Source organism: Castor canadensis, chromosome 11, assembly GCF_047511655.1.
Source record: "Castor canadensis chromosome 11, mCasCan1.hap1v2, whole genome shotgun sequence".
Taxonomy (NCBI): Eukaryota; Metazoa; Chordata; class Mammalia; order Rodentia; family Castoridae; genus Castor; species Castor canadensis.
Genome location: NC_133396.1, coordinates 96,419,019 through 96,707,376, shown reverse-complemented (window position 1 = coordinate 96,707,376; position 288,358 = coordinate 96,419,019). Strand labels below are relative to the sequence as shown.

The window sequence follows — 288,358 nt, the reverse complement described above, 5'->3', positions numbered from 1 at the left end:
TCGGGTCAGGAAACCCATAGGCTCCTTCCCCCTCCAGTCCACTAAAAGAGCAAGGAGGCATCCAGGGGAGGAAGGATAGCCAGGTTGGCTTAAAGGACTTTGTGAAGGTCACATTCCCAGGGGATGAATAGACCTTTTAATCTATACTCTCTGAGCAGATACAAACAGACATTACCTAACTCCTCTGGCCACTTCCCCCTGACTAGGTCCTTCTCTCCAGACCTGAAGAAGAATCTTTCCCATTTGCTCTTACAGATGAAGTAAAGTTGTTTGTTGCATCAGGTTCAAGGCACCCCTCCCTTGACGCACTTTTAGCTTGCTAGGGCCACCATGAGCAAGTACCATAGACAGACTGTCCCAAACACCAAAGTTTATTTTCTCACTCTTCCAAAACCTAGAAGTCTAAACGCTAGGTGTTAACAAGTTTGATTTATTATGAGGCCTCTTTAACTTACAGATGGCCACCTTCCCACTGTGTGTTCACATGATCTTCCCTCTGTCCATGTCTGTGTCCAAGTCTTATAAAGACACTGATCATATTTGATTAGGGCCCACCCATATGACTTTATTTTCACTTAGTTGCCTAAGTAAAACTAGGACAAACTATGTCTCCAAATATAGTCATATTCTGAGGTATTGAGGATTTCTAGCTTCAATATATGAATTTTGAAGAGACACAATACAGCCCAAACACTGGCTATGAATGCATTGCAATTCAATGGAAGAACATAGAGATTGTCTATAGGCTGCCATCTCTCAGCTTCTCAGATACACAAACTATAGGAAATTGTCCTTGCACAAATTCTCCTGTACAAGAGGAACATATATTTTATTATCCAAATTAGAACACACTCCAGAGTGAAAGAAGGAGTTATTGATAACAACGACAAGAAAATAGAAATAAACCAGGAGCATTCCCAGGAAAACTAGGAAATATGGTCTCCATACCCATAAATCAAAAACCAAGGAGTTCCACATGTAGCTACATTTACTGAGATAAAGAGGTTATTTGCCATGTTTCCTGAATCTCTCTAGAGGGAAGAACAATGGAGGTCTGGGCTCTGTATCAAACAGTGCAATCCATGAGCCTATGATGAACGGGTCTACCCTGCCCACTAATTAGTCAATCCAGACAGTGGATGGTGCATTACTGGACCCCAGTTCTGTGCTTTACTTTCCTCAGTGTAAGTTGTGGGGTCCAATACACTCTAAATCTGAGTTGGCCTCTCACAAGTGAATGTACTTATTAAGGGACTCGGCACTCAACAGAGGACAACACCAGCCTCTAGGAAATGCCGGGGTGAGGGGGTGCATTTTTATTCTCATGATGACTGACTGATCTTATTGGATGGAAGGAAAGGATTCTAAATATCTTCCAATCCTGAACCACGTAGACCTGCTCTGCACAAACTGCCCAGCATACCTCAACTGAGAACATCTGCACACAATGAAGAATATCACACAGTGGGTTTTTAAACACCTTAAAAGCTGATTGAAAAACGTTTAGGGGCAGGGAAACTTTAGGGTGGTGATTTTGCCATTCTACTTATTCTGTCCCAGTCTAAGACAAAAACTGCCTTCCCTGCCCTCTTCTTGTCCCAGGAAATCAGTAACTCTAAAGCAATATTTTAAGTTGTGTTGAATTTAGGCTCCAGTGCCTAGTATTTTTGTGCCTTGGGCCATCTAGCTAAATATTTTGAGTCTCATTGTTTTCATTGTAGAGTAGGAGAGATATGTGCTCCTTCTACCTTTCTCAAAGGATTTTTGTCTCCCAATGGGCAACATTTGCAAAGTGCTTTGCAAACTGAAATTTCAGTACATCAGTCAGTTGTCAGCAGCATTAGCAGTGTGTTCACAGGAGAAATCACACCCACTGTGAATTGGCATAGTCTTCCCTACTGTGCTTTCCTGCTACCAGCCGGCAAGGAGGAGAGAGAGAAGGGTGGCCTCTGGCAACCTACCCTTACTCCCTCCCCCTACCCTTTTTTCTCATTATAAATGCTCTGACAAAGGGCATGCGTAAAACCAGAAGTCTGTCTAACTGTCCACCCACAGCCTGGCCTATGCCTTTGTAACAAAGGCCCTCTTTGAGTTTCTTTCCCCCCCCACCCCCACCCGACCAAACTAGCACTTCTCTTCTTTGCCTCCAGGGAACAGGGGCTTGGGGAGTCCGTGATTTTATTCCTAATTGCATGTGAAGTGTTGTAAACCCCGCAGAGCACATAAAATTCTAATCTATTTTAGTCCCCATTAATTTCCCACCCCTTTTCATTTATAACTTGCTCTCCTTTCTCTGTAATGCTCCCTTTTCCCTGATGGATTTGTAAATTCCCTTTTTATTCCCATCCACCCCCTGGCAGGCCTTAATTCAATCTCCAGTGAAGGTTTTCACATGTTTCCCTTTAAATCTTCCCAGAGTCCTAATGCTTCTGGTGGGAGAAGTCCAAGGGAGATCTGGAGACAGCAGACAGGGCAGGCTGACCTTCAGGTCTGGCTGGCATCCTGGCCCTGTCAGTGCTTCCCTTCATGATCCTTCTATGTTAACATACTGTTTTGTGGCTTAAATTATTGCCCCTTCCAAGTCAGGACAGATGCAGGCATAAAGACTGCTGTGGGAAAATGGTTCTACTGCACATGGTCTCCAAGTTTCCTGACCTAGACAGTGGTATGGATGGCAAAAACAATAGGCACCATCTTGGTGGGTTGTCCAGCAGTGTCGGGCTTTCTTTGTGTTCAATCCAAACACTTCACTTGCGGGGGGAGGGGCTCCCCCTGTGGTTCTCATACTGATTTGTCCATTCATATTCTCATTCTACCCTCTCTTGGGGTTACCTTGATCTTCCACGCCAGGAGTCCACATCTGGCCTGTCACATACTTACCCCTACCAAACTCTAGAAAAGCAGGGTCCCACCCAGGTCTCTAACTCAGGTTGCATCAACCAGAGCTCTGTCCTCATGGAAGGTTTTTATTCTTAACTCTCAAGCCAAACCCAATCTCTCCCTCCTCTCTCTCTCTCTCTCTTTCTCTCTCTCTCTCCTTAGTCTAAAACTTTAAATCTCCTCTCTCAATTTTCCAATTTAATATAGGATCAGCTGTTGAATCAGCAGTTGGCAAGTCCTACACAAGTGGCTCCTCAAAGTCAGGAAAGTTCTGATTTCAGGTTCCTGTTACAAATACATAGTGTAACTGATGAATGGATTAAGAAAATGTGGTATTTATACACAATGGAATTCTACTTAGCCATGAAGAAGAATGAAATCTTATCATTCGCAAGTAAATGGATGGAACTAGAGAACATCATTCTGAGTGGGGTTAGCCAGGTTCAGAAAACCAAAAATTGTATGTTCTCCCTCATATGTAGACTTTAGATCTAGGGCAAACACAACAAGGGGATTGGACTTTGGTCACATGATAAGGCGAGAGCACCCAAGGGAGGTATGAGGATAGGTAAGAAACCCAAAAAACATGACAGTATTTGATGTCCTCAATGCAAAGGAACTAATGCAGAAACTTTAAAGTGACAGAGGCCAAAAGGAGAAGGGGAAAAGGAACTAGAGAAAAGGTTAGTTCGAGAAGAATCAACTTAGAATGTACCACATTTGTACATGGAAGCAATGCTAGGAATCTCTCTGTATACCTATCCTCATCTCAACTAACAAAAATGCTTATGCCCTTCCTATTATTGTTTATACTCTCTCTTCAACAAAGTCAGAGATTAGGGCAGAACAATTTCTGCCTGAAGCAAGGCAGGGGGGAAGGGAGAGGGTAGAGGGTAGGGGGCAGAAATGACCCAAACATGGTATGCATATATGAATAAATGGAAAAAGAAAACAAATACACAGTGTAATGACAGGCAGTGACAGTAGTGATTCTTTGAAGGGATGATATTAAAGCAGAGATGTGGACAGCTGGGGGGATGCCCCAGGCAGTGTCTGGGAAGAGCATTCCAGAGGAGACAACAGCAAGGGTGTTAGCCTGGCGTATTTCAGGAGTTCAGACCAGCTGGTGCAGAAGTATCGTGGTAAGCAGGTTGGACAGGAGGCAAGAGGGTGGCCAGAGGTCAGAGCATGTAGAGTCTCCAAGGCATGGCAAAGAGTATATGGATGCCACTCTAACGGTGGTTTACACTATAAATGGTGATTTATAGCAAGAGAACAGTTCCACCTAACTGAGGTATTAAATTGTCAGATGTCCTTGTGTGGGAAGTAGACTGTGAGACAATAGTGGGGACCTGGTGAGCAGATCCCCACTAACAGAGCACTAACAGAGCCTGAGTAGGAGGTAGCCACATTTGAGACATATTATAAAAACTCACTGGTGATGGGATGCATCCCAGGTATGAATAAAAGGGATTTTTGAAAGGAAGATTTTTTAATTTCTGAGTAGCTCCAACTAGTACTGGTCCTGCCCCAAGAGAAACAGTGAACTTAGGGCAGGGAGCTCTTCATCATGGACTTCTCCAGATTTGCACAGTCTGAAACATATTTACTACAGAACCTGGTCAAATGCCCTTCAGAACACTTAATGGGATGGGTTTCCAAAAGAACACCTGTAAAGCACCTCTATTGCACCTTTTTCAAAGTATAGTCCAAGGCCTACCATCATAGACAAATAGCCAATTATATAGACAATCTATTTCCTGATGTTCTTTATCTGGATCTTAACCTATAAAAGATAAGAAGCAGCATGGTAATATAAAGAAATGAGAAAATTTAAAGGAAATACTATATTTAAGTTGGTTGTTTTCTCAACTAATCCAATCTATGCTTAATTTGCATTCATTGCTTGGCTCTTAAATTTCCTTTCAGGGTAACAGGAAAAAAATATTAATAAAACCTTTAGGTGTTGTCTAACCCCAATTTTGTAGGGGCTCCCTATGTTGCCTGCACTGTTAGATTTTCATAGTCTTAACAAAATTCTAGTTGAATAAACTAGAGTTCTTTTTTTACTTTTATACAGCTATATTAGTTTTTAGTTACTACTGTAAACTGTAATTTCTCTCTGAAATCTGTTATAGTGAAAGGATTGCAAAATCTAAATGACCTCATGGGTCAGGCAGATAACAGCTGTGTAGGGGGACTAGGTGGGTAAGGAGTAATGGAGCTCTGGAGACCAGCAAGGTGCATGCCTACAGAAAGCATTCCAATTCAGTAAAGCAAAAGAATAAACACAGTGCTGACAAAAGAAAAAGTGTTTATAAGACTCCTCCCACACTGTCTCTCCTAATTGTGTGAAACAATATTTTTTCTTAGAGTCAAGCCTACATTTCACCTCATCAGTTAAAAACAGATGCTAAAATATGCCTAAAGTAGCACAAAAAGTAGAAGAGAAGCATCCCCTACCTTGTCTAGCAAGGGGCACTGCAGATTGCCACTGCCACGGTCCCTCCTGTGAATACATTATCTGTGTTCCTCTTACATGAGGTCACTACTTCATAATGCATTCATAACTTGATTTTCCACTATCAAAAATATACTCTTAAAGAGGCAACATTTTTTTCTTCTTCCCCAGAGATCTTTAAAAATCTAAGTAAAACAAAATATGGTTTCAAGCTTTTAAAACTAACCCTTTCTTCATTCTTAGGTTTAAATAGTACTTAATACTTTCTCAAGGAGATTGCAAACACTGCACCAGTTAGAATGTTCTATGTTATACTGTAATAATAAACAACTCCAACATCTCAAAAGCCCAACATAATAAAAATTCTTATTTATGTTCTATATTTAACATGGCTTAGCAGAAGGCCTCTGCTAGTTATGGTCACTTAGTGAACCAGCCCACCAAAACCAAGAGTCATCTCAAAATGAGCTTCTACAATCCCTCTTACAGCAAGAAGAGCACATGGCAAACCAATCACTGGTTCTTAAAGTTTCTATCTGAAAGTGACAGATAGCACTTTTGCTCACAATTCGTTAGCCAAAGCCCTTCATATGGCAGCTTATGTCAAGCAAGTGTGGAGGAGGGCGGAGTGAGGTGCAACCCTATCATGCGTGAAAAGGAGGAGGGTGAGAAATATTTTTGAATTCTTTAATAAGCCACAATATACGTATGATCACATGAAGTACTTGCCAAAAGTAGGGATTGAAATCTTTCTAGTTAGCACAGGAAGAGACTAAGACTCAAAAGATTTATTGACTCTTGCAATGTTATCTAGTTAGTTACTGGAGATCAGAAACAAAAACCCTGTTTTCCTAAATCTTAGTTTAATGTCTGTTTTTCACAGCATGCTCTCAACCCTTGGCTATGTTAGCTACACATTTCTTTCTCAAGTAACTAATTTATTTATTTATGTCTTCCCAGATTCAAAGAATATTTAAGTGACATTATGTGACAGTTGTGCCATGGCCTTATTTTATTATATACATAGAGCTTCTGGCTGTGATTATATTGCCGAAAACACAGGTTTTATAATCATTTGACTTTTTTCATTTATTTTAATGACCTATTAAAATAATGATATGGTTGGTTCAATCAACTAAACTGTTTAAGATTGTTGAAAATAATGTCTCCTCAAAGGGAAAAAAAAGCCAATTCAGAGGTCATCTGTGGGTGTTAAAGCAAGTTTTCAAGTGCAGTGTGTTACAACTGCACGCCTTGTGCTAAGAGCCGAAGGGAGAAGCCTCGCATCGAAGCTCCTCTGCATCTGAGAATCTGAGCAACAACATTCCAAATGTCCCTCAACACCAGCTGGTTACAACTCCAAAGGGGGCCCTTTGGCCAGCAAGTGAGATGACTTTCTTGGGCAAAATGAGTTTTTTTTTTTTTGCTCCTGATCAAAATGAAATATACATTAGATGACAACAAAAGATCTTTAAGCCCAAACACAGGAAAAACAAAGATCATTTCATAAGAAATTTAAGTAGTGTTTTTTTTCTCATTCTCATTATGTATTTTTTTCAGAGTTAGAATTAATAAATTTCTTAGACAATTAGCAACTTAGGCTTTAATTAATAGATATATTTGCATAACAATAATAAATCCTTTCCATGTTTGTGTGTGTGTGTGTGTGTGTGCGCGCACGCATGTTAGCTTATGAGTGTGCATGTGTCTGCATTTCTAGGGCCCCAGGGATGAAATTACAGTGAAAAATTCAGAGGCAGTCTATTTTTCTCAACTTGCCCCAAACTGGTTTCACACTTTTTCATTTTAATAGGAATCCAATGAAGGATGCTGACTCATTAAGATGCTGCCATGAGAGGTGTGAATTCCTAGCTGTTGGCTATATGCATAGACGCAGGTTAATGTTTCAAAAAGATGAGAAAGTGATTTTTGCTTAACGTTTAAGGAATTACATTTGAAGTTTAAACCTGGAATGTCTGTTTACAAGGGCTTTCAAAATTGAGGACTATTCCAAATTGTTACAGCACCGTCAAGTATATGTTTTATTCAAAAGAACTACAGCCTGCAAAAGTGTGTGTGTATGTGTGTGTTACACTATTAATTTAATTTTTTACCAGTATAGCAAGGATAATAATAGTCTCCCACTCCTGAGGTCTAAGAATCATCATTGACACCAATGTCATAATAAGGCACTAATATACCAGTGGTTTTTAAGTGTTTTTTGATAGTCATAAAATTTACTATTAAAATATTATCTTAAATGCCAAGCCCTCTATATAAAACACGCAAGTAAAACAAAGTAGCTTTGGTTGAACAGAGAGCAGAGACCCTGAACCCCACCAAGGCTCTGTACCCCATCTTTTAACCCATGCCTGCTGGAGCTCTACAGAGCATATTTGGTTTTTTGTGGTGCTAGGAATTGAGCCCAGGACTCATCACCTCCTAGGCAAGTGCTATACCACTGAGCTACACACCTAGCTCCACAGAGCATATCTGGAAAATCATTGCTTTATATCATCTTTCATTTGGTCTGATATAGGTAAAATTCCCAACTATACCACAACCTCCCCCCCCACACACTCATAACTTCAGAGCAGAGTATATGGCAAATATACTGAGTACATATAGTTAATCGCTCATAATAGTAAGAACTCTCTTTTACTGATTGCTCACACATTCACTCAAAACTTTACATATATCATCTCTAATCTCCTTTGAACTCTGCATGATTGATATCATCCTTATTAAGATGGAGAAATGAGACAGGTTTATAAGATAGCCGTGGACTCAGTAGAAAAGCCAGAATCTGAACCTGAATTAGTCTTTCATCAAAACTTAAACCCTCCTCTTTACCATAAGATTCGCAAAGTGAATATCCATGAAAGCCTATGTATCTTAAATATAATAAGTTTTAAATTCAGTTTTCATTGTGTAACAATCCAAAAACCTTCACGTACGGATATTCCAGATCATCTCAACAACTACCTTATAACTGAATGCTGTCACAAGATTTCAGTGCTCTTGCTTGCTTTTCTTTGGCAATTACGTGATTGCCAAGTGGCACTACTTTAATGGCTCCTACTAATGAGAAAAGAACAGAGGTGAACTGAATAGTAAATGATGCGTTCGTGCCAAATGACATCACAGCAAGCTGTACAAAGTAGTTCAGATAGAGGAAAGTGTGTGCAAGTAGAGACGGCCCACAAGATAACAATATGGACACGTGGAATTCTAAGGCACCAGGACTGAAAAACCAGTACCATACTAGCATTGCGAACTGTAATTGAGTTGCAGCCAAACATTATTCATCACAGCACACTAATGTTGTTCACTTGAATTTTATTGTGTTTGTATTCAAGTTTGCATTTACAGGGTTAAGTTGCTTTGTGCAGATTAGAGCTCTTACCATGAACAACTTTTGTCTTGTTTTATATTTAACAAATTTAAGTAACATAAAAATAATTTCACACAGGAATCCTTGAACATTTTTGTTCTTTAAAGAGAGTCTTTATGCACTGCTCAAGTTTGAGGAACACTGCACCTAATGAACAGCATGTCTACTGTGTTTGCTTTTGGGAAACCTTCAAATTAAAAGGCTAAAGATTTGTGTCAAACATGGTGATAACATCTGTAATCCCCGCTGCTTGGAGACAGAGGTAGATGGGTCAAGGTTTAAGGCCACTCAGGCAAAAGTGAAAGAGTCAAACTAAAGCAAAAAGGGCAGGAGGAGTGGCTCACATAGTAGCGTGCCTGCTTAGGATATACAAGGCCTTAAATTCAGTCCCTGGTACTACCAAAAAAGAATCTAAAGACTGGTCAACCCCATCAACCAATTATTTATCTGCTATTTTTTTCTATTTTACAGATTTACTGAGATCTCATAAGAAATCTGAATATAAAATCTGCCAGTCCTAAGGGGTGTGTGTGTGTGTGTGTGTGTGTGTGTGTACTTCAAAGTGTTTTTCCTGTGCCAAAAACCTTCAATCGAATATCATTGGCTGTAGTAGTGAATACTAATTTTATTAGAATTACTAATCAAAAAACTTAATACTTTCTTAACATGTTTAGTTACATTTACTAATCTTAATTATTTTATCTTTAAATGTAGTAAATTAATAAATACCATGGAGGGGTTTACTTGTGAGTGGGGGAGGATGAATGGAGATGAAAGTGAGGGAATGTGGACAATGGGCTTTGTATACATATATGAAATGGAACAATGAAACCTCTTGCAATTGCTTTAACTGGGGCGGTAAGCAGGTTTTGGGGTGGGGGGATGTCGTGGGGGCAACTTAACCAATGTACAATGTAAGGCTATCCAAAATTGTCACACTGATCCCCCTGTACAATGAACATATGCTAATAAAAATGAAAAAAAAGAAAGAAATCCAAAAAAATCTAGTACATTTAATGATTATATTTTGGCAAAGGAAGGTTTTCATTGACATTCAGTCTCATTTATGAATTTAGTTTAGCTCTGTTACAACTTTTAAACTACATTTATAAATATAACGTATCTAATTTCCCCAATTATCTGACTGAAAACTTTCCTTATACTTAAGTAATTTGTATAAGCCAAATAAATTAGACTTTCAAATACAGTGAATTTTAAGTTCTCTTAAATATTTAAACAGTTTATAAAATTAGTAATATTTCTGCCAAAATTTTAAGACTAAAATACTCAATTATACATTTTAAATTGAAGCTACAAAGTTAAGCCACTGTTTTAATTGGTCATTATTGATATTTAAACATATCTAGTAACTAAAATTCCAAATTTTTCTAGATTCTTGATGCAAAGATATCGATACTATAATTCTGATCTTTTTGGTAGCTAACACTTTTCAATAGTTAACTAAAAGTCTTATGAGTTTTGAAAGATGCTTACACAGTAAAGAAACAATTATGTTACCATGCAGTTTAAGGGGATACTGTCTGACCTGGTTTAGGGTACATGACAACCCAAGCTTCCAGTGGGATGGTGGCTAATACCTGTCTGCAACACTAATAAGGTCTGCCTAGTTCCACTCACAACAGCTATCCAAAGCCCTTCAACAGGGTGGACTCACGGATTGTTTGGTCCACATACTTATGATCAAGTTATATATTACATGATTATCCCATTTACCCAAAAGACTGTATTTTATTATATGCCTAATTGTATTTTTAATTTCCTTTGTTTCTTAAAATGCATCGATGCACTTTCCAGTTAACTCCGAAGACTCTTGGACCGGTCAGATTCTTGCATTCTCTTCACATACTTCTTATCTTTTAAAATGAAATTTTAAACATCTCTTATAACTGGCTGATTACTCAGCCACAACTTTTAAGGTAAATTCTTCTGCCACAACCCATTTCTAAGAGTCACAGAAATTAATTTGGAAATCTACCCCAGTTGTTATCAAAATTGTATGTTTGTTCGGATCTCTTGGTTCAGTTATAATGTTATTCAGAACTATGAACAAACAAAACAGACGAAAGCTTCAGATTAAATCATTTAAAAATAATGTGGACCTCCAGGCATGAGCTCACATGGAAAGCTTTTCCAACTCTTATTTTGATGGTCTTGGTTATCAGCCATAAGCTATCACACTATCCTGGCTAATAGGGGCAAGAGTAGAGAATATGGTCACATGGCTTGCAGGCAATTATAGCAACAAATGATGGTCCTAGTGCTCAGCACGACTATTGATCCATACACAAAATCCAGATAAGGTGTGGTTGTAAAAGGTGGTATGATATGGGCGTAGAATACTGAGTTGTTATATAAAAAATCTGTTTTCCTCTTCTTTCTGGATATATAGCTAGACTACATTTCCCAGGCACCCTTGCCACATGACTGGGGTCCAGTCAAAGGGTTGTTGATAAATATCATGTGCTCCATGTCCAGGCCTGTCCCATATAATTCTCCCTCACAATGTACCTGGCGTGAATGGAGACAACTCCCATCGTGCATGTCCATCAGCCTGGATCCCTGAAGAGTTGCATTAATGAGGGCCACTCCGCCAACCTGTTTTCCTACTCAGCACTGTTTCACAGCAAAAGACAAATGTGCTAGACGTATTATATATTTGGAGACTTGCTTATGATGGTGGCTCATCTTAATTAATACAGTGACCAGGAGGTCAACCTCTCTTAATATCCTTTATTTGAACTTTTGTGAGTAGAGACATAAGCATGTTATTCTTTTTTTTTCTTTTATTATTCATATGTGCATACAAGGCTTGGGTCATTTCTCCCCCTGCCCCTACCCCCTCCCTTACCACCCACTCCACCCCCTCCCTCTCCCTCCACCCCCTCAATACCCAGCAGACACTATTTTGCCCTTATTTCTAATTTTGTTGTAGAGAGAGTATAAGCAATAATAGGAAGGGACAAGGGTTTTGCTGGTTGAGATAAGGATAGCTATACAGGGCATTGATTCACATTGATTTCCTGTGCGTGGGTGTTACCTTCTAGGTTAATTCTTTTTGATCAAACCTTTTCTCTAGTACCTGTTCCCCTCTTCCTATTGGCCTCAGTTGCTTTTAAGGTATCTGCTTTAGTTTCTCTGCGTTAAGGGCAACAAATGCTAGCTAGTTTTTTAGGTGTCTTACCTATCCTCACCCCTCCCTTGTGTGCTCTCGCTTTTATCATGTGCTCAAAGTCCAATCCCCTTGTTGTGTTTGCCCTTGATCTAATGTCTGCATATGAGGGAGAACATACGATTTTTGGTCTTTTGGGCCAGGCTAACCTCACTCAGAATGATGTTCTCCAATTCCATCCATTTACCTGCAAATGATAACATTTCGTTCTTCTTCATGGCTGCATAAAATTCCATTGTGTATAGATACCACATTTTCTTAATCCATTCGTCAGTGGTGGGGCATCTTGGCTGTTTCCATAACTTGGTTATTGTGAATAGTGCCACAATAAACATGGGTGTGCAGGTGCCTCTGGAGTAACCTGTGTCACAGTCTTTTGGGTATATCCCCAAGAGTGGTATTGCTGGATCAAATGGTAGATCGATGTCTAGCTTTTTAAGTAGCCTCCAAATTTTTTTCCAGAGTGGTTGTACTAGTTTACATTCCCACCAACAGTGTAAGAGGGTTCCTTTTTCCCTGCATCCTCGCCAACACCTGTTGGTGGTGTTGCTGATGATGGCTATTCTAACAGGGGTGAGGTGGAATCTTATCGTGGTTTTAATTTGCATTTCCTTTATTGCTAGAGATGATGAGCATTTTTTCATGTGTTTTTTGGCCATTTGAATTTCTTCTTTTGAGAAAGTTCTGTTTAGTTCACTTGCCCATTTCTTTATTGGTTCATTAGTTTTGGGAGAGTTTAGTTTTTTAAGTTCCCAATATATTCTGGTTATCAGTCCTTTGTCTGATGTATAGTTGGCAAATATTTTCTACCACTCTGTGATTGTTCTCTTCAGTTTAGAGACCATTTCTTTTGATGAACAGAAGCTTTTTAGCTTTATGAGGTCCCATTTATCTATGCTATCTCTTAGTTGCTGTGCTACTGGGGTTTCGTTGAGAAAGTTCTTACCTATACCTACTAACTCCAGAGTATTTCCTACTCTTTCCTGTATCAACTTTAGAGTTTGTGGTCTGATATTAAGATCCTTGATCCATTTTGAGTTAATATTGGTATAGGGTGATATACATGGATCTAGTTTCAGTTTTTTGCAGACTGCTAACCAGTTTTCCCAGCAGTTTTTGTTGAAGAGGCTGCTATTTCTCCATCATATATTTTTAGCTCCTTTGTCAAAGACAAGTTGGTTATAGTTGTGTGACTTCATATCTGGGTCCTCTATTCTGTTGCACTGGTCTTCATGTCTGTTTTTGTGCCAGTACCATGCTGTTTTTATTGTTATTGCTTTGTAATATAGTTTGAAGTCAGGTATTGTGATACCTCCAGCATTGTTCTTTTGACTGAGTATTGCCTTGGCTATTCGTGGCCTCTTGTGTTTCCATATAAAAGGCATGGTTATTCTTTCAAGTAGATCATGTCTACTCAAAGTGATACAAGCTTGAGGCTAGCCAATAGGCTACAACTGACTCAAGCTTGCATCATTTCAAGAGAGGGGTACAGTTTCTCTGTGACCTGTGAAGGTGATTCCAGAGGCTTCAGGACAGGTCAACTTACACACAGAGTTGGCCGCCTTCCTCACAACACAGATAGTTATCCATACTGATGGCACAGTTGTTCAGTAATGTTTCCATCATGGAAATAGCTTATGTTGGGAAGGGAGTAGGTTTGACAGTTTGACTAAGTAGGAATTAGAACCAAATACCCTTTCATCCTCATCAAGTAACCTGGCCATTACCACTGGAGCCATGCCACTGTGAAAGGGATCTAAAACTCTCCATGGAATTGTCCATTAACAAAACACTCATATATATTATTTCTTCCTTCTGGAGTGCACCACCCCCACACGCCACAGCTAACTAATTCCCAGGAGCCTTAACATTCAGGTCAAGTTTTGTCTACTCTCAGAAGTCTATGATCCTTCAAAATGGGTTAGCTTCTCCCTTCTCTGTTTTCTCATAGTTTCATAAGAGTATTTCTATGTATTAGTCAGTTTTGCATTTATATTCTGTTATCTCTTTCACTAACTGTGACTTGAGGGACAGTTGTGTCTTTTCTCTTGCAAACCACTTTGCCTTCATCATTATATGTCAAGGAAGAAATATTTGCTAATGAATTAATGAGCATTTATTGGGCATTATACAGACTGAACAGTAGACTGATTTGGTGGAATTTCAATCCCCAACTACTGTGTCACCACATAGTTAGAACCTGTATTTCACCAAGCACCTCTTCCCTGGGTGTTTGCATGTTCCCCTTTTAGCAATCCAATGATAGTTCTTTAGCTTCTGCTTTATTTCCCAAGATAAAGACTGAATGTGGAAAGCATTCAAGGGTTAACCATGTAGCAATCTGTCTGACATGAAAAGAAAAAGATACGAAGAAATTTTAATAAAAATACAGCCCTACCAGGGGTTGGACTCATTACCTCTGTGATATAAGGAAGACACCAGGCAATGTGAATTTACAGGTGTTAATTAGCCAATAGAGGGCTCCTCGATTGTTCCCAGAACACCATACAAACATAGAGAAATAGAGAAATTCAATCAAGGAGCATTCCCTGCCTCCTAGGAAGGTCTGCATGCACGCACATGTCATGCAAATCAGATTTAGTTTACTGCATGATTTTTTGCTTCTACCAAATTTATTGAAGAAAATGGATCTTTCTCGCTCATAGCTGTAAATTCCTATATCATGAAAGCATGCTCAGATCAAGATGTAGTTTCCCAACTGCTGCTTAAATAACAACAGAAGAAACTCTCTATGTGAAAAATAGTAGATGGCTGTTCCCATGGGCAGCATTAATTTGGGAACAGTCCCCATTGCTCTGTGGAATAGGGTATAGATGGATAATAGGCACGTGGGTAGGAACTTATTTAGAACCAGACCAGTTGCTCTGCTAGGAATTCCTGTTCTCTTCCAGAGAATTGAGAATTAACCAATGTAATTGTTTGCATGAGGGTGATTTAAAATATATCCTGGCAGTCACAATTAATTAAGCCATATTCACTATTAAAATAAGTAACACTTTGGGGGATTCATCTACACAGCTTTAAACAACCAGCCTAATGTTTCACCCTCTGCATTAGATCTGTTTTCATGATGAATTGTAGACACAGGTGCGGGGCACAGGTGAGTTCACCCTATCAACACAATTATTATAGTCCAGCCATAATATTTTCTTTTTCAAGTAGTCACTTATGGAATCCCTGCCAGTTTCCTCATTTGTGTTGTTCTGGGAACTCAGAGTGTTCTGAAGATGTAGACACGTTGTACAAATTATACCCAAGATTTAAGCCAGAACTTACATAGTGCTTACCATGTACGAAGCAATATGTGAATCTTTTAAAATATTCCTCTTCATCTATTCAGTCCTCATATTAAACCTATGAAATAGGTAGGTACTATTATTTCTATTTAACAGATGGGGAAAGTGAGGCACAGAGAGAGCTTTAGTGATTGACCTAAAGCCCTGCATTCAATGGCAGAGATGGGATTTAAGCTCACAGTCTGGATGGGAGCTTCAAGCTCTGTGCAGTTCATTAAGCTTCTCCAGGTGTCATGTGTATTGTGAGAAGGACATATTATCATTTGTTTCCTGGCTTGTATTAATATTTTATGAAGTTCAGACATTGTATCCTAGTGTCTTATCTGGAAGAGTGGGCATCTGCTTGTGTATTGTTTATTCTGGAGAATGCCTGTAGTGTGCTCTTGTGTTAATGAGTGGAAGTGTATTCACCAGTTTCCAAGGTCTCTGAACGCTGCCAAAGTCACCACCACTCAAAATCTTACAGGCTCTTGAATTAGTCAATAATATCTAATAGCTAGGAAAGGAGGTGTGCTCCATTTCAGTGGTAGCTCTGAGGAAAAGAGGCTGCTGAGACTCCTACCCTGGGTTACAGCAGGACTCAGCAGCCCCCAGCAGCCCAAGGAGAAGGGCCATTTCTGACACTGGGAAGACAGAGTCTAGACAGCTCTGTGTGTTTCCAAGCATGACACCATATCATCCATTGGCTGAGAACTGGCTCAAGTGGAGGGGAAAGAAGAATCAATTCATCCATGGATATCCAGTTATTTGAGTCTACCCACAATTGCATTGGATTAACAGTGTGTTAGGTTGAACCATATGGAATCGCTGAATTGATTCTATTTGGAATTGATCTCTTTTGACTTATATAAGTGGTATTTTTCTGTAGAGCAACCTATTAATAGCAGTTCTTATATAGCATCTTTGTCATTCAACTTTAAGAGTGAGAAGGGAGGGTCTACCAACCTCTTTCATTAATTCAATAGTGAAGAATTTATGGACTAACTAGCATGTGGACACATGATAAAATGCAAAGGCTGTACTGGTGACAGGGGCAGAAAGAAGAGGGGAACACATCACAGTCAGCATGTGCACTGTCTGATTGTGGCACTGCCTCCTCCAATACTGCCTGGTGGTGTAAAAAATAACTTGAATTTATATTGCTTGACACCCATAGGTTATTATGAAACTAGTAATAAAACACAATTAGAGCTTAATGAAAATTTATTAAGTACTTTTAATGTACGTTCTCTTAAGTGCTAGAGTAGACAGAGGGATGGAACTAACAGAGATCCTATCCTCAAGGGCATTTTTATTCATTTTCAAAATATTTTAAAGTGCCCGTTATGTGTGAGGATATAGTTTGTGTGCTTGGCGACACTTTAGTGTTCAAAACAGAACAAAATCCATGTTTTTCATATTACTTACATTCTTGCAGAGGAAGACAACAGTAGACACTAAAAGAATGATTAGTAGGAAAACTGACCTGAGTAGTTTTAAGAGACAAGGATGGTAGTGGGAGTTGCCTTTTTAAAGAGGGTGGTTAGAAGAGGCCCCTTGAGAAAATGAGTTTTGAGCAGAGACTTGAAGGAGGTGTGGGGCAGGCATGTTGTGCCTGGGGGAGGGGCATTTCAGACAGAGGGAATAACCTATGCAAAGAGCCTAAAGTCAGAGCATCCCAGGAATCCTCAAGGAACAGGAGGGAGGCCCATGTGACTGGAACACTAATTTAGTGACTAATTTAGTCCCTGTTAGCAATCATAGGATAATTTTTTAAATCCAGACTCTCATTAGGTTCAACCACAGAAAAAAGCAACCGTGTAGTCGTAAAAGGTCAGGATATATTGATAAAAAGTTGACAAACAACCATCTATCCCTAAAAGTGCTTAATCACAGGACATACTCTATAAATACATGGAAACAAGGAGAACATGGAGCCACTTGGAGAAATGGTTACACAGAGGACCTGGGACGATGTCAGGAGAAAGCTATGTGGAAAAAGAGGCAGAGTTCTCCTCAGCTAATTTCATTTCCCAGAAATGAAATTGAGAATTGAGGAAGAATAGGGGGAAAAAGAGGTTTGGGCAAAGTATAAATTCACAGGGTAAAATGTTAAGAAAAAAAGAGAAGAAATTTTAGATTGACTTGAGAAGCAGCGCCATTAGTAACATACAGGATTTTGTGCTTTTCAAGTGTAAATTAACCCAAACTGAGCAGTTTACTCTTATCAGAGGACAGGAAATTGGTCAGGTGTCTGGCAGGACAGTCATGATTTTTATATCTCCTTTCGAGCCTAAATTTGTCTTTTTTTCATATTTCTTTTCCTATATATAGACTCACCGAATGTCAGGAATTATTTGTACCCTCCCCTCTTGCAGCCACAGGGAGCTTGTCCTAAAAACCCAACTGGGGGTGACGAGAGATTAAGAAAGGACAAAAGACAAAAGACAAACGTGCAGAAAGCTGGGGTCAGGTGGGCTGGGTACTCTGGTGGAGACACACAACAGCCTCCACCATCCCCAGCAAGTTTATTATATACAGCAGCAAACCACAAAGTAGAGGAACAGTTCTTTGGAGGGTGTAACATTATAGTTATCGAGAACAGGAGGAACCTGTGATCGCTGCTTTCTTGATGTAAACATCTTAGGAAAAGCAGCTGTGCTGCATTTTGCGCTCACCCCTTTCTGCTGCTGGGGGCTGTGCCAACTCAGCCTGCAGATTATTTGACATAGCTGTGCTTATGTCAAGTTCTCATAGGCTTCTCATAATCCACTCCCCACACTCCCCCTTCCAGAAGGACACCACCCCAGGCAGCCATGTGCCCCATGCTGACCTCCTTAGAGGTTATCTTAACAACCTAGTCCTGTGGGTCTTCCCAATTCATCAAAGTCTCCATGTAAGGAGGTCCAGGAGCTTTTGAAAGTACATAACTAGAATTGGAAGATCAGGCACCCTCGCCACAACACATACCTTGTTGCCATACCCAGAAAGAGTTCAGGAGAAAAGCCTTGGTATATACATCTACCACATCTCAGAGGTGGTAACTTCTAGTTACAAAGTGGTGTGTTGCAGAGGCTAATAGGAGAAGGGGACTAGGAACTAGAGAAAAAGTTAGTTCGAGAAGAATCAATTTAGAAAGTAACATATATGTACATGGAAGCAAAACTAGGAATCTCTCTATATAGCTATCCTCACCTCAACTAGCAAAAACCCCTGGTCCTCCTTATTAATGTTTATACTCTCTCTTCAACAAAATTAGAGATAAGGGCAAAACAGTTTCTGCTTGGAAGCGAGGGGGTGGGGCCGAGAATGAGGAGGTTGGGGGAAGGGGAGAGTAACAACCCAATCGTTGTATGCACATATGAATAAAGGAAATAAAAAAAATAAAAAATAAAAAGTAGTGTGTTGCTTAGGGAAGATGCCACTTAGGCTATAACTCCACTATGGACTCATTTGCTTTTTCTTCTAGGAGAACCTTGTGGTAATGGAGAAAAGGGATATGGGTTGGAGATATAAAAAGTAACAAATAATGTGAAGTCCTGGCTCTCTTGAGGAGAGGTGTCCTTGCAATTGTAGTAACTAGCATCAGGAAAATTGCTCAAGTAAGTGAAGCAAGATTTTTCAAAGATCAGTCCAACATTAGCCTCAGAAACTCTTAAAGTGTTTATTATAATTCACATTTCTAGACCCTGCCCAGTCCTCCAGAACCAAATTCCTTGGATGAAAGCCCAAGAATTTAAATTTTAACAAGCTCCAGAAATGCCTCTAATACATGCATCATTTGAAAAACACTGGTATAAGTAGTATTAAGGTGATTAATGTTGGCCTTTGGGAAGTGTGTGTGTGTGTGTGTAAAAACCTATTTGATCCAATAGAATCATCTGTTATCGGAAGAATGTAGAAGTAGATGGGCAGCTCACAACTCCAAATGGATGGGATTTATCCTGTGTATTCCTGAATTATTCTACAGGATATGGAATGCCAAAATCTTTCCCCACCAGAGGCAAGTGTGTGCAAATACACACACACACACACACACACACAGTGTGCTTGGGTGGACTACCCTGCCTAGTACCTTTCGCATGATTCCATAATGGATACTCATACTTGAAAAAAGATCCAGCTGTCAAAAAGATCTCCTTTAAACTTTGAGCACATGATAAAAGCGAGAGCACACAAGGGAGGTGTGAGGATAGGTAAGACACCTAAAAAACTAGCTAGCATTTGTTGCCCTCGACTCAGAGAAACTAAAGCAGGTACCTTAAAAGCAACTGAGACCAATAGGAGAAGGGGACCAGGAACTAGAGAAAAGGTTAGATCAAGAAGAATTAACTTAGAAGGTAACACACATGCACAGGAAATCAATGTGAGTCAACTCCCTGTATAGCTATCCTTATCTCAACCAGCAAAAACCCTTGTTCCTTCCGATTATTGCTTATACTCTCTCTTCAACAAAATTAGAGATAAGGGCAAAATAGTTTCTGCTGGGTATTGAGGGGGTAGGGGGGAGAGGGAGGGGGCGGAGTGGGTGGTAAGGGAGGGGGTGGGGCAGGGGGGAGAAGTGACCCAAGCATTGTATGCACATATGAATAATAAAACAATAAAAATTAAAAAAAAAAGATCTCCTTTGAGATCTCTGAATGATGGCATGCCAATTGACATGGTAGATGGTGGATGTTAGAGAAGGAGGTGGTCACATTAAAAGAGCAGAATTAAGAGAGTAAAGAAACTCAGATGTTAGTGAATGAGACCAATGTGAATGTTTTAATATCTGGGGACTAAGGGGAAAAGTCAGTATTTTTCTGTTTCTTTGGGAAACTAAACTATTCAATTACCAGTCTTGGGAAGAGGAGAATGGGTGGGGCAGTTAGGGAGGCGTGGCCGCCCCACATTCACCTCCCACTCCCAGCCATCCTAGCAAAGAACACAACATGCTTATAATTGAGAGACCTGAGTTCAGGAATTCAGCATGGCAGACAAAGCCAAAGTGAAAAGCATCCTGTAGCAGTGCCGAGAGAAAGAAGAGGAAATGGTGCCAGGACAGGATCAGGCAGGATGCAGTCACCTCCTCTCCAGCTGTCACACACAGAGCTATGGGTTTCAAACTTTTATGGATGGATCCACAATATTAAATACACTTTATATCACATACTACCTCACCAACATATATTTATACATGCATATGAAAGTAAGTCTCATAAAATAACTTTTATCCTTACTTAGTACAAACAACATAGAGTCAACATTGGGCATCTTGTACATGACTTGATACCAGGAAAACATCTAGCCACCAGGAACACCAGGTCAGAACTATCCCTGACGCCTTTTTTACTGTTTTCATTTATTTCACTACGATAAATGCTGGTTTAAAAAAAAAAAAAAACCTGACTAGGAAAAAAAATATTGTAACAGAGGAATGAGACCCTTACAGGAGTTGTAGAGACCACCTCCTGGGTCCCATTTTCTTTCTGTTTGTCTGTTGTGTAAATGGATCATTTAGCTGAATAATGAAACCTTGTCGACTGAAATTCAACTTGAGGAACTCATCCTTCTAAGTGCAACCCCAAGGACTCTCCTTCCAAAGCCTTGCCAAGTCTCCTACAGTTGAACTGACCAGTCTTTATTAATGGGAAAGTACCGAATAGTTTTCAATTCATAGTTAAGTGTCAGCTCCCAGAAAAAGGTTACTGCCTTATTAATTTCTTTCCTACCCAGAGCTGGGACACTTCATTTTTATCTATTGGGTGTTGGGTTTATTTGTAGGAAGGCTTTCTGGATTGAATTTGACCGAACAGAACCAATGTTAAATATGTCAGAGATGTGGGCTTGTTATGCTTAATAAAGGCACTTGCGTTGGCTGGGAGGCAGAAGAGGGATGTAGCATGCTAAATTCAAATCTTAGATTTGAATCCTTTCCCTGCTGCTACTCACAGTCATGTAACTTGAGCCAACTGGACCTTTGGATTTTTAATTCCTTTACTGGTAAAAAAGAAGATAATAAGAACACTTATCTCATAGGGTTGTTTTGTAGATTGAATGCAATAACCCACAGAAAACGCATGACACATAATAAGTGCTTAGGAAATGTCAATGATTATTGTTTCCATGTCCCTCGATGGCATCTTACTAGTTTACTGCATGACAGTCAGCATGCAGCAGTTACTACCACCCCTCTATGCCAGAAGAGTAAGGTTTAGACCTCACTTTATTTTGAAAGTAATTGATCTTCACTACAGGACAATAACCTGCTGATCACCCACATTTATGGTAACATTTTGGTGCTCTCTATCTTCAGGCTATTTGGGGATGGAATAAGACTGCACCATCATGTAATGCAGTCACCACTAGTCACATGTAGATATTGAAATGTGGCTAGTTCAGATTGAAATGTGGTCATTGTAAAAATATGCCAGAATTCAAAGTCTCAATTTTTAAAAAGTGTAAAATTTCTTATAACTAATTTTTATATTGATTATTCAAAGAGTGACCAATTTCAAAGGTTTAACAATTTTCTGATTTTACAAAAGCAATACACATTCAGTAGAAACCATACTTTGAATTTAAAATTTTTTTTTCCTGGGTTAGTAAGAGGCAGCAGCACCATACTCTGTCACAAGACTGGGCATTGACAGTGAGCCGTTCCTTCCACTCAGCCACAAGACCACAGGGTAAACACTGACACTCTAGTGTTTTGTGTGGGTAGGCTATGGTATGTGGTAAAGAGGATGTACTAATGCATCTCAACTTGTGATTTCTCATCTTATGATGTGTTTATCAGGTCATAACCTCATCATAAGTCAAGGAGCACCTATATATTGAAATGATTAAAAAAAAGGCTACAAAAGGATAAATTAAATACTTCACTAAAATTAATTTCATCAGTTTCTTTTAACTTTTCAATGTAGCTACTGCATTACACTACGTACATGACTTGCATTACGTCTGTCTTGGGCAGGGAGGGCCTGAGAGTTGAACACATTTGCATCCTTCCATTACATTCCAGTCTCTAGCTCTTTAGAAAGAAGTCATCTCCCAAGGCCCCTCATACAGTTCTCCTGCCAGAGTTCCAATTCTGTCTCCTTTTCTATCCATTAGCCTACAAGTCAGTGAATGGCAACTCATTTCAAGCATATCCTTGTTTAAAGATATCTTGCTTCTCACATGTTAAGAATAGCACCTGTTCAGAATCCACTTATCATACTGATGATCTAGTTATTTATAGAGAAATGATCAATAAATAGCTGAAAATACTGTTTCAGTACTCCACTCAACAGATGAGAAATAACAAACATCTAATAAGAGCAAGAACCATGCTTGATGCTATGGAGAGTATAATCATGAATGAAACACAACGAGTGTTCTAGCATGGTTATATAATACATGCAAAGTTTGTTCTTTGCTACATAGTACCTGTATATCTATTGAAAACCATTTTGGGCAGTTCTCAGTCCTTACATCAGATGCCTTGGTGGTACCAAACTACCAATGCAATCCTAACCTTGCCATCCTGTTTGGATTCCTCTAAAATGCTCATTCTTACTCCTTCCTTAACTGTCCCCCCTCCAGTTGAACATGTTTTCAGGGCTTAGTTTCCATCTCTTTCTCTGAGAAGTAATTCCCAGTCCTCCAGTCAGAGCAGCAATGATCTATTCTTTGTGCAAACAGTAGGTTTGTACAGATTTCTTTTGGGTCTGGTTAGCAATTGTTTATTGGATAGTCTTCTGAGTAGGGAATGAATAATTCAAGGACCATGTACATAACCAGAGTAGGTGGAGGTTGAGTTTATACTTAAAGACCAAACTCCCAGTAACTCCATGCGCTTCCCCCATCCATTCCCCAAATGTTAAGCCAGAGGAAGAGAGGCATGAAACCCATAATTACTTTGGAGGGTAGTGTTTAATCTGATATAAGAAAGAGAAATTAGTTTTTTAAAGTGAACTTATATGACAACACTTTTATGATCAGCCCAGACTCCTTTCCAAGACATCACTGGCTTGTTCATATGCATGACCATGGAATCTAATCTGATTTACATTTTGTGAATGCTAGAAAGTTTTGGCACTGTTCACCTATAGCTACAAAAGGCTACTATGGGATCGGAACAAACTGTTCATAGGAAGACAACTTAAAGTTAGAAGGCATCTAAGATTCATCTACTTGAACTTGAAGAGCTTTCCAAAGTAGAGTTCATGAACCAGTCAGTGCTGTCCAACCTGTCTGAGACCACTGCCATGAAGAGGTGAAGGTAGCAAATCCCGTGGCATGTGTTGAGTGTCTGGTACAAGGTGGGGATTCAGAAAATGTTGAAAGAAAGAATGAATGAATATACCCACAGAAGATTAGGACTGACTTTCATAAGCAAAGAGTCCTCATTACTCGTGCTATGTAGTTGCATCAAAGTATTTGTCTTTAAGCATATTTGCTGGAAGTGATGTGTACGGGGCTAGACACAATGCTATGGAATTGTTTCTGTCCTCAGAGGCCAAACAAAATCAAATGGAGATTTGATGTTCTTTGTGCTATTTAAGTAGGGAGATAACTCAGTTAAGAGCATCTTAGTCACTTAATTTCATTTTTAAAGCTATCACCCTATATTAATTAGCTGATAGAATCCTTATGGTGTGATGTGTGTTTAGGGCCATTGTAGAATGCACATTGTCACAGAAATCTGTTTTGTGGGACTTGTTAGCACAGATATTATTTAGCTAAATAGCTCTTAATGATTCCTTCAGAGTCTGCTACATCTGTTGGGTAATTCATTTTATAGTTAGGGACTTAAAAATTCTATTTTTTAACTTAGTCAACCCTAGTGACCTGTCTCTAAACCAGGGAGGTTAATAGATATTACTGTGTTCAGAAGAGATTTAAAATAATACTTGATTTATCCTGAAGTAAGGAAAAGCCCCAGAGTGGAGTATAATTTCATTCCAATTGGAAGAGTCTTAAAAAATATATTCTTTTTTTTCAAACAAATTGCTTCAAGGGAAAACAGGAAATTTTAATTACATCAAATACCTGGCTCTTTTGAAAATAACCTGTTGAATTCAAACAACTGGCGGTTGCCATGAATTTATCTGCACAAATCAGTTTGTGCACCTGGGAACAAGTGGACCTGGGTTCTGAAAAGTCCATTCAGTGAATTCAATAGCAGTCAAGTCTGCTTGACTAGAAGATCAAGGGTTTCAATTTGCTTAAGGCAATGCCATAATATGTCAGGAAAGAATCCCCAGCATCTCAGGGCCACGCAGCCATGACAGCAGTTCTGTGATGTCGGCCACAGTGTTCTCATCGGGCAGTGCATTCTGCTTGTGAAATGCAAATATTCCAGTGATGACAGATGGGGCCGGGAAGGAGCGCTTCTTTAATAATTCTGCAGTACCATCAAATGTTCTGGTGGAAGGTAAAGGAGAGACTTGAACGTGGCATACATTGAAACCCCATGGTGCTCAAAAGATATTTCTGTGAAGACTCCTTTCTCTTACATACTTCAGGATGAAATTAAAATCTCTCTGAAAAAGAACCCCAGGAAGCATGTCCAATGACATAAAAGCCATCAGCGACTCCCGAGCGGGCCACAGCACCTACTTCAAGGATAGTGTCTGCTTGGTTTTCTGGAAGGAGTTTAGCTGTGTGCACAGAGCTGACAACCTTAGGCCCACTTCAGGAAACCAGATACTCTTTGGAACCCACTGTCATTTTCCCTTTGTTGATTGGTCCAGATAGAAAATGTACAGGGTTGTTCATTGTAATAGCATAGAGTGGTTAGTAGCCCAGAAGAGTTCGAAATTGAATGAAATTTCCATTTCTGATCCCTACAAGTTCTGTGCACTTGGACATGTAATTTAACTTCTCTAAATCGACTCATTGGGGAATACTGCCTCATTCACAGGGCCGTGACAAGGTTCTGGGCGACTGTGCATATGAAGAGCTTATTGAAGTGTTGCTCATCTTGTAAGTGCTGAAACCATTATCAGGCTTTCACAGGGTTTTCCTTAACCTGTGGGAAAGTGCAGGGTTTTCAGAGTGGCAATATAAGGGCAAAGGCTGTGCATATAGTTATATCTAAAGCTTCTCACATTAAAGGAATGTGTAACTACTATCAGGAACTTTCTCTAGAATCAAGATTGCAACCTTTCCCATAGAGGAAAGATGGTATGTTAGGCTGGTACCTATCTAGTCGCTGTAGCAACTACTCAACTTTCTCATTGTGACAAGAACGCAGCCACAAATAATATACAAACAAGTCAGTGTGGCCGTGTTCCTAAAACTTTATGTACTCATCAGTCAACCAACTGGACTGGTGGCTTGACAACCCCTGTTCTGGAATAAAAATAATTGTGTCATGAAGAACAATGGTCAAAAACTCAAATAATAACCTATACCATAGAAAATTTGGCTGATTGTAGTCACTAGAGGGTTTGTACCCTACATTTCCAAAAGTACTACTAATAAATAACGCAAAAGTTACAGGCAGTAATAAAACTTAAAAGGACAGGTATTATCAGTCATATAGAGGAGACAAAAAGGAAATTAAAACATAACTAAAACACACATTTTGCACAGAAAAACTAGATGGTCTACATCATAGAGAATTTATACAATGAGTTATTGATTCTAGTGAATCTACTGAGCATATTTTAAGAGTCCTACAAAGCTTAGAAGTCACAGTGAGAACTGAAAATTTTAAGAACATAAAAAAAAAATCACAAGCATCCAAGCATAAATATTCAACTGATCTTCAAAAGAAATGTGACCTTAGAAATCACTGTAGGATAAATTCCAGCTGTGTCTACACTCCCAAACCAGTTTTATAAAAAAGGAAATGATCATATTTAAATTCAGTTCCTTCACTATGTTAGGTGTGTAGGGGGAGAGGAGGAACACAATGGTTTAATTGGGTTTTTAAAAATGAATAAGCTAGTTGTTTTCAAAATAGCCTGAGTTTTTAATGAGTTCAACTTTTTTCTTAATCTTAGAGTCTGACAATTTACAACCTTGGTATGCAAATCTGATCAAGTCCCTTCTCAGGCCCTTCTGTGACTTCTCTTTGCTCTTGCTGTTCTTAGGAATAGGACCAAATACACAATCTGGCCTGCATGGCTTTGCTTGGTCCCCACAGATTTCCCTCAACCACACTGGTGGCATCTTCATTTCCAGCAGTGTTCCACTCTCCCCCTCGCCTTTTTCCAACTCACCACCACCACCCCTGCCTCATGCTACACACAAACACACACATACACAGTCTCATTAACTTCCACTTGCAGTGTAGGTCTCGGTTCAAAACTCACATCCTTGAGACCCTTCCTGAGCCCTCGTCAACTGTCATCAACTTTGTCTCCAGCCTCCAAGCTCTGATGGCAGTTTGTCATCATACCTTCATTAGGATGATGGTTTAGTTAATGCCTCTCTCCCCCACTGGGCTACAGACCCCTTCAAAGAGCAGGGAGTGGGCCTGTGTATGAATGGCAGAGGGCTCAGCTCAGTGTCTGGTGTGCAAGTGGGCTCTAACAAAGAGAGATGATCGAAGGTTAATTAGAAAGATACAGAATTAAAATGTAGTCGTAAAGGGTCAAAACAAAGAGAATTCTTAATGGGTGTTGCATATATTGTAGAGAAAATATTATTTTTCAAAATAATACAGGTTTTCTTGTTTGCACATTGTTCTTAGCCAGTGATCTAGATATAAGTCGGCAAACTTTTCCTATAAATGGGCAGAGAGTAACTATTTTAGGCTTTGGGGGGCCAAAGAATTTCTGTCTCAGCTACTCAATGCAGCTGTTGTGGAATGTTGTTGAAGCCAGAGACAATATAGAAGCAAATTAATGTGGCTGGGTTCCAAAACAACCAGGGTCTCTTAACTTCCATATTATTGTCATTTGGGCCTAATAATTCTTTGTTGTGGGCCTACTGTGCATATTGCGTCATCATTAGTCACATCCCTGGACTTGACCCTCTCAGTGCCAATAGTGCCCGACCCAGACTGACAACCAAAAGTGTCTGCACACATTGCCTAATGTTCCTTGGAGGGAAAATCATCCCAGTTGAAACCACTGCATAAGTTTTGCAAAATCAGGCTACAAAGTGGATTTGGCCCATGGGCTATTGTTTGATAAATCCTAATCTGATAGAAAGAAAAAGAAAATTGGGAAGTTATCTAATGGTGTTCTGTTTCTGGAAAAGCTTCTGTTCCTCAACTACTTGAGTCCTCTTCATATGGTGAGGGTCCTTTAAATACTTCCTTTCTCAGAAGCAGGTAAATTTTTGGGGTGTAATTCTACAGCCCTCAGAGAGAAGCAGAAGTTACTGACATTGGTCTGTGCAAAATTTACCTACTTAAGAAAATGGTTCTGGCTCTGTGTGTAATACCTGGCTCCTCCCCAAAATTGGATTCATACAATCCCTTGGAGTATTTTGTAAGTTTTTTTCTTTAATTAGCTTTAACAAAGTAAGACAAAAGCATTGTAAGACACTCAAGAGCTGAAGATACAGCAGAGCTGATGTCGGTTAATGCTGGAGATCAAGTCTGAAAGCTAGAAATGTGACCTTTCTACTTTTTCCCTTTTCCTTTTTCTTCTTAAAATTCTTCCCCCCATTTTGTTTTTTGTTTGTTTGTTGTTTTGTTTTGTTTTGTTTATGGTACTGGGGTTTGAACTCAGGGCCTATACCTTGAGCCACTCCACCAGCCTTTTTGTGTGTGTGTGATGGGGTTTTTTTGTGATAGGGGCCCCACAAACTATTTGCCCAGGCTGGCTCCAAACTGTGATCCTCCTGATCTATGCCTTCTGAGTAGCTAGGATTATAGGCGTGAGCCACTGGTGACTGGCTTTTTCCCTCCATTTTGAGTCTCAGGTACACATGGAGTGAGCTTTCTCTCACTCCTGTTACTACTGAACCTAACTGGGCCTAACAGGGGCAACAGGATAGACAGACAGACACCAGAAAATTAGGATCAGGTGTGCTGGGCTCTCAGATGGAGATGCACAACAGCCTCATTGTTTCTTTTCTCTTATTCTTTAAGGCTTTGCTTCTAAAATCTTTCTTTAAAACCTTGCTTCACTATTCTTTAAAACCTCTTTTCTTAGACTCGCTCCACTCCATGTTTTCTCTTAGCTTTTCTTTAGCATAATCTCTCTTAAAGTCTTTGCCCTCAGACTTGCACTGTCCCATTAGACTTGCACCATCTCATGTTCTCGCTTTAGCTTTCTTAAAGTCTTGGTGCTCAGACTTGCAAACAACAACAGCAGCCATGACATTCAGTGGCAGTTCCCTCACAAGCTGCCAACCAATTCTATCAACCCCTGTTTAGCAACTCTCCTTAAGCAATTCTTTTCCCTTCAGCAATCCTTCCTTCAGCAATCCTCCCTTCAACAATTCATTTTCCCCTTTCAGCAATCCTCCCTCCAGTAATTTCCCTTTAGCCAAAAACCTGCATCAAATAGCCTTGTGTCCTCTTTCAGTGAGTCTTTTATATCCAGTGGTAAACAAGGAGGTGGAGCAACAGTTCTCTGGGAGGGGTGTGACATTGTAACAGGATAAACCTGCATTAAACAACTTAGGAAAAGCAGCTGAGCTGCATCTCACCTTCTAGCTCTCTTTTGCAGCTAGGGCTGTGCCAAATCTCAGCCTACAGATTATGACATAAACATCTTAGGAAAAGCAGCTGCTCTGCATCTTACTCTCGCCCTATTCTGCAGCTGGGACTGTGCTGAACTCAGCCTGCAGAATATTGAGTGCAACTGTGCTTATGTCCTCATAGTCTTCTCCTACTCCGCCCTCCACATACACACTTGCATTTATAGTAACTTTGGTCACTATACGCTCTCCTCCATAGTCTGGGCATAACCCACTTTTGACTGTGTTTGTTTATATTACATCTCTGCCCCCCCACCCAACATGAGCAATAAAATATGGTCACTTGCTTCCATGTCTCCAGGTATTCCAACCCCTTCTGGCCCTCTGCCTCTCCTTGGTAGAGTTAACCAGTGTGCTGAATCTTATCTTCATGCTCTCACTTTGCAACACTGGATTTTGCTTTACTGATTTTGAAGTGGAAAGAAGTTTACCTCATCTTTTAAAACTCTAACTTCATGGTTCTCACACAGTTTTCATTTTCTTGGAAAAGGCTCAGGAATTGTGCCACACATATATCTAACACCCCTAAATGGGGGTAGAAACCCAGGCATATCAGTTGATCAGTTGTGTGAGACACAAAGAAGACAGAGGTATTTCAATTGTATCGTGGTGATACCTGGGCTTGAACTCAGGGCCTCACACTTGCTAGGCAGGCACTCTACCACTTGAGCCACACATCCAGCCCTTTTTGCTTTACATATTTTTTCTAATAGGGTCTTACATTAATGCCCTGGCCAGCATGGACTGTGATCCTCCTAGTTATGCTTCTCTCTTAGTTGGGATGACAGATAGACACCATTGCACCCAGCTTTTTATTGGGGGGAGGAGGGTTTCACAAACTTTTTGCCCAGATTGGCCTGGAGCCATGATCCTGCTGATCTCCACCTCCAGAGTAGCTGGTATTACAGATGTGAGCATGTCACCCAGCTGAATTGACTTGACATTTAAGATTGTTCCTCGGGAGGGATCGTGTAGCCAAGGCCTTTACAATATGCTAAGACCAAGAAGATGGACTATATAAAAAAATGTCTTTCCTCTGATAGAAAAATAAATTTTTAGAAATATTGAAACCGTTCCCCTTTCTTGGCCGTTTCTCTATTTTAACATTAAAAGAGTTGTATCATTTATACAGCTCTGTGGAAGATAACTCCATCTATTTGCCCCTGGGGCAGCAATGCTGGTATGGTAAACTTCAACACAGCGTGTAATGTATGTTCTAATTTTAAATTCTCCAAAATGACGATGAATCTGATTTTTACCAAATCAGGGAGATAACACAGTCATGTTCTAACACAGTCATGTTCCCACGCAGCTCGGCATCTCTGAGTGCTTGAAATTGAACTTTAGCGAAGACAGGCACACAGGCTGGGCACTGGGTATAAATAACCACACACATGTGAAAGAGGAGACATAAAAGAGTAGACACTTGAGGAAAACAATCCCTGTGGGGAGGGAAAGGAGATGCACACCATTAATAGCAATTTGCATCACTATTGATGCAATGAAGGAGAAATTGAACTGTCCTACAGCTAGCCCTGAAGCATTTGAGTGAGATTCTAGCGCCCTCCAGTGTATGTTCTGTAGAATTGCACCCATTACCCTTGGACGTAAGACTTCTCTTAAAACTCCTCTCCCCTTAGGAATACTTTCTGTTTACTATTCGAATTGAAAATAGCATACCTATTCATATGATTTCAAAAAGGGCCAATAAAAGAAAAATCCAAGGAAAATAATTTAACAAGAAAATAAATAAAATTAAAGTAATGAATAAAATGTAAAGCATGAATTAAAGCAAAGTAATCTTTATTTAAATATATAAATGTCCAGACCTAAGTGTTCTTGAAGATATAATTCCTTGAGAATTGCATCTAGTCATAGGTGCACCAAATATGTAGCAACTGGTACATACATAGGTGGTACGTACCACACAGGGGTATGTCATTATGAAAATTTTCCTAAGTCAAAAGTGCATTTAATACACCTAACTGCCAAACATTACAGCTTAGCAACACAGTACACTGTGGAGTAGGGGTTGTGTCCCCTCCTGGTGGTGTGGCTGGCTGATTGGGAGCTGTCACTTCCCAGCATCCAAGGGAATTGTATATTTCTAGCCCAGGAAAAGATCAAAATTTGAATTACAGTTTCTACTGAATGCATATCACTTTGCATCATTGCAAAGTCAAGTACTCAGAGTTAGCCATTGTGAGTCAGGGACTGTATTGGCATCTCAAACGCCATCAGCAGCATACGGAAGGTTAAGAGATTTTTGGAGAAAGTTAAAAGTAAGCTGGTAAATTTCTAAATGAAACAAAGAACAATCTACCTTAGGGTCTCTAGGAAATCTAAGGCACACTAAAATTTCACAAAAGCCCTCTTGTCTTACTCATGCTATGGAGTTATAATCTAGCTCTTACTAAGTGGACTTCCTCCCACCCCCATCCCCAGGTTGGTAAGACTGACTGCATTGCTGGGGAGACTGTGACCATCCCATCATGCTGACCATCACTGCTGCACTTCAGAAAGTCACCAGCCCTGGACCTTATCCACGGGTGCTGTTAGGATTCAGCAGCAGTGTGAGAATCAAAACACTTCCACAAGCTTCTAAATGGACTTGGGGACAGAAGCTAGCCATGGAGACCATCACCTTAGGCCTTCCTCTGTCACATAAGAATCTTCTGATAAGGCTATTGTTGGGACTTGGAGCTGTAGTGTCTCAATCTCTTCCTCCTGCTTGGTGGGCTCTGGGGGCAGGAGAGAGTGGACATTCAAGGGGAGGGTCAGAGCTGGGTAATGCTAGAGTAGATGAGGTGCCAGGGTGGCCTGGCTCCAGAGCACAGCTCTTCATTTCCACCCCAGCAGCACAGGGGGAGAGATGCCGGGATCTGAAGTCAGGTCTGATGACCTCAGAGCTGGTGTCTTCAGCTCTGTACCAACCATTCTCCTGGGTGTGTGTCAGCTTCAGCTACAAGAGGGACACAATTGACCTCATCTGGCTAGAACCCTTAAAATTGTTTTTTGTACAACCTTAGAAGTACAACTCTATGATTCTTAGTTCCGAACACTCTGTCTAATAAAAATATACTTAACGGAGGTAACTTACTATTGATAATAAGCATGATGATCCAAGAATAGATTGTTTGCTGTATGAGAATGAGACAGATGGTCGAGAGTTTAAGCCAGCATTCTACAAATTATTTTAAGAGGGGTACTCACTTGAATCGCTAATCATAGATATTTACACACACCAAAAGAAAGTGTTCTTTGTCAAACAAGACCAGACATGCGGGGTTAAACAAATGGCAGCAGGTATAAATTTCACAAACTCAACTATTTTTAAAAAAACGAACATTAACTTTTCAACCTCATCCTATTTTGTGCCTTTAGAAAAAAATACACTCACAATGCAAGAAAGAATGTCCCAGATTCTCCATCCATACAGGACTTTCCCCCTCTACACTTCCATTTCCTCTGAGTGGTAGAAAGTCTGGCTGGGGCCTTCTTTGTCTAGGCTCTTGTGGGAAGAGGGAGCCAGGTCTTCAGGCTCTGTCCTCAGTGACACCCACTGCTGGTGGGATGGCCTATCTGTTCTTTAGCCCCATCTTTCCACAGTTAAGCATGTCTCCTGTTGTCCTCTTCTCCTAGCCCTTTGGGTCCTCCAGCCCTCTCTTTGCTACATTTCCAAAACCTTCTCCAGATACCTTCAGGTACTTTCCATACACCAAGAGGAGGTGTAGAAGGCTCAGGACCACCTAGAATAGAGACTTCCCCACATCACACCTTAAGGTTGAAGTCCAGCATCCTCTCCTTTAGAACCCAAAACTTATCTAGATTTCTGTTATCCCCACCTCCAAAACACTCCCCGTCATGGGTCTTGTCCTGGGGAATGATGACCCAGATGGTCCCTTAGAAAATCCCCATTCACAGTTGACACTAGTGGTCTTCTCTCAGGCTCTGAAAGAAACATAGGACTTTTATTTCCTCAGCCTATGGCCTGGAATGGGCCTAGCCCAGGCTTTAGCTTCTAAGCCAACTGATTAGAGAAATGGTTCCGATGCCTTTGCCTCCTAAGGAACATGTGTCAGTGTTTGGCATTTTTTCATGTCACAATTTGTGGGAAGTCATTACTGGTATCCAGTGAGTAGAGGCCAGGGATGCCCCTAAAACTCCTCCAAAGCCTGGACCAGCCCCACAACAAAGAACACTTCTGCCCTGAGTATCAGCTGTGCTCACGATGAGAAACTCTGGGTTAGACCCAGAGAGAGAAGGAATCAATTCATTTCCTTACATTTCTGGCCTAATTTTTGTTCTTGTTAATGCCAGCTCTCCTGTCCACCAACTAATATTTAGCAACCATAGTTCCAATCTCCGCTGGACCTTGGAAAACTATAGGCATTTAGAATAGAGAGACTGGGTTTCCCTAATTTTCATGACACACTGTCTCTGCATGTCCTCCCTGTCAGATGAAGAGGCAGGAAGACCTGCCTTTTCTGTCTGCAATGATCCCTGGTACATGGGGACTCTGGCAGTTTTCAAACCACCTGGCTTTGTTGTTCAGAAGAGGTGGGGGTGAGGCTGGGTTCCAAGTCTCCCTGGCCCACCCTGGGCCACCTGAATTTAGAGCAGCATCCTTCACGGTATGATGGAAGGACACTAATAAGCAACGTGTTCCCCTCAACATGGCTGAGGAGGTCAACAGAGGTGTTGAACTGCATAGTGCAGAACCTTCCCAGTGTTTGGGGGCCTCACTGGTCAACCAGAGTTCTGCTTTCCAACTTTTTACATGTTGGTCTTTTAGCTCAGGGTCAATTTACAGAAACAGTTCTGAAAGCACAAAGGAAGCTAGAGAGGCACCGGATGAGAAGCGGGAGTGAGGTCCTTGTCTCAACAGGCTACACAATTTGTGTGTTGGTGGTCCTCTTCCATGAGCACACAGCACAGAGCAGGTGGCCTGAATATAATTCTCCTCACAACCACTGGGGTGAGTTGTGAGGTGCTCTTGGAGCCCCCATGTGATGAGGGAACAGATGGCAGAGCTGGGGCAGGCCTGGGGTGTGGGTGGAGGCAAATGTCATGTCACTGAGGGAGTCAGCACCTCACCTCTGTCCTGCTTGGGACAGGATTCCATGAGGTGGTGCTTGCATTTTGCTTGCTCTCAGCACCCCATTCATCTCCCATTCTGGCAGCAGCCACAGAACCCACAGGAAGAGAGAGGCTCCTGTCCTTGGGTGTCCTCCTGCCATCACCTACTGCCTCTGAGGAGGAAGAAGGGAGTGAGCATGTAGCTCATGGCTCCTGACGTGCAAGGCACACTTTTATCTCCAGAAACATCTGTCACAGCTATAACAAATTCAAGATGCTTGCTTTGCTTATACAACCCCAAGCAACCAGTTTGAGGAGGGAAGGAATGGGAAAGGCTGACATCATTTAAATAGAAAACCAGACCCAGCCTTAAACAGGTGACTCCAGATATCAGTATCTTAAGCCACACTCTCAGTGGGTCTATAATTTCCAGAGATTTCCTACCACGCCCTGTGGCAGTCAAAAGCAGGTGCAGGAGGAACAAGCCCTGATCTTAAAAAAGATTGTTCTTTGTGGGTCCAAAAAGTACCCAGAGTTAATAAGAACAAGGGAAAAAAGATTCAAACACTGGTGATCAACACCCCTGTTATAAGTAAAACCTGCCCCCTCCAGGCCTAACATGGTCTTGAACTGGCACAGGTGTAACTTTTTATGGACCATTATTATTACAATTATTACTATTATGATGTTGTGGCCTTCATCCAGGATGTACATAATAAACATAGAGGAGCTTCCAGAACCAACAAATGGAATGATGCCAGGCCCAGAACAATGGAATGAACATCTCAGGGAGCCGGGCCCAGGAAGCAGAAAGTTTTAAAACTCCCCCAGGAGCTTCTAATGTGCCACCTAGGTAGAGAACCACTGTTCTAGTTGTGCAGATAAACATGCCAAGTGACAGCACTTTAGCAATTTTATTGCCCAGAGAAAAAGAAAAGCAGATTCTTCCTTCCTGCCCTTAGTTTTGTGGTCCTCATGGGGGGCTTCTCAAACCTGACTGCACTTTAGAACCTCCTAGGGAGCCTTAAAAACTATCCCTGCCTGGGCCCCACCCCAATCCAATTAAGCTGGACTCTCCAGGGTGGTACTTGGCATCAGCATTTTTTTCAAAGCCCCCTGATGATGCTGGTGTGTGACCAGGATTTCAAACAGTCTAGTGTAGGGGTGCCCAGCCTTGGCTGTACGTGAGAATCACCTGGGAGATTTATTTATTTATTTATTTATTTTATTTTTATGTGAATACAATGTTTGGGTCATTTCTCCCCCCTTCCCCCCACCCCCTCCCTTACCCTCCTTTACCACTTGCTACCAGGCAGAAACTATTCTGCCCTTATCTCTAATTTTGTTGAAAAGAGAGTATAAGCAATAATAGAAAGGAACAAGGGTTTTTGCTAGTTGAAATAAGACTAGCTAGCTATACAGGGAGTTGACATGCATTGATTTCCTGTACATGTGTGTTACCTTCTAAGTTAATTCTTCTCTAGTTCCTGGTCCCCTTCTCCTATTGGCCTCAGTTGCTTTAAAGTATCTGCTTTAGTTTCTCTGCGTTGAGGGCAACAAATGCTATCTAGTTTTTTGGGTGTCTTGCCTATCCTCATACCTTCTTTGTGTGTTCTTGCTTTATCATGTGATGAAAGTCCAATCCCCTTGTTGTGTTTGCCCTTGATCTAATGTCCGCATATGAGGAAGAACATACGATTATTGGTCTTTTGGGCCAGGCTAACCTCACTCAGAATGATGTTCTCCAATTCCATCCATTTACCTGCAAATGATAACATTTCACTCTTCTTCATGGCTGCATAAAATTCCATTGTGTATAGATACCACATTTTCTTGATCCATTCGTCAGTGGTGGGGCATCTTGGCTGTTTCCATAATTTGGCTATTGTGAATAGTGCTACAATAAACATGGGTGTGCAGGTGCCTCTGGAGTAACCTGTGTCACAGTCTTTTGGGTATATCCCCAAGAGTGGTATTGCTGGATCATATGGTAGATCAATGTTTAGCTTTTTAAGTAACCTCCAAATTTTTTTCCAGAGTGGTTGTACTAGTTTACATTCCCACCAACAGTGTAAGAGGGTTCCTTTTTCCCCGCATCCTCGCCCACACCTGTTGGTAGTGGTGTTGCTAATGATGGCTATTCTAACAGGGGTGAAGTGGAATCTTAGTGTGGTTTTAATTTGCATTTCCTTTATTGCTAGAGATGGTGAGCATTTTTTCATGTGTTTTTTGGCCATTTGAATTTCTTCTTTTGAGAAAGTTCTGTTTAGTTCACTTGCCCATTTCTTTATTGGTTCATTAGTTTTGGGAGAATTTAGTTTTTTAAGTTCCCTATATATTTTGGTTATCAGTCCTTTGTCTGATGTGTAGCTGGCAAATATTTTCTCCCACTCTGTGGGTGGTCTCTTCAGTTTAGAGACCATTTCTTTTTTTGAGCAGAAGCTTTTTAGTTTTATGAAGTCACCTGGGATAGTTAAAAAGCACCGAAACCCAGTTCTCTCCTGCAAAGGTCCTGATCAAATTGGTTTTGTGGGAGATCTGGGCATTAGGAATTGCTAAAGCATTCCAGCACAATAGCATCCAGTCAAGGTTGAGACTGCTGGGTCTTAGTGGGGAGAACAAAAAGAACAAGAAAGAATCCTCCGGGGTTGTGGATAGCAAATAATGAGGGAGAGCTACAGTGCTTTTTGACAGGAACCATTGCTTCCTCACAAATGTGATTTGCTGCAAGGGTGGGGAATGAAATAGTGGGAAGTCACTTTATTTATATGTGGCTCAAGCCTGACTGGTGGCAAGGTTGATATCAGCTTGTGGCTCCCTCCTGGTGGCCTGCAGTGAGAAGACATGTCCATTTGAATAGGGTGCCAACTGAGGTCATTGTCAATGACAGTGTTTTTGCCCACCTTACCCATTCCTCTCCCCACTTCCTCAGACTCCCATCTGTGGCCATGTGCGCCCTCAAACCTGTTTCCCAGTCTCCCATCCCTAAAGGTGATCACGTGACATCTCTGGCCAGCAAGTTGCATGTGAAATTTGTTGAGAGACTCGCTTTCTTTTTATTTATTGTTATTGTCATTAGCAGTACTGGGTACTGAACTCAGGGCCTTACACTCACTAGGCAAGCACTCTTCCACTTGAGCCACACCCCCATCCTTTTTCGGCGTTTCTTTCTTTTCTGGTTCGTGTTAAGTACTGGCTCATGTTTTTGTCCTGGCAGGCCTCTGATCAGGACCATTCCATCCCTGCCTTCTGAGTCACTGACACCACAGGGATGCACAGCGCATCCAACTTGGTTCTGAGATAGGATCTTACAGTAACTTTTGCCAGGGATCTTGAACCATGATCCTCCTGTCCCTGCCTCCTGAGTAGCTCACTTTTTTTAAGAACTGACCCTCGTGCCACCTCTCCCTCCTTTACACTCCCTAGAATCACAGACACAAGGTTAGAGGTGAAACAGGCTTGAAGCGGCAATCAAAGGATGGCAAAGCAGCCAGACTGAAGGGACCTCGGGCACTGACAACTTCATGGGCTGCCACATCAGCCCTAGACTGCTTGCTCCAAAGCTTCTTGTTGAAGTGACAAATAAGCCTAAATTTGATTAAGCCACTGAAATCAGATTTCTGCTTATGCAGCTATCGTTGCCAAATGGAGAGACAGTGGAGCACAGTCTGTCCCTAACTCTGTCATAGTTTGGCACTGCAACTTGATGCCACTGGTGAGTGCTGGGCTTTTACTCTGCCTGGTGGCAAGCTGCTGGTGTTTACTCAAAATCCCTCTCTGAAAACACACACTTCTTCTGTCTTTCTAGACCACCATAATCCATGTGTTGAAGATGTCTTTCCTCATGATGTAAGACAGCTGCTAACTGTACCACACTGTATCCCACATGCAGTATTCAGATTTGGAAAAAGGGAAGGCAGCTCTCACTGTCTATCAGGATGAAAACTGTTTTGTAGAAGTTTTCAGTAGACTTCCTCTTAGAAGCTATTAGCCATAACTGTATCGCCTCACACAGCCCTCAATCGTTTGCAAAGGCATGTGGGATTAGACCAAATGTGGTTTTTTCCTGGGGGCTGCAGGAAGAGCTCACCAATACTGACTGCACTGATGTTCCAAACTAGAACCAAGATGGGGATCCTTTAGCAAGCAGGATGGAAAATGGTTGCTTGGTAGGCAAGCAACAAAGTTTTTCACAAGGTGCCTAACTGGCAACAAAGAGGAAGAGTTCTGGAAGCAGAGAAAAAGCATGCTACTTTTTACTGAGAGTTTCTTATATACTAAGCATTTTATAAATAATATTTCTAATAGTGCCACAGTTCTATATGGTTATTTTCATTACAGACCTTAGGAAATTACAATACAGAGATTTTTAAGGACTTCACATACCAAGTCAGGTAGCAATTAAATGCTGTGCTAAGATTCCAACAGATTCCAATTTGACTTTACCTATGGTGCCAAACTGCTTTCAGAATTTTTGCAAATACTTTTCCTTAGGGTGGAAAGCAAAGAGTTGTACGGAGTGCATGGTGCTTATAAAGATCCTAACTGCATAGCTCAGGCCATTAGAGAAGCTTCAGGTCACCATTTTTGCAATCCCGAGAAACAAATGGACATGGGAAATTATCTAAATGGGAGATAACAAGCCTTATGTACTTCCTAGTTGTGTTAGCTAGCTTTTCATTGATATGAGAAAATACTTGAGAAAAAAACAGAGGAAGGATTTATCTTGATTCATGGTTTCAGTCCATGGTCAGCTAGCTCCATTGTTTTGGGCCTAAGGCAAAGCAGAACATGACGGAGGAAGGGTGTGGTAGAGGAAAGTTGTTAACCTCATGGTACCCAAGAAGCAGAGAGGGAATTAGGAAGGGGCCAATGCCAAGATATACCCTTCTAAGGCACACCTTCCAGTGACTCACTTCCTCCACCTCTGAATAGCCTATTCAAAATGTGAATCCATCAATGGATTAAATGATCGATTAGGGCAGAGCTGTCATGATCTAATCATCTCTGGAAATTCCCTTACAGACAAACCCAGAGGTGTGCTCTACTAATCTCCTAGGTGTCAATCAATTCAATCAAGTTGACAATTCAGACTGACCACCCCACTGGTGGATATACACAATACTACCTCTGATGTAGTCTTAACAACTACAATGAATAAATCACATCATAATTTGATCAATATACTAGATTTAAGGAAATACAGAAGACAGAGTGAGACATCAACCATCAGTATAGGAATAAAACAGAGAAACCCAAACCATGAGAAAATCTACAGAGCAACTTGGCTTCTTTACAAAGCAACTGCAAGGGAGGAGAAAGACATAGTGAAGAAGCTATTGAAAAATGATTTAAGAGAATGATCAATTCATCTCAATGCATGAGGTTTATTTATGTCCTGATTCAATACAAACAAATTACAAAAGAATACCATAAGACAAGTCAAGAATTGTGAACACTAAATATCTGATATTAAAGAATTAGTGTTAATTTTTTTGGTGTGACAGTGATATTATTGTTATGTTTTTAAAAACATATTTTCATTTGTGAAAACATATTTATATAAATGATATAGTCTCTCTTGGTACAGAGGACAATTTGAAAATCAGGCCACATAATTCTCAAGCATTTTTTGCCCAAGTTTCACCTGGCCAAGAAAGGCTCCTCACCCAAAGTAAGGGAGGCCTTAGCAGGCATAACTTACTCTCAGATTTCCCAGCAATGACTGCATCTGACCCTTGAGGTAGAAATTGGGAAGTACTTCTGCTCTGAGGAAGCCATGTGATTCCTAGAGTTAACCTAACTGTACCTCACATCCTGTGACTAACCAGCTCACCCCAGTATTGACATAAGTCATAGATCTGAGCCACTTCTTATGCTACCACTCATCCACAGACCCAGCTTGCGGTGCACAGGGGACTGGGTTTGTCTGGACCAAAAGCCAATTCTTAGTCTAGGATTAGAGCCAGAGAGACCTCGAGGGAGATTTTGCCTACCATCCCAATGCACCAATGATGCTGATTGGTTTAGGTCTATATTTAGGAGAATATCCCCTGAATCACCATGACTGCAGCATTTCCCCAAGCCAGAGTACACTGACTTTCCACAAAGAGAACCACCTTGATCTCTACCTTGAAGATAAAGCCACACAACTGCAGTTCACTTTCAGTAAGGCTTGTCTTTGTTCCAATTCCCTGGTGCCTATTTGTCATGAGCTGTGCAAGCTCCTGTCCTCCTGACCTAACTGGGGTGACTGGAGATCCAGAAAGGACAAAAGATAGAAGACAAAGCTGGGGCCAGGTCTGCTGGGTGCTTGGATGGAGACACACAGCAGCCTCGTTACTTCTTTTCTCTATTAACTCTTCTTTTACTTTGCATCTTTTCTTCTTTATTCTTTAAGGCCTTACTTCTTTACTGTTCTTTAAAACCTTGCTTCTTTTCTATTCTTTAAAGTCTCTTTCCTTAGATTCACACTGTCCCATATTTTCTTTAATCTCTCTTAAAGTTTTGGCCCTCAGACTTGCACTGTCCCATAGTCTTTTTTAAAGTCTCGGTCCTTATAAATCTTGGTCCTTAAACTCACAGACACACAAACAGCCAGCAGCAACAGTAACAGGAGCAGCATCATTCTTGCAAACAGCCTGAAGCCAGCCAATCAATCCAATAACTTAGGAAGAGCAGCCGTGCTGCATTTTGTCCTTGCATTCTTCTGCACTGGGCCATGCCAAACTCAGCCTGCCAATTATTGGGCACAGCTTTGCTTATGTCAAGTTCTCATAGGCTTCTCATAATCCACTCCCCACACCTATTACCATCAGTCTGGCAGGATTTTCCATGACTCAGACTAACACCAAAACCATGCTTCAGGAGGCCACATATGATTATAAAGACATGTTCTCAGAAAGCTTTAAGATTGATTTGTCTTTGTGTTTTTTTGAGACAGGGTCTCACTATGTCACCCTGGCTGGCCTCCAACTCATGATCCTCCTGCCTTCGCCTCCCAGTACTAAGATGACAGACATGTACCACCATGCCTGGCTGGAAACTTCATAATATTCGTTAAGATTGAATTCAGGAGTGAGGTCACTCAACCACAGCATCGCTGACATTCTAGGCTGGATAAGTCTTTGTTCTGGCACTGTTTTTCAGCTTTCCTGGTCTCTTGCCTATGAGATGTCAACTGCTTCTCTTTAATTGTCACAACCAAAAATGTCTCCAAACATTGCCACGTGTCTCCAAGAGTAGCCACATTGAACATTAATGATCTATGAGTGGCAGAAACTTTAAAATAATAATGACTAACACAAGGTCAAAGTGGAAATGAAAAGGTAAGCAGCTCTGAGGCTAGCTTGGTGGCTCTGTGACCATCAGTGATTGAGTTCCTTTCCTGTCATCTATATTAGTGACATGTGATTTCCTCTTCAGTTCTCAAATGCATCAGTTGCAGCCACAAAATGAAGCTTCCAGCCACAAGAAGGAGGGAGAGTGAGGAGCCAATGTGCACTGCCTTTAAAGACACTTCCCATGCAGGGGGTGACAACTGCATGTACACCCCCTGGGCCTGAGCAAGATATTTGGCCATACTGACTGCAGAGCAAGATGGAAATGAAGTCTGCATTCTGGGTGGCTATGAGCCAGCTACTACAAAGGAAGAGATGGGAAAGACAGACGTCGGGGACTGCTAACCATCTCTACTGCAGCAAGGTCAGCCAAGGCATATCTCATTATCCACCTAATACCTCAGAAGGGCTACAGAGAGGTGACTTCCCTGAACTTCCATAAAAATGTGAGGAAATGGCTGAGCCAGAACTCAAACCCTGAAAAGGCTCCAAAACCTTTTCTCTTAAGCCCTTCAGTTCACTTTCCCATGCTTACATTTATTTTGTTATTATATATCCACACTTCTCTTTTGTCATGGGATTATATCATAGCATTCCTTTGCAAGTCTTTCCTTTCAACATAGTAATGTATTATAAACATCTTTCCATAATTTCTTTATTTTCTTGAAAGCCTGATTTTTGGAGACAAACTGGGATTGGAGTTGTAGGTTAACTAGAGAATAAACAGGGTGACTAACTGCTCAAAGCTTTACTCTTCTCATCTGTAAGATAATGATATACTAGTTTCTAACCATAAGGTTGTTAGAAAGATTGTACTGATGTTAAAAATGACCTTCTGATGGCAGATAGGATGGTACACACCTGTAATCCCACCATTCAGGAGGCAAGGCAGAATGATGAGTTCGAGGCTAGCCTGAGCTACATGGCAAGTTTCATTGCAGCCTAGGCTAGAGAGTGAGTCCTGTCTCAAGAAAACAATAACAAAAGACCTGGTGGATAAGCACAATGGCCCATTCTTACCAAGTAGCTGCCAGGTACAATTCAAAACACTTCAACATGGTAGCCACTATTATCTTCCCATGACATGGTCTTAAATGGGGACAGTGTTCTGTTCTGTGGAGAGTACCCTGAACTCTAGTTTCTATTCCCATAATGTGGGCCTATGATAAAAGCCTGGGTTCTCCTTGTATCGTTGTGGTATCCTGGATCCTCTGTCCTCAAGGCTGCCAGGGAAGCTGCCAATAATTTCTCCAAAACCCAAAAAGTCAGCAACAAAGTTGTCGGTGGATCTTCAGAAGAAAGGCCCTCCCCAGTTGTGACCTGCCTGATAGGTCATGTTTCCTTGCTGATGGCCTAAACTGTGCCCACCTCCAGCCCAGGATCAAATCTTCAGTGATGTCCATGTTGCCAGGCAGATTTCACGAGCTTCCTGTCTTAGAAGTGACCACTCACATTCTATCATGCTTTTAGGAAAAACTCAGCTCTCATCTTTTTGGAAATGAAAATCCAGAAATCAGACATCTGACAGTTCTGATCTTGAATTCTTTTTATCTTTTATAAAGCGGCAACATTGCCTAAAAAGGGTAAAAACGTAATGGGGGAAAGAGATGCAAGTGAATGATCCATATTTAGCCACCTTTGGTGGTTGAGATGGTGGGAGAGGTTTGCAAGGGAGGAAAGGCAGGGCTGCAGGAAGAGGAAGCCTTGGTGACACAGACAACTGGCACAGACTGGAGATCCTGCCCTGAGCTCTTGGCCGGTGTCTAATTTTGTTTTGAAAGTGACCAGAAGAGATGTAATATCATATTTAACCGCAAGATGGAGACTTTGCCTTTTAAATGGGAAACCTTGTCCCATCATTCAGGGAAAGTACCAAAAGGCTAAGTGAAGTCTGGAAGGTTCAGTGATCTTTGCTTTGTATTAAGCAGAGCTGAAGCTCTTCGCTACCTTCCCTAAAGCAGATGAAGTTAGCTGTTTTTTCTCGGTTTAGGTATCACTAATTATCCTTTATCCCTGCTAATTGCCAGTTCCTAAGATATTTTTTCATTCTTTTTTCTTCAGACCAATTCCTCACCCTCTATTGTTTAATATTTAGTTTGATTCCATGTTTAAAGGTTAACTAGGAAAATAAAGATATATCCAAAAGAGTCATTAGGAGATTTCCTGAGAAACAAGTTGACTGACTGCCCCTTCAAGTCTTTTCCAAGACTTCCTGTCTTTCTGCTTGCATGAGCACAAGACTGGTTTCACAACAACCCAATAAGAGAGACGTCATGACGCCTTCATAGACACACAAGAACATACAGCCTCATACACAGCACACTCACCCATCAATGCATATTAACATGCACCCATGATCAGTTACACACATGTGCACACAGATTCGTGTGCACACCAGAGCATACCCACAATTTTCCTTCTAGTCCCCATATATGCCTTGTCACACACAGTGCACACACAAACATTTACACCCATACCCACATTCACACACATATCCACACATCCTCTCAATGCATATGAGCATTGTGCATGTATTATGCACTCACACACAGTCTCACATCCACATAAACTTACACAGACTTCCACAAGCACATGTTCATACATGCTACTACATATGTGGAAATACTCATGCATGCATACATGAGCATATGCTCATCACACATATACATGTATTTGCATATATACTGTCTCATGCATGCACATATACTCTCACATCTACCCACACACTTCTAACATACGTATGTATATATGCCACATGTATATATATGTAGGAGATACATTTTTTCTTGCTTATATTCCAAGCAAGAAAATAGGAAGTTTAAAAATTTTTTTGCATTCTCAATAGTACCTATATAGTCCTAGCATTAAGCAAAAATGGAAAAAGCAAAAACAGAGTTTGGAACAGGAAGAAGAAAACTTTCAATGGACCAACACCTTCTTTCCAAGTAAATTAATTTATTAATTTTTAAAAAGCAAATGCTCAATCATTTATTTATTTTTTATTAAAATTTTATGTCATAAATATTAAAACTAGAATTTGCATTACAACATATGTGGAAAACAAGTATCAAAGGTCAACATGAATGCACAGCAGAGTGGTTACTGCTCTGAGTGCTCTCTCCACCGAGGCGTGGGACACACAGGACTTCAAGACAAGCAGCACCATTCTTGTTTTACGAAGGGCAGCACCACCACCTGGAGATAAAAGCACTTGCCACTGAGCTAAAATCCCTTTGTCAGGGACACATCTAGTATATTTCACTTTTTCTCCTTATGACTGGCAGAATACCTGGCTCTCTGTTTCTTACTCAGGATAGAAATACAAGAATATAGTATGAGTGTGGGAGTGAATGTGTGCAAGAGTGTGTATACAAGTGGTGTACATGAATGTGTATGTTTGGTAAATATTGGTACAACAAAAAAAATGGTTCAATATCACACAAGTTAAAAAGGGTACACTCAAATTTAATTCCTGCCTTTCATTATAGTAACATTCACCAACATTAGAGAGCTCACAGCAAGCTTACAGTACAGAGAGGTCTGAAGGCCAAATAGCCTTGGACTGTAGTCCAGGGATCTCCTGTTGTCCCCCAAACACCAGCATTCCATGGCTCACAAGAGGTCTCAGGTCTTCACTGTACCTGTTCAGCCAACTTACACATCAGAGCAGCCACTCCTGTGCCATGATTTTGTTTTCTTAATTTAGAGACTTTTTTTCATATATTTTAAGCTACAAATTCTACTTTTTGACATTTGTATAGTACCATTTATTAATCTTCTCACTACTTTAAAAAAATTTTTGTCTGTTTTTTCTTAGCTCTTTCTTCAGAAACAGTGATACTTTTGAGGTGTCTCAAGATCTTAACATTTGATTGGAGATTTGTTGCCAAAATATTTTCTTTTCTAGGAAATTATTATTGTTTCAAAGCCGATGATAATTGGATGCCTTTATCAGAAGTTAAATCATCAAACAAAATGGTCTGTTGCTTCAGGGAATGTTAAGCAAGTGGTTGAGAGTTTCCTCACTTGTTTGTTTATAGACTCTTCCATCTACTCAACAGATTGATAAATGGAAGGGAATTTTTCTCAGAATCTTCCATCGTTGCTTTCAGCTGACCCTGATATGGCTTCTCCTATGACAGAAGAGGCTTGTCCCCACTGAGTGATTTCTGTGTCTGACTTTTAAACACTCTTCTACAAGGGAAGTCTGAGAAGAGACAGCTTCAAGGGGAACCTTGAAGGGATGTCAACATATACTAACAACATTTACTAACTGGTCAAAGCCAGAAAACAGCCTGCAAAGTTGTAGTGAGCATTGTGAAGAGGTCAGATGCCAAAAAGCTTCCCTTCCCCACGCTAGGAGTTTGAGCTTGATCTGATAGACAGAAGTGGTGATGAGTCTCAACATTAGAACAAACGTTTTACAATCTACATCCAGATGCTTGCATGTCCCCGGTTCCAATGCTGGCTGCATGTCACCTCAGGCAGCCTTGCTTGTGTATAGTTTGTGAGTGGGCAGGACAAGCTTTATCTGGACAGTGGAAAGAATTTTTGTTTTGTTTTGTTTTTGCCTAAGAATAAGTTATACAGTGTTTGACTTGACTGCTTTGGCTATTATAGTTTCTTTAATAGAAATAGAATAGAATAGAATTCAGCCACAGTTTCCACAAAAGCAGTTGTCCAGAAAACAGGATCACTTGTGTGCTTTGTAGTTGAAGTGGGGCTGCCCTCACCCCTCACGGGGGGGGGGTACCCTGCCATCCAACATCTCAGACTTTGACAAACAGCGGTGCAGTTACCCGGTATGTGCCTATCTCCCCTGTGGGCCACAAGTGTCCGGAAGGTTAAGATCATGCCTCACTCATGCGTCATCCCATGAGTATTTGTAAGTGAAAGTTGTCCTGCGCTGTGCTGGGAACTGGAGCGGCAAAGATGAGGAAAACTTCCAAGGTCCTTGAGCTCAGGAAATAGACAATGATTGCAGTCCAAGGTCGTGAGGGCTCTAATTGGGAAAACTCAGGGTGCAGGAGCATTCATAGTGGACTTCAGAAGCGGGAGCAGTTTCCTGCAGGCAGGAAGGTCTCAGTCAAATCTTGAAAGACGTGCGACAGGTATTTAGACCAGGACATGACCGCTTCCTACATAACCGACCAATCAACAGGATGAAGAGGGCTCACGGAGAAATCGGTGGAAGGAGGAAGGCCAGCTGCTCCCACCCACACTCATATCTGAGCAACTCCATGAGCATCCCACTATCCGTGAGCATCCTCTGGTTGCGTCCCATCTAGTCCCCTCCTCTGTGCCCAGCCCTCCAGCTCCACCAGCCTGCACTGCGTGTAATTACTTAGGACTTTTTTTTTTTTTTAAGTTCTCCTTTTCCACCGTCCTTTTAACCCCAATAGCTTCAATGAGAGCGTGGCAGGAACAGGCCAGCGAGATGAACCGAGAGAGGAGGCAGAGCGCTCCTGCCCGCAGTTCTCCCGGCAGGTGCCAGCCCTGCCTCGGTGTGCGCCTTGCACCGCGCAAAGAGCTGTCACAACTCGGTGGCCGAGGTGATTAATTAGCGGCGTGGCCGTGCGGGGGACGCGTGCTGGCCTCCACATCTGCCCCGCGACAGCAGGGGTCAATATGCGGTGTCACTCTTCTCTCTCTCACTCCTTCCAAAGCCTAATTGGCTGTGACACGCGGGCCAGCTGTTGTGAGAGGTGGAGCGCGGCTGGGCGTTTGCCCGGACCCGGGCTGCAGGCAGGTTGACTCGCCTGTGGAGAGGGTGGGCTGCTTCCTGCCGGCGATCGCATCTTTGTTCCAAGACCCCGCAGGCTGGAGGCTTTGGACATTACCATCCTGTTCTTTCTCTGTCCTTCTCCTGGCCCCCTCCAGGAGATGGGTATGGAGAAAAGGGGGAGGTTTTAGGGGTCCGTAAGGGGGCATCAGGATTGACTGTAGGTCACCAACAACCAGAAATCCTTCTGCCTTCTGTCAGCTGAAGTCATTGCCCTGGTTACTACTTTTACCGTGAAATAAACTCTGTTGGGTTTATTCCTGCCTAGGAGAATATAGGCTGCGGGAGGGGACTGGAACCCGAAAAGAGGAAAAGGTAATTTGGACACAAGAAGGAGGAGGTTGCCACGTGGGGAGGGAATCTGTACCCAGGAATAAGCTTGAACACAGGAAGATCTAGGAGAGAGAAACAGGCCTGGTACTGGTAAAAGTACAAAGGGGTGTGGGGTAAGTATAACTGAAAAGAGAACACACTCTTAAAATTAGCCCAGCAAGGCTGCTGTGGAGTTACCTGCCCACTCAGCAGCACAAGTGTCCTTAACACCATTCTAATGGTAATTTTCCAACAAAAAGGATCACATCTTTCTGGATTGAGGAGGGAGCTGAGAGGAAGTGACCTGGTATTTAACCAGCCCCCAGAGATGTCAAGAAAAGCAGTGAGTACTCCATCCCCTTCCAGCAGGCAGGCCTCTCCAGATTCTACCACTTGTTTTAAGTTAGGTGGCCAACTCAAATGAGTGCTTCATTTGTTTCATTCAGTCCACAACTTTTATGAAACTTGACTCTGGAGCAAACACCAGGACAGGCAGTGAGGTACAGAGGAACTGAAGGAGTTCACAGGAGTGGCTGGGAAACTAAAAGGGAAGCTTTACCACCCAGGTAGGAAGGACGCTGGCACTGAGTATCAGGAGCAGAGTCAGAGGGAGACCACTGGAGAAGGCTTCCCTGAGCTAATTGAGAGCAGGCTTGGCATAGTTCCCTCAGAAGGATACCCAGCTTTACACCTGGGGGCACAGGTTGCTAATGCCCGGAGAGGGATCGCAGTGATCATCCACTCCACTCTCCTAGGTCTGGAACCCAGCAGAGGCCAAGTGCAGAAGTGTCAGCTGGGCACATGTGGCATCTGCCCCCTTCATTACATGGACCAAACCAGAGCGCAGCCTGGGCCCACAAGTGAGAAGATAGAGCATTTTGGAGAGGCCTGGGGGTCCCATCAGCCAGTGGGGCAGTAATAACCTCATTGTGGCCCAGGTAGCAGCAGCCACCACTGCCAACAGCACAGCAGCTGACTGCAGGCTGTCAGCAGTTTGAGCAGCCATAATTGCCTATGCAGCTGAAGCTCCTGCCTCACACCTCACATCTCATTAGCCCCCTGCCAGGCTTCCACCCTGGCAGATGAGGACGGACTGCTGTGAGCTCTGCCCAGCTCCACCTCCTGGTCCACAGGCCAGTGGCTCCCACCATCCCCTAACCACCTGGACTGACACTTTGTCCTCTCAGTTTTGGTCTGCCAGCTCTTCAACCAAAGAGCTAAAGGTGGGAAAAGGAGAAATCAGCTTCATCCCTAGCTCCCTTGGGTCCAGACATTCTGACATCCCTGCTAGACAGGAAGAAACCCTCTCCACCCTGCCCTTTAGCCACAGAGCAGAGTGGCAAGAGCTCCTGTCCTCTTGGGTAACTGGGCTCAATCAGCCTGTGTTTGGACTGTGCAGAGTGCTGCACACCTCCATGGAGAACAAGACTGCTCCTTCACATTTTTGCCACCTACCCCGGGGAACGGCGATTATACAATGCCTAAAGGAAAGCAGTAGCGCAACAGTGCAAGAGGCGGCTTGATACTGAATGAGTAGCACACATGACAGTTGGAGTGAATTCAGAAGAAATAGGAAACTCGTTTTGACAAATACTCACCCGGCCTACAGTGCCACATTGACGAGAGCTGTGGACTGACCAAGAAGGTGTGCTCCTGACTTTGAGAGATCTCAGTCCAGCAGGGAGGTGAAGACCAAGGCCTGTGGCATTCCCCACAGAGCACAATGGGAGAAGGGACACCATTTGGGGGCTTACTGAGCAGGACAGAAAGCTGACAGAGAATGACAGGAGCAGCAGTGCCAGTGGGACAGAGTGGGAAGGTCTGTAAGAGGAGGGCATCCAGTTTACAGCAGCGGTCCAAGGAGTCAGGTTGGGCTGGGCAGGGCACCATTCCCATCTGCAGCCACTCCTCTCATGTGCTGTTCTTATGCAGTGTGAGCAGCAGCCTCCACCCTGGGGCTTCTCAGCACTGCAGCAGCCTCTGCCATTCCTCTTCTTCGCTTCCTCCCACATGCCAGGCTCAGTGACTTTCCTTCTCTTCCTACTCCATAGACCAGTCCATCATGCAAGAAGCTTTCATTGAGCTGCACAAAGGCGCTTTCTTTTAAAGTTTGTGATCAATCTTTTTGTCTGAAGACTGCATTCAGAAAGAGCCGAGAAGAGAGAAACTCAGGAGGAACTAACTAATTACTTGTTTTTTAACCCTGCATTATGAAGAAATGAATACTGATTTCCAACTGCCCCACCCCTACCATTGATGCCATTTCCCAGAGCAGGCTAAATGTTTTACTTAATGAGCTAAGCAATAGTTTGAGCATCTGACAGGGCATAGATTTCTTAGGTCCTTGTCAGAGTTCTCACAGCTTCCCCCTGCCAAGTGCAGAGCCTAGTGTTCAGCACATGTGCTGGGTAGATGGCACTGCTGTCTTTGATCACTCAAGGTCACCCCTAGAAGTGTGAGGATGGATGCACAAAGCTGAATCTGGTGCAGTTTTGTGAGAGAGAAGGTGATGGCTGAGACTCAGTAGAATGAGAGTTCCACTATCTGTTAAGTGCCTCCACTTGCCTGGCCAAGTTCTGCTAAGCTGCTGGCAGTGGTCTGTCTTGCTTACATCTTTCCCTTCACTGTGGCTTGCTTGCCTTTCTAAATCTGGTATTTGGCTAGCTTTCATATCCCACTATGGTAACTTTTCCCAAAATATAGTGAATAAAAATCTAGACCCTTGGGATATTTAGTAATAATAAATAATAAAAGTTGGAAGGGTTCTAGATCCATAGTCACAAAAGTTCAGAAAATGTGACCTATTCATTCTTCCTTGAGGATTCACACTAACCTATTCAAGGTTCTGAGAAGTCCTACACCAAGAAAATTTGGTTTAGCTTTATTTATTGTAGCTGCCAAATGAATTTCAGCACAGAAGGCTATGTTTTATGCCATATCACCTAGCATCTCATGAAACTTGGGTTTTGTAGAATGCACTTGGGACAAATGTCACTGTCTTAAAGGGCCATCATTTATAGTTTAGGTATACCATCTTACCAGGGGACTCGAAGATGTAAAGCCTTCGGGAACCAAAGGAGTAATTACTTTATAACAAACAAAAGGCAGGCAGATGGCAGCCCCGCTGGTACTTCTGAAATCACATCACATGGGTGATCACATACTCCATGTAGCCAGCCAATCCAGAGAGCTCGGGCAGCCACCAGACTTCTCTTTAAACACTGAAAGCACACTGCATTTGCAGAAGAAGACAGGAAGTTGAAGCATATCCACTCACACAAATTATTACTTACCTTATACAACTTATTTAGGAAAACAAAAAAGTCCATACACACACAAAGAAGACAATCAAACAGAGAAGGCGGAGAAAGCCACTTTTCTCCTAATCCAAATTTGTTCTCAGCTATTTGGCCAAAACAAGCATTATGTATGAACACAAGGAGGTAATAAACAGTTACTAAATAAACAGTGCAATCAGTTAATTCCCAAGTCATGTCTGAAAACAAAAATAGGAGAGACAGACCCAGGCACCAGTGGCTCATACCTGTAATCCTAGCTACTTGAGAAGCTGAGATAGGAGGATCATAGTTTGAGGGAAAAAAAAAAAAACATTGAGACCGCTGACATCCATCTCAAATGGGAAAAAAGCTGGGCATGTGGCACACGCCTGTCATTCCAGCTATGGCAGGAAGCATAAAACAGGAGGACCACAGGTGGTCCAGGCCAGCCCAGGCAAAAAGTAAGGACCTTTGTGTCCAAAATAACCACAGCAAAAAGAGCTGGCCTTTTTTTGCTGTGCCTGCCTAGCAAGTGCAAAACCCTGAGTTCAAACGCCAGTAACCACCAAACAAAACAAAACAGAAGAGGTCACATTGCAGCAAGGGACTGTTTCATTCATTCTTTCATTTAACAAGTATTAATTTGTAAAAAAAAAAAAATTAGGTGAATCAATCCCTAAAATGTTAGCAAGTTTGTAGGAGGGCTAACACTTAGACTCTGAAAGTATAATCATAGAATCACTGGGCTCTGAAGGGAAAACCCCTTACAGGCCATACAATGCAAAGCCCTGTAAAACTGGCACATGAGGAAACAGATGCTCAAGGAGACTGAGGGACACAGTTACAGTTACAAATTTTTTCAGTAATGAAGCTGCAGTAATGGCTCTTCTTCTTGGTATCCACCAAGCCTCACCTTCATCCTCCCCACAAGGTGTGAACAGATGCTCAAGGGATTAGTAATGAAAGTAGTACTGTGGAAGCTAAGAGGAGAGGCCCCCGAAAAGTGAAGCCTTTAGGCTGGATCTCTAAACCTGTATTAGAGTTGGATGGGTTGTGGACAGCTTTGAGCATGGAAGGACATTACAGAGGATGGAATAGAAAACAAAGGTTTAGAAATGAAAAGGTACAAGGTGGGTTTAGATTACAGGAAAGCAGTCCAATTCTTGGTCAGATACTTGGTAGAGGGAAAGAATTTTGTAATGGAATTTATCCTGAAAAGTAGGTAGAGCCAAGGTCAGATGAGGATGGACACACCTATATTCCCAGCTACTCAGGAGCCAAAGATAGGAGGATAGAGGTTAGAGGCAAACCCAGGCAAAAACACAACTCTTCACCTGAAAAACAAACTAAAAGCAAAAGAGCTGCAGATAGGACTAAGAGGTAGAATACCCTCTTAACAAGCACAAGGCCCTGAGATCAATCCCAAAAAAGTAGGCACAACCAAGATGCTGGACAGTCGTCAGCAAGGACCACCACAGATGAGCAGGAGGTGGTCCTGCTATTCAAATGTACAGGTCGTTATATTATCCAGCCCAAAGCAAGTCATGCTGAAGGAGGAGGGCAGCACAGTAGGGAGCAGGGGGTGAGATGTTAGAGATTTAGAAAATTTATCAGGAGGAAATTGCTAGAGTGCCCAGAAGGAAGCCTATCTAGACAGTGAACCATCCTAAGTAGGCTCCTATTGATCCTAACTATAGTGAATGAAGGTGGCAGAGCTTCCTTTCCCTCAGAACTTTTAGTGGCAGGTAAAGGGCCATCAGTTCTCCTCTCCATAGTGTTTCTGGTCTTGTGGCCAATGAAAACCAAAATTGAGGGGGAAGAATTATAAACTCTCAACACTCCCCTAGCTCTTGGAGTCTGGAGTGAGAATTAGCTCCCATAATCCTAGAATTAACAGAGAACGAAAGGAGCACTGAGCACTGACCTTGCTGGCCAAGGAGGCACCATAGAGATTATTTCAGACTCCTTCTCTTTAATTCATACTCTTCCTCTCTAAATCAAGCAGGTGTCCAAACATATAGTTCAACTTCTAGGAAATGCTTCACTCTGGAAAGACCCTGCTGCTCAAGTCCTGTCTGGTCAATATTTGTGTTTTATAAAACATTTCTTGGCATCTTTGGCAATATTATTTTGCCTAGAGGTAAGAGGTATTTAAAACGGATGTTTCAAATTCTCTTTCATGCTGATCATTTGGGTCATCTCATATTTAAATATAAACAGTCAAATATTCTGATGCTTCCAAGTAGTCAGGCATTTATCATTGTAAAGTCAAGATGTTAATTTATTTTTACATTGCAAATGATACAGGCAGTTGGTATTATCGTAACACAGATTCAGATTTGGGACACAGTTCAATTCTTTAACTAAAAGAAACTCTGATCTCGTGCTCCCCACACACACACTTTCCAAGTTCATGCTTGTGATTCCTGCATTCCTGCACGATGCTATTCCAGCACACACTCTCTCTCCCAAAGGGTTTTCGTGTGAATGGCAGCGAGGCTGTGAAAACACCCCCTTCCTTGTGCACACTGGGTTCACAGCTGCAGCTGAGAGGGGAAGGAGAGCTGAAGGACCCAGCCTTATGTTCAAAGGACAACATCAATCAGAATAAATGAAAGGAAGGGGAAACAAAGAAGAAAAGAGGTAAAGACAGAGACAAGGTGAACAAAAGAAGGATTCAAGCTCAACTCACTGTGTGCGGATCAGTGCTCTGCAGAACCTGGAAGAATCACATGGAGGCCCTGGCTGTTTGAGTGTATAAAGAAATCATGTGTGTATCTCACAGTAGTAATTAAAACCTCTCAGTCACATGCTATAGAGAGATTAGTTGTCACATTGTGTTAAAGGAATCCTTGCCTTATTCCCTAGAAGGGGATGGACTGCCTGCCGTCCTGTCATCTGCTCTTGTGCTAGAGCAACCCTCAGCCAGAATGCCTCACTGACAGGTTCTGCACACAGAAGCCCTGTGCAACTGGAGAGCGTTCTGTCTGCTAAAAGAGAAGAAAAAGAGACCGTATCATCACGCCCAGCTATGTCAACCCTGGGCGCCAACAACAACCCCAGTTTGCTTCAGCTCAAGACCCTAAATGCCACGGAGGAATTCTCAGTTTTCAAGTTTGCTTTTTCAGAAAGGCAAGTTGGAGTTCAACCGGCATCCGGGAAGGGAAGGCCACGGAGCAATAAGAGAGTGGTGTAGCGGAAAGAAAACTGGCCTGAAATTCAGGGGATGGAGTTTCTTGTCCTCAGATCTACCAGGCATCAGGAAACTTTAAATGAGTCCTTTGACTTCATCATCTATAAACTGAGGGGATCTTTTGATTCTGAGTCAGATGTAATTCTATTATTCTAACCAAGTAGAATAGATCATGCAGTCTCAGCTGAATGAAAAACAGTGAGGTCTTTGGACAATTTTTCATTACCATAATATCCCATTAATTCAAACATTTTATCAACCTTCTAAAAGAAAATCCAGCCAAATCAGCTTTTCTTTTAAAACCAAACTATCTGTTCTTTTGATTGATTTGATGAACCAAACCATTTGTACATACCAGAAAGGATTGACACAGACTATCTGAGTCCACAGATACCTGTTCTCCATCTGGGATGATTATAATCAAATTCATCCTTGTATTGTATTTATGTATTGCCTTTGCCTGAAGGTACTTGAAGATGAGAAACTTATCTTTGACATCATCAATAAAGTGTCAAGATAACTCATAGAATTGCGAGTAGAATTGTAGTATCACATAAATACAAGGGAATATATTTATAAATCACTTATCTGATAGGGGACTATATCTAGAATATAAAAAGAGCATCTGAAACTCAATAATAAAAGGATAAATAACCCAATTTTAAGGTATAAAAAGGACCTAAACAGACATTTCCCCAAAGAAGATGTACACATGATCAATAAGGATATGAAAACATGGTCCATATTACTATTAGGAAAATGCAAATCAAAATTGCAAGGAGACAGCATCTCACAATCACTAGAACAGGTAGAACAAAAAATGACAGATAACACATGTTGCAAGCTTGTGGAGAAAGTAAACCCTCATAGGTGGCTGGTAGGATTATAAAATTGGTACAACTACTTCAGAAAGCAGTCTGACAGTTCCTCAAAAGGTTAAAGAGTTGCCAAAGAACCCAGCAATTCTACTCATAGGTGTATATCTAAGAGAAATGAAAACATATATGCACACAAAAACTTGTACATGAATGCTTATACCACCATTATTCATAATAGCCCATGGCAGAGCATCTCAAACTGACGAATAGATAAATAAATATGTCCAAGAAGAAATATTATTTAGTTATAAGAAGGAATAAAGTACTAATAAGTGCAACAATCAAGATGAGCCTAGAAGATTCCAGGTGTATGAAATAACCAGAATAGGCAAAGCTATGGAGACAGAAAATAAATTAATATTTTCTAAGAGGTAAGAGAAAAGGGGAATGAGATGTAACTGTTAGTGAAATGAGTTTTGGGGGGCTGATGAAAATTTCTAAAGTTGATCATAACAATGGTTGTTTGGTTCTGTGAATACATTAAAAGCAATAGAACTTTATACTTTAGATAGACAAATCATATGCTATGTTAATTATATCTCAATAAAACTGCTATTTTGAAAAGAAGGAAGGAATGAAAGGAGGAAGACAGGAAGGAAGGGGCTTCATCTGCCCATTTCTCAGACCTGACCCACTTCCTGTTCTCCAAAAAAAATCATGAGTTGCTGCAAATTGATTTGATGACTATTATAACCATGATTAAGATGACTTTTCCTTTAAATTCAAAACTTTTTTTCAGGAAGCAATATAATGACACAATTACAGGAAACATTAAGTGAAATTGCCAAAGTGCTAGGTCCACATGACACCAAAGTCCCCATCATGTGACCCAACATGAATGAGAGATGGGTGGTCCTACAGTGATACAGGATTGCTTAGGGCATGGCCTTCATGGTGGGATGGTTGACTCGGGGATCACTTAATAATCAGGACCAATGGCTTTATTTGCTTTCATTGTCCCACTGCTCACTCATCACCCATAACATGATGAGTTCCCCACAGTCCAAGTTTTATTCTCAAAACTTAGATGTTTCAAAATAGATCTCATCAAATGATACAAAGTTGGTAAGACTCATTAGCAAAAAAGTACTGTGAGAGACTAGTTGACACCAAACCTCTGTTCTCTTCTTCTTCCCCCCAAAACAAGTTTTAGCTGGTGACATAGCAGCTCAGTGTGGCCATATGATTAAGTTCTGGCCAATGGGATGTGAGTAGAAGCATGTCACTTTTGGGTGCTCTTAAAAGGATTGGACATATGCTCCCCTGGCCCTTATTTAAATTCTTCCAGCTAGATGCTAGAGTTAAGGTGGAGAAAACACCTTTGCCCCACAAAGGAATAACACCTTTTAAGATGTTAACAGTCAGTCTCATTGGCTCTGAGAAATCTATCCAGCATTGGACTTACATGGGGATAAAAAAAGAATTTTTATCTCATTTATCGCATTTTGAGATCTCTGTTATAACAATTTACACTATATGCTAACGAATGTAGGCTGTCACATAGGCACAAGACTGATAAATAAACCAAATGCCAATTTGACATTCTGAAGTCCACAATTCACCAAAAGAAATGTTTAATTCTTTCTGTAGAGCATCCTCTTCCTGTTCCATATCCAGAAGCAGGGGAAACTGAAATAGAAGTTCTTTTATCAAATATTTTTGAACTGGTAGTTGGTTGTTAATCTAGATAAGTTGGTTGAAATGGAGAATCACTTTTAAAATTACAAAAGCATATATTAAACCATTTTATTTTAACATATATGGAATACTTCCCAGAAATCTCTTGAAAGGAAAAGGGTGAGCTCTTCAACCTGCTGGTGAATGCTTGGAACTCTAAGGACCATACTGGACTGTGAGAATGGCAGCCACTTTCTAGGGACAGTGGGGCAGAAACCTGGAGTGGGCCTGGACTTCAGCAACTTCACGGAACTGTCAGGTGAGCCTGGTTCCTTTATTCTCTGTGGACATCAGTTTGTAAGTTGTATGGAGGGAATGGAGATGGTTGGTCAATTCAGGGCATTGATTAAGGGGTAATCCATTAACAGTGTTTGCAGAGCAATCAGATTGTGGAATGAACAGAGGTTATAACAAAGCAAATTAGATAGCTTTGCAAGGTGTTTCTTCTCACAGAAAGGCTTAATAAATATCTCTGTCCACAACAAAATACATTTCTCTTGTGACCATAATTTATGCAACCACAGAACAGATCATTTCATATTCTCTCAGATGTAACTAGAAACTGCTGACAATTTTTAAGAATTCCAATTCTGATTTTTTTAAAGCCACTATAAGCCCAATGTATAATGTAAAGCAAGTTACCATAAAATTGAATGATTTGAAGTTTAATTGGTCTGTTTAGCCGCAAATAATTCTCTTATGTGCTGGCTACAATTACTTCCTTGATTTCATTGTCCAAGTCCCACAATCAGCTGAACTAAAATTACTTCAAGAGCATGTGCCATAGACTGTGCTTGGTCGTGGCTGATGCCAAGGTGGAGTTTGCATAGCTTCTTAAGATCCAAGTTGGAAGGAATCTGAAGTTTATTTACCAGAGCCCTACATCCCTTCCTAAGGAAAAACTCACCTAAGCTATCCTGAGACATAGTATAGAGTAATTTTTTAAAGAACATACAGGGAAGGCGGAAAAATGTACTAGAAAAATATATTTATTTTGGGAAGGCTCTGAGTCTTAGGGCTGTTTTGCTATGGAGATTATAAATTTCTCATTTGTTATAGGCAACTAGTATCATTACAATTATGCTCTTATTCCATTGTCAACTCACTCTATTAGAAAATAATTGGGTAAATACCTCTAGGAATTTTAAAATCTTTTATGCAACAAACTCTGATGAAAGAATGAGAAGATGAACAAATGAACTGCATTTTGTCAAACATTTCATACACATCTGCAAGCTAAAGTTTGTCAGAGACAACTGCCTAGTTTACTGAGTGAAAGGATGGAAAAAATAAAGAACGAGGCCATAGATGGACATCCTTAGTAGGAATATTCCTTAAGGTCTGGAAAATTTAGCACTGATTCTTTGGTTATCTATTTCGTTCCTCTCTTCCATGCCCTCAGGTCTTCAGGTACATCTGTGCTATGAAAAGCTGTGCCATTAGGCCAGCTGTAACACTGCATGCAGAACCTGAAGCAATGACATCCACCAGCTGAATCCACGTAGCTTGGGGTTGGGTCCTAAGAACGCAGTCATGATCTGCCCAGCTCTCTATGGAACTTCTGACCTGCTTAATTTTACCCAGGCTTATAAGCTAGAAGGTGAGAACAGCTCATATATGTAACCAAAAGAAAAGTTTCACAGAACAACACTTACCATTACTGCAGGAAATGCAGTCAAACGGTTTCTGCTCTATTTCCTTCTATAAAATGCTAATTGCAAGTTGATAAACTGTTTTCACATCCCACTAATGTATTAGAATTCTTAGTTTGAAAAATGTCGCATCTACTTTCCCTCTATGCTCACTCATTATATAAAAGCTGTACTAAAGAAGGGACCTGGTCTCAGGGCTCCCTGTCATTTTGAGAAGCAAGACAAATTGTTACCTTCGCAAGGAATATTTGGATTCTTATCCCTAGAGCTAAACGACGTCTCAGATTTCTTTTTCCTTTTGATAGGTGAGTTAGTAGATCAGCTCAGAAAAGTTAATTTCTCAGCATAGCTAGCTTGAAAATTGGGGCCCGCAGCCCAAGCCTCAGGATAGGGGTTGTTTCCAGTTATTACTCTGCCATTTCCTCATTATCAATTTCAAGATTAATGAGATGTGAAGAAAGTTTAGGGAAGGCAGGATATTGTTACCTACAACACCCTCGAATTGTGTTTATTTACTTATTTGTTCATTTATTTATCTATTTTGATGATCAAATAAAGTACTACATTCAATAATTTAATTATTCCCACATACAGTTCTACAGATTTTTAACATGGTAAAACATAACATAAAATTTACCATATTAACCATTTTCATGTACAGTTTATGGCATTAAGTACATTGGTATGGTTGTGTACCCGTGCCTACCAGTCAGCCCCAGAACCCTTCGTCTTGCACCCATTGAACAGTAACTCCTCCACCAACCCTCCCCATACCACTCTCTGGAAATCACCACTCTACTTTCCATCCCCACCCCAAATTGCTTTCTTAGGTATCTTTTTACACCTAGGCTACCCAGCAAGCAGACGTGGAATGGGTGGGAGTGACAGGTGACTAGCTCCATTTGGCTGCTCACAGCGTTCGGATTTCAAATATTCCTCCTTAGCTCAGCAGGTGGCGCTGTCAGACATCGATTGTCTCTGCAGCAGCTCCTGGAATTAAGGGAACTGGTAACCCAAGCAAACCAGTGCTACTTGGAAGGCAGGAAAGGGCAGGAGAAGGCAAGCGTGCACTCTGACACTGAGGCCACATCTCTGCAGACTGGCAGAGGCAGACACTGTGACTGACAGCAATAAAGACTGAGCAGCTGGTGCCCCATTAATAACCACAGGCTCCAGGGGATTTATGCACCCCCAACCCCCACAGATGAGGACAAATGGCGCAGACTGTTGTCAGGGTGTGCTGGGAAAACCCTCGGTCACCCTGGAGGCAGGACTTCATGCCCCTCACCTTTTCAACTTGCTTTTCTAGGTGCCTGTGACATTTATTTCCTGACCTCGGGGTGACATCTCATAAAGGCAAAATTATCCCAACTCAGTACCTTTGAAGCTAGCAGGCTTAATCCATGTAAATCATTACTGTAAATGACAGTAGCCATCATGGACAGAGCTTTAGGGGGACTTAGAGTCCTCATCTTGTCACTTCTGATCTGCCCCAAACAAAATAATGTCTTCTGTATTACATACTTAAACCTTTTTGTTAATAGTAGACACACTCATCTTATAACAACAACATAAGCAATTTCCAAAAGTCATTCTATGAACAGAGAGAGGCAGCAGCAATGCTGTGGACAGCCAGCAGTACTGGTGGTATTTTAGAAGGGCACGTGCAAGCACTAAGGCATAGCCAGGTGGATGCCTACCCTGGAACCCATGCAGACTCTCCAAGGAGAAAATGACAGGCACTGCCCTGCTTGCACTCCATCCTAAGAAGAAATTCTGAAAGTTTTAAGTTGGTAGAAGCAACAATCCACACTGTAGGACATTGTAGGTACAAATTGCCAAAGAATGTACAGATAAGGCTCACTGATATATCCTAGAGAGACTTGGATTTGAAGTTGGAAGTTTTAATTCAAATTTAGGCTCCTCCTTTCATCTCACTAGCTGTGAAATTTGACTAAGACCTAAACTGAGTCTTTTGCTTTGTTTTGGCAAAATAGATATAATACCACCTGGTCCCTGCCTTCTTTGAGGATTTTAAGGATGAAATTAAATAAAAGCACCCTAATTATGAAGAGCAACAGGTAAGTGCATGCTGCATTTGCAGAGTGGTCCATGTGTATAGTCACAGGTGGGCAAGAACTCAGAAAGGTGGAGCATTGTTATTGACTCCATCTTCAGCAGTGCTGGGCACCAGTGGCTCACATCTGTAATCCTCTCTACTCAAGAGGCTGAGATTAGGAGGATCTTGGTTCCAGGCCAACCCAGGTGAAAAGCTCATTAAGATCCTCGTCTCATCAGAAAAGGTGGGATGTGATGTGTGTCTGGTTCTCAGCTACTGCAGGAGACATAAATACGTGGATCGAATCCAGGCCAGCCAAGACAAAAAACAAGATCCTATCTCCAAAATAACCAGAGCAAAAATGGCTGGAGGTATGGCTCAAGTGGTAGAGCACCTACTTGGCAAGCACAAAGCCTTGAGTTCAAACCACAGTACCGCCAGGGGAAAAAAAATTTCTTCAGCTGTGCTTAGGGGAAACTTTGCCTGCCCTGCTCTTCTGGAGGTATTCACCACAGTTCTGCAAAATGAGTGCAAGTTACAGAAAATGCAGAGCCATTTCTGCATTTCAGATATATTCAGCTGAAAAGGACACATCGGGAGCCACTTTACAGTGTGTGAGCGGGCAGGTGGTGGCACCTATATGCAGAGTTATGCAGAATGTTTTCTCTGATATGGAACAAGTGCACATCCCCAGAGTACAGTGAAGACTTGGAATCACATCTGGTGAACTATTAGGAAAGGTGTCACATTCTTGCTCATGATGCCCTTTCAAGCTGTGGATGGAGTCCCCTCTCTACCCCATGGACCTCAGTGTCCACCCATTCCAGCACTTATTGGCAGTGCTGATGTTGATACAGGGGCATGTTCAGTAGGTAGCCAAGAAATACTTTTTAAAGAGAAAACAGTCACTCAGGCGCTCTCATTCCAACCTGAAAGTTGAAGGGAATGTAAGTACAAAGGACCTGGGAGCCCACACTCACCTCACACATGTACCACACATGTACCTGAACCCTTCATGATGCATCTGTCTGGGAATCTGCCTAAATAAAAAGATCCTAATCACACACCTTTTCCTAATACTATCTCCCACAGTGGTTGCCTACATCTGTCTCCCCCACTAGAGGCAGGGTACCAAGAGAGTCAGGACCATTGGGAAATGGCTAGCAAACTGCTTAGCTTAATAAATATTAGTAAAATGAATAAATAATGAGCATGGCCACTCTTATCTGAAAGAGAAACTGTTAAATAATTAAAAACTTAGGAGTTTTATTTTTATAAGGAAGTTGACCAAATTACAGAGGTGGCTTGAACAATTTCTTTAAGGGTTGCCTTTAAAAACAGGAGAGATATTGCAGAGGGCCTTGGTGCTGTTGCATTAAAATGAAGTCATATGGCTCAGGCATGGTGATGTACGCCTGTAATCCCAGCTACTCAGGTGGCAGAGATCAGGAGGATGGCAGTTCCAGGCCAACCCAGGCAAAAACATGAGACCCTGTCCCAAAAATAACTCAAGTGAATAGAGCTGGGGTGTGGCTTGAGTGGTAGAGTGCCTGCCTAGCAAGCATGAGGCCCTGAGTTCAAACTCTTGTACCGCCAAAAAAGAAAAAGAAAAAAAGGAAGTCGTGTGGACTAAGTCCATGGAACATTTGTGTCACAATAAGGGGTCTTTAGAAAACAGATTCCTTGGCCAAATTCCTAGAGGTTTCTGATTTAGTAGATTTAGGGTGTGGCCCTTGGATAGGCAGTTATTAAAAGTCCCATAGGTAATTCTGTTGTCTTTTCTTTTTTCTTTTTAACTTGTGGTAATGGGGTTTGAACTCAGGGCTTCATGCTTGGAAGGCAGGCAATCTACTGCAAGCCTCCAGGCCTCCATTAGGTAATTCTAGTGTCTCTCCAAATTTAGGAACTGCCAGTCTAGAAGACCATGTCACTGTCCAGGGTGAGTTCAGGCTGCATCTGATTTTAAAATAAGTCCTTCTCTATCTGGATCCAAGTCAGAAAAGCTTGCCATGCTAAGCTCAAGATGAAATGAAATACTGAGCCATTGGCCAATTTCTCCAGCTTTAAATATCTGAGATTATAAGGTGGGTTTCAGCCACTGAAGGTATCATGAGTTCACTCTTTCTCTGAAGCTCTCAGATGAAAGACTTGGGTAGGGCCCAGAGCAGGTGCTGGGGAGAAAGAAAGGAGGGCAAGGATTAGAATGTAAGGTAAAAATACCCATGAGAAATAAAGACATGGAGGACGCTAAGAGAGCTAGGTAGCAGAATTGCCTTACAGTTATTTATAGGGAACCAGCAGAGAACTTACCTGGCACTTAAGTAGCTTGTTTTTCCCACTGCATGCATTTTGGGGAAAGGATTATTCAAAATATGACAAAGAAAGAAACTCTGGGATGATGAGAAGACTCTGCTGGCCAGCAAACCAGGTGTTCTGTTCTTTTTAGTTGCCATTGAGTTATGGTTAGCAGCAGAGTCATCCAGGCACATTGGTCCCACATTCATAGTGCACAGTCATAAAATCCTGTCAAATGTAACCACTGACCCATTCGTCAGAGATCATTGAGCAAATGCACTGCAAAGCTCTCAGCCAGGAGGCTGGGATTCGGATAGGAATTTAGAATGATCCTTCTGTAACTTACACTCCCCAGCATCAAAAACTTCAGCACTTTAAATATTACAAGTTCCTTACATTTTCTCTTTTCTCCCTTCCTATGCCCTCATTTATCCCCTCTCCCTTTCTTTTATCTCTATGGCCACATCTCTGCTCCAGCTGCACTATCTCACCCTTCTTTAAACACATGAGCAATAGCACTGCCTCAGGATCTTTGCACAGCCTCTTCTCTCTGCCTTAAATGCTCTTCTGCAGATATCAGCATGAATAACACCCACATCTTCAAGTTTTTGCTCAAATATCACTTTCCCAATGAGACCGACCCTAACTCTCTATTTCAAACTTTATCCTGCAGTACCCCCCCACACAAACTCCTTGTACCCCTCACTCTGCTGTGTGTTCTCTCTAGCCCTCAGATTCTTCTAGTCTATGATGTAATTTACACATTTCCTCTCCCTGGTGGAATAAAAGCACCATGATGTCAGTGACTTTCTCCCTGCACTGTTCACTGGGATATCTCAACTCCTAGGGTAGGACCAGCACATACCATGGACTCTGAACATCCAGAGAAAGAGTGAATAAACCTATTAAGAGTTCATGGGGTTTTATTTTTGTAGGTTTTTTGGTAATATTGGGATTTGAACTCCAGACTTCACACTTGCTAAATAGGTACTCTGTCACTCAAACAATGTCCCCATCCCCTTTTTGCTTTAGTTATTTTTCAGATAGTATCTCATGCTTTTTTCCTGGGGCCAAAAGATTGTGTGGACTGCAATCTTCTCACTGCCCTAGCTGGAACTACAGGTGATAATCTCCATGCATGGCTTGTTTGTTGACATGGAGTCTCAATAACTTTTTGCCCATACTGGCCTCAAACCAAGATGCTCCAAATCTCCACCTTCTGAGTAGCTGGGATTACAGATATGTACCACGACATCTGGCTCAAGAGCTTTCTTTACCATAGATATTTTACTTACCCTCATACAACTGTTGAGGTTGGTGATATTGTTGTCTCTGACTTACAAATAAGAGAACTGAGTCATGGAGAAGCTGAGTGCTCAGCTCTGAGCAATTTTATGGCAGGGCTGTGCACTCTGCATGTGCACACATGTCTCCTCCCCCACTCTGCTGAAGTGGGGGAGGAGACATGTGGAACAGCATGCTACAAAGGCCAGAGAGAGAAAACTGGAGAGCAGGTGTGACAAAATACTAGCTCTCAGGGGCTGTAGCTCTTCCCATGGGCTATTAGTTCCTAGGGATGGTATAGCAAATGCCCACAGACAGGGTGGTTTAAACCCAAAATGTATTTATTCAGAAGCCTTGTGCTCAGAAGTCTGAAAAAAAGGTGACAGCAGAGCGAGTCTCCCTCTCAAGCCTCTACAGAGCCCTCTCTCAACCTCACTTTTCTCTGGCTCACAACAATCCTTGGTGTACCACTCCAAACTGCTGCATCTTGCCAGGGCCTTTTTCACTCTGTCTCCGTGTGCTCTGCCTTGTATTATAAAGACACGCCTTACTAGGTTTAAGGACCACCCTCACCAAGCACGGCCTCATCTGAACCAGTTACATATGCCAAGACTCTGTTTTCCAATAAAGTTGCATTCTGAGATTCCAGGTGAGTATCAGTTTTGAAGCGACATTGTTCAACAAAGTATAACATTTGTGACAGAATCTTTATCCCAACGATGGAGTAACCTTGTAAAGACATCTGGTCAATTTCCCATCAGGTACTTGAATTCCTTTTACAGCATTGCTATCTCAAATTGGTCCGTTCACTGTTTGATAAATTCCAGGACCAGGAGTCAAAGCAGCCTACCCCATTACTGGACAGCTCTCTTAGCAACCCATTATTATTCAATGTTTGGTGGGCAGAATAATGTCCTCCCAAAGATGTGCAGGACCTAATCCCTGGACTATATCATCTTGCATGGCAAAAGGGACTTTGCAGATGTGGTGCAATGTTTAGTGACCTTGACATAGATCCTAGATGAGAGCTTTGTGTACAAGAGAAATGTGACTATACAGAATAGCCAGAAAGATGCAATGTTACTGCTTTGGCCAAAGGAAGCAATGAACCAAAATTTGTAGGTAACGTTGAGATGCTGGATAAATCTAGGAAATGACATTCTAGAGCCACTAGAATAAGCACAGCCTTGTTGGCACCTTGATTTTAGTCCAATGAGACTTGTGTCAGAATTCTGAACTATAGAACTGTAAGATAATAAATTTGTGTTGGTTAAGCCATTATATTTAGGGACATTTGTTATAGCAGCAGTAGGAAACTAATACACAGTAGAAACCAGCATCCCTGTAACTTTCCCCCATTGGCTATAGGTTGATCTCTGGAGTAAACAGACCACCTCTCCATCCTTCTTCCCTATGGCAGATGCTCGGCTGTTTGGAGATTTCAAATCCACCCTAAGTCTTTACTTTACTAGCTAAATATTGTCAATTTTTTGCATGATAGTTTTCAGATCTTTCAACTTTGTAAGTATATTTTTCTCCTTGCCCTTGCCTCCTAAAACATAGGCATCTTGAACAAACTCCAGAGTGGAATCCAGGAGAAACAGCTTCTAAAAACACTCTAGATTCCTTACACCTCTCTAGAGCACAGCTCTTGCCACCAAGCCCAACCCTGTGCTGTGGCATACACAGAGTCCCCCTCGCTTCTGTAGAAGACTCATTGTGTGACACTGGAAAGGAGGCTTTGCAAGCAAACTGACCTGAGTCTGAACTCTGACATTTCCACTTCCTGGCTCCATGATCTTGAGAAAATTAATTAAGAGTTCTGTGTCTTGAACTCCCAATTCATCTGCAGGAAGAAAAAAAGGTCTATAAGTTGTGAAGAAAGAATGTTTGAAAATACTTATAGAAGGTAGGGATTAAAACACGTTCATTGCCTTTTTTATTAGATCTGAACTTTGTATTTTAATTTATGCAAAGTTTGAGCTAACTCTTTGGAAAATATTATATCCTAGGCTCTTATCAAGTTTACAATCACCTAAATCCTTACGTTTTTTGTTTGTTTTTAAGCATCTGCACATCAAGCTACCTTTATTCTGTACAAAGCCAGTTGTTAGTTTTATGGTGTTCTCATCTTGGATGAGAATATTCTCACTTTGGATTCTAATTCTCATTCAGCATGTTAGTTAGTGCACCCAGCTTCAAACGATGTGAGTTTGTCAAATGCCACATTAATTATCTTGACATGGCTTGCTCTTAATCCAGTCATGCTGGATTGCAGGACCACTGCCTCCAAGTCCAAGTGCTCACATGCCGGCTTTCCAATGACCATGGATCTCAGGATTCCTCAAAAGTTAGTGGGGTTTTTATTTCCAGTCAGCTCATATGCACGTCCACTCCTATCTGACTGTACCTCTTAGGAGACTTGCCTTCCTGCCCTCATGCCTCTCCAGGCCTTAAATCTCCTCCAGGCAATGCTGGGGTTGGTTTTTATAGATGCATAGTCTACAGATGCAAAATATCTGTACTTTACTCTGTGACCTCCTACCATTTCAGTGTTGAGCTTCTATTGTCACTGGTTGTTTTGTTTCTGTTTTTGTTTTGTCCTTTTCTTGCTCAAAGCCTAACATTAAAAAATCCAATCTTTGTCATCTGACACCTTTTGCTATGAATCCCTAAACTCCCCTCCCCAAGGTCATTGCCTATGTGTCTCTCATGCTTCTTCTATGTCTGAACTGGCAGATTCATTTCCTGGAGATGAGTATATCAGTTTTCCTGAGCATCCTTTTCCTTTTTCCTTGTATACTGAGAACTCCTGTGTAAATGAGTCTTTTCTCTTGATCCTAGTGTGTGGAATTTTCCTAGCTTATATCTGAATTTTTTTCCTAACATTTTTGAAATTAGATTCCTAAAGTATAAGGTATATATCTAATTCTGCCTTACACTCCTGAATACAGAGAACAGTCAAGTGCTGAAAATGTGGAGTTCGCAGACTTCAGTTTATTCCCAGTGCTCCAGACAGGACATTGGACTATCACCTCCACACTCCCCATCACCTAGAGTAGCAATGGGATTTCCTTCCATCCTATTGTGAAAATTGGGGGGGGGTGGTCTCCTTAGTCCCAAGAGAATACAAATCCTAAGCTGCAGTGGGAAGGGTTGAAAGCCCAAAAGCAATGGCTCCTCTCATCCCTCGCAGAATTCTGCTCTCTGATGGCCGGAGAAAAATATTCCAGGTCAAAACACATAGTGCCCTCTTTTGTCTTCTCTGTAATTCCCTTTACTCAGTTGGTACCTGCAGCAGGGAACTGAGAAGTAAGTGGCAAAACTCTGGCTCAGAGCCTCGGCTCTGAAGGCAGAAAGACCTGAGTTTAAGTCACATCCTCTTTGAGGCTTACTGCTGTCATCTATAAAATATGGTAATGTGAAAACCTGCCACACAGTAATACTGTGAGAATTGAATGAGAAGTAAATGGGATAATGTCAGCAAGCCACTTATCTCAGTGTCTGGAAACAAAAACCTTCCAATTAAGATTAGTCATTATTACTCACTGAAAATACGTCCTTCCAATGTAAAGACCCAAGACTATGTCTGATAACTCAGCCTGATCAAGCCAACATATGAACCACATAACCCACAATGAAACATTCAGCCAAGAAGGAGATAAGAGAAGGCCTCAAAGTGGGAGATTCTGCTATCTATTTTTAGACTGAGGCTTAAATGAAGTCTATATATGACATGAAGGCTAGGCTCAACTTGACTTTTTCCATGGAATGGAGAGTCAATTCATGAGAAAAACTGAATGCCCCAGTTAATTGACTCCATCATCCCATTACTTCTGAGTAGAGTAGAGTATTGCAGACCTGTGGGGAAAGTCTTCAGTTGAGCTGGTCTGCACAGAGGATAGGGAATGGTGAGAGATAGCTTTTGTTTTCTTAAATCTCAGCACAAGGATGGGTTTAAGAAAAGAAGAATACAATTGAGGAGGGCAGAAAACACAGCTATCCTTTGTCTAGCTGTCAGAGCTGGCACCAGGTTTTGGCAATCTTTTGGGAACCTCTGTGCCTGGGTTGGGTTAACTTGGCCCAGTCCATTTAAGAATATTTGATTTGATTGCAGAGCAAAATGCTTTTGAAAAGCTGGGCTATTATCCCTGAAATAGAAAAATTAAAAAAATTTGAAAAGCACCTTTGAAGTCAGCTATCCAAATGAAACCTGTGACATCAGAGAGATGGCAGATAAATGGGGCTAGAACAAGGCAGCTATTGACATCCAGGTAGGATGCCACACTTTATGCCCTACCAATATAAGTCAAAGATGAAAGATGCTCTGGGCAGCCCGCCTGACCCCTGTGCCTTTTTATCTCCAACTGATTGCACAGTGTTTTGCTCTGAACAATCCCTCACTGTCTACCTGGTGCAGGTGAATCTCAGCAGAACAGGGGCTTGGGTGGCTTGGCCAGGTTATGGGAATGCCATGCATAGCACAGGGGGCCACAGGAGGGCTTGCTTGCATGAAGTGCTATCTTTATTATTCGTCTTTATCCCTTGGATGCTGGGGCCAGGGCAGCTAAGTACAAATCGAGGGCAGCAAAGAAAGAGCAGGGTGTGCATGCTGACAGACAGGCAGCTCTCTCTCCTGTTGAAAGGACATCAGAGACCCAAAGCTAGGCCCCAGTTGCCACCTGCTCCTGAATGTTTGCATACAGTCTACAAGAGCCATGTTATAGTGACAGAGATTTGGACAAACCTGAGTCCTTGCATCTCTTAACTGTGTACTGAAAATTCCACTGCTAAGATGGCCCATCAGTAGCTCTCAAACATTAGTGTGCATCAGAAACACCTGGAGAGCTTGCTAAACCAGATCGCTGGTTTAGCATCAAGTATCTGATTCAGTGAAGTGCTTTTCTAACAATTTCCTGGGTGACACTGATGCTGCTGGTCCAGAGTCCACCCTTTCTTTAGGGTAAAGATCAGCCTCACATTGAACCTCACCATTGTAAATGAGATGAACTTGAGTTCAGTACAGTGCAACAAGAGTCAGGTGCTAGGCTCAGAGATGACTAACAGACAGCAGTCAGATGGTCTGATATAACCTATCTTGAACAAAATGGGTCCAAGTAAAGCCTGATGGGTGTCAAACAAACCCCCAAATTGTCTTCTTCCCTGCAGAACATTTGGAAAATGAGTAGATTTGTAGTTTTGGCAAAACAGTTACGTAAAGATACTTTTCTTGATACCTGTGTATCATCAAGCACTGGTGGAACAGATAGTCTAGAAAGGAACTTTGGCAGAGAAAATGTTTGCTTTGCTTTGCTTTAAAGAATAATCTTTTTAGGATAGAGGCAGACCAACCCTGCATTCCAGGGAATGTGCTGCTGTGTGGGAATGCAGGAAACCAAAAGTAAGGAGATGTTGATGAAGAGGGAAGGGCAATAGAAATGAAGCAGAGTTGTCAGCTGCACAATTAGACAGGGAAACAAAGGAACTCTGACCATTTTTCTGTTGGAGCCAGACATAGGCACCTGTGAAGGGGCAGCAGGTCTTAGGGCCTTCTAGCTTTTCCCTCTGTCACTATTTCATCTTCCCTCACTTGGCCTTAAGTAAGCTGCCCATCCCTGTGCCTCCTCTCAGATATTTAGGGAAGTTGAGGCAAAAGGGGAAAATCTAGTCTCAAACTGCCACTGACGTGGTTACTCACAGCCTTCCTTTTCTGAGCTGCCCTCCACTCGTTCTTTCATTCCTTCATTCAGTCAGCAAACAGCATTGAGCACCTCCTGTGTTTCCCATAACACGCTAGCCTAAAAGGGGGTGGAGTGTGACATGACACACCTTTAGGAAGCCTACAAGAGACAAAAAAAAGGTACTTGTGAGAAGTTATTTATCAGCGACTAGCAATTTCAAAGCAACGTAGGAGATGCTACGAGGTATGAATGATTCAGAACTCTGTGAGTATTTCAGAGTAGGAAAGTAAGGTTGCAAGGATGGAACAGTCTCCACAGAGAAATGGGGTGGAAATGTGCAGCCGAAATGAGCAGGTATCATACTACTGAAAAGGAAAAAGAGCCATTGAAAAATGATAAGGAAAGAAAGAAAAAGAAAGGAGATGAGAATGTGCCCAGCCTATCAAAAGGAGAATATGTAGCTTCTCTTGGCTGGAGCAGAGGGTTTGAAGTACACAGAGCAGGGTGAGAACAGACCAAGCATTGAAAGCCATCTTAAGGAGCCCTGATGCTATTCCCCAAATGATGAGAAATCAGCCATGCACTGCCTTCATTTATTTGTTCAATCCACGCTTACACAGCACATAGAATGGAGCAAGAACAGGGTTAGTTACTGGCTCAGACATCAGTAAGAGTGGTCCTTGCTCAACAAGCTTTCACTGTCTGGTAGGGAGACCCCACGGAATCAGGTAAGAACACAAGCAGCAAATGCTGGGGTAGAAGTCTGCAAGAAAAGTGGAGACTAGAGGAAGCCACAGTTGGCTCCCCTTGGGGACACTTAGAGAAAGCTTCATAAAGCTGGACTCCTTGAGCTGAGGTTTGAAAATGAGTAGACAGCTCTAGAGAAGGCTCGTGGCTGCTCCATGTGTTAACACAAGGCTGCCCCCACGTCTCTTCTCCCCCGCAGACCAATCATGTTGTGAGTGGATGAAAGAATAACATATGGACAGAAGGAATAAAAGAAAGAAAGAGGAGGGGAGTGGAGAGAAGAAAAAGGGGGAAAGAAGGGCAGAATAGGTTAAAAGAGGAGGAATGCTGAAAGGACATTTTGAGGAGGTGACAAAGAGTTCTACAGAACATGTAGGGTATAGGTGATAGCCTGGCATGAGCACATGTTGGTGCCTCTGCACTGCAGCTATCACAGAACCACAGAGAGATTTTCCACAAGAGGAAAAATTTTCATATTCTCTACTTCATTCTTGACACCATGTGTGGCTATAATGTCTGCCTGGTTCTCTCTGCTCATGGACAAGGGTCCCTTATTCAGAACAAAGAGTAGGTGATTGGTCCTTGCTCTGAATTAACAGATGTTGAAAGCCCCTCATCTGTGCTGCCTCACCCTCCGAGACTGGGGTGCTCCCCTGAGGCCCGTCCTCACAATCTCAGAGGTGGCATCACCCAGGGGTTAGGGAACAAGCAGGGTTCACTGGGCTCAGAAGGCTACAGACAAAAGGTGTACATGTCACTCAGAAGTGCTGTTACCCTTCCTATAGAGCATATTGGTTTCTACGAGGGAAAAGGAAGGAGTTTCTGAAGGGGAGCTCCATAGGAAATTATATCCTGCCATGAAAGCCAGCCTGGGACCACTCTGCAAGAGAGTAATTAGAGAAGACTAATTTTTTTTCAAAGCAATTAATGTCTCAATGCCCGGTGCTCTATTTGCATAGATCATTTCTGTAAACAGAAGACTAATCTTCTAGAAGATCGATCAATTCCATCAAAGCATCAAAGGAGTAATTTGGAGCTAGATTTCCACTTTCTTTCCCGTTGGTGGATTCCACTGAGCATCGCCCTTTGATCTCTTACCACCACTCCCCCCAAGTGTATGCCCATCTAGGAAAGGACTGGCACTGGGCTGAGACTGAACTAAGTTGACTTGGGGGTGATGAGGCTGAAGCACCCCTCCACAGGCAATCTTTTCGTCAATCGGTTTCTTCTTATTACAAGAAGGAACTCCAGTATGGCGGCCCCCACAGTTGGATTCCAGGTCACTGCTGTGCCCTGTGTAATTTAGGAGCTTCTTTGATTATACAGGTGAATAGCTCTGCTTGTTTCCCCAGCAGATGTTTGGTTTAAGACCCTTCCCTGTGATTATGACTTTATTTGGTCAAAAAGAGAGTAATCTGAGAAAGCCGGTCTAGGAATGAAGAACAGAGAGGTAGCCACAGATGAATTTTTGAACTCTCTGGACTGCATTTTTGGCTATACAATCCCTGAACCAACCTTGTTATTAAACATAATTAGCAGCCCCAGGCACAAGCCATAGGCCCCTACAGAGGACCTGAGCCTGCTACTGTAGGTACCACTAAGAGAAGCTACATTTTTTCACATACAACCCATCTTACCTACTGAGGGGTTATAAGTGCCTGGAAGATCATTGGGTCAAGGTGGCTCCAAGTGTTAAAAGACTTTGACAGGATCCTGAAGAATGTAAAACGCCCATCATTAGAACCTCAAAAGCTTAAACTATAGTCCCCAATTTAAAACAGTGACAATATATTTAATACTGCATGTCCTTCTTCCAGTACTGATTATTGGAAAATAATTTAAGTGTCTGCCTCCTCCCTTGACAAAGACCTGTAGCCACTTCAGCCTGATTAACTTGATGCTGTTCTTAGGAACTGAGAATGGGGATGGGTTGAAGCGTGAGTAGGCACTGTTTCACATATGCCACACCGATCAGATAAATCATTGCAATAGGCTGCTCTTATCCGATTGTGACAGGCATGAGAATCACGACACCATCAAATGTTATCTCGGTGAAGCGCTTCGGATTGTTCCATCAATGCATGTAAAAAGCAAGAGAGAGAAGGAGCTTGTAGTTCTGGGGATAGGATGAATTTGAGGGGCCTGGGAATATGGACTGAACCAGCCCCCCCCCAAGCAAGGCATTTTCTTGACAATTAATATTTTATCCTAAGCATTTATGAGGATATTATAGTCTATTCATAATATATCCATGCTCCACTTCAAATAGTGACTGCAATTACTTCCCCTACAATTCATGCCACAGAAAGGCTTGCTATGTCCATTCTGGAGCTATCCTTGCCCTTCCTTCCTTCTCTCTGTTCCTTCTTTTCTGCTTCCTTCTCTCTTTTCCTTTCTCTCTTCCTTCCTTCCTTCCATTCTTCTCAGTCACTACTCCAGGCACAGCAGAAGTCAAAAGAGACAAAGTCCCAGCCCCTATGTAGCTCACAGACTTTGAAGAGCAATAATGATTGGGCTAAGCCCAGTATAGTGGCACACACCTGTAAGCCCAGGTTCTTGAGAGGCTAAGGCAATAGAATCTCAGGAATCTTGAGTTTGAGGTCAGCATGGACAACATAGTGAGACCCTGTCTCAAAAGAAAAATGACAGGTGGGCTGGGGATATACCTCAGTTGTAGAGCACTTGCCCAGCGTGTGAAAGGCCTTGAGCTTGATCCAAGATCCATAGCACTGGAAAGAAAAAGAGAGAGAGAGAAGCCCGGGACAGATGTGAAGAGTGAAGATGGTAGCCAAGACAGATGACCATGGAAAGCTTCTCTGATCACCTGTATTTGAACAGAGAGCTGAATGAAGGGCAGGAGGGAACCATTCAGATGTCTGAAAACAGCATCTTACACAGGGAAAGCAGCAAATGCAAAATATGCTTATAAAGTGAGGAAGACCAAAGAGGCTGCTGTTACTGGAGCAGAGACCAGAAGGGAGACAAATGGATGAGGTTGAAAAGTCAAAGCACACAGGGATGGGATCTTCTTCGCAACAGTAAGCGTCGTGAACTTAAGTGTGGTAGCAATGGATCGGGCTGCTAAGGAAGAGCCCTATACAGATAGATGGAGGACAGTACAGCCAGACAGTGGGGTGGAGGCATCATGAAGGGAAAGCTGGTGGTTTGAATGAAACGCTCTGCAGCAGTGTAGGCTTGGGCCCAGGTAGCATCCACAGAGGTAGTGAAAACTGTCTGTATTAGGTTCTATCTGAAGGTAGGACCAATAGGATTTATCTTAGGTCACAATGAAATCTAGACTTAAACTTGGACAGATTAGGAACACACAAATCCCCACCCCCACCCCCGCACCCCTGCCCTTGGCCCGCGCAGCATAGCACAGGTCTAATAACCCCAAACTTCCTTTTCTTGGGATTACCCTGTGCTCTCTGCTGCCACCTAGTGCCTGATGCTGCCTCAGAACCTTCTCAGCCCTTGCTCAGAGTGGTACGCCATCAACTATTTATGAAGAAAGTGTCACCCCTCTGTTTTTCACTTTCTTCATCTTTAAATGTTAAGGCTGAGATGATTATCTTCTAAGGTCATTTTAGTTCTTCTTCTCTGTCCTATTCTTTATAATGCAAGAAAAAGGTAAGACTATGGATGGCTGTTTTTTTCCCTGAAAGAATATATTTTTAAATGTTGACTTGACAGTTGTAAGCACTCTACTCTAGCACTCAGAAAAAAAATCCAGGTACTTTTTGAATCATTCGATCTGGTGGCAATGATATTAAATAATTAAAATAATGTAAAATTAAAACTTCAGTTTCTTGGAAAAGAGTTTGGTGGCTCTTCACAAAGTCAAACACAATTACCATAGGACCTAGCAAGTCCCCTTCAAGGTATACATTCAAAATAACAGACAACAGACAGGTCCTTGAACATATCCTTGTACACAAATGCTCATAGCAGCGCTATTCACAGTAGCCAAAAGTTGGAATGATCCAAATGTCCATTAACGAATGTATGGATTGATAAAATGTGGTATATCCATAAAATGAAATATTATGCAGTCATAAAAAGGAATGATGTTTTGATATATACTACAACATGGATGAAGCTAGAAAACATTATTCTAAATGAAAGAAACCGGACGTATAAGGTCATATATTGTATGATTCCATTTGTATGAATAACCCAGAATAGATAACTCAGAGAGATAGAATGGAGATTGGTGGTGTCCAGAGAGTAGGAGAGGGTAAAAATGAGAAGGAACTGCATAATACATATGGATTTTCTTTGGGGATAATGAAAATGGTTTGGAGCTTGATAGAGTTACTAGTTGCATAGCAATATGAATGTCCTAAACATCACCATACCATCACACTTTTTAAATTTTAAATGGCTGCTTTTATATATGAATTTCACGTCTCTAAAAAAAGCTTACTTCCTCAGTCTCACTAGCCACACTGGGCAGTGCTCAGTAAGCAGCTAGTGGCTAACCTATTGGGTGACGCAGACGCAAAGCTTTTCCAACCTTGTATAAAGGTCTATTGGACAGTGCTGATACAGGCAGTGCACCCTCTCTGCCACCAGGGTAGAGGGCAGAGGGGAAAAGATGGACCCCCAGCTCACTCGGGCACCTGCTTCTCAGAGTTCTCTGCACGCACCATTGCATGTCCTGCTCTCCATTGGGGAGCAAGCGGTATCCTCAGCTCGACATTTCTAGCAGATGCCCACCAGAGGGCACTCCACACCCCTGCAAACCCAAGACAGGTGGGCAGTCAGAGGCTAGGGCTCCTAACATTTTTAGCATCCACAGCTGAGCTGGTGGTGATAGAGGTATCCAGGAAGCCAGCACTAACATGGCAGACTCCATGTGAACACTTCCGTTCCCCCCTCCATGAAATCGATCATACTTTGGGTAAATGTTCTTTCTTGACTAAATGGAATCTCAGCCCAATGTGAATTTGGGAAGTATAAAGTTTGAACTAAAGTAGTAGAGTCTTCTCTATGTCAGTGAGAGAAATAATGCGTGCTGTCTCAATAGAGGAAAGAGATGTGTGCAGCATACACAGACACACCCATCAAGCAGAGTGATGACGGTATAGATAGATACACACTAGAAAATCGTCATCTCTCTTGTAACTTCAGCCAGTGGTGCTAAAATAGTTCATTTTTTGAGGTTTTTTTTTAATTCAGAAATCAGCTAAAAAAGGTGTTGTAACCATAAGGGTGACCAGGACCACAGCTTAGCTCTGGCACTAGTGTTGTTTTATAAATCCAAACGTGAAAACCCAATCTGTCACTTTGACATTTGCAGAATCCGATTGTACAGGACTCAACTTGTGCCTCTACCATTTGGCATTTTTCCTTCTTTTCAGAATTTGGAAATGTTGTGGGTCAAAATGTAAACTCACAACATTCGTATTTGGAAGAGCTGCTCCTGCAGGTCCTTAGAACCGGAGCACACATGTAGCTCCCTGGGCTGATTGGTTGGTCCCAGTGAAAATAATGGTGGGTTTTCCTTCTTTCCTTTCCCCACCCTCCTTCCCTTCCTACTCTCATCCTCTACCCTGATATTGATTTATTAAGTTCGAAGCATTCTTTCCTAGTTCTCAGATCTCTGGAAAAAGCAGACAGAACTAGCTTTAGTCTTGGGTTAACCTCTGCCAGAGGTGTTAGAAGAACAGAGAGAATTACTAGAACTTACTCAGCAGGATATTTAGAAAGGAGACATCTGAAAAGTCTCCCTTAATTTCATGCCTTATCACTTGTAGGTTTTTGCAGGTGTAGACATTTTACATTACTTAGTTTGTTGAAACTCCAAGACCAAAATGCCATTTAAATCTCAAAGGATGATTGCCCTCTCATTTTGCCCAGATGATATTAAATATTTCCCATTCTGAAAAGTAAATGGGACTGGGGGGTGTACTCTTGTGATGGCTCACTCCCTCACATGTGCAAGGCCCTGGGTTCAATCCCCAGCACCACAATAAAAAAAGTGTATAAAATCAGTCACATGCAATCCAAGCAGCTAGAATGTGCTAAAAATCAGAGAATTTTTGGCCAACTTATATCCAGTTACATAATCTTCTGTCTTTTTAAGACACTTTTCAAAAACAAGAGAGAGCAAACTTTTAGCAGAATTTCACAAAGAATGTTTCACGTGCACGCATTTGCACACATACACACACACACACACCAGTCTGAGAAGTATTGAGTGAAAAAATGTACTCAGTGGCCAAATAAACTTGTAAACACTGACTATTCAATTTTTCTTTTTGCCATTTACAGCCTATATATGGAAAAGGCTTTGAGAAGTTGTGCATAGCAGTTATCAATCCAGTATCCAGATCCCTGGAGACCTCTTTACCATTCTTTGTGACCATTCCAAACCTCTGTGTCCTTTACAAGGTTCTCCAGAGAACTGGAGAGTACCCTCAAAGCCTGAGGGGCCTTACAGCTCACATTCCTCTAGTAGGCCTTTGGCCAGCAATGACCACCTTGAAGTGGGATGAATGCTGTGAAGAACTGCACCCATCAGAGCCCTCTGTGACAGGGGCTGACACTAGACTTCATCTGACACTATACCCTGTGTTGGCTCCCCCCTTCCCTGTCCTATTTCCTCCCTTCCTGACTGGCTTCTAGAGCGGGGGATCTTTTCTTTTATAAATCCTGTGCCCAGAAGTCCTCACCCCAGGGTCTGCTTCTGGGGAACCTGGCCTACCTTCCCATAGTACAAAGAGCCCCACTTAGTTTTGTGTAACTCAGAGTTTCATTTAGTTATGCATCCATTCAGCAGAGCTTTGCTGAGCTCTTATGAGGAGCCAGCATATCCAAAAAGAACTTGGCCATGGATGACTGGCGCTTAGCTGGTTTGTCCCGTCAGGCATGAATGGGTGACTTTTCTCTCCCATGTAACTAACATCTGTCAGGTTTCTGCAAAACTAAACTTCTAAGGAATTAACTGTAGGAAATGCTGACAAATGGAATTAGATTTCATATATATAAGCATCACTCCCAAACCATGTGTACACACCTCCAAGGAAAAGGGAAGGGTACACAACTTTGTACTGGTGTTATCACTGTTCAGTATGGCAGTACACCCCTAATAACTGCTCAAGTGGAGGTAGTGGCAAATGCTCTGGGCCTGAGGTCAGAAGCCCCCAGTTCTCTTCATCTTCATGAAGTGAGAAGAAACTGGAGAACACAACCCGGTGATTAAGATGTCACAGTAGTAAACAGGGGTAGGGCTAAACTCAGTTTTGTAAGATGAAAACAATATTAACCATCTGATAATTCAGGAAAAGATTTGCAAAACAGTGTTCGGTAATAATTTCTCCAAAGAAGCTCCAAGTTCATTCCCAGATGTGGTATAATCCATCTCCAAATATCCCTATGAAGCAGAGAGCATTTTAGAAGCTTTTAAAAGGTATATCTCCCCAGTACCGAGACATTTGATCAAGTCATGTAACTTGGTGGTCAATTTTGATGTTTGTCGTCCCATGGGGAAATGATGCAGGTGTTCTGAGGCTGGACTGACTGGGGGAAAAATCTGGAGGTGGAAGTTGAGACAGGAGACCTGCTTTCTGTCCCCACCTTTTGCCTGCCCACCTTTCTCAGCATGGGCATCCATCAGAGAAGTCTAGGATGAAAGCTTGGTCAGAGAGAGGCTGAAAGGAGGCCTGCTGGCTGCTCCAAGGGGGACACAATGCACGTACTGTCTCTTGAACTCCTTATGCTTCATCAAGATGGTTACGAAACAAAGAAGCAAATAAGCCAGGTGCTTGTGGCTCACACCTGTAATCCTAGCTACTCAGGAGGCAGAGATCAGGAAGATTGCAGTTTGAAGCCAGCCTGGGCAAATAGTTCTTGAGATCCTGTCTCAAAAACACCCAAGTGAAAAAGGCCTGGCAGAGTGGCTCAAGTGGTAGATTGCCTGACTAGCAAATGTGAAGCCCTGAGTTCAAACCCCAGTACCACCATAAAAGGGAGGGAAGGAAGCAAGAAGTTAAGTCTTGTTCCTAATAGTCCTGATAGGATTAAGAAGGAGCGACTGAAATTTTAGGTAAAGGGTATGTGTGTGTATGTCTGTACATACCCTTAATGGCTAGGAAGGCCTGCTATAGGTCAGTGGAGGTGGTGACTAGTTGCAGAGCAGCTTCAGCAAGGCAAAAGCCTAATTCGCAAGTGAAGGAGCCTGTGGTGGCTACAGGCAAGTCCTGAACAACTACAGCTAGTGCAAAATGCAATGCACATCAAATATAGCAGGAAAATAAGCAATGGAGGAAGCTTGGTGCTAAAAGTAAGAAAGCCTGACTCCAAGTTCTGACCTTACCACTTTTTTAGTTCTGTCACTTTGAGTAAGGTACTTAAGGTGTCTAATGTTGGATTTCCTGTTAAATTAGGTCAGTAAAGATACCTGCCTTGCTTACTTCAAAAGGCTATGGGAGAACCACATGAGATGATGAACGTGAAAGCATGTCACATGTTCTACAACAGCACATAGATGGAGGTTCTAGTATAACTGATATTTAACTCTCCCCAAAACAGTGCCGGGTGAGGCGAGAAGAACCACCATCGTAACAGTTGCGGTTCCTTCTCTTTTATTGCAAGACTTTTTAGCTTAATATCATTTCAAACTACAGAGAAGTTCTTTTTTTAAGTGCAAAGAAAGCCCACAGATCCTTTACTCAGATGCATCAATTGATAATAATTTATCCCCATTTTCTTAATGATTCTCTCTCTCTCTCTCTCTCTCTCACACACACACACACACACACACACCACATCATGTTCTTTTATCCCTAACTACCACAGTATATATTTCCCAAGAACATTCTCATATCATCCCAGTACAATGATCAAAATCGGTAAAGTTAACCTTGAGAGAATTCTGTCATATTCAAATTTTGTCAGTTGTCTCAATCTGACAAAATTCTGTCTTTGTTCTTCGTGGCTCTGGTATTTCTGAGGAGTACAGACCAGTTATTCTGTAGAATACTTTGGGGGCTGGTGCTCCCTTGTCAAGTTCAAGTTGTGCTGTGTCTTGCTTAGCACATTATATCAGGAGGCACATTGTATCTGATGGCTTCCACACTGGCAAAATGAACTCTAATTGCTCAGATAAAGTGATGCCTGCCACATTTTGCCAAAGAAGCTGCAAAGTTGTTATTTTTGCCCTTCATAATTAATAACTCGTTTACAGGGAGATATATAAGATGATGTAAATACCCAGTTCCACATAAAACTAATTCCCACTAATTTTAGTATGGATCGGTTGGCACTGTACTTTATCCCCCCTTTATTCATTCGTTTGTTTATTCAGCTATAATGGTTTGGACTCAGTTATTTTTATTTTATTCAATAAGTTCTAATCTGTCATTCTCATTAGTTATTTTGGTTCTCAGATGTCCCAGATTTGATTGGTAGGTGCCACTTCAATCTGGATCCTTATCATATGGATTTCCCTCCATGACTTTTTTTTTTTTTTTTTTTTTGTCTCTGATTTTAGCACTTACTTTCTTGCTTCCTAGCACAGCAAGCTGGTCCAGGTTCATCTCATATCTTCTCTGCCCTGGAATTCCTCATTTCTCCAAGACACCTTTTAGCACAGAATGGCCTGTAGAGGCCAAGAACTGGCTGGGCTTCTCATCCACAATAAGCTTACTAATTTGCCCAATCCTAGAACATCCTACAGTAGTTTCAGAATTGTCTACCCACAACAGTATGAAAATCTTACTTACACCAGTATAAACTCCTTACTGAGTTTAATATTTGTTTATATAAGATGGCCTTTTTTTTTAGGCTGAAAGTATATAGTGAAAATACCAAAAGTTACTTAGATTAGTTTCCTTCAGTATGATTGTTTTTTATATGAAATGCAAACAGATCCAATGGTTTCTTCTTGTATTTCATTTCCTGTTTTCCCCATCCATATCTTTCGAATAGTAAAGCATTAACATGGTTCTAAAAGTTTGAATTGTACAAAAAGATATTCTTGAAGTATCACTTTCCTTACCCTCCATGATTCCTTGCACCCCATTCCCAACATATCCTGTAAGTAACCAATCTCACAGTGTTTCTTATGATGGAAATAAGCAGATGCATGCATTTTCTTTATAATAGTTAAATATTAGGACTTTTACTGGCTTACAGAAAAGGCACACTCTGTACACACCGCATAGTCAATGGGATCAGGTTGCAGTTCCCGCTGACTAGGAGGAGCCTGTAGGGGTCAGCAGGGGACGCTGAGCCAGGTCTCCTGAGCAGAGTAGATATTACAAGTTCACTGCAGCCTGAACCCACATCCATCAGCTGGCTGCTAATCCTTCTTGACAGACATCCCAGAAGAAATTTGATGTGTTAACTAGTTCCAGAGTTTAACGAGTGTGAAAGCCAAGGTTTATATTTTGCAGGCTGGAAGTAAAGTGATTTACTTCTACCTTAAGACTGACTGTGAGAAGTCACCAAATAAGTGACTAGCCCCAGTTGTCCTAATGTTCTTCCCTTCTCCCCAAAGGAAAAGCCTATATATATAAATATATATATATATATAAAGAAATACATATATATATATAATTTTTTTTAGCTTTCTTCATTTCTTCATTCCTTTCCCGTAAGTCTGTACTTAGGAGAAGCAAGCCCCAAGCCCTTCTTAAGAAGCATTTGATATACCACCCCATGCAGGGCAACAATAGCAGGTCTGTCTGCCTGCCTGTCAGTGGGGCCTCTCAGCCCCACAGGTGAAGAAAAAAAGGATGGAGGCTTCACCTGAGTGCACCTGTGCTAGCCTGAGCAGAGTCAAGAATGTGAACAATTCAAGTATTCTCCAGCTGAGAAACTCAGCTGCGATGGCCCAGAGATGCTGGATGCACTTCTCTCTCTGGCTATTTCTCCTTTGTCTCCATTGCTTTCTTGGCAGAAAGATACAGTTAGCACTACATGGCAGACGGAGAGCCTCAGATGGCTGCCTTGGCTCAAACAAACACAGCCACAGCAAAGGAGACAGCTTCAGCTGTTCTGTGTGGCTAGGAGCAATCTGCACCCACCTGAATACAAAGGAGCCTTGCCTCCCAACCCTGCAAAACACACAGGGGGACAGAGCCTCCCTCCACCCATGCCCAACTCTCGTTGAGTTCTCCTTAACTCTCTCTCTCCTTCCCCCTTCAGTACACACAGTTGAGAAGTGTAAAGAGATATTCACCCTTAGGGCAAAGAAAAGATAAATTATCCCCCTTCCTGATCCTAACATAAACCCACTTCAGGTTGACAGCTGCCCCCTCTTACCCCATGAGGCGGAGAATTGGGAATAACGTGTTGATGGATGGTAACATATATGTGGATACAATAATGTCCCACTCCTGTGGCTCCGTTATAGAATCTTGGGGTTGGAAAGTCTGTTGAGGTCACCAAAGCGACCAGTCTCTCTACCTCCCCAGCAGTACCTTTGACAGGTGGCCATTCAGTCTCTTTCTGAACACTTCCAGTGATAAGGAACTCCACACCACTGAATGGCAGACTCCTACTCATCCTTCAAGACCCCGATCAAATGTCATCTGCTCTGTAAAGCCTCTCCCAATTCACCCAGGCAGATGAGTTACTCCGTAATTTGTGATCTCTCAGCACTTTGCTCTCACTCCATCACAGCACATTGTTCTGGGATTTATCTTTTTACATCCACATCTGTCTTTCCCATTGGTCTCTGAGCATTTTAAGGAAGAGAGCTACACATTTTTCATCTTTATCCTCAACTCTAAATACAACACCTGACACTTAGACGGTCTTCCAATCATGATTGTTGAACACGCAGATAAACGCATTCTCCTAAGGCAGTTCATACTGGATTTGAACAGCTATCCTTATTAGAAAGCCCTTTCTTATGTCAAGCTTCTGTCTTCTTTCCTACGGTTTCTGCACAGTGGTCCTTATTCTGCCTTTGGGCAAAGGGATGAAAGAACACTGAAATTCACCACATTGTCGTCATTTACCAGATAATCTGCTTGACAATTTTACATGTAGTATATTTATTCTTCCATTAATTGATCTTCCAATAATTGCTGTTTCCACAATTTCCCATAATCCTCTTCTATGAAGGCAAATATCTTCTCTGGTCCCAGTGCTATTCCTCAGCTATTTCATCTTGGAGAAACTAAGGAAACCCAAAACCCAGTGTTCAGTGCCACTCTTTGCCCTTGGAATACCGTGTCTGCTAGGACAGTTTGGGCACTACGTTCAGACTCAGGAGAGCAGATGTGCAGGCTTAGGGAAAAGGAGCATACCTGCTCTCAGTGCAACCACAGCACAGCAGGAGGCCACTGTCTCCTCATTTGCCTTCAAGCCACTTTCAAGAGCAACTCTACTAAGCATCCTCCCAACATTAAACCTGAGAGCAAAGTTCCATGGACCTCACCCTCAGAAGGTCACGGACTCTTCTGTTGAATTCTCAAGCCCACACTCTTGTTTGTAGGTCACTCAGTAATACTTAACTTCTGTCTTGCTTGGACTATAATCTAGTATGATTTGTTATTTTCAAGTGAGAAATGTCTATGCAAAATGTTGCCAGGATAGGAATATATCCATGCATTTTAGCTCACCCGGTCTCTTTCCTCTGAAAAGCACAAAGAGTACAAGGAGATAAAGTGAAAGAAGGGGAAATGACACAGAAAGCGAAAGCACAGATGTCCTGGGGCCAGGCCCTCTCTTCATTCCTTTTAAAATGCACACTTCTAGCCAAGTGCTTCCCTTCCTTACTTTGTCTTCACAGTTGAAAGTTCACCACCCAGCTGCCCCTTAATCTCCCTCCTCACCTTCTTATTTACACTGGCCCTCAAAACCTACCTGCTAACATCAGCTAAAAAGACCTCAATGCCTTTTTGTACCCCAAGAAACCAAGGTATACTTTGGGCCCACCTTGCATCTTACTAGAGGCTTCCATCCTAACAATTGATCAATATTACTTATTTATACAAAGTTCTCCCACAATGAGAATCTATAAGCTTCTTGAAGGCAGGAAATTTATTCTGCCTTTGTATGCAGGATCCAGAACAATCTCTGACATGTAGGAAACACTTGGTTAACACCGATGAACAGAAGTTAAAAAAATATAGTCCAAAAAATGTGGACTCGATGTTTTCTACCTTACCCATGCCTCATACCAGTGGCTTTGATATATATAAGAATCATCTGGAAGGCTTTCTAAAAATTCACACAATCTATTGACTATTGTAGTGGTAGGACCTAGAAATTTACACTTTTAAATAAGCCCCACAGATCATTCTGATCTGGATGTTCTACCTCCCACACTGTGATAGATAATAACTAACTCACAGTCGTCTTTCCACCATACTCTGGGTATAAGGATAAATTGCCATTTCATATCCATAAATTTGTTAGCCTGGTAGATCAGTGACAAGTTGTAAGTACAGAATATCTGGTATTCAGCAGGGCAAGTGAGAAAATCTCTTATGAGGCTGGCACAATTAAGTAAATGAATAACTAAACATTATCAGTCAGCATAGGAGAGGGTATGCTGCAGTAACAATCAACCACAAAGTCCCTATGGCTTAATGTAACAAAAGTATACTTCAAACTCAACAGATATGGACAAGGACTCAGCTCATGTATAGTCACTGGGAGCCTGGCTGATCGCTCCATATCAACATGTGTTTCCACAGTATCACAAGAGGGAGAGACATGGCAAGTTTTACACTGGTCTGGAGGTGATACATAAATTTTATTAGCTAACTCAAGTGGCCACACCCAAGCTCCAAGGGAAAGTATGATCCTACCATGTTTGGAAGGAGAGTCTGAACATTTATCAATAGCAATAATGAGTGCTCAAACACACCCAATAAAAAACTGTAGATAACTACCAGACAGCTGAGCACAGAACAGGCACTCAAAAAATACTTAGCAGGTAAACAAAATGAGAAAATGTGGCACCCATTTGAAGAAGCTACTATCACTATCTCCTAATGGCAAAGTTGGCTATATTCTGTTTTAATGTATGATACTGTTTTAATGTTCCATGCATGCTCTGTGTTGTTGAGTGGGGGGAAACATAAATTACAAAATATTTGTTTGGTATGGTTATGATCTCACTCAGGCTAAGGTACAGGTGTACACTTACATACATACTTGGCATAGTTATATGTTATACAAAGAAAAGTAAGTGCCCAGAAGCGTGCTCCACCAAAAGTTCTTAGTGGGTTATTTCAGGCTGGTGAGATTTTATGTAACTTGTCAAATCTATTTTCCCATATTGTTTGACATATTTTAAGGAGACATAATAATCAGAAGCAAATAATAAAATGACTTCTGTTTTAAGAAAAGAGTATGCAAGTCTTTATTATGAAAGAATGAAGCAGACAGTACTAATAAAAACATGCATGGGGAAAAAAAGCAAAAGAAAATAATGTACATTCTGAAATAAGATCAAGTGTAGTAAAGGGCCTAAGATACAAAGCTGTCTGTACAAAGATATTCAGTAGAGCACTTAGAAAAAGATTTTTAAATGTTCAGTAGAAAATAAATAAGTGCTCCAGGACTGGTGGAGTGGCTCAAGTGGTAGAACACCTGCTTAGCCAGCACAAGGCCCTGAGTTCAAACCCCAGTACTGAAAAAATAAAAAATAAGTGCTCCAAGAACAAATGAGCTGGTGAAAAGGACACAGGAGCCAGCTGTAAGGGACTTCTAATGACCAAATCCAGGGTAATTTGAGCATTAAGATGACATGGGGGAGGGGCATAAGAAAGAGTAATAGAGGGGGTGAATTTGATCAAAGCACGTTGTATGCATGTATGGAAATGTCACAATGAAACCCCTGTGTACAATGAATACACACTAATAAATAAAGAAGTAATGATGATAGTAATGGGGTAGAACCAGTCAAATAAGAATCAGAGAAGCTATTGGAGGCTCCTTCATCTTCAGCACTAGCTAGAATTGTGTTCATGTGCTGAGTTCTCAATCTTCATGTTACTAGGTCTGTCAGCAGCATATAACACAGCTGATCCTTCCCTCCTCTAAATAGTTTTCTCTTGACCTTTAAGAATACAACCCTCTCCTGGCTTTCCTTCCTCCCTACTGACTCACTCTTCTCGGTCTTTACTGTTTCTTCCTCTTCCCTCACACTCATCATTGGAATCCCCAGGATTCAGTCCTTAATCATATTCTCTACTCACATGCCATCCTCTGATGATCTCATACAAGCTTGCAGCTTTAAGTTCATTGATGTGTTGCTAAATCCCCAAGCCTCTTACCCATTCTGCAGATTCATCAAAAAAGAATGGAGCAGAATAAGGATTGGGTTTCATTTTTCAATCACAGTGGTCCAGCTAGATCTTATTGAGAAGATGGCTTTTTTTTTAGAGGAAATGAGGACAGAAGGTGGAGGTGGCTATTTAATATTCTATTTGGATCCCAAATAGACATCTCAGACCCAATATGTTCAGAACTGACCATCCAATCCTTCCAAAAACCTACTCCACCCTCAACCTTCCATTATTTTGGCTGAGGTCTTCATCATTTCTGCCAAAACCCTAGAGTTTCCCATGACTCTTCTTTTTCTCTCACACCTCCCCATCCAATCTGTTAAGAAATTCTGTTAGTTTTACCTTCAACTATATCCAGAAAACAGTTACTTTGCACTTTCTTCACTGTTATTGCAGACAAAAACAGGTCCAAATGTCTAAATCTTTGAGCACATACCGGTTCTCAGGCGCCCTCTTCTCAGTAAGTTCTAACTGGGCCATTTGACTGAAAATAAAACCAAATCCTTATCCTATTTTTCTTTTTTTGACAGCACACACCACCTTCTTAGGGACAATAAGATTTGCTTGTTCACTCTGTGGTACAACCCAGTGTAAACTCTACAAGGAGTGGGATCTTAATCTTAGTTCCCTTATTTATTACGTGCCACATAGTAGATATTCAATACAATCTGTGGAATGAAAAATTAACATTAACTTATTAATGATATATTTTTGTGTTAGGGTTCTCTGGAGAAGCAGAACCAGTAGTGTGTGTGTGTGTGTGTGTGTGTGTGTGTGTGTTTGTGTGTGTGTGTGGTGTGTGTGTGTGTTTATTAAGGAATTAGCTCATATGATCCTAGAGACTGAAAGTTCTAAAATAAGCCAGAACCTTCAGAACCAGGAAGACTACTGATACAGCGCCCCCCACCCCCACACACACACCCAGAGGGCCACTGGTACAAGTCCCAAAGTCCAAAAGCCAAAGAACTTGAGGTCTGATGTCCGAGGCAACAACAGCAGAAACACACCCCATTTGGAAGGAAGAACCAGAAAGCTTCCTTCTTCTGCTTTCCTCTCCATCTGGGTCCCCAGCTGAGTGGATGGTGCCACCCACATTGACAGTGGATCTTCCTCACTCAGTTTGCTACCCACAATGCCAATCTCTGGAAATGCACTTCACAGCCACATTCAGAAGAATTCCATAGCAATTAGGCATCTCTCCATCCAGTGAAGTTAGCATCCAAATTTGACCAACATAATCCTTTTGGGAGAAAGCAAGTTACAAAATCAAAAACAAAAGATGTTGTTTTAGGAAAAAATAATAATTATACATAATAGGACATATGTAATAATATAGAATATATAACAAATGTTTACAGTGACTCTCTGGTTCATGGTCTCCTAAATAATTTACACATTCCTCCTTTTGGCCATTTGGATTTGTTTTTCAAAAAAGCATCAAAATGATGCATATATTACTTTTGTAGTCAGAAAAATTATGGAAAAATCACAAATATCAGTATAGCCGACAAAGATTAACAAAGAAATCGAAATGCACATGTATAACAAATTTCTAGAGAAAGAGATGAATGGGAGTGCTGCAGCATTGTGGTTATGAATTTGGAGTCTGGATCCAGGCAAAGCCTCGATAGCTTCTGTGTCTACCAGTTACTCTGACTGTAAGTTGTTCCCTCATCAATAAAATCTTTAATACACAAGGTTAAATGAGAGACCCATTTAGGATGGTATATAAATTATTACAACAAATACTAGTTATTAATTATCTTTAATCCTCCCAACATGTTTAATAGGAAGACATTATTCTCATTTTTCAGGAAGAGAAGGCAGGTCTAGGGGTGTTAGGTTTCTTGTTCCCTGTAAGAGGTGACTCCAAGGTTTTGCCTAAGTACCCGATCTGGGAGCCCATGCTCACAATTCTACACTTCACTTCCACTCAGATCTGTTCAAATCCTGCATGTCTCATGTTTTGTCTATGACACAGAGACTTAGCAAAAACTAGACCTTTTCTTCCCTGGTTTTATTTTTAAAAGAAATGAAGAAGCTGTCTAAAGTTGCAGAGAGAATAGTGATAGTGTGTAGAGACCAAAAAGCAAGGCAATCAAGGTCCAGGGAAGTTGGTGGAGCTTACTAATGCTGCACGGCTAGAACCAGACCTGACAACCTCCACTATCTCCACCTCACCCACCAAGTCAGGGGCTCCTCACCCATGTCTCCATGTGCCTGATGGCCTTGTGGGATCACTTCCTCTCAGCTGTCCTGTCCATGGGGCAAAGTCCACCGGTCCTGTAGGTTCCCTTGTGGCTTACCTAAGCCTTTAATCATCTCTATAGCCCTCTCCTGATTTTCTATTTAAGTCTTTGGAGCCCAGCTAAGAGGCAGTTTCATATAAAGAGTGATACTTGTATTAGGAAAGAAATAAAGTGCATCCACCTGTGAGCAAATGTGATGCAGTTAAGGGGCAGGTGTGATAGCTGCTTCCATCCCCTCATCAACCTGGTTGAGGTCAGTGGGCATGAGGACCCAGCCAGCCAGGGGGAATTGGAAAAAAATGAACTTAATTTCCAAAGAGTCTAGGGAATAAAGCCTCTTGGAAAAAAACGTGATCCTTGCATAGAAAAGACAAAAAGGGCTCAATAAAACCACTAGCTTACTTGAAAACATTTGACAACTCTGTTTTCTATACAGTCTCCTCCTAATTCACATCAATGCACTTGTTTCTCTCTCTCTCTCTCTCTCTCTCTCTCTCTCTCTCTCTCTCTCTCTCTTTAACACAGGCACACAAACACACATATGCGTGCACTATCATCATAACAACATATTTCTACTCAAGGTATGTGAAATTGCTCTCGGTGCTGAATTTAGCTGGATTCCTTTCAAGGTTTCCTTATCTCACTCCTATACAGAAAACCACTTGATAATCAAGGTGGAGAATTGGATTTACCGAACTGAATAGAAAATGATGGAAGGAAGGTCTTGTGACCTGAAAATCACGAGATTCAAGCTTTCTTCCTCACCTCTTAAAATTTTATGTCCACCCCTCCAACTCTCACCTGTCTCTACTGTAAAATAAGTGTGATAATAAAACTTTGCCTACCTGAAGGTGGGTGGCCAGGTCAAATAGATGGCTTCATGAATCCCTGCCAGCTTCACAGTTTACTCATTTACCCAAAAATATTTACCAAGATCCACTAGGTGCCAGGGTTTGGGGGACTATGTTAGGGAATAATCCAGACAAAGCCCTGTCTTTAAGGGAGGTGGTGAGCACTAACGGGAAAATTTGAGTCAGGAAAGGCAATACAGAGAAGTGAGAGAATGCTACTATGGATAAGGTGGTTCAGGAAGGCTGCCCTGCAACATGGTCACTTTTGAGCCATGTGGATACGTGGGGGTGAAAGCATTCCAAGGATTGGGAGTGACAAGTATGTCCTCTATGTATTCAATTCTGTACACACTTCCAAAGAGCTGAGGAGTCTCCCAAAAGCATGTCCACTTAAGGAGCTCCAGAAGTGGGAGGGCCTGGCCAGCTCTGTTGTGGAAAAGCCAGGCACTGAGAATTTGAGAAAAAGACATCTCCTTTTCCTTGCTCCTTCTAAGACCAGCTGCAATCCAGATACCTGTCTATGGGCAGGTATTTCCCCAGATTCCGGCTTCAAATGTGCCCTGTTTGTTCCAGTGAGGTTTTTGTACAGAAGGCTCCAAGGATAGTGCTACTATAGGCCCTTCCAGCTCCACAGAGGACAACACACTTCTGCCACAGAAACTCCGAAAAGAAAACATCCCATTAGTTACTCCCATCTTTCTTCAAGGGTCACATTCTCTTACTGACAGCTTACTTGAAATGTGTCTCCTTGATTGGCACTAAGAAGGCAGGAGAGTTGGTGTGACTGAAAGGAAATACACCTATAAAAAAGCAAAAACTCCTGCTCCAGAATGCTTTACAGGATTGCCTTCAAGGAAACTCAAAATTTCCATGCTGTGTCATCCTTTTGAATTAAAAGTAAAGTTCCATTTCCACAAATGCAAATATGGCACAGTGTTGATAATACATCTGTTTTTAACACTTGTAGTGGGTTGGCTCTTAGCTCTCCAAAAGATATGTCCACAGTCTAACCCCAAACACCCTAACAAGTGAGAAAAGAAGAAAAAGCACACATCCAGAGAAGGCCATGTAAGATGGAAGCAAAGACAGGAACGATGCAGTCACAAGCCAAGGAATGCCCAGAACCACCAGAAGCTGGAAACGATAAGACAGGTGCCTTCTCCAGAGGATTGCAACATGTCAGCCCCTGCCAAGACCTCAATTTCAGACTTCTGCCATCCAGACCTACAAGAGAACTCATTTCTGTTGGTTTAAGACACTGGGTTTGTGGCAGTTTTGTTACTGCGGTCTCAGAAAACTAATACAGCACCACAGATTAATTTATTATATAGCTTCTGCTTCTTTTCTGCCCTTCAAAGTCCCAGGGCTGAGCACCTGCACGTTTTATAGGGAAGGGAGGAAGCAATAGGGAATGTAGAAGAAGGGAGTGTGGAGTCATGGGCCACCCAGAACATGTGGGCAAAACGAGGATGGGGGCATCAGAGGTAGGGGTGACCAGAAAGGACAGGCAGAACCACAATGGGGCACTTGATGGATGATGACAACCAGTCCAGTCCTACAGCCTACACCATGGCCTTATGTTTCCATAATATTATGCCACTGTGGCTTCCAGTCAGAAAGGACTTCCCAGAAAGGACTCCGGCTCTCCCCAAAGGAGTAGCAGATCCTACTTGGTCTCCAGATAGGCTCTGTGCTGAGCACAGAGATTGACTAAAACCTTTCTCAATCTGCATTTCTCTGAAGTGCAAGCTTGAAGAACTGTCTGACATGCTCCAAGGCAAATTCACGGCTGTTGGCTTCAGATGAAAAAGTCTGGAGCAACCCAATCCTGGTTTGGAAGACAGTTCACCTGTGATCTGTCACACAGAGAAAGCCCCAGGGACTAGGAAGAAGTGTCTGAACCAGCAGGCTGGCACCCTTCCAGCTGTGAGCAGGAACACACACCATCTAAGGCAGCAGGTAGTTGAAAAGTCCTGCCCCAGTCCCTTTTCTTTGCCCAGTGGGAAGAGAGTGCCAAACAGCCTCCTTGGGAAGCACCTTGAGGATATAGGGGAGAAGAAAGCTTCCTTTGGGATTTCCAAAACACTCCCCTTTCATGCTTGTTTTCCTTGGTCACCGCCTCCCTCCTGGCCTCGGGCACCAGAGCCTGCATCCTGCCTGCCCCAGGTAACTGGAGCTCTGAATGTACACAAAGCGCCACTATGCCTGAGTGATGTTATCAGGCAGGCCTGGCCTGCTCCACGCGGTAAGACAGCGGCTGAGCCAGGGTGGCCAGACCCAGAGCTGAAACAGGACCCCCAGGCTGCCGAGTAGGGACAGAGTGGCCTTTGTAAGGGACACATCATATTTAAGCTCATTCCTTATTAACATTGCAGTCATCAGAGCATTTTCTTTCCTGACTCCCAGCTCCAAAAGACTGCATAGGCTTCTGTAGGATTCAGAGCAGCCCTGCAGTTGACATTGTATGGAATGGACTATGTGACCCTCCTCAACTTCAGCCTTTGGGGCCCATGAGAACACTGGGTGTGCTGTAATGCAAAGGAGGAACCAACCTTGTGGTCAAGCCACAAAATTTGATTGGAAGCTTGATATAGACATTATAAAGTGAACTAGTGTCTTTTATAGGAGACACTGCAGCTTTTGGAACCATATAGCTTTAAATACTTATTTTCACCCTAGCACAAACTAGCTATGTGGCTTTGGGCAAGTTTCTTGACCTATCTGAGCCTCAGCATCCAACCCCCTATAAAATGCAGATAATATAACCTAGTGGACAGAACTGATATCATGATTACAGACAACATGCAAAATGATATATGGTAGATGTTCAAAAAATCGTACCTTTAATGTTAACTAGATTCGGTCTCTCCCACCATACCTGGAACTATTAAAATAGCTCTCAACAGTCCTATCACACAGATGGATATATATCTTAATATTCACTGAAGAATTTGGCACAAATCAAGAGAAAAGAAGCAAAGAAACCAACAAGGGTATGAAAAGGCAGAATTTTAATACCAAAGCTCTTTTAATTACACTAAAGTATACCCCTGTTTTATGAGCAGGGCCAGGCCTAGGAAGAATGGTGCCATGCAAATGCAAGAGAAATGGCTCTGTGAGGTTTCCAGTCTCCCCTCTGCAACTCACCAGATGGTCCATGTTGGCTGTGCACCTCCTTAGGCAAGGCCTGGTGCGTACCGCCCAAAGAAGCCACTGTCAGGGAGCTGGCATAATGTTTTGCACCGTTATCCCTTGGTGTAAAACAACGCAGGACAGCCAGCTGATGGAGAACTCAACACAGGAAAGCAGGCACCCCCTAGCCAATCTTGGCTTTCCACACTCTCCAGCTATGTTTTGGGCATTTCGTGTGCCCTCTCTAAACATCAGAGTTCTTTTTTTTTTTTATTCATTTATTCACATGTGCATACATTGTTTGGGTCATTTCTCCCTCCTCTCCCCCACCCCCACAACATCAGAGTCCTTATCAGTAAAATGATAACTGTAAAACTACCTATCTTGCTGGGCACCAGTGGCTCATGTCTGCAATCCTAGCTATTTGGGAGGCCAAGATCACAAGGATCAAGGTTTGAGGCCAGCCCAGGCAAATAGTTCTCAAGACCCCATCTCCAAAGTAACCAGAACAAAACAGACTGGAGGCATGGCTTAAGTGGTAGAGCCCACCCTTGCTTTACAAGTGTAAAGTCCTGAGTTCAAACCCCAGTCCCCTCAAAAATAAATAAGCAAATAAAACATCCATCTCAAGAGTAGTTGTGATTGTGTGATGGGCCTGGCACATAGACCTCAAAAAATATTTGATTTAACAGCAGGTATTTTAGGCTAGGCAGAAGGGAAAAGGTCAATGAAGGAGATAATTGGGCACAGGGGACATATTGTGACTTTCTTTGATCATGCTGGGTAGGTGGGGAGCAGAGTCTCACCCTAACCAACCTTCTGTGTATCTGAGAAAGGAAAATGAGGTCAACTAAAACTCAGATAAGTAGTGAAAGCTTCTTTACACTGGGAAAAAAGAAACATTTATTTATTGCCCGCTGTATTCAAGCAAATGCTAGGGGTTTTTTAATCTAGACTATAATGTTTAATTCTCACAGCAATCCTGTTAGCCTCACTAAATCTCTATTAAAAGATAGGAAAACTGAGTTGCAAAGATATTGAGTAAAACTAACAAATGATTACAATTTGTTGCGTGCTCTATTGATTATTTAAAAAGCATTATTTCCCTTGATAAACCAATAAATTACCTGTTTTTAATCCCCATTATAGAAACAAGAACAGTATAGGACAAAGAAATGAAGTAACCTGCCCTGGATTGTTCAGATGGTGAAGGGAAGAGTCAAGATTGCAAGCCAGTCTCTTGATACCAAACCATGTGCTTTCTTCTCTCTCACAGTCTGCACCTATTAAAACACACATTCTCAATATCTGAATTACTCTCATAGCATTTCAAAAACGTGGATTATCAACACCCACCCACTCCACCCCCACTTAATACCTACAGAATCAGAACGTGTGGGTTCTGGACTCAAGACCATGTGTTTTGAAAAGTTTCACCCAGAATTATGCACATGACAATGATGGAGAGTCACTTCACAAGCTGGTTATGGAGTTTTCTTGCCCCCTCTATTCTTTTTCAGTCTTGAAAGGCACATTCTAAAGAAAATAGTCTCCACACCCTGCCAGGGACAGACTTGCTTTGTCAAGACTGGAGAACACCTGGTAAGAATGGGAACTGGTTGGCCTCTGGGGAGATCATCTGGGCATCACGATTAGCACACTGCTCCTTCTGTCTGTTCCTTGAAGAAACAACATAGCAAGAAAATACTGGGGGCTGGGTGGAGGGGAATCATCCATGACTATTTTGTGTTCTTTTACAATCATACTGTGTGCTCTGTATTATTGTGAAGTCAGAAATCCTAGGGCAGATATCTATTTATTCCACTTTATCACAAGGTATGAATGTATTTAACTTTTTCCATGTTTCTTATTTTCATTTTATAATTATGTTTATTTGTTGTAAAACATTCTTTTTAGAGGAAGAGCCACAATGTATTTAACCCTTTTCTCTACTGTTGATCATTTAGGGTATTTCCAATTTTTCAATATGATGTATAATGTTGATGTGACTAACTAGCTACCCAGACAATTTCTATGTCTTTCCTCCATTCCTTCTTCCTTCCCTCCCTTCCTCCTCACTTCCTCCTCCTTCCTTCATACCATCAACATCTATTTAACCTCTTTCATCAGCAGGTTCTACAATGGACATTGAGTAAAAATCTGAGAAGCCCCAGCTCTAGCCTTAAAAAAGTTCATTGTCTGGAGAAAACAAGTAAGTTTTTTAAGTGCTTGGATTAAAACACAATGAGTGTAACTAGATGTTTGGTGAAGCAAGGCTGATTGGGCAAAAACAGTGCTTACAATTCTATTCTGCCTGGGGTGTTGGGGTGGGTGGGGCAGGGACAGCCTGCAAAGAGAGGGGTCCTGAGACAGCCTGTTGTCCCCAAAGGTGAGCCTGGATTTGGTTTCGTTTCAGAAGAGTCTTTAGGTCTCCTTTCCCATGTGCATTAGACCAGAGCATCCCACTGGCAAACAGGCCAACGTCCCCATTCTATGTGAGAAAAGTCTCCATATCCCATCGCTTGTGGACAGGACCCCAACTTCCTCCCTTGGCCTGCTGGACCTTTTGGCTGTAGGCATTCCCCTTCTTGTCCACTTTTGACTTTATAAAACTTTCCTATGGCAAATGTCACTGGTCATCGCTGGCTAGGATACTTAAAGGAGAATTTCACCTTTCATTAAAAAGCTCCATTCAACCTCCTCAGCCAGAGTTCCTTCAGCCCCACCAGGCCACAATAACCCTGTGTTTGCACAGCATACATGGCCATAGCAGATCCAGGTGGCTTGAGACTGTTACTTTGAGGGAGTCAAAGTAAAAGCAGAAAATTATAATCAATTTTGGTAGGAAAGTATTTATTTAGAATGAAAAAATGAATTATAACAATTTTAAAAGCTGGCAAATATAGTAAATATCGATGAAATCCAGAACAAATACATTTTTGTGAATAAACATCTAATACATTTTTATATTTTCCTCTACATTTTAGCTATATATTATTTTTCATGCATATGTACTTAGGTAGTATTATAAAACAGAACAAAAAGATAATTAAATCTTTCTTTTAGCTTGGTACATTAGATTTTCCTTGCTACCATTGACAGTTCGGATGAATGGAACATGTGAACACAGATTTGCTTCATTTTGGACTATAACTACAGGTTTGTCCCCAATAACACAGGAATCCTGAACTCTGACAAAATCTCTTGTGTAATTTCTATTACGTCCTCATCCCTACATTCAACAGTGGTATGAATATTTATAGTTGTACAATTATCTTATTAAATGTGTTTCTAACCTGAGAAAAGCTCACTTTAGTCATAGATAAGAGCCAGATCTTCCACTTACAATCTGATATTTGCAAGAATGTTCCAAAGAAAATTCTGGCTTCATATATTAGAATCTTTCTTCCTCTCTCACTGCCTACATGATGTAACCTCTGGCTCTTCATCTTTGTTTCACCAATGAATCTGAGTTCTGGTAGAAGCAGTATTTGGAAGTCATCCCTATCCACACTTAGCTAATGGTAGCTTAACTGTACACAGAAATGATGCAAAAATAAATAAATAAAACCCCATCGATCCCAAAATATGTGTAATCCCAACTCAACTGCCCCTAAACCAAGTCTCTAAATTGCTCACTGCTCTTGCCAACACTACTCAACACCAGGGGACAAGGGAAAGTTAACATGGAGAAGGGCTTAATTGGTTATCACTTAAATATCTTACTTGTACGAATTTTACAACCCCCCCTGACCACATAAACACATTGTTAGAATTTGTATCTCTAAGGATCTTTAAAGGATTATAGAGGTAAGGCACCTTGAGAAGTAAACTTCATTAGCTTCATAGTAACTCTGCCTCTTGATAGTATCTTCCTTGGTTCCCCTTTCCATTGTCATTTACACTACCCTACATTTAGGTCCTGTCTTTACCACTTACCATCCATGTGATTCAAGTTAAGTCTATTGAACTTGTTGAATTTCAGCATGAAAATCTGTGAAGTAGGGATTCCTAGGGCTATTAGGAAATAGTGTGATATAATGGAAGTTTCCAGGAAGTCAACACATAGTTCCCATGGCCACAGTGGGTTTGGCAATGAAGTGGCAATTGAGGTGTCCTTCCTTCACTCTTCAGTTATAACACAGGGATGAAAAACCAACTAAGTACTTGAACTGACCTTAGATTGCCCTCAGAATAATAACCAAATTTTAAACAAAGCTTATGAGAACCTTACCTCATCCCTATTCCATTCCCCAGTACCACTCTCCATTCTTGCTGCTGACCCCCTATAGGGATTTCCCCATTGTACAACTAACCCCTGGACCTTTTCACATTCTCGTTTATCTGTCTGGAAGACTCATATCCCATGCTTCCAAACTTTTCTTTGCTAACTTCAGCAGGACCTAGCTTAGCTGACACCTCCTCCAGGAAGTGTCAGACCCTAGTCTGGATAAAGCACACACCGCCCCCCCCCCCCACAGACTGCCATGTGCCTCCACAGTGTCATGCCTTTTCACTCCTCAGCACTCACTCACTGGATTATGATTACCTGCTCACTTATCTGCCTCCCCCCCAGCCTGTGTGTTCTTGAAGGCCACAGCACTTAGTACAGTGACTAGCAAACACTAGTGTTCAATAACTATTTGTCCAAGAATGCATAACTGAACAATAGGAGAAAGAGACAACACTGAGTCTGTTGGTGGTAACCAGAAGAGGCAGCATAAGGGTGGGAATCCTCTGGGCTGATCTTTGGGCAGTGGGCTGGCTGAAGAGCAGAGCACACTTTCTCCTATCAGATGACAGAGGGTGAAATACTCATTCCCTGTGGGCAACTCTTCAGGGAGCATAAACACCATTTGTTGAAGGCATTGACCCCAGACCTTAAAGGGCTTGCAGAGGTTGTTGGACTGAATGAAGGAAACATGTACAGGTCAGGGTCGCTTTCCTGATAACACAGGTCTCCCTGACTGCTGGGTGACTAACCATCTAAAAGAACTGCAGGTGGCTGTGATAGGTGTAGTGTTCACTCAGTGGCTAGCCCTGAGGCTACTCTGAACAGGAAGAAGGTCTTGGCCCCCTGTGGGAGCACAGGAATGGAGGTGGAGGGAACAAATGGGTCATTAATCAGAAGACAATGGCCTGAGGTCAGCCTGCTTTCAACCTCAGAACACATCTCTGCAGTTTTAACACATCAGCTTGCCCCTCCCTGTCAGAAAAGGGTGTAACCTGTGCCAGGTGATCTCTACCAGGCAATAGGCTGAAACACAGCAGGAAGTCTCTCAGATCATGGAATTTTTTTTTTTAACTTTTCTGAAGGTGCAATGGGGACCACTTACCTACTCCTAATCATTTAATGTGGTCCAAAATTCCACAATTGCATACTCATCCATTTGGCTCAGTACAGTCTCCTCTGTGAGAATACAAATGTTCTGGCAGCCTATGCTTTGAGCCATATCCATCATTTACACTTTATATCAGTTGATGTCATGCACTCCTAAACTCAGGATTAAGCCTGAGTCAGGAGAGCTGAGAGCACTCTGAAGAGGATTTTGAGTCCCAAAATCAATGTCACCACTTTCTTAGTCTTTCTAAGTATTCTTGCCCCTGCTTCAAGTTAGCATTCACATTAACTATTAGCAGTCCTGAGATCTTGCTCACCATGGATATTGCTTTACTTTTTCTTCCTCTGTATTTCCCTGCTTGTCTCCCTCCATTAATTTCTCCTTTTTCATTCCATTTCTCTTTCTACTCTATCATCCCTAAGCCTGAAAGAGCATCTGTAAAGAAAGCTCATGGGCTTTCTTCAATGTAAAGCCACAGGACCAAGGCTTTGAAGCCAGAAAGTCCTGACTTCAAATATCCTTTCTACTGTTCAGTAGTTGTGTGACCTTGAATATGTCACTAGTCTTCTTTTCCTCCTTTGGAAAATGGGAAATAAGTAATACCAACCCAGCAAGAAGCTGTGGAAATTAAGTATAGATCCACTAATGTATTTGGGACCCACCAAACCCTTTCTCCTTTCCCTTCTCTCTCCATCTGAGTCTGATGAGAGCACACAGTGAGCATTGCTCAACTATGCAGAAGAGAGAGTGTTAATTTTTCTCACAGGCTAATCTTTTTTTTTTCTTTTCTCTTTCCCCTGGCCTTCATCTTCTCCCCCACAGCAATGTTCTCAATTAAATTGCAATAAGTATGCAACTTAGCAACCTGATCATGAAAACACAGATGCTTTTTCTGATCAATTTGCCAGAGCTAAGTGGAAATCCTGCAACTTTAGAACAACGGTTCTCCAAAAGTGTGGTATTCCATTTAGATCCATCACAATCTCTATGTTTATATGCAAGAGTGAAGACTCTTGGACCCTGTCCCAGAGCTCTTAAATGGAGACCTCTGGGAACATGGCCTGCATTCCAAATGCTTGCCCAGCACTCCAGGTGATTCTGATGTGCTCTGAAGTGTGAGATGTATTGCCTTGCAGAAGCATGGTACCTAACCTGACTATGCAATGCAAGCTAGGAAAATAGTCATCGGCCCCACTAACTATTCATGGCAGTAACAGGACCTTTTCCCACTGGCCATTGAGACCCAAGAAAATGACTTGTATGAATGCCCCCTAGCTGGTTAGTGGCAGCACTAGAGGGAAACCTAAGTTGGGAGCTTTTGGGTTCAACTCTCTCCAGCCCTCAGTCCTTCCCTCCAGAGTTCCTATCACTGAACAAAAGACCATAAAAATCCCAGCAGCTGCAGGCAAAAGAGTAAAATAAGTGTGAATGTATGTTTGTAAGGGAAAGACACAGAGAGAGCTTCCTCTTTTCCTTCCTGTGTTCATTACATTTTCTCTTATTTTCAAATTCATCATACAGATCAGATGCCTGATAGATTCTCTTTAAATTCCTGGAAATGCAACTTCAAGTAAGTATAATCATAATTAAATTCCATTACAGGGAAGGAATTTAGATGACTGATGGCATTATTTTTTTTAAGACTGAGATTTGATCTATATGTTCATTTAGGTATCTTGTGTGCTTCCTTATAGTTAGGAGCTATTCTATCAGGTTTCATGCTTCCACCTGATAACAGATTTTTGGACCAATGTAATCACTTATAAAACATTAGCCATTCTCTGACAGAAATGAATTTAATGATGCTTCTGGAAGAGTGTAGTTGAAAGAGCAGTGATCTGATTGTCAACAGATATGAGGTTCCAGCCCAAAGAATAAGCGTGGAACCTGGGTAGACTATTTGTCCTCCCTGAGCCTTGGTTCCATCATTGAAGAAATAAGAAAATACGAGGGCTTCTCAACCTGCAGAGTGGCTTTCCTCTAAGATATGCTGGTGCTCACTCTTGGGAGAGGCCAAGGTGTAACTTACCCCAGGGAGCATCGTACACATATTCTTATAATAAAGGCTCTGAGAGGTTCTGAAGGGAAGTATCCAATTTAACTTCTCTCAACACAGCTTTTCCAAAGTCCAATTCATCTTCCCATTCAAAAAGTATTTGTTACGCACCTACACTGTACCAGGCACTATTCCAGGAGCAGGAGATCAGCAAGAACAAAACACATAGCAATCCCTTCTCGCAAGGAACTTCCATCTTAATGGGGAAGAAATAGCACATGCAAAACAAATGATTAAAATATCTAACATTTTAAATGATGATATGCCAGATGTGGTGGTACACACCTGTAATCCCAGCACTGAGGAGGATGAGGCAGGAGGATTATCAACTCAAGGCCAGCCTGGGCTACATAGACAGGCCCTGTCTTAACCACCCCCCTAAAAATGATGATAAGGGTTATGAAATACAATGAATCATGAAAGAGTATTGGGCTAGCAAGGACATGTGCATGACCAATATTACCTAAGAATAATTTTTACTAGTATCTTTGAACCAAACTTTGTGCAAAAATAAGACCTGGAAAATCCCAAACAGAAATGTCTACTAAAATCACCTGCTTCCCTCAGGCATCTTGCTGGTAATGCAGAGAGGAAGAATTTGTCTTTGGTGCTGTAAGTGGTCATGTAGTCAGATTCCTCCCACAATGTCACAGTCTAGTATGATTCAGTCCACTCACCTTTTGTTTGCCCAATTCTAAGATAGTTGTCATAGAAGATGCACTAAAGTAGAAACCATCACCTGCGCCCTGGGAAACCGAGAGTCTTGCTGGATGAAATGACCAATAATATAATTACAAGTCAATATCTGCACTAGACACTAGGCAGAGTCATGAGGTTTGTCATCCTCTAGTGTCTGTTCCACTTTTAATTGGTGACCTTGTGCTATCGAGCACATCATGACATTTAAAATGCAGATGCTGGACTGGATAACTCCAAAGTTGCTTGTATTGGAGAAGCATTGTGTCACATATTTGTATAAGAGAGATTTATTCATTCATTTAACAAACATCTCTTGAGTTCCCAGTGGTACCTGGCTCTGGAGCCAAGATAAATAATCCAAGAACTGTACTCTGAAAAAATTCGATTTAGTAATACCTTTGGCTAACATTTACTGAGCATTTAATATGCACCAAAAACTACTCTGAGTGCATTCCATGTATAATTCACAACGCTTTGAGGTCGATACTGTTATTAGCTGTGTGGCGGGAGGCAGAATTCAAAGATAACCCTCGATGTCTCTCACCTGTGTAGAATGACCTTCTGGCGAATGTGGGTGAAACCTGTGCGTCTGATAAGATGTCATTTTTGTGATTATGTTATATCATATAGCAAAGGAGATTTCACAGGTGTAATCAAGATCCTGAATTTTAAGAAAGGGAGATTATTCTGGGTGAGCCTAACCTAATCAGATGAGACTTTACAAGAAACTGGGCTCTTAATGGAGAGACTCAAAGGATGAGAAACATTTGATGGGAGGGAAAATCACCATTGCTGGCTTGGACAACAGAGGGGCCCACACAGGGGGGATAGTGAGCAGTATCTAAGAGCTAGGAGCCACTCCTCCCCACACTCAGGACCGGCAGGAAGGCAAGCACCCCAACTTCACAGCCTCAAGAAACTGGACTTTGGCAACAACCCAAGTGAGTCTGAAAGCTGACCTTCCTTAGTTAAGTTTCCAGATGAGCACACAGCCTAGCTGACACCTTGATGTCAGCCTCACGTGACCCTGAGCAGAGAACCCATCCATACTCTGCTCATTCTGACCTACAGAACTGTGAGTGAATAAATGGATGTTGTTGCAAGCTACTAAGTTTGTAGTGATTTGTCACCTAGTGTCTTAGTGTGTTTGAATTTGCTATAACAGAATACCCAAAGCTGGGTGAATTATAAAGGAAAGAGATTTATTTAGTCATGGTTCTGGAGTCTGGAAGCCCCAAATTGGGCAGCCACATCTGGAAAGGGCTTTTTGCTGCATCATAACATGGCAGAGAGGAGGAAGGGCAAGTGCAGAAGTATGGATGAACAAAAACACAAGGAGTGGCCCTGCCTTATAACAACTTCACCCTCATGGTAACTAATCCAGTCCTACGACAAAGGCATTAATATTTCTGGGTACTTTAATAGCCTCTTTTTTTTTTCAGTACTGGAGATTGACCTCAGGACCTTTCACTTGCAAAGCAAGTGTTCTTCCACATAAGCCACAACCCTAGCCCCCTCTCATCACCTTTTAAAAGTTCGACCTCACAGTATGGTCAGGGTGGCCATCAAATCTCAACATTAATTTTGCAGGAGACAAACCAGACTCAAGCCATAGCACACAGCAATAGAAAACTGATAAGCCCATCTTATAGATTAGAAAACAGGCAAAAAAAAAGAGTGATGAGCAAGATCGTACAGCCAGGAAGCCCCTGGGTCAGAGTAATGGCCCACGATATATGGTTCCAGAGTCTTCATACTGTTCTTTAGGCTCTGCTCTTCAACAGGGAACTGGACCAGTAATCAAATACTCACAGTACAATTTGCTTAGTGGTTTACAAATAAAAAAAAAACTGTAGTGATCAACTCAACTAGGGAAATAAATCACTGGAGTCTTCTGCAGAAAGCCCATTGGTAAATATGCAGGAAATTTGAACACTGGTTGTAAAACTCTTGGCAGCTTGAGATCGGCCATGATGGGAATATTTACCTCCCAGAAGTTGTCAAATGCAGCTAATCAGGATTTTGGTTTTTAAATGGGAGAGCCAGTTGATCAGCACCCCTCTGGGAGCAGTGATTCAGGTATAGTACAAGTGGAGACTTCATATACATCAAGTGTTGCTGGAAGTCTGAGGAAAGGATGGAAGATTGTGTGAGGGGTCGGTGCAGAGCAGCATCAGGAAACCAGAGCATACAGCTGGTTCATGAAGAACAAGAGTGTGAGAGGGTGTTTCAAACGGGGCCAGCTCATTTGTAGAATGGTGCAGAGGTGGGAGGAATGGCATGTGTGTGAGCTCCTGAGCAAAGGGTCGTGCTGGGCACATCATTCTCCATCATGAGATGCTGGCACTGCCCCATGGCATGAGAGCAGAGTGTGCTCTGCGTGGGAGGGGTTTGGATGGATCCCAGTGATGTACCAGATGGGGCAAAGGGAGGGGAGGCTCACAACTGCCCATCAAGTGAGACCCAGAGGCCCAGAGCACAGGATCCTAGAATGGGAAGGTAGAGATCTCAGCCCCATTAAAAAAGAAAAGTGCTAATATGAGCTCAGCTGGAGATCGAATGCATATCAGCTGGTACTGGGCTGGTGTAGCTACCTAATGTAACCAATGTTTTAACTGGACGATGGAGGCACACCTGCCTTAAAGAGTTGGGGTTAGTTTCAGACCTATGCTTACTACTGGAAAAATACAAATCTATCTACACCTGTTTGCATTCCATTTCTCAGCCTGACTATACAGTGTCAAAACAGTTGGCTGAAAGACACACATTTTAGCTTTTCATCTAGGTTTGTTGTGTACTAGGTATAATAAAAATACACACTGGTGTCTTTCTTAGTATCCTCTGATGGACACCCCTTTGCATCTCTTCCAATCCTCTTGACTTAACTGCTGCAAGGAACTTCACATGACTATGGCTGACAGGCCCTCATCCCAGACCATCACTACTCACCTTCTGTCTCCGGTCTTCTCTCTGTGGACACTTGGTACCTGCACAACCCAGAGTACAAGGGAGTTGGTACTCCTATGGGATCAAACTCTGACCAGTGGTAGACAGGAGCCTGTGGGTAACTGCTGCTCCTTGCTCCCCCTATGGATAGTCTTGAGATGTATTTCGTAGAGCTTCTCAGTCTGACCAGCGGGATCAAGATCTCACGCACACATGTAATCCCAGCTCTTGAGAAGCGGAAGCAGGACAATCGTGAGTTCAAGACCAGCCTGGTATGGTCTCATAAATAAATAAATATATAAAATTTTCTTTATATATATAAAGAAACTTTATATATAAAATACATAAAGTTTCCTGCGAGTGAGTGCTCATCTCATTCCTCCCATGCTTCCTTCTGGCTGTGCCTCATTCCTGTTCCGTGTCACTCTACTTCCCTGTCAAATCTGGATTCAGTTCTGCTTTCCAAGGAACCCACATTGAGACAGCTCCTAAATGGATGATATTATCTTCCAGACATGAAGAAAGCAGGGATATTTTCTTTCTTTTTTTTTTTTTTTTTGTACTGGAATTTGAACAAGGGTTTCATACTTACTAAGCAAGCACTCTACCATTTGAGTCATGCTTCCAGCCCTTTTTACTTTTACCTTGTTTTTCCAGATAGGGTCTTGGATTTTTGCCCAGATTGGCCTTGGATAAGAATTATCCTATTTATGCCTTCCATGTAACTGCAAGCATGCCACCATACCTGGTCTATTGTTGAGGTCTCACTCACCAGAAACCATGATCCTCCCAATCTCAGCCTCCTGAGCAGCTGGGATTGCAGATGTATAATCCTGCTCAAGAACAGGGATCTTAGTGACCAATCTACCTACCTACCAGGTGCGGAGGTTGCCAAATAGAAGAATCTTTGAAAACTTCTCAAGTGAAGAGCTAAATGCAGCAGGTGGTTCCTGATCCTAAGATTTTCCAGTTGCCTTAACCCAGACCTGTTTGGTAATGTTTGGGTAGCAAGTAGTACACCATAGTTTAGAAGAGATAAACATTCAAAGCTTTGTTGATTACATTAAGCCAGATTTACCTAATATTTTAGTGGCTATAAGAGATATTTTGTTTGGGGCATATTGGTAACTATATGCTCAGAGCTAGGAAATATCAATACCATTAAAAAGAGGAAAACAGTTCCACTATCAATGACAATATGGGAAATCTTTTGCATCATGAGTTGAAGTAAGTCTAAGAATTACCTTTTTATTTTGGATTGCATTTTATGGCTAAACCATTTTCCTTACTGCTTCAAAAGTGTACACACTTTTGAAAGTTATTAAAATTTAATAATTCTCTTAGAGAGTGTTTCATGTTCCTACTCTATTCTAAGTGCTTTATGTGTATTGTCGTTTTTAATATTCAAAACTCTGAGGCAGAGATAGTAGTAGTAGTCTACTATTATTATTATCTATCTCTGATAAAAGAAATCTGATACCCAGAGATGTAAAGTAACTTTCCCAAAGCTGCAAAGCCCAATAACACTACAGATAGAGGTGGGGTTAGACCCAGCTAGGGCTGACAGCAAAGTCTGTACTTTTAATGTAATCAGCACAGTACCTCACACTGATGCCTCCTGGGGTTCAGGAGGAAAGGTGAAAGAGTGTGTGAATAAATGGTGAATTGGAAATGCAGTGAACAGAGTTGGGTGGACATGACACCTGTTGATGATTGAACGTGAGGAAGGAAATCACAGTCGTTCATTGAGACCCAGATACTAGATGCTTTTTTTGTGGCATTGTTCATGTGAATCACTTTGAGTTTTGTTTTTATGGAATTGGGGAGGCCGTGTCAATACTAAACACTGCCATCTAAAAATGCACTAGCTGCTCTGATAAGTTCAGTTTTGAATGTTCCTAACCATCTTTTCGGCATTTTAATCAACTATTTGTCATGTGTATGATGCAGACGCAGATCAATTACGATGTAAATTTTATGTCAGTTTCCTGTCTAAACTGCTCTAAAAATATTATTTAATGACATGAGCTACCTCAGAACCGAGAAAAAGAGTCCATTATTCATCATCTTATGCCTAAGTGACTTTAATCTCAGATGAGTTACTCTTGGAACTTCTTTTCTTCTTTGAGAAACAGAAGTCCTTAGAAAGTTGGTATGCTAAAAAAATTATGTACAATTTCTTTTTCTTTGTGTGTGTGTGGCAGGGGGGTTGAGACAGGGTCTCACTATGAAGCCCAGACTGGCCTTGAACTCATAAATTATCTTCCTACCTCAGCCTCTTGAGAGCTGGGATTACAGGTGTGTACTACCATGCCTGATTTATTTTCTATTTCTTCAACTGCACTTCAGCCACCTAGACCAGGAACATGTAGAAGGGTCAAAGTCAGAACTTGGATTCTACATGGAAAATCAATCTCTTATTTTTAAAAGTAGGAGAACTACTCACAATCTCTTAATCTGCTGATGGAACTAAGAACTTGTTGTTTTCCCTTAGTTCTGAGAACAGTGACATTGGAATATTGGTCTTGTCCCATTATGGCTCTAGTGGAGAAGGTGGCTCTGTCTGTGAGCCTGTTTGCTCTAGAATAGAGCAAAAATGGGCCCTGGATTTAACTCCAAGATTCCTGACTTAATTGCATGACAATGATCACTTCACCTCTCTGATCTTTCCCTCTTCTGTTGTATAAAGTGATACAGCATCATTAAGAGGATGGAATGGATGATCTATGAAAAGACTGTGCAAGGAGAGATTTCATGATATCCTCCCATGGCCAGCCTGAGACAACACACTGAGGTAAGAGGGTGAATAGCTCCCAAAGATATCTATGTCCCAGTACCTGAAACCTGTGAATGTTACTGAATATGGCCAAAAGGACTTTGAGAAAATTAAGATCCTGAGATAAAGAGATTATCCTGGATTATCCAGATGGTCCTAACTGATCACAAGTGTCTTAGAAGAGTGAACAAAGGAAGGTTTGACTACAGAAGTGGGAGATGTGATATCAGAAATGAGAAACTGAAGTGAAATGATGAGCCAAGGAATGCTAGCAGCCCCCCAGAAGGAGGAGTGAGATAAAGAACAAATATGCCACCAGAGCCTCCAGATGGAGCCATTCTTGTGAACATATTCATTCTAGCTCTGTGAGACTCCTTTTGGACTTTTGATTTCCAGAACTGTAAGAGAACAGACTAGTGTTATTGGAAGTGACTAAGTTTTGGGTTGGCTGTTATAGCATCAAGAGGAAGCTAATGCTGAGCGGTGGAGATTTTGTTTCCTGTTTCTACAGTCACTTTACCTGCTAAAATGGAACCCATTGCTCTCACGCCCTTTTCATGGATCATAAGGATCTCATGTCACACTTCAGAACAAACCTGCTTTTTTGATGTTGCATGTTTTTTCTAGAGAAAAATCATCATTCCACTTAACAATAACAGCACTTACAGTCTAGTCCAGACTCTCTCAGTCAAAAGGAATTCATAACATGAGTAAACAGAGATGACAACTGAGAAAAATCCTACATGTTGCCTGTGATAGACTTGGCTGGGCCAGACAACCAACCACCTGCTCATCTAATGGTCATCATGTTTGATCACTTGGTGTACGTGTAGCAGACACTGAATGTTAACCGGGGGGTACACAACTCTTCTGAAAAAAGGAATGAGTGTGGGCAAACATGAGTTTCTTCTCTTAAAAGCAGGGATTACACGGTAGATATAAGTATTTTTGAAGAACTTGCTATGTGAATTCCACAACAATATTATAAGTATTGTTGAACGAGGAGCCAGTTCCAAAGTTTGCCATCCCTGTCAAAGTCAGCACAGCTCTGACTGCAGACTCCATGCTTCTCCTGCTGCATCCCAGCACCTAGCCATCTTCAGCCTCCAAGGTCCCTTTCACCCTTATATTCTGTAGCTCTCTCCTCATTTGCCAGAGGCGTTTTTTACTTCTGCCTAGAATGTACTTCCCTAACCTTTGCTTATTGAAGACAATTGTTTTGGTGTCTTTTGTTTTGTTAGTTGATCAGTTGATTGGTTTTTGGGTTTTCAAATTAGAGTCTCACTATGTAGCCCAGGCTGACCTCAAACTTGTGATCTTCCTGCCTCTGCCTCCTTGGTGCTGGGACTATAGGCATGCACCACTGTGCCAGTGAAGACCATTTAAGACACAGACGAAGTACTATTCTCTCAACTCCATGACATCTCAAAAACAAAATTGCTTGGATCTTTTTATGGTATTTATTTAATTCTGCTTTGTGGAGAAATGGTGTGTATGTGTTTAACTTCCCAACCATGTGTGAAATGAGAGGGTCATTCTCCTTCTACCATCTCAGCAATGAGCATAGTAGCTCCCACATAGTGTATACTCATTAAACTAAATGTGCAACCTTTGGGACTAAAGGGTCAGGGTGCCAAACATCCAAACCGCAGTGTTGTCTGACCTCTTATGTGAGTGCTGCGCTGTCAGTGCACTCATGGAGTTTACCAATCCTTCCCTTTACCTGCACATGTGAGTTCCTGGGCACACACTCACAGGGGTCACATGTGTTCAAGACGAATGTCACAGGATGTATCAAAGCAGCCTATGGCAAATGGAACACCATACACTCATGGGACTGTAAGAGAATGTCCAACTGAAGACTTGTTTCTAAAACAGTCTAATTGTAAAACTAAGGATTGGGGTTTTCTTCCCTCTAAATAATAGTATTTTTACAGAAGGAATATGGACTTACCAGAAATGAGAAAAATAAAAGCAAGTTTTACAACTTCTCACCACCCCATTGAAATTAGTTAAAGAAGGAAGGAAGGAAGGAAGGAAGGCAGGCAGGAAGGGAGGGAGGGAGGGAGGAAAAAGGGAAGGAAGGAGGTGGGAGGGAGGGAGGGAGGGAGAGGGGAGGGAGGAAGAAAGGAAGAAGTGAGCATAGGCTTTGTATATTTGAGACCTTTCCATCCCCATTCTGTACTGAGAGTAGGTCAAGACTCTGAGCTTTATAACTTTTGGCAAATCAACTAAGTGCTGGCATCATTTCCTTTGGTTTACAGGGGTAGAGGCCCTGTAACATTGTGTGGTGAGGATCAAGTGCACCAGTGCTTGGAAAGTGGTTGCTTATTAAAGCTTTACAAAAATGCTAGTTCCTCAGATGCTTTGGCCTGAGGTGTTAGACCTCCCTGTAAACAAGTTTCTGGATCATTGGCCTCTAGAGGCCTCAAGGACTATAAGCCCCGCCTCCTCCCACTGGCTGCTGCCTTGAAACTTCTTGAATGGCAGAGTCCTTCTCCCAGCAGTCAGAGATAAGAGTAGAAAGGGTGTTGACAATAAGCTTCACCTGCCTCATGGGAGCAGCGCTGCTGAATGAGTGTGAATGAAGACTGTGAAGGGGTGAAGATTACCTGCTTACCTCAGGGGGCAGAGCCAGGTCAAGAGTGGCTCAGGTCAAGAAATTTGAGAGGGCTCTGGAGGCTAGAGGTCACCTGGAATCCAAACTCATTCTTCACCTTAGGAGAAAAGCCTCTACCTGTGTCACTCATATCCTTCCTCCATCATATCCCTCCCATCCTCTTCACCCCTCCCTCTACTCTAAGAGGTTGGAGATTAACGAATGGCAACCAGTTTGAGCCTAGCTGCAGGGCCAGGCAAGTGAGTATCAGGACACAGGGACAGAATTGCCATCTTTTGGTTCAAGTCTTTCCATTCATACGTCAGAAGAACCAGGAAAGTCCTCCCAATGCCACACCTGGAGGAGAAGTCACATGTGCCCAAGGGGTCTGCCTAACACCAGCTCCTGGACACAGTCATCTCCTATGCACTAGCCAGTACCTGTCCCATGTCAGCACATGTGCTTCATATCCAAATGGCAGGAGTTGGGACATCCACCCCTAGGGTGGATGGGACTCAGGCTGCAGAGTCAGAGGCGACATTAACCATAGTTGCAGATCAAGGTCCCCAAGAGTATATGATGTCTGCCCATTTGAAGGGTAGAGTCAGCAGTGACCTCAGTGAAGGGACAAAGAAAGTCAGAGGTGAGAGATAATACTCCAAACAGTAATGTAGCAAGCATTAAATTTTATGTATGAGGCTGTGCCAGGTACATGACGTCCTTCTATTCTTGTGACTGCCATAGGTGTAGGTGCCAGGGTTACCCATTCTGTGAAGGCACCAGGAATTTCTCAAGGTCACACAGACAGTAAGGATGATAGTTCAGAGCTCATCTTAGGAACTTCTTCTTATCATCTGACTCTTGGGTCTCTCCTGATTTCTCTGCTCTTCTGCCCATTGAGAACAGTCTTCTGCTGCTGAAGTTGTCACCCAAGACTGATCTCAGGGTATCAGGCCTTGAGTTCTTAGGAATCCAAGAGCAATCAATACTACAATAGACCATCCACACCCTCTCATACTGACAGATATTAGCACTGGGAAGTGCCTAGCACTGGCTGGGAGCTGGGCATATAAATGTGAACAAGATAGACAGAGCCCCATCCTCCCATAGCCAGTGATACAGGCTAATGGGGGCTCTGAAAGTCCCAGACATGGGAGAAGAGATCAGCACACCTCCTGAGGAAAGCAATGTCTAATTTGAACCATGAAGGATAAGTAAATCAGCTAGGGGAGAAGCAAGTGTACAGCAAATAGCCAGTGCAAAGGAAAGGTGCAGGAGGGAGAGTGGCAGGCTAGGGGCAGTGGAGGTCTGGGGACTGGAACTCGTAGTGCAAAGGGAAGTGGGGAAATGGGAAAAAAAGAAGCTTGGGTGTTTAAAACCAGAAGTGATGTTTTTACCAAATTTGCCTTCAGGAAGTTCCCTCTGGTTTCAGGATACATGTGAGGAAAGAGTAACCTTATCCCCACGCTGCGGTGGACAATGCAAACAAAACTGTTACTGTAGGTATAGGGTTAAAGGTTAAAAGTAGGGTCTACAGAAGTCCAGGAAAGGCTGGCAGAGACTCCAGCTGCTGCACCAATTCCTAGAAGCATGAGATGGACCAGGAGACTTTTCAGATAGACACTTATGGGGCAAGAACCCCTTCCTGCCTTGCACTGACCTGTGTGCCCCCTGGCAGAGGTATCCACTGTGGCATACCAGTAGGCACTACCCTTGGGCTGCCAGGTCTGACCTGGCCAAGAGAAAGCCCAGAGCAGTAGAGCATCTGCCAGTCATTGGTAATCACTATCCCTTCTGGGGACCACGACAACCATCTTTCTGCTTTCTTTCTCTCCCAGTTCAATCCATCCCCTACCCCACCAGTAGCTGCTGGAGGGACCTGGTATAGAATATGTCATGTCACTGCTGTACTTAATATTCTTCCAAGCAATGGTCAAGCATGTGTCAAGGCAGTGATACCAAACTGTGCCAGCAGTCTTTGTATTCTTCACTTCCACACACTTACATGAAAAAGATAAAGGAAAGGTTGTTTTCATGTAAGAATATCAAAGACAAACAGAAGAAATTATTCATTTTATTAAATCTCAACCCTTTTTTAATATTCACTGTGATGGTATGGTTGGTAGACCACAAGCACTGAAGTATGATGGTTTCTTCAAAGCACTTGTGCAATTGGTCAACTGGAGAGTTGACCTCACTGCTCTTTCTGTGAAACACCTTTTTTACCTGAAAAAAAATTTCTGGCAAACTATGGTTATGCACCTTACATATTTGGTAGACATTTTCTCAAACATGAATGAAGTGAACCTATCCCTTCAAACAGACAATTTTTTGTTTCCAGTAATAAAATTCAAGTGTTCAAAAGAAAATTAGAGCTTTGGAAAACTGTCGCAAATTTTCTACTTGTTGTGAACTTAACAGCTTTTCACTATTCGAAGACTTTTCTGATGAGATCAATGGGGATATTAATTAATGTGGTTAACTGATTAATTGAGATATTTTTAACATGGTGTAATGAAATGTGCCAACTTTGGTAAGCTCTACCTGACTCAGTGAACAATATTCTCCAAAAGACAAATGAGTAGTGTCACCAAATCAAGCATGGATTAAAAAGCCTATTCAAAGTGTAAGGGTGATCCAGGGATTTTTGAAAAAATAAACTCTATTTTTAGAGCAGTTCCAGATTTAGAGAAAAATTTGGAAGATAGTGAAGAGAGTTCCCATATAACTCACAGTTTCCTCTGTTATTGACATATTAGCATTATATATTTGTTACAGTTAAAGAATTGATACGGCCATGTTACGGTTAACTGAAGTTCACACTTTATCCATGTTTCCTCAGTTTTTATCTATTGTCCCTTTTCTGTTTCAGGATCTCATCCAGGACACTGTCATACATGTAGTTGTCACATCTTCTTAGGCTCCTGTTGGTTTGCCAATTTCTTAGCTGGTACTGGCTTTGATGGTCTTGACAGTTTTGAGGAATTTTGGCCAAGTATTTTGAAGAATGTCACTTAATTGGTATTTATCTAATGTTTTTCTCATGGTTCTACTGGAGCTATGCTTTTGGGGATGAAGACCACAGAGGTAAAGTACTATTTCCATCATATCATGTCAAAAGTAAGTATGATTAACCTAATTTGTGACTGCTGATGTTGACTTCATTATCTGGCTGAGGTGTTATTCCTAAAACTTCTTCATTGGAAGGAAGTCACTATCCACAGTTCACATTAAGGAGTGGGAGTTGAGCCCCACCTCGCTGAGGGTAGAGTATGCGTACAAGTTGGATTTCTTCACACAAGAAATTTATATCCTCTCATTTATTTATTCTAACATTAATTTATATGACTACAGATTGTGAATATTTACTTTATATTTTGAGTTACAGTCCAATACTACCTTATGAATTTTCTTATTTAAATTGTACCAGTTTTGACTGTTGGCAGCTCTTTCAATTGGGTCGTGTGTCCATTTGACACACCCCACAATTCTGTGTGGTGTGTGAGCATGTGTGTGCATTTTGAGCACATCCTTATGTTCTGGCAGGGTAAGATACACAGGCTCTTCCTGCATACAGTCTGTCTACAGTGGCTCCAATTACAATTTCTTTTTTTACTTTATAATGGTGTAAAAGAGATTTACATTTAGTAGGACCTTAATAAGCATTAACCGTATATTAAGAGGGAGTACCTTTACAACCACTCTGTTTTTCACTTTCAGTTCAATAGTCAGTTACATGGGATTATTCAACACTTTAATACAAAATAAGCTTTGTGTGAGGCAATTTTGCCCTATTGTAGACTGATGTTAGTATTCTAAGTACATCTAAGTTAAGCCAGGCTGTGAGACGATGTTCTATAAGTTAAGTGTCTTAAGTGCATTTAATATGATAAATTCCTAGAAGATATAACTCATATAAAAAGCTCCTTGGGGTCAATAATTGTTTATAGTGTGAAAAAGGTTTAAGAGCCACTGGGCTCAGCACACCAGACTAATTGTTGTTTCCCTTCTCCCTCCCCCTCCTTTCTGGCTCCCTGGCCTATGGCATTGTGCCCATGCTTACTTCTAGCACCTTCCTTTCCTTGACTCCAGGCCACCTCCCTTGCCCCTCTTAAGACACAGCAATAGCTACTGTGAAGCATGCCTAGCAAGAGGAATTTTCTGGCCACTTGCTATAAATTTCTATTTTGATAATGGTTAGTGTAGTAGTTTTTTCTATCTGCTTCTGTCTTGAATGAGGGCAGGAAGCTGTCTAATTCATTGTCTGTCCTGTGCAAGGCCAGGTGTATATTTGGTGGTCAGGACAGGTTTGTTGAAGAAGTAAATGAATAGTTGATCCAAAGACACCCATCTCTTCAGGGGCTGACCAGGCTGCACTGCTGGCTTTGCACTGAATGAATATATCTGTTGATATGTTCCCCCTTATGGGCACCAAGGCCAGGTATCTACCTATTGGAAATTTAGTTTAGCTCAGCAAATATTTTGAAATGTTTATTACATGTCAGGCACTATGCTAGGTACTGGAGGGAGAAGGGGAGATGGGTGTGTGGAGAATATGGTCTAATAGCAAAAACTAGCCACCCTATGTCTGCCCCGAGCCTGTCTTCCCTGGTCAAGGGCATCCAGAGTAAGTTCATATGTAGCAGTCAGCTGTATCCAAATTTAGCCCTCTCAGGACACAAATAAACCACAAAACAAGCAATTATCTAGTGAATACAAAAGTGTAGAAAATATTTAATGTGGGCTGATGGTCAGATAAATCTAGATTGAACACCTTTGTCATGATTCCTCTTGAATAAGGATGCACTACTTGACCAAGTCTTGTTTGCTCGTTCTTTTAGCATCTTCTTGCTGGCAGGCATTGGAGTGAAAGGAAATAGAAAGAAAAACAGAAAGAGACAGGGTGTAAGAAAAGTTAGATAATGCAATTTATGGTGTGATTAGCCTATAAAAGGCAGGTAACTGCTAATAAATTTAATCCAGTGTTTGAATTGTTTTGACCAAACTGTCTAAATGCGGAAGTCCTTGTAGCCACTCCCCACACATAGCTATTGGAAGCTTGACAAGTGGCTAGTGAAACAGGTCCAAAAGTAGTATTGCAGATATGTAGATTTAATAAAATATATTATTTAAATTAACATAACCAATTTCTTTTTAAACAGGACTACTAGAAACTTATAGTTTACATTGATGGTAGGCATCTTATTCTTATCGGACAACATAGATCAAGACTGCAGTCCAGTTCACCATTGATATCACCGCCCCCCCCACCCTACCTGTCCACTTTGCCAGAAGCCCCTCCATGTTCTCCAAGCCACAGGTCTCTGCCTGCCTTTGCAAAGCACAGTAATTAATGTAAGGTCATTCAGAGCTGGTCCTTTTTCCTCTCCTGATAACATCACATGGAATTCCCTGCCTCAAAAGTAATCTCCCAGTAAATATCAGCCTGGCCATCAGGCAAGATCTGAGGACAAAAAGGGGTTGTTGATGGAATGTTCCAGTACCTACAGGAAGGTCAGTTCCAATCCATCGTTTCTCCTCTCCTCACCTTCCTGTGGCTGACCAAATCTCTGTTCTCGGAGCAAAGTTCTGCCCCTGAGAGAGCCCTCACCTCTGATCTTGCCCAGCCTCCTTCCGTGCCCGGATCTCATCAATAGCTCTGGAAATATGGTGGGTACAGGGTAGCACCCTTGGAAAACCTCCTTCGAGGAGCTCTGCTTGCTAAACTGAATCCCAGCTATATATGTTCTTTGTCTGAATTTGTCAAAAGTGATGTTTCTGAACAAAAGTTTCAAAAACTCTAATTCGGTGTTGCCTTTTTTTTTTTTTTAAATGATACTGGAGTTTAACCTCAGGGCCTTTTTCTTACTAGGCAGGAGCTCTACCACTTGAGCCACACTTCCAGGCCTTTTTTTGGTTTATTTTTGAGATACAGTTTCCTGCATTTGCCTGGGGCTGACCTCAGACTGAGATTCTCCTACCTCTGTCTCCTACTTAACTGGGATTACAGACATGTACCACATCCAGCTTGTTCTTTGAGATAGGGTCTCACTAACGTTTTGCCCTGGCTGGCCTTGAACCACAATCCTCCTCCAATCTCTGCTTCCTAAGGATCTGGGATTATAGGGGTACAACACTACTCCCAATCAGTGTTCTTTAATTTTAAAGATGCCACCATGTTACTAGTTTTTCAGGCTCAAAATATGTTTCACTCTTCCCTCTCTTCTGTTCTGTAAGCAGTGATCAAGTCCAGGTTCTTCTGCCACCAAAATTGCTCCTCTTTTCTCCCCATTCCCATTGCCCTACACCAGCCATTGCTTTGCAACTACAATCATCATGACCATATTTCAGGCAGGAACTGATCTTGTGCTTCTATTCCTCGTAACAATCAGCAAGAGCCATCATTAACCCCACTTACTAAGGAAACAGGGACACCAGGAGGGCATTATTAATGAGTGACATTGAGTGAAAGAATTACAACTTGTGTGTTACAACTTGTTTGAATGAAAAGTCAAAGGTTTACCCCATTATACTGTTGGTTTCACAATCTGACTGCTGAGGTTTGTATGATGGTTGACTGACATGTTAGAATCCTGACTTGCTAGGATTTATTCTTTTTTTTTTTTTACAAGATAAATTATATATTGATTAACTTGAATTTTTTTTCTTTTATTATTCATATGTGCATACAAGGCTTGGGTCATTTCTCCCCCCTGCCCCCACCCCCCTCCCTTACCACCCACTCCGCCCTCTCCCCCCCACCCCCTCAATACCCAGCAGAAACTATTTTGCCCTTATTTCTAATTTTGTTGTAGAGAGAGTATAAGCTATAATAGGAAGGAACAAGGGTTTTTGCTGGTTGAGATAAGGATAGCTATACAGGGCATTGACTCACATTGATTTCCTGTGCGTGTGTGTTACCTTCTAGGTTAATTCTTTTTGATCTAACCTTTTCTCTAGTTCCTGGCTAGGATTTATTCTTAGGGCTCTTATTATATTGTACTTTGTTTTAATTCATATTTATTTATCTTATACAGATAATTAAATAGTCATATATTGTCACATAAATATACATAAGTATTTAATATCATGCCTTATCTGCTTGCTACCCTTTGAGATTTATAAGGCTAGGCTAGAAGCTGTCATTACTGCTTCTGTGGCAGTGCCTGCTTCTAGGAGATGCTCTGGACAAGTGTGTGGGTTTGACTGACATCTGATAGCCAATAGATAAAGCCCAGTCTGGGAAGGAGGCATCTGAGCTCCTTTCCAATCAAGATGGCCTTCAACTCCCAGCCTTATGTTTACCACTTTTCAGTCCTTTCTCATACCTCTGAATGCTCTAGCCCTATGGCTATCCACATAGACAGTGTTTTTGCTAATCGTGCTCTAATTACTTCCTCCTTCTGAATGTCCCTTCCCACCCTGAATTCCTGGCATACCTTCATCTCTCAGGAACCCAGCTGTATGTCACTCCATGTGAAGTCATTCACTAACCCTCCTTCTCCACTGATCCTCTTTGGAACTCTGTATATGCCTTTATGGAAAGCCCAATTCCACCCCAATGGTCTGCTTACAAATCCTTTCTCACTAACTGGAATAATGTCCTGTAAGACTGATTATTTCCAGAGCCTGGTGTGGCAAGGAAACATATATCTCTAAGATATTATTGTATTCTGTCATAGCATTGAGCAAAGGCAAGAGTGAGAATTTGGGATACAGACAAAACAGTTTATCAGAAATACAATAAAGAAAAGCTTTTTTCTCAGATTAAAAAGGGACCCTTGGTCTGATAAGGAGAAGGAGAAAGGATGGGTTACTGCAAAGGCTTCTTGTAAGAACATCAGAAGATCTAAGAGAAATTACACTAAGGTGTGCCCACACTGGCTACAGACTACTGCAGTTATGTACAAAGACATCAATGGCATTGCCCGTTGTGACAAGTGACAGGCAATTCAAAGTGAAGGCACAGGAACACCAGCTAGACCCTTTGCTCTATTTTGCCACCATGTTCTTGCTTAAAAAATAGTAAGTTACTATGGGATTAGAGAGGGAAACCCAGCCTTGTAGGAAAGTGACTGAACTAGACACTAGGCTGTCATATAAAAAGTATAGATATATTTATTACAAAGCCAACTTTTCAAACAGAAACACACACTCACTACCCTAGTCTGACATAGAGATGGCTCTTCAAAAGTTTGTCTTGGATGCTGATGGATGCTGATGGATGCTGATGGATGCATGAGTACACACAGATCCACAATATGATCACTGAACTTTTTAGGTTATGCCTGATGGATATTCAATTGTTGGAGTTTTGAGGAAACAATAAATAACATCATTGTCTTTGCATCCCAATATTGTAACAAACTGGCATATATTATGAGAAAATTGGCTAGATTGAGGTTTTCAAAATAAGATTGATAAATCTAAAGAATGAAACTTAGATCTGTTGTCATAGACAGGACCCTTAAAACGACCCCTTTGAATGGAATTTGCATTTGTGCTTCAGGAACACTCCACAGGATGAACCAAGAATACTTTTGTGCCGAGTCCACACCACAAGGATACCAGTGACCCATGGACCCAGCAGGACTGAGCCAAGTGCACCTAGCTCCAATTCCCAAAATCAATCAGATATTGTGTCCTCTTCACAAGGGAGAAGCAAGTCAGCATCAAGGAGAGGCCAGAAGCATTCCCTAGGGGGATTCTCCTCACAGGAACGTGATACCAAAGGAACGAAGGCTCTTCTCTAAAATCAATACATAGCTGCCATTGGCATAGTGTGTGGTTAGCGATGAATTCAACTCTACCTGCCCTCCCAAATGCTGTAGTCCTCTCTTTCTTTCCCTTTTTTCCCTTCCTTTCTTTTTTCTTTCCTTTCTTTTTTTCTTTCCTTCCTTTCTCTCTCTCTTCCTTTTTTGTTGTTGTGCTAGGTGGGCATACATTGTGGCACTTACAAAAGTTCTTATATCAAATATATCATACTTGAATTCACCCCCTCCACCATTCTCCTCTACCCCCTCCCCATTCCTGGAATAGTTTCAAAAGGTATCATTTTTCCAATTGCATACATGTGTACACAGTATTTGCTTAGTCCCCTCCTGATACTGCTGGACGAATACTCCACTAGGGCTTGTCCAAGGTCAAATGGGGAAGACCGGAAGCTTTGGGCATCTTTACATCCTCAGAGTAATAGGTCAGTTTCCTTCTTTCTGCTTTTGTCCCCAAATGATAGCAGATGGTTGCAAGAAGCATTCTTTATATTATAGAACTTGAAAATTTGATTCTCTGATCCCCATCCCTCTTGGGTCCCCCAACACACATTCTCAATTTTTGTTCAAATTATAACTCAGAGCTGAGATTAAGGATAAATAACTAGTCACCCATGGGAGTATGACTTCTGGCCAAACCTCCTTGTGACCATGTGTGTCTGTATACATTCATATGTATACACAGGCATGTACCCAGATAAGGGCTTGCGTATGAAAATTTTGATTTGTAAGGGTCCAGTAGTGGCTAGGACTGGCTGGAGTATGCAGGGAATGGGGCGTAGAATTGATTGCTTATTCTTCAGGAGACTGAGATATCTGATGAAACTCTGCATTGGTTGTAGTTGTCTAGATACACACAGGCGTGTTTGGAGACGTTTGTTGAGATGGTGTGAACAAGAAAACAAACTGCCTTTGTCCCTGTCTTTAAGGGACAGGTGACCCAGCTCTGAAGTCTGTGCTCTTCAGATCATCTATATATTCTAGAATCAAACATAATCATCCCTTCCACTGACCCCATGGCCTAAGAACACATTGTCGACCTTTCACGCTTTTAATGGCCTGAGGGAACAAACAGTGCTTAGATTTCTTCCTCATTGGGCTTTATGTATCTGTTAGGATTAGGTTTGGCTATGAGCCAAAGAACCACAGAAACTAGTAAGTAAAAAGAAAGACCTTTATTTCTCATATTTCTGTAAGTCAAGATATTGTTCAGGGCTGTAGGGGTGGTGTGGCTCCCAGGACTCCTCGGAATCCAGGCTCCTTCCACCTGCTGCTTCACCATGTGTGGCCTCCATTCACAGGTTCATTTCATGGTCCCATATAACCAGTTGCTCCAGCTCTAGCCATCACATCTGCATTCCGCCCAGGAAGAGGAAAAAAAGGGCACAGGAGTTGCTTTTTAAGGAAGATAGTTTAGAAATGTCACCTGATGATTCAGTTTATCTCACTAGCAGAACTCTACAATGGAGACTGAGAAATGCAGGCTTTGTTGCAGGTCCCCTGGTGCCAGCTTAAAATGTAGGCTGTTATTTTAGAGAATAGATTATATGGAAGGATCGCAAAATGCTCTGGTCCCCAACACCCTGACCACTGCCTCATGTTCCCCATAGTCAGTCACCACTCCAAACACAGGGCTCCCCATGCATTCACACACACGCATCTGGCATCCTGCTCTCCACTTTTATGCCATGCTAAGTCTTTTTCATGCCCTCTTCTCTCCACTCCACCCATCTAAATCTACCTATGTTTCAAAGCTAAGTATAAAGCCCCACCTTCTTGGAAAAGCCTCTTCCTCTCTTCCCTTGTCCCAATAAACTTTCCCTTTTTAAAACTCCCATAGCATACACCATGTACACCAGTAATCAGACACAGTATGTATAGACATTTATGTTAAAGTCACATGTGTGCCTCTAACCTTCAAACAGAATGCAAGCTGCTTTATGCAGGAAACACATCGTGACTTCTTTTTACCTTTTACAGTACCTGGGCTTGCATGTGGTCCTAAGACTTCTAAGTGTCTTGCCATGGAAGTCAGGGTTGAGGGTATAAACATAAGATCTAGAGCCAGGAGAAATGAGCCAGGCACTCAGCTCTGACCCTAACTTACTCTGTAACTGTAGGCAAGACACTTAACTTCTCTGAGCTTCAAGTTTCTCTATTCTAAAATGAAGGAATGTCTGCCTAACAAACCCAGAAGGTTGTTATAAGGAACACACACACACACACACACACACATACACACACACATACCCTTTGTACAGGTTAAACTCCACAAAATTAATAGGTGTGTAGCGTGTCGTGGTTTTTTTGACTGCAAGCAAAAGAAATCAGCAACTCTGGATAAGCTGAGCAAGAAAGGGTATTAATGGGACTAGCAGAGCAGATTGCTCACAGAATCAAAGGTATCTGGAAGAAACAGATGGGAGGCAGGGCAGCTCTATAATCCAGGCAGCAGGAACCATTTGGACATCCTGCCAGGTAACAAGCTCCAACCAAGTGTTCCACTTTGTGCCACTCCATCAAGGTCTGGGAGACAGGGGTTGGCCAAGTTTTGCATATACAACCCTTGCTCCTTGATTATTGCAGCCCAGGTCACCTTGATTTGCAGTCCTACCAAGTCCATAATGGAAGATGGTCCTGCCCCCAAGAGAAATCAGGGTGATATTATCAATGCAATGTGGCCAGAGCACGGCCAACATCCACTTCAAGGCTTACTTGATTGAGAAGCAGTAACTCATTCCTTTGATTCTGAATACATTTCACAAGAAACTATAAGCTACTTCCTTAGAGCTGATCAGTGAACCCTTTGGAGTGAATCAGTTTATCAGATTCCTTCTACTAAGAGCAGTTAGACCTTACTGTTAATCTCCTTGTTTGTGGCTCTTAATGTAGTATGAGTTTAATTAATTAAAGGTTTGAATTAAGGGCTATTTCACCCCTAAGTTGCGATCACTAATTGGACAGGGCCAATGTATTTTTCTGCTAACCTTAGTATTTCTATTACCTATCCTGGAACCTAGCACATTCCAGGTACTTAACACTTATTGAATGAATGAAAGGAGTGAATAAATGAAGACTAGGATGCTAAAAGATAAATTGGTCAGATGCACAACTAGCTAGCTAGCTCCTTCCCACCATGGGTTAGGCACAGGATCCACCTTGCCCTTCCTAAGTACATGGGATAGCAGGAGGGAGGTTAAGAAGTACCAACAGACTAGCAATACCCACTAGGGCCCCTACCTCCTTCTCCAGAATCCTGCCCTCAAGGATAGGATGCCCACTAGGTAGTGGCAGCAGTGAGCCATAGCTGCTGGCAGAGGAAATGATTTTCTCACAGTCTGACCTGCCATCCCCTCCTTGCTGCAAGCATCTGACAAAGAGGAGCATTCTTCACACAAATACCATACTCCCCAAGGGGCCAATCTGCATTTGCCTTGAGACAAAATACTGAGAAGGTCTCCAATTTGTATAGCATAGCACAGTTTGCAAAACTCTTCCCTACTTCTTTGGTGCTAATGACACCAAAGAAGACAGACTAATGTCACTGTCTCATTTTACAGATGAAGAAATGATGGTTGAAAGCCTTGCTTAAGGTCATGTGTAGGGAAGTAGGACACTTCACATGGGACACAAACTTTAAAGCTAGTTTCACCTTTCTACATTGTTTAGCTTAAAGACTCCAGGCCTTCTTTTGAGTCCTAAAGATAACTCTCAACTTCTTGTTGTTGAACATAATGTTACACCATAGTAAACAAAGGGACGTAAGAAAACAAATGTATTAATTTGGTTGTGACTCTTGATAGTACAGTTTTATTGTAGTTAGTCATATTAGTCTTCATCCCAGTTTGGACTGATTTAGAGAGAGAAAGAGAGGGACTGACTTTGATTTCATTTGCAGTTCAATTAAAATTTTATTGTGTCTTTGGGTTTGGAAACTGACAAGATTAAATCCATTTTCTTCTGACTTTTGATTCATGTTAGGTCAACTCAAATTTTCCTCAGCAGTGAAAGCTCAGCTTGTGGCTCCAGCTCTCCACTCTGATCCCATCCCTCTTCCCCCAACACAGGTTATGAAAAGAAGGTGACAAGAGAAGACTGGAGAAATATCCTATGTCCTGATCACTTCTTCTGGGAGTGAGAGTTCCTAATGTGTCTTCATAATTGGAATTTTATCTGCATGCCTTCAAACAAGCACAACACAAGCCAGTCCTCCAAGCAACTGGCTCAGGTGGGTGAGACCCACACTGAGATTTAACAAACTGATGGCATGCGATGAGGAGGAGCCTCAGCTCAGATGAACCAGTGTCTTCTCCATTCTCTTCAAAGTTGGTCTGAAACTCCCATAAGCCTATCATCAATGACCAAGCATTGAGAACATGTCTGATCCACAGCATGGCAGACGATGCTTGTCCGTTTCCGTGTGCCCAATGAGAGCCACGTGCTTTAGATATCTCATCCCCCTTCTGAGGTAGTAACAAGTGTCATCCCAGTACCCTACATGAACAAGAGTGAGGCAGCTTGCTCCAAGGAGGAGATGGGATTTAGATCTACACCTGCCCCTCAGAGTTAGAAGGGAAAGAGTGAAAAAAAAAAAAAAGAAGAAGAAGAAGAACAGAGACAGCCAGGCCATAGTGAAAGCTTGGGAGCCATGAACAAGCCTCCACTGTTCATGGAAGAGAGGTGCCTTCGAACCCAAACTCCCTTCCAGGTCTTCTATGTAAGTGAAGCCTAAATGTCTACTGTGCCTGAGCTGTCATGAAATTTGGGGTTCATTTGGTGCAACAGGTAGCAGTGATGGGCCCAGACTCCACTCAGGCATCTATACCGGCTTTGCATCTTTCTTGAAAAGGCTAAGCCAACTTGAGATATAAAGGTCTCACTCCTGGACTCCCTCTAGAAGCTGGAGCTAGAAACCAATGCCAGCTCATTAAGGCCAGTCTTAGATACAGGCTTCTTTAGTGGGCTCCTCCTGCCAGCCTGGCCTTCTAACTCACATAACTCTGCTTCTAAGCCATCAGTAAGAGGCAGAAGCAGCTTCCAGCAGGGGGTGAGTGAGCCTAAGATGGGAATGACAGGGTTGGAACAATGGCAGGTGGGTAAGAAAACAGACAAAGAACAATGTCTCCTGTTGAGTATGTTTCCTGGTTTTACATTCATACTGTTTCTGTACTTCTTTCTCCATAGTCATAATAATTGCCCAACCACCTATTGCATTTAAAATTGTTGAAAACTCTGAGAGAATCTTTCAGGGAGCCACTGTCTGCTATTTTGCTTTGCCATTGTTTCTAGGCATTTGCCTTCTGCCCCGCATGAAAAATCTTTCTCCTACCTTGATTCTACCTGATTTTAAAGCAATTGTGCACACAATACATACTATAAACAGCTCTGCTGTGGGTGAGCTTTATGGTAATAATGGGTGGAATGTTCCCCATGCCTCCATCCATGGGGTTTTGTAAAGACTGGGGTCTTTATCCATCTTGGAAAGAGGCTGAAGACTCCCTTCTTATATTTTGCTGTATTTATTTTCCCCAGTCATTTAAAGTTTCACTATAAGCTAGTGCCCATGGCTCTGTGGACCAAACACCCATGTTCTCCTGGTTCTTTGCCCACCATTCTGCCCCAGAATGAACAACAGCTCATTTGTAAGAGGGTTTTAATTTCATCTTGGTATGCCATTAAAGAGTGGAATTAAAGGTCTCTATTCATTTTCACTCACATGGTATCTGCTACATTCTCCAGCCAATCTGTACCATAGACACCTGAGGAGCCACCCAGGTACATCATTCTCACTCATCAGATTGGTTTGGGATTCTTGCTGGCTTGCATAAATTATAAACAAAAGCACAAAAATCACACAACACAGACTCTACCGTAAGGGGACATGCTCCCTCAGCCTTGCAGAGAGTAAAGGGGACATGTGGCCTGTGTTCAAGGCTCTGATGGTGTACCCAGGTATAAGGTCAAACCTGTCACAGCCCCTCTCAGAGGAGTCTAAACTGTCCATATGTCTTTCCTCCAACTAGTTCTGGTTTCCCACGAAGCTCCTAAGCACAGAAAGAGCCTATCCTAGCACCACAATTGGAGATCAGGGTGTGGAACTCTCCCTGTGTACAATGGCTGCGAGGTCTTCTGTGCTCAAGGCAAGAAGAGTGAGTTGGAAGGAAGAGCCCTGGCTTCCTACCTGGTCCTCTCCACCTCTCCGAGCTCCATGAAGCTGTTTAAAAATAGACCCTCTAGAATAGGGGCCTGCAAAACTTTGCAGTAAAGAGCCAAATAGAGATAGCAAATGTTCTAGGCTTTCTTGTTAACATACATTCTGTCATACAATCTTTTTTATTTTTCCTTAAATGACCCTTAAAAAAAAAAATCCGCAGGTCATGGTTTTTCAACCCCTGCTCTAGAACACTGCCATGTTCTCTTCTGTCCTCTCAGCCTGAGCCTTGTCACCACTGCAGGACTCTGTCCCCCTGTGAGCTGCCATCTCTGCCCATGTAGGTTTAGAAGATGGATCCCAGCAGGCAGAGCTGACCTCAGGGCTCGGGTGCAGCAGCTTCCTGTTTTATAGTCCCAGATGTCCTCCCCTCACCAAGCAGATGGTCTGGTTTTGTTTTGAACAAGTATCAGATTTAGTCTCAGTCCCAATCATGTGTCCTGGGGTGGAGCCTCAGTGTCCCCCAGGGAGGTAGGTATATGCTGTCAGCCTCATCCCACATTCACAGAGGCTGAGGCACAAGAGCAGAACCAACCTTCTGACAACCACATTTGAGAACTGAAAAAGCCCAAAAGTCAAAGCTTTGTATCGTCTAAGATCATGGTCAGGTATTGCTCTATCCCACCCAAGCCCAGTGAGTCAACCCCAAAGAGAACAAGAGTTCACTAGAGAACACTGCTAGCCATGTGGAGTTGCTTTCCAGACTCAATAACACTCTGAAAACAGAATGAACTCAAAGCTAGGGGGTCAGGTGGGACAGCCCTCTCTGCCCTGCCGACAAGTCTCTTCAAACTAAAAATAAAGTATATAAAAGTAAATTATCTCATTTATAACTTAAGTGCATCAAGCATTTCCTTAAATATAGTTCACACTGAAAATAAAGTTACTTTGCTGTACAGTTGGTGTCTGTTATAATTAGGAATAAACTTTGATGATAAAGTATGAAAGGTTACACACTCACACACACACATCTATATCTGTCTGTCTGCCTACGGGTCTATAGATGGATAGACATATGCACCTCTTGATAAGAGCTTCCCCCAAATGGTAGGAAGTTGTTAGGAGTCCCTAAGTATCTAGTTTGCATGAGAATGACTATATTAAAAGTCCCTGTCCTTAATGATAAACACATCTTCATATCTAATGCTAAGATTCATGTTAGAAACATTAAACTATGCAATCCATAATGTATTCAGTCTTTGGAAATGCCGAGCTACACCATTATCATTATACAACAGCATCCCCAACAAAACTCCCTCCCCAACCCACCTCTTCTCTGGCCTCCCCATCCTAAAGCCAGCGACCCCTCACATAATATGGTTGTTCCATATGGGAGCCTAACCACCAAACTCTAGGGGAAAACTCAAGAGGTGAAGTAAGAATTCTGCATGGAGTACAGGTGGTCAATGGGGTTTCCCACTCTGGACTGCAGGGGACCAGCTTCTGAGGTTGCTAGGAAACAGTCACCCAGGTTACTGAGGGAAGTGTCGTCACTATCCAGGTCATGGAAAAGGGGCTCAGCACCTGAAATGGAGACAAAACACTGGCATGAGGATCTAGTAGAAGTGATTGACTTCACTGCTAGGAAATTCAGCTGAACTCAACACGTGTTACATGAGCACATCCCCTAAGTGAGACTTTCCACTGAGTGCTGGGACACAGGTAGATGGGGACAACTACATACAAAAGTAGAAGGGGCATAATCCTGGGGTCTGTAGTCTCTTTAGGGGGCTCATGTCCAAAGTGCAACAAGTGAAAGCCACATAAACTAGGCTATGACACAGTGCCAAATTGAGTGCAGTGTGAGCAAATATCAGTATGTCTAGACAATGAGTGTAGGGTAGGCAGGCCTCATCACCAGAGACTGGAGGGACAGGGTCCGGGATCCTGCAGGACTTGGGACTCAAACATGGTCTTTGAAGGAGGGAGGGTAAGAAAATAAACATAAGTTCTTCTTGTGAAGCTAGTGAAACCTCCCATGATAACACTCTCTTTTCAAACAGCAAAATTATACTGAGTACCTTCTGTCTCCCCAGATTTGTTCTACACAGGAAGGGAGGCTAGGTGCCTACCCTTAACTAGTTCGCAACCTTGGCAGAGAAGCCAGTAGAGCGCAATGTGGAGTAGATGAGAGACCTCTACAACCACAGGGTGGACACATGGCACATTTCATCTACACTTCAAGCCATGTGAGAGGTGGAAACTGTAGCTCATAAAACTAGCCATGAGCCTTTAATTATTCATTACTAAAGGACTTGTCACAGGGGTCTTTACGTAACAAGACCCCTGAGACTCTGAAGATGTAAGAATTGGCGTAAAACTCATTTTCCATGCTTTCCCATAGCCATGGAGTTAAGAGTGGTACAGATGTGACATATGTCTGCTAAAGAAGCAAAAAGGATGGGTGTCACTGGAACATGAAAGTGCGTATCTATGGATGTATGTGTGAATGAGGTGGGCCAATGAAGGGCCTGAAAAGTGTCTGCTCACTCAGTAAGTACTTGCTGAATGTGTGATGTGGGACAGTTAGAGGGGTTTTAAATTTTTTTTTAATTAAGGGGAAACATTTAACAAAATCTGTGAGCCTTATGTCTCTGATATTAATGTTTCAATCACTTGTTGAACAAAACTTTATTCTGTAGCTATCACAGTGATTTATCACAGATTATATCATACTAGTTCAATGCATCACATACAGTATGGCTTTCTCTGTATAAAGATGTATCGGCCTAAGTTAGACCCTAAGATTGAACGTTAGCCTTCTGCTCCAGAGTTCACCCCCTCCCCCATGAAAATCTCCAGGCCTCATCTGTTGAATATTGGCTTAAGCAGGGAGGTGGGCAAGTGGGGGAGGTTCAGTAAGAGGTTTTGAAAATGAGGGTAAATGAAAACATTACTAATGAATATACATGCGACTCTTCTGTAGGTATCGGTAGGGGATTCAAGCAGTATTTTGTGGGACACTTAGTTTGCTTTAGACCTTTAGTGTAGAAGTGTTTGAGAGGGAATGAGAAACTCACACAGGCAAGCTGGGAGAAGGCCGCATGGAGCTTGAGCCTCTCTTACCATAGGGGTGCATGTGATCTCCAGGCATCTGGGGTGGGGTGAGGCCTTGTCGGAAGGGATCAGAGCTGTAGACACTCTGTTCGATGGCCAGGAGCTGCTGTGGGGTGGGCAGAGCCGTGTAGGGGTTCATGATCCCTTCCATCCCAGCACTCCCACCACTGTTTGCCTGAGCTGTGGGACAAAGAAGGAGACAGGTCATTCTCAATTTGCAGCCCAGCAGCCCACACCAGACTTCACATCCTTCACTACCAGGTGCCCACTGTTCCTCTACCACATGGACCTCTACTGGGCTGCTGAAGTATCTTCTCGGCATGGTAGCCTACTACCTCCAGAGCAAGTGATCCAAGACAGCCCAAAGCAGAAACCACCATGTCTTTTGTGACCCAGTCTTGGAAGGCACACTCTCAGTCAGACATATTCATTGCTGGAGGTGAATATGAAAGGGCATGAGTACTAGATGGTGAGATCATGGAAGGCCATCGTGGAGGCTGGTGACAGCAAGTTGTGTGATCTTGGCTAGGTAATTTTACTTTCCTTGACCCTAGTTTCCTTATTCATGAAATGAAAGGGGATGAGGTGACATCAGGCATTCCCAGCCTATGCTACCAAATGCTATCACCTTGGAGGATAAAGATGGGGCGGGGACTTAAAAGTTAGACTTTGAAAGCATCCTTGAACTATCTCATGTAAACAAAGGGTTTGAAAACTGTACACAGGGTTGGTAACCATTGGGATGGAGGAATCTAAAGATCCTTCCAGTGATAACCCACTGTAAGCCCATTGGTCAAGTAGAAATCAATCACAATATTGGACTGGCAGACCTCAAGGGACTGATATGAGGATTACAAGAGATTACCAGTGCTTTGGAACTACAACTTGATGTACTTTGTGCAGAAGTTCATGAGAGTCAGTTGCTGCCTCCATATCCTTGCTATGAATATGGCTCTACTAACTTCTAGAGACTCTACTTCCCGTCAGTCTCACTTTCTTAATTCTACCCTAGGAGCTGCCTTGAAAATCCTTTAAACAAAACCCAAAATATTATGAGTTAGTGTTCTCACAATGCCTTGGTGCATTCGTCAAGTTTGTTGGCCTGTAATGGAGTCAACTAACATACCTCTTATCTATGACCTTCTTTGAAAAATACAGTGCCCCATGACACAGAGCTAGCAAGTATTACTACTCAGTGCTAGGGATGCATGGTCTGAGACACAAGGAAATGGAAAAATTGGTTCCAAGGAAACAGAGCTGACAGTAGAATTCAAGTCTCCTGACCAGCTTGCTGTTCACCCTTTCCAGCACTTATGCCTTTATATCTTTTCGTCTGTTAGTATCTGTCTTATTGTAAAAATATGATTGATTTAAGAGGGTAAGAAGTTAGGGGAACTCTTGGTTGTAAGAGTCAAATTCTGGATTTAGCCTAGTCTGGGATTAAAGCACAATTTTGTGTCAATGCAAAGATAAGAGGCTCTGAAGAGGGGCCTGAGAACCAGCATTGCATTGCATTGCCTTGATAGCTTTTTTTTTAATAGTTTGTTGAAAACAGAACCTCAGGGACCTTCTTTATGATCAGAATCTAAGGTACAGACCATCAAATGAATTCTTGTGGATGGCTGAGCTGGGGCACATCTCTTTAAGAATGATCTTATTCTACTATAAGGCTTCTTCATGTTTCCTCTTTGAGTTTCCTTGAATATTTCCATAACCTGCCCCTTGCCAGTATTCTCCCAGTCCTCACACCACTCCTATTTTAAAAATGAAGTGTATATCCAGGTAAGGGTGAGTTAGGCAGCTCAGCCTCATGGACACAGATCAAAAAGACAGATTCTAATCTCACCTCCTTCCCATATTGATCTAGGATCACATTCCAAATTGTAGAGACTTTACTCATGTGTGAAATGGGGGTAATAACTTCTGCTCACCTCAGGGAATGGTTGTTGTAAGATCAAGTCAGCATATTGTGAAATACGGAAGCGTGTAACAAAGGAGGGAATTATCATTTTAGTAGCATTATTCTACATTACTTTGGAAAGGAGTGCTATGGTTTGGATCTTAAATGTTCTTTAAAGGCCCATATGTTAAAGGTTTGGTGGCCAGCCTGTAGTACTATTGGGAGGAAATTAGGTTATTGGAGGCATGTCCCTGAAAGGGCTGTTGGGACCCTGGCTTCTTTTTGCTTCTTCTCTTTTTTTTTTTTGCTTCCTAGCTGCCATGAGATGAACAGTTTTCTTCCACCACATGCTTCAATCCTGTTCTGCCTCACCATAGGCCCAAAAGCAAAATGGCCAAGCAACTATTGGCTTGGACCTGAAACCTCTTGAAACTATGAGCTAAAATAAGTTTCTCCTTCTTTTAAGTTGATTATCTCAGGTAGTTTGTCACAGTGATAGAAAGCTAACACAAAGAATAAGCCAGTGGTGTTTTCTATTAAATGGATTCACTTGGAAGGAGAGGGACTAGGGGAGATGGGATGCCTTTGACTCTGTACACAGTCCTGACACATTCTGTTGACACTGGCAGGATCCAGGTAAGGAGCCTTTACAGAAGGGTATCACCTCCAATCAGCAGTTCTAGATGTGTAGCTCAGTGCCCTCAACACTTTCACAAGTTCCTCATGGCTCAGTCCTTACCTAAAGGTCTTATCTATCAAGTAGGTAAGGATGGGGCTTCACTGAGTGCGATATGTCACTCAAAGATCTGGGCAGTTGAAGGGCCCTGGTAGGAGAGGCCTGGACTCCAGCAGGCACTAGCTAGGAAGAGCTGGCACCTTACCAGAACTCAGCCTCTGAGTGTTCTGCTGGTCTTGCTGCTGCTGCTGCTGCCGCCTGGCCAGCTTCTTCATCTGGTGAGGACAGGACCACAGGATTAGTCAGAACCCTGAGGTAGGGTCTCATAGTAAGGGGGAATGGGAAGAGCCACCTCTGCCCTCTGGTGATAGGGTTGTTTGTAAAGCAAAGAGAGCATTTCCACAGCTTTTACTCAGTCAAGGAGCTCCATCTAAGGAGCACTACCTCAAGTCAGATGCATCATAGTGAGGGCTCTTTTACTTTGCAGCAGTGGGAAGACAGCCAGTGGGGAAGAAAAATGCAGCTTCTCTTTGTGGGCACAGGGAATTATTCTCAGTAAGCACCATCTGCTGTTTCTGTGAGCCAGTTTCATGTGAGGTAACGTACAAGTGTGGGCTTCATAGCCCAGGCTAAGCAAGAGCAGCAGATGAGGAACTTGGGATGAGCCAAGAGGCTGTCCTCTACTCCCCAACTGCTGGCCTTTGTGTTTGAGACATCTACAGGGAGATCCATGCCTCTGGATTAGAAGCTTATCTACCAAAGCAACATTTGATCCCAATGTTTCTCAAACTGTGTTCTGTGGAATATTAGGGTTTCATGAGGTGCTAATATACACTTTTAGAGTGTGTGTGTATGTGTGTAGGAAATACTATATTTTAAAACTTATTTATTTACTGCAAGATTTCTCAGAGCTTTAAATGTGCCCCTCTGCTTAATGAATTCATAGGTACAGAGCCTCTCAAACTTCCTCCACCATGGAGTCTTCTGATGGAATAAAACATTAATAGCCCCATTCTGAGAGTTCAGTTACAAAAATGCTACCTTGATGAGTCACGATCAGTTAGGGAGAGAATAAGTTATCACCCACTGAAGACCAGGATCCTAGAGAAACAGGCCACATGTATTTTTAGAGATAGGGAGATAAATGAGAAAAAGCTTTACAACTAAGCCCCGATGGGGGCACTCTGACTTTGATGGGATCCCAAAGACACTGTGATGGTTTGGGCCTGTGTTAGTGAGGTGTGGACACTGGAAGAGGGAAGTGAAAGTATCTGCTCCACCACTATGAATAGACTAGTCATATGCATGTTTTTTGAGTTTCTCTTTGAAATTTTAAAGGAAACTTATATATAGAGTAAATAAATATAAACTAAGGAAAACATACAAATAATATAGTATTAATCCAGGCAAGGTAACCTATCATCCTGTACTTGGAAAGTTGAGTTAGGAAGATTGTAAGTTCAAGGCCAGCCTGGTCTATACAGCAACACTGTCTTAAAGTCAAAAGATCAAAAAAAAGAAAAAGGAATATGACGAGATGGCTGGCCAGATTCATCTGTCATGGCCACAAAGAAAATAAAATCAATTTCAATAAAACTAATGCCTTGTCTTGCCCCACGTTCAGGGCTGCTGTGACTGAAATGATTATTGATACCAGAACTGTTTAACCAAGACAACTACTTTGTCCAGTGAGTTTAGGTAAGAAAGCCTGGCAGCAAGTGCAATGCCCTATTGCTGTTGTTTGAAAAAACCAGTGACATAAAGACAGACAAAGGTAACAAGCAGATTACCTTAGCTCTCTGGTTCTGGAACCACACCTGGACAACACGGACACTCAGCCCTGTCTCTGCAGCCAAGGTCTCCCTCACCTTGAAAAAAATTGAACATTATTAATATAAAAACATTGGCATCTCAGGGTAGGAGGCAGAACATTTCTTATGCAGTGCATGGGGAGGCCAACAGGCCACATCTTACATTGAGGCCAGCTAGTGGTTAATGTTCAGCCTAAGCCCAAACACAAGAAGATGCTTTCGTCAGGTATAAAGAGTCAGTACTTCACCAGATAAAGGAACACTCATTAATTTAGATGCAAATTCCCAGGGGATGTTTCTCTTACTATGAAACTAGGCATTCCCGCAGTTTTTAGACTTTAGCAAAGTCTACTGCACTTTAGCCAGAGGTTATAAATGTGTATTAACCTACTTACAGAGAAGTGAAGTGAAAATAACTTTGCCAAAACAAATGGTTCTCTCCTCTTGCCTAAATCCATTGACCTAAATTTGGTGTTTCTCCCTCTAACTCTAAGTGACTTTTGGTGTCTCACTAATATTTTTATTTACTGTTGTTCTGGTTGAGCCCTTCCCAGAAAGAATAAGACATAAAATAAAAAATCTGGAATCTGGCAGAGCCAGGTAAACAACACTGATGTAGGTGCATGCACTGGGCCCAGGCAGAGATAAGAATGACAGGGATCCAGATAATAAAGAGATGTGTTTAAACATCTGCTGACTATCTAAGCACCTGGTGAGGGGCTGGCAAAATGGTTGGAAGGGAAGAGGCAAGGAAGCACAGATTTTCAAAGAGTGGTACTGAGAGACACTGATCTCTCTTGATAAATTCTAGAGGAAATGGGGTAGAGAGACACTCTTAAATAAACATGAGTGGAGCAAATGAAGGCTTTGGGAAATGCTTCACCTTGACCATGCCCCTTGGGCTGAGGCTTAGGAGAAGAGGGATGAATAGCCCGGATTTCCAAGGCACATCCTTCTGCTAAGCCAGCTTCGGCAGGAGTGCACATAGGGCCCCTTTCACCTGCTGAAACCCTATCCACGCTTCGGAGGCCCAGCTCAGAAGCCACCTGCTCCACAAAGCCTTGCAGATTCCCTAGACAGAAGAGACCTTCCCTGAAGCTTTCTGTAGCCCCTTTCTGTCATCACAGCTCTCTCTCTCTCTGGTAGTATAGTTGTGTATGTACATGTCCTCTTCACAGCTGCCCAAGGACAAGCACCCAGCACAATGCTCTACAGAGGCTAGGAGTTCGCCTACAATAAGTAAATTAACAAATAAGGTTATAACTGGTCTCTGCCACACCTACTTTGGGAATATCTCACTTTATACCAGTATCTCTCTTGAAACATAGGGAGCTACAAAGGCAGGGGAAAGAGAGTTCTATACTTGAATCTTTTCCAAGGTCAAAATTGTGTCAGTGTATTATTGATCAACAAATATCTAATCCTCCCTGCTCTTTGGAGAAGTATGGGCTTCACCACTGTGCCCATATGGGGCTAAGGCCCATGACTTGCTTGGGCCTATGGAGCTGAGTGGGTGCAAAGCATGTGATATCCAGTGACAGGGCTTCCTGTTCTGATGTGGTCTCTTGCCTTCTGGCATCTCATAGAACAACACAACCCAGGAGAGCACTGCTCCTTCAGCCTGACCCACAAATGAGAGACAGGTGGAGCAGGCCTAAACCCAGATCCAGCTGGGTCACAGCCAACACACAGCCCAGGAGTAGTGGGGCCACTTAGTAGAGCCACTAAGAGTTTCAGTTATTTCTTTACCACAGTAAAAGCTGACTAACACAGGTAAGGACAGAGTAAAAACAATGTTAAATTTTTAAAAGCTCTATTTCCTTTATTAATTTCAAAAAAGAATGCTTTCTTTTTATTGTGTAAAAGATATTACCTAGTGCTATTGTTTGAATATGAAAGGTCCTACATAGGCTCATGTGCTGAACTCATTGCCCCAGCTGGTGGGGCTATTTTGGGAGGTTCTGGAAACTTTAGGAGGTAGGGCTTAGCTAGTAGGTCCACTGTGGGTATGACTTTGAGAACTGAGTCCTATCCCAGGCTCCTGTCCATCTCTCTTTCCCTGTCCCTGTCTCTCTTTCTCTCCCTCCCACCCTCCCTCCTCTACCTCTTGCTCTCTCACCCTGCTTCCTGTCTCCCATGAGGTGAAGAAACTCCTCCATCACACACTCTCACCTCCATGATGCTTTGTCTCACAAGTGGCCCAGAATCAAGGAGCTAAGTGACCATGGACTGAACCCTTTAACTGTGAGCTAAAATAAACCCTTCCTCCTTTTAACTTGTTCATACTAGGTATTTTGTCACTGCAAAAATGCAACAGTAAATAATATACCAGTATAGGCAGGTAGTAAGTAATAGTGAATGCTCAATAAGTGGACATAGTCATTTGTAGCAGGGGCTGATAAGTGCCCCAGTATCCATCTTCTCTTCTCTCTTGTCAATAGTTGAATCCCTAAGTTTTCACAGAGCACGTGGTCACCCAGGTAGACTCATTTTTCAGCTTCCCCTACAGGAAGTGTGGCCATAGGACTAAATTTTGACCCACAGATATAAATGGAAGTGATGCGACCAAATCCTGTGCATATCTTACTTGCACTCTACTTCCTTATTTTCTACTTTGGTGGCTTAGAAAGTGATAACTAGAGCAGCCCCTGGACCCATGTGATGGATGACAGAACTGCCCTGCCAGTCTCAGCTTGCTTGCCTTCAGACATAAGAGAAATATGCACTCCTATCTTGTTAAGCCACTAAATTCTTTAGTACAAATGTTCACAGGAGGCCTACTTCTAATAGCCCCAAATTGGATACAACCCCAGCACCCATCAACAGATGAACATGCAAACAAACCATGGCACATCCGTATAGTTGAACACCATTCAACACCAGAAAGCAATGAACTGCTCCATGGATGGGTCCCCAAATTACCACACCAAGGGGAACAAGAGTAAATATTGCAAGCCACTATATTTTTATATTCTTTGTTACAGCATCTTGGTCTATATAACAACTGATACCTATTATTGTTGTTGTTGTTATTCCCATTGTTCTTGGACCAGAGCCCTTTGGAGTTGGTATGCACACATGAAGACATGCGATGCTTCTATTACTTCTCCTTTCACAGCTTAACAGTCCCTGGAGTCTCAAGAGGGTTGTGTTTGCCTGCACAGATTCTATCTGATATGCCTTCCCCCTGTCTTGGACCCCCAACTGCTCACTGAAGTCTCAGAGCTCATATGCACAGAGGAGTTGTTCCCTCCTCCTTTTCTTCCCTTCTCCCCTCTTATACCTTTCTGCAAGGCTTAGAAGAGACTTCAAATGAGGCCTTGAATGCTCTCCTCTGCTGAGTTGTCAAGATGGTTCTGGGACGTTTGGGGCGCTTGTGGTCCTTGCCATCCTCAGTGGCTCCTTTCCCTGCCCCATGGGCTGACTTGCAAAGACTTTCTTCATCATCACTTTTGCCTAAAAGAAGCAGAAAACAATGTTATAAGTCCCTGAAAGGTACTTCCTAGAGCTATATGTTATTCCTTAACAAGACACTCAGGTGCCACATTCTCAGGTCGGCTATATGCGTGAGTGCAATAACCTGTGTAACATCTAAAGCAGAGGCAGGAATCAGAAAGTCCACCGTTACACCTCAGGGCTTTGTCACAGTGTGCTGTCCTGGTCCATACTTACCAGCTAGGTGGCTTTGAGCAAGTTAATTAGCGCTCTATGACTCAGTTCCTTGAGGGGCAGAATTCTGATCTAAGAGAGTCTGCTTCAGGGGGCTGTTGTGAGGGTGAAATGAGCTTGTCCCAGTCAGGCACTCAGAACGCTGCTCAGCATACAATACGTGCTCGGTAAGTGTTGGTTATTTCTATGATTTCTTAGATGTGATTTTTCAAGACTAGACCTGGAGGAGTCATGCATAACTTCCTAGATACTGTGTCAGAAAGTCTAGCCACTGCCAGGAAGTAGAAAATATGACTGTCAAAAGGCCATCTAGGACCAGCATTAGATTACCTATAGGTAAAAATGACTAAGAGTGATCAGGTAACACCAACAATTCATCAAAGTTGCTTGTCTATAAAATAAGTAACTCCCTACTAAAGTAATCATAAAACTATGAATTTCTTCAATTCTGTGAGCAGTGAACCATATAGGGGTAACTTTGAAGGGAAATAATGCCTCGAGCATCCACCACATTCTTTCCTCAGCTACCTCTTCCGTCCACAGACTTCACAGTCCTGAGATGGTGCTGCCAAGGTCTGGGAAATGCCCTTGTGAGAGAGATTTTATGCTATTTTGAGTATTAAGAATCATCAACAGTTCATCTACATAAACCTACAGAGAATCTCCTCTGTCTCACAGAGTTCCAGTACAAACCTTTGCCCCAAGGGCTTGCCCCTGCTTTAGTCCCTCTGGACACTTCAAGAAAGTGCTGTCATTTGCTGGAAAATGGATGGAACTGGAGATCATCATGGTAAGTGAAATAAACCAGTCCCACAAAGACAAGTACTGAATATTTTCTCTTATTTGTGGAAGTTGGGGGTGGGGGAGCCAAAAAAAGAAAGACCATGAAAGTAAAAGAGGGTAGGGGGTTATTGGGGAGGGGAAAGGGGGAGGAGGAATAATAAAGAGCAATGGAGGAGTGATTATGATCAAAGTACACTTTATGCATGTATAGAAATAGCACAATGAAACACCTTACTTTAAACAGTATTAAAAAAGAAAGAAAGCCCAGAGGAGGAACCCACTATGTGTGAGCTAAACATCCTTTTCCTTCATTCCCACCCTCTGGAGGATACACATTTGCATTTGCTCTTTTAGTTTGTATTTTAACTGAATTCTAATTTTTAGCTCTACAAGATCTAAAAGACTTATTTTATCTGAAAGAGCAGTGGCTTTTACTTTCTATGAACTTCTTAAACACACAGCTTGAACATGAACAATTGAATTCAATTGTGAATTCCCTGACTTGAGAGGACACCACCCTTTCAACGTAATGGAAAAAGGAGTGAGGTAGGCAGGCACTTCTGCCCTTGCTATAAGTATGGCTCTATGTTAATTATGTCATGTCCCTGTCCATTTCCTCTTCTGCATAATGGTGACAATACTATCTATGTAGCCCAAGTCCAAGGAGCAGTGTGGCTATGTGCAAACCAGCTAACATAATCCAGGCATATAAGCAGTGCTTAATAGATGATGTAGAAAGGTTGTCTTTTCCTTCCATCTCGCCCCTCCTCAACAGTACAAATAAAAGTCTGACAGATTAAAGGGCATTAGTGCCAGAGTCCTCACAAGGAGGGTGGCTTCCTGGGCACCCTCAGTTTTGAGGCTGGTCTTTCCCAAGGGAGATTCGGCAAGCAGATCTAGTCACACTTATGTGAAGGGGTTTAAAGATCTTCCTAGAAGGATGTTTGCAGAATAGCAAGGTGGAGACAAACACTGAAGAACGAAAGGCTCAGGGAAATAAGAAGACTCCGAAAAGGACAAAAGGCTAAAAAAGAAAAGAAGGGCACTGATTTGCCCTTCACCTACTCTGGATAACAGAGCCGTCCTGCCTGTCTCAGTTTGCTTACCTTTGGATATGGCATTAAGCCAGTGAATTTTTCAATATAAATATTCACAGAAAGCCTACTTGTAACAGCCCCAAATTGGGTACAACCCCAGTCCCCATCAATAAGTGAATAGGCAAACAAAACATGGCACATCCATATAGTTGAACACCATTCAACACCAGAAAGGAATGAACTACTCTGTGGATGAGTCCCCAGATCAACACACCAGAGACTTCCCAATCCCCATCATCAATAAGGCCAATGAATCTCTTTGGTGGGGTGGAACGGATGCTCCTCTATACTACTGATCCTTCAGTGACATTTCTGAGAGAATCATTTGCACGGCAGGAGAATTAAAGGGGCCAGGGTTGCAGGCAAGCCCTAAAAGTGACATCTTCAGCATAAAACGTGTTTTAAAATGAAACTGTATTATCTTCAGAAACTTCATGCCTTATAAAATAAAATGGTATTTGCCTATGTCTTATGGAATAAATCTGATTCTTCTATTGCCATTCCTTATGTAGTCTGATGTAAATGTATATTGATAAGATGGATAATGTAACTAATGAAAATGTAAAATCTAAAATAATGTATGTTGACACCATCTAGGAAAGTAATGTGACATAGTGTTTTCAAACATGGGCTTTGGACTCAAATACACACATTTGAATTCTAGCTCTGATGGTTATTGTGTATGACTTTAAACACATTCTCAGAACTTTATCTTCTTACTAGGAAAACTAACAGTGTTGTTGGAATTAGATGAGGTGATAAGAGGGAAGGCTTTAGCACTGCTTATAATGTGACAGGGGTTCCATAAATCATCATCACCATCATCATCATTTCAACATAAAAGGCATACTCTTGATCTTAGATGCATGTCCTCAGTTAGTAGTAGTCTCATACTGATTGGAAATCTGAGTTAAGTCTTTGCACTACCAGAGTTCATCTCCTTCTCTTTGCAGACATACCCCTAGCCAACAGAGAGTCAGCTTTGTGGAATGTGAGTATGTGAGTGCTTGCGACATGGGAGAGAGGGAGAGGGGTTGGGGTTGGTTCCAGAGAAGGTGAATTGTTGAAATTTATTCAGAAGCAAGATGGCTGAGGGCCTTGAGACCCTCCTACTGCTGTCACTGCATTCAGCCTTGCTGCTACCCCATCATGTACCTTCAGGGAGAAGGGGAAGAGAACGGTCTCCTAGGTGAGTTCTTGGTGCACATTTTTGGAGGATGTGGACACCCCTACATGTGGCTGCTCATTCCTTCTGTCCACACTCCTATAAGAAGACAAAGAGGAGAACATATGTGTGTCCAGGAGGAAAAGGAGGGGGAAGGGAAAAGTGAGAACCAGTAGTAGTGGTTTGTCTCTGGAGTGTTTCTATTGTTTGTGTGGAGCATTTTCTACCTGATTCCTCCTTTCTGCTGGTTGATACCTTCCCTCCCTCCCTTTTCTCTCTTCAGGTCACCATTTTGCCTTCCAAGAAGCACTTTATTCTCTAGAACAGGAGTCTCTAATCTTTCTCTGTAAAATCCCAGAAAACTAATCTTTTAGTCTTTGTAGGCCCCATGGTCTCTATCATACCTCTTTATCTCTGCCATCATAACCAGAGGGTAGCCACAAGCAATATGATTGGACATAGATGTGTTCCAATACAACTGCATTTCTAAAGTAGGCACTAAGCCAGATTTGGCCTCAATTTCACAGTGTGCTGACCCTCTGGACCTCCTGTTATCCTCTCTGGACCTTCTATAATCCATCCTGTGTCCCATTCTTTTGAGCTCTGACTCCAGGGCCTGAAAGTGCTGCTCATTTAATACAATGTGGAGTTGATAGCTAGCATGATTTGATGTGTTCCGTCCCATAGTCAATAACATACATACATTTAACAGGAAATGCCTCTACCTGAATAGTCACCAGTGTGGACTTTCAGGTATCTTGGCACATCTGGATAAGAGAGATTCTGGATATGGAAGGAAAGAGAAGCATTTTGGCACCTCTCAAAGTGCAGATGGATGCCAACAGGAGCTGACCATCGCTCCAACTACTGTACAAAATACTAGGGGCATAATGGTGCTCTCTGACTTTCTTGGGGAATTTCCAAGTTACTCCTGGGATGTTCACTGAGGATCCTGTCTTCTCCTTCAGTAAAGCAGACCTGCAGTATTTGGATCCCAACTTCTCCAAGTAAATGTGCAGTGTCTGAAATAAACGCTTATTAATTTGTGCAAGGGAAAGGAAAAGTCTAAAAGAACCAGGAATTTAGCCCAGAGCCAGGAGGAACACTAGGGAGCAGAAGATGAAGGAAAACCTTCAAACAGCAGAGTACTGGAGCCAAGGAAGGGGTGGCCCCCTCTCCCTTGCCAGAGACTCCCACACCCAGATGCAGGCTGGAGCGATCCCTCATAATTTAAGCTGACACCCCTCAGCAGAGATGAAAGGAACACCACTGCACTCGCTGTTCTCCAACAACAAATGTCAGCATCCCTGGAGGCCATTTAGACACAAGCACAGCATAAATCTGACTCCTAGTGGGGAAGCCCAGAGATTAAGTCTCCACGCACAGCCTACCAGAGTAAAATGAACTGGCTTGGCACAGTTGGAGCATGTTTCTCAGGGCCTTTCTTTCCCCTTACTTGTCAAAAAAAAAAAAGAGTCTGGATTGGCTCAGGGCTGTTGCTCCCCCATTGCTGTTCCTCCCACTCATTTATGACATAAGCAATTGCAGATGAAAGAACCAGCCATGTTTTATGGCCAAGAGACAGAGCTTCACTACCTGTGGGGCCTCGTAGATTCATTTCAGGTTGTTGGAAAAATCCCAGTGGCCCATAAACAGGGCATGAGATATCTGAACTTGGCCCAGGAGGTAAGGTTGAGGGAGGGGAACAAGAAACCCCTGTGCTAAAGGAGGGAGAGGCAGGAATGGGCCTCAGATGCTTTCCTAGTGATGAGCCTCATAAATGTCTTCCAGGCTGGGGGAGTAGAGGAAGGGTCTGGGGTTTGTTGTAGATGGAAGGAGGGGGAAAAGAAATAAGGGAGGAATTTATGAAGACAGGATATATAGGAAGATATTTCAATCACTGCCCTGCAGTACAGGACTGGAATTTCAGTCTTTCTGAAAACAGTGGTAGTTATCTCTGGATATGATGAACTGAAAGTGGCATTGAAAGTCCAAAAAGCAATAGTACAGGTTTTCAAGAAAACAAAGTCCATACAGCTACTGTTTTTAAAATGACTTACACAGTGTTCTTTGAGGAGATCTGAACTCAGACCAAAAATAATTCCAGTAAAAGTTCTGACTGGGAACTCACTCATTTAATCATCCACTTGATAAGCACTTACTGTGGGCTCATGTGTGAGGCACTGCACAAGAACAAACTGGAATTCAGAGGTGAGGAAGATTCAGCCTCTGTCCAGTATAGGGGGAAGACCCAACACCAAGACTCAGTGAGGGGAAGGCCACACAATGTAAGTGTCACCTGTGTGAAAATGAATGATATGAAAGATGAATAGAGGGTGCCAGGTAGAGAAGGAGAAAGGGAAAGGATGCTAAGAGGACAGATTGTTCAGTGGCCTGAAGACAGGACATAAACCTGGGAAGGGAGGCTCCTTAAGTAAACTCTCCTTGCACAGTCAGCACCAACCTGTAAACAGTGGGGATAAATGAGTATTAGAGTAGTCCCTTGATACTAAGGAACAGAATACTGAGTTGGGGAGTTTATCGGGTAGAAGACAAAAATATAAAAAAGTATATATAGTTAAGTACATATAGCAAATCTGGAAATGAAAATGTGAGCATTTAGAAAAGAGGAATGTTGATTAGCCAAGGAAGTTGATGAATGAATTGCTCACAGGTAAGAGAGGAATGGATTGGAAAAGCCAGACAGGGAGGGAAGCAGGTGTTCACAGAAGGGCTTAACCTGTTCAGAACTGAAGGGAAAGTGGGACAGTGTGTGCAGAGATGGATGGAGGGTGTACATCTGGGGAGGGAAGAATACACGATAGAGAGGCCACCTGGGGCTTATTAGCAAGGTCCAGATGTTCCAAAGATGATGTCATTAGCAATGGTATTGGGGGAGGGGGTTCTGTGGCTGGACCTATATGGGAAAAGCATGAGCCCAAAGTACAGGGCATGGTGAACCAGGGAAAACACAGGCATCAGCCCCTGAATTGCTGTGTTCATGTCAGGGTAACAATGTCTGGCCACATGTCCACTTTGTAACTGGACTGAGGAAGCCTGTTGAGTCCTGGCAGTACATAAGGACCCTAGAAAATTAACCGATACCCATGTCCTAGACACCAGCTCTGTGCCTGGCCCTGGGTCCAGAGCACACATTTCATCTCTTCTCCACTGCAACACAGCATGGAAGGTCTTATCGTCAACTCTCCTCCCAACTAAGAAATAAGTGTAGCCTCAGAGAGGTTCATGAGCCTATCCCAATATACACAGGGTCAAGGTAGCAGGGCTAGGTTTCATGCAAAGCTTGTCTAGTTCTAAGCCCATGCCCAGAGACACCCCTGAAGAAAGGAAGAAAGAAACTTTTTTTAGGGTTTGAACTCAGGACTTTGCATTTGCTAGGCAAGCACTCTATTGCTTGCCTCCAGCTCTTTTTGCTCTGGTTATTTTGGAGATAAGGTCTCGCTTTTTGCCAAGCCAGCATGCACTGTGACCCTACTATTTTACACTTCGCAGTGTAGAGGGGATTACACCATGCACAGCTTTTTTTGTTGAGATGGATTCTCACAAACTTCTTTGTCTGGCCCCATGGTTCTCCATATCTCAGCTTCCCAAATAACTAGGATTACAGGCATGAGCCACTGGCAGCATCTGGTTTGAAAAGAAGCTTTGTAACCCAGCAAATCAGGCATAAGCAAATGACAGTGATCTGTGCATGTCCTGGCCCAAGTGTGGAAAAATCTGAATGCTTTGCCCCCACACACACTTAAAGTTCATTCTTTGGTTTTTGGTTTGTTTTTATTTTGCCAGGCCTGGGGCTTAAACACAGGGTCTCACACTTGGTAGGCAGGCACTCTACCATTTGAACCACTCCACCAGCCCTGAAACTTCATTCTTTATGTCAGAAGAACATGTGGAGGGTTGAAAGTAACTTGGACCACAAAATGGAGGCCTAGGTTCTGTTCCTAATTTTGCTAGTAAGCTGTATCCCTGGGTAAAACTCCTCATACCATGAGACTTAAATTCCTGTGCTTACCTAATACTTGAAATGCATCATTTTACACTTGCATTGTTTCACTCTAAAGTAGGAAATGCTTTGGGGTGGTGGTGATCTCTTGCCCAAGGGCACACAGCTGGGACACTCTTTCTTCTACCATACTCCCTCTCTGCCTGTCTGCCAGACCTCCTGGGCTATTGTGAAAATCTAAGGATACCTGGTGCAAAATGTCAGGTGCTGTGCAACTGCAGGCTTTGTTGCTGTTATTAAGGAGTGAGGAAAGAAAAGGCTTGAAGGGAAGGCTTCCTGGGTAGTGGACACCCACTAGAACTCCTGCTGGAAGAGCCAGTCTTTTCAGTCCAAAAGGGACAGAGGTTATTTTAGTCCCTATTACCTTCTGCCTCCTACCTCTGCCCTTCCCCTCCTGCTTTTCTTCCACCTCCCACTGTACCTGTCCATTCACTGCAATCCCCACAAGGGCAAGTTCACAGTGTCTTAAGCATTTCAAGAGCAGACCAAAGCCAAGCTGCACTTCTAAGTGAGGCCATAGGTAGTGTTCCAAGAAAGACACCTTTGTTCAGGGATGTCCGCTGCAGATGGGGCTTCTCTGCCAGGTGGGGGAGGGGCCAGGCAGGTCAGAGCCAGGGCATCATGCTCAGGCATCCAGGCAGGCCCCACAGGGGAGCTGCATCTCCATTCAAGAGTGCTGGCAGCCAGCCACAGCTGGATGCCTGTCCTGCCTTCTTCAGCTGGCTAGTGCTCATGAAGGGAGATCTTGTACTTGAGAGGTATTTGGAGAAACAGACAGTATTGGCTCTGAATGATGGAATTACTATTGATTTGCCTTTTCACATTTGAGTAGGTGTTCACCTTGCTTCTTTTCCTCCCCACCTCTACACACACACACACACACACACACACACACACACACACTCACTCATTGTTCCATCTTTCTCCTTCCCATCTGATAAAGACATGGCCACATGCAATTCAAACTGATAAGCACAGGAATAAATGCTGAATGTAGTTAGGTGTGGATTTGTCACGTTACAAACTCTGACAGTCCCAATACCAGAGATCGTCTATACCATCAATGTGTTAAAATCAAACATGGATACTATGCTAAATGAAAACCATAACTTGTTCTGTTTTGATTTGGCCAGCCTCTAAGAGGGAGACAGCAAAGCTAACAATTTAATTTAGTTGTCTGACATTCACAGCTCAGTCTAGATATAAGGTCATTAATCCAACTGCCCAATGGTCACTAGATGTGGGTATGATATGCATGACAATGTATTAAGTTTGTATGAAAAAGAGCTGAGTGTATTTGCTTTTATTGAGGAAGTGATTTCAGTGGACCATCTCTCTTTGCAGTAGTCCAATTTTGGTGAACTAATTACCCGTGTTCAGCATGATAAATTATCTGAGAAAATTAAATTGTAGCTAGGCAGGATTAAAAAACAAAGGGTTAATTATCCCTATAAATTATAAATGATCAAGGAAATCTTCTAGGTGGCCAGGAAGTTGGGGTGAGTTGGCTAATACCCAAAATGTTCTCAGGACAGAATTGAGTCCTGTCTGGTCAAATTCACTGTAGACTTAATCCAGAGAGAGGTTTTCTAGATGATCACAGCTGATTAGACTGCTTGAGCCCTTGACCAAGATGCCCTGGTTCTGATCAGGCCCTCTGCTGGTTTGAAAGGGTGAGTAGAGGCCAATACTCAGTCAGACTCTAGTCCACTCCGCAAGCCACTGATGGGCCATCTGAAAAGAACAGGAAATTATTAGCTACCTCATAGCTGGGGCTCAGCTGGGATGATACCTATTTCACTTGAAATACAACCTAACTTCTCTTTCACATTGACATTGATCCCACCAATGGCGTACTGTTTCATCAGTATACATCCAGCTAAATTGCAGTATGGACAGAAGATCACAAAAAAGAAAAGTTCAGGTTTATGATAATTATGGATAAGGAGAGGGCAGAGGAAGATTGAAGAATAGAAAACAGAAACAGGCAGAGAGGGAGGACTACACTGCAGAGCAGATCCGATGGCATGATTTTGCTCCAGCTGGTGTGAACTAGAACATGGGGTCTCCAAAGACAGTTTTCAGGGCCAGGAGGCCCTCAGCCCTGGGTAGCTTAGCTGCCCTTCATAACGGAGATTTCAACAGATACAGTTCTTTATGGGTGAGAACTCAAGAGTAGGTGAGGAAAGCATAAATGTTTTCCCAGGAGAGCTTTCTCTAAATTAAGTATAATGGCAGCAAACTCTATTGCAACTCTTTGGAAAGTATTTATGGTTGTTATCCTTGAGTAAAACTGGGTGTCCCAAGATGATCTTGATTTGATGGAATCATTGGTAATGGCACCATCACAACACTCTGGTCATTAGTTAGCCTTCAGTTTCTACCACTAAACTTTCTTCTTCCCAATCCTGTTATTATTTGTAAAGCACTAAGCTTATTGTTGAAATTGGGGTTTGAGGAAAGATATTGTTACTCTGATCCTAGTACCACTCTAATTATGGTCTAGAACCTAGAGCAGTTGTTGTCAAGTTGAACATGTCTCAGAAGAACCTGGAGGGTCAGTTAAAACAGATTTCTGGCCCAGTCCCCACAACTTCTGATTCAATAGGTCTAGTATGGGATCTGAGACTTTCCAGTTCTAACAATTTCTTGGGAGACCCTGATGCTCCTGGTCCAGGAATCAAACTTCCAGAACTGCTAATCTAGAATATTCCTTTCTCTCCCTTCCCCAATCCAGTTCCTGCATTCATACACAAGGAGGTCTGGGAAGAGCTTCCAAGGAGGCATGAACAATTAAATACCTTCTTCTGTTCTTTTTTTTTTTTTTTCACAGCTCTGGGGAGATAATAATACCTTCTTACTTTCAATCAACTGAGACCTTCATCCCTTTTCAATTATTTCAACCAAATTTTCAAAGATTCCTGCTAGTTTTGATAATTAAGGAAGAATAAAACTATGTTTTAAAATTCCTATTTTCCCCTTTAAAAATTATGGTATGACTGGAGGAAAAGGTGAGGATGGTAAAATATGATGACCCAAGGATGACCTTGGCCTTGGTACACATACCCTTTAAGAACACTACCAAACCCAAGTCCAAAAGGCAGAATACAACATGTTCTTCCTCATTTGTGGAACCTAGACCTAAAATGATGATGATGATGGTGATAGTGATGGAACATGAATGTATATGGGGGACTATCTGGGAAGATGATCAGTGGGAGAGGAGAATGGGAAAAAGGAAAGGATCTGAGGGGTGAGGAGGATGAAAGTATGCTACCTATATACATATGAAGACAGCATAATGAAACCCACCAAACTCTGACAAGAGGAGAGGTAGAAGAGGGGGATGGAAATATAATGTAGGAAGTAAACATGTTCAAAGTACACTCCATGCATATATGAAGTTATCACAATGAAATCCCCTCATATTATTAATTGATGATAATTCAAAAATAAGATAAAATAAATAAAGAACACTACCACACACAGGGGTGGGTTCTCCTCCTCTTTGTCAATGCAATGGACAATGCATGGATCCCCAAGCTGTAGGAGCACAGGGACCCCCGGAAAGGCCTTTACAATTACAATCATCTTCCCTCTACCCTCATGCTCAACTTGCCCACTACCCTCCCTCCTTCACTCCTCTTCATTATCACCTCTTCTAGGGCTGAGGCGAAGTGCTGAGCAGCCCTTCTGTTTGCAGGGCCCAGGTGACTTCAGAGCTATGCTCCTCTCACAAAACATGAATGGCACCAAATGTGCCTGTTCGGTGTCCTAAATCAAATCTTTAAATGAGTCCTTCCTTGGGGTTAGCTGTTTCATCTTCGCTGATGTTGGTGAGAGTTGGAGCAAGAGATTATAGGAAGGTTGGCAAAGGAGACATACCTTGACATTGTGGATATACCTAAGCTTCGGGGGAATGGAGGTGGCTGATAGGCTATAATAGCAGTTTCAGCTTAACCTTGCTATTAGGTAATAATAGCTTCTCTTTCTACCATATGCCTGCTCTATATAACTGATGTGCCCTTTAGAAGTTGTGCATAGATCACGCTTACATCAAGCTGAATTTTATTTTCCCATTTAAGGAATTCTTAGTATTATAGAAACATTATCTTCAGGGACAAATAAATATTTGTCACCATACAGAGGGTTCTCATACTTCTATCGTTCGTGTATTCATCTAAAAATCTTTATTTTGCACAGTGCTTAATATATATCTATGAATGAGAAAGAGTCCCTGCCTCAGAGAACTTACAATGCAGTGGAGGAGATGACTGAGTAGCAGGCCTTCCCAAAAGAGGATGGGAAGTGTTTTCACAAAGTACAAGACTCTGAGGAATACAAGAGAGAGAAGTCTAATGTGGCCATGGGAGATCAGAGCAGGCTTCTGCAAGAAGACCCATTGAAAGCATAGAATAGGTTTAACAAAAATAAACCTGAAATAAGAGAGGAGGAAGCATGAATATTCTAGCATAAGAGAATAGGCAGGAACATGTTAAAGAGGGGTAAAGAAGAGCTGACTAAGAATTGCCTTGTGTTTCCGTTTTCCAAAATATAGCCAACAGAGTGAAGCTGTTAAGCGCAGGCTAGGGGTTTTGGAGTAAAAGAGACATGAGTTCAATGTTGGTTCTTTGGGGGAACAAATTATTTCATTTCTCCAAACCTTAGGTTCCTGTACTGGTCACATAGTAAGCATTAAAGAAATTCAAACATCAATATTCTTAGTCACAACTACAAAATCATAAAGCAATATTATATATCTTATCCAAGAGGATCTTATTAATATGAAAAATAAAGCCAAGCATAGCAGCATATAATGTATTCCCAGCCCTCAGGAGGGTTAGGCAGGAGAATCACAAGTTCAAGGTTAGCCTGGGCTACATAGTGAGACCCTGTCTTTAAAATATAAAATAAGAGACCAAGAGAGAAAGAGACATAACCAAAGGAGCTTCAGAATTTTTTTTTTAAGGAAGGAAGGGAGGGAGGGAGGAGGGGAAGAACAAAACAATAGTCTCAACTAGGGAGATAGTCATACCAGCAGACAATTACAAGGCCCTTTAAAGGAATGCTTTGCTTTAGACTTGCAGCAAACATTTACTGACCCCCACAGAGTTGAAGCTATTGTTTCAGGTTTCAAAAATACAGTAAAGTAGTGGATAAAACAGATGAATCCCCTATTCAAGCAGGGCTTACCTTTCTTTGAAGACATATCCAAAAAATAAATAATGAGCCAAATTGCTGTAGATTCTAATTCAAATTTAAATTGTAATAAGAAGATATTGAAACAGGGTGACTGTGTGGAGAAGTCAATTGATAGTGAAGGATGCTATCTTAGATTGAGTGGTCAGCATTCTCAGGAATGACAAAGTCATTCCTGCTGAGAAAGTGACACTTGAAGGTGATAAGACAAAGCAAGTCAAGTGGTGAGCCCAGGGCAGAATGTCCCAGGCAGAGGAATGCTCCAGGCCCAGTGTGCCCAGCTGCTACACCTGGATTGTCATGGTCCATCAAGAGGAAAAAGGGAGATGAGATAGGAGGCAGGTGCCAGATCATGGTAAGTTAAGCACAGATCATGACAGGGAGTTTTGATTTAATCTAAGTATGGTGAGAAGCCATAGCTAGTCACTGAAAGAGACGGGAATAGAACCCCCAGCCTTTCTTCCTTAAGGCCCTAGTCCAGAGCTTTTGCTTACACTTTGTTCCCTGACTCATATACTCTGGGACACCCAGACACCTGCGTTTTACTCAATTCAGAGGAAGGTTCCAACTTTGATAACTAATATTGATTTTAAAATTTTCTTTCCACTATTTCAGATCTCTTTAGTTTTCTTCCTTTGCTGTTTAATGGGTTATATAAGTTAACTGCCATTCTTTGGCACTCAGATTTATTCCTTGTCTTTCTTTTGTCTTCTCTCTATCACTTGGGAGCCAATCCTTGCAGGCTGTTGTCTCTGTCTGGCTTCAGCCAATGGGAAGCATTTACAAGAAAGTCAGAGGAAAGAGAGAAGCCAAAGTATTTCCTTGATCTCCCTCTGCCCTGGGTGGTGTCTCTGGCAGCTGTTGCATCTTCCCATGGTGCCAACCCACACCTGAAGACCACAAGGTAGCTTTAGCTTCCACCAAATGCCTCCAGTAGTTACCCACCTCCTCACTCTGTCCCTCACCTAAGGGGGGGCATGGGTAGCAGCTTCCCTTTGATGATAATTTGTGTATTGTCTCACCACCCCAATCTGTTTGCATCTCAATAAGCTCCTTAGCTCCTTAGCATAATCAATCCTCTGAAATTAAACACCGTTTTAAACGTTGACAGTTGTTTCTCCTCTCCAGGTGGTCCCCTGGCTGCTTTAGTTTTTCCAGGTCGCAAAGGATTTCACAGGTGTGGCTGTCCCTTCATTTGCCAAGTGAGTATGTCCAGATCTCCATTTCATGAGCCATGCCACAAACTACATCAACTCAAATCACTTGCCTTCCTTTGTTATCATCCTCAGAGCTAGTTCTGTAAGGATTACATAAGAAAAACAAGTGCACAGTGAGGCATGGCTAACATTTACCCCAGGTCCAGAATCCACTGGAAGTTAATACTAGAGCGCAATCAGCAGTCAGCACCATGGCCAGATCCAAGAAGCTAAAGACAAAAGACTAGAGCAAGAACTTCCAAGGAATCTGTTGCAGAGACTGGACAGAAAGTAGACAGTGTGCCATTACTGCTTGTAATGCTTCTCTTCCATTTGTCCCAACAGCTGTACTGCTGGGTCCCATGCAGACCGAGCAGTTAAAAATACATGTTTTTTCACATTCTGTATCAAGTCTAGGAATAAAGTTGAAATGATCTTTGTAGTCTGTCCTGGAATCATATTCATCAAATATAAGCTACCTTCAATTGTAAAACATGTCTTTTTTCCATGGAACACCAAGAAAGAAAAACATGTGTCCAATAAAACTTTGATACAATATTTCCTGATTACATCAACTCTGTCATATCCTAATTTTGGATATGTTAAAAATGGGAAAAAACCAGAATGTCTTAGAATACAAAATAAGGGCAGTGGCTCTAGTTTAGGTACCCAAATCCTGTTAAACCAGACAAGCTGTTTAAAGGATTAGTTTTTCCACATAATCCCAAAACTCAGGGCCTTGGGGAGGACATCCACTGGTAGGAGTTATAGATGGCCCTTCTTCACAAGTTCACAAACACCTCTCTGACTATGTTTATATGATAGCAAAGAAGGCAGCACAAGAGACCTGAAGTGGATGGAAGAAACTAACATGCTCCCATCAGTGGCTAAGACGATGTCTTAGATTCTTTTCAACTTGAACTTTCATGTTTGGCAGTTAAAGGGGAAAATATTAACAAATCTGTTATTTGGCTGTGATTACTAGGTTGACTATTGGTTTTCAATCAGTTATATCCAGTTCCCCAGGGGTATTTAAGGGCTCTTTCTCTAGTTGTTAGAGGATGGAAGCCATAGATGGAAAATGTCAACAGTCTCGCCAAAATACCAACAGTGGTCTTGTTGAGAAATGCTGAGACCATTGTGGATTGAATGTTGTGTCCCCCAAAACCTAATATGTTGAAATCCTAGCCTCCCTGTGACAGTATCAGGAAGTAAGGCTTTTAGGAGGGCAATGATATCAAGTGTGGAGCATCATGAATGGGATTAGTGCACTTATAAAGGGAAACCCAGAGAGCTCATTGGCAGTCTTTCTGTCATATGAGGATAGACGAGAAACTGGCAATCTGCATCCCCAAAGAGGGCCTTACCTGAACTCAACTCTGCTGGCACCCTGATTTTTGACTTTCAGACTATAGAACTATGAGAAATAAATTTGTTGTTTATCAACAATGCAGTCTATGTCCTTTCGTTATAGCAGCCTGAGTGGACTAAGACAGGAACCTTTTACAAAGGTGTTTATGACAATGGACAAAATGAATGAGCTTATGCTATTTCCATAGTGATTGCTTTTCTAATTTGTTAAATGACTTAATGTAAGTAGCTGTAGAGGCTGTCACTTAGGCAATGCTTAACCTTACCCTTCAACTTGCTGCCTAGCAATCTAAGTCTTAATATTCTCAAGTTTCACTTTTCCTGGTACAAGATCAGCCCTATATATGAGGCAGTAACCCCCTGTATGGGCAGAGGTAAGAGGACCCAACAGATTTCCCACTGCCCTGACATATTGCTCACAAATCACCACATGTATACAGTACCGATTTACCCTCCAGCTGCCCCTTAGTGAAGCATGCTGGGAAATGGCATCAGAGAACAAAGGAACTCAGAAAACATCTAGACCCATTTCACATTCATGATACGCCCTTAGATGTGAAAACTGAGTCCCACATCGGTAAAGGACCATAACCAAGATCATATGTAGCCTCAAATGTTGGCTCTGAGACACTTGAATCCAGTGTCTTTTCCTTTCACCAAGGTCTGCCATAGGTGGCAGAAGGAAAAAAATCCTTGGAAATTCAGATCAGATTCAGGTTGGCAAACAGTTGCCAAGGGATGGGCTTTTCTCTGTAACTCTGTGTGCTCAATGCAAAAGGCCAAGCAATAACACGTCTAACAGTTGCTGATGATAATAATTTCTGTAAAGTGAATTATTCTATCTTTTTTGCTCATTAACCTGAGTTTGTAGATGCAATTAGGGGTGTCTTGATGGGTCTTAATCATTTGGTGAGTCCTAAGGGGCACTGCTTTAAACATAAGCAATTACTCTATACACCTGCACATGTAGAAAGTATAGGAGATTTGGCTGGGTGGGTTTTAACTATGGAAAACTTCCTTAAGTCATTGCTTTAAATCATCACCATCATCACCACCACCTTTGATACCAGTTTAATTTCTGATTAACTCCTTTTATATACCCAATTTGCATTTTAGCTGATGTATTCTGCTTAGTTAGTTGGGTCCTCACAAACTTGTGTTAGATACAAAATTACAGTTACTGTTATTATCCCAAAATAATCCTTCCTCCCACACATACTGTAACCAATACAATGAGACACTGCTATGTGTTCAGAATTTTTCTAATTCTAAAGTTCATAATTTGAGAACTCTAGCATTTGAGACATTCTGATACAAGTTTTTCCCAACTTTCTGAAACCTTAATAATCATAAATTCATTATTACTAGAAATTTGCCTTTATCAACTCTGCAAATAGATCAAGTGACTGAAACCAACATGTCTTATGCATCTGACAAAGCATTCTCAATGAGTGCTACTCCACTGATCCTTAGATACATCCAAGGCCAAAGACAATGAACTGGAGGTTGGGGAGTAGGCGCTATGAAACTAGCCTGCCAGGTCCCTAAGGAGTGGGGAAGGATGGGGATACACCTCTATGCTGGAGCAGAAAAGGCCTCAGGGAAGATGTGGAGAAGTTCAGAAAAGCCCTGCCACTTTAGGGAAGATATGAGGCCCCAACACAAGCTCTTCCCACCGGAAGTTCTGGCATCTTGGTTCAAAGACCCAGAGTTCAGCAAAGAGTGGGAGGCATTTTTCCATTCTTTGAAACAAAAAAGCACAAGAAAATGCCATTGCAAGGCTCTACCAGCTTCTCCAAGAGAAAACCAGGTCTCATTGGCTCTCCATACATGCAAAGTGGAGACAACCAAAAGGCTTACAGCCTTCCTCTCAGCAGAGGAAGAAATATTGGAGGTGACACTTTCCACATTTTTTCCCGAGAAGGCTTCTGCCATCATTGCCTGGTTTGCTTTTGGGGGGACAGGCACACAGTTCTGCAAAGACAAGGGATTTCCAAGCCGTAGATGGTTGTTTAAGAACAAAACAAACACAATCCAAAGTAAACTGATGCCCTAGACATACATATCCAAACCAATTCTTGGGAAAGTGCTAAATCAATGTCACATTCCCTTTGGCATGTTCCACTTTGCAGATAATGTGTCTGATGTCCTTTGTCCTCACTTCAAGAACCCCAAATCCTTCTGGTCACACCACAGCTGTTAGATTAGGTAATGCCAGCTGTGGCTCCTTGTGTCACTGTCAAGCAACCTAACGTGCAGCTTCCCAACCATATGAAAAGCGCACTTTGGTGAGTCAGGAAGATGTCTTTGGCATGGTGCCACTTCTTAGATTTCCTCACTCTCCTTTGCCAGTATATGAGCAGGCTGTCAAGAGGACCAGACAAGCAGAAGTCCCTAATACATGTGCCTAATAAGGAATTCTTCTTTTTGAGCACTCACTTGGTGCCAGGCACCACAGTATATGACATCTTACACAAGCCTCACAACAGTCCACTTTACACGTGATAAAAGGGAAGCTCAAAATTCTTACCCAAGTCACTAGCCAGCAGGTGGAAGAACTGGCAATTAAACCTAAGTGTGTATAACTCCCAATGCCTTTGTTTAAAAACAGCACATTAACTGATCTGCTGCCGACTCCTGCCCTCACGCATTTCTCTCTTTTCTAAATCACATAAACACAATCAAATTGTTACTAGTTTATTCACAAACAAGTTGGTATTCACTGATTTTGTTGGAATCTATCTGGACTCTAGAGGAAGTTATTATTCATGTAGTTCACATTCCTTGAGTGGCCAGGAGGCTGGTCACAGAGAAGGGACTCAAGTGTTGCCTGAATGAGTGACATTGGAATGTGTGTGTGTACATATGTATCTATGTGCACCTATATGCATGCTCCATTTATACCACACACTCAGAAGGAAAGGGGATTTACGAAACAGTGCAAGTCTTATCTGATGCCTGAGTTCTCTCACATCTGCTCACTGACTGTGTGGTTGGGACATAGCAAAAGTTGGATAGACAGAAGACTGAATCATTCACAGTCTGAGGGTTGTGTGACAGGGAGAAAGCCTACAATGTCATGGGATTTTTATAGAACAACAAAAGACTTGAGGATCACTGCCCTAACGCTTCAGGGTTTAATTAATGCTTGAATCCACATGCTCCCTAGTGGAATCAGAATAATGTATCCCTGCCCAAGGATGGGATTTAGACAGATGAGTCTTTGCAGACAATAGTCACTAAGAAGTGTAGGTGCCCACTCTCATGCTTAGGCTACATCTTTAGGACTGGTATCTGATGGGCTGTATGGATTTCTGTGGTTCAGTACTTAAACTTTCCAGGGCAACGGATTTTTGGTCTACTTCCCATAATGCCTGAATAGTAAGTCTAGGGTGAGACTTAGGCACTTGATTTCAGACCCTAGAGGTGCTGACCTTCTGGTCCCAGGAACGTATTTTGATAACCACTGCTCTACTGATATTTTGTGTTATTTCTATTGTGTGTTTCCTGCATCCATGCAAGGTCAGACAATAGCATCAGTGGAAACATTTGAGAAAAACTACCTGGTTTAAATCAGCTTCTCTGTGATTCCCAAATCCATGTCTGACCTCCTCCTTGAGCCCTAGATGTGCTCAACTGCCAACCAGATATTGACATTTCACCTGGGCCATAAAACCCTTCAAACAGCATGTCCCACCTGAATTCATTACTGAATTTCTCTTTCTTTTTTGAACTTTCTTCTTGTGATGTCGCTAGTCATACAATTTAGAAAACCTAAAGTCACCATCAACTTTAACCTCCCTTCCTTCACTTAATGGCCATCTAAATTCTAGAATTTAAACTCCTGGATGGCAGGTGCTTGGCCTGTTTTGTTTCCTACTATACCCTCAGCACTCAGAATGATGCCTGGCTGTTAGCCAGGATTCACTAAGTATTGAATGAGTGTGTGAATGAAGAAATTCTCTGAAACCTCTACTATATGCTTTGATTCAAACTTTTATCTCTCACTGCAATAGCCTTCTTCCCATCTTGCCTGTCACCCCAACTCCAAACCACCCTCCCTATTTCTGTTTTGAAAGAACAGAATGAGCAGCATCACCCTGTTTACAAACTTCTGATCAGATGTCCCACCACCATGAGACTGTATTCAAATAAGATATCCTAAACAACTTGTTTGAGAAACCCTACCCTCCAGCCCTTCCTCCCACACCTGTATATAACCAGACCGGCCGGGTTAAACAACACCACTCTTTCTAACAAGATACTCAGTTGCCTTTCATCACCTACAAATTACCTCCTGTGGAGTCCTAGTTGCAATGTCATATCCATTAGTAGTTCCCAAACAGTTCCTAAGTCATACACACAGCCCAAGAGAATGACTGCTCTCACCAATACGATTCACAGCCTGATATATCTCTACCATAACATTTGTATATATTTTATTGTAATCACTTTGCTACAGGAGTTTCTTCACTCTGTTCCAGGAACACAGAGGTGTTTTCCCTGCCTCTTTCACTAGTATCTAACCCAGTGTCTGACATAGACGCCCTGAAAATGTTTGCTGAACTGGCCTCAATTTAATTTAGTTAGCATCAATCAGAGAGTAAGGAGTAAACAAACAGTCCCGGACTTAGTGAGACTAATTCTCTGAAGTCTTCACCGCCAAGGCCAAACTAAAAACTAAAGTAATTACTTGGGTATATAATTCATGAAAGAAGGAGAACATTTGCATTTGAATGATCTAGTGAGGATTTTCTGCTTATTGATGTTTCTGGAATTTTTCAGATAATGGCTTCAATTCTTTGATTCTTTCATGGTATAGAGAGTAGGCCAGAAAGTTAATCTATCAATCACGCTCCCATCTGAAACCAGGCAACTTTCAACCAGTTCTGCTGAACAGAAAACATCCATAGAAAGCAAGCTTTTAGAATGAATGCCATAAGGCAGTAAAGGCCTGTGGTGTTGAGATTCAGCACTCTAAAGAGCTCCTAAAGAATGCCAGGAGGTGTTAAGTTGCTTTCCTGATATTTAAATAACCTTACATCTGGTCCCCATTTATTTATGCCCTTAGAATTCTCAAGGTTGGAAGGAGAGAGTGGGGGCTGTGAGAACTATGTGGAAAATGGTATCTGTCGCACATTACCACGCAGGAGACCTGGGAGCTAAAACCAAACCAGGACTCAGGCCTGGGAGCCAAGAGGAAAATGTGATTCAGGTGGCATGTGTGGCTGTGCGTCTGTCTGTCTGCAGATGTGAGAGCGAGGGGGTTGGCCACCGTGCATCTCCAAAAAGTCCACAACATGACCCTCCCTTTTATTGTGCGTGCACAGGGACACACACACACAGGGACACACACACAGCGTGCGTGCACTGGGACACACACACACAGGGACACACACACACAGCGTGCGTGCACTGGGACACACACACACAGGGACACACACACACAGCGTGCGTGCACTGGGACACACACACACACAGGGACACACACAGCGTGCATGCACTGGTACAAACACACAGCGTGCGTGCACAGGGACACACACAGCGTGCGTGCACAGGGACACACACACACAGGGACACACACACAGCGTGCGTGCACTGGGACACACACACACAGGGACACACACACACAGCGTGCGTGCACTGGGACACACACACACAGGGACACACACACACAGGGACACACACACACAGCGTGCGTGCACTGGGACACACACACACACAGGGACACACACAGCGTGCATGCACTGGTACAAACACACACAGCGTGCGTGCACAGGGACACACACAGCGTGCGTGCACAGGGACACACACACAGGGACACACACACAGCGTGCGTGCACAGGGACACACACAGCGTGCGTGCACAGGGACACACACACACAGGGACACACACACAGCGTGCGTGCACAGGGACACACACACACAGGGACACACACACACACAGGGACACACACACACACAGGGACACACACACAGCGTGCGTGCACTGGGACACACACACACAGGGACACACACACAGCGTGCGTGCACTGGGACACACACACAGCGTGAGTGCACTGGGACACACACACACAGGGACACACACACACACACAGGGACACACACACACAGCGTGCGTGCACTGGGACACACACACACAGGGACACACACACAGCGTGCGTGCACTGGGACACACACACACAGGGACACACACACACACACACAGGGACACACACGCAGCACCTGCTCCGGAAAGCCCCCTCTCGCAGGCCGCCCAAAGGCGCGGCCCTGGCAGCCGAGAGCCGCGGATTTACCGTGGCATTACTTTTAATTAAGTCTGCGGCGCGGCGCGGCGCGGGAGCGCAGGGTGGGCCTTAATCCCCGCCCGCCTGACGTCACCTGGGAACGCGCGCGGCGCCGACCGCGGCGACCTCACCGCGACCCGGCCGCGCCTCCGCCCGCGCGAGGCTTTGCTCGGCGGGAATTAAGGGAAGGAGAAATGTTAGTACACTTTTAATTGGAAACCGGGTTCTTCTTTCAGAGCGGCTTGTTTACTCAGGATTGGGCATTAGAACTCAGGGGAGGCTCTAATTGAAGTGACGGCTTTGGAGATTATGGGGAACATATGGCCCTACCGCCGGGCTCTTTATCTGCATTTTCTCATAAAACGGCCGTCCGTGTGTGTCTCTGCGCCCGGCCTCTCCCATCCTAAAGGGGCTTTGAAAGGCGGGCCGAATGCGCGCGGGGAATGTGGCGTGCAGCTCCTGGTGCTTGACGGCCGCACATCCCCGCGCCCGCCCTGGCTACGTCCGCACCCAGCCAAGCAGCCTTCAGACTGAGGCTGCGAGGGACGGAGGAGTGGACTGGTGACTGCCTGGCACCGGTGCAACTCAAAGTGCTGTGAGCAGCGGCAGGAGGAGGGAGGTTCCCACTGTAGGCCCAGGAAAGGGAAGCCTCCCTGTGCCTGGCTGGAGGCCAAGTGCTGTACTCCAGGGAAATGGGAGCAAAGGTGTCTTGGGACAGGATTACAGCGCCTTCTCCCAACCAACCAGTCAAACATTATCCACACACCTTGGCAGGCTTAGCATCAGTAAACGCACGGTTGGACCTCCTTCCTCACCTCTGCCAGATTCTTACTACATCCATCGCTATCAGATAAAATACTAGTCACACAGTTAAGGGTGCATTTCTGATACACAATAATTTTTATGTAGCAGTGGACATACTTATTAAGATATCATTCACTGTTTTTTGGGACATCTCACAACCCTAAGTATACCTGTTCACTCCAGGGAAAATACTGCCTTCTGCCTTAATTCCAGAATCTCCCCGGCTCAACACCAAACCTCCTCAACTGGGAAGAACAGCTGATTGAAGCACCCCAACTCCATTCCCCTGAGCTCCACGCCTTCTGGGGCTACTGGTTCTTAACCTTGTCTGCACATTTGGCTCACCTCAGGAGCTCTAAAAACTCAAAATCCCAGGCTGCATCCCAGACTAATTAAATTCCTAGGACCCGTGCCACAGGAATCCAACATTTAAAAGAACACATAAGAAGAGTTAAGTCTTGGGAGGTGACTACCTGAAGGGCAACCCATCATCTTATCTATTTGGTCATTAAGGGTCTACATCTATTATTATACAAGCTCCCAAGAGCAGAGCTATCACTCTAACTACATAAGCCTATTACATAGTCTGTGCTCAAAAAATTTGCTCATTAGTCAAACTACATATACTTCTATATGCTTCACATCCCAAAGCTTGATTCAAGTGTTCAGCAAATTCTTGGATGGAATACATTCCACTGCTTTCCTACCCTCGCAGGTTCCTAAGAAGGGATACCTGGACACTTACCTTGAACCCCATCTGGGTCCATGTATTCCACCTAGTCTCAAAATCCTTGGCTTACAACCACCAAAAAAGCCTAAGCATAATTCTGACTTCCAGTATGGAAACATGGATTTGGGCCACTAAGAACTGAAACAGTGTCTGTTTTCCATGCTTAAAAAAAAAAGACATCTTAATTTTATTTTGTGTATACAAATACAGCCTTAAGGATACTAGGATCAGGGAAGTGAGACCCAAGTTCAGGGTAGAAATCTCAGAACACCACCAAATACCAAAGAACTCAGAGGAAGCCATAAGCTGGTTTGCTACCAATCCCCAAAAGGGATCTTTGAGTGTTTCCTTGGTCGTAGACACCAAGGATAGGGAAAGATTACATGTGATTCTTCAGTTTGCTGAGTGAACTATCCATTTTCAGATCCATCTTGAAATCCCTTGGCTGGAAATCTAAAACTTGATGAGCTTGGCTAGAACGTCAGGGCAAGAAAACCAACATCTCCTTTGCACCTCCGCCCTGACCCTTACTACACAATAGTAAGAAAGTCCCTGAGCGTTTATCATAGGTCAGGAAAGTTCTGAGTCATGAGTTAGCTATCTGTCCAAAGACTGCCATCCTAAATTCACCAGTCATACTACAAAGCCCTTCCACCATACCCCAAAAGGACCAAGTGCAAAGGATGATAGAGCTACAGTGTCACAACTACCAATGGAAAAACAAATCCAAGTCCATTCCTCCTGAGAGTGGGACTATGTGTTATGACATGTGGTAGAATACTACAAGACAGCTTGTAGAAGAAGTGAGTTAGAAGTTTTGGAATGTACTAATTTACTGTCAAACTTTTATTTGTTTAATTAATGAGGACTGTGGTTTGCATGGCTGATACCTCTCATCTGGAAAAAAAGAAGCCAATTGTTTTTTGCTGCTACCATCAAGTAAGCCACAGGGGCAGAACCAGACATTTGTTGAGTAATTGTAAAACAAAATAAAACAAAAAATCCAGGCTCCAGAAGCTCATGCCTGTAATCCTAGCTACTCAGGAAGCAGAGATCAGGAGGATCACAGTTCGAAGCCAGCCTGGGCAAATAGTTTGTGAGACCCTATGTCAAAAAACCCTACCGCAAAAATTGGGCTGGTGGAGTGGCTTAAGTGAAGGCCCTGAGTTCAAGGCTGAATACCACAAATAAATAAATAAATAAATAAATAAATAAATAAATAAATAAAACAAAAAACCCCGATAATAGTCCCTTATATGCACTTTTAAAGTGCTTCCACATTCACACACTGTGTTAGTTTTGTATCCTTCCAAGTCTGTGAGAGATACAGTGACAGTGATTAATGATTAAGGAGAAACTAGAAGTTAGAACAGAAGGGGAAGTTGTGATGGGGTTGAAAAGGAGTGCAAACTAAGTTCAAACCACCTGTTCTCATTGGCTTTAATTACATGTGAGAGATTCTTTCACTGGGGTCTCTCAGATAGAGGTCCTACTTGAGTATCTGGAGCACTGCCATGGCCAGCCAGAGAGAGCTGTCACTAACCATGAGAATAAAAGACGAGGCCCAGTTTAATGACTAGGCAACACAGCAAGGTGCTTCATGATGCAGGCTCTAGAGCTAGACGGCCTGGGTTTGAACTCTGGCTCATCCAATTACAAGCTGTTAGTACCTTAGGCACACTACTACCTTTTCCATGTGCATCCTCATCTGTAGAATGGGAATAATCACAACACTGCCTTCCCTCATCAGCTTGCTATGAAGACTGAGCTCCTTAATTCATATAAATTGCTTAAGGTAATGCTTTCTGCAGAGAAAAGGTTGAATAATTGTGAATGTAATCATCACATCATGCAAAAATCATGACAAGGAATTGCTCATTTGACCATGTTTTTCCCTTACAGAGGTTGTAGAGGGGAAATGAATGCATGTAAACGCCATTACAGATTAATATACTATCAATCAAATGCACTCATTTTAAATTATTGTTTTTATTCATTTTCATGAAAATTATTAAGTGTGAACACATTTTCAAAATTAAATTACAGCCAATGAAAAAGAGATAATGTATTGTCTAATCTGTAGACCGCCTGTAACTTTTTAGACATCAAAGATAAACTCTACCCAACTCACAATTACAGCAAGGGCTGACAGCCTCTGTTTCAGTATCAAGTGTCCTGACTTGGTAATTGGTAGACTTAAGTTCTTATTCTGGATTATCCCTGACTCAAGTGTCCTGTGTCTTTATTTCTCCATCTATATTATGAAGACAAAACAAATACACTAGAAGACAAAAGTTCAGTACAGAAAAGAAGTACCAAGCCTCAGACTAAGGGCAACAAATAATTCTGGTAGTGAATTTTATGGCCGTGATACTAACAAGAGACAAAACTGTTGATTTTGAAAACAACCTAAAAAGACTCAGCAATTATAACTGCCTGCTGTCTATCATCCAGAGATCCCAGATTAATAAATCAGAAAATGTCCATGAAGACCTTTGTGTTATCGAGATATAAATATAAATGCTCTTCATGTCTCTTTGATAATAACAGCAACAATAAAAAGAGAAAACAGTTATTACATGCTTACTCTTTGCAGAGCATTGTACTAAAATCTTCAGGGCCAGAGATGATAGCTTTTGTCTTATTCTTAGCACCTGTCACAGTATATATAAATAAAATATACTTATGGACCTGAAATTTCAGGAATATATACCAATTCTAAAACCTGGGCTTAGGTAGGTGTGAAAGTAAATTTCATAGTATGTAAAAGAGCAATGCTAATAGGCCTATTGAGGAATAGAAAAAGTGACTTTGGCCTTGTATGAACAATGCATTCACTAACTGGTAACTGCCAGGTTCAATGTCCTTGCTGGACTCAAAAGACTCATGTTGTCCGAGAGAAGTCTAATCCACTCCAAAAGGAACTCACACAAAGATGTGGGGGCATACCACCAGGTCAGACCAAGAAACACAGAGAGATCCACCACAGGATAATTAGCTGTTGGGAAATACTATGTTTAATAAGGAGCTCAAATCATAACCACTATATGTAGTTTCAGTTTCCTAGTCTATGAAAGAATTCGATAAATCTTTTCTATTCTTGCTTAGAATTCCAATTAAGTTCCAGAGGTGACTGCAAGACTACTTCCTCGTGTTCTTCTGAATTGACTTTCCAGGATGCAGTGCTAGCTAGAATGTTCAGAAACAGAAGAGCGCATCTAAGACACACAGGCCTGTGTTATGAACGCCAGCAAGACAGACAAGCCTTCTGTGTGTACTAACCTGAGATGCCTCAGGTCAGCTATCCAAAAGACAGAATAAGATAGAAGAAGTTATCTTCTATCTGAAACAAAAGAATAAAGAGAGAAGAGTTGTTTGTGAAATGATGGACCTTTGGCAAAATAAACTGATGAGCCACGAGCTGCCCAGAAGTACACCAGCACCCACTACCAGGAGATAATTAAGAATGGTAATGACCATTTATGGGGTACCTGCCAAGTTTCAGGCCTTGATTTGTATTACCTCTTTTCATTCTCACAGCAACTTACACAGGAGGGATTATGACCCTCTCTTTACAGACCAGGAGATAGCGTTCTCAACAGGGAATGTGGCTCACCCAAGATCACACTGTTTGTGAGTGTAGGGGAAGGCTCACACTCAGACCTAACTGTGGATCCCAATCCCTTTGCAATACAATATAGAGAAGGAGACTTCCTCCTGCCTCTCATTTACTTCTTCCTTTAGAGTTCACATTGTAAAATTCGTGACTGTGAACTGACAAAGATAATCCCAAGGAAGAGTCAAGCATTTTCCAGAACTTGTGAGGTAACCACTGCCTCCCAAGTCTAATTTAATGGAAAACAAGAAGAATTCCAAGATAGGTTGAAAGAAGTATTTTTGTAATGCATCATCATCATCATCGTAAATGAGTTGCAGAGCTATAGAAGGAAATTAAGATGATACCGGTGTTGATGAATGTGACTGAGAAGAAGAGAAAGGGATGCATTACACAATGAGAGCAGAAAGAGGAGCATTTGGACTTTCAGAAGCAGCAACATCCCATAGCTCAAGAAAGGACTCACAAACTCCAATGGGTGTAAGGAATCTTCTTTCCAAATTGGGTAGGAAGGAAATCATATTGAAGGTGTGTGCTTCCTTGCCAAGGACCTCAGAGTTTAATATGAACAGGAAAAACTTATTCACAGAAGAAGCACATATTACTGAGTGCTTACTGCATGTCAGGCATGATGCTTGGATAGGTGGATGCAGAACACAAGGAGAGGAGCACCTCAAGCACCACAGTGCAGGCCAGACTCCCCAGTAAACAGAAGCCAGGAGCTGCTCCACTAATCCAAAATATAAACCATCCTTCACAGAAACAGGCCCTCAGGGCACCGACTTCACAATGCAGGTTTCCTCCATGGAAATCTGTGTACCAAAGCAGAACAACATGAAAAAGCCTTACCTCAGCCCAGGAATAAATCCTAGGCATCATCTAAAATCACAGTAGTCTTCAGAAAGGTACATTTTTTAAAATAAAAAAGAAAGAAGAACCCAAATAAGCAAAATATGTACCTGCAGTGAGAGGTGCTAAAAGGAAATAAAATGAAAAAAAAATATTGTTGGGAGGATAGCAAAAAGTGAAATTCTGACTGGACATTCTTCAGTCATCCAAAAATGAAAAAAGAAAGCAATCAAATTTTAAAAATAACCTAAAATTAAGTGTAATATGGTATTCTGGATCAGATCCTGGAATGGATAAAAACGTTAATGGGAAAATCTTGTGAAACTGAATAAAGCTTATAGTTTACAATGCTATACCAATGTTACTTTCTCAGTTTTGATAAATGTACTATAATTGTGTACAATGTTAGCAATAAGGAAAGGTGGATGATGGATACATGAGAACTTCTATTTTGCAACTGTTGTATAAATTTAAATTTTAGTTCAAAACTTAAACATGCTAGTTAAGAAAAGATTTTAAAAATTTCTGCACAGGACACTCAGATAACCTCTTATTTTAAGAGAAAATATGAAGATAAGAAGGGTGGGTAATCAGGAAATGTAACAGGAACTAGGCAGGAGCCATAGTTGCCCTACAGCCAGGCCCCAAATCCCTGCCTCCACTACCAAGTCAAAATAGCTAATGAAACCATGGTTTGTGCCAATATAATATGATGTCCATGACAAGTAATAATAACAGCACTGTGCTATTCAGACCACTATGGAACTTTTTATTCCCTTTTGGGTAAGAAATTATAGTATCTTCACAGATAGAGCAAAACATCTCTTAGAATGGCTATGGAAGAATGGGGAAGAACTAGAAAGGAAAAGGGAAGAGTTAGAGAGTCTCATAGATATCTTAGGGAGGATTTCTGACTTCAACTCAAAGAGCTACCACATATAAGGAAGCACTCTCTGATTTATCTTGTTAGTTCCTGAAAGTGGAGCCAAGACCAAAGTTTGAGGTTATACATGGACCAAGACAGACATTAGGGCTCAATATAACCATCTGACAATCCATTGCAGAATCTGAGGTCAAGAGATCCTGCAATTCTGTGAAATATGTTTGTGGTCTTTGTCCAGTTTCCTGGAAAAAGCTTCTTTTGGAGTTTCCAGAGTGGTAAGAATATCTTTTGTATGGTAGTAAGATGATTGGTGGCTAGGGACCCCTAGACATTTCCAGAATGGAGGCTGGTCACTAGAAAGAACAAGAGAGGATTAGATGGTGGGACTTTCAGCCCCTCCCCCAACCTCAGGGAGAGTAGCTAAAAGTTGAGTTGATTAGGAATGGCCAATGATATGATCAGTCATGCCTGTGTAATAAAGTCTGCCATGACCCCAAGAGGACAGGGTTCAGGTAGCTTCAAGAGAGTTGGAAGATGGCACATCCAAGCCCATTTTCACATACCTTGCCCTGTGTAGCTCTTTATCTGGCTGTTCACTTGTACCATTTAAAATATCCTTGGTGAAATGGCTAAACAATTAACAGTATTCCTTGAGTTCGGTGAGCTGCTCTAGCAAATTAATTGAACCTGAAGGGGGGCCTGGAAACTCCAACTTATAGCCAATTGATCAGAAGTATAAGTGACAACTTCTAACTTGTGGCTGGCATCAAAAGGTGGGATGGGGAGTAGCTTTGTGTGACTAACTAAACCTTTAGTCTGTGAAATCTGACACTATCTCCAGACAGGTAAGTGTTAGAATTGAATGAAGTTAGAGGACTCCTGGTTGGTGTCTGCTGGAGAATTGCTTGTTACCTGGGGAAAACTCCACATACCCAGAGTCAGTCCTGTACTGAGTGGAGAGCAGAGGGCAGGAAAAGCACTTTGGCTCATCCGCCTATATGTCATTGACTCCCCATGGCTGAGATACTCTGATGGGAGTGTGAACTGGATCACCTCTAAGGTGCCTACCAAACTGTGAGAGCCTGCAGTTCTCTGCAGTCTTTCCTGGAGACCCTAGGCATCCGTGTTGCCCAGTGAACCCAAAGGAAATTGTCACCTCTGGCTACAAATTCCATCCATCTTCTCAGGAGGCTTCTTCAAGGGAGGCCACTGACCAAGAGAGACAAGGACAACAGAGGCTTGGTCATCAGATAAGAACATCCTGCATCTGAAGACCCCTGGGGTTGGTGCACTGGTAGCCGTGAACCTGTTACATGCTTCTGTATAAGGTAGATCAGTCAGCATGATAAAACCCTGAACTCTAGAATCCTAGAGTCTTCCACCAACTGTCATTAAAACGTTAAGGGATGAGTAAGTTCACTTCTCAGTCATTCACCACACCATTCTTGGACATAGTTCTACCCTCTGCTGAACCCAAATCTGTCATTTCGCCCTCAGTACTGCAGGCGTAATCCTGAAGTGGCTCTCATATCTCATATGCCTTATTTTTACAGTGCTAAATATACTGAACCTCTTACCTAACTCAGCAAGCGAATTATTCTCCTCAGGGCTATCTGGTTAGTCAGTGATTTCCTAAAATGTTTCATTTAAAATTAGCCCAAATTTCTAAATGTGCTCTGATTAATTTTTAAAAAGACACTATCGCTACATGTTAGGGTCACTAGAACTATTAATTCAGCATGTCTTTGGGGATACTATTGACTTTAGCATCACCTAAAACTCCACATAAAATTTCATCAAACAGGCACCATTTCGTACAATTACAACTGAATTCTGGAGCCTGATGGTTACATTTCATTTGCCAATGTTGTGCTGTTCTGTTAGGTTGTCAAAACCTTTCTGATCAGGGAGAATATCAGCTGTCACACCAAAGATGCCTTGCCTGGTTGTGTCATCTCCCTTCTGTGTCTTCATCAAAGTCACTGATAAAAATGTTAAAGATGACAGGACAGGCAATCATGCACACAAGTATTTATCAAGCAGCTACAATATGTAGTGCACTCAGGACAGAAACCAGAGGAGGAAGTGTATTTGTACTGGGATGGTTACTAAATTTGTTTGCTTTCTGTAAAGCCCTAATATGAGGTGGATGTCTTTCTTTGAAGATTTAATTCCACTCATTAGGTACTTATTGATCATTGGCATCATGCTAAGCTTTGCTAAAGAAACAAAGGAATTAAAAGGCAAAACCCTGTCCCCTGGAAGTTTGTCCTCTCATTAATGAGGCAAGCTTTGGCACACAGAATGCTTCATGATACTAGACAGGCAGCATTTACATAATTGACAAAAGGAGTGGTGCAGGCAATATATCTGATTCTGGTTGAGACTTTTATGTCATTTCATTTAAAGCTGCAAAACAATCAGATTTTTAGATCTGAAAGGGACAACAGGGGTCTCTTTGAAGCACCCTCCCTCCCATCTTACTAATGCAGGTGTCAATACATGTAAGGCCTACTCGTAAGTTTGCTCTTGTTGGTTCTAATAATTAAAATGACATTCCATTCTCCACACTGAGTCAAAAATTGCTTCTTTGTACCTTGTTCCTTGTACTCCACCCCTATACTATTCTGTCATTTATACTGTGGCCCTTTTCCTAGTGTATAGCATACATGCAAAATATATGCTGAATGATACATAAATGAATGAGCTGGAAGGCTCCAGTTTGTCAATATCAGACTCTAAGAGAAATGCTCGGAACTGAACCTGTTGCTGAAAATGTGAACAGAAAAGACTTGTTGCAGTTTCCTTGCTCTGAACATTATAATTCTTTTAATGTTGCTTATATCCAGCTTTTTCTTTTTGTCATTTGGTGGGAGGGCAGCAATACAATGCCTCATTTTGAGTTAAATTAAAATCTATAAACCTTTGAAACAGGGCCAAATAACTAACTTGGTGAGCAAATCCCACCTGATTATACATGAAGAAAAGCTAGACTACAGCATTTATTTCCACGTGAAAAAGAACAGTGAGTCCCTCTGTGTGTGTGGCTGTCTTTCTAAGGTCATGCTGGCATTCTGACCACCATAGCACCAGAGCCCTTTAGAAATTTGAAGATTTTGCATTATTCTGCATTGGAGTGTGCAGTGGTGAACACAGCAATACACCTGTAGGGAACCATAGGATGAAAGACCTTTATACCAAATAGAGACCAGGATGCTCTATTTAGAATGGGCCTGTTACCCCAGGATATGTTTAATATATTAGTGCTAGTGTTCCTGACAAGGAGAAATTTATTTCATATTAAAACAAATTCAGAAAAACCTAAGACCACCAAGGAGTTGTCAGTGTCCACTACTTAAGGATGCAAGCAAGGTCAGGCAAGAGCAATCAACTGGGAAGTCAAGGAGGTGAACTGCACTGCAGTGAAGACATTGGCCTAGCCAGCATCTATCAAGCACCAGTGTTAGCTGAACACCAGGCTTTCTGTGTGCATTATCTTGTTTATTCCCCAACAAAAAGCCTACTAAGCATGTATGACTGTCACCTTTTTACAGTTGAGAAAATGGAGCCTTAGAGTCAGAAACTTTACCAAAGTCTCAGCCAGAGCAAGGCTCCCCACCTGTCTTGTCTTCAAACCTCTGGCACTTAGGTACCAGACACAATGCTAGTGTTTCATGAGCCTATTCATTCTGTAACAAAGAGTTTGTCTAGCACCTCAGAGTCCAGGTCTGTGATTGTCCTGGGGATATAGAAGTAAATAAGGTACATACTATCCCTCATGGAGCTTAGTACTTTGGCAAGAATGCAAATAGCCAAAATGAACTAGGTTAGATGTCTCAGTAGAAGTTGAGAGTAAACTCATCCAGCATAATGACTAAAAATCTTCCTTGGTCCAGTGGACTGTTGAGGGAAGTATAAAGAATGTGCTAGCAAGCTGGGCATGGTAGCTCATGCCTGTAATCTCAGGTACTCAGGAGGCAGAGATCGAGAGAATTGTAGTTCAAAGACACCAGGGCAAAAAGTTGGCAAGACCCCATTGGAACAAACAGATAGGGGCAATGGTGTGTTCCTATTATCCCAGTTATGTGTGAAGCTGCAGAGAGAAGGATCACTACTCAATGCTGGCCCTGAGCAAAAACATGGGACATTATATGGAAAAATAACTTTAAAAAACCAGGTGTGGCTCAAGTGCAAGGCTCTGAGTTCAAATACCAGTACCACCCTCTGAAAAAAAAAAAAGGAAAAAAAGGAAGGGAAGAAAGAAAAAACAAGGACACCCCAGCAAGATGAAAGAGTTAGGAAGCAGGACCAAGACTGAAAAGACCGTACGACATGGCAGAGAATGAGAGACACTGACAGGAGCTGGAGTCCAGTGAAGTTGGAGCACAGAGTGGAAGAATGGCTGGGGATCCCAGAGAGGTCCCATTTCTGCAGAGATGGGCAAAGTGGAGTTACAGAGAGCTGGTAACATGATGGGGTTGGAATTATGCTGGAACTGCAATAGCCAGAAGTAACAAAGTCACATGAACATCACCTCACTGGCGCTCACAGATTCTTGGGAGAAGATAAACACTGCCCTGTGGGACTGACACCCTGGAAAGACATTCCACGCTTAATTTAGACATAATGTCATTTCTTTGGTCCCATAAAACCTGCTCTGTAAAATCTCTGAACCTCTTCATCTCCTCTTTCTCCTCCCCTGAAGTCAGCATGGGGTGAGGGCTGGGTGTGTGAAGAGGAAGTAGAACGAATACATTTTAGTTCTTTCTTTATGTGACCCACCAAGCCAGGAGCAGATTCCAGCTTTCCAGCTTTCCCACTGGGCAGATGAAGAAACAAAGGCTTAAAGCAATTCAGTGATGATCATATACACGTTATGTAAAGTAACATATGCAAGCCTAACCAGGCTTTGTACTGCATGGAGCGTATTTTCCTACCTGTAACTTTGGGTTTGACCTTATAGTCTACATTGGCTAGTGGGATATTAGCAGACAAGATATGAACAGAGGCTTGGAGAGTGCTTGTGTGGTTGGGCATGCCTCATTGCACTTTGTCATTGCCAGGAGATCATGCCCTATAGCTACTGTTCCTTTAATCTGGACCCCAAAATAAATAACAAAGAAGAGACCTGAACTTGATCTAAGCCTGGAGCTAAAGTCAGCTGAGGTCAGCAGGCTCCAGCTAACTTGGAGTACTCCAGCCTACAGCAAAATCATTCTAGTCAAGCCAGAGACTTGTGAATATATTAATGGGTGTTTATGGTTGTTATTTGGGGCAATTTGTTACACAGCATCATCATGGAAATAACTGACTGATAACAGATGACTCTATGCTTGAAAAAAAAAGTTCATGAAATACCCAGAACTACCTGTTAGGCTGCCTAGTTGGCCCTCTAGGGAGGAAGCAATGCAGACAGCCACCCCACTCTGCTGTACCATCCCACTGCAGCCCTGCCTGTCACATGGCACTCACCTGAGTCTGAGGCTGCTGGGCTCACCAGGCTGAGCAGCTCTCGCTCCTTCTCATAGTCCCCTTTGCAGAGCAGCTGCCCCTCCTTCAGGACAAACTCATCACCCTTCTGAAGCTGTCGCTCACAGACGCAGCAGCAGAAGCAGCTCAGGTGATAAACGCTCTTCTGGGCCCGCATAACAAACTCGTTGGGTGCGATGGCCTCAAAGCAGCCCCCACATTTGACAGCAAACAGTCTGGCAGGAGGAGAGAAAGGCAGGACAGGCACTGTGAGTTCACTCAGGCTTGGGCCTGGGTCTCCCTTCAGGTCAACAGCAAAAGGACCTTCAAGACCTGGAACAAGGATGCTTGGACTGAATTGACTTTAAATCCAGATTATTGGGTCTCTTCCTATTCACCCTCCATCAATAACAATTCAGGGTGGTCTGTGAAAGACCTAAAATTTAAAGATTTTTTTTTCTCTTTTAAATTTTCAGATGATGTCATAATTGCATTTATAAAAACTTAGGCATGAGCACTGAGATAATAAAGCCTAAAATAGCTCTGAGATTCTTTCATTATAGCATTCATTTTACTATTTCCAAAAGAAAAAGTTGTCTTCTTTTTAAAGTAATAGCACAACAGTGAGGAGTACTCTCTCAAAAACATTCTCTCTGACTTCACATGCCAGAGAAGTTGATAGATGTGGCAGGTTAGATGGTGTGAGGGAGAGAAGGGATAGAATAGTCACAGTGGGCACATAAAATTGCACACTGCTCCCCTCTTTACAGATAAGAGCTAACTCAAAATATATTCAGGGAGCTGATGCCAGCTTGTTCTAATAAGACCTATTTTTGCAATAGCTAAGAAATATGAATAACTGAAGAGCATTTTCCTATAGATAGGACAACTACCATGATGGCCTAAGTGTGGCCAATCCCATCTCAAAAGCTCACTCACAAATTCATTCCATCACTTATTATTCTTTTCATTCTTTCTTTGATTTATACAAAAGCATTCACTGTGCACCTCACAGCACACCAGGAAGGGGAGGAAAAGAAACTGCCACCTTAACAGTATTTCCACACAGAATCAAGTATATGTTGAGTGTCTGCTCTGTGTCAGGCATTGTAACAAGCAGAGAAGGATGCAAGACAAATTCATCCCCACTCCACAGACCTCAAATGCTTGTGCAAGAACAGTAAACAAAAAAATAAATGAATAAATAATATCTACCCTTAGGGATTTGTCTTTAAGAAACAGACTAAAAGCATAATAATACAAAGCAATGTCCCACGGATATAAAATAGAATGATATAAAGCTACAGCATATATAAGGAATTGTGATTTTTAATCACTTCCCAACCATAAAATTGTACTAGCTTGACTCCAAACATACTTACTTACACAGTGTGCTTACCTTGGAAGCTTGCTGGTAAAGGGGATGAGTTTTAGGGTGAAGTGAAGACGAAGCTAAGAAGGAGTTTCCAAGGAGGCCTGTCACACAGACTGGCACAAGAGGGAGACCATTCAAACTCTTTGATTGAAGGAAGCAAAAGCTTGGAGAAGGGAATGAAATCACCTCCCATGATTCTAACAGCCACCATGAACAGCCTCCCAGGACAGGTGCCAGTCTGCAGGAGTGGAAATGCATGTACTGTCTGACTTTTAACACATGCTTGGAGCTACTACACTCATTCTCTCTGCCCTTGGTCATTAGAAGCACCACAGAAATACTTATCCTGATACCCCTCTTGTGTGCCGCTCAACCTCAGACAAGGCGTAAAGTTGGGGGAGAGTTCAAATGGTTGGTATGTTGCTTTCACCACTAGCAAGCTATCCTGGGGCCTATAAGCCAGAACTCCAGCTACAGCACCCTCCCTCCTGCCCTCCCCCTGTCTCCAGCTGTCCTGTGTGGTTTTCCTGTGAACCTCTGAGCACACCAGTCCTTCAAATCTTTGCCTTTATTCCCTCCCTCCTTGCTACACACCATGCATTGGGCAGAAAATCTAAGCTCATCACTGGGTCCCAAGTCCCTAGTCACTGTTTGCCAACCTGAGCAAACTAATAAAGGCTTTTCCAGGAGCTGGTCAAAGGCCCTTTGTCCCAAGCCCTGCTTCTCCTCCCCTTCCCCCAGAATGGACTGTTAAACAGACTCAAGGCAAATGCTCTCAGGGAGTCAACAAGCACTTGAGAATCAGCAACAGCAGGTGGTAGCATCTGTGCTTGTCTAACTTCTACCCTGTTAATCTCCTCCTCTTTTCCTTCCCCTTTTAATTTCATCCCCCACTCCAGAAATTTCCCCCAAGTTGGATGAAGGGAGGATTGGAGTGAGCTCAACAAAGAAAGCCCACCATATTGACTCAGAAAGTGGTGGGAGTTGCCTGAGCTCAAATCCTGAAGTGGTCATGGTCACTGGGGATTATAGACTGGAAGAGAGGGGCAGTCTTGTTTTTCTCCATTCTCTCCCTCAGTTCTCCTTCTCTAAGTCCAAACCAGGTCAACCTCACCTTACTACCTTGGCTCATGTAACCCCATTCAATTCAAGGAGAAAAAGAGCATCAGTCTACCACCTGGATGCCAGATGTGTACACAGCTGTACTGGTACCACTGTGGACCCAGCTGCTGACTGCACACCTCCCACAAGTTGTTTTCTCTAAGGCTTAGACAAGCAGAGAGAAAGATTTGTTCAAAAGTCCAGGTCATAATTAAAACACAGCTTGTCTCTTCCTAATGCTCTGAATGTGTCCCCCATGGTTACTTCCCCCTCTGAATGCTAATGAGACCTCACTCTGAGTTCAGAGCCCGGCAGATTGTTGTGCCCAGGAAAGCTAGGCAAGGATTCCAGAATTGTCAGCTCATCTAAGCAGACATAACAACACCCAACTTTTCTCACCATCATAAATTCTTCTACCTCTGGATGCTCTTTGGATGATCCACTACCTCTTCTTTGTATCTCATTCCTTCATCTGTGAAATGGGAATCATGGCATCTACTTCATGGAAAAGCATCCAGAGACTAAGCACTCAGCACTGTCCTTCCTCTACTGATCACCTTCTGTGGGGAAAGCGTTGACAAATAAGGCCACCCCTGTCCTTATAGGCCACATTCTCCAGCAGGTTCTAAATGAACAACTGCAGTAGGATGTATTTGAAACATGTACAGAGAAATACCTGGGACGCACACAAAGGAAAGACCCATCCTCTTGGCTTAGGTGAGTTGTCACAGAATCTTTTGTCTTCTCTTCCTTTCCTCTCTCTCCCCTATTCCTGCTCTCTTTTCCACATGGTGTGCCAGGCAGGGAAGAAGAAGCTGGCTGAAATTCCACTCTGTGCCCTGATTGTACTTCTTGTAGAGCCACAATCTCAGATGCACAGCTGTTAGTCTTGGTGAAACAGCTTGGGTTCACAGGCCCTACCACGTCCAAACAGTGTGACTCAGAGCACATCACTCATCATTCATCACCTTTAGCACATTCCTTAGACCAAGCCATGGGCCTCACAACCTTTCGCCACCATAGGCCAAGATCACACAAATGGAACTATATTTCTTATAACTGACCTTACCACCATGCCCTGTGCTAGGTGTCACAAGGGAAAAGCAAAGAAGAAAAGGACAAATGACCTGATTCAGGTATAAAGCATAGGACTTGGAATGGGAAGACCTGGGCTCAAAGGTTCTACCTTTACCAAGGGGCCTCAGAAAAGCCACTTATTGGGCCTTGGGTTTCTTATCTTCTATTTCTTAGTTGAAAAGTACTGCCCAAGTCCAGGATTGTGCCAAGAACTTAGAGGATGGGGAGGAGTGGATCTCTATTCCCTTACTCTCCACTTTCAACCAGAGCAGCCTAAATTGCCTACAACTAAATCCAGGACTTCAGACAGTGTTTCAATTGGACACTGTCATGCTACGGTAATTCTCCAAACAAAAATTTTTCCAGCACCATATCATTCACTATATGTAAATATAAAACAGTCACAATTTAGAGAGATGATGCATACAGACAGATAGTCGCACACACAGGTATGCTTGATTATACACACACGCGCAATTCACAGAAAAAATATCTTCTGGAAACTAGTATTTTGCTCCTAAAACATGTTTGCAACCTGCCGTGATAAATAACTTCTTAATCCACTCCCATTTTGTTTTGTGTTGGGAAGTCATGTAGCTAAAGAGACCAGGTCTCAAAGGCAGAGAGGATGCTTCACACCTGAGCACTACCAGGGTACCTGTTACTCTAGGTAAGTTAGCAGCAGTGAGACACAGGACCTGGGAAGCAACGGTAATGCTCCAGCAGTGCAGGAATTAACAGTAACCGCACGATGACAGCCAAGACAGCAGATGGCACCTGGATGTTGGTGCCTGTTGTCTGATCTTCGGAAAACCATTCCACCATTCTGAACTCACTGGGGTCCTCACAGTTAGAACACAGTTTAGTGTTACTGAGAAAGAAAAGAAGTTCACGCAGGACTAGAAAAAGGGATTTTAATCTTTATAGATTGCCACTCAGTGTCAAGGACTTTGCTATTTCTTCTATTTATTATTACACTAAATCACAGATTTAATCCCACTCCTCTCTATTGCTGTCCTCATAGGAGAATACAGAGTAGAAGGGTCAAGAAGTTGAGATGGCAGCCTTGGTTGATGGAAGGGTTCTTGGAAGTCCCTGGGCCTAACTAAAGGACCTGAGGCTCTGCTGCCCACATGTAGGTATGTGAAAGGCAGGAATTTAAAACAATGTTAGTCCATTTAAGCTACTCAGTTCATGGACCGCAAGAACCTAAAGGAATCTTGAAAGAGTTCTCTCTTGTATGAATCAGGCTTAGGAGCAAATAGTGTGAAGACCTTCCTTGACCCAACACCACCATGAGAGATTCTACTCTGACTCCAGAGACAATGGGAAATTATATCATTCTTGCTGGAACCACATCCACTGGGTAGCCATTTTAAAAAAAAAATAGGCAGAAATGGAAGCCAATGCAGAGGGAACTCATCCAGAGAGAGACTGAGTTGTAGCACAAGGAGGCAATAAGGTTGAATCAAATAAACCTAAGTCCCAATCCCTATTCTACCACTTAGCTATGTGACTTTGATCAGGCTATGACTTAGTTTACTTATTAATAAAATGGGAAAAATGAAAGGACTTACTTCATAAAGTCTCAGAGAAAGCTGAACTAATGTAGCATAGTTCTTGACACATGGTAAATCCTTAGTAAAGGGGGAATATTTCAATGGTGATGATGATGATGGAGCAAAAAAGAGCTTAAAATGAAATATGAGAGAAAACTGGCCTCAAAAAAGCTGATAGACCATAATGACAAGGGCTGAGAGAATTAAAGAAAGGAGCATGAGAAGAGAAGGGGTGGAGCTAGTAGTTCAGGACTAAGGCTATGAACAATGCACAAATGTCAAAAAGTTAGCTTTTTGGTGAGGTGGCTGTAGACTTAGAGGACAGGCCTGGCAGTATAAAGGAACCAAGAAGACCTGCAAGGTCTGAGGACTCACCTGCTATGATGGGCTCAGAGTAGGGTTTGCATGTAGCCTGTTACACAGGATTTACCTAACTGTGATGGTTAATTTTAGGCATCATTTTGACTGAATTAAGGGATGCCCAGATAGCCAGTAAAGCATTATTTCTGGAAATCTCTGCATTTCTAAAAGAAAATGGAATTTGAACCAGTTAACTGAGTAAAGAACAATCATCTTTATCTAATATGGATAGGCACCATCCAACTTCTCAGTCTTCAGACTCAAGGGCTTGCACCAGTACCCCTCCTGATTCTCAGAACTTCAGCCGTGGACTGAAAGTTACATCATCAACTTCCCTGGTGCTCTAGCCTGCAGATGGCATAACAGGGAACTTCTTGGTCTCTATAATCACATTATCCACTCCTAATGTACCTCCTCCCATATATCTCTATCCTATTTGTTTTGTTCCTCTGGATAACCTCAACCAACACACCCAGTCAACAGTTCTAGCATGATTGGCTAAAATGCCTTCTTGTTCTATATATCAAAGGGAAAACCAGGAGGCAAACAGGGGCTTAATTTTCTTCTCAGTATCAATACATCTAATGTTTTCACTCATGAATTTCCTGGGCTTCCTGCAATCTCCCTTATCTCCTGCCCCATCTTCCACTAGACACACCAGACACTGGACACCTGTGATCCCCACATCTGCTCTCCAGATGGATGACAAAACTTCCCACATGCAGGAATATGACAAATCATTGCAACCTCATGCAAATGCAGGGCTATCCCAGGGCAAAGGCTTCCAGATCCATGAGAACTGACCAAAAATATAAAGGGATCCCCCATTACATGCTGAGTTCCTGACTCAGGACTACATTGGAAAGACCAAGATCTTCATTAATCTTCACCCAGAGTCCTACAGTCCTTAAGGTGAGATTCTCAAAGTCTTCATACCATAGGTGAACAGGTAGAAAGAAGGGGAGGGGGATGAAATAAACACACAAACGACCTTGATACCAATTTGGGCCCACTGTGATGTACTGTTTTGCCACCCCTCCCAAAAAAAAAAAGAAATCAGAGCTATGTCTAGCTTTGAGCAGTAAATACTACAGATCATTATACCTTTCCACAAATGCCACCAGGATCGGCTATATGAACTTTTTGATTTAGAAGGAGGAGAGGGTCCTGAGCAGCTCTTTAGCAAGTTGAGTCTGTGCTCAGTTTCCACCCTATCCACCAGGGGGCAGCACAGCAGCATTCATTAAGTGCCATGTTGACTTGGTAACTGAGGTCATCCAGGCAGAGACAAGGATTGGCCATAAGCCAAAACTGTCTGCTGGAAAATCTGCTGCTGGGAGTCTGGGAGACCATGTGGCTAAACTGAAGGAGAGATGGTGAGAGAAGAGTATTCAAAAGTATTGGGAACCAAAAGCGTGGCTTGTGGCCTTAGAAGTAGTGACACAAGCAACCTTGTCAGCTGGCTCAAGGTCTCTCTCTCCTTGAGGCTGAGCCAACACCATCACAATAAGCAACCAAGCACGTGGTCCTGGGGCGGTGGGAAAGTCTGCAGGGACAATAGAAGTGGCAGGATCTTCTATAGGAGACAGTCTCAAGACGGCAGTGATGAAAAAAATGGAAAACAATAAGTGACTAGCAGAGCCAATGAGAGTCTCTTGTCTCACTACAGCTCCTGGGGAGTTGCTTGGAGAACCATACAATGGGATGAACAAGTGAGAGAGAAGACTGTTGAGTGTGATGTCTTTCCCCCCAGAGGCTCTATGAGGCTGGCCTCTCCAAGAAGTGCAGGTTAACACTGCCACAGGGCTCTTCGTCTATCACAAAGGTTACTAGCAATGGGTGGTTTTCCCTTGAAATGGTATACTCCATCCTTTTCTTGTGACTGCTCCAGTCAGCAAAACATAGTGCAAACGCATGGCTTTAGAAATCTCATAAAACCTGGGTTCAAATCCTGGTCCTGCCTCTATGAACTTGACAAGTTACAGACTCTCTTGGAGTCTCTGCTTCTTTATCTATACAATGAGGTCATAACTATCTTATGAGATACTTTAGAGATTAAATAAGATAAAGTATTCAAAATATGTAACACATACTAGTTGCTCTCCATAAGTGGTAGCCCTAAGTTCCCTTTACTGAATTCAATTTAATGTATCTGCCCGTGTAAATATTTATGTAAGATAATATATTTCAAGATGGTCAACTGAGCCAAAAATAGAACTTTATATGCTATCTCAAAGCTCTGTTCCTCATTGTTGTAACAAATTAAATCAAACTTCGGTAGGACTTTCATGTCATTGGAGAAGAGACCAAGAAACAAATATGAAAGACCAAACACTTGAGAGAAAATAGGGTGAATCTCATTCAGGCAACTATGGCCATGGTCTGCTCTAGCCCACGGCAAATATTGATACTAGTGACCCATTGTTGAGTGGCACCCACGTTCATTGCCTAAAACCAGCATATGTTCAGGAAGTCAGCAGCTCCATGGTTCACCAGACAGAGCCAACAGTTACTATTTGGTTAATGCTGACATTATCTGGCAAAAAACTGGAACAGACCCTTTCTCCGAATCATTTCAGTTCTCAGATGACTTCTTACCAAGGCTGCTGACTACAGACCTGCATTGAGACATCCATGTTCCTATCTTGCTCCCCTACCTATCTAAGCCACCAGAAATCAGTCAGTCTCTTCCTTCATTTTACAAATGGAAAGAAACTAAGGCCCAGTAAGCAGCAATGACCTAGACTATAAGGAAAGCTAAGATAATTGAAAGAACCATCCAGAGTTAGACAATCAGTCAATGATCAAGAAACACAAGAGGCTATAGCATAGTCCAGATAGGGACAGAAATGTATCCCTCAGGCTTTTAAGGGAGTGGATATGTCTGAGAAGCTGAATAAGTGACCAGAGGGTAGGTAGGACAATGATTCTTTCCTTCTTAGAATCTTTCTTTTTCCTCCCTCTTTCCTTCCTTGAAAAAAAAAAAAATCTAAAACTCTGCCTACCAATCAGGCCGTAGAGTAAAAGACTGCAGTAAAAGGGTGGATTCCAGTAAGTCAAGCTAAGGTGGCACAACTTACAGACTTTCCGTATTGCCACACAAACATGCAAAATGGCAAGAAATATAAAGCAGACATTCAGAAAATACATGTTTTCTTTTTAGGGAGCTAAAGGTTTGGTTTCCTTTGAAAATGCTAGCTTTCCTTTCCTCTTATCCTCATTAACCTCCTGGGATACTCTTAACATACACAGAAAACAACAGAGCAGGGGAAGGAGATATTTTTAGCTGATATTCTGGGCACAGATTCCTATTGCTCCACAATTTTTGGCTTAGCTGCATGGCATGTGGCCAAAACAATGTATATTCTTACAAAGAATGTATGTGGGCTCTGTGTGTGTGTGTGTGTGTGTGTGTGTGTGCGTGTGCGTGTGTGTGTGTGTGTGTGTGTGTGTGACATAGGAGGGACAAAGATATTATTGATGATGTTTTGATGGGAAAGACTGTGATCCCAGCAGGGGGCAACACTGAGCTCTCCATGAGTCCTATTTGCTTTGGTCACCATCACTCTTCATTCATGATTATTATTGTGTTGTACGTCTCAAAGAAAAAAAAACAGCTATATTTTCACATCCCAAGGCCCCTCACAGAATCAGCTGATACCAAGAGCACTGTACTAGGAACTAGATCCATGCAGAAGACCAACAAGTACAGTCCTAAGTTATTTGTGCACTGCAGAGGAAAAGGCATATCCAAAACCTTGCCAGATACTACTACCTTCTTCCTCCTCCTCCCATTCTCAAGGAATGGAAACCACCTCAAAAAAGGAAAATGCCCACTGATGATCTAATTAAAATATCCCACCAACGCCAGGAAAGCTGTAGAGAGCTGCCAAGAATCTTTCTCTTTCCATGTGGAAAGCATCCCTGTGTTATTTGAATTTCTAGAATGCCTTTTGCTCAAGGCCCTCAAAGCAGGTGCAAGCTCACAGATCATCTCTGCCCTACAGAGGTCAGATTCTGCTACCTGATTCTGTTATCATCATACAGTGGACAAAGGCAACACCACAGCAGGGTACCCTGTTTCATTTGAACTCCCCAATCCCACAGTGGTGGAGCCAGCACACAGAAGCCACAGGTCAAGCCTCATTCCTGTGAGATTGTGTCACCTTCCTTTCCAGTTGGACTTCAGGTATCTTGAGAGCTCCATAAGGTCAAGTCTGGCCTTATGCAAGTAAACAGTCCTTGTTTCTTAATGTTTTCATTTTACTCTTCAGTCTTTTTACCCTTGTTATTCTTCAACTCTCCCCCCAGACCAATTAAAAACTAGAAAGTGCCACACCTGTTAGGGTGGCTTCTATCAAAAAGATAGAAAATAACAAGAATGTGAAGAAACTGAAACCCTTGTGCACTGTTAGTGGGAATGTAAAACTGTACAGCCACTATGGAATACTGTATGGAGCCTCTTCAAAAAATAAAAACAAAATTTCCATACCATCCAGCAATTTACTTCTGGACACATACCCAAAAGAACTGGAAGTGGGAGCTCAGAGATGTTTATACATTCGTGGTCTTGGCACCATTATTTGCAAGAGACAAAAAGGTGAAAGCAGATTGACTGCCCATTAAGAGGTAAATAGATAAATGAAATGCAGTCTATACATACAATGGAATATTATTCAACCTTAAAAAGAAAGGAAATACAATGAATTTATCTTAATAAAAAAATAATGAAAAAGCAAGGAAATTTTGGCACATGCTGAAATAGGATGAGAACATTATGCTAAATGAAATAAGCCAGTCTCAAAAGTTAAATATTATCTGATTCCATTGACATGAGCTCTCTAGAGAATAAAATTCATAGACAATAGTAGAAGGGCAGCAAGAAAAAAAAATAAGAAGAAGGACAAAGAGGAAGGAAGAAGAAGGAGGAAGGGGAGAGGAAAAGCAAAAATGATGAGAAAAAAAAGAAAGTATACAGGCTGTTGTCAGGGGCTAGAAGAAGGAGGGAATGGAATGATATTGTTTAATAGGCACAGAGTTTCAGTTCTGCACCCTGAAAAGACTTCTGCAGATGGACAGGGATAGTAAGTATGTGTGAACATACTTACTGCCACTGAGCTGTGAAAATGGTCAATTTTATGTGTAGTTTTCAAACGCAAAATTTATAAAACTTGGAAGACACAATGATGTATTTGTATTCTACCTTCTGAATCAAAATCTGGGAATTGCATTCCCAGTTGAAAATCACATCTGCCAGGCCTCCCTTGCAGCTAGGAGTGTCCATGTAAGGTAGTACATGGGGCTTACTGGGTGGGACTGAGGGAAAGGGAAATTCTGAAGAAACTGCTGTTTCTTGATAAAATGAGACAGACTCAGCTGAGGCATTTGTTTTTCCCTTCACTGTGTCTCCTTCTTTTGCCTGGAATTAAATGAAATACCCAGAGATGACAGAGCCATCTTGGCACCAAGAGGAAGACAGCTACCTGTTAAGAATGCAAAGCAAGAAAAGAAAAGCTGAACCTTGAAAAGTTTCTTGAACAACTGTACCAACCCTGAATGTCCTACTTCTTGAGTTCTTTTAAGTGATAAAAACAAGTTCTCTTTTGTGTGTGAGAGACTGGGGTTTGAACTCAGGGCTTCATGCTTGCAAAGCAAACACTCTACCACTTGAACCACACCTCCAGTCCATTTTGTTCTGGTTACTTTGGGGAAGGAAGTCTTGAGAACTAGTTGCTCAGGCTGACCTTGAACCATGATCCTCCCAATCTCAGCCTCACCAGTAGCTAGGATTATAGGTATGAGCCACCAGTGCCTGGCTAAGTTCTCTTTTTAATTATCCCAAGTTCTTAATTATGCTCCAAGCTCTTAATGCTGGCTTGCTCAGGAGACCTCCCCTTGTCATTTGCTATCTGGTTTGCCCTGCACTCCTATCTAGGACCAACTCCTCCACTTAGGTACTAGACTTTGTCACTTCATGCTTATTCAAAACTATCATATACTCTCCCTTTGTCCAAATGTATTTTACGTATAATGTTTTATTTCTCCCATTTTAGAAAAAAAAAAACCCCACCCTTTTCTTGATTCATTTGTTCCATGAACTACTTCCTCAGTTATCTGCTTTTGTTGAAAAAACAAAAAAAAACCTTGAGAAATTACTTTTATTTGCTATCTCCATTCCACTCTTTTAAGACCAACCCAATCCCACCATTTTGAACAAATCTGCCATGTAAAGATCACTAATGCTGCATGCATTGTTCAGGCTTCCTCGTGCTAAGCCCATCGGTAGCATCTGACATGGTCTAGCACTTGGTCTCTGGGATCCTTCTCTCTTGGTTTTTCTTCAACCTTGATGGTCACTCCTGCTCTGCTAGTTCCTCCTCATCTCCCAATCTGAAAACGTTCAGTCCTGTTCTCTATCTGTACTCACTCCCTTGGTAATCTTATCCTGGGTCATTACCTTAAATATTATGCATATACTGAATGACTTCAACAGTTCCATCTCCACCCTAGCTCACTCTTCTATATTAAACTTGTATATCCAACTACCCACTCAACAACTTCACTTAGATTTCTTCCTCCCTCCCTCTCTCCATTTCTCTCTTCTTTCCTCCCTCCCTCCCTCTCTCTTTCTTTCCAATGCCTCGTTCTTGCTAGGCAAGTGCTCTACCACTTGACCCATGCCCCAGACCCTTTGCTTTATTTTAATTTTTAGGTAGGGTCTTGTGCTTTTGCCCAGGCCAGCCTTGGGCCATGATCCACTAAACCCACCTCCTAAATAACTGGTATTACAGTTGTGAAACACCATGCCCAGCTTGTTTTTTAAATAGTATCTCACTAACTTTTGCCCTCGCTGGCCTTGAACCATGAATCATCCTATTTCTACCCCTTGAGAGCATCTGGGATCACAGGTATGTACAATCATGCCTCTGATTTTTAAAATCATGATTTTAATTGTACATATTTATGAGGTATAGTATGATAACTTGATACCTGTATACAATGTGTAACAACCCAATCAAATTAGGATTTCTAATTCTTTAAACATTTTTTATTAAGCACATGTTAACTGCATATACTTACAATATATAGTATGGTATTTATAATCTCAAACTTAATAAAACGATACACAGAATTCTTGGTTTTTCTCACCCACCTTGCCTTACCCTGGTTCAAATCTGCTCCAACCACAACCTCCCCTTTCCATGGGTGTATGGCTCCTACCCTCCTCTGTGACTCAGGACAGAATCTCAGAATCTCTCATGACTCCTCTTCCTCATAGTCTACCAGCAAGCCACTCCTGTTCTTCCTTTAACACAGAACCAGAACTTAACCATTATCATCATCTCCTGCTGCCACTTCATCCTCCCTGATTGACCTCAACAAGCTCCTCAATGGGCCACCTGCTTCTTCCTGCCACTTGCCATGCTGGTTTCAATATACCAAACCAGATGATCATACTAAGAACGGAGACAGATCATGCCGTTCATCTGCTCAAAACCTATTCTCATTTTACACGCGAGAAAACAGGAGGCTTACAAAAATGCCAGGAATTGAATCAAGTTTGCCATTACATCACTGCCCAACTTAGTTTTCAAAGTTGTCCTAGTCAGATGGTAGGATGGTACTTTGTAAACTGAAAGCTCTATGTGACTACAAGGTAATACTACACCATTATCAACCCAAGCTCCTGATAGGTTGCGTTAAATGGATGACTTTATCAACCACACTGAAATGATTTACCCATGAAGAAGAGCCCAAACCCTGAGACCAGCAGCCTAAGCTGGATATAACCCAAGAGAGGATCAGCCTTGGAACTCTTGCTGAAGCAAGTGAGGACTGGGAAAAAATGAAAACACCAAGAGGCATGATGGCAAGTGTGCAGCACTAGCCAGCATACCCTACCCTACCCCCAACTCCAACCCAAATCCCAACTACCATGTGCAAGTCTGCACTATAACTTCCACCTTAGACACCTTTCATATAGCTCTGCTCCCCACACCAGCTCCATTTAGAGGATTAGAGAACAGGAAAAGCCAGGAGGAGATAAGAATCCCTATGAAACAGGATTCCTACCTCGGAGTCAGAGAGACAAGTTATATGTACAGATGTGAGTACAGGCAAGAGTATGTGTGTGCACACACGTTCCCTTAACCTAGGTGAGGGTGATTTCTTAGTGTGCTTCAGACACAAGTTTGGGGGAAAAAACTCTTAACAATCTCTACTCACCATGGAAATAAATAATAACAAGCAAGGGTGTCACAAACCACAAGTCTTGAGAGCAGAAGCTTTTAGGGATGAATGTGCTGTGCTTGTTCTCTGAGACCTCAGGATCAGTAATGTAGGACTGGACAGAGAGTGTCAACCCAGGACAGGGAGTCTCGGGAGTCTGCCACTTTCCTGCTTCTTGAAAACATTCAGATTCCAAGCCACAATTTTAAGAGCATCTAGGAAGCCCTGTTCTTTCGCCTCAAAACAAAGCCAGAGGTCCCCTTGCTGGGATAAATAACTACTGCCACCAACAGGTGCCTGGCAGATTACCTACAGCCAGGCACAAAGCAGGGGCTATTCCCCTTTGGGCAAAGGAAGAGGCAGAGAAGCTGGTATTGACCTTTCAAAGGACTGTAGACACTACCACCATCACCCAGGACACTCTGGTAACCAAACATGAGTACCTCTCCAACCCTACACCTTATTCCACTGTAAAGAAGGATGTGTATATACACAAACCTTCATCCCAGACATGCCAACAAAAGCCACTGGAAAAAACTCTGATCTTTGTCAATATTACTGAAATATCTGTTCTTTAGACTTACAGCCATGGACCGAGGCCCTTGAAGAGGTCCAAAACAGGAGAAAAGATTCTTTCCTCAAACAGCAGTTGTGAGAGTGGCAGAGAGAAAAAGGGTAGACAAACCCCATAATACATCTTCACCATCCAGGAAACAACTTCAATGACCAACTGACTTACGGACATATTTGCGGAGAAATTATGATTTTGTAGCAACCCTCACAAAGAGACACAACGATCCTCATGACTAGCAACTATTGAAAAGAAGGTCAGAAAACCCAAATTACAAATCATTTAAGGAAAGGGTTTTATTTATACCTATAACAACTATTTACTAAGTACCTACTATTCTGGATGCTAATACTAAGGCAACATTCCAAGTTCTAAGACTATCATAGTGAACAAGCCAGGCAAAAAGCCCTGCCCTTTGAAGTTAATATTTGATCAAAAATAAACAGGTACTAAATGGACTGTCAGATTAGTGCCATGGACACATGGAAGAATAAAGAAGATGGGAAGTACCGGGGGAGAGACTTGTAATTTTCACTGAAGAGCAAAAGGTGAGGAGTGAGTCTTACCAATACTGTGGGAGGGGCATTCCAGGTGGAGAGCATAACAGGTATAAAGGCTGTGAGGCTGAAGCACAATTAAGTTGGTGGAGAAAAGGCAGAGTCCAGTTGACTGGTATGGACTAGGCAGGGGCAGGAGTTAGAAGAGCTGAGATAGGAGGATCATGGTTTGAGGTCAGCCTGGGCAATAGTTCATGAGACCCCATCTCCAAAACAAACACAGCAAAATGAACTGGAGATGTGGCTCAACTGGCAGAGTACATGCTTAGCAAGTGTGAAGCCCTGAGTTCAACCCTCCCCTCCCCCCACAAAGAGAACAGTCACAGGGGAAAGGACCTTCCTCTATAAGCCAGTGGGAGCATTTTGCAGAAGAGTGACATGTGAATTAAAGTTTCCTTTGCTGATATTTTTGGTTTGTTTGTTTTTGTTCTTTTGTGGTACTAAAGATGGAACCCAGGGCTTTCTGCACGCTAGGCAAGTGCTCTACCATTGAACTACACCCCCAGTCTTAAACTTTCTTTCGTTATTTCCCTCTGATTTATTGAAGTGAACTCATATAACACATTTCAAACAATTCAATGCCATTCAGTATATTTCCAGTGTCATCCAACCACCAACTTCATCTAATCCCAAAACATTTCCAGCATTCCAAAATAAAGTTCCTCACCCACAGACACTTCCCTGTCATCTAACATGGGCAGCAATCAAGTTGTCCCTATTGACATATTTATCATGGATGTGTTATATGAATTTAATCATATAACATATGACTGTTTGTTTCTAGATTCTTTAGCATGTTTTCTGGTTCCTTGCACTCACAGAGTCTACCTAGGTGTGGCAATTAGTAGTGTGCATTAAGACTTCTTTCCTTTCTATGGATGAACAGTATTCCATTGTATGACATAGCCATTTTGTTTATCTACTCTTACATTGATAGACACTTGGACTGTATCCACCTTTTATGTTATGGTGAATATGGCTGCTATAAATATGTGTGTACATATACTTATTTGAGTACCTGTTTTCAATTCTTTGGGATACATACCTAGGATGAAGTTTTAATGGATCACTGTCACTTTTGTATTGAAAGATATCTGTGGGGAGGATAAGGACAGAGGAGAAAAATCAGGAGGTTATTGAAACACTCCAGGTAAGAGGTGACAAAGACAGAGAAGAGACCAGGGAGACAGAAGAAAAAATAGGAAAGTGGAATGGAGGCTAAGTGAAGTGTTTTTAGAAAATGTGTTGTGAAACGTGCCATGTGATACTGACAGACCAAATAAAATGAGGTTAAAACCCTGGTCAGCAAGGGTGGCATGCCTAGGAGAGGGCCTCAGTGGGGTGGGAGGACATGCAGACACAACAGTTGACATCTCTTTCAAAGCATTTTGCTAAAGAGTACAGAGAAATGGAGTAGAGATGGAAGAGGATAGAGGGTCAAAAGATCAGAATAATTTTAGGATGTTTTCTGGTCAGAATGATTTGGTGTGAGAGGCTCGAGAGAAGTGATATCTGCCAGTGAAGAGAAAGGACTGGATGGAAATTAGGGCACACGTGGAGTGTGTGTCAGCCTCACTTGGAGCTAGTAAAACCTCCTGGATGCTATAGGTAAAACTCTTGGAAACTCAAATTGGAAAGAATGAAGTCTGGACCACTCTGGATTATTTGATCTAGTAAGGAGGGGAGCCAGGCTTAAGTCAAAATATCACATGAACTGGAGCCCTGTTATTTGACTGTGTAATATACCAATATTAAATAATTTTCATTTCCCTCAGGTTGTCCCTCTTGTGATGTTTGTGGGCTGTTAAAACTACAATCATGAATATGAAGTCGATGGTACAAGAGTGAGCAAAGTGAGTGGACAAACTAAGCCTCACACTTTAAACAGCATGCACAGTATCAACCAACACCTTAGCAACAGTGATGAGGGACACTGTTACTATCTCAGTGGGATCTCCAGCAAACAGTCCAACATCTTCCTCCAATGTGTGCAAATAGGAAATAAGGTGAAGTTATGTTAAATTGTCTTTTTATAATACCACTTAAAGGGAAACTTTGGTGTAGTAAAAAGGGCAACAAAAGGTTTGGATTCAAGTCCTCAGTCTCACTTATTGACCATGTGACCTCAGTCAAGCTAAATAACCTTTGTGAGCCTGAATCTCTTCAACTGTAAAACGGGATTAGTGATACCCATACCGCCAGTCATCAGCAGCAAATGAGGAGCTGGTAAAATAGTTCATCATTAGACAGCCAGGTCTTAGCTGACTTGATGTGTTTCACATTTTTATGAAAAATTCTGAAAGCTACTGCAAAGACAATGTGACAGGCATACCAACTTAAGAATTCCCAGAAGGGGAGTTGTACTTTCTATACACCAAATAGAAAACTGAGGCATAAGATGAGAGAAAGAGAAACCCCCAACATCCCAAGTTCATGGCACGTCAAGAGTCTAGACTTGTTACCTCATCCCTGGCTAAGCTGCCAACAGCTGGCCAAGAGCTACCCAGAGATGGATTTCCTGTTTTATCACATCCTCCCATCATCTCGCCCAACACACTGCAGACAACAGAGGCTCTGAGACAAGAGAACAGAAGATAATGAGTTGGAATCTATTTGAAGATTGCCTCCAGAGGGTGTTATCCACCCCAGTGCCTGGAATATCTTGCTGAGGATCAGCTCCCCTTGTGGCTAGTTTGCTCAGGGTTTGTACTTAGATCCTCATGGTAGACTCCATCAGATCAGAGTTCAGTGAATTAATGAAATAATTGTGGGAACTGCTCCTGCAACAAAGGAAGTCTGGATTTTAGATCCACGAGACAGCTCCCCAGTGACCCTCTAGATCAATACCATCCAATAGACCTTTCTGTGTTGAGGGGACTGTCCTCTGACCTTGCCATGCAACATGGTAGCTGAAAACAAAGTTCACATGCTCCTGGGGAAAGAGTGTTGAGATATTTGAAAGGGAAGAAGCAGTCAGAAAGTGAAGACTCTGGGGCATTCTTAAAAAGTCTCATCCTGTCCCCAGCTACCCAGCATGGCTAGGTCCTCTCTCTACCCATCCAAATCTTCCCCAGACTTTAAGAGTCAGCTCCAGCCTCAAAACTCCAAGAAGATCATCTGTGCCTGATCAGCTCTCCCTGTGGCTCATGTAGGTTGCTCAATAACTAGGCTATTGAAATTCAAAAGGAGACTGGGAAACCTTCAGTATGGCAATCAAGGAAGTGTTCTTTAAGGAAATAATAAGTTAAAGGAGAGCCTTAAATAATAAGAATCTGAGCAGCTGAGTGACAGGGTCAGCCACACCAAATGGAGACTCTAGAGTGAGCAAAGTTGTAAAGACACAAAGACCAAGGAGTGTAAAGCAGAGAGGAGATACACACCAGCTGCCCTGATACCTGCTTTGCAGCAGGGAACATCAGGAGATAAAACAGGAAATCTGTGCTTCCTGCCAGATGTGAAACTATTTTGTATAAAATAGTTTTATAGAAACCATTTTATAGAAAATGAAGAATTTTTACACATTGTTGAGCAGAGAGACAGTGTGGGGCAAGAGAACTGTTTGAAAGACACTGTTAAGGTTAGAACACAGGACAGATGTGAGAGGAGCCTGGAGAAGAATGGATCACTGTGGTCTCAACCCACCCCCAATTCCCAGTTATGACTCCCAGCAACTTCCAGCATCACTGACCATTGCCTCCCTGACAGGGCAGCATCTCCACAGAAGCCACTGGAGCTGCCCAACCCATAGCCATTTCCTGACACCACTCCTGCCTCATTGAGAACTGTGCCTGTTTTGGCAACAATTTTCCCCCTCCCTGAGATAAGCTGTGACTTATCTGAACCAGGGAGACCCTTTTCCCCTTTGCCAATGGCTGGCTCAAGAGTGGGCATTTCACCCTGTTTTGAGCAAAGGGATACAACAAGAAGTCTGTGGGGCAGGTTAGAGATGGCTTTTCCTCGCTGAGTACAAGGTAAACATTGAAGAAAGCCACAGTCCTGGTCTCCTCCTTCTCACTGTGGAGCTTATCTAAAGATGAGATGCCATCTGTAGGCACTGGGGACAAGCTGGACAATGACACCAATACCCTGAGGAAAGAAGGCAGGAATTGGAAGACAGCCTGTACCCCTGATGACATATAACATCGGCTTTCAAACTGAAGGCTTGGTAAGAAGAGTTTGCCTGTGGATTTAAGCCACTGATCATTCAGTTCTGTTACTTGCAGCCCAGTACCTCCTAACTCATCCCATTCACCTGGGATTTAGTCACAGAGCTGCCCTGTGACTATCAAGAAATGTGGGTCCTGCAGGGTAGCCCTCAGTAGAAGGCACAGGGTCACCAACAGAACAGGAGCTGATCACTGACCAAAACCAAGAAGAGTCAGTAAGACCACAGGTTGCTGACCCCATAATAAAAGCCAAGAGAATCTTTTCCCTTGCTGCTGAGCAGGTAGAAATGTCTGGCAGAAAAAGGTTGTGCCGAACCAGAGGGAAGGCGCAGGCCCCTGCTGAGTCATCTACCACCATTCAGCTCACCCAGAGTCTCAGTGCTCCACGCTGAGTGGAAAGATCCCTCCCTCCAGCCAGGACGGGGCGTGACAAGCACGGTACATTCCCTGCCAGATCCTCACTGCCTATCATGCTTTATGGACACAAAAACAAATTCCACCATATGTTAAAGTTAATTGCAAACAGTTGTTGCTGAAGAGAGCTCCATTTTTCAAAAGCCCACAGAGATCTGGTTACACCAGTGGCTGAAGCATCAACCACCCTCATTCATTCATTGAAAGCAGCAGGACCAATGCAAGGGTTCAATGGAGTTGTGGACAAGATCCTTGTTCATTGCTCCCTCCCCTCCCCTTTCCTCCAGTCTGTCTCTACTTCCATTGGGCTCAAACATTTGCATCCCTCAGGTGCAATTCCTCCCTCAGCACGGATGAAGAACCACCATGAGGAAGACTGGGGGACAGGGTGGGCAGAGATGATGGCAAGAGAGGGTGGAAGGATGGAGGGTCTGGGGAGTCGGCTGGCTGTGTTCCACTGTCCAATAAGAAGTACAGAGAAGCTTGGGGACCCAGAGCAGCCAGGCTGGTTTGCTAGAGGTCTGTACAGGGTCTATGAAACATAGTTATTGATGATGTGGCTTAGGAAGAGGCCAGTGAGGGTAAACCTGGGGCTGACAAGGCCCTCAGCATAGAATGTAGCCAGGGAAGTTCCTGAACAGCATGGACAGCTGGGAGGAAGGCAGGACTTAGATCTCCTATGAACATTCTTCTATGGGTCACAGAGAGGCATTAATAAGCACATCCTGGCAGCATGAAGAAGAAGTAGGAATTCCCACAGCTCAGGCTGCACATTGCACCCACATCCTCACCCGTCCCGGGAGAAACATTTTGTGGTTTAATTTTGCACCAACCGAGCTGGAAACACGAGCTGGGGGAGCCTTAGCCCCCAAGGCCCTGGCTCAGGAAAGGCACACCAAGGAGTCTCCAGAGCAATTCCTCCTACTCACTAGTTAGGCAAGTCCTTCAAATGTATTGTATCTGGCTGCCAGAGGCCTCTCTGAGCAAGCTGGAGGAGGGGTGTGTGAAGACAGCACAGTCACTGAATGACTCATACATGTTTCAGGACTCACTCCCCAGGCCTCTTCCAAAGGATGAGTAGCATATGTGGTCTAAAGAGGAAAGCTTGTTTGGCCAGCTTCACAGGAGCCTAACAGTACCTGGTGGGCACCTCCTAACAGACACTCAGTCTACATGCACAGGAAGCCCATTCATTCAGCTGATTCAAATACACAGTCAAGTCAAAGGGGGGGAAAATGTGTCAAAAAGGTCAATCGACCAGTCAGGGATTATTGCCTGTCCACTGAGGTCAACCTCATCTTCTGATCCGGCCTCCCAAGTAACTGGAGCAGAGACCTACCTAATTCTCTGTTTTGTCTCTTTTGATAGGAATGTTACTCCACCACCAGCACCAAACACACTCTGGCACTTTGTTATATACTCTTATTCATAATAAAGAAATATTTATGACACACCACTGAATTGTCACCTTATGGGTGTTACAAAAACATTCTCTTGGTTAGGATGTCCTAACCAAGAGAAGTGTCACATCTAGCTGGAAGGTCAGAAAATATATATGCAAAAAGCTAAGGTATCATACAAGAGTTAAGTAGGGTTCAAGATAAGGGTGCAAAAATGGTGGGTCATCCACAAATCAGGTGCCAGTAAAAGAGCACTAAAACCATCAAAAGCTGCGTAAAGCAGTGCCAAACAAGGATGAGACAATAGCCACTTGTCACTGTCACACTTTCTGAATCCTTATGTGCCTGAGCTGTTCCTCAAGGCATTTATTCCTCATGACCACCATACATGTCAGGCATAATTATGTCCATTTTATAGATACAGAAATTGGGCACACAGAGGAAAGTGGACTTGTAATCTCAACCTTGCCTGATATATCTGCCCTGGGGCCTGGGAAGTACACACCTGCTCTGGTGCCTGAAGTGACTTTTCTCTCTTTTCTACCTTTCAAGTCTAATTACAGCCTTCTCTGGCCATGTCCCCATTCTCATCCTCAGCACCTCTACACACACACGCTCTCACCCTTTCATCTTTGTATTTTACGGGTCAACTGTGGCTCACGTCAGGAATTCATAAATACTGTATTTGTCACCTTCACTGTACTACTGCCTCTAAAAGAACAACACATTTTGGCATTCCCAGAACATAGCACAGTGCCTAGTGTTCAGTAGGTTCTTTGTAAATGTTGGTCAGATTGAATTAAAACAAACTAATTCGGGGGTTAGGAGTATGGGCAGAAAAGCCAGGGCTTCCTGCTGATTCTCCCTGGGAGCTGAGGAGTGACCAAACTGCCCTCAGCTACCCCACCTTCCTGCACCGGCCTCCAGGATGGGTATTTACTGCAGAACTTAGAAGTGGCAGCAGGGCTGATGGATGGTCGCCACCCTCATAAAGAGCTGTGGGACGCAGTCTCCAGCCACAGCCTCAGGGCTGCTGGGTCCCTTGGAACTTTATGGCATTGTTGCCATGGCAGTCACGGATGTAACGCGCCATGGAGGCAAAAAATAAAGTTCTCCCAGAGGTGAAACACTGGCAGGACCCCATTCACAGGCAACAGTGGGTTATTGACCTCTCTACACCTCAGTTTCCCCTTCTGTAAAATGGAGATAATAAAACTCATTAAGCAGTTATTTGGAGGGTTCAATATCATCTATATATATGTAATATATATGCATATAAATATGTGTACATATATACATATATATAAAATAGTAGTTAGCACACAGTAGGCCTTCAATAAATGAATGTAATTCCCATTTCCTTACCTACTTGGGGGCACATAAGTTCTGATTTTATTTTGCCTGAGCAAGGATTTTTTGGTTTTGTTTTAGTTTTTAATTTAAACACAGGATTTGTAGGATCTCTGGGGTTAATAATGCAAGGAACCCGATGGTTTTCAATAAATGAAACTGCCCATTGATCAAACATAACCAGCCTGACATCTGAAATCGCCACTGAAGAACTACAGAACTCAACTCTTCCAGACTTCACACTACCCAATAGCCCTGAGTCCTAGGCTTGGCCTCTACTAGGCAAGGAATTTGCATCTGGGTTTCTCTTGTCACTTGTTTGACTTTGCAGTTCTACACTAATGGCTGTTACTCATTAGCAAGTGTGAATAACTCCCCCAATAAGCAGCTGTCTGGGTTTTTCTAGAGAGCCCAGTGCAACTGCTCATTAGCATTTGTGAGAAATACCCCAATAAAAATTCCAAAAGATGTCACAGTAAATCTAACTGGGCTGACTGACTTCCAGGTAACTTCTAGTTGGCTCACAATAACTTCCTTCCCCAATCTGCTGGGTCCCCTCCACCACGCTCTGTATCACTGCCCACCTCCTCATATCCAGGTCCTCAGCAAAACCTCCTCCTCTCCTTCATATAGCAAATCCAGACACCAAACACCAAGCAAGCCTTCTCTAGGGACAGAGAAAACTGCTACCCACATCAAGTGCTCTTGGGATGCAGGGGACACTGAAGGGATGGGACAGGTGGGAAGGCAGAGAAAAATATAGAGGTAAAATATTCAGCATCCAGGGAAGGCAACTGGAATGACCATACTCCCCCATCTCTGATTTTGGAACATTCATGATGACAATGTGTGCGTATGAGTATGTGCGTGTGCCTGTGTGTGTTGAGTCCGTACACCAAGCAGCTCTGAGAGTAAGAGCCGACAGACTAGGAAACACCCACAGCTGTTCAAAAACATCCCTGAGTGTTTTACAAAGTCAAAGTGTAAGTGATGGAACACATACAGAGGAAAGCCTGGAGGAGGAACAGGAGAGTCTTGAGAGATGGCACTCAGGAAAGAGGAAAAGAAAGTTATCCCTGACCACAGTGTTAACAATGCATCTTCCGATGCATTTGTGGTGACATGGCACCACCATGGAAAAGGCTCTCTGCCAATCAATCAAAAGATGGATGAGCTGATTAAGAGGTTTGAATGCTGCAACAAGCTCCTCCTTTCTGATGCCAAGAGCCTCTTGCCAAGAGCTCTTTATATATAAAAAAAGAATTCAGCCAGACAGCCATGCCCAAGAAGAAGCTGCCCTCCACCCTTGCCCTGCCTGTCTTTGGCAAAGTCCACACACAGCCTGCACCTGTGGTCCCAAGAAGGACTGGCATGTGTAACCTTAATAACTCAACCTAATGAGGATAAACCACCAGAAGCTCCAAAACCTTGTGCTCTAACCCAGGATGAACACAAGACCCACAGCATGAAGCCATCATCACCTTATCCTGCTTGGTCACTAAAATCACCTTGGACAAAGTTACACTATATCATTCAGTGTTTGTAAAGAAAAGCAAAAATTATTAGAAGACTAATGGAAATCTTCCTTTGTTCTAATAAATTCTTTGGCTCTTAAGAGAATAGCTGGAGAAAAGATACATCTATGAAATTAAACAGGAGGACAAAGCTGGGTATGGTGCTGCATACCTGTAATCCCAACACCCAGGAGACAGAGGCAGGAGGGTCATGAGTTCAAATCCATCCTGGGCTACATAGCAAGACTCTGTCTCCCAAAAAGGGGGGAGGAGTGGTGAGAGGAAAGCTGAGCATGTTGGCTTATATCTGTAATTCTAGCTACTTGGGAGGCAGAAATTGGGAGGATAGAAGTTAAAGACCAGCCTGGGCAAAAAATTTGTGATACCCCATCTCAACCAATGAAAAGCTGGGAAAGTAGGGGTGTGCCTGTCATCCCAGCTACACAAGAAGCTTAAATAGGAGGATCACAGAGCAGGTTGGTCCAGGCATAAACGCAAGCCTCTATTAGAAAAATAACTGCAGCAAAAAAGACTGGGTTGTGGCTCAAGGGGTAGAGCACCTGTCACTGTGTGACAAGTGCAAGGCCTTTTAGTGCAAACTCCAATACAGCCCAAAAAAGGAGAGGATAACATCAATAAGATAATAAATGTGAACACATTTTATAAAACACATAGGAAGTCCATACGTTGAATTCTATATGGCTATTGTTATTGTTGATAACTCCAATTTAGGGGAGGAGACACAAGAGTTAAGAGAAAGTGAGATAAAGGGAGAGACTCAATTGAACCCAAGATTTGGGCTATAAATTCTGCAATCAGTTAAATGCCACAGCTGTGTTCATGATTACCAGCAATTTGCAGAGGAGATACAAATGAACACTACAAGCAACATGCAAGGTGCAACAAGGAAACAGCTCCGGAGGCTTACATTTGACCATTTGCAACAGAAATCGTGAGTGCACAAGGAAGGGGTCTGCATGGCTCTTGGTAAGAGGTGCAAATGGGGAGCGTCTGGCCAGTTTGCTGGAGTTAGAGCAATTGTGAATGTAGGGCAAACCAAGAGTGGAAAGACACTGGTGACAGGAGGCGAGAGTCAGAAACGCTCTGTGGGTGGCACGTGCACTCAATGAAGTTGTCTTGGCATCTGCCTACCTCCCCCATCTGCCAGGGCTCACTACCAGGAGTGCCAGATTCAAGAAAGCTTTTCTGCCAAATCCTCCCCTGGGGAAGGGGCATTCCAGGCATATGCAGGCCTCCAAGAGATTGTTCAGGGGCCATGAACACAGCATCCAACCCTCTAACAACGTCTAGCATTGGGTCTCCCCCTCCTCTCACATTCCCTCTCACCATAGGCAGATGTAGGTTAGGACCAGAGATGGATGGGGTTGTCACCACTCCATGTGAGTCCTGCAAAGCACCTGGCTGTCAGGAAAACCCAAGTCCACCAGAGTACTGAAATTCCTGACTCTACTCATTGTGGGCCACAGGCAGGTTTGATCTTTCTGTTGGGTGCCCTGAACCTAAACCTAACACTCTACATATGTTAAGATGCCTTCCATTGCAATAACAGCGGAGGGGAAGTGAGATCCGGTAAGCCAGCCTCTTCTGTTTTGCTGGATGATTTAAGTGAAAAAATAAAGTGGGGTCCTTATCCAGGGTGTTCTAGGGTTGGGCATTTATGGGGGTCTGTGGTTGGGTCTGCAGTCTATGAACCCCTCAGGTTAAATGGCTTTGTGTATAAGTGCTTATGTGAATCCCTGTCAATAACTACAATAACTAATGTCAGCTACTGTGTGCTAGTCACTATCCTAGGAGCTTAGCACCTATCAGCTAATTTAATCCTTACCTAGGAGAGATAAACTGTTTTTAACCTCCACTTAAAGATGAGGAAATGGAAATAGAAAACAGTTGAATAACTTATCCCAGTTAACAAGTAGTGGAGGTGAAGTTCAAACCCAGGCCACCTGACTCCAGAGTCCCTGCTCCTAAAACGTGGTTGATGTGTCAGTTCACTTCTCATTCTCAGGCAGGCCTACAACCTTACACATCAGAACTGTTTGCGAGTGTCTTGCTACCTACATCTAATCCATGGTTCTGCCTTACGCATTCTGTATGCTGAGGAGCTAGAGAAGCACCTGGTTCATGAGGCGCACTCAGCAGGTACTCTACACAAGGAGAGATAGTGCAATCCAGGCTCTCACTCTCTTTCATAGCTCCCTTCTTTCTTTGGAATACTTTTATCTCACATTTTTTCAGTTCTTCATGGCACTAATGTGATACCAAGTCCTTAATCAAACATTAGATTTTCACTACCACGGGATTTTTTTCCTCTCCCACCTTCTCTCACCTCTCTGTCTTCTCTCTCTCATCCTCCCTATTCACGTGCAGTCTCTCTGAACCTCATTTGCTCCCTAAGCCCAGGAGCAGCTCCTGATTTGGGACTCACTCCTGGTCTGAGTGGCAGTTGCTGAGAGGCAGCAGAATGGGCTGAAATTTAGCACCCATGGCTTCTGCTTGCAGGTAACTAAGGGGCAGCAGTGCCTGGAGCACAGCATGGCAAAGCCTGATTCTCACCGCAAAAAAAAAAAAACTTCACCTGCCAGGAAGCCTCAGAGGAGGAAAGTGTGGCATTACAGCATTTACCCTGTACCTAACACCAAGGTCCCTGTGGGCTGAGCCCCACCACAACCAGGGGCAGAGAGATGCCCACACTGGCCATCGCCCTGAAGGAACCTCAGCTGGAAGGCACCAGTTAAAAGGTACCCAGCATCAAAGAAGACAGGCTCCTCTCGGTTTGTAAAGAAGACCTTCTCTGGAATTTTGGCTTGAGTGTCCAGAAGTTAAACTTGCACCCCCAGCTGTATATCCTGTGGGCATACAATTCATTTTCATTTGTCATTGAGTTCCAGAACAGAATTAGGACCCTTTCAACTTCGGGTTGCAAACTCACCAGACTTGTCCAATAAAGGCTGAAATCTGTTATCCCCTCACAGGGACTCTGTGGTTTGTGAAAAGTAAGAGGGTAGAGATTCCATCCAGTGGGAAGAGGCCTGGTCCCCAGAAACCACCACTGTGGCCAGAAGCACTGGCCCTGGGTTTGTTTCCTGCTCCAACTGCACCTTGGAAGAAGCCCTCCAGTGCCCAGTTCAGTCCTCTATTCATAAGTATGGTCACAGTTAAGCATTTCCAGAAGTGAACTGCACATTCATTTTCTATTTTGTGGGCTTTTCCACAACAAGGGGACTTGAGAAATCTGAGAGAGAAGTTCGCATTCACTCCACCTCCAATATGTCCTCCTCCCTTGAGTGAGGAAGTGGTGCTGAGGCTTGACCCATCTGTTCTCTCAGTGCAAGAAGTTCTTCCGCCTCAGTTTTCCCTTCAGGTAAAAGGGTCAATGCTGCCTATTCAGAACACTGTTGTTCAAATGAGTATATATAACACCCTGAATAAGTACTATAGAACAAACTTACCCTATTAGTAACATCTCTATAATAAAAATAATTTGTGTTATTAGTTTTGACAAATAACCACACACTTTGGGCCAGTGTAGCAGTGTCCCTCCACATCGATAAACATATCAACTTCCCGAAAGATCCTCAAGCAGAGACCTGGGCGGGGGTGGGGTGGGGGGAAATCAAGTGAGTCATTTACATGACCCTTTTCCATCTCCAGTCCCCCTCTCCCCGGGACAGGCAAGTGCTCGTTTTACTGCCTGGCAACCAGACTGGGACTAAGCTTGCTAAAATATGAGTGTTTTTTTGGCTGGAGTACCAGAGAGCCTGCAGCCCTACGGAGAGAGAAAAATTGAACACACCAGGCCGTGGCTCCAGAAAGGGGAAGAATTAGGCTTCACACCGAGCAGGCTGAACCATGGCATTCTTCAGATAATGCTTAACAAACCCCCAAACAAAGGCAGCCAACTTAGCTGCATGTTCGTAAAATGTATTCTCAGCAGATTCGAGCTTATTGAAGCCCTGAGTTGCTTTGCAGCCAGGGTCCCCGTCCTAAGCTTCCCGTTTTTCCGTGCTGCTCCCCTTGTCTGAATTCCTACAGATTCTGCCAATCAGAATTCCTCACCTCGGGCTCAGGGGGGCTTAGCAACCAAGGTAAATGGTGGTGCTTTTAAATTTGATCTTTACCCTTAAGAAAAAAAACCAAAACTGGCTCCCACCCCCAAAGCACCTACCCCAGTGAGTCATCATCTGAGCCCATCCTGTCCTCTCCTGTGGATTGAGGGCTGACTTAGCGATGAAGGGGTGTGCAGCTCAGGGGCTCACCTCCATGTCTTACCACTCCCTTCCAAGCACACTTCTCGTATGTATTAACTGCCATATTATGCTGTTTAGTACCACAATTTTGAAAGCTCAACTTGTAGTTACTTTCTTTTTTTTGGCTTTGTTACCATCATTGTCACTTTTCAAATCAGGATTATTATTAATAATACTAATTAATACTACTACTAATAATAATAGTAGCCACAGAAAGCCAGCTTGGTAACCTGGAAGGTATACTTTTGTGGTATAGTCTGATTTTCTGTTGCAGAATATATAGGGGTATAAATGACAAAAGATATGAGAACAGGCTAATAGAACTGGTGCCAAACACAACCATGATCGGACTTTATTATTACTCAATGCCACTTTTTCACCGTTCTGGGGTTTCACATAGATCTCTTGCCCCAAGTTCCCAGGATGAGCCTCTTGTAACAATTATTGGGGGCAGGCAGTCAAGGTCTGGAGACCACACTGTGGTCCTTACATAAACACTGACTGCAAATGTAACAAGATCAACACTTTTCCCAAAGAAGCAGACACTGCTTCACTCCAGAACATGGAGACTAGGTCTAGTAGCCAAAGTCCCACCAGCAGCCCCCTGCTAACTTGTGACCTCAAACAATGGGCTCCCCTTAAAACAAGAAAAAACAGTTCCTTCTCCTCATGGAACTCCCATTCAGGAGTGAACAGGAAAAGGAGTAGGAAGTACCTTTAATGACTCTGAGAAAAAAAGATGCAAAAATACAGGATATTAAGCACTCTGAAAAATCTCAAAGACTCTGGATCTTGAAGGTTCCTGCCTTGAATCCTTGTCTTCACTGCAAGTGTCAGCTGAGAAGGCATGGCCAACCCCAAAGTACAGAACTGGGCCTCCAACAGGATCAGCAGTGGAAGCCTGCCTGGATTTGTGACCTAACTGTTCATCAGTTCAGATCTGGTAGACTTAAGTGGTGGCCAATGCAAACATGGAGGCCAGCAAATATGTCAAACCCAGAGCTTGCCAAGAGTCCAGATCCATTCCCATAAGACAGAAAAGATTCCCGGATTGTAGGAGGTGAAAGTGAGAGGACTGGTATTCAAGGAAAGGTTTCAGGCTAACCACAGGCTGAGAGAAAAGCAGGCTTTACACAGGATGGCTGCAACTGTGTGTGGGAAATCAATGTGGGCACTTATGGATAAACACTGGCTATTTGCTAAGGACACCCGTTCAGCCACATGTACACAGGTGTGTGTGTGTGTGTGTGTGTGTGTGTGTGTGTGAGAAGCCACAAGGTACTGTCTTTTGAAAATGAAGCCACATTGCTTAGCAAATTACTAAACCAATAGTAAATGTCCAGTAAGTCCCCTGTGGACAGATGGGCAATTCTGCTGCTTTCTAGATTACCCATACCATTTAAGGGATTTTCTCCCTTGAGACAGTAATTGGTTTTCCTTAATAAATCAGTCTCTCACTCAGCCCCTTCATAGTCAATGGCCCAGGTGTGAAATGGCTGACTAGGGTCAAGAGCATGGGTGCCTCAGGCAGTCGGTAGAAGGACCCATACTTGTCTGCACAGCCCCAGACCACAGTCTCACCATTTCAGCCTCCCACTGGAAACTGAAGCTGGACCCACACCTCTGCTGCTTCCTTCTCCCCACACTGCCCAGGTAATCCTTTCAACCTATGGTGTTTGACACCATTACAGTTGGCGAGTCCCCAACTCCTGTGTTCAGGCACTCCAAACAATTCATTCCCAGTGGCCGTCTTTACATGGAGATGCAGCACTCTTCAAATTTCACATGGCCACAGCTCTTTGCATTCCCTCCATCTACTCCTCAAATCACTCACAAGCTAGTTAGTGGGGTCTCCATGTGCCTAGCAGTCATCTTGTCCATCCCTCAGCACCCGTCTTCAAGTCCTCAACCAGGACTTGTGCAACCAGTCCTCTAGGCCTACAAATCGTATCTACAGTTTCTCCATTCACAATCTCCACTACCTCCATCTCTTGTCTTCCTAAAACTAGTACCTAGCAGCCAGTAATCTTTGTAAAATGTAAGTCAGATTCCACTCCTATGTGGAAAGCTCTCCAGTGGTTTCTCCATGGAGTTTGAACAAAAGCCAGAACCACCATTCTGATTTACAAAAACCTCCAATTTGATTCTTGCTGTCTCCACCCCGGTCATACTACCCTCCTGTCACTCACTCAACTCCAGCACTGACTTCTCTCTGTGCCTTAAATATGGCAAGCTTGTTGCCATACTGAATGTATTTCCTGACAGGAACAACCTCCTACCCTTTCTTCTCCCTTTTCTCCCCACTCTCCCTCCTCTTCCTCATGGATGACCCCTGGCATTCATATCTTAGCTCACCTAAGTGTCCTCAGATCCCCCAACCTGAAGAACCCATCTGGTCCTTTTACCACTTGCCTTACATAGATAGCACTGCTTTTCTTATTCCCTTGTTTGTTCCTGGCTTGTTTCCTCCAACTCCAATTTAACTCCATGAGCAGAGAAACCATGTCTGAGTGATTAGAACAGAACCCAGTGTGTGACAAGTTTTCAAAACATTTTTCAGAGGCATGGTTCTTCTAATCAATAAAATACATGCAACACACTGACAATCACAAATATGCAGTTTTCAACCCACTAGGCGGGATTTTTCTCACTCATCATTTTCATTGTCTACAATAGGTCACATACCATAGATAACAATTACTTTATATCTAATATCCCTTTTGTTGCAGGAGGCAGAACAAAAGAAATAGCTGAATAATCATTGCCTCAATTGGCAGGAAGTAAAGATACCCAAACCTTCATCGTTACAATCTATCTTGATTATTCATTCAGACACCAATATTTAAGAAACAGTGCTAAGGTCAAAACATCTAAATTTGAATCTGAGGCTCCATCGTTTATGACAGGGCATCCAAATCAGCCACAGCCCCTCTCTACCATTTGTTTTTTTCTCATATGTAAATGAAAACAATGTCGGCCCTGCCTACCTGACAGGTTTATAATAAGGAACAATGAAGTCTAATGAAAGTACTTTGTACATTTGTATTCTGTACAATAAAGAGTAAGTTGCAAATGTAAGTTTAATTAGCATTATTGAGATAAGGAGACTTTTCAACGACTGCAAAAATCTACCTGATCATTGATTTCATTTGATATCATCTGATTATGTTGGCTCAAGATATGTGTGTTTGGGCTTGGGAGAGGAGATGAAGAGTGCTGCTAAAGACAAATTTTGGAGAACACATCCTAATCACAAACAGTGAAGCCTCATTCTGGGAGTCAAAGCTAATATTAAGAGTGAGTGAGCAGGCAGGCTGCAGAGGTCAGAGTTAATTACAGCCAGCGGCACCTTACATGGTGCTTACTCAGGCCCCTCCTCTGGGAACAGCCACAGTCTGGATCTGAGCTGGCTAATATTAGTGAGCAGTGATTAGAATATGCCCACAGGGCCTTTTAAACTTTCCTCCTCTAGTTAAAGCATTTGTTTTCTGCAAGATTTATAGGCCTGTCTGCCGCTCACAAGCAGGGTTGCCAAACACGGAAGTTCTTCCATTTACAAAGCCTTGGCCGCCTAGCACCCGCCTGAGCACCCTTATAAGAAGAAAGACAGCTTCCATGTGGTGTTCTTCCCCAATGGAGAGACGGCAAGAGATTTTCAGATTTCTGACCAGAATACAATAGCCAGGAGCTAAGCTAGAGGAAAACTATGCATGACAGTATCCTTCAGGAGAGCCATAAGTGCCTTAGTCCCTCCATCTTTGAAATGGGTTGATCTTGCTAGTCTCTGACAGATGGGAAGTGCTTAGTGTTTGGAAGAATGTTATTTATACCTTAATACACATCTACAGTGCTCTTCTCAAGAAAGGATTTAACATTTAGATCTCATTTAAGTATTAATCTGGAATTGGATAAGGAACTCCCAGCCTGGATACAAGGATCCATCAAGGAAAATAAAAGAATTCTCACCTCCATTTCACAGTTAATGCTCATCACACACCCGAAAGAAGTCAGGTGGACAGTTCTTTGTCCCCACTCAACTGCCCATGCTGGGTAAGTCTGGCCTCATAGGATGAGTTTCATCTATAAAATAAGATAATACTGTGTGGCACAATCCCCCCAGTTCTATACGTTATGATTCTGCCATTCTTCTTGTCCCTTAGCCTGACAGGAACCATTCTGCAAAGAAATGCAGGTAGGTTGAAGTAGGGAAAGTTCAGGACTCATAGAAAAAAATATTACATCTTAGATTAACCATGCTTTGGCTCAGGAACCACCCTCACCTGGCTGGGACCCTCCCATGCCCCTCCCCACTCATTGATCATTAGATTAAAATCACCTAGCTCTCCCCTTCCCATAGGTCATCATAGGATTTAAAAGTACCTGAAGAGCAGATAACACGCTCTCTCGGCTTCCATCTGGGCCCCACCATGCTTCCCTTTGTATTCCTCTTCCCTAACTTTTAATAAATTCCCTTTACACCCACGTGTCCTGCCATGGATTCTTCCCGGTGGGTATAAAGAATTTGCAAGTCTTCTGATAACTGACTGCACCAGCACCATTAACAAAATCAGGGACAGTTTAGTAGAGACGCTTCAGACTTTGTCTGGTCTAAGAGCAGCTCTTGTCTCAGGGCCCCTGAGGGTACAGTCCTCTTCCATAGAGGACAAGGGAAAGCTTCAATCTCCACGGTGAAAGCACGGGCCTAGGCTTCCTCAGGAAGGATTATTGCAGAGTGCTTGAGGACCAGCTGTTCTCAATCTCCACCGAGAATCAAATGAAAAGGAATGGGCTTGGCCTGACGACCGACCGGGGGCTTCGGCTAGATGTAAGGATTCATTCCCAGCCAGGATGGGCTGTTAAACACAGCAACGGGTTACTAAGAGAAGTGTGTAAGCTTCTTTTCCAAATGCCTTTATCTGCCCAAAGGATCCCTGTCTATCTGAGGTGGCTCGGTTGTTGGGTATGAAGTGGGGAGGAAGGGCAGGGGCTATGAGATATTTTATTATTTTATTATTGACACCTCTGCGACACTGCTCCCCATCACAGTATATTCTAGCTAATTAGCAAAATTATAGCCCATCTCCTTAGCCACTGAAGAAACACAGCCCACATCCACTCTGAAAGGCTGAAGTCAAAGGGAAGGCAAGGTCCCCGAGTAATCACTGTCCAGAAGGAAAAAGGATGTCTAGCATCTAGGAGGTTAGGATGACTTCTAATTCCACTGCTTTCACAAAACCCCCATCCTTACTTTCTTTATCATAAAATAGATTCAGTAAAAAGCATTCTGTTCAGTGGACACTAACAATTGTTGGTTTCCTTCTTTACTTTTGGGTAGTCCTGGATCTGTGCAGAAAGTGCCCTAATAGATTACAGAAATCCCAGCAAGAGCCAGGAAAGAGCCAGGGTGGGTCTGCCATGCTAGTTCTTTTGCCTCACTTCCACATGGACCCTAACTTACCCCAAATTTGCATGTCTGGTCAATGAAACAAAGACAATTTCACTCTTAATTTTTGCCTTGGGCAAGTTACTTTAGTGCTCTGTGCTTCAGTTTCCCATGATTCAGTTAAAGATGGAGCATAAGTACCCAGCATGGAAGGAAGCATGCCCTCCAAGTACCAGCACTAAACAGCATTTTCTATACTTCCTCTCACAAGAATCCTGCAGGATTATTACTGTTGAGTTATTTTATGGAGGAGAAAACTGAGCTTCAGAAAAATAAATTACCTAAGCCCACACAACCCAGATTCAAATCCAATCTGCCCAAGATGCCTGCTTCCACCTTTAAACACCTCCCACTGTCCTCAGCATTTGTGAGATTGTATCTGGAAATAATCAGAGAAAAGTATATGATAATATCACACTACAAAAGGATGATTAATGCTGGAAAAGAACCAGTGATTCTTAAGTACCACAGAGTTCAAGGTGACTCTAACTTAAGTGTTCTATCTCTCTGCTCTCTTCTACCATCCAATGGTCCAGGAAATTAATATTTAAAATATGTTAATAGGATACTCAAGGCAGCCCTCCCAAATTTGTCTTGATAACAGGAAGCATGAGAACTTAAAATGTATGCGGTACTGTCTCTCAGAACTACTGTCTTCTCCTAGATTAACCGGCAGGGTGGACTTCCTTCTACAAAACCCATTCACTAACCGCTCCAGATGGTTCCGAGGGTAGAAAATGATGGGTAACTTTAGAAATCCTCTTCACACTGAGATAATCTTTTTCTCTAAAGGATTCAAAGAACTGAACTCTCACTATCCATGGAAGGGACGATGGACGATTGACTATACCTCTCCTTACAAAAAGAGGCTCAAATTCAGAAAGTAACTTGTCAAAAGGGAGGTGGTGACAAGGCTGGAACTGTGCCCTTAGGGTGCATTACCACTGTGAATTCTTTCGTTCCTTTGTGTTGCAGAGCACTGGTATGTTCCTCTTATTCATCTGGGAAGGGTGAAGGTGGGTCTCTCTGCCCAGGTCTTCCATCCCAAACATTCCGGGATCTAGCAGTATTGATCCCTTCAACTCCCAGGCAACTCATCCTACAAGGGCCACATCCACTGCAGCCATCACCAGGCTTAGGAGAGTCTTGATGAGAAACCCCCTACCCCAATCATCTCTCAAAAGTCAATTAGGGGGATACTCATATTCCAAGATGTTTCTTGGCTTTGCTTTAAAAAGAAACTAACAAACAACAACAAAAAGCAAACCAACTGACTACTGTATTCCTCTAAAGACACTTTTATTTCAAAAATCTGATTTATAGACAATTTCCCAGGAATGCCACTATTGTGAGTGGAGGTACGCTTGTTCTGAGGGTGAGCCTCCCAGCCAGGGACCCTTGTTTGGTTGTATAGCCACAGAGCCAGATTGAGTTATTCATTAACTTCCTGTATGAAAACCGAATAATAAAACTGAAGTGTGTTAAACAAATCCAGATGAGGGGGTTTAAATCACCTTGAAGTCACTAAGCTTAAAACCGCTGTCATTTCCCCTGGAACAAACATGCTCTCTCTTGCTGTTGTTCCACGTTATTAAATGGAGATAACAATATTTATGCCCATCCCTGGGGGTCACTGGGATGAACAGCTCTCCCGGGCAGGGCCAGTTTAGATGAAGAATTGACAAGCAGTGGGGAAACCGAGAGGTGGGCCCCTGAGCCTACTTCTAGCCCTGTGATTCTAAAACATGTGAAGAGACTAGAGGCAGAAAGGTATCTTGGGATGAGAAAGTGTGGTCTGGAAGAGCCAGAAACATCACCGGGCCTGGCCATGGCAGTGAAACCCATCGCCCCCCTGTAACAACCACTTAGCTCTTATTTCTCCCCAGGGACTTATGTGTGAGCGAACAGCAGGCAGCTGTCTCCTCTGTGGCTGCCACCAGGATGGGAACTACAAGACACAGTGAAGCCGTGAAGCCAGAGCTAGAAAACCCCTCTCAGGCTGGTCCTGCAAGCAGCCAAGATGTGGTTAAAGATTCCAATTCTGCTGGGATCCCATGTCTCCTAGGTTACAGCTGAGGACTGTGTTTTCCTTTATTACAACAGAAAATGTGTGTTCCTCAGGGACTGTTCAAACATCTGTAGGAGGCACACCGTGTGTGTGTGTGTGTGTGTGTGTGTGTGTGTGTGTGTGTGTGTGTGTGTTCGTGTGTGTGTGTGTGTGTGTGTGGTGTGTGTGTGTGTTTGTAGCGGTTATGACCCAGCTCTTCCAATGACCCTCTCCAGATATTTAAAATTCATAGCGCCTATTGCTATTCAGGCAGCCCGTATGCTACAGATGTGCGGAGGTGCAGTTGCGTGTGAGGCAAACAGTCTCAGAACTCTAATTAAAATAGAGGAAGTGATCTCCTCCTCAAATTTCCTTTAGATCCAACTCCATAAAAATCACTAGGTGACATCCAATTGGCAGAATGAATGACTGTGGCTAGCAGCTGTGCCAAAGGACAGAGCAAACAGATCTCGGGCCCCTGCGGGGGTGGGGGGGTCTGTCTTATAAAGTACCCACAGTGGAGACTCAGGCCTCCTTGTTCTGTGCCTTCATCTAATCTCTTGTGCTCACATTTATGAAGTTCTGGTTTGTGTACACCTGGAGTTGGGGGCTAGGGGAGGGTATTGTTGGTTCACCTTAGTCACTGAAATGTGTGCTTAACTGCTTTGGTCTGATTATTGACACAGAATGACAGCCAGTCGCCTTTATATTCACGGAAGCAGAATGGCACTGCAGGTCTAGTCTTCTCCAAAGCTGGGGATCCTTTGTTCGCTGATACTTACCTGTGTTTGAAGCCATTTTATCACCCATGCTTGGTCAAAGAGTCAGAGCAAAGAGACCCAGGAACTGGTCTGGGGTGAAGGTGAGATCCCCTCTGAAGACATGTCATCAAGGTTCCAGGGCTCGATTGCATCTACCTCTTCTTCCATCACAAGTTTAAGGGATTCAAAATATAAAATGTTCATGTTTCCAGTATCCAGAATCTGAGGACTGACAATGAATTCACAAGCATAGTCGTCGGATACATACAAGCCATCACACATTGCTGTGGAGGGTGATGACTGAGCTGTGACGCACAAAAAGCCCTGGATACGCAATCAGAAGTTGAGTCTCAGCTGCTGCAAGCCATCTAAAGTTCCTAGGACTCCTTATTCCTCTAGAAAAAGAGGACGTGCCCACCCGGCCTGCCTCCCAGAGCATGTGGGAGCCAAACTTGACAGGAGTGCTTGGCAAACTAACTCCTCTCAAACATATGCTTTCAGTGGTCACCGGGAGGATCCACTAGCTTCTAGAAGCAGCAAGGTTAGGGCAGCATTAAGCCTGGCTGAGGAACTGCTTAAACAGTAAAGGAGCGCAAAGGAATTATTTCTAAAGTGCAGTGGAGTCGTGGGCGGTGAAAAACATCAGGCTAGTGGAAAGAAAATTCAAGTAGAGAGCCGACTTGACCCCCAAGCAATAAACACAGAGGACACATTCCCACCCACCACATCAGCCCAAAGTTAAGGCAACAGTTAAATGAACACCTCAGCGTCTGCTTCCACCTGCTCCCCTGCTCTTTTCATTGACATTTAGTGAATATCTACTCACTTCCTGTGGTAATTGTAACAAATTACCTCAAATTCTGTGGCTTAAAACAAAGAAATTTACTCTCTCCCCATTCTAGAAGCCAAATCAGTTTTATTAGGTTGAAAAAAGGAATCAGCAGGGCCATGCTCCCTCTAGAGGCTCCAGGGGAAAATCTGCCCCTTGTCTGTTTAGCTTCTGGTGTCTGCCAATGCTAACATTCCTTAGCTTGTGGTCACATCACTCTAGTCTCTGCTTCTGCCTTCACATTGCGTGTATGTGCGTGTGGGCGTTTCCTTCTACCCCTCTCTCACAGAGACACTTGTGAGGGCATTTAGGGCCCACTCAGATAATATAGGATTATTCTCACCTCAAGACCCTTAATCACATCTGCATATCCTTTTTCCAAATAAGGGAACATTTATAGGTTGCCAGGATTAGGACCTGATGTCTTTGAGGGGCATATTCAGCCTCCCATGAGACACTGTGCTAAGTACTGAAAAAGAACAGACAAGTCCTCCCTGTGCTCTCAAAGAGAATTAAGAATTTCAGCTGGGCATGGTGGTACATGCCTATAATCTCAGCACTCTGGAGGCTGAGACGGGGGAGGGGGCGGGGGGGGAGAAGGGGGATTGGTTGGGAGCTCAAGGTCAGCGTAGGTTATGGCTACATAGTGAGACCATCTTACCAGAGAGAAGGAAAGGAGAAGAGGGGAGGAACGGAAGGGAAGAGGAGGGGAGGAGAAGGGAGGGGAAAAAAGAATTATAGTTTCTCAGACTTGGAAAGTCATTAGAGCAGAGATTCTCAAAGTGTGATTCCTTGGACCATCAAAATTATCTGGAAACATGGCAGAAGGTAAAATGCTGCCCCACTCCTGAACCAGAAACTCAGTGGTGAAGCCCAGTAATCTGTTTTGTTTTGTTTGTTTTATTTTTTTTATCAAGTCTTCCATGTGATTCTCATGCATGCTAGTATCTGGGAGCCACTGGACTAGAGGTAACAGGCTTCTTTATTCTAGTGTCCTGTCCCCAGTATCTCTGCTAAATTTACAGCCAGCTTCTGCTTTAAATCCACCACTTTTAAAACTTGACTATTCCACTGCTCATGGTTAAAGTTGTTAGAAAAGGCTTAAAAGTTACTAACACAAGACCTAAGAATTGTTATGACTATTTAGCTTACAATTCAAGGTACAGATGTTAGAGTGGCACAAATGGTAGAGCACCTGGCTAGCAAGCAGGAGGCCCTGAGTTCAAACCCCAATACTGGCAGTTCTAGGCATGACCACACACACACACACACACCCCTTTGCAGCAGAGGCACTAGAAGGGATGCAAAGGGGTGTGGGTGTGACCCATAGCAATGGCTGTAAGGATATAACAATCAGAATGGAACCATCAAAGGAGTAAGCAACACCTGTCTGGTGTCTTGGGATTTACTTCCTTGTCATACTCATCGTCATCATCAAAAAACACTTACTGGATTAAAGCTTTGTGCAAGACCCTGGGTCCAATGCCCTCAGGGGAAGCAAAGGACATACGAAGACCCAGTTAACTGATGGAACTGGTTAGCCAATCTCTAGTTGAGTTATATGTTTCATGAATCCTATATACAGTACACAACTAATTAATATTGGATTAATGTGTAAATGTTTAAAATAGATTCTTGACCTACAATATTTGGTCTTCAAAATAACCCTTTGAATCAGGTGGCATTGTTAGCCTTGTAGGCAAGTCACATCATCACTCTTACCTGTTTCTCTCATTTGTAGAATAACTAAGATAAAGATTAAGACCTTGTCCAGCTCTGAAAGGTTGTGATTCTCAGCATTACAGCTGAGACTCAGAACGCAAAAGAGACCTGAATGGTGTTACACACCCGATGATAGGAAATAATGGTCAAGTGTGTTCCCTATTTTAGTCTATCTGAGCTGCTATAATAAAATACCATAGATTAGTGAGTTATAAACAGCAGAAATTTATCTCTCACAGTCCAAAGGCTGGAAAATCCAAGACCAAGGCAGATTCAGTGTCCATTGAGGGCCTTCTTTCTGGCTCATGGGCAGTACCTACTTGCTGTGCCTTCACAGAGTGCAAAGGATAACCAATTCTCTTGGGCCTCTTTTATAGGGGATCTACTCCCATTTGTGATAGCAGAGCCCTCATGACCTAATCACCTCCCAAAGGCACCACCTCTGTATACCATTTGTTGAGATTTCAACATATGAACTTGGGGGAAACTCACATTCCAGCCATAGCACTCAATGTGCTGGATACAAGGTAAGTGCAAAACGACGGTTTTCTGACTGGTCTTTGTGAGTGCTGTGAAGGAGATGGACCCTATCATTATTAGATATGAAATATCATTATTAGATCATCATTCTGCAGGTCAGGGACCTGAAGCACAAACAGCTTCCACCCCATGCAAGGTAACACAGCCAGTAAGTAAACAGTCTAACATGGAACCATACCAAGTCTGAACTTAGAGACTGCATTCCTAACTACCACAGTCTGGTCAGTCTAGTGAGGGACAGAGCTGTGCTAACTTCTGGCTGAGAACACAAACACATTCTCCAGCTTCAAGTCCAGGCTCTTTCAGCTGAGCCTGAAAACCCCCTAACTCCAAGAGTAGTAGTGCTAACCCTGCCGTGCTTGAGGGAAAAATATAGGCAAAGAGACAGCAACCAGGAATCACTTGATGATAAATTTCAAGTGAAGAAATGTCCAGAGTTGGTCATGGTTGGACAAAGTTGGCTAGGGACAAGAAAACAAGCACCCTTAGCTGCTGCTGGTAGTAATGTAGAAACACAATCTGGCAATACCATGAAAATCCTAAAAACTGTACAGACCACTTCAACCTTGCAATTTCTCTTCTAGGAATTTAAGCAAATTTCTTTCCCATTTTGACCTTTCAGCCACCAAGTCTTTGAATATCTGATCATAGCTATGGCCCTCCTCTTCATAAAAACTTAATATGCAAGAACATTTGCATGCAATTATAAAGGATGCATCGATGTCAATCTGAAGCCCATCTACAAGTTCCAGCCTTAAATGTCTAATGAATGAAAGAGCACTGATGCCCAATACCTGGACAATAGATCAATTCAATTTATTATTATGAAACCATTTAAAATGATGAAAGAACTTTTAATGACATGAGAAAGTGTTCATGATTATATATATATATATATTATAATATATATAAGATGTATGATAGAAAATAAGAAGTACAATATTATCCCTATAAAAATATACGGACAGGAAAAAAAAAGAAAAAGAAAGGAAACATGAGAGGCCAGGTACCAGAACACTAACCGTGACCATTTCTGACAGGGAGATGACAGATTTTTGTTTCTTCTTTATAACTTCTTAATATGTTCCAACTTTGCTACAATAAATGAGCAGTTGTTTTATAATGAGACACAATTTTTAAAGAGAAATAATGTAATTACATTGCTTTGACAAGCTTAAAAGTTTCATTTTCTTCCCAGTTTCCAAATAGAAGCTTCTAGTCATCCCAAGAATAAGGGCATCTGTGTCAAAGCCATCTAACCAAAATCAAAGTGCATGACGTGTGCATGCTGGTGAATTCCACACACTCGTGTATAAAAGTGGAGTCATATTTACATCTCAATAGATAAGGAGAAACAGTGGCCCTCAAACCCATAAATGGAAAGATACAGATATCCCTCCGTTTAAGCAGAGGATCCTCCAACTGTCAGATCTCTGCCACATACCCAGGAGAAAACTACCTTCCCAGAGGCAGCCAGGAGAACAGGGATAGACCTAAAAGTTCCTGACACTGCCAGAAACAGATTGAACAGATGGGCCTGAAATCTGTGCACCAGTTCTGGGGCAACTATCCTTGAACACCAGGAAAGGATATGGCAGTTTATTCTTTGCTTGCTCTAAATATTTTTTTATCCAGGAAAGGTTTGCTGGAAACAGTTGTAATCTTTAGAGAATTTATTATATATCCGGTTTAGCAGTCCTGCTTAAAATATGTACGTAAGTAGGAACTGATAAATCGAACTTACTAGGTTATTTCCCAACTTCCTCATTCTCCCCAGGTCAAATTTTGGTCATCCTTAGACATTGTTCCCTTCAAAAGACAAGATGAAACAATGAATCTCAAATGTACATGTTTCTCAAAGTACAAGTCTCAGCTCTAGCAAAATCTTTCTACAAAAGCATTCTGGCCTGTGTTTCCAGAATAAAAAGGAATTTATCCACTAAGGAAAGGTGGGAAGGGTCCCAAAGACAGGGGAAGAGCATATGCAAGACATTGGCACAGAGTTGGCCTGAACAGTGGGACAGGGAATGACAGAAAAAGAGATAGGAAGGTCCTCCACAGGGTGTTAGCTTCCTATTTTAAAGGAGTAGGACCAGAATGCCTTGCAAAATGCTCACTATGCCACAGAGAGGTGTGTAGCTCAGTAGAGAAGAGCCTGTTCTTAGAACATCAGTTCCAAATACCAGTTCAGCTCTGAACCTCCTCCAACTCTCCATTCAGAATTAACTGCTTCTTCCCAAGGCGGCCTTAGAACACTCTCTCTATACCTCCAGCTTAATTTGAGCAATAGATGCTCTACCAAACAAGGTTTCTAAGTTAGGTCTCCTACCAGGGGGGCCAGGCCTCCTCCATTTTCCCCTCAGGCCATGCTCTTTTACTTGTAATGAGTAAATATTTCAAAGATTAGGACTTCCTAAACTGGCTGATGTTCCAAGCAATGTATCTTGGGGGGGGGTTGTTTGTTTTAAAGAACCTCCACTTCCTTTCATTATTGTGTGGGTTGAAAAGAAGGCAGAGGGTGGGAATGATTTTGCTTAATTTAGTAGGAGGGTAGATAGATCCATGATAGGCAAAGTTTCTAAGTCTGGAATTGTAACAAGCTGCTCAGTGACTTAAATGGGCAGGTCTGCAAACCACAGACAGGTACCCTGGTCCAAGCTCAATTGAAGTTCATTTTCTATGTCCTCCTCCCCCACCATACTGTGGAGAGGTTGGCTTAGATATTCCTAGAGGCCCTAGAACCCAGTGTTTGAAATACACCAGGTCCTGAATAAGCGAACCTGTAAAACTTTCTTGTCTCTACCTCTGCTCACTCAGACCCTTCTCATTTTGGCCATTGTGTCCATTCATCCAGGTTCTGGAAATCTCTTTCCTTAGGAGATTAAAAACTGAGATGCTCAGAACACATCCATAGAGATTCTGATGTAATTTATCTGGCTAGGGCCTGCTCAATAAAGCTTCCCAAGGAGGGAATGTCATAGCCTTCATCTCAGCAGGCAAACACAAGGCTAAAAGCAGACCAGGAAGTCTAGACTTCCAATGAGGCTAAAGTCCCAATTTGCACTAAAGGAACAGAATGCTCAATGCTGCAAAGCAGGATGGCAGGCAAAGTTCTTAAAACCTCTCTACTCCGGATGGAGATGGTGGGGATGAAAATAGACGGTGGCAGAAATTCAAAGGTCTTCCCAAGAGGCTCCAAGACCAACTTGAGGCTCTTATTGTGATCTCCAGGGACATAACTCTTCCTGGGACTCTTCCTAATCTGTATCCAAAGGAGCCCCAGAAGCCAGGCAGAAAGTCACTCACTTCTGCCACCTCCATGCCTAGGAGGAAGCAGAATGGAGCCCCATGATCAGTGTGACTGCTTTATAGCTGTGGGAATCAGGCACCTCGTCAACTCTCAGCACCTGCTTCTCCATCTGGAAAATGGGGATAACAAACCCCTGCCCACTGCCTTGAACATGAGGCTTCCACATGATAACACACATAAAATGTCCAGCTCATTACAAGTTGATTCTTGCTTCCCAAGTCAGGAAAGCAGATGTATGGCAGAGAGACAATGCAAGATGCTCCTTGAAGAAGGAGAAACAAGGGTGAAACCTGAGATGTTCCTAGGAGTGTTTCATGGCTGGTCTGCCCACTCATCCAAGTTTAATGTGCCTATGACTCAGCACAGATGTGCTTTTCGCTAACAGGTCTGGTTTTTGTTATTGTTATTTTGTTTTTGTTTTGTGATACTGAGGATTGAACTCAGGGCTTTACACTTGCTAGGCAAACATTCTACCACTTGAGCCACAATTCCCAGCCCTTTTTGCTTTGGTGCTTTTTTCACATAGGGTCTCCTGCTTTTTGCCAAAGTCAGCCTTGAACCATAATCTTCCTATCTATGCCTCCAATGTAGCTGGGGTTACAGGCTTTCACCACCATACCCAGTTTATTTTGTTGAGATAGGGGTCTTGCAAACTTTTTGCCCAGGCTGGCCTTGAACTGTCATCCTCCTGATCTCTACCTCCGAAGTAGCTGGGGTTACAGGCATGCCCTACCACATCCAGCCTCAGAATTGTTTTTTATACAGCCAGTTGGGGAGATGAAAGCTGACTTATTGACAGTGGGACCTCCATGACCTGAAGACTGACATTTCAGTCTTTAACTCTAAGGGCTGAAGTGCAAATTTCAGCTGAAAGGCTTGTGACCTAGGCAGGGAGGAAGCTTAGGCAGCCATGGCAAGGTCAAAGGAAGAAACTCAGCAGGATCACTAGACTATTCCCAGTCCAAAGCAGGACATCCATTGCGCTGCAGGGCAGGACTCTGTCAAGAGGGAGGAGTACGTGAACACATAATTAATACAGGACGCAAGAGCAGCACATGACATTTCCTGAGTCTTCCTGAACTTTGGTGACTGACCCCTGTGAAATGCTGCCACACCGCCTGAGGTCATTTCTCATCACTGTGCTCCTTCTAAAAGAAATCAAGGCAGCACTTCTGTTATGAGTCCACCCAAGGTCTAGTTTCTCCTGAAATCAGCCTCCAAGGCCCACAGAAAGGATTGCAGCTTTCCAATACAACCAAAGCAACCAACAATTATAGATTTAGCAACTCCCATTATAAAACTGGGTAGCCAGTAACCATGATAAAGGCAAGATTGCAGAATCAAGGAAAGAGCTTACTTTAAAAAGCTAACATATGAAAATGTACCAACACTACAATTTCATCTCTATCACTGTATGTGGGAAGGAAACAAATTATGACTAGCTGAGCTCTTTAAAAGAATAATTTTTTAATCCTTATAACAATGCCAAGAGCTATTTTAATTTTACCCATTTTCTAAATGAAAAACAAAAGAAACTCAAAAGGGGCTAACTTATCAAACGGCAGTGTTTCAGACTTATGACTTAACAAAGCCAGTGTCTTTCTGGCATAGCTCAGCTCCAGATACACTATCCTTCCTCTTGCTTCAATTTCTGTTCTCTGGCAGAGTGAAATCATGGACATTTACACATCAGTATGAATTTAAGCCATTACTTCTCTCTGGGTGTGTAGGAGAAAATGAAAAAAAGAAAGATCCTCTGTTAATGGACCTGAGGTTTCAGTAAGCAGCGAGAAGAAGCATTTTCCCAAACCTAGAATGGGGCACCCACTCCATTCTTGCAGTTGATCCCAGTCATATGGCCGGTGGGGATAGGGAGGGAGGAAACCATAGTTCTCTGATTTCCAGCCTAGATGCTGGCCACGAGGCCTTGCTCTCTATCATGGAAAGCCCTTAATACCATAGGTCGGAAGGTATTTTCTGCCTGAAAGATATCATTATTGAATAAAAGGGGAGGGAAAACAGAAAAAGGGCATCAAAGCCTAAACAAATAACATCAGCATGAAATCTTTAATGAATGGCTCATCCAATGCGATCTAGTAAAATCCAAAAGGTTTAGTAAAAGATGCCTTAAACCCAGTTTATACTGCAAATCAGCCATGAAGAAAAGTCAACACCAAGTTAATCCCCATTTAATAATTCAGTTTCAGGATGTTAAAACATATTTCTCTCTTGGAGCTCCTGCATGTATGACTGATAGCAGGGCAACCAAGAAACACACTCAGAAAAAAACCAGAAAGTATTCTTTTAGGAACTCTACTATTGGCAACTTCCAAGAGATAGAAACTGGCTCTTCCTGAACCCTGACTTCATCTCCCAAAACCCTTCTTTTAATCCCTCTCCTTTCCCCAAGGTTAGGATATTTTAAGCCATGACTGTCAGGTTCAAATATCTAGCACTTGCTACCAAAGAATCTTTTGCAGGACAAGGGCCATTGGGTCAGGAAAACTCCTCCCTCAGACCCCTTGGGAAGAGTCATCTGTATAGCAATTGCCATTGTTCCAGGACAGCATTCTCACCAGAACAGTCCTTGGAACCCATACAATTCTCAGTTGACATCCTGAGCTCTCACCTAATTATGGGCTGAGAGCTTCCAGAACCTTCCAGCACCTAAATGTGTTCCCAACTTTTAGGTTTGATGTGTAACTTGTCTACTTAACTCTCCCCTTGACCTTCTGCAAAGGTCTTTCTCATCACTAATGTTCACTTAGATTGGGACAGCTTCCAAGGTCTTCCTCAACAGACTCACAAGACCATCTCTAACTCATCCTTCTTCCCCACAAAAACCTTGAACTGACCCAGGTTAAGTGCTCTTTTTCTTCCAAGCCTCCCTTGTTTCTAAGTGCAGAGAAAACTCCAGTATGAAAGTGGTTCTCACCAGCTGTTCTCTGCAGAGCAGCACTTTATGCATACAGCAAGCAGAAAGAGCCAAGGGTCAAGTCCATAACTGACCATAAAGCAGCCTCAGTCTCTCCCTGCTTCCCGGTGCCCCATGACAGCTCCCTGGATGCCTTGGTAGTACTTGCAACTACACAAAAGAGAAATTAAAGGCAAATTTGCATCACCTTTGCTCAGTGCTACAGCGCTCAGTTTTAATTTGCATTTTATTTGCAGAGCACTTGCATATCATATTGTAGAAATGCCCAGAACTCTCCCTCCCGCTTCTCACCCCACCTGCTTCTCCTCATCCATGATTCCCAGGATACCAGGTACATTGCAGAGGGACTGAGCACCCAGAGAACTAAACTGGAGAGACTCTTGGTGAGAGCTGAGAACCTAAGGGGAAGTTTGACAACAGCACACTGATCTGTAATAAAATGGGATCCAGATATCTGCTTTCCTTTATGTGAAATCAGAGCAAAATTCTCCTCACTGCCCACTATGCAAATATGCAGGGTGCTGACTGAAAACCAGAAACTCTCAGGACCGGCTTAACACAATTCTAAACCTGGCGAGAAGCCACAAGGCAGCTGCCTTGTGCCATCTGTGGAAACCCCTCATGGTCCTTTTTAATATCTCTTTCCCTTTAACAAGTGAACTTCTGTGGCTCTGGTTCTATTGAGTGTTACACCCACCTGCCTGTCATCCCACCTGGCACATGCAAGGTTGAACAGTCAACTTCCCACTCCCACATAGTAGTTGGCTCACCCCAAATCTAGACTGAGTCCAAAATAATCCTCCCAAACACACACACTCTTCTGCCAGCACAATACTGTCACACACTATGATTTCTCCAAGACTTAAAGTTTACTTGAAACATATACACATGTATAGCGCACAAGAAGGAGCTAGAAAATGCACTGCTTCATAGCAAGTGAAGGGTTCCTGCTATTCCACGCCCATTCTAAGAAGCCCCCACCTCCCTGTTTACACAGAGAAACAGCTTCCAGGGAATGTGGCATTAAAAAAAAAAGTGAGAACACTTCGCTAAATACACTCCTCCAGTGTCAAAAATGACAGCCAGGTTCTAAGATGTACTTTAAAAAGAAAACAAAATCAGAGCAAATGCAATAGGATGGTGGATACGGAAGGGACCCCCAGAAAAAGAACACAGATTTAATTAGTTCTTTTCTTTTTCTTTTTTCTTTGTTTTCAACTATTGCCAAGTTATTTATCCCTGGAAAGCTACTTTCTTTCTCAAGGTGAAGTATTTCTTGCTGAGATGGCTTACTTCACTTGGCTCCACTTAAGCTTATGGCTCTTGGTTAAGGGGGAAATACTGAATCTTTGAACACTGGAGTATAAAGGGACCTTCAAGATATCACCCACTTCTCACTTGATACAGGAAGAAACTGCAAGACCCACAGTTCACTTAATCACAATTAAGTGGTTCTCCAGAGCCACACAGACAGATACTCGAACAGCAGAGACAATTCAAAACCAGCACCCCAACTCTCTCTATGTTCTCCCTTCCTCTGTGCTTTGGGAAAACGTTCGGAGATGTCGTGAGTGATGTGACACTGTGGTGGTCCAAATCTGTCCTCCTCACTCACTGCTTGCCTTTGACAGTGATGTTCCATGCCTTGCCCTCGAGGACTTCTTCTGTCCCCCCAAAATGCCTGTGCCTATCACTTTCTTTCTACTTCACCTGGATAGCATGAAAATGAAGGACACAGCAAGATCACTGAGTTTTGGGGAAAGTAAGTTGCCTCGTGACCCTAAGGTAATCATCCTGGTTGTTAGTGAAAAGTGCCAGGGGAAAGACTCTCTTCAATGTGTAGACAGGCTACCAGGTGCTAGAAATTGAGCTCCCAATAAGTCAGCACGGTTGCTTTCCCCCCCTGGCTTCCAGGAAGCTCTGAATTCAGTTCCATAGACTCCACTGCCACCGTCCCCTTAGACTGTGAATTTGAGAACACTTCTTGCTCCACTCCACTGCTCTTGTTGCTTTGCTTTATTTTATTCTTGTTTCAATCATTTTCTTGCATCTTTGCTCTTATTAGAAATTCCCTCAAATCTTCTTTGAAAGAGTATTATATAAATAATCATAATGAAACCCTGGAGACTTTACAAGCTTTGAGGAGAAAGACAAAGGATAATTTCCACACATCTTGGTCCCAAACCAGGAATGTTGAACTAGTGAGAATATTCCTTTTGTGCCAAAATTATGACACAAAACAGAGAACACCAAGATGCTCCTGAAAGTGACGGTAATCTGAAAGTGGCTCCCAGTGCCAGAGGAAAGGTTTTGAGAGGAAAAAAACTTCCCATAACCTCATGGCATTCCTGCCATATTTATTCACAAAGGTGATCAGCTCCTTTAGGACTCACAAGTGCATCTGCCTTATTCCAAATGTGCTGGGGGATGGGAACGCTATGTGGTTGGCTGACCTTGTACCCACTCTGGTGCTTTGGGTTGTTCATGGATCCTGGTGAAAATTTACAAAAGTGCAAGACAGATGAGAAGGGGGAAGCACATTCCTCAGCTGGAAGAATGGCCAAGAAACCACAAACTGCTGGCCCTCCTGGGATGGAGCTGATCACGGACTTGGCTTCAGCAGCCTAGTGACTCGTTCCTCCAGACATCATCTACGCCTGCAGGCAGCCATTCTTCACTCAGACCACCAGCCCTCTGGGTCCTGAGGAGGCAGAGCATGCTGGGAAGTAGGTGGGGACTGGATGGGAATGTAAGGAGCCAAGGTAGGACACTAAGACAGGAAGCCATTTCCTACATTTTCAGTACCCTGCAGGATTTTAAGACCCCTCTGCCCTACAAATTATCTTTTAAAACAACCTTGGCCCAAGCTATGAAGCCTAGGATGAACTTCAAGGCAGTAACAACCGAGCATAAAGCTTTCCTTATCTTCTACATGGGATGTTACATCTGTTATATAGGTGGGATTATCCAATGCCACAGATTGTCTTCTGAAAATGCAAAGCATATCACACTCTACATCTGTAGCACAGACCCTGCCTGAAAGGCAGTTAAGGTCTCAGACAGTCACTGCTCCACACACGGGTTGAAGCTCAGTTATAGAGCTGGTCAGAATGGAGATGGGAAAACCAGGCTCCATTCTTTACTGGTAGATCCACTCAGAAGCTTCTTACCTAACCTCTCCAGGCCTCATTTCCCTCATGTGAAATGGGAATAACAGCAGAACCCAGCTCATAGGATCAGGAGGTGCACGGTACATGTTGAGCTCAGGGCAACTGTCATATAAACTTTAGCCTCTCCCTCCCAAAGCAACTTTGTCTTCCAAAATGATGATAGAATCTCAGAAAGAAAAAAGAAACTCACTGACCAAAAATGATACATTTCCTAGGCTGGACATGATGGTACACACCTGTAATCCCACAGTCAGGGGGTTAAGGCAGGAGGCTTGTAAATTTGAAGTCAGCCTGGGCTACATAATGAGATCTTGTCCCCAAAAATACAATAATAATACAATTCCTGCTTGGGAACCATCTCACCCAAGATATGCCTCCTCTAAACTTGGTTATCAGGGGCATAAAGGACTGGTTTGGAAATTATTTATCATTGGATCTGTGCCTAAATCTACACCCTCAACCCACAGAACTAAGAATTAATTCTATGTAGTTAATGCTCTTTCATAAATATGATGCAAGTTTTACCATGTCATTTTCCCACTTCAAACCTTTCAAAGACCCCTGAATCCAAGCTCCTTCATGAGACCCAAGGGTCTCCATGATCTGACTCATCTCACCTTCCCTGCCTCATCACCTATCCCTACCACTGTAATCTAGCAGCACTAAATCACTTCTTTGTCCCTGGTGCACAGTATACTCCTCCATGCCTGGTGCCTTTCCTCATGCTATCCCACCAGCTGGGAAGCTCCTCTTTTTCCATGTCTGCCAGTTCTGCTCTGGCATAACCTCCTTCTGGATGCCATCCATGCACCTGCTCCACCCCATCTGCCAGGAGGCCAAGTGCATCGACATCATGTTCCAGTTATCACCTGTAAATCAGTTTACTGCTTCACATACCACCTTGCTACATAGATCTCTATTCTTTGTCCCTTGGATCCTCCAAAATGGGGACTCCTGAGAGCAAGGAGCATGTCTTTCACACACATGTGAGTGCAAGTGTGTGTCTGAGACGCCTAGCACATTGTGGGCATTTGTGAAAGACAGAAAAGAAGGAGAGATAAATGTGCAGTTGGATTGGTCTACAGGAAGCGTGACTTAGCTGCATAGCGCACTGCCCAGGTAATGGGGTCTGATCAACACATTGCCACCCAGCAGTAACAGGGCCCTGGAGAAAGAGCCCCTCCACTAGAAATTCATAATCAAGAAAGGGAAGAGGAGGAAGAGAGAAGGGGATAAAACTTCTGACACATGACACTATCAAGGCTGGAAACTAATATGGGGGGTTGGACAGAGAAATCAATAGGAAAATCTTGAAGCTTAAGTCTGAGAGAGTCCAAGACAAAACATAGCATCTTAAAATAAGCCTCTCTGTTCTGTTCAGGCTAAGGCAAGGACAGAGGCTGGACAACTACCCAGAAGCAGAGGAATCCCTATACCCCCTGTCTTTCCTGACACAGTTCCTAGGCAGAGCTTGGTCAACCATACTTTCCATGATAAAATTCAAATTTTCTCAAAAGACAAAGACATAAGAAATCTGACCCAAGTAATGGAAACATTGAACTTGAACCTAACTTCTTTGATTTTTTATTATTGTCTCACTGAGACAATATCATAGCTCCTTGAAAACTACAGCGAGGGAGTATCATGACTCTTGAGTTGGAGCCTGAGACAAGGGGTGGCAAGTGTGCCAATAGCTGACCACCAAGAGCCACAGCAAAGGAAAACCAGATGTGCATACAATGAAAGTCCATATTCTCCTTGCCCAATTCCTGCCTGCACCTGGACCCCACCAGCTCTGACTAAACTCACAGCCACCTATCAGACATCTTGACTCCTTCAAACCCCTCTTTCACCTGCTCATTCAGTCTTCCAAGCTTATTCATGGTATTTGAAGAGTATAACTTAGCGTGTTACTTTAGGTTATCATCTAAATAGTCATTCCCCTCCTACCACTTTCCTATAATGTAAATTTTCCTCTTCCACTATGCTGGACTTCACTATGTAGAATGTAGAATGTGAGTGCATGGCTTGACTTCTGTCATCCTCCCTGACAACATGTCTAAGAGGCTGCTGATACAAAGAGAATGTGGACTAGACCGAAGCCACGCAAAGCTTCGAGTCAAGTCCCGATGATCCTGAGACAGAGTTGCTATTGCCAACCCAGACACTCATGAGTAAGGAAAAAAAATGCTTGGTTTTTTAACCCGAGTTCCAGGATGCTTTGTTATGCAGCATTCCTGTGACAAAAGCTAACCAGTACTTTCCAAAAAGCAAATCCATTGTCAGCTTATACTTTCTCCACCTGTCTAAATTACATGGTAATGGCTCTCTCCCAACTGCAGTCAGCACAGGTTGGTCTCTGAATCTCACCAACAGCCTGTTGGTGTTTCTCACAACAACACACATCCAGTTCGTGGTGCCTGATACTTATCAGAGATGAGTTGGCTGCTGATTGGGCTGCTTTTGCGCAACTCCTCAGCACCTGCAGGACTTTCACTTCAGTCCTTATAGGAAGCTGTGAGAACTATACCAGCCTCCTCTTCCTCCTCTCACTTCCCAGGCAGCACGCAGAGTGAAGTGGTCAGCAGGAGACAGGGCTCATCCCTGAGCTACTGGCAACTACTTCCCCATGTCCTCTCGGGCAGAAGACAGATGCTGTATCTGTGCATATGGACAGTGGTAATGAGAACTCCCTGTGGCTTCATGCAAGGAAAGCAAAGCAGGCCAAACTTCCCTTCTCGTTCCAGAAATGACAGTGAAACAAAGGGCAAGAAATTCACTCTGCTGACCAACACAGGAAGGAATGCCAGGGTATAGTTCCGAAAGTGGGAAGAAGGTGAAAGGAAAGATAACAGGGAAAAAGAGACAAAGAAAGCAAGAGAAAAATTCGTGTGAAAACCAATCTACATTTCATCATTGGCCTTCATAATTCAGCCCATCCAAACTGTACCAACTCCCGTTCCCAAAAGGCTTAAATTGAATAGCTATTATCCAAAAATGTTGGCTGACATCCCATAAGAATTCTGGATGGCCAAGGTACCAGAGAAGAGGGGTTGAGCTGGTTTGAGCAAGTCCAAGGTCATAGTGTAACTTGAGTATAGCTACAAGTGGGCCTGTGCCACAAGCTGAATGAAGAGCGTGAAGACACACTGCCAAGAAAGATCATGCTAGGTCCAGAAGGAAGTCTGGATGGCTTGTGGTGTGTGCAGGCTGTGTGTACATACACATGCTTGAGACACCAATTCACCTGGTAACAGATCCACATGAGTTTCCACCTAGGCAGATGCCCTCACCCTAGGTGAGCTGGTCCAGGAATTTGCACATACCTCCAGAGAATTCCCACCTACAGGAGGCTGGTCCTCTGATGGAAGTACAGTTGAGTTAGTATGAACCTCATTCACATATCTGTGTTTGAACTGGCCGTTAGACTCAGGATCTAAATGAAAATAGTCTCTGAGCAACAACAGGGACTTTAGCAGACAGGGACTTTCTTTCACAGAAAGACTATAAAGCCACTAACCATGGTTATAAATTCTGCTGTCCCCTTCCTCTTTAGTTCCATAAAGGTTGACTCTTCAGGAGTTCAAGTAGCCAGAGAAGGAATTTTGGAGCCTGCTGGCCAATTTAAGAACAAAATCAGGAGAAGAATTACACATGGAAGAAATAGTTTTGAGGAAAAAAATAGTTGGCATTTTTGAAAGGAAATTATTACTCCATGTCTGATATAGGCACATCGATGCTATTGTGTTCCACACATCAACAGTACAGAAAGTGGGTCCAAGAACACCCTGGAAGGAGGCAGAATACCATACGTCTGAGTCACGTGGCCACCAGCTTCACCAGGCTCAGGTTCCTTAACCACAAACAGAAGCAATAAGACTTGCAGCAAGAAGCAAATGAAATAGTTCTGAGTTCAAAAAAGCCCTATACAGATGTTAATATGGTGTTTATGTGTCCTTCTGCAAAGTAAGAGCTGAGGAAATCACGGACAATAAAATAAAGTCAATGATAAGAAAGAAACTGAATCTCTTTAATACAATTTTTAAAAGCTTGGTGATTTGCACCTAGGCAAAACTGTATCATTTAGACCTTATAATGATGCTGTAAAATAGATATTACAAATCCCATTTTACAGTAAGCCAGCTGACACCTCAGAGAGATTGACTTGATTAAAATAGCACAGCGAGCAAGAGACAATGTGGGTTTGGTCCTCTGGACAGACTTTTTGCTCCTGTGAACTATGTCCTGCAGCTTGGGCTCTGTGTGTGGAAGAAGTAACTTTCACTATGTCTGTCTATCCATTCAGAGACAGAAGCTGAGGCTTGGTACACACTCATAGAGTCTCCAGCTCAAAAGACACTCAAGAGGTGATTCATGATTTGGAAGGGTGAGCCACTCATCCTGAAAGCACCTCTCAGGTCAGGCAATGGGAACTGACACCACTCCTGGATTATTGCTTCCTCCCCTTCCATTTTGTTGACATGGATATTATTATAGATGATGCTAAGAGAGGCTCCTGAGCGTCTCATATTCTATTGTTGGTCCCCGTGGAAAGGAGAGATGCTTAAAGAAAACCTCCCTTTCCGCCCTGAGTCAAGACATTCCATAGGTGATTGGAGGGGAGCCCCCTCCCCACCCCCTGCCATTTGGAAGTGATTACCACCAAGATGCCCTGACAGAGTGAATGATGCTGAGGGCTCCTTCTGGATACTGAGTGGAGAGCTCCACCACACTCCCCACCCCCAGCCCTTGGCACACGCAGCTCTAGAGCTAGCCTGGAATCCCATTTGGATGTCGATTTTCAAGGCTTGCTTTTTACTTTCTGATACATGGGATCAACTTTAATAACAAAAACATGGTAGGGAAGGCACCTCTGCCTAGCAAGAGCCCCCAGTGGCAAAACCAAGGAAGTCTTGGTGGGGGGCTGGAGGGCAGACTGACAGCTCATTTTTTACCTCCCCCATCTGAGATGAGAGATACAAGACGTGAGGCACCCTGTGACCTCCCCCAAGCCCTGTGCCTCAGATCCAGCAACAGCAGTCACTGTCTGTGGAGGGTGTCTTCCTGTTTTCCTAGAGGAAGCCTCCCTCCATCTCCAGACACTCTGCCCAACCTTTCCTGCAGGTTCAGCTTGTGCCATCAATGCCTGGGGTCATCCATACTCCCCCACATGGCTCTCAGCAGCTTCTCCATGCAGGAACACAAAAGTCACTAGGGACTTTGCATTATTGGATGATCAAGAAGACCAGTGAACTCTCCATGTTCCCCACAACCCAAGAAAACCATCACCTTGTGTCTAGAGTTAGAAGTCTCAGCAAGCCAGTATCAGGCACGGTGCTGCATGCCTGGAATCCTAACTACTCAGGAGCCAGAGATCCAGAGGATCATGGTTCAAGACCAGCTCAGGCAAAAAGTTAGTGAGACCCCATCTCAATCAATTAGCTGGGTGTGGTGGGGTGTGGTGCTGTGTACCTGTCATCCCAGCTATACAGGAAGCATACATAGGAGGATCAAGTTCCAGGCCTGACCAGGCATAAATGCAAGACCCTATTCAAAAAATAACTAAAGCAAAAAGGGCTGGGCATGTGGCTTAAGTGATACAGTGTCTGCCTAGCAAGTGTGAGGGCCTGAACTTAAACTTCAGTAATGTCCAAAAGTGGGGAGGGATTTATGGGTGGGGTGGTGGCTCAAGTCTCAAGTGGTAGAGCACCTAGCACGAGGTCCTGAGTTCAAACCCAAATACCATCAAAAGAAGAAGAAGAAGTCTCAGCAACCCAAATCACAGCCCCACAACCTCTAGGAAAATCAACATGTTTTAAGGTCCCAGGGAGAAGACATGTCCTATTCTACTGCCTCTGTGAGAAAAAAACAGAAATGAGAAAGGTGCTTATCCACCTACCGCAAATAGTCATTCTTCAAAGCTGTTTTGCTAGATGTTCACAGCAATCTTATAACAGATACTCTCCTCATTTTGCAGGTGAACAAAAGTCTCAGGAATACAAAACATTGCCTGCTGTTCTACTGCCAATAAATGACAGGCACAATTTGAATCCACATCTTATAATTAAAGGCTATTGCTCTCTGCTTCATTTCACAGAGTTTGGGGCTCTCTGAATTCTTGTCCCCTTCAATGGCCTGACAAATCTTTGAAGGCAGGGACACTAGACACCCCACCAAAATTCATCTTAGCACTGTGCAGCATGAAGTTGAATTCTTCTCAGTAATGGAGACAATGGCCCTTCCTCTCTGACCCAGATCTGTTCTTTCCAGCTCTCTTCCCCTCAAATTCTCTTCCTGGATAGGATGGTTTGACATCAAATTATAAAACAAATGACCAGGTGAGGTGGTAAGAAGCACCTTCATTGTCTGTATCCCTTGTGTTCTTAGTAGATTTTTTTTTTTTTTTTGCAGTGCTGGGGATCAAACCCAGGACCTCGTGTGTGGTAGACAAACTCTCCACCATGGAACTACAGTCCACTTGTGTTCTTAATAGAAAGTCATCAGCTACAACATTACAAACTCAAGGCTGCCTCAACTAAAAGTCATGAACATCAAAGAAGGGACGGTCAGTAAAAGGGAGTTACCATGCATTTCTGGACATCATCACAATATCTGACAAAAGTGGAAACAGCAATTTGAGCAATTATCAGAGGAATCTTGCACCCAATGGGGTAGAGGTGCAAATGTTGCCACACGCCTTCTTTCTCCCTGCTTCCCTTCTCTCTCTCCTCTATTTTTTATCTTGTTTTATCTTAGCGAATGATTTGGGTGGTTATGTGGGTACCTGTGTGACAGGACTGGAGAACGTATGACGCGTGGGTCTCTGAAGTCTGCTAGAAAGTAAATACAGCTGAACGCCAAAACCTAGTGTGCAGAGCCAGTTCTCCTTTCACCTGTGAGCACTTGCACCCCTCACACTTGCACTACAGAGGGGAGGCCACATGGATGAGGCTGTGAGAAAGTACATCACATTTGATTATGACTTCTAGAACAGTCTTGGCAGGTGTAATCACTCCAGGACAACAAAAGAGCCTTAGTGACAATAGCTATCATGATGACATCATTTGCTACAATGCCCCCCAAACTAGGGGGCAGGTCTATTTTTATTCTGAATTTCCTCCTACTCATTTTAGCTCCAACATTCAAGGAGTTTAAGATTCATCTGGAATGTCATTCACAGAGGTAATGCAATCCCCAAAGCCAAGCATTTCCATCAACAGAATTCACATATTTTTCTTTCCCTAGGGCCCCTGACTCTTCCCTAGGAATGCTTGACTGAGCTCGGAGTGATCAAAATAAACTGCACCTATTCATAAGAATTTTTTTAAATGTTGAGCAAAAAGGCCTGAAGTGATGCTTCATTGGAAGTTCTTAATTACATGAAAAATGACCTCCTATATGTCAAAAGACTCCCAGGCTCAGTCATCCTGGTACCACATTCCCAGCTTCATGTGGGTTTGTGTGACAAAAGACTTCTACTCAACTGGATTCCAAAGCCATGAGATGCTCCCGAGTGCCTTCTGCTACCTATGAGATGCTGTGACAGGAATACCCCTACCCAACAGAACCCCAGGTACTGTAACTGTCAGACACGGAGGCCCACTGGCTGGCTCTGAACAGCCTCACATCCCTGAAGCTACTGCATAGACAAACCTAAAGACAGAAGGGCCACATGCACCAAACTTTGAGGATCATCTACCACTTTCCCAGACTTTTCATCAAAGTTTAATGGTTGTCACTCTGGGTCAGGTAAGTTCTAGTATGCAGACCCTCCATCTGGAAGAAAGAGAAGGATATACTTGCCCCAGAGGATCCGATGAGAGTAAGCACTCCAGAATCCCTATGCACAAAGGAATTAAAGTTCTTTCAAAGAAGAAGGGACAACTGTTGCTGTAAGGTATAAATTCCCTTGGAACTTCTCAGAGAGACTGGTGAGTGGTAAACTTCACAATGGCTGAGAGCCATCCTAAAAGGTCTTCAAAGTGACCCAGAAGAGAACTCCTAGAATTATCATGGCCATCCCAACAAGTGGTTCTGAGCTTACCCACTCTGCCCCTGGGAGAGCAAGAAGCCACCAAGCACTGTTACATCCTCAATCCACCTAATCAACCCAGAAAAATTGAAAATTCCTTGTTGTTAATAATTTGGATGGTTTGTTTTCTAAATTCAGCAGTTAAAAAAAAAAACCAAAAAAACACTGTGTCCCTTACTACTACTCTGATGTGCTTTGAGGTTGAAAACCTGGACCATGCAGACAGAGAAGCATTACTGCTGTTTATTAGATTAGCAAAACAGGAATACGGTTTGGATACAGAGTAGTCAGGGAAATCAGGAGTTTATGGGCACTGAGTCCAGTGCTACCATATATTTTCTGTTGCTCAAACAAAGATTTCACTACATTATGGCCCTAATTTTTTCACATACAAGACAGGTATGCTTATTATGGCAGATTAAAGATCATTTGGTTACAAATGCTTTAACTCTCTCCCAATTAAGAGCTGAGACTAGGCCAGGCACAGTGGCACAAAATAGTAATTTCAGTACTCAGGAAGCAGAGGCAAGAGGATTTTGAGTTCAAGGCCAGCCTGGGATACATAAGGAGACCCAATTTCAAAGCAAAACAAACAAACAAAAAGATCTGGAACTATCTCCTCTGGATGGGCTCTGTGACAGTGGAAGTGACAGAGGAAGTCACACTGTACCAGTTCTCCCAGATTAGTTGTGAAGAGAGCTTCTACCTCTTATCTCTCAGCTCATTCATGCTTAGAATCCAGTTTCCATGCTGTTAGGAAGCCCAATCTTCCAAGTGTAGAAACTCACAAGGAGAGCAACAGGAGTTTTCAGCCAACAGCTCTGGCTGAACTCACAGGCAAGACTCAGGACCAACTTAGCAGCCACGTGCATGTGCCACCTCAGAAACAGATCCTCCCTCTCCCATGGAGCCACCCCCAGCTGACACTGCACAACCAGCAACAAGCCAACCTTGAGCCCTGCCCAAACTGCAGATTCATTAATAAGTAAATGACTGTGGTTGTTTCAAGCCACTAACTTTTGGGCTGATTTGCTGGGTGGCAGTAAATAATAGGAATTTATACTTAAACTTTTAGAGGAAAAAAAGAGAACTAGCTAAATAGAGAGAAATTATCATTTTCAACTATAGCTATCTAGCTCACATAAGCAAGCTGAACACTTAAAAAAAATAAATAGAAAGAGTCCTCTGAAAAAGCAGCATTCTAGTCTACCTTATATCCCCATCACTGGCCAAGAGTTAGTGGCCCAACCTATGCCAACTGGAAACAATTCAGAAGCCACAGGCTAGTTAGTCCTAGTGAGACCTGCATAACATTATAAATATGGCACCCAGTGACAAGATGAAGATGCAGGAAGAATTAAACTAAGAAGCTAGCCCTGCATGTCAGCTTCACGGCCTGGCTGATGCCTAAACTCTAGCGACTTGGGGCCTCTGCTCTTTACTCCAGCCCATTCTGATATTTTCATTTAGAACAAGCCACTGTCAGACGCCACCTTGAGAAGTGAACACCAACTTAATACTTAGTGACACACACACACACACACACACACACACACACACACACCTTCTCCACTTTTTTGGACTGGTGGTTATCATTGTGGCTGGAGTTTGATAAGGAAAGCAACTAAAAATGGAATGGTCCCCCAGCACTAAAAACTTCAGGAAGCTGCTCCCACCCCTCAGCCTGAAGGAACAAGGGCAGGGAACAGTCACAAGAGCTCAGAGAGAGAATGTACACAGAGACAGAGGACAGCAGCTCTGACCTCTAGAGAGAGGACAATACCAACACCTAAGGACCCCACAGGGAAGGAGCCAGGTGAATAAATACTCACCCTTAATGGCCAAACCAAGAGAAGCCAGAGGACGTCACAAGCCTGTGTGACGTGTTCATCAAAGCCACACTATTCTGATGGAAGCTAGAACAACCTCCATTAGAACATCTACATTTGCCCTTTGGTCCCTGAGGATAAATGCAGCAGCACTCTTGGCTGCCATCTCCACACAGAAGTCAGGGCTGCTCTGGATGGCTTTGGGGACAAAGGAGGTAGTGGTCATACTGGCAGCGGCCAGCTATGTGAAGGAGAGTGTTAACAGCACAGAGAAGGGCCAGCAAGCCAGCTCCCCAGGTGAGGCTACAAACACCTCCACCTCTCCAAGAAATAACTGTGTTTTCAATCTCAGCCATTTGACTGGGAGACGTCTTTGCAGGAGTGAGGACAGTCACCACAGGCAACATTTCTGAGATTTCTGAGGCAAAAACAGTGGATGAACATGGCAAAGGGGACACAGAAGGATCCCACAGGGACCAACCTCTGCCATCTTCCCAGAATGCTTCACAGTGACTGGTTGAGTTTTTGTGTTGGCATTTCCAGAATAGGGTACCTAAGTCAGCCTTTCCTAAATCTCTGACAGAAGACAGGCTGGCTCCTTTTTAACTGGTCCCCACCTTATTGGCCTTTTTCCTTCTTCCTTTTATTTCTTCTAGCTTTTCCTCTACCTCTAAAAATAGTTTTTCTTCCAACATCCTTTTTTTTCTTTTTCTGTCATTCCACAGATTCATTCCCTTTTCTCTTTTCTTCCCTCTCTCTCTGTTTGGATAGTAAGAACAGAAATGCTCATAGTTTCCAGACCCACAATCTTCCAGGGCCTAGCATCTTCTTTCTCCCTGCAGGCAAAGCTGGAGTTTCCTATTTCTTTAGCAATCTAGCATATGCCTTTACTCATAAAAAACACCCAGTCATTATTAGGATTAACAGACTAACTAGGGACACAGTTAGCAGATAAGTACAGAGTATCCACTTTATATCAGTTAGGAACACGGTGACCACAGGCAGGATGAGAACATCCCCGGAGGGTCGTGGTAGATTGGCCACATGGTTCCTTTCTCTGTCACCTGTCCCCAGGGTTAAGTAACTGATCAGATAATGCTGCATGGGAAAGGCCAGCCTGGAGCTCTACCTTTTGTCTCTCTTTACAGCAAGATTGTCTTCTCAATTAATTCTGCTTTTACCAGACCTGTCCCCTTTCCTCATCTTTCCCTTCCATTCTATTCTCTACCTCTCCCTGACTAGGGAAACCACCCTAGTGCTGGGCTTGGTGGTACACATCTGTGATCCTAGCACATAGGAGGTGGGGCAGGAGGATTGAAAGTTTGAGGCCAGCGTGGATGACATAGTTAGTTCAAGGTCAGTCTGATCTGCCTCAAAAAACCAAGTGCTGGGGGTGTGGCTCAGTGGTAGAGGCTACCCTAGTACGCACAAGACCCTGGGTTCAATCTCCAGAACTGCAAAAACCAAACCACACCAGAGGGGATGTCATCACAAGCCACGTCACAACTCCCCCATGCCCTTCTCTGGGCTGGCCCCACCCACTTTCCCTAAACTCCCCTCTCCGGTCATCCACTAACCAAAGGGTGCTCAGGACCAGTTCTGCTTCCTTTCATCTCCACCCACTCACTCCAACCTTGGCTGAAAGCCCCAGGGACATCGGACATCAACGCAGGAACTTCAGAAATCCTAACCATAGCTTTGTACTTTGAATGCTGGCTTTGAAGTATGTGCTAACAGCTGTAATTGGCATTAGGGAAGAAGGTTAGAATAAATTACTTGTAGCTAAGGAGCCAGCAACATGAAAATTATCCAAGTCGTGTTGTATTTGGCCTTTAATCCAACACTGTAAAAGTAAATCCTTGTCACCCTGACTCCTTGTTAGTCTGCAGCACAGTGGGGGGTTTCACAATCCTGCACTTGAGCTGATAACCTTGAGGTCTGGCCCCCACCCAGCCATCAGGGACACCTCCAAATGATTAAGGAGGTTGAAGAGAGACCCATCTACTTTTGACACAGGAGATCCTCCAAATCCCTGTGCCCCCTTCCAGATCCTTGACTGTAGCTCCCCAGAGAGTAATCCTCACTGAGGTGCTCCTACAAAAGGGCTCCGGGAGCACCTCTCTCAGCAGCAAAGGTTTGAAAACCGGAAGTCTCCAAGGCCCAAAGAGCCTTGGAGTGGTATTTCACGTACTGACACAGGTGGCAGGTAGATGCTGTTCAAGCAGTAAACAGATGGGCCTACTACTCTGGGCTTCATGCAATAGAGTACAGAGGCAAAGTCAGCTATTAGTGAACAGGCATCCCCCTGGCCCAGTCTATTGGTGTGATGTGGTGGGCACAGGGGTCTGATTTTCTGACAGAAGGAAGGCTTTTCTTTTTTAGCCAGATGGCATAGTTGGTGATTGTGTCTTATGTATATCCAAATGTGTGTGTATGTAAGATGTGAGATGTGAGGGGAGAGAAAGAAAGCTCAGTTCTGAAACAGAGACAGGTGGATCTTGGGCAGTGTCTGTCCTCTTCCCAGCCCTACAAATGTGTTCTGCGAATGGATGATGGGGAGATGGGTGAGACAGAATGGAGAGCCAGAGAGCACAACAGTGGTAGAGCATAACACTCAGTTTCATGTAGAGGCAGCTCTGTTGGCACCTGAAGGACTGGCAATCCTAGGGGCACTAGCACACCCCTTGACCCCTACACTGGTAGCTTCATGACAGGCATTCCTGGCAGGAGGACCTATGACCCCCTCCAGGTACTTCATGAGTAGAGAATGTGGCAGGGAGGAGTAGGTCAGGAGAGACAGGCTGGGGAGCCCACTTGCAGACTGGGGTCACCGGGCATCTGTAGAGGCACTTGGTATGTGGGGGAGGTCTTTGCAGGTAGTGCTGATGGTGGTGGAGTCAAAGAGGAATTTTTACTGTTAATATGTCCTGCATTTGTATATGAATGCAGGTCGGACCCCTACAGATATCTGAGTTGCATACACACGTGAAGCTGGCCATGGAAGTAGAGGTATTTGGACTTTTACAACACAGGAGAAAATGGAGAGACAGAAGACAGAGAGTCTGAAGGAAGCCCAGAAGCCATCATTCTTTTATGTCAGCCACTTCCCACCTGGGTCACAGCATGCACCTAGACCTGGGCAAAGCTTCTACCCTTTCTAGGTTCAAAATTTCCCTTCTGGTACATGTACTGTACTGCTCAGGATCGGTTCCATGAGAAAGGGATTAGAAAACCTAAAAGGAAGGAAAAAATAAAACAGCGAAAGTGTCCTGTTGAGATTATTTATGGAGTCAATGGCTATAAGCGACTCAAGAAGAAAGTAAACTCTCATGTATTTGGGAATCCTGCCCCACAACACACAATACCAAGTGTACATGTCATGTCCCACATGCCCTCAAACCTGTTAACTGTCCTGCTGACCTGAGGGCTGCTCTGAATTTGTGGAACCAAGTCAGAGTGGAGAGAACAAAGAGATGAAAAATGACATCATTCCAATTCTTCAGTTTTAAAAGAATGACATCATTCCAATTCTTCAGTTTTTAAAGCCCACAGCAATGCAACAGTCTCCAAATACAATTAATACTCCAACTATGGAATACACAGGCAATGACACCTTGAGTATTTTTAGAGGACAATTTAGATTCTGAATTTATCCTTTCCTTTGTATTAGAATCTTGGGCTTCAAAATGCTGTAAACTTGGAGCTTATTAACACAGGGCATTTCGGAGGTGTCAATTCAGGCTTCAGGCTTCTACCATGTGGGGAAAAGATAAAGTCATTCTGGGTACCACTACAAAACAGGTACATCTGAAATATGAAGCATGATAATATAAGAGGATAAAATTCTTCTGAGTAGGGCTCTGGGCCCAGAAGATTTCTGCAAACTATTATCTAATTTGATTCCCCTCATTACATTACAGGGGGATTTAAAACACATCACCTCCAGCTGAAATGGGTTCTGGTAAATTTCTTGAGAGCTCGCTCGGATCTAACGTCATCCTCTGGGTTCAGGGTCAAGGCTACATTAATGACCCACCACTTATCCACTGGGTAATTCACTCCCTGGCAACCTATTTTATTTATGCTGTATAAATTCAGGAAGCAATTAATAGTTGCCACAAAAGCAACATGATTCGGGGTGTTTTTTTTCAATAAAACTTTGAAGCAAGGCACTTCTCTTCCCCCAAGGCAGAAAAGGAAGCAAAACACCGGGGGGAAAAGTACTAAATCACTTTGTTACATGCTCTCTCTTCCTCCTTCCCCTGGCTGCAGAGAAGTAGAGATGAGTTTCCGACTTTTTCTTTCAGCACTGTACTACCACTGCTTTTCAAAGAATTGTTCCTATTGCTAACAGCTGTCCATGCTACCTTTTTTGACATCCTGTTCACCTTAGTGCTCTGTTCAGGCAAAAGTAATTTAATAATAACACCATAAAAATCAGGAGGAAAGAGCAGCTTATTCATTAACCAAAAACAAATTATCCTACTGCAAAAAAAAAAAACAAATAGGATTACCTTCAGGATTTCATTTCTTGCACTTCACACATACTCTGCCAGGTAGCCAAGATAGACTTCACTCCATGAACACAGTTGCCTTGCTCACACCGGCACAGGTCAAAGATAAGTCAGAATCCAAACATGTCAGCAGGCTCCAGGTTTGAGCATTAAGATATCACATTATTTCTCTTCTCTGGGGTGTCCAAGCCATTTGCTTACAAGCGGTGGTAGATGCTTTGGTTGGTTGACCCAAACCACATAGTCAGGCACCTTCTCTCACACCATGTCCACTGTTTGGAGTTGCTGGTTTAACCTGGCCCCTGGGTGCCTTCCAGAAGAGCTTCTTATAGGAAACAAGACAACTGTCGTGTCTTGGGTCTTTCACCCTTCACTTTTTGGACCTACGCTCTTCTTTCTGTCTGGACTATGATTAGGAGGCTGGGGCTGCAGTCTTCCTACAGTCACAACGAGAAAGGACTCTGTGCTAGGGATGGAAAGAAGAAATGCAAAAAGATCCTGGCTTGCTGATGTGGCATTGATGAGTCACTGTATCATCTTTGTCCTTCCTATCACCATACTTCTTACATTGTGGAAAAAACAAACTTCCCCTTTGGTTAAACCTCAATTAATTGCATTTTCTGTTATTTGAGACCAAAATATTTCAGCTGAGATTTCTCTCCTCTTCCTCTTCCCACCATCCCTCTGTTCAGTCTCCTCCCTGCTCTCCTAGATCTCCTCTTACTCCTCCCTGTTTCCCTTTTCCATTTACACACACCCCAAACACATCAAACCCTGAGTAGGAAATACAGATATGTCTTAACATGATAAAGAATTTCAACCTTAAAACTACAGCCAACATCATACTTAGAAAATCCAAAGGAATTCATTTCCCCTTACAAATCCAGAGAAAACATAAGAATTTCTCTATAACCTCTACTATTTAAAAACTTATCAAGTCCAAACTCCTTGAATACAGGGACCACTTCTACCTCTCACTATTATTCCTCCAGTGCTTAGCACAAACAAGAGTTTCAATATGTATTTTTATATAAAAGTCATGGGAGGAAAAAAAACTATATAAAGCAAATGAAAATCATACCCAAATTTATAACAAAGGGTTCATTTATATATACAAGTGAAGGAGAATGAAAAGTATGCTATAAAAGAAGGCAAAATACCAGGCAGAAAAAGTATAAATGGCCAATATACACTTTAAAAGTTATTCACATTCACTTGTAATCTGAAAGTGGAACTTAATCCTATCAAACCATCAAGTATTTGTAATTAAAAGTGGATAAAAAATAACAGTGGGAATACCACCGTGCGCCTATTAGAAATGGCCAAATTCTAGAACACTGACAACACCAAATTCCCAGGGGGAAAAGGAGCAACATGAACTCTCACTCTTTGCTGGCAGAAAGGCAAATGGCACAGCCACTTGGGAAGACAGTATCATACAAAACTAAATGTAACCTTCCCATATGATCCAGCAATCACGCTCCTTAGTATCCATCCAAAGGAACTGAAAACTTAACATCTATACAAAAACCTATGCATGGATATTTACAACAGCTTTATTCATGATTGCCAAGACCTGGAAGCAACCAAGATATCCTTCTGTAGGCAAGTGGATAAACTTTGTATTCAGCAGTAAAAAACAGGTAAGCTATCAAGCCATGAACAGACAGGGAGGACACTTAAATTCACATTACTACATGAAGAAGTCAATCTGAAAAGGCTGTATACAACATGATTCTGCCCATACAATATTCTGGAAATGGTAAAACTGTAGAGATGGTGAAAAGACCAGAGGTTGCCCAGGGTTGGCAGTGAAACAACTCTGTGATTGATGGATACATGTCATTATAAATATGTTCAAATGCACAGATTTACAACACCAAGAGTGAACCCTAATGTAAGCTATGGACTATGGGTGATAATGATGTGTCAAAATAGCTTCATCAATTGTACCAGATGAGCCACTCTGGTGGAGGACATTGATAATGCAGAGGCCAGGCATGTATAAGGGCAAAGGAAATCTCTGTACCTCCAGCTCAATATTGTTCTGAACCTAAAACTGCTCTAAGTAATAAATGATCAATGAGGGAAAAGTGAAATTAGCCTAACACCTTCATACACTGTGGATGGAATTTAAGCTGAAACAGAAAGTGAGCACTTTTTTTAAATGTTAGTATGTTTTAAGCTGTAAGCCTCCTTCTAGTAATCTAAGGCAACGAGCCAAGATACAACAAAATATGCCTTTTAAATATGTATAAAATATGTATATGCAAGTAAGCAAAATGGTATAGCCACTTTAGAAGACAGTGGGCAGTTTCTTATAAAACTAAACATACTCTTACCATACAATCCAGCACTCATGCTTCTTGGTCTCTAACCAAAAACACTCGTCTACACAAAACATGGCGTTTATGGAACACCTTGAAGGTCACCTGAGTGTTATTTATAGTAACATAAATGGTTGAACAAATTATACTATGACTAAGTTTCAAAACCAATAAAACCATACTCTCAAAGGCTAACGACATGGATTCAGTAATGTTAAATGAAAATAGCTGTAAGAAGGCATGAATACACTGACAAAAAGTGGACGGAAAGAAGGTACATATAAACACACATGAATAAAGAAGGGGACTGGAAAGAAAAACACAAAATACTAAGAGAGTAATCTGTAAAGTACAGGATAATAGATGACTTTCATTTTCTTTACAGTTTTTAACATTCTCTAAGTGTTCCCCAGTAAGCACTTAATCACCACACAACTCAGTGTCTCTTACATTACAACACAGTGACATTCAATCACAGAGACCTCCAGCTTTCTCCTGGTTATAGTCCTGTGTAACAAAACTATATTCAATCTCCTCTTCCACCTGGGTTTTTTTGTTTTGTTTTGGGTAATAAGGTATACATGTTTTCTTCTTGTAACAGATAAAAGCTATTTCTTTCACAAATACTAAAAGGCTTAAGGAAATGCAGTTTCCCGTATGCTAACATTACATTAAAAGGCAGTCACAGATATCTCATAACCTGGTCTACACAACTCTAATGACACTAAATACAGAAAGGACTGGCTAGTCTACGTAACCTATCTAACCTGCTACAATCAAGTCTGTTTTCTTATGCTGAGTCTTAAATACAACCCAATACCATTGTAAGCTAAGATATTGTGCACAAATTGAAAACAGGTATAGCAACCTATTTTGTTTTGTTCTACAAAAACCAAAACTCAGGATGGGAATCTGAGCTATTCTGCAAGGGAGAAGGAAAAATGAGAGAAAGGATGAGACTGTGTGTGCATGAAGCATTTTAGATGGGTATTGACTGCTAATGGGTACAGGGTTTCTGTAGGGATGATGATAATGTTCTAAAATGAAAGTTAAAAATGGAGTAATAGTTGTACAACTCTGAATATTCTTAAAAAACACTGGATTGTGTACTTTAAAAGAGTGAATTTTATAGGATGGGAATTTTATCTCAACAAAACTGTTTAAAAATAAGCCATAATTTTGATTCCTCTCTCCTGCATAGAAGCATCCTTATTTTCCTCCCAGATTTTCTAATTCATGTTGAAGATAATTGTCAGAATAATCTTCCTAAGACTGCCATCAGATAACTTTTATTTTACTCTCCATGTCTTATCTCCTACCATACAGAAAACAAACCAAAGATTTGCTTATAGAAGCTAAAGCCCATTAAAAACTGTTACAAGAAAATATATGAGTAAATCTTTACGACCTTGGCATGTACACGTGCACACACACACAAAGAAAAAAAACAGATGACTTAATTAAAATCAAAATTTTGTGCACCCAAAGATGCAATCAAGGAAGTGGAAAGACAGCTCAGAGTGGAAGGAAGTATTTGCAAATCATGGAACTGATAAGGATCTAGTATCCAAAATACATAAACAACCCTTGCAATTCAACCACAAAAAGACAAAAGAAAAGAAAAACATATACATGATCTAAAAATGGGCAAAAGCTGGGCAGCAGTGTTTCACACCTGTAATCCTAACTACTTGGGAGGCTGAGATCAGGAGAGTCCAGTTTCCAGGACAGCCCAGGCAAATAGTTCACAACACCTATCTCAAAGGAAAAAAGCTGGACTCAGTGCCACCCACCCGTCATCCCAGCAATGGCAGGAAGCATAAAATAGGAGGGTCATGGGCCAGTCTGACCTGTGCAAAAAGCAAGACCCTATCTCCAAATTAACCACAGCAAAAAGGGCTAGCTGTGTGGCTCAAGCAGTAGAACACCTGCCTAGCAAAGTGCAAAGCCTTGAGTTCAAATCCCAGTATCACCAAAAACAAAAACAAATAAAAAGGGTCAAGGACTTAAGTAGACACTTTGTCAAAGGTCACATAAAATGGCTAACAGGTATATTTAAAAAATGCCAACATAAGAGAATACAAATCAAGACCCAATGAGATACCACTTCACACAAACTAGGATGGCAATAATCCTTTAAAAAAGGTAAATAAATGTTGGTGAGGCTATGAAGAAGTGGATGGCACCCTCATACACTGCTAGTGGGAATAAAAAATGGGACAGCTGCTATAGAAAACAGTTTCAAGATTTCTCAACAAGTTAAGCATTGAGCTGGGCACAGTGACACACATCTATAATTCTAGCTATTTCCAAGCCGAGGTTATCTCAGGCAAAAGTGTGAGACACTATCTGAAAAACAAACTAAAAAGGTAGGAAAAGGATTGGGGCCTGGCACAAGTAGCGTGGCATGGTGGAAGCTTGAGAAATGATGCTAAGTGAAAGAAGACAAACTTCAAAGACCACACGTTATATGATTCAATTTATATAAAATATCTAGGATGAACAAATTCAGAAACAGAAGCAATGTAGGGTTTGCCTGGGGTTGTGATGAGAGGAGAAAGGGGAGCTTCTGCTCCATGGATTCAGGAGTTTTTTTCAGGAATGACTGAAATGCTCTGAAATTAGTGATGATAATTGTGTAAAATTATGAGTGAACCAAAAGCCACTGAATTGTGTGCTTTAAACTGGTTCAAATGATGACTTTCATGTTAAATAACTTCTACTGCAATAATTTAAAAGCAAAGAACACACCATAGTTCTTTACCACCTAGATTTTGAAGGCCCTGTTCCTATGCTTATCCTTCCTGAATTTTTTACTTCGTTTTTAATCGTGTCCGAATCCAGTACATTCTTAGATCCTAACACAATTTGTTAATTCTAAACTCTATTCCTTCAAAATGCTCTTCCCACCACTTGGAATACCTCCCTTCTCCCTCTACCATGTAATAATTGTCTCAGGACCAAGAGGTCCAGCCCTAATCTCAGGCCAGACCACAACTCAATAGTTGTTCACCTTGGGTAAGTCAACTACTCCAGGCTTCATTAAAATGGGCAATTAAAATTCAATTAATAAATGTATGTATTATAAAATTCTAGTTTTGCCAGAGTAATTATACCTGTCAGTCCACCATATAGGTATACATGAAAATAAATACATGAAAATAAATAATGAAATACATGACAATGCTTTGTAACCTACAAAGCACCAAACCTAGGTAAAAGGACAGCATTCTCATGCCGGTGTTCCTGTCACAGATCTGGCATATGCCAATGTCTCTGGCCTACTATTTGTACTCAGCTCACTTATTTTAGTTATATGGATTTATTTTATGGTAGAACTGGGGTCTGCGCTCAGGGCTTCATGCTTGTGAGGCAGGCACTCTACCACTTGAGCCATGCCTCCAGCAAGGATTTATTTTAAACTACAAACTTTATATAATTACCATGCTATCATTGGATTGATCTTATCATTTTTCCACATGAGACAAAAATAAAGACACTACTATTACAACATAAAATGCATGCCTAGATTCCAGGTAAAGACACTGTAGTACACCAGACACTGGCTGCACACCAGATGCGCTGGTGTGTGACAACTGCCTTCCTAATGACCTGAGTCCTGCTGATCTACTCTCAAAAACCTTCCTGACACACTTTCAGCCCATTGTAGAGACATCTTTGCTCCTGCAGGGTAAGCCCTGGCATGTTTAATTAGCACTCTGTCACTTTTACACAAATGCAAACCACTTTTCTCAATATTTTCACATCTGCTTTCAGCTCCTGCATTGGATGGTAAAATCCCTGTCATGTTTCTTTTATTCCCCTCTATAGGTCCAACTTCAGTACAGCAAACTTCTGCTAACTGGAGAAAAATCTGAATGAATGAAAACTGGCTATTAAATGCTTATCATTATCTTTTTTATCTTCTTACTTCTAAAGATAGCAAAATTCACCCACATCCTTTCCTAGTCTACATGTGGCCACATTAACAGACTAATACAAACACCAATCAACAGGAACAGTAGCATGTTAAAATCAGACTAGACAGGCATTCAGTAGATGTTATAGAAGGGATGTTGAGTAAGTAGAATTATTACCTAGCAGCCCTACCTTCTGAAACAGGCCACCTGCAAGAGGTGATAAACAGACTAGTCAGTGTGAGAAGACTAATGTCCACCTGGGGCTAAGCATCCGAGCTTTATCAAGGTCTGGACCACACATCTCAACCCAGGGTTCTGGTCAGAGCCTCCTCCCACCAGCCCAAGAGCAGCTCTGCCCGCAAGAGGGGCGCAGGCCTCAACTTGATACTCTCCTAATTAGAAGTAAATCCCTATAATACAGGAGGGTCTTTGCTGTTCACAGTGCATTTTGGTCATGAGTCTCAAAACACTGACAAAAGAAGAGGCAAGTGAAATTACTGATTGAATACATCCAGACACAGAGCAATCCCTGTGTCAATGTTGACAGAGCAGCTCTTTACCGTCCAGCTTCTGGAGGGCAGACATAAAGCAAAAGCACCAGACATGCAGGGAGAGAAAGAACGTTTGTGGCTGCAGAGCTGCAGAGCTCTCTAATCATAAAATAATAATAAACATTAACAGTAACAATAATTGCTCTTAGCTCTACAGGTATATAACTCTATAGAATCTACAAACTGTTACCCAAAATTCATCCTTTCATAGTATCCTCATATCAACCCTATCAGACACATAATTTGCCCTTTATTTTTTTTACAAAGTTCAAAGTGTGTCCTAAATCCATGTTTTCTGAGGCCAAATCCAGAGCTGTCAGGATCTCAATGTCATGCAGTTATGCCAGTTTTCTTCTTTGTATTAAAGTACAGTTGATAGTATGCAAATGTTTGATATAAGAGGAATTCTTGAATGCCTTCTGTATCAATATCATAACAAAAGACTCACTTCCTCCCAGTTTAAAAGCCCCATGGCCATCTAAAACCCTCTAATGGCCACTGTACAGCCCCATGTGGAACCAGAGGAAACAGTGTACTACACTCAGTACCATGATGTCAAATTTCAAAAATAATGACATTTACCCCACAATCCTGCTCTTCACTATATTCCCATCAAAAGCTTTCTATCCAACCTCCCTAGACCTGAATAATCAGCTTTTCCCCTTATTCAGTCTTGGATTATCCATACTGGTGAGTAACTTTGGGGACAGAACTGGAATTTGTAATTAAACCATTCTGTCTTTTCCACTTTTTTCCCTTTTTGTATTCTGTAGCAATGGTAACTAGATGCAGAGAGGCATGCGTCCTTTCCTGCATTGTTCAATTTGCTACTTAAAACACACCTATATTCTTTGCCATACTGCCTCTTCACAAGCTATCCAGTGGCCCCAAGATGAGGATTATCTGTGACAGCCCTGCGGTCCTTGGATGGGAGAGAACAGAGCATCCTCTTTTCTCAGTTAATTACCATTTCTTGCCTGTGCATTTGATTTCAATAAAGTCTCTCTAATTACTTCAAATATCACCGCGCCTCCCTCCTCCCCTCTCTCCTGTGCCCCTTTCTCTTTGAGAGCCTGAGACTGATGAACTCAAACATACCAGCAAGCCTCAGGCATATGCTGTGACGAGCTAAGACTTCTCAAAGTTAATAAGCCAGGAGAGTTAATAAACCAGACTTCTCAAAGTTAATAAACCTAGAAAACACAATTATTGCTATTTTTACTATTATTAAAAGGTTGCCATTATTATTGTTGTTGTTATTCTCAGCCTCATCTGCAGTTATCCTAAGACCCTCCTCCATGCCTGCCTGCCTCTCCCTCCTCCCCCACCTTCACCAGTGGCAGTAATATTGTGTGAGTAATCCCAGAGGGCCTCCCCAGCACTGCCCTGTTGGAGGAAGCAATATTGGAGCTCGTGCAGCCCCCAGTCCCTTCAGGCTCAGCTCTGCCCTTTTATATTACACACTGTTCAGTCAAATCCATCACTGGCTCCCAGCTCTTTCCAATAGGCTAGAGGAGGAGGCTGCGTGGAAATGATGATTAAAGGAGCTAAAAGGAGGAAGGAGGGGAAACAGGCAGATGAGATGGGAGGGAAGATATTTGAGTTTGGACATGTTTGAGCTGTCAGTGAGTCTGATTTCCATATGATGGCTATTGGAACTCAGGATTTCTCTGCACCCTCTAGGCAAGGTTTGGTTCTCTCAGGATCAGCTATGAATATCTGCAAGTCAGGGTAATATTAACCATAACTGTTTTTCAGACTCCCAGCTAACAGGTTCCTCCCTCTCCTTTCTTTCCTTTGAAGGAATCACTCCATCCATGGAGACCATGGCCTTTAAGAATTGCTCAATGGTACCAAGCAAGGGGAAAAGGAATCATGGGGTAGCAGGGCTTTACATTTCATTTACACCAAATTCTTATATTATGGATGGAGAAACTGAGGCCCAAAGACATCAAGTGGCCAGCTAGTCAAGAGGAGCCCCTAGACTGGAGTCCTGGCCTTTTGATTTCCAGCACAAACTTCTCTATGCAAGTAGCTGAGTCTTTTTCTCCTCCAGCTTCCCCCATGCCCTCTTTATCCATTTCCTGTCAACACCTTTGGTATCCATCCTCTAAAACCAAACTCATGCAGTTCCCCCAAACTTGCCCAGTTTCCATGTGGTCACTATCTCAATGATTACTATCACTATGCTCTAGTAGTTCTCAACTGGGGGAGATTCTGTTCCCTATGCTAGAGGGCGGAGATCTAGCAATGCCTAGGGATGCTTTTAGTTGTCAGGACTAAGGTCACTACTAGTATCAGGTGGGTAGAGGCCAAGGAAGCTGTTAAACATTCCACACTGCACAGGATGGCACCACACAAGAATTATTCAGCCAAAAGTGCAGAGACAGAGGAATTCTACTATACCCACGCTGGCTTGTCAACTCAGTTACCTTCAAATTTCTTCAATGGGCAACTAAAAACATGGATGAAAAGACCAGGGCAGAGGTGGATTTGGTAGGTGTAGAATCCAAAAGTCACTCTTGTAGGAGAGCCAGCTCAAAGGTTGGGAGAAGGTGGGCAAAAAAAAAAAAAAATAAGGTAAGGAGAGGACTGTAAGAAAGGACCATGGCAGGACAAAAGGAGGAAGCAGCAGCATTGCAAGCAGAGAAGAAATCCCTGTCCACTGAAACCATGGACTACTTCACCTTAGCACATAATCCAGAACCAGCCATAGACCCAGGCCATGTTTCAGGGCTACTGTTGTAGATATGAACACCCAGAATAACTGGGTAGATATGAGCACCTACGTCATCTTGATCCTGACAAAGAGCAGCTGGAATATCAACCTGTTGGTCCCTGGGTGTACAAAACCCCCAGGAGGCAAGGACCGGGCTTCTGCTGAGTCCTGGAGCTGAGCCCCATACCCAAAATCCTAACCCAGACCCCACAAAAAGAAAACAAAAAGGCACCCACTAGATACCAGGGCAGGCATTCCCCTAGCACTCTGAACTTTCTACACTCAGGAATCACCTCTGCACTGAGTCTTGGTTTCTCTCCCTGAAGAACTCCACCACTAGGGAGAGAAGTTGAGGCTGGACAGCAGAGCCACTCAGGATCTGACCACACCACCCAGCTGTGGAGGGAGCGCCTCCCACACTCTCAGGCCAAATCCAGTTGCTTTTCAACAAGGTAGTTACTGCCAGCAGGAGGCTTCAGAAGGAGTCAAGTGTAATTAAGAGCTGTGAAAGCAGCATTGTCTCAATTGTAAATCCTTCTCACCAAGAGGTCTTTCCTGAGCAATTCTCAGAGGTAGGGAGAGACCAAAGCTGCCCTAGCCACCACCTCTTCTTAAACAGTCCAACAAGGAATGCTAATGGAAAAATATTTCCATCTAAGATATAAACTAGGAAAGTGCATGGCTTCATTCTGCCTCTAGGGTTGAGACTGGGAGAGAAAAGTAAGAATGATGAGAGTGGTTAAGAGAAAGAAGGAAAAACATCTAAGACAAACTGAAAGAACGAAAAACTCATTAACAAAAGCCCCAAGCTGTGCCCTTGTTTCACTCTTTTTCAGCTGTTTCCCACAGAAACCTCAATATTCTGATTAGTTGCTCACAGGCCAAGTATTTGTTCTGTGATTAGTGCTGTGGACAGCATCCACTCACTTAGATATTTGTCTACATGCATGTGACTGAGGCAGGTCACAGAGAGATGTCCACAGTTCTCATCCTGTCCCTGGGCATAAAGGCTGTCTCCCAGTGCCACATTCCAATCGGGAAGTAAAACCAGTGGGTACAAGTGTGCCCAGCAGAAGCCCCACAGGTCTGAGAAGCAAGCTCCAGTAATACTTTTGCAGCTCTCCCATTTACCTTCAAGTCTGTCCTGGTACCTGGCCAGAAAACCTGCAAAGATGCTCAAGGATGATTCACCCAGTGGGGGGCTACCTTTGCACTTGTGCACCTGTGCCCATGACAGCTCTCTGTACCTAAAACATGTCAGTGATTCTGCTGCAGACAGAACAGTGTGGTGAGACTCAGGGAAGTGGGACAAGAGAATGATCGATCCCATCCAACTCAGTCATATTCACAGAGACACAACTAGAGTAAAACATGGGGGGAGATCTCAATTTTCCAGGGAGCTCTAGGTTTCCTGCTGAAGAACAAAGATAAATGCCTTTCCTATTCCCTTACTATGTTGTGCCTCCCTTCTTATCTCAGGATCTTATTCCATGCAAAGAACATGGTTTCCAGAGACAATCTAAGCTCACAGGGCAAATGTCAGGAAAACAGAAGCAATTTGCCTCTCTGGGACAGAAATCTCAAAATACAAAATGATATTCATGACTGCACCAATGTGCATCAGAAAACACCTTGCCCCATGGTGAGAGAGAACCCAGAGCTGAGGACTATCCAAATGTCCACCCATAGGAGTTTGCAAAGAGCTGAAATACCCAGCTTTATCTCTGCTATGGTTCTCCCAAGAGTTTATGCTGGAAGCTTAGTTCCCAATGCAGTATGATTAAAAAGTGATGGAAGGAGGGAGAGGGGGAACAGGGAGAAGGCAGATGGGAAAATAATGGAGGGGATGAACTTGCTCAAAGGTACACTGTAGGCATGTATGGAATTATCACAATGAAATCCCCTTCTATTACTAATGTATGATAAATCAAAATTAAAATTAAAAAATTAAATTAAATTAACAATATAATGGAACCTTTTAGAGAGGGATCCCAGAGCAAAGTAATTAGGTCATTGGATGCTCCTCTGAAAGGCTTAAATGTAGTTCTGCTGGGATCGGAGTGTGGTTTTAAAGACTGGGTTATTACAAAAAGAGCAAGTCTGACCCCTGAATACCTCTGGCTTCCATTTTGCCATGTGATCTCTCCCTCCCACACATGTTCCTCTGCCTCTGCCATGAGGCACTCATCAGAGCCAAGCAGAAGCTAGCCACCGTGCCTTTGAACTTCCAGAACCATAAGCTAAGTAACCTTCTTCTTCATAGTTTGTTACAGCAACAGAAAAAGGACTAATACAATATGAAAACAGGACTGGGCCTCTCTATACCTAAAACATGTCAGCAATCCCAAAGGCCATTCATTGTAGGGCGACCCACATGACACGGGCCTGGGAAGGCAAATTCATGTATGGAGTAAAGGGAGCGAACTTGAACGTTCTCCCTACATTGGAAAAGAAAACGGAACAGTGTGGCTGACAGAAGAAATGCCCACATGCAAAAAAAAAATAAAAATACAATAAAACAGGAAACAAAAGAATGTGTAGAGTCTGACAGAAAAGGCTCTCATTAATAAAAACCTATCAACTGCCCTTCACCGATCTCTCAAGAAACCAAAAACAATGGAAATATAAAATACTTAATAGTTACAACACACGCAACTATCGAAAAATGTTTTAATGTGACAAAGACTATCTAACACTGACATATTTTTTTGTATGCATGTATAGAGTGTCTGTGTGGCCCAGCTGGGGACCAGGGTTCCAGTAACTCCACTATATGCAAAATGAGAAAACTGAATTCATAATAATATTAATAACTGCTAAAATGGGATAATTATTCTATGCCAGAAGCAGCTCTAAGTTCTTTAAATGACTGCACTTATTTTTACTTCACAACGATTGCAAAAGGTAGATATTATCCCCATTTTATAAATAAAGAAAGTGAGGCATCAGAGGCTAGTAACATGGTCACACAGTAAATTTCATGACTCTTCTTCCATAGGCTGAGTGGCTCCCATAAGACCAACGCTTTCCCAGATAACTATAAACTTGGCAAAACACAGAAAACAACTGTGTGAAAACAGTGGACAGAGGCACAAAGACAGGAAGATGTTGAAGGGCAGTCACTACATGGAGGAAGGGACTGGAATTTGGTGATTTTCCTGTTTTTATAGCTTTTAGTCAGAGTGACTAAGAAACTCAGGTGGAAAACCCAGTCTTACTGATTGGAAGAACTAGAAGACAGATACTAGAGCAACCATAGCAGCTAAAAGGTGAGAAATAAACCTAGAAAGACCCAGAGAAGGGGAGCCCCAAGTACTAGGTATAATCTTTGCCCAGATCTCCAGCTCACCAGTGAACTCCATACCTGCTGCATAGACACCATGTAGCCCCATTAATGATCAAAGAACTGAATTGAGATTCCAGCTGTAGCCCATCACAGGAAAACAGCAGTTTGAATTCAGCCAAGTTAACTGGACTACTGGAATTTTTTAAAAATAAGATCCGAATGGTCTTTTCAGGAACATGCAAATTCAGGTCATCTGTAATAAATCATGTCCAAGATATAATCTATTATCATTAACACAACTCATACTCAAGAGAAAAAATAATCAATGGATGCCAACCCCAAAACAACTTTCATGTTGGAATTAGCCAAGGATTTTAAAGCATCTATCATAACCATGCTAAAGGATACAAAGAAAAATATCCTAAACAAGAATGAAAAGATAGGAAACGCCATCTGACAAATATAAACCACAAAAAAACAATCAAATGGAAATTCTCTAAGAGCATTGTCCAATACAACTTTCTGGGTTGGTTTGTTTTGGGTTTGGTGGTAGAGATTGAACCCAAGGGCCTTTCTTAACCTATGTTGAGTGAGCTCTACCACTGAGTTACACCCAGAACCAATATAACTTTCCACAATGAGAGAAACTGTTTTATACTTTTGCTTCCAATCAGTTCCACACGTGGTCTCTGAGTACTTGGAAGGTGACCAGCACAAATGAGGGACTGAATTTTTCATCTTCTTCAACTTTAATTTATATTTAAATAGCCACATGTGGCTAGTGGCTACTACTTCAGGCAGTAGCCTGAATATATGCCTAAATGGCACAATATTAGAATTAAAAAATTTACCAGACTGGCTAAACAGTGGGCTGGAGATAGCAAGAAAGTGTTGAAGAACATAAAGATAGATCAACACAAATAATCCATCTTGAAGAACCAAGGGGAAAAAAGACTGACAGCCATACTCTTTACAGAAGGAAAAAGTAAATGGTTATATACCGTTCTAAGGGCTTACATGTTATGTATAGTAATAAAAGATTAACACTAAATATACTGTGAGCAGTTAAGAATGTATATTGTAATCCTGGGAGCAGTCACTAGAAGAAATATAATTGCTTTTATGTAAAGCAATATAATCCAAAAAGTAATAAGTAAATCAAAATAAACCATTCATCAAAAGAAGGCATCAATGGAAAAAGAGAAAACAAAAAACAAAGTGCATAAATAGAAAACAATAACAAAATAGTAAACCTAAATCTAGCCACATCAGTAATTATACTGAATGTTAATGGCCTACACATTTGAATTAAAAGAAGTTGTCAGAATAGATTTTAAAAAGCAAGACTTCAGCTATGAACCGTCTACCAGAGATGAGCTTTAAAAAATAAAGATTAGAAATCAGGTAGGCTGTTTCCTATTTTTAATTATTATACTATATATTATGTATGAAATACCCTCCACCTCTAAAATCCAATAGTTCCATGTGTATGTGAGTATTCATATATAGATAAATACATATATATTATGTAAATATTTTTATACTGGGGATACAACTACAGTAATTAATGGTCAAATTTATGTGTGCCAAAACTCAGAAGAAATGGTGGAAAGGATACTTTCCAAATAAGCACATCAATCATTGCTTATTTTGCTTCTCAACCAACATTCATTCTATAAAATCAGCAGGTGGAATTTTGGGGTAATTGTGTACAGAAAAATAACTTACTTTTGAAGAGTGTCTTAAACCTATCTGGTGAGAACGGAAACTATCCCAGAACTGCTTGAATTTAAATTTTTATGGAAGGGATTGTCACAATCTTTTCACACAGCCTGGTGATTGGAGCAGTCAGCATCTCCAGGGCTTTGCCTCGCAGACAAAGCAGCTGTGACACAGTGCAGAACTTGCCATTAGAAAGCGTGGCCTGATTTCCATATCTACCGCTTAGAAACCATGAGACACTGAGACATCACCTTGCTTTTCTGAGACTCAATTCCCATCTCTAATGAAACTGTAGTGATGATTTCATGATACAGGGTCTTTTTCTGCAGACCCTTCTGACCTCATTTGCCCCTCCTGTCTTGACTGTCCTCTCCTTTCTTCTTCGTATGTATTCTTTAAGGTTCCACTCTAGTTCTCATTTCTCACTGTGATGCTCCTTCAAATTTTAGGTAATATCAATCTCCTCTTTGTAGACTTCATTTAAATTTAAAATTTAACTTTTACTTTAAAAGTTTTAAAATTTAAATGTAAATTTTCCCATTGCATTCAGTTTTTCTGCATTTTTCTCTAAACAGTACAGCCACTTGTTCTCTACAAAGTTTCATTCTTGTACCTCATCACCTTCCAACAAAATTTCATAATTTTTGAAGTCAGAGACTGTTGTTTAAATGCACACAACAACTAAAAATCATACAACTAGTAAATAACAGGTCAAAGATTCAAACTTGGGTGCTAGTCCCAAGCACCCTGCCATTATTCAAGATGATGCACACATGATCACATGCCTCACTATGGGGAAAGCTAAGTAATATACAGTGACACTTAAGTTAAACTACTTTTATACTGAAGTTGTTCTGGCCATGAAAAGAGTGGGGAGGAAGTTCACTCTTCTTCAAATTCAGCAAGTCTGTGACAACTGACAAGACAGTGGTGCAGTCAGGTCCCCTCTTAGGGGCCCCAGGCCAGCCTCTTGATCTTCCCACAGGAGTAGCAGCCCTTCAGGAATGCCTAGTGTCTGTCCACTGGGCCTGGGAGCCACAGCCCACATCAGGCAATCTCAGGAGGTGCAGAGTTGCCCTCCATGACTGGCCAGAAAGGGAACTCCCATCCTAGAGCACACCTGATGAACTATTTCCTCCTATAAGTCATGGGTTTTTTGACCTTGAAATGTATCGCTGACAATTCACTCTTTTGTTGACAGAGGTTTTACTGTATCTATAATTTGTAAGGACATCTTTTTATGTAAATTAGCTGGGTTCTGAAAGGGGAAGACAGAAAATGGGGTGTAAAACTAGGAATAATTTGCATTATTCACTTAGAAAATGAACTTTCTCTCTTTCAGGCTCTCAGTACAGATCACTCACAGTTTGGGAGGATACCTTCAAAGTGAATCTTGGAAGGGTTGAGAGAAACTAGGCAATATTAAGGAAGACTCTGAACTTTTTGTTAAAGTGAAAATACTCACACAATGTGTACATAAATTAATGAATGTCATACATACATTTAAAAATGGGGTGTACCTCCATTCACTAAATTACTACTAGCAAATTGACTCTTTAGGCCCACCCTGTGGACTTGTTTACTAAGGATAATCAATAACTCAATAAGGGTTGTCATTATGTGTACCTTCTGAGAGAGACTGGGCTTTCGTCAAGTATATTAAACCTAGAAAGTTCAGAATTTGTGAAACTCAGGTGCATTTTCTCCTGATAGCTGTAACAAGTCAGTAGAACTCAGTTAAACCTTTAGTTATCAACCAGTGATCACAATCAGCAAAGAAGGGGAAACATAAGCTTACTTAACAAATCTGCTAATTAGCTTTCATTTTGGGATTCATGTAACAGATACACACTGCACTATTATTGTTGAAGTTTGTCAGTTCATAAAAGCCAACAACCGTGAGTAGATTTCATCTTTTTAAAGTTCCTGCTTCTCAAACCAACTATGTCATGGTCTTGATTTTTCTTTCTTGAACATGATTGGTGTTTTTATTTTACAAGGCAATCCATCTGCTCTATATCCTTTTAAAATATTAGGTATATCCACTGAAAGTTCTTAGAAAAGTAACACTGAAGTTTAAAGGTAATGAAAGAAACAAACCACTAATAAGAGAATAAAATTGCCCAAATAGACAGTCTACAATTGGCTGGTGCTATTAAACATTAGTAAATTATTAGCATAATTAGCTACTTTCCTGAGGATCTTCACTAGATACTTTATAACCATGGATATTCTTTAATCCCCATAACATATGTAAAGAGATAGTTCCCACCTTTTAGAAATAAGGAAACAAATTCCCTGAATGACATCAGAGTTGGGATTTGAACGCACGTCTGTAGGGGGCTGGGGTTGATAGGATCTGTCGGTGTGTTTTCCTGCCCTCCATTCTCACAATATTATCATGTCCATGTTTGAATGTGTTTAATATTTGATGCTTTTCTTTCTTCCAGATCACTAACTCTTAACCATTTAGGGATCATAACTTCCAGGATCTGATAAAATCTATGGATCCTCTTCCCCAGAGTATCTCTCTGGAACATCCAGCAATCAACCTTCCATCCTCACTTTTGTTTCTTCCCTTATCAAGTTACCACAAGCCTCCCACCAATCACCAACTGCCTATCGTGCTCCAGGCAGCTTACTTCTGTACTGAGCAATACTCCTGTGCCCATGCAGCTTGCCGTCTGAACCAAGGAAGAGACGGTATACTTCAGACTACAGAAGTGAATCACAGCACACACTAGAAGGTGATTGGTGGTTTGGGGAAAGACAAAACACAGAGAGGCTATGAGGAAATGGGGAGCAGAGGAAGGGGTTGCAATGTTAACTAGGTGGTCAGGATAGGACAAAATGGACTTTGGAGTAAACACATGAAGAAGAGTCAACCTAGTGGATCTGGGTGAGATAGCTTTTATTTGTTATTTGTTTATTGTCTTTCTTCCCCTGTAGAATGTAAGCTCCATAAGGTCAAGGATTCTTTTTTGTTGTAGTTCTCTGCTGTATTCCAATACAGTAATGAACAATTGGACATATCAATGCCCACCACATACAAGATGCTTAATAAATTTTAGTTGGAAAAAAAATGAATGAGTTAAAATGTACCTTCAGGCTGGTCAAAACTGAAGACTACTGAGAGTGGTGGTGTATACCTGTAATCCCAGCAACTCAAGCAGGAAAGACAGGAAGATTGTGCTTTCAAGCCAGCCCAGGCCAAAAACAAAAAACAAAAAAAAAAAAACTAAGTTACTGAGACCCTATCTTAAAAAAATCAAGCTTGGCCAGGTACTGGTAGACTATGCCTATAATCCTGGTTACTTAAGAAGCTGAGATTGGGAGGATAATAATTCCAGTTGAGCCAGGGCAAAAAGTTAGCCAGACTGCATCTCAACCGATAGCTAGGCACGGTGTCACCCATCATCCCAAGCTATGTGGGAGGCTGAGATCCAGGGATCAAGGTTCCAGGCCGGCCCAGGCAAAAAAAAAAAAAAGTTTGGAAGACACCATCTCAACAGAAAAAAAGAAAGCTGGGTGTGGTGGTGCATGTCTGCCATCCCAGTGACAGTGGGAAGCTTAAAATAGGAGGCTTGAGGTCCAGGCCTGCCCAGGCAAAAAGTAAGACCCTATCGCAAAAACTAAGCAGAGCAAAAATGTTTAGAGTATGGCTCAAGCAGTAGAGCACCCGCCTTGCATGCACAAAACCCTGAATTCATACTCCAGTGGGGGTAAAGGGGAGGGAGAGGAGGAGAGGGAGTGCCACAGTTCTAAATCTTACTAATATCTTTAATTAAATGTCAATTCTACAGCACAGAGAAAAAAAACTAGGTCAAAATGGGTTCACGTTTCAAAAAGGAAGATTTAAAATGATACTAATCTGAACTCCAACTTTAGAACAACCAATTAAGGAATGGGCTTTACAAAATAAACAGATCCCAGAGCAAACAGTTTTAAAATTAGAAATGATCCCTGAAATCTAGGACTTTAAATGCTGAATGATTCAGCAAAAGGCAGTCATCTCCCATCAGGAAGACGGGTACCACCAATCTGAAAAGTGACAGCCACTGTGCCGTGGCACTCTGACCCTTCACCACACCCCCCACTACAGACCTTCATTTCCAGAGCACTCATTGGACACCCATGTTCTTGGATTTGAAGCTGCTTGTGACTGAATAGCTCAGTTACTTATCCCGTGGTGTTAGTAAGTCTAAAGACATAGGTTGATCCATACAGAAATGAAGAAGAGTTGACTCCATTTTCTGGGCACAGGTTGCACTTTATTAGACTTTTTTTTACTCACTGACCCAACATATGCATATCCTCAGTCATACCAGAGGACAGAGTGTGTCTGTGCCCAAGTTTACTATTGTGTGTGGGTACACGTGCACATGCATGCATACGAACAAAGGACAACACATAGCACATGCTTCATGTTCAAGGAGGCTGCAAGAGAATGCTAGGGAATAACTGACCCCCTCATGTACAGTGGCGATATCAACCAAGATCCCAGACATGTCTCTTTCCATCAGCCTCTCCTAAAAGTACTATTCAAATCTAAGAAAGAATGGGTATTATCTGGACAGACAACACATGGATTGGAAGGCCACAGTCAGGACATATTTTCCGTCCACTTTGGTCCCCAAAAATTAGGAGAATCTGGGAACAGTCAAGAACATGAGCTCCCTGGATTCCACCGCATGTGACTTTATTGATGGTCTAAACACATCACAGGTAACATGAACTTCAGAACCCTTTCCTCTCTGATTAGCCAGCAATGTCAGGGCAAAGCTGAAATCACCACCGTAACAGCTCAACCTCTGCAATATTGAACATCATTAAATTTTTAAGGGAGTTCATTGGGGAAAGTCCTTTAATCCTTTAATAATTGAGTTGGGGAAAGGGACCAGTGATGGGGAGCATTTACCTGAGTTGATATTAACTAGGTTTGGCTACTAATGGTTTTCCAACAATCCCACTGTGTCCATGTTGCCATTTAAAAGCATGCATTCCATTTGGCCCTTGCTCTTTAACTGTCAACAGGGAAATTGAAAAATAATACATCATTAAGTATTGCAATTTGTATTACAGATCTCCGCCCAAGTCTCCCTTCTAGCACTACTGAGCTCAGTCTAAACTAAGCCCTAACAACCAGTTGACAAGTAGAAAAATTCATTCCATGAATCAGCTGGATGTCTATGATATCAAATAACCCATCACTAATATATTTTCCACTGAATTTACTGGCCACAGAGGCAGAGCCATTGGAAAATACTCAGCTCCCTTGGCAACACCAAGTTCAACTTAATTCCCGTCTAAGCTAAGAGGTCTGGCTCCTTATGACCTTGTCTCTTTTTCTTCCTTGAGCCATAAGGATATGACAACCCTAAGGAAGGATTCCAGTCTAACCATACATCGCTCTCCCAGCCCCTGTCCAAACAATGAACATCCACCACTGTGCACATCAGACATTTTATGATTATACTCCACACCTCACAGAGCTCAAGGTAAAAGCACTGTGCTGAATGAGATGATCACAAAAAGGTTAAATGATTTGCTCAGGCTTACCCAGCTAAAGCACAAAGACAGGATTAAACCTCATGAATTTGAAGACCCACTGCTCTCTACTTGGTCACTATAACCTCCAATGTAGGAAAGTAATCATATGAACCACCGCTATGAATTGCACATGGTTTTGGTAAATCCCCCAAAGGTTTGTGTGCTATAAGCTTGGTCTTCAGTGTGGTGATATTGACCACTGAGAGTCAGGAACCAGTGGCACATGCCTGTAATCCTAGCTACTTGGGAGGCTGAGATCAGGAGGATTGCAGCTTGAGGCCGGAAAGGGCAGGGAATTCACAAGACTGTGTCTCAACCAAATAGCTCAGCATGGTGGTGTGTGCCCATCATCTCAAGGTACACAGGTGGTTGAGATCAGGAGGATTGCAGCTCCAGGCAAGCCTGGGTGAAAATGGTGGCCAGACCCCAGCTCAATGGAAAAGAGCTGGGAATAGTAGTGCATACCTGTCATCCCAGCAAGACAAGAGGCTTAAAATAGGAGGACTGCAGTCCAGGCTGGCCTGGGCAAAAGCAAGACCCTGTCTCCAAAATAACCAGAGCAAAAAGGGCTGGAGGTGTGGTTCAAGTGGGAGAGTGTCTGCCATGCAAGCAAGAAGCCCTAAGTTCAAAAAAAAAAAAAACAGAAGAAGCAAGACTTAAGGAGGTAATTAAGTCACTGGAGACATGGCCCTTGAAAGGAATTAATGTGGTTATTGTGAGAGTCCTAAAGAGAGCAAGCCTAGCTCCTGAATTTCTCTGGTTTCCTGTCTCACTATGTGACCTCTTCTGCACCCATTCCCACCATTATGATACATCCACCATGAGGCCTTCACCAAAGGCCAAACAGATGGGGGTCACCTGCTCTTGGATTTTCAGTCTCCAAACTTGTGAGCTAAAGAAACCTCTTTCCTTTATAAAGTCCCCAGTCTTAGTTTTTGTTGTTGTTGCTGTTTGTTCTTGTTTTTGTTTTTGTTTTCTGTGGTTCTGGGACTTGAATTCGGGGCCTACACCTTGAGCCGCTCCACCAGCCCTTTATTTGTGATGGGCTTTTTTGAGATATGGTCTTGCGAACTATTTGCCCAGGCTGGCTTTGAACCATGATCCTCCTGATCTCTGCCTCCTGAATAGCTAGGATTACAGAGGTGAGTCACCAGCACTCAGCTAAGGAATTTTTTTAATAGCAACAGATGACAATACCAACCAAATGGACAAAACTAAAAAGCACTCATATCTAGGTAAAGAGACCAAGCCCTCATGATGTAGTCAGGCAGGAGGATGGCATCTACATCCTGACCTCCATTCTCTTGAGAGACTCTCTAGCATCACTGAAAGCAAAAGCTCTGCAACAGACAGGCATGGGAATGGTCTCTGTGAACATGGCTGACTGGTTCCTCACCTGGGGAGGCTCTAAGACTTGTCCTGGGGAATCAGCCACAAAATTATGTACTTTGAACCACGCTGATAACCAAATAGATTTCTGCATGGATTAGAGGCAGAAATGGAGAAGACAGACAAGGGAGGTTTTCAGTAAGACCACTGGTATCTGAAGAAGGAGACAGGCTGGTTCCTCACTCTGATCCCATTTCCGGGCCCATGGACCAGGGTGGCCCTTAAAAAAGACACTGTGTGGGAAGCTACAGTGGCCACTGGGGAGAAGCCCTGAGGAGTGGAAGAAAGCAGACCCACTTTGGTGGCCTCTGTCCCATGGTGGTCAGTTCCAACTAATCAACAGGAAAGTGCACAGAAGACAAAGGAATGAATAGTGGAAAAGAACAAAGCAGAGGCAGATCCTGGGCCCTGGAAGTGTCCCTTGCCCTTCCTCAGCAAGACATCTTCCCTATCAAGTGGATACTTCTCTCTCTCCTGGATCTTCATCCTCCTCCTTTCCTGGCTAAACTCACCATAGCATCAAGTAGCCTCAAACTACCCTACCCTAAAACATTTTCTTCATTCTGTCTCTACCCCAAGTACTATCTTTTTTCCTCCCATCTTTCTTTCACTGTACATCTTCCCAAAAGAGTCAGCCACATCACTCCCTCTACTTCAACTTCTTTTCCACTATGCAACCTCCCATCCTGTGCCTGTAACAAAACTACTCTTTATGAGGTTACCAATGGCTAACTTCTAATTCCAAGGGCAGTGAGCTGTCCTACTTCTTTAAATTCCTCACCACTGCTGTGTTTTCCAGAACACAGCCGTGTTCTGTCATGGTGTTCTTTCCTGCTTCTGCTCTGGAATGCAGGTGCTTCCCAAATATCCATCCTTAGCTCTCTTCTCAGTTTTGGCATTCTCCTCTTCCCATCTTTGTATGATAATGTGTCCTAAGGAGTATATCTAGGCTAATTTCCAGATCTGCTTTTCCAGCTGCCTCCTGGACAAGTCTACCTGACCATCTCACCAGTAACTCAGCATCCACACTTACTCTCATTATCCACCTCTGTCTGTTCCAAATTTCTGCTCCATTTCTTGAATTCCTATATCAGGTATTGCTAAGACTATCACTATATCCCTTCTGGATCATCATTAAATCCTCCCTCTCAAAAAAGGAGCACTACTACACTGTTGGTAAGAATGTAAATTAGTCCAGTCACTATGGAAATCAGTATGGAGGTTCATAAAAAAGTTAAAAATAGACCTAACTTATGACCCTGCTATACTATCCTTGAGCATACATCCAAAGGATTGTTAAATCAACAAACAAGAGGGATATCTGCACACTCACGTTTATCACTTCATTATTCACAATAGCCAAGTTGTGGAATCAGCCTAGGTGCCCAATGACCAATGAATGGATAAAGAAAATGGGGTATATAAACACAATGGAGTATGACTTAGCTATAAAGAAGAATGGAAATATGCTCTTTGCAGAAAAAAGGATGGAACTGGAGATCATCATACTGAGTGAAATAAGCCAAATTTAAAGGGAAAAATATCATATATTTTTTCTCATATGCAGAATCTAAGTCTATAGTGATAAAATTAACAATAAAAATGGGTTTTGCAAAAGAGACACTATTAGGGGAAGGGATTCACTGGAGGGGGAGGGGAAATGAAAAGAGTACTGGGGAGCTGAAGAGAATCAAGTATGTTACATACACATGTATGGAGATACCATAAAGAAAATCACCAAATACTGTTTTTTAAAGGGTGGGGGGTTAAGGAAGCATTGTCAAGGGGGTGAACTTACTTAAAACACACTGTATGAATAGGAATTTTCACATGATCTATGAAAGGAGCCTTTAAAAAAAAAGAAAGAAAGAAAAGGCCTTACTGTTTGTCTCTCCTTTCCTCAAAGTCATGAAGTTCAGCTTAGGTCAGGAATATTTCCTAGATCATATTTGTTCTCCCCATTCCCAGTGCCTCCTTGTTATCCTTGTTATCTGCCATAGTCTATACCAGCAGCTGTGTAACCAGTCTCTGCCCAGTCTCTACCGGTTCCTATCAGTGCCCCAGTTTGTCATCTAAATTCAGGTCTTTCTGGAAAATAATGGCCATTATGGCTGATAAGTCCCTGCTGGCTGCCTGGTAACCACAGGATGAAGCTGAAAGTTTTTCACAAGTCACACAGTACTCTTCACTGGTTGGCACTTGTTATAATCCACCCTATATAACAGCCCTACTCCATTGTACTCAGCACTATGATTAGTGACCACAGAGACCAATACTTTTCCTTTTCAGTACTCCCGCCATTGGCACATGCTTGAAAATCTCTATCCTCTCCCCTTTCTTACATTTCCATTCACTCTCCAAGTACCAATCAACTTGTTACCTCTTTTATGAAGCTTTAACAACCCCAAGGAAGTCACTTCTTGATTAACTGATTTATTTAATTAGCACACCTTTGTTGAATGCCTCTCACTACACAAGAAGCTGAAGATAAGGGATTGAAAAACAAAACAAATTAGGATGGTGCCTTCCCTCATAGAGTTTGAGATCTAGTGACATGGACCATAAAACTAGATACATTTCAAATGTGACAAGCACTCTGAAACTAATGAATAACAAGTAGTAATACAGAAGCAAGGGATTTAGACAAGCTATTTCTCCAACCAAACCTCTCAAAACAATTTTGTTTTTTTAAATCTGTTTAATTTATATCTCTAAATAGTGTTTACTAGATCATTAATACACCTGTGTTTTGTTTCAACTCATTTTTACATAATTGACATACATAAGAATTTAGTAAGTAACTGGATGATTACATGAATGAGTGATTTAATTAATGAACTGATTGTTGAAGTCCATTTAATTTTAAATTTGAGAAATCCACATACAACTAAATATGCTCCAACAATCATGTATGTATTACCTACAATCTCTAGTTTTATTAAATACCAGTTTACAGAGATTAAGTTCAGATGTACACTTCATTTCTCTAAAGTTGATTGGAACTAGTTTTAAGAGAACAGAGTGTTGGTGGTGGTGACAAACAATACAAAAACACTTAAGTTTCATTAAAAACTGAGATTCCAGGACCACTTTTTGATGCAGCCAGGTCACATGGCATCCCACAAAAAGAGAGATGTCAACAGTTCTGGAAATGAATCTCACATGGGGCACAGTGGGATCTTCTCTCACCGAGGCTGGGACTTGTTTGAAAATACAACACAGTTCAGAGGGAAACTTGGAAAGGAGTTAACCAAGGAATGGATGGACAGCTGCTGGTTGGTCCCCATGGAAGCTATGTCTGGAAGGCTCTGGATCTGATATTCAACAGTTCTACTGCCAAATGTGCAGACAGGCTCCCAGAACAAAAGTCACCAACAGCAAATACTAGGAGCTGGAGAGAAGGAAAATGGATGCTGTTTGTCTTTTCGCTGTTCTTCATTCTTCCAGTGGGGAAGAGCAGGTATGAAAGATGGACAGTGGAGACCAATACAGATGGCAAGAGATAAGAAAGGACAGGACAGGATTGCTCTGTGCCTGTCAGGGAATTTGACAAGCAGGAATAATGAGCACACTCAGCAGCAGCTTTCACATGCATACAAACAACTAAGCAATCCCCAAAATCCTAAAAACTTCCTTTAAAACCACAGAATACTACAAACAGCTGCCCTTCCAAAGGCTGCCTGGGAGCTCAAGAATCTAGCAGCTGGGGACTTGTTTTCCAAGAGCTGGTTCAACAGGACAAACTGAGAATTGTGATCTCACTGGGGTGTGAACACCAGAATTCAAGCAGCAGATGGTGTGATTTAGTGGAAAGGCCATTGAACCAGGGGTCAGTGGCGACTGATAGCATTCCAGCTTCTTCTTTACCAATAGTATGACATTGGGCAAAGTCTAAAACTCTCCGAGCCTCAGTTTCCTCAGCTATAAAATGCATGGGAGGAAACCAAAAACTTCTCCCTAGCTAATTTTTAAAATAGTTGTGAGGACTGATCTATAATATGTGTAAAGTTACTTTAAAAATTAAAAAGGATACGTTTTTTAACCAACAAAATCCTTTTGTGACATTTTCTGTGAGTCACGCATGGATCTGCATATACTAACCCAAAATGATTATTCTTATCCCATTTTAGAGAAAAGAAATAGGCACAGAGAAAGACAGACCCTTGCCCAAAGAAATACAACTCATGGGCAGCACAGAAAGGATTGATCCGAGACAACACTGGCCTCATATGTATACTCCTAACTACATGATGGTAAGTGATTGCACACAGCTCCTAAAAATTCACGTAGGCTATTACTCACATTTAAAAAAAAGATAATACCCAACTCTGTATAGTGTACCCAACTCCGTATTTTTCCAAAACGCTTTTTGTGTTTGTTATCTTACTTAATTTTACAGTAACCCTATGCGGTCATTGTTGTTCTTTAATATTCTTTTGTATAGATGAGGAAATCATGACTTGAACATCTCTTGACAATAAGACAACTGTTTCAAATTATTTTTTCAATAAATACAGAGAACCATGAACTGTCAAAACCATTCATACACACCTGTCTATTCTCTTCCACCCATGGACATGGGCTTTTGAAATAAGTGATCCCAATCAATAATAAAACACAGGGATCCAGAAGAAAAGGAGTAGGTGTATAGTCACGGCCAGCCTTACATACAGACCATCAGGGAAGCTGCCACTAGACCTTTCTTTGCATCCTGTCTGAAGTAATCTCCTTCACTACTGGTCCATTCTACCACAGGATAGTCATTCTTTTCACTGAATACTCTTCCAATTAAAAAAATCTTCGGAAGAATAACACATTAAAATGTATATCCCAGGATAAATTATGTCATAGCATCCCCTCCAGTTTGACAGCTAGCTCAGAGCCTCTGCACAAAGTAATTTGAAATATAAAAGGTCACACAATGAGTTTAGAATACAAGGCAAGCAAGAAGGCAAAGCTGAGCCAAGATCCTAAAAAATGGGCTAGCAAACCAGTATTGTGATTGAGCCCAGAATTCAGGTACACAGAGCTCCAGGGGAAAGAGAGGTGCAGGAACCAAACAAAACTTCAGCCAAAGACAGGCAAGGAAGAGTCTCCTGGGATGTTCTTCCCCTCTGGATGTCCAAAGTCTACCTCCTGGCACTGAAGAGCTATGCCCACGTCCCTGCGAAGATGGTGGATGTCATCACAGGGGACACTAGCATAAAAGGAATCCCTGCCACAATGTGAGGAGGGACACAAGGAGAAAGGGGAGGGGAGGCCAGCAGCAGGAGAGGAAACTCTAGATGGTTATGTTAAAAAGGATTTGTTCCACTGTCAAACCAGAAACCTCTCCCCAAGAGCCAGCATTAGGAAAGGAGGGCTGAAGTGACAGAGAGGAAGTGGATGCTATGAAGGAGGCACTCTAGAAAACAGGCTGAAATAAGATATAAGGCAGGAACAACCACAAAAATCCTCTTCTGGACTCCCAGATACGCCCGGAAGATGCATTGAAATGGGGCTTCAGTGTTGCTGCTTTGTCCCAGAAGAAAGGACTCTCCAAGCCACCCTGATGAAAAGGAAGAACAGCTCTTAAATCAGGCCATCAGAGACTGGTACATTCCTTGTTCTCTCCAAAGACTGGGATAGGAACCCAATTACTGTTGAGCTCCTGAATACTGCAAAAGCCACACCTTCTCCACTCAGCTGTCACTCCCTCCTCTGGGCCCCATCCTGGGGAAGAAACAGGCTTTCTTCTCCACTCTAGAGCTGGCCACCCCAGGCCAAGCTGGCATCAGCTCCCACACAGCCTCAGGCTGTCCCAGTCTCAAACAAAGACATATTTGGACCCTCCTGCAGAGAGAGAGGGGACTGTTTCTGGGCCCAGAGGGAGCTGGCCTTAATCTGCTGCACAGTGAATGACAACAATGTTAAGAATGAAAATATGGTTTGGGGGGATAGTCCCCAGGAGCCCAACATTTTGGTATTTAAAGGCACTTTAATGAGCTTAAGAGGCTAATCTGGAGTTCAGGAGGGGGTGTTTTGTTTTGTTTTGTTTTGAAAAATCCTTTTAAAGGCTCCTAAGGCTTGATAGGGATGGGCGCAAGCCAGTATTGAGTCAAGGGGTGGCTGCGTGTAACCAAAGGGGCAGAAAGGAAGGAATGAAGACAGGAAGCAAAGCGCGCTTCTCACTGCAGCAGCAGAACCCAGTGCTCAAGAGGTACAGGAGAGGGTCTTCCCACAGTGGAGAACTGTGATGTCCAGAGCAGCAGCAAAGAGTTGAAAATAAGTGACGTGTCTGCATCCTATTGGAATGCAGGTCAGGCTTCTTGCCAAATGATTCCTTCTCCCGATTCACAGATGTCAGCACCAGACTCTCTAACCCACCAAGACACACCCCCTTTAGTAGTGAGACATAACCCAGCATCTGCTACAGTGCCAGCATGCCCAGAGAGGCTGTCAGGGATCCCCTAAAATGCTACCTGAAATGTAATGGTCATGGACTCATGCAAACCCATCACCAGCTATCAAGCTAAGCCCCACTCAGTAACTGTGATCATGTGGTGGGATGATTATTTTGTGTGTCTAAAAGGCTAATTAGGTTCTCCCAAGTAAGAAAATCAAGAGAGTCTTGGGGTTGGGGGGATGAGGCAGTTGATGGGATAGAGTTTCAATAATACTTGATGTCTGCAAGAGTCAAGTTAATAGAGTTCCACAGGCAATAGGGGAGGGGAGGGAAGAGGAAGCAGAACGGGACATGGCCGGATATGAGGTCTAAATACACCATGTGGCCCATTCCCAGCAAGGCTGGACACATGGTATTTGTACACGGACAGAGTCTATAGGACAGGTCAGACAATCCAATCCAATCCATAATGGCCAGATATCTATCAGGGCTCATCTGTTAAATGACAACATGGACAGAACGCAAATCTAATGTTGTGAAGGGACACTGACAGCCTAGAGAGTCAGAAAAGCCAGACTTATTTGCTGTCATCCAAAAATAGGATCCCCAAACTGGAATCTTGAAAAGCTGGAGGAGACCGAACACTTTCATGTGACTTCAATTACAGGACTAGGAAAAGCAGGGTTTATTGTGTATTTTTAGTTGTTATGACATTATATAGAGCAGTAATGAAGAAACTGGCAATAGTTTCATTAAAGTCTAGCTAATCCACGCATGGCGGCCAGGCGATGAACCCTACAGATAACACGGTTGCCTTGTTCACCACTGAAAAGCACAGCACAGAAGTAGATTTTAAAAATCCCTTTCTAACTATGCAGATGGGGCTATTTGTGATGGGACCAAGTGTACCCCCAGTGTAGGAAAGGGATGTAGGTTTGGTTTTATTCCTTACATAATGTCTTCACTAATACTTCAGCGTTTCTACCGCATTCCAATCACATCTGCTGTCTAATGCCAAAAGAAACTTAATCCCTATCCTAAGTCTCATTTTATTTATTTTCAGTAGTGCGAAAACAAACATGTAGCAAGATTACAGTGTTTACGCCTCCTTTTTAGCCGTTGTAGCTCTAATCCTCTTGCTAATTAATGCCAGGGTCATAACAATCTTATTAATTTCATCTTGGTTAAAAATATAGAGACAGACCATTGTGCTTTACTAAAACAATAATTTGACATTTGGAAGGTGCTTGCAAAACGGTTGGCTAGGTTTCATTTAAGATATGACAAAGATACACAAAGCTGCAGTCAACACCGGCCATAGATAACACGACTAATTCTAATTGTGATAAATCAACTACACACCCCATACCATGCTAGTCAGAGACTAACGAGAAATTGTAAATTCAAAGGAGCACCAAAACAGATTCTCTTTCCGTACCAGAAAACACACCATTTGAGGAGAAAGGAGGGAGATCATGGAGATCTTTTCTCTGTTCCCCATGATATTTGTTCCAGAACGTTTTCAGCACTTTGTTCCTAAAATTAACAACTTCTCCAAACCAAGTCTAAACCGGCTGCTGGCAACTGCATTGTTCTAACATCTCAGATAAACTTTCAGAAGAACATAGAAGGTGTTCCTAAGAAAAAGTCATAGGCGTCTCTGCCCTATGCAAGGGGTGGGAAAGGTACTCTCCAGCCACACGGCGCCTCACCCGCTTTATCTCACCTTTCCTGACTTATCCAAGAACACCTCTCTGAAGGTGTGAAATAGCACTTTAAAATCAAGGTCTGAAAGATTTTTTTTTTAATCAAAAAACAATGAAATAGAGCCAAGATTTCATAGTTTGGGCAGAAATTATTTCTAAGTCTTTCTCCTGTGAATTTAAGGGCACATTTCCACACACCCCCATAATTTATTTCCCAGTATGGTACAAATGTATTTAATAATCAACTTCAAATGACTCAATATTGGTTATTTTCAACTTGATAACATCCACCACTCACATTTTGTAATAGGCATTTATTCTAAGAAACTTTAAAATTTGGGGTCATATAATGAATATTTTTAAAGACTTGTCTATTCTCACTTCTAAATACTATAAACCCAAATAATTTCTTTGACCAAAAAAAAGAAAAATTAGCTGCTGGTTTAATAAACCGTTAGAGAAACAGTACTTGCTCATTATCTCCAAAAACTTTCTCAGAATTAAAAAAAGCAACAACGATAAGGCTTCCCTGACATTAGTAACAATCTTTTGGTTGATGCAAAAGTCATTTAAAAAAAATGAAACTAAAAAGCAAGACAAATAATGAAAGTTCTTGTCACTGAAATCAGAATATTGAAAGCCACTTCCTAGCCAGGTAGAAAACAAAAGTTCCAGAACTCTACAATACATAGAACTGGACTGGATGTAACTTTTTAAAATGCATTGCATTTAGGTAAGGCTCAAAAGAACCCCTTAAGCTGGGCACCAGTGGCTCACGCTCCTAGCTGCTCAGGAGGCAGAGATCAGGAGGATCAGTGTTCAAAGCCAGCCCAGGCAAATAGGTTGAAAGACCCTTTCTCCAAATAACCCTTCACAGAAAAGGGCTGGTGGAGTAACTCAAGGAGTAGGCCTTGAGTTCAAGCCCCAGTATCGCAAACACGCGCGTGCGCGCGCGCACACACACACACAAAAGAACCCCTTAAGTCTGCTCTAAAAAGCAATGCTCATGTCTAGCATTGTAATTCCCAGAATATATTAACATCTACTCCTGCTATCTAATTTTATTTCAAAATTTTAAGTCTCACATTCCAAGAAAGTCTTAGCCAGGGACCAATACATATAAACAGAGAAAACGCCTCTGAGCAAGGAATGTTTTCAATCACCCTCTAAAATTAAAACAGAAAAAAACAGAGAAGTCCGTCTACATAAACACAAGCCACAGCCCATGGACTATGCTCATTCCGAGCTAAGCCCCCTGCAATTTAACCAGACATCAATTTATTACCTAGTGTGTTTGATTTTTATATTTCTTAAATTTTATTGGGCCAGGAGCGGGGCCAACAAAAGATAAAGTACAGCGAAAAATCTAACAATTGCCTCTGTAATTTCATCTGTGGGTTCTTTTTACGAGTAACTGAATGCCCAATTTTGATCTCCAAATAATGTCACAGTAATAAAACCAAGAGCTGACTCCTCTTTACACAAACACACACACATACACACGCACACACATGCACATACACACCTCCTCCACTACCTTGATAAAACGCAGAATTGGTTCATTACCTAAGAACTGAGCATTACCTAAGTCGTTTTCGCCTCAGGGCTGCCAATCAGTAGGTCAAAAGAAAGACACAAAGAAAGCTCTGAGTGTGATGCTATCCACCTCCCCCCATGCCCCATTTTAGTCCCTTTCTTTGGAAATTGGTCTGCTCCAAAAGGAAGGGAAGAAAACATCAACTGGCCCTCTGAGGAAAGGTTTCCCAAGGCCTGCGATTTGCTGACATGTGGGGAGTTATGCTGTTGTAAGAACAGCACCGATGACAGCAATACTATCCCACACTGCTCCTAGGATGTCCAGAACAATCCAAGGGATAATGATAAACTTCATATGTGAGGGGAGAGGCCCCCCACCCACCAAGCCGCCAGGCACATGAAAGAAACAATATAAATTTGATTTAAATGTGGGATCCCTTCCAGAAGGCTTAATTATCTATTGTATTACCACATTCCCTGTTATTCAGCAGTCTCTTCTGTCTCAGACTGAAGTCCAACTACGGCATTTGTTTGGAACAAATTCAGGGAAAACTCCAAACTAACCAGATCATAGAGGACTCAGTTAAATAAGGAATAACAGTTATATAAATAGAAATCTCTAGGCTGGAAAATATTTTGGTCGTCTGCTAACTTTCAGGAACACTGAAAACAATCGAATCCAGTTTGTGAAATATCCACACCTACGGCATCCTAATGTTTTCTATCACATAGACCAGATTCATCAATTTTTAAATGTTACCCTCTTATCTAGCTAGCTATTTTCTTTTGATGACATGTCACAAGAAAAAAAAATTGCCTCCAGTTCTTCATTTCGGAATGTTCATAAATCAGTGTTCTACACTCTGGCCTTACATGCTTATCTGTTTTGAGTAATCAGAAGATGAAGTATTCCTGAGGGTGTCATTGTGTACGAGACAAGTACTTAGTAAAACATCCTGAGGTTTCAAATGAATGGCTGTGTCTACGATGCCTCTGTCATGTCATTTTTTTTTTAATTATAAAATCTTGGTCTTTGCCGTCATAAAGGTGTAACAACTAGTTGATAGAACAGAATTTTCACTTTTTCAGTGACCACCTAACACCCAGATGCACAGGTAATGATTCAAATGCAAAATTGTCAACAGCCAGAAATGCATACAAATGGCTAAAACAAATATAAGAAACTCACTTTTGCTAATATTATGTTTCAGTCATTGAAGACTACCCATTAGCTATATATTCTTTCATTTAAATGTGTAGAAATAGCATTTGAACCTCATGAATTTTGGAGACAAGTATACTGCTTGAATATTCCTTTTTCTAAATTAAGTGCTCCATAATTTGCCATCATCATTGTCCTACCTCTTAACTTCATCTCATTTTCCTTTCCATTCAACCTTGTCTGGGCCTCAATTTGTGAGAGATGTGCGCCCCTCCCCCCACCCCCACCCCCCAAAAAAAGCAAAGCAACTTTTGTTAATGCAAAAAAGAGAAAAGGTGTTCTCTGGTTGTTCCATGACTGTTATCTTACATAGAATCATGAAACGATCCTTGGGAAGATAAATATCTCGTCATTCCAGATAGCTTCTGACCAAACTCTAGTGTGCAGGAGGCTTTCAGGAAATCCTGATGGTTAAGGATAATACAGGTGGGAAGATTGCTAGGCTGTAAGCCTCCTGAAGGCAGGCTCAAAGATTTTTCTGGTTTTTCTCTCCTCACCTTGCACACTGCCTTACGAATAGCAGCTCCATAAAAGCTTGTTGAATAAAGGAATTTAAAAAAAATTAAGTCACTGCTTCATTCCCTGAAGAGTAATACCATTAAGAGTACTGAGTATATTAAAAGCCTCCTTTGTTGGGCAAAAAAATGGAATTGGGACTGGGACAGAGAAGAAAAAAAGGAATAAATGAATCTACAAAGCAATTGATGGACTGAGCACAGACCAGTACTGATAGTGTGCCAGGAGCGAAAGAGCACAAGAAAGTAGGTTTTGGATATCTGTGTTTCAAAAAATATTTTAAAATTTTTAAAAAAAAACCTTTATTATAACACCAACACCTTTCTGAGCAATGTAGCTCACACCCCTCTATAAAATCTTGGTTCTGGCCAACAGCTGGCAAGTTGATCCCTGCAATTTTCTCTTTGCAGAAATAGCTTTGTGAGGGGAGAACTGACCCTCACTAGCTAATAAGCCCAAACCCCGCCAAACCTTGGGGGCTGAAATGGAAGGGACATTGTTGTGTTAAGTACTTTACAACAACTGTTTCTTCTCCTCTTGACACAGCCTGACTTCCTTAAAGAAGATTTGACTGGCCAGACAGCTGTGTTGACCCTTAAGCCTTCTTTGATTCGTGATTTTTTTTTTTAACAAACAGAATAGAAATCCACAACCCAAATCCTTTCCTAAGCTCCAATACTTTTGAATTTGCTAGTGTTGTGCCTGAAGGATGTGGACATTTCAGTAATCTATAAGCAGAAAGATAAAGATTGGATTCACACAATACCAAAACCTTTAGATGAAAAGCAAGAGAGAAAAAAAGGGAGCAATCAACCAGACACTTTCTCCGAAGGTAACACTTGAAGCTGTATAAACCATATCTGCTTAGTTTCCTAAAAATTGCACTTTTCTCTCAGACACTGGCCATAAACAGACAACCTAGAACAGACACAGGCATATTTTCTTTCAAAAATGTTAACCCTATTGGTCACTTCCTGGACTGATCATGAGTTTTCCCTTCTTTCTATATTTCTGTATTGTCCAACTCATTTGAAATTGAGCATGTGTATTTTTAGTGCTGAAAAGTGTAAAGTTATTTTTTTAAAACGACAAAAATGTCCTCTTCCACATTGTGGAGAGCAGGGAGAGGAAGTAAACTTCCAGCATTTTAAGGTAAAAGAGCACTGCACAGCGAAGAGAATTTTTTATGGGTGGGTCTAATCACTTGGTCTGTATTTAGTAAGCCTCACAGCCCAGGCAATAAGAAAACGAAGAGATTTCTGCTCTTTTTTCAGTGCTTTGTTATACCGCGACCTCTCCAGCACATCTCCTTTAATTGTGTGTTTTAAATAGCATCATAGGAACTGCTTTTCACCCACACTAACCCTCCTTTGATTATCTTCATATAGTGCTGTTGCTTTTATTCCCTTGTGACACAAATGCAGAACTCTCCCGCGCGTGCACGCATACGCATGCCAATCCTAATGCACAGAGACCTCCCGTTCACTTTTCTTTCCTCAAACCCTCCGCGGCGCTGTGAGCCAATGTCTCTATGAATTAGCCATTTTTCCAAAGGAAAGCAGTTGCCTCTCCTTACTTCACTGAGCTCCTACGGGACTGGAGCCCTGCAAGAATATGGAAATCCCTTTAACGTACACTCCCTTAGGCATTACAAAAATCTATACTCAAAATAACCTACTCTCTTAAATGTCTGCCTTCCACATCACATCAGAACACACCACAATGTCCATGTGGACAAGGAGGAATTGAACCTGCTGCGTGACAAAAAGCATTTCCTTCTAGTACTAGGTGGGGATGGAGGATAGAGGAGGGGGCATCAGGTCAGCCCCCAAATTCTGGCTTAGAACAATTCCTTCTCCTGAGGGCTTTTGAGAAGCCACGGATACTGTGAGAAAAAAAGGGAAACAGACTGTGCGCTTAAATCCTAGCAGCAGCGGCGCCATTTCCAAGCCCGGACTACAGTGGACAAACCCTAGCAGGAAATGCGCACAGGGCGCAGTAACAGTAAGATCAATACAGCTCATCGCCTAGCACAAGCACAAGAGGGTGGCGCAAGACACCTGGGTAAAATGGAGTAGGAATGAGCAAGGGGACACCGCTCACTGGCAGCCCGCAATGAACCGAAGTGAACGAGAGACCAAGGTCGAAGTGGGTCACAGGCCCACAGAGAGTGGCCCCTGGAAATGGCCGGGTCCGGGAAAGTGACCTGGGAAGACTGAAAACTAGACAAATGACCCCAGGATGGGAGCATTCGCGCGCGGCTCTGCTGGGCCCCGGGGCCGTGGCTGCTGGGCGCACTGGAGTGGAACCCTGCCGCCCAGGGGAGTACAAGATGCCGGTGAACCAGCATTCTACGTCTCTGGGCTTGCGGGAGGGTGCCTCTTAGGCCTTCCAGAGAGGATGGAGGTGAAGGGAGGACAAAGTCCCCAGCGCACGCGGATGCCCATGCGTGTGGGGGAGGGGCGCGCCCCCGCAGCGCGGCCACTTACTTCTCATAGTCATACTTGCAGTAGAGCTTCTTGTCCCGGTAGAAACAGGTGGTCTCCAGGGGCTCTTTACAGGAGGCGCACTGCACACACTGCTCATGCCAGAAGCTGTCGTTGAGCCGCAGTAGAAACCTGTCCGAGATGACCCGCTGACAGCCCTCGCAGACAGACTTCGGGCTCACCGCTCTACCTGCAGCCACAACAGACGTTTGCGGATGAGCGGCCCGCGTGGGTCAACCCTGCCAAACCCACTCGCGATTGCTCCACACCCACAGATTCCACCCCTCCTGACCCTCCACCCCATGAAGCCCTCTAATTATCGGCCAAGCTGAGACTTGGAAAAATCAAAACAAATGACGTTTCTAATACACAGGCACTATATGGAAAGCTTTACATTCTAGAGAGAAAGGGGGGGAAGTCAATAGTGGACTTTAGATATCAAACATATGAGCTCAAGATTGCGCGCATCCTGTAAAATTAAGATTGCAAATAAATTTGTGCTCCCAGGATTATCACATCGTAATTAAGCATGTTTACATCTATTACATCTAGTCAGTATTTTAAAGACAGAATAAGTAAAAAACAATTTTTGCTTTTTCTTCTGTTAAAACTCAACCATATTTTTTTTTCCAAGAGAAACTTAAAATTTTTCTCTTTCTTCCTAAAAAGTCCCCTGAGCACAGAAAAATACCGTCTGACCCCGGGGCAAACTCAGTATTGTTCAAACCAATGAACCCCAAACTGCTTTGTCTTGGCTTGCGTGCAAATGGCAGACGGGTTTTTCATAATTAAGAAGTGTCAAATAAACGGTAGAAAAAAATGGCAGCGCGCGGAAGACGCTGCGGACACTTGATGTCATATGCGTCCAACATCGGTGCGTGTCGTGAGTGTGTCTTCAAACACACACAGCACAAGGAATCCACTCTGTCCTACCTCTTGGCCTTTTTGTCTTTTTTTTTTTTTTTTTGGTTTGCGAGGGTTTGATTTGTTGTGTTTTTTCCCCCCCACGGATGGCACTTGGCCTCCTTTCTTGGCACATTTTACAACTATTTAACGAAGTCGTCCTATGGTAATTATACTCTCGCGCGTGGTGTCCCTTCTCCATTTCCCTGCTGTACTCATCTCGCTTTCCCTTAGGAAACCTGGTCACCGGCTTGTTAACCGGGCGGGTCGCTTTAGGGAGGGGGCAAGAAGGGTTAAGAAAATGATAGTTCTCATTTAAAAAAAAAATTTTTTTTCCGGCCGGGTCCCTGCCATCCAAGGCCATAACCCCGGAGTTAGAGCGCAAGTGGGCCGGGCCGCCACATGGCGAAACACGTCGCCAGCTGTGTACCTAAGTCCGCACGCGCTCCCCACCAGGGCAGTGCGGAGCCCTGGCCTGCGCACTCTTTCGAGGCTGGACAGAGTCCCGACACTCTTCTAATGGTGGACGAAAGCCCAGAGCTTAAAGTGCGTAATTTCGGTTCATCTGGAGTGTTGGGAGATGGAGTAGAGAATTTCTTTTTAGATTTGGTTTCCTCCATCCAAATGATCATCTTCCGCCTTCAGCCCGCTCTAGCGGCTTGAAGTGAGAGAAAGAGGTAAGAGGTTTAAATGACAAAACGAAAACTTCCTCCTGCTAAAAAGACAAAAATAAAACACCCACTTCCCAAACCTGAAAAGCACCAAGGGCGAGACACGTAACAAGAATCCCTAATCTGAATCTCTGGAAGACCGGTGTGTGTTACTCTTTGGGATTCATTGACTCACTGCTCCGTAGGGTCTGGGGTGGGAGGGAACTCGCCGGACCTGGGATCCGGCTTCAGTTAATTAAAGCCCCGGCGAGAGCCCCGCAGCGCAGGCTAATCCCCGCGCAGTGCTGCCCACCCGCCCGGAAAAGCCTCTCGGCCATGCCCAAGACTGAAATTGGGGCTGAAGTTGGTGGGGGCGAGAAGCAGTCTCGAACTTGGGCTCTCCGGACCTCGGACCCCGGATACTCGCTCGTAGGCAGCCGAGAAACGGGTGGCGTTTATGAGCCGTCGATCAGCTGTGTGATTAAAAATCCAGTGCTGGGTATTTTTAATCACTTGCCACTCAAACGTCTGCGAACATGCGCGCCCGCCCCTCGCGGCTTTGGGGAATTCGATGCCCGGCTTGTGGGGTCCGGGGGGAGGGGGGGGTCTTACTGGTTTTATTTTGATAGGGACGACTCACAAGGACGGACGGACACGGCCAGACAGGGAGTGGGCTCCACTGTATGCATGAAAAGGGTCTGTAGCTCCTCATCGCCCACCGGGTGCCAGAGAGCTGATCTCCAGATCTCTGGGTCGGGCAGCGAGAGGATGCGCCCTGGGCTCAGGTCCTGAACACTCACCCAGCAACGAGGAGAAGGAAGCTGAGGTCTCAATCGCGCTTTGGAAGTTCTCCTCCATCTTCAGCCCGTCCAGCATGTTCGGACCGAGCGAGGAGGACCTGTAGAGGAGAGGAAAGGATGCGTCTGGTGTCCTTGCCCGCTGGGACTCTGGGCTTTCTGCAGCCACACTCCAGGGAAAGGACGGAGGGAGTGTCCAGGGCGACCTGAAAGAGCCAGGAGGGTAGAGTCCAGCAAGCGTATTGTGGGATGGGAGGAGAGAGACAAGTTACCGCGAACCGCTCGAACTGATCTGATTTCACTTGAAGTCAACGCGTTATGTACTTAGGCCTCCGCCCCCCAACTGCGTTACTCCTTCTCCTGTCCCCCACCCCCACCTCGTCCCCAGGTTACCCATCCCGAGACCGACTCCGCCCCAACCTGTATTAACGTAGACCCTAGGGACATCTCTGCAGGAACTCAGCTATTGGGTTTGATGGAGATTTAAAAAAGGCGGGGGGGTGCTCTTCTTCGCACGGCTGGGCCCAAACAAGCGGGACAACTGAGTTGGCAACCCCGCACCCCGGCCACCCCGTTTTGGCCCTCACCTGCCTAGGGATGCAGAGAGGCAGAGTAAGGAACTCGGAGAACGTCCCGCCTGCTTCCGTACTCCTGGCGCTGCTCTCTGCTGGGGGGGCGCGGGAGTGGGCGTGCGGGGCGCGCGGGGAGGTCCTCCCGCCGGTCGGCCAGTGCCGGGAATGTCTGCAGGAGCAAAGAAGTCGCCTCGGGGAGGAGCCGCGGCTGGCCCGGCTCGCTCTTGGATGCATTTCAAATCAACTTTCAGAAACACGCCCGCCCGAGCCGGAGCCTAGGAACCCACAGCCTTCCTTACCTGATGGGCGAGAGAGACCCCAGTGTTTGGAGCAGAGGGAAGTTGCGGACTGCCACGGGAAGACTCGGCTGCCGAAGGCGTCGCCCCCGAGACTGCAGCTGGAGCAACCGCCCTGGTTCCAGCGCGCCGGGGAGAGACCAGGAGCGAGCGCCGGCCCCTGGTTCTGCTCCTCGGCGCGCTCGGGCAGGGCCGGCCTTGTCGGGACGTCCTGCCAGCCCGCGTCGCTCTTCAACGGCAGGGAAGAGCCGGATGGTTCTCTGAGGCTAGGAGGGAAGGTGGAGGCCCAGGGTCCTGGGTGCAAGACGGCCCTGCTTCTCGGAGGCGGATCCCGCGGCTTCTGACCGGGGCCGCTGGGCTGCGTGCGCGGCAGAAGGAAGGGGGTGGGGTGCGCAGGGCGGGGGATTGGGAGCGCGTCCCGTGGCGGGGCCGCGGTGCTCGGTTTCCCAGCTTGGCTGAGCGGCCCACCTCGTGGCTGCAGCCTGGTGCGCCCCTCTGCTGCTGTGACCTCCTGGGCACGCAAAGTTTCCTCTCCTCCAACTGTGTTATCTTGGGAAGCCGCGCCTGAGACTTCGCAGAGATCTCCGAGCCTCCTGGACCGCGCGCGGCAGGCTGGATACCCCGTCGCTCTCCAGCCTGTACTACAAGCAGTGACCACACTGCAATCCTCACCTGGGCGGCGACGGGAAGCGCCTAGAGTTGTTGGCCGCGTGTGCTCAGCGGCCCCAGCAGCTCTGAGCTCCAGATCTTTCCTCAACTTCCTTTGGGCTGGAAACCTGCTCACCTTTTCAGATCGTAGCCCGGCTCACTGATGGACTGTGCAGCCGGCGCTATAGGACCCACGGCCATACCTTGGATCACGCTTCCTGGAAAGACTAGGTAGGATCCGATCCCCAGACGATGAACTTGCAATGACACTGAGCTGGAATTCAGCTAAGAGAAAGAAGTTTCTGGAGGAGGAACGGGAAATATTATTTCCCTGTACTCCTTAACTTAGCCTACAATGACAGCTCTTTAAGCCTATCCAGCAGCAGGAACAGGGTCTTACTTTTCTCTGTATTCCAAGAAGTGCCTGACCCCAAGTAGCTCAATAAATAGATCATAGCAGTAGCTAACAGTTATCAAACATTTATTTTGTGCCAGCGTTGGTTACATAGTTAACTCACTCAATCTTTATCATAATCCTATAAGGTGAGAAGACTATTGCCATCTCAATATTACAGCTGAAGGAAATGAGGCATAGAGTCCATGAAATCCCAACACCTGAGTACCGAAGGCCCAATTCTCTGGGGGCCCCCTCAGTTTTTTAATTGAACTGAGTTAGAATTAGCAGGCACTCTGGCGCATGAACACAGGTAGAGGAGATGCCACATAGTAAGGACTTTCTATTACCTTCTCCAAGAACAGGACCACTTCTTAATTGTGAAGCAAAAGCACTGACATGTGCTAGGAGCAATGACCCCCTCTTGCCATTCCAAGTGCTTTCTACCAACAGGCACAAGCCAAACAATGAATATGACTAAAGAGAAACCAGGGAAAAGGGCAAAGAGTTTAATATCTTCTATTTGAATGCTGCTTTAGACTTTTCAGGGTACTTTCACATACATGATTTTCCTTGATCTTTACAACAAACCTGTGAGGTGGGCAGAACAAATAGTTTTATCCATTGTTCCAGACGAATCTTCTGGGCTTAATGAAATGGAAGATTGCTCTGATGTTGCCCAGGTGGCTAGTGGCATGTCTCCTAATGCCTGACCTTTGTCCTTTCTGCCACCCCAGATAGAGCAGGATGTGAAAATAGAAATAAATTACAAATATTCTTAGGATCATATATAAAATAGAAGTTTGACAAGAAAAAAAAAAGGCAGAGCAAATATAACCATAAAGGATGTTTTTAAATACCCGACAGGGTTTTGGTTTCACTAAAGGTCTTGAACTTATGAAATATGTTTAGCTAGTGATAAGAATGTTCTTTTTTTTAAAACTGAATATCCTAAAAATGGATAGATTCTCATTTGATCTTATTTGAGAACCAAATCTTTCCAATGTTTCTTTCATCTGGAAAGCAGCCTGATTAGTGTAGATTACACAAGTTTGTGGTGGAATGTCTTTCGTTGGCTTGGACACTAAAGACGAGGACTGTGTAAGTCCTACTGTGCAGAGCCAGGCATACAGACGTGTGCCTATACTAGAGAGTCAGTAAGGCCCTCACAACCTGAAGGTTGTGAAATCTGACTGATTTTAGCCAATGGAGTGGAGTAGCACCAACAATGGAGTGGAATGTGTTGTGCAGTGACTGTCTGGGTTTAGGTGTGGCTGATGTGTCTAAGTCATGTGTCTAGACCAATAAAGATACAATGTCTTGATTCTGCATTTCCTCATTTATGATTTATTTGACCTCTCCCAATGACTTAGGAATCCTGTGTCCTTCTCCTACCCCAGGACAGATTCAGCTCATCCTTAGCCACCTCAGTAACATGGGTGGAAGGTTGAAGGTACAGCTGGGTCATCCTGGCCATGCCTGGTAACTTTACATGTTAAACCTAAACACTGTTGTTTTGCCTTTTCTAATGAGAGAATATGCTACAGAGCCACCAATCAAATCCCTTTATGCACAATAAGCCATATTCGCCCTCTTTGAAAGAATCATTTTCTTCTGAGGATTTATAGAAATGAGGTAAATAGGCTTCAGAAAGGACCTAAAATATTTACACTTTTAGAGTTGAACATGATCTTCAAACTCATCTGGTCCAATGATTTAGTTTGTAATGAGCCAAAATTTATTTTTTGTACAGCTTCCACACTCTGGGCCATTGATTCTACAGGACTGGCCATTCAGAACATCAAATCCTGCTTCCAAAAATCCTTCAGCTGAGGGAAGACCTGCCTCACCATTTTTGTCTACTTTTATCTAAAACTGGTCCAATTTGTTTATGTCTCTCATAAATTAAGACACCCAGACCTGTGGCAGCTTCCCAGTGATAGTGTGTTCAGGGCCTCATTTCCTTCATTGGGGGATAAAAGACCTATTGACATGACTTTATTTTGTGTCAGCATTTGGAATGACTGCTGTTGATTCACAGGTAGGCCATATTCTGCCACACTGCATTATCATATAATTGGTGTCATCATACAGTTTGTGTTTGGACCCAACTCTGGAAACCTACAGTCCCTGCTAAGAGATAGACAGCATTTTAAACATCAGGAATCTTACAATTTCAAGCAGATTCCCAGAGATCCAGGGACTAAGTCTTAATGTAGTACTTTGCTCTTAGGAGGACATATAAGGCCTATGTTAATTTTCTGTCGTTGTGACAAAATGCCTGAGAAAAACAACTTAAATGAGGAAAGATTTATTTTGGCTCATGGTTGCAGAAGTCTCAGTCTGTGGTCGATGGCGCTGTTGTTTATGGACCCGTGGTGAGACAGTGCATCATGGCAGAAAGACATGGCTGAAGAAAGCTGCTCACATTATGGTGTCCAGGAAGCACGGTGGTGGGGGGTGGGAGGAAAGGGAAGAAAAGGAAAAGGAGAGGAAAGTGATAACAAGGGGGAGGGGGAAAGTAGCTAGAGAAAAACATACCCTTCACAGTCATGTCCCCAGTGACCAACTTCTTCCAGCCAGGTAGAGCTTCTGAATATCCCTTAAGAACCATAGGTTAATAGCCCATCAGTCTATCTCTTATCCAATCACCTGTCAGTGGCCTCACTTCTGAGCACTGCTGCCCTGGGGACCAAGCTGTCCACACATGAGCTTTGAGAGGACATTCCAGCATAGCAGGCCCCTTTTCAGGCTGGTCTGGAAGCTGACCTCATTAGAGGAAAACAGGCAAGGGCCAATGAAGAGGGCTCTCTGCAGGGACCTTGCAACCTGGTGGTGCTTCTTCACATGGGAGGCTCCTCTCATCCTCTTCGATTCCTCACTATCATCTGTGTTCAGTCAAATAGCAATTTGTAGATGGGGTGAGACATGCAGTACAACTGTGGAGTTATCCCTTCAATGGAAGAAAACAAAGAAGCAAAAATATCACACTCATGAATCTTTGTGGCCAAATTTTGGAGAGAGGAATGGAGATAGAGGAGTCAGAGACCAGTGTTTGGTTGAAGGGAAGAGGAGAGGGAGGGGGACAGACATCCTGCTATAGAGTGGAGATGACAGGAACATGTTTTTTTACTTTCCTTTTCTTGCTCTCATTTCTGTGTTTTATTAAGGGAAACACAAAGGGAAAATTGTGTTATTTGTTTAAAAATGTCAAAGTGCATTTCAAGCAAGAGGAGAAGAAGCAGAAACACTGCTGCCTAGACAGAGATGGTATTACTCTAACAGGGACAGCCAGAGACTAGTGGAGGTAGGGGGACACTTTTGAATTACACACTTCCCTGACCTCCGGATTATTTTCCCGTGAATCCCTAAGCCCTGTGCTAACATTCAGATCTCTCAAAGGAGCTGGAGGACCAGGTGCCTTGGCACTTTCTAGGATGAAAGGGGATATCCCAAACCAGCTGCTGGAATAGGAGGGAAGTGGGATGACACAAATGTGGATTGCTCCTTAAACATAAGAAAGATTCTCCTTCAGAATGGCAAGAACAGTCCTAGGCCAAGAGGAGACTCATCCAGGCTCACAAAGTTAACGTGTAAAGCACTGTGGTTTGGGGAACTTATAGAAGAATTATCTACATGCCTGCCTTCTCTCCCTTCTAGACTGTGAGCTCCTTACGAAAAGCACCCAGATCAGACTCACCTGTGGGTGCACTGTGCACAGCACAGTACTTCCCACTCCGAAGAGACCCATTTGTGTAAACATAGAATGCCCTGAAGTTGTGGTCTGCTCTGTGATATAATGGGATGTACTAGAAAGAGCATGGGTGGGCTTTCAAAACAGAGAGGCCTGAGTTCAAACACCAGCTCCATCATTCGTAAGCTGTTTGATATTCAATTATTTAACCTCACCATGTTTCAGCCTCTTTATCCACACGAGGAAAAGAATAAGATAGTCTTGGAGAGTTGTGGTGACAGATAATAAAGATGACAGATGTGAATCATGTCAAATTTGTCTGGACAACTGAATGTTTAAATACCTCCCATGCCTCTCTCTCACCTTCCCATGAACAAGAGGATATAGGTTTTGAAGGCAAATTATCTTGACTTTGCTTTTTTCCCATGCAAAAACAAGAACCATGCCAGCATCCAGACAGAGTCCCTTGTGTCTAACAACAGCAGTTATCACTGTGTAACTGAAGCATTTCTGTGTGTTCTGTGGTTGAGTGGGTGACATTGCAGGGCAGTTAAGAGAATAGAGCCTGGGGTCAAACTGACCTGAAATTGATTCCTTGACTCTGCCACTTAGGATAGCATTAGGAAAGTTCTTTAATCTCTCTGACGCTCAATTTTCTCCATATGGTAACTGAGGAAATTATTAGGGTAATTTTTGTGTGTATTAAATGGAATAGTCATACAAAATAAGTAGCACAGTGGTGGGGACATAGTAAGGATTCAATGAATTTTAGTTGCTGGTATTGTTATCATCATCACCTTGGGCAATAAATTCCACGAGGAACATGCTTTATTTAAATCTATAGCCCTGTGACCCAGCACTTGTCTAAAGAATGTGACTTGAATTAGACTGAACTAAACTGAAAAGTTATTGGCACTAAGTGAGGTTCATGTAGCATCTGGCTCTTGGATCATGCACACCTGAAAACTTTTTTTAAACAAACCTACGTGCTTCCTAAGAAGTCCACAGAATGCAGTCTTCCTACATTAGCTCCTCACTCCTGGACTCCTCATGCCTGGTCTTTGACATGCACGTGTGATACTTCACACCACACACCCGAAACCTGGAAATAATGGCAGAAGGCAAGGCACAAGGAATGGACTCCCCAGCGCCAACACAGCGGGAGATCTGGGAAGAGATGAGGTCTGATTCACATTCCTACCACACCTCAGTTGCTCTGCAGTGAACACCTAAGTGAATGAGCCAGAGGTCCTTGGACACAAGGCCCAGTGCAATAGTTGGGGTCCTGGCTAAAGCCATTTACACTGCTTGGTGTCCAGTGATGGGGTACAGTAGCTGGTATAATTTGGATCTGGAATATTCCCCAAAGGCCCATTTGTTAAAGATTTTGGGAAGTGTTGGAACCTTTAAGAGGAGGTAGGGCCTAGTAGAAGGTCTTCAAGTCATTGCAGGTGTGCACTTAAAGGGACTGTGGAAGCTCAGCCCCTTCTCCTCTCTTTCATTTTTTAGGATTGGGTCAAGTAGTTTTGTTCTGTTATGTGCTCCCACCATGATGTGCTTCCTTGTCACAGGCCTAAAAGCAGCAGGGCCAATGTATCATGGTCTGGAAGCTTTGAAACTGTGAGTCCAAATAAGCAGTTTTGCTTTATAAACTGATAGTGACAGAAAGCTGACTAGCACAGCAGCTGTGAACAGCCCCATAGTCAGGCAATGCTCAGGGCAGAGGTAGCTGGTCAAATGAGCTTTGTGAGGAAACAGGTGTCAGGCCACCTCCATCAACCCAGTAACAAGACTCCAGCTTCTTACAGGTTTCTGCAAGGACATGGAGACCTCCACCCACCAATAACAGTAAACCAGAGTGGTGATGAGGGAGCACCAAGGACACCCCTACCTCAGAACAGACACAGACACGCATTCTTCTGATGCTTTACCCTGATAGTCACTTGTTAATTAACTTATATGTCTTATCTAGTTTCCAAATAGGTTTGAGATGCTATATAAATGCTATCAATATTGAAATGGATTTTTTAAAAACTAAAATTATATACTAGGAACAGAAAAGCAAATAGCCCTCCCCCAAATCATAACCTGGGACTGATATTTGAATAGTGATAGGTTGTTAAATGTCACTCTCTGTTTACAAGGTAAAACAGAAAAAAGTAAAGAAAACCCTATAAAATTGTTAAGATTGCATCAAACAGTACATCAGTTATGTTTATATATCTAGTTGGCTTTTGGAGACAGTCTACAACAGAATCATGGAACTATATACTTCATAATATTGGAGATCAAATCATGATCTCATGGTTTTTGAAATTTTTTACTTTGATGTATTGACTGTATCTCACCTCTTCTGAGAATTTTAGTGAACATAAAACTAACAAGATATACAATAAACTAACAAAAATAGAGCTACAAAATCAAGAACAGAGAAAACAGGCAACACAGATCATGTAAGACCAGTCATCTCTTTGAGGGCAGAAACTAGGATGACATGGTTTTGTCTAACATGGTTCTGAATACAGACTTGGAGCCTGTTATGTGTGAACATTTGAGTGAGCAAATCAGTTCTGTGGTTGAGAGTTAAATTTGCCTCTGAGCTTCCCATTAGATAGAGCAAAAAAGGAAATAGCCAATCTACAGATAGATCTGTGCCAGTATTACAGTTGTGACTGTGGATTTGGCTGAGTAAACAAAAAAGAAAGAGTACCGCTCCTCCTCATAGCTCTAGAATTCTGTACCCAAGTGGATAAATAGGGCATCCCAGTGACCTTTCCATCCCAATCATCGGCTTTGTGCCTTGTACAAGCTGCGTATTTGCCGCATGAACGTATTAATAAGATCATCAAAAAGCAAGGCTCTTTGCTGCATCGAAAATATAAGTACATTTCTTCATTTCTTATTCCATCAATAATTTACCCACAACCTTTATGAACCTTGACTTTCAAAGGGGGAAAATGTTGGGAGGTTACTGAAGGTAAAGACATTCCAGGCAGGTGGGTAGCTAAGGTGAACCATGGGATTGCTGTGAGCATACAGAAGTAGGGCAACCAGATGTTGGAGTGCATTGCTCTGTAGGCAATAGAAAGCTATTGGAGGTTTTAGATTGGAAAAATAAAACAGGAGTACAAAGTTCAGGCCTACAGTTACTAAGTCTAGTGTCTGTGAGGCTGATGACTTCAAAGGAAGGTAGAACAGATGGGAGAACATGGGAGGCAGAACAGATAAACTTTGTTACTTTAATATAAGTAAGAACGCCACAGTCTGAGCTGGGTGGGGTGGTACACACTTATAATCCCAGCACTCAAGAGCCGAGGCAGGAGAATCTCGAGTTCAGGGACTGCCTGGGCTACATAGTGAGACCCTGTCTCAAAAAAACAAACAAAAGAAATCTAGGGCCTGGACCACAGCAGGATCAGTGGAAAAGAAATCAAAGGGGCTGAATATGGGAGCTGTCAAGAACCACGTCAGCAAAGTTCAGTGTCTGTTTAGTTATGACAGGAGGAGGGAGGAAGGGGACGGCATCATCGAAGCAGCAAAGCAAAAGCAGTAATGTGGGGAAGTGGGGAGTCAGTGACAGAAGTGGGGATGCAGGAGGAAGAGCATCTGATGGGTGCAGTAAGAAGCTTGACTTCCAGATGTTTTCACATCCATTATCTCATTGGTTTTTCTGTGTGATCCACCCTGAATGTGAGCTGAGAACTGCTCTGCTTTGTGTAGAATTGCCAAATTCCCATGAGCAAACCTTTGCCCTGCTCCTCCCTGTGCCACCAGGGCGCCCACCTGCAGAGGCCTTGTCCACTCCAGGCAGCAGCGCTCAGCTACCCGGTCCAGGCTCGGCACCAGCACAGTTAAGACTGGGTAGCACTAACACTGCCCACCAGGCTTGCCAGGAACAAGGATGGGCCTGGCCCGGAGTTCAGCCAAAGTCTCCCTGAACATCTGGGCAGGGTGGGGGGAGCACAGGGGACTTTCTTCAACAGCTCATCTTTCTTCCCACTGACTCACTCCCAGGCACATGCCATAGCTTCACCCCAGGCTGCATCTGCTTCCCTGAGCAACAGGGCAAATAGTTCTCACCCTTCACACAGCAGGACCTCAACCTGCCTGCTGAGCCCCCCTTGGTTGGGACTGGTGACTGCTGAGGTAGTCTTGAAAAGCAAGCCCCAGGCCAATCCCACTCCAGAGGTTTCCAGTTATCCACGCTGGAAACTGATGGGTCACCATGTCCCTAGGCAAGTCCAAATTGCTTTGCACCAACTGGCCCCAAAGGACATTTCTAGCCTCATCCCCCTTCTTCTTCTCTCCTGTCCCACTCTCCAGGCTGTTAGTACTCTACTCTACATGCTCCCCTGCCACCTTCCAGAGCTCAGCCCTGTGCTTGGATTCAGGTGGGGTCCTCACCCAGGAGTCCCCCTCTCATTTTTCTCTGTCCTGCTGCACACTTACCTGGAAGGTCCTGAGACAGGCCACTGGTACCTTCTCTGCACCGGCTGCTCCCTTCCCTCCCTTCAGGACTGTTCAGCACACATCACACAGTATTACCAGTTTTCCTTAGCTGCCTGCCTACTTCACTAGAAAACACATAGACCTGTGTCTTAGGGACTTTGTGTCTCTGAAGCCTGAAGAGTCAGGCCCTGCTGACAGACTAGGGAGGAAGAAAGGAAAGGCAGACAGTGACAGGGTTCTAGGTTCTTAGGAGTCCTTCCATAGTTTCTTTATGCACATTCAAGCAAACACAAATACAGATCCTTTATTTCCCCCTTTGTAATCCAAAAGGCAACACTGTCCTCCACTTTTTAAATTTTTTTTTCACAAAAGCCATTTAATCCTTCAAAGTTCTTCACATTCATCCTCTCTCCACGTGCACCTCTAGCTTGTAAGGTTAACATTCACGAAACAGACTCACACATTTCATGGAAATCACAGTCCAGGTGCAGCTAGCTTTTTTTTTTTTTTTTTTTTTTTTTTTTTTTTTGAGGTACTCAGGTTTAAACTCAGGGCTTCACACTTGCTAGGCAGGTGCTCTAAAGCTCGAGCCACACCTGCAGCCCTTTGTGCTCTGGTTATTCTGGAGATAGGGTCTTGATTTTTGCCCAGGCCAGTCTGGATCATACTTCTCCTATTTTATACTTCCTGATATACATGGGATGACAGGAGAATGTCAAAACGTACAGCTTTTTTCCGACGAAATGGGGTCTCATAATCTTTTTTGTCCAGGTTGCTCTGGAACTACGATCCTCCTGATCTTAGCCTCCCATGTAGCATGGGATGGCAGGCACGAGATACTGCACGTGCTATTGTTTGAGATGGGGGCGTCATGAATTGTTTGCCCAGCCTGGCCTCAATCAAGGATCCTCCCAATCTCAGTCTCCCAAGTAGCTAGGATTACAGGCTTGAGCCACTGGTGCCTGGCTTGCAGCTTGCTTTTAAACATGATTGAGTTCCTGCAAAATCATAGAAAAAAAAATCACACTTTTATGAAACTAGTCTTACTTTCAAGGAGGGTATGTGTTGTTTTAAGCCATCCAGCCAGGGATTCTACTTATCCATGAGGAAATAGTATCTTGTACTGCTCCCCAAACTGTTGATTAGGTTTAGGGTCATTTACGCCTCATTTTCTTAGAACCTGGAAGCACAAATTTAAATATGACCAAGCTTGAGAGTTTCTCCAAATTGAGAGTTTCTCCCACTCAAACTTCCTAAAACCAACAAGCAGGGAACCCAGAGCCTTGACTGACCTCACCTTGTAGACCTATGGAACCACATCCTGTAGGTGCAGGGAACTTCCTGGAGTTTGGCAAGGTGGGAGAGAAGCTGTTTAGTGATTGCAGTTCATGATAACACTAAGGACTTGACCCTTGAAGACTGTCAATCAGGCATCCATCAACTACAGCCAGGAGCCAAAACCAGCCCATTGCCTCTTTCTGTGCACCCTGAAAATTAAGAATGTTTTTTGGCATTTTTAAATGACTTTTAATATTTCATGACATGTGAAAGTATCTAAAATTTAAATTTCAGCATTCATCACACAGTTTTATTGGGACATAATCATATTCCTGTCTAGTTACTATCTGTGGCTGCTCTCGAGCTTCAATAGCACATTGGAGAAGATTGAATTATGTGGCCAAATCCTATGATACCTGCTATCTGGACTTTTACAGGAAAAAAAAGTAAAACCTCTTTAGAACTTCTGTTCTAAAGGATACTCCAAGATAATTGGGTTTATCTCCTAATCTTTAGGTATCTGAAACAGGCTAAACAGGATGTTGGTGACGAGAATTTTATTCCTTTTTGTAGGAAGGTTCCTGGTTCCTTTGGGCCACGAACCAGTTCTGAGAGCTCCTTCATTTGCCTGCGGATCAAACTGACCTTTCTCAGCTGGTCCTTTCTGGAGTCCAACACGGGCAGATGAATAGGCCATCACCTGCCTGCAGAACCACAGGTGTCCACAAGAGGGCAGCCGCTGTCCTGTTTGCTGTTCTCTGGTGGGCTATCCAGCTTTGGAGGGCTGCCTACAGATCTGAGTGTTTGCAGCCTCTACTGGCTTTCTCTAGTTTGATGGTGAAGAATGGGGCCATCTTCTGCAGAAACCCACATAGCTTTCTGGTCCCAGGCAGTTTGTCTAGCATCTTGGTGGTTATTATAAAATCTGTTATGCTTGAAGTGTCAGCAATTGAAAAAAATACTGGTTGAGCCAGTGTCTTACCCTCTGCCAACCCCCGCACTTCTGCTGTTCTATATTCTAACCAAGCAGTTTCTAAGCTGCCGTCCTTCAGCTCTAAACCTATCCCCCAGCAATGCTGGACCTGGATTCTGCAAACCAGATCTCTGCTTTGCCAGTAGAGACTCCATGGTTGGCTTTGTAAGGTTACAGTGGAGGAGGAAGGGATTTACCTCTTCCTGGAAGTTTGATGCTTTGGCCTTTTGGCTATGAGTCATACTTGCTTGCCCCAGAAGCAATGATTCCTTCCCCTGACAGCAGCTGAACGAGTTTGCGCATTCCCGCGCCCAGAGACACTCACACCTACTGGCTGTGGCACCCTCCTGAATTCTGGGTCCTGGCTCCTCACCTACAAGTTTCTTATCTTTACACTTCCAATCTTCTCCCTCTCCCTCCCCAGTTCTGTAGGTGACTGGGCCTCCTGCAATGCTACATTGATGAGATCCTAGTTGTGTTGGTCAGCTTCCCGTTATTGTAACAAATACCTGAAATAACCCAACTTGTACAGAGAAAGGTATATTTTGGCTTAGAATTTTGGAACTTTCAGTTCATGAGTAATTGGCCTCATTGTTCATGGCCTCTGTGGGGAGGAGGGGAAGAGGAAACACATCATGACCAGAGCAGAAAAGGGCTTTATGGAGCTAAGCCCTTCATTTCATGGCCAAGAATGAAAGACCAAAAGAAGAAACAGCTGAGTACCCTTTGAGGCCTCTCTAACAATCTCCTTCCAGGTCACACCCCCAATGACCTAAGGTCTTCCCCTCTAAGTCCCACCTCTTAACCATTGCCATTATTGCCCAATAGCATCAACGGGGGGGGGGGGCAAGGTTTTGACACGTGTGCCTCTGGGGGACATTTAAGATCCAAACTATAGCACAAGTGCTACCATCCCGTCCTGCCTTTTACAGCAACCTGATTTACGGTGTCATGCCCAGGTAACTATTCTTTAAATTAGCCTCTATCTTTCCTAGGAACCTGGAGGGCTTCTGTTTCCTAAAGGAACTCTGACTCATGAGTAATTTTCTCAGGCCTAAAATGAATGAGATTTAATTGGGACTAGTGGATCACAGACCCTCTGACAGCCCATGTGAAATGTCATTTCTACAAATGTCTACTGTGCATCTATATAGGACAGGTACTAGGTTTGGAGCTGATGAATGGGTGCTACAGGTCACCTCAGGTCTTATACTCTGTCCTCTAACCTGGTCTCTCTGCCTGACCAGCAGGACAACCTCATGAATGAACTTCAGGGTGGTGAACTAGCTGTCTCCCTCTCTAACACATGTTCTTCCCTTAACCCATCATCTAGACAAAGGAAGCCAGAAAAATGAAAGTACCCAGTGTTCCACAATGGCCAGTTGAGTGCAAGTCAGACTCATAGATCTGTCTGAAACTGTTTATGGTCTGGTGGACAGTCCTAACCCTTGAATATGATTCCTTCTAGGCAGCATCACAACTGGAGAGAGAGAAAGAAGCCACCTCAACACAGAAGAAGTGGACACAGAACTTACCTTCCTAGCAGCTGAACCTGATGAAAAATATCAACCGTGGATTTGGACAGTGCCTGGGGGCTTGGGGAAGAGAGGAGAAAGAAGTCTGGCAGGGACTGAGGAGAGATGTGGGAGGAGGGCGTATCTCTGCTTAGAGCCAAGCTGGACTCTGCAGACCATTGAAATGGCAAATCGTGCTGGCCACAGCATTCAGAAACCAGAACCGCCTCAGTGTCATCATTGGACAGCACAAACTCAAATTATTTTACTGGAATTCCTTTTAAGGAAGTCTTTGCCTCTCCTCTCCCAGAATGCCAGTGACCAAAGTTCATTGCTGTGAGCTTGAGCGCACCCTGGTGGCAAATAGTTGCAAATGAATGAGGGCCCTCTTCCTGCCTCCATGCCAGGGTATGTGCACAGAACCTTTGAACTTGAAATTTGCTTTACCCAAACCATTCTATTCTCTATCCATATTCCTGTGGCGTTAAGCAAAGCATAATATCTTTGTCTCTCTCTTCTTCCTGACCTCTTTTTTTTTGGTGGTCCTGGGATTTGAACTCAGGGCTTCTTGCTTGCTAGGCAGGCCCTTTATGCCTTGATCCATGCCCCCAGCCCTCTGATTTTTTTATCCAGCCTTTTCTCCATATAGCCCCTGCCCTGTCATCAGTCCCCCTTCTGTTTTAAGGATACCTAAAGCTTTGGCTCCTCAAATTGCCAGATAGCTCTTGATTCATTAATAGAAGCAATTGTATTTATTAGAGGGGTAGGGGAAAGAATTCTCTCCCAGTTCTCAGTCTCTCTGGTGTTAGAGGCCTGGAAGGAGAAGGCCAACCCTGGGGGTAGGCCACTACATTGAACAAATCATCCCAGGCCCACTCTACCTGCTGACCTCAAGGCTACAAGGGCCATGGAGCAGGATAACCAACTGGTCAGCCATTCTCAGCTCTTTTGGGAGCTGTGAGCCATGGCTTTGAAGAGGTGTGTGCCTGGGTACACATAGACCATCCTTTACTGACTTTGGGACTTAGGTACAGATTCCTGTTTCAAGAATCATTTGTTAGGGCTGGCAGAGTGGCTCAAGTGGTAGAGTGCCTGCCTAGCAAGCCTGAGGTGCTAGATTCAAACCCCAGTAATGCAAAAAGAAAAAAACAGAAAAGAAAGAAAGAAAAAGAAGCATTTTCTAATGAACAGTCCAATTCAAATTATTTGTTTCCGTCCCATTCCCAAGACTGTACTTTGTGGTTCTGGGGTTTGAACTCAGGGGCTCTCACTTGCTAGGCAGGGACTCTACCACTTTGAGCCACTCCACCAGCCCTTTCTTGTGCTGGGTATTTTCAAGACAGGGTCTTGCAAACTACTTGCCTGGGCTGGCTTCAAACCATGGTCTCTGCTTCCTGAGTAGCTAGGATTACAGGTGTGAGCCACTGGCACCTAGCCCAAGAAATTATGAGGGGATGCAGGCAGTTCCCAAGCACCCCTCCTCACCCTAGCTATCAAAGCACACAGTGCATGGGTGTGAAGGCAGATCAAGGTGTGTAGGCACAGTCAAAGCTAAGGAATTACTGAAGAGTCTTATTTTCCCCTACTCTTGTTCCATGTCAGCTAAAAAGAGGGCTCTTGGGAATCTGGATGTAACACAAATGCCTTCTCCTGAGACTGTCTATACAGAAGTCATGTCAGCTCTCTTCTCTTCCTTCTCTTTCCTTTTCTTCTTTTCTCCTCCTCCTCCTCCTCCTCCTCCTCCTCCTCCTCCTCCTCCTCCTCCTCCTCCTCCTTCTTCTTCTTCTTCTTCTTCTTCTTCTTCTTCTTCTTCTTCTTCTTCTTCTTCTTCTTCTTCTTCTCTCCTCTTCCTCCTCCTCTTCCTCCCCTTCTCCTTTCCCTCCCCTCTTCCCTCTTCTCTCTTCCCTCTCTCTCTCCATTTCCACCCTCCTCTCACTCTGCTGAGATACACTCAGATTCCTGCTCCTGAACACCAGCCACTTTACGTGTGTATGTATTTACTGGTGGGACTGGGGTTTGGACTCAGGGCATCACACTTGCAAAGCAGACACTCTACCTGCTCTGGTTATTTTGGAGATGGGGGTCTCATGAACTATTTGTCCCAGCTGGCCTCAAACCTCAATCCTCCCAATTTCAACCTCCCAAGAAGCTAGGATTACAGGTGCAAGCCATCAGGCACCTGGCAAACAGCCATTTAAAATCAGTTGTATTTGACAAACAAGATAAAACTTTCTTCCTAGTCCTGGACTATTTTACAGGTGGGATCTATAAAACATAAATATGTGATTTAGTGTCACCTGGAACGTATGCTATTCTAAATCCAAGCTCCACATCAGCTTTAGCTCTAGCCTTATAAATATCTCATATCCCTCCCCACTCTTGTAAAAATTTGGGTATCTTCCTTCCTTCAATATGTCCTTTTGTGTGTGTGGTATTGAGGAATGAACTTAGGGCCTCGAGCAAGTGCTCTACCACTTGAACCAGGCCTCCAGAACTTTTATTTTTAGTTTGTTTTCAAATAAGATATAGAGTTAATTTGTCCATTTGATCATGTCAAGCCATGATCCTCTTACCTCTGTCTCATAAGTAGCTGGGACCACAGGCATTTGCCACCACATCTGGCTCAATATGTTCTTGAACAAGGTCCCACTTCAAGGTCTTTGCACTTTTTCTCTTCACCTTGTCCCCATTTCCCTGGATACCTGCACACCTCATGCCTTTACATCTTTGGGTCTCAGTCAATCTTTGCCTTATGAGAAATGTTCCTGGACCTCTCTAGATAATCCTGCAGTCTTCGCCTCCATTTTCATTCTGTTTCTTCTTAGCTAGTGTTTTCTTCATGCATTAATTACCCTTATATTTATCTTGGTGATTGAAGAGTTGTTTACCAGAAGCTGGTGGCTGACGCCTGTAATCCTAGCTATTCAGGAGGCAGAGATCAGGAGGATCATGGTTCAAAGCCAGCCTGGGCAAATGGTTCACAAGACCCTATCTCAGAAAAACCCAAAACCCATCACAAAATAAAGGGCTGATGGAGTGGCTCAAGGTGTAGGTCCTGAATTCAAACCCCAGTACTGCAAAAAAAAAAAAAAAGAGAGAGAGAGAAAGATAGAGAGTTGTTCTCTCTGCTAGAAGACAAAATCCATGAGAGCAGAGACTGTTTCATTCGCTTCTGTTCCCATGATTTCCATAGCAGCCCATCAATAAATACATGCTCAATGAATGAATAAATATGGATAAATAAACAAATGAGTGTCATGGGAAAAGTTTTGCCCCAGTGTGCAAGGGAAACACCTGCTCTCTGCAAAAGAGGCAAGACTCAGAAGGCAGACAGCCTCCAGATGAGGTCTTCCCCCACAGCACTACCATCAACAAAGTTCCCAGTGATGATTCAGTTGTTATTATAAATGTTCCCTTACTGATGTACACACGTACAAATGTACAACCCATAGCCCTCAACACATACAAAACACCTCTCTACCTCAAACTAATTGGAAATAAGGCAAAAGCAAATGGCCCAGACAGGCCAGACTATTACAATTTTGAGTGGAAGCCACTTTCATTACTTTCACATTCAGGGGGGTGCTCTTTAGTCTGCACCCCGACAGTCCATATCACAGTTCAATTTAATTCAATTCAACTGCCAAGAAAAGCCACAAACCCAGAAGTAATCAGAGTCCTTCAGGCCTCAGCAGCAATGAAAAGAGCAAAAAGTAGCCAAAAGCAGGAAATTTGCTGAGATTCAGTTATTTTGCTAGGCAAATAAGGGGGGTTACTGCTCTTATGGACTATCAATGCCTACACAAATGAAACTCAGCACCGCAGTCCAGAAGAATAGGAAGGCAAAAAGAATAACAATGCTAATATCAATAACATGAACGAGTATTTTTGAACATTTCTACATGATAGACCCTACTCCATTGCTTTATGTGTGCTACTTACAGAAACAGGTATGTGCTATTATTATTTCCATTTCACAGATGAAGACACTGAGGTATAGAAAATACAACAATGAGGGAGTAGACAGAGAGCAAGGAAAATGGTTTACAGCTACGGCCACAGAAGCAGAATTGACAGTGTGGATGAGAAATACACAATCAAAGGAAATGAGAACAGTGGTGACCAAAAGGAAAGAGAAATTCAATACACCAACTCCAGATAGCTCAGTACAGGGCATTCAGTATAGTTATTCCTCAGTCACTCTGATGGTATCAATATTCCTTTGGAACAGTTCAATAATGGGGGGCATCTCCATGACACCCCATAAAATCTCCAGTAATTAACATGACTAGATGGAACTATTTGAACTTTTATAAGCCAGTTATCCAGAATAATACTTGTCTAGAATTTCTGGCCTACATATGTTGATAACCTGAATTATTGCAAGAGCTGCTTTAAATTTTGAGTTATGACTGGCCATTTATTTCATGCAAAGAACATCTTTAAAATATCTTGGATGTTACTCATCCCAGGTAGTTTACACAAATCTTTCCATGACGTAGATTTCAAATGGGATTCTATATGATCACCAATTCTGAACATGACACTCCATGACACTCTGTGCGAGTGTGCATTCGAGTGTGTGTGTGTGTGTGTGTGTTTGTCTGTTCAATCTGAGCCATCTATAATCCTTACAACAGCTGATAGCCAGTCTGCAATCAGGAACCACATGCAAGGTGAATTTCTCCACTTCTCTGGGCACAGCAGGGGCAGAAATGGGCTGGTGACTCACAAGGTTAGGTCATAAGTGGACCTTTTTCACTCAGGCATAACATCTGTCAGCTCTTAGCCTGGGATCATGAGCAGGAAAAGTGAACCCTTCCAGGTCACCATGGATCTGTCCAAGTTTTTCACAGAGAGCAGACACAAAGGCTGCAACTACTGGAAAAAGTCCGAAGCAACCCTAGAAGGACTCCTCTTAGCCCATCTGTCTGATCCATGGCATGCTGAGTATTCTCACCTAAGGTTGTTTCTTATCCTCCAGGTTTCATTGAGTAACTTAAAAGGCCACCCTCCATCACTTCCATTCACAAACTGGTCTCTGTTGTTCCTCTAATTGATACTGTGGTCCCAAAGCACCACATAAAGCCAAGCCTGTCACATATGCCATAAGACTCAGCAGTACTTCAACGTTGGTGAACACTTCAAACTTAAAACACATCTAATTGACCATAGAGGACACATTTCTGTGATAAGAACCGCTGCCTGAACCCAGCTCGGTGTAGTTGTTTCACTGGGTACTGGAGGGAGTTCTCTCTTCAGTCAGCAGTTAGGACTTCTGGTTCATCCTCCCCTGATCCCCACTCCCACCCCCAGTGGAGCTAAATCCAGTCAGGGGTAGTCAAAGTCTTGGCTGTCTCCTGATACCCCTAGGCAACTAAATGAAGATCCAATGTTTCCAGGGGGTTTGCATCTCCTTTTCAAATTTCAGTCCCCTTAAGGAACAGAATGTGGAATGTCATTGCTTCTTGCCATGGCAAATGGCTTTTGCCCTCAAACCTGATTCTCCCTTGCAGGTGGCTAGGAGAAGCCAGACAGAGAATCTACCGGACTCTACTACAGACATTCAAATCATTGCAGGCTCCAAAAAGCAGAGCCAAATGAAGTCTTGTATTTAGACTTCAAGGCCATTCTCATGAGGCTTTTGAAACTTTCTGACATTGGTGTATGATGGAAGTCATACAAAGTTAACAATGATTAACAATGAATTTTTTCTGTCCCATTTACTTTTCTGTGAATCCCAAATTTTCAATTACATGCATTTTTATTAGAAAAAAATTTCTTTAATAAAAAGAAATTCAGTACCTAGACTTGAAGTTTGACAGGAACTGATTCCCTATGTGTTTAAATGTTTTAATAGTTTATTGCAAGTTTTTGAAAATTGATGTTTATGGGCTGGAGGAGTGGCTCAGTTAGTAGAGGGTCTGCCTACCAAGTGCAAGGCCCTGAGTTCAAACCCCAGGACTGCCAAGAAAAAATTAGAAAATTGATGTTTATATTTAATAAATTGCTTTTCTATGAATTTCCACGATTCAGCTATGTGTCTGTCTGTCCTTAGACTTGTCTACCAGAGAAAGAGGGCAACACCATCTTGCCCCTTCTTGGCTGGCTGTCAGTAACCTACAGGGATGAAACACAGACCACAAACCTGGCTTGTTCCCTCTGCCAAACTTCCTGTGGGAAATTTTATGAATTCCTATTCTCCCTCACCCTGAGA

At 42.8% G+C, this 288,358-nt stretch overlaps 1 protein-coding gene across 1 annotated transcript; it reads right to left on the bottom strand.

Annotated features, from left to right (window-relative positions):
* Positions 1-120,457: 120,457 nt before the first annotated feature.
* On the bottom strand, positions 120,458-268,421 carry Lmx1a (LIM homeobox transcription factor 1 alpha). Its single transcript, XM_020175011.2, has 8 exons — positions 268,327-268,421; positions 265,977-266,163; positions 167,589-167,821; positions 133,727-133,899; positions 130,423-130,500; positions 128,838-128,907; positions 126,066-126,236; positions 120,458-124,523 (listed from the first exon to the last, which is right to left on the bottom strand). The coding sequence occupies exons 1-8, from the start codon at positions 268,400-268,402 to the stop codon at positions 124,363-124,365; spliced, it is 1,149 nt and encodes a 382-aa protein (XP_020030600.1). The 5' UTR covers positions 268,403-268,421; the 3' UTR covers positions 120,458-124,362.
* Positions 268,422-288,358: the final 19,937 nt, after the last annotated feature.

What these genes read in the sequence shown, in the direction of transcription:
- Lmx1a (XM_020175011.2), bottom strand. Translation starts at nt 268,402, where the DNA reads ATGCTGGACGGGCTGAAGATGGAGGAGAACTTCCAAAGCGCGATTGAG. An exon ending in CCCAGCAGCCTCAGACTCAG is followed by an intron (nt 133,900 to 167,588) that starts GTGAGTGCCATG and finishes TGCTTCTTTTAG; the next exon opens with GCAAAAGTGATGATGAAGAA. An exon ending in AGATCACATGCACCCCTATG is followed by an intron (nt 124,524 to 126,065) that starts GTAAGAGAGGCT and finishes TCTCCATTTCAG; the next exon opens with GTGCTGAGCCCCTTTTCCAT.